The 288358-nt window shown below is 47.5% G+C and overlaps 1 protein-coding gene, 1 long non-coding RNA gene and 1 pseudogene across 2 annotated transcripts; 1 reads left to right on the top strand and 2 right to left on the bottom strand.

Moving 5' to 3' along the window:
- Nucleotides 1-19309: 19309 nt before the first annotated feature.
- LOC142559700 (uncharacterized) lies at nucleotides 19310-146715 on the bottom strand. The gene is made up of 3 exons (XR_012823208.1): nucleotides 146592-146715; nucleotides 69601-69691; nucleotides 19310-19389 (listed from the first exon to the last, which is right to left on the bottom strand). It is a non-coding gene; the product is annotated as an uncharacterized LOC142559700 (long non-coding RNA).
- Nucleotides 146716-227815: 81100 nt separating this feature from the next.
- Nucleotides 227816-230818, bottom strand: LOC142559418 (uncharacterized; annotated as a pseudogene).
- A 2311-nt stretch (nucleotides 230819-233129) lies between these two features.
- Nucleotides 233130-236007, top strand: LOC142559701 (uncharacterized). Its single transcript, XM_075671257.1, has 3 exons — nucleotides 233130-233434; nucleotides 234509-234646; nucleotides 235419-236007. Exons 2-3 carry the CDS (start codon nucleotides 234596-234598, stop codon nucleotides 235833-235835), a joined length of 468 nt encoding a protein of 155 aa, XP_075527372.1. The 5' UTR covers nucleotides 233130-233434; nucleotides 234509-234595; the 3' UTR covers nucleotides 235836-236007.
- Nucleotides 236008-288358: the final 52351 nt, after the last annotated feature.

Consider the following 288358-nt stretch of genomic DNA (forward strand, 5'->3'; position numbering starts at 1 on the left):
TGTAAGCGTGCGTGGCCATGATACGCACATGACAAACTGCCTTAAAATATTTTGACTTGAGATAAAGCTTCTTTAACAAACGATAGCACAGTTATCAGCACTCGAATATAACTATAACCGTAATAATAATTGTAAATGTTCATCTCATCTATGGGATTTAATGCGCACGCTGTTGCTTTGGCTCTGCGTGTAGTAATTAAGAGAGCCAGTTTAAGGGCGGAGAAGAAGGAAGGAAAGGAAAGCAAAATTGCAGCGCCATGGTTTTAAAGCGCACCCGTGGGAGAGAAACGGAAGGTGATGTAAGCGTGCGTGGCCATGATACGCACATGACAAACTGCCTTAAAATATTTAGACTTGAGAGAAAGCTTCGTTAACAAACGATAGCAAAGTTATCAGCACTCGAATATACCTATAACCGTAAAATTAATTGTAAATGTTCATCTCATCTATGGGATTTAATGCGCACAATGTTGCTTTGTCTCTGCGTGTAGTAATTAAGAGAGCCAGTTTAAGGGCGGAGAAGAAGGAAAGGAAAGCAAAATTGCAGCGCCGTATTTTTAAAGCGCACCTGTGGTAGAGAAACGGAAGGCGATCTAAGCGTTCGTGGCCATGATACGCACACGACAAACTGACCTAAAATATTTAGACTTGAGGGAAAGCTTCGTTAACAAACGATACCACATCAATCAGCACTCGAATATTATTATAACCCTAATAATAATATAAATATTCATCTCATCTATGGGATTTAATGCGCGTGATGTTGCTTTGGCTCTTCGTGTAGTAGTTAAGAGAGCCAGTTTAAGGGCGGAGAAGAAGGAAGGAAAGGAAAGCAAAATTGCTGCGCCGTGGTTTTAAAGCGCACCCATGGTAGAGAAACGGTAGGTGATATATGCGTCCGTGGCCATGATACGCACACGACAAACTGACCTAAAATATTTAGACTTGAGAGAAAGCTTCGTTAACAAACGATAGCACGGCAACCAGCACTCGAATATAATTATAACCCTAATAATAATTGTAAATATTCATCTCATCTATGGGATTTATTGCACGCGCTGTTGCTTTGGATCTGCGTGCAGTAGTTAAGAGAGCCAGTTTAAAGGCGGAGAAAAAGGAAGGAAAGGAAAGCAAAATTGCAGCGCCGTGGTTTTAAAGCGCACCCGTGGTAGAGAAACGGAAGGTGATATAACCGTCTGTGGCCATGATACGCACACGACAAACTGTCTTAAAATACTTAGACTTGAGGGAAAGCTTCGTTAACAAACGAAAGCACGGCAACCAGCACTCGAATATAATTATAACCCTAATAATAATTGTAAATATTCATCTCACCTATGGTATTTATTGCGCGTGCTGTTGCTTTGTCTCTAAGTGTAGTAGTTAAGAGAGCCACTTTAAGGGTGGAGAACAAGGAAGGACAGGAAAGCAAAATTGCAGCACCATTGTTTTAAAGCGCACCCGTGGTAGAGAAACGGAAGGCGATACAAGCGTGCGTGGCCATCATACGCAAACGACAAACTGACCTAAAATATTTAGTGTTGAGGGAAAGCTTCGTTAACAAACGATACCACATCAATCAGCACTCGAATATAATTATAACCCTAATAATAATTGTAAATATTCAACTCATCTATGGGATTTAATGCGCGCGCTGTTGCTTTGGCTCTTCATGTAGTGGTTAAGAGAGCCAGTTTAAGGGCGGAGAAGAAGGAAGGAAAGGAAAATAAAATTGCAGCGCCGTGGTTTTAAAGCGCACCCGTGGTAGAGAAACGGTAGGTGATATATGCGTCCGTGGCCATGATACGCACACGACAAACTGTCTTAAAATATTTAGATTTGAGGGAAAGCTTCGTTAACAAACGATACCACATCAATCAGCACTCGAATATTATTATAACCCTAATAATAATTGTAAATATTCATCTCATCTATGGGATTTAATGCGCGTGATGTTGCTTTGGCTCTTCGTGTAGTAGTTAAGAGAGCCAGTTTAAGGGCGGAGAAGAAGGAAGGAAAGGAAAGCAAAATTGCTGCGCCGTGGTTTTAAAGCGCACCCATGGTAGAGAAACGGTAGGTGATATATGCGTCCGTGGCCATGATACGCACACGACAAACTGACCTAAAATATTTAGACTTGAGAGAAAGCTTCGTTAACAAACGATAGCACGGCAACCAGCACTCGAATATAATTATAACCCTAATAATAATTGTAAATATTCATCTCATCTATGGGATTTATTGCACGCGCTGTTGCTTTGGATCTGCGTGTAGTAGTTAAGAGAGCCAGTTGAAGGGCGGAGAAGAAGGAAGGAAAGGAAAGAAAAATTGCAGCACCATGGTTTAAAAGCGCACCCGTGGTAGAGAAACGGAAGGCGATATAAGCGTGCGTGGCCATGATACGCACACGACAAACTGACCTAAAATATTTAGACTTGAGGGAAAGCTTCGTTAACAAACGATACCACATCAATCAGCACTCGAATATAATTATAACCCTAATAATAATTGTAAATATTCATCTCATCTATGGGATTTAATGCGCGTGCTGTTGCTTTGGCTCTTCGTGTAGTAGTTAAGATAGCCAGTTTAAGGGTGGAGAAGAAGGAAGGACAGGAAAGCAAAATTGCAGCGCCGTGGTTTTAAAGCGCACCCGTGGTAGAGAAACGGAAGGTGATATAAGCGTCCGTGGCCATGATACGCACACGACAAACTGTCTGAAAATATTTACACTTGAGGGAAAGCTTCGCTAACAAACGATAGCACAGCAACCAGCACTCGAATATAATTATAACCATAATAATAATTGTAAACATTCATCTCATCTATGGGATTTAATGCACACGCTGTTGCTTTGGCTCTGCGTGTAGCAGTTAAGAGAGCCAGTTTAAGGGCGGAGAAGAAGGAAGGAAAGGAAAGCAAAATTGCAGCGCCATGGTTTTAAAGCGCACCCGTGGTAGAGAAACGGAAGGTGATGTAAGCGTGCGTGGCCATGATACGCACATGACAAACTGCCTTAAAATATTTAGACTTGAGATAAAGCTTCGTTAACAAACGATAGCAAAGTTATCAGCACTCGAATATACCTATAACCGTAAAATTAATTGTAAATGTTCATCTCATCTATGGGATTTAATGCGCACAATGTTGTTTTGTCTCTGCGTGTAGTAATTAAGAGAGCCAGTTTAAGGGCGGAGAAGAAGGAAAGGAAAGCAAAATTGCAGCGCCGTATTTTTAAAGCGCACCTGTAGTAGAGAAACGGAAGGCGATCTAAGCGTTCGTGGCCATGATACACACACGACAAACTGACCTAAAATATTTAGTCTTGAGGGAAAGCTTCGTTAACAAACGATACCACATCAATCAGCACTCGAATATTAATATAACCCTAATAATAATTGTAAATATTCATCTCATCTATGGGATTTAATGCGCGTGATGTTGCTTTGGCTCTTCGTGTAGTAGTTAAGAGAGCCAGTTTAAGGGCGGAGAAGAAGGAAGGAAAGGAAAGCAAAATTGCTGCGCCGTGGTTTTAAAGCGCACCCATGGTAGAGAAACGGTAGGTGATATATGCGTCCGTGGCCATGATACGCACACGACAAAATGTCTTAAAATATTTAGATTTGAGGGAAAGCTTCTTTAATAAACAATAGCACAGCAACCAGCACTCGAATATAATTATAACCCTAATAATAATTGTAAATATTCATCTCATCAATGGGATTTAATGCGCGCGCTGTTGCATTGGCTCTGCGTGCAGTAGTTAAGAGAGCCAGTTTAAAGGCGGAGAAGAAGGAAGGAAAGGAAAGCAAAATTGCAGCGCCGTGGTTTTAAAGCGCACCCGTGGTAGAGAAACGGAAGGTGATATAACCGTCTGTGGCCATGATACGCACACGACAAACTGTCTTAAAATATTTAGACTTGATGGAAAGCTTCGTTAACAAACGAAAGCACGGCAACCAGCACTCGAATATAATTATAACCCTAATAATAATTGTAAATATTCATCTCACCTATGGTATTTATTGCGCGTGCTGTTGCTTTGTCTCTAAGTGTAGTAGTTAAGAGAGCCACTTTAAGGGTGGAGAACAAGGAAGGACAGGAAAGCAAAATTGCAGCGCCGTTGTTTTAAAGCGCACCCGTGGTAGAGAAACGGAAGGCGATACAAACGTGCGTGGCCATCATACGCAAACGACAAACTGACCTAAAATATTTAGAGTTGAGGGAAAGCTTCGTTAACAAACGATACCACATCAATCAGCACTCGAATATAATTATAACCCTAATAATAATTGTAAATATTCAACTCATCTATGGGATTTATGCGCGCGCTGTTGCTTTGGCTCTTCATGTAGTAGTTAAGAGAGCAAGTTTAAGGGCGGAGAAGAAGGAAGGAAAGGAAAATAAAATTGCAGCGCCGTGGTTTTAAAGCGCACCCGTGGTAGAGAAACGGTAGGTGATATATGCGTCCGTGGCCATGATACGCACACGACAAACTGTCTTAAAATATTTAGATTTGAGGGAAAGCTTCGTTAATAAACAATAGCACAGCAACCAGCACTCGAATATAATTATAACCCTTATAATAATTGTAAATATTCATCTCATCTATGGGATTTAATGCGCGCGCTGTTGCATTGGCTCTGCGTGCAGTAGTTAAGAGAGCCAGTTTAAAGGCGGAGAAGAAGGAAGGAATGGAAAGCAAAATTGCAGCGCCGTGGTTTTAAAGTGCACCCGTGGTAGAGAAACGGAAGGTGTTATAACCGTCTGTGGCCATGATACGCACACGACAAACTGTCTTAAAATATTTAGACTTGAGGGAAAGCTTCGTTAACAAACGAAAGCACGGCAACCAGCACTCGAATATAATTATAACCCTAATAATAATTGTAAATATTCATCTCACCTATGGTATTTATTGCGCGCGCTGTTGCTTTGTCTCTAAGTGTAGTAGTTAAGAGAGCCACTTTAAGGGTGGAGAACAAGGAAGAAAAGGAAAGCAAAATTGCAGCGCCGTATTTTTAAAGCGCACCCGTGGCAGAGAAACGGAAGGCGATCTAAGCGTTCGTGGCCATGATACACACACGACAAACTGACTTAAAATATTTAGACTTGAGGGAAAGCTTCGTTAACAAACGATAGCATGGCAACCAGCACTCGAATATAATTATAACCCTAATAATAATTGTAAATATTCATCTCATCTATGGGATTTATTGCACGCGCTGTTGCTTTGGCTCTTCATGTAGTAGTTAAGAGAGCCAGTTTAAGGGCGGAGAAGAAGGAAGGAAAGGAAAATAAAATTGCAGCGCCGTGGTTTTAAAGCGCACCCGTGGTAGAGAAACGGAAGGCGAGATAAGCGCGCGTGGCCATGATAGGCACACGACAAACTGCCTAAAAATATTTAGACTTGAGGGAAGGCTTCGTTAAGAAACGATAGCACAGCAATCAGCATTCGAATATAATTATAACCCTAAAAATATTTGTAAATATTCATCTCATCTATGGGATTTAATGCACGCGCTGTTGCTTTGGCTCTGCGTATAGTAGTTAAGAGAGCCAGTTTAAGGGCGGAGAAGAAGGAAGGAAAGGAAAGCAAAATTTCAGCGCCATGGTATTAAAGCGCACCCGTGGTAGAGAAACGGAAGGCGATGTAAGCGTTCGTGGCCATGATACGCACATGACTAACTGCCTTAAAATATTTAGACTTGAGAGAAAGCTTCGTTAACAAACGATAGCCCAGTTATCAGCACTCGTATATAACTATAACCGTAATAATAATTGTAAATGTTCATCTCATCTATGGGATTTAATGCGCACAATGTTGCTTTGTCTCTGCGTGTAGTAATTAAGAGAGCCAATTTAAGGGCGGAGAAGAAGAAAAGGAAAGCAAAATTGCAGCGCCGTATTTTTAAAGCGCACCCGTGGTAGAGAAACGGAAGGCGATCTAAGCGTTCGTGGCCATGATACGCACACGACAAACTGACTTAAAATATTTAGACTTGAGGGAAAGCTTCGTTAACAAACGATAGCACGGCAACCAGCACTCGAATATAATTATAACCCTAATAATAATTGTAAATATTCATCTCATCTATGGGATTTATTGCACGCGCTGTTGCTTTGGATCTGCGTGTAGTAGTTAAGAGAGCCAGTTGAAGGGCGGAGAAGAAGGAAGGAAAGGAAAGCAAAATTGCAGCACCATGGTTTAAAAGCGCACCCGTGGTAGAGAAACGGAAGGCGATATAAGCGTGCGTGGCCATGATACGCACACGACAAACTGACCTAAAATATTTAGACTTGAGGAAAAGCTTCGTTAAGAAACGATAGCACAGCAATCAGCACTCGAATATAATTATAACCCTAAAAATATTTGTAAATATTCATCTCATCTATGGGATTTAATGCACGCGCTGTTGCTTTGGCTCTGCGTATAGTAGTTAAGAGAGCCAGTTTAAGGGCGGAGAAGAAGGAAGGAAAGGAAAGCAAAATTTCAGCGCCATGGTATTAAAGCGCACCCGTGGTAGAGAAACGGAAGGCGATGTAAGCGTTCGTGGCCATGATACGCACATGACTAACTGCCTTAAAATATTTAGACTTGAGAGAAAGCTTCGTTAACAAACGATAGCCCAGTTATCAGCACTCGTATATAACTATAACCGTAATAATAATTGTAAATGTTCATCTCATCTATGGGATTTAATGCGCACAATGTTGCTTTGTCTCTGCGTGTAGTAATTAAGAGAGCCAATTTAAGGGCGGAGAAGAAGAAAAGGAAAGCAAAATTGCAGCGCCGTATTTTTAAAGCGCACCCGTGGTAGAGAAACGGAAGGCGATCTAAGCGTTCGTGGCCATGATACGCACACGACAAACTGACTTAAAATATTTAGACTTGAGGGAAAGCTTCGTTAACAAACGATAGCACGGCAACCAGCACTCGAATATAATTATAACCCTAATAATAATTGTAAATATTCATCTCATCTATGGGATTTATTGCACGCGCTGTTGCTTTGGATCTGCGTGTAGTAGTTAAGAGAGCCAGTTGAAGGGCGGAGAAGAAGGAAGGAAAGGAAAGCAAAATTGCAGCACCATGGTTTAAAAGCGCACCCGTGGTAGAGAAACGGAAGGCGATATAAGCGTGCGTGGCCATGATACGCACACGACAAACTGACCTAAAATATTTAGACTTGAGGGAAAGCTTCGTTAACAAACGATACCACATCAATCACCACTCGAATATAATTATAACCCTAATAATAATTGTAAATATTCATCTCATCTATGGGATTTAATGCGCGTGCTGTTGCTTTGGCTCTTCGTGTAGTAGTTAAGAGAGCCAGTTTAAGGGTGGAGAAGAAGGAAGGACAGGAAAGCAAAATTGCAGCGCCGTGGTTTTAAAGCGCACCCGTGGTAGGGAAACGGAAGGCGATATAAGAGTGCGTGGCCATGATACGCACACGACAAACTGTCTTAAAATATTTTGACTTGAGGGAAGGCTTCGTTAACAAACGATAGCACAGCAATCAGCACTCGAATATAACTTTCACCCGAATAATAATTGTAAATATTCATTTCATCTATGGGATTTAATGCGCGCGCTGTTGCATTGGCTCTGCGTGCAGTAGATAAGAGAGCCAGTTTAAGGGCGGAGAAGAAGGAAAGGAAAGCAAAATTGCAGCGCCGTGGTTTTAAAGCGCACCCGTGGTAGAGAAACGGAAGGTGATATAAGCGTCCGTGGCCATGATACGCACACGACAAACTGTCTGAAAATATTTACACTTGAGGGAAAGCTTCGCTAACAAACGATAGCACAGCAACCAGCACTCGAATATAATTATAACCATAATAATAATTGTAAACATTCATCTCATCTATGGGATTTAATGCACACGCTGTTGCTTTGGCTCTGCGTGTAGCAGTTAAGAGAGCCAGTTTAAGGGCGGAGAAGAAGGAAGGAAAGGAAAGCAAAATTGCAGCGCCATGGTTTTAAAGCGCACCCGTGGTAGAGAAACGGAAGGTGATGTAAGCGTGCGTGGCGATGATACGCACATGACAAACTGCCTTAAAATATTTAGACTTGAGATAAAGCTTCTTTAACAAACGATAGCACAGTTATCAGCACTCGAATATAACTATAACCGTAATAATAATTGTAAATGTTCATCTCATCTATGGGATTTAATGCGCACGCTGTTGCTTTGTCTCTGCGTGTAGTAATTAAGAGAGCCAGTTTAAGGGCGGAGAAGAAGGAAGGAAAGGAAAGCAAAATTGCAGCGCCATGGTTTTAAAGCGCACCCGTGGGAGAGAAACGGAAGGTGATGTAAGCGTGCGTGGCCATGATACGCACATGACAAACTGCCTTAAAATATTTAGACTTGAGAGAAAGCTTCGTTAACAAACGATAGCAAAGTTATCAGCACTCGAATATACCTATAACCGTAAAATTAATTGTAAATGTTCATCTCATCTATGGGATTTAATGCGCACAATGTTGTTTTGTCTCTGCGTGTAGTAATTAAGAGAGCCAGTTTAAGGGCGGAGAAGAAGGAAAGGAAAGCAAAATTGCAGCGCCGTATTTTTAAAGCGCACCTGTAATAGAGAAACGGAAGGCGATCTAAGCGTTCGTGGCCATGATACACACACGACAAACTGACCTAAAATATTTAGTCTTGAGGGAAAGCTTCGTTAACAAACGATACCACATCAATCAGCACTCGAATATTATTATAACCCTAATAATAATTGTAAATATTCATCTCATCTATGGGATTTAATGCGCGTGATGTTGCTTTGGCTCTTCGTGTAGTAGTTAAGAGAGCCAGTTTAAGGGCGGAGAAGAAGGAAGGAAAGGAAAGCAAAATTGCTGCGCCGTGGTTTTAAAGCGCACCCATGGTAGAGAAACGGTAGGTGATATATGCGTCCGTGGCCATGATACGCACACGACAAACTGTCTTAAAATATTTAGATTTGAGGGAAAGCTTCTTTAATAAACAATAGCACAGCAACCAGCGCTCGAATATAATTATAACCCTAATAATAATTGTAAATATTCATCTCATCAATGGGATTTAATGCGCGCGCTGTTGCATTGGCTCTGCGTGCAGTAGTTAAGAGAGCCAGTTTAAAGGCGGAGAAGAAGGAAGGAAAGGAAAGCAAAATTGCAGCGCCGTGGTTTTAAAGCGCACCCGTGGTAGAGAAACGGAAGGTGATATAACCGTCTGTGGCCATGATACGCACACGACAAACTGTCTTAAAATATTTAGACTTGATGGAAAGCTTCGTTAACAAACGAAAGCACGGCAACCAGCACTCGAATATAATTATAACCCTAATAATAATTGTAAATATTCATCTCACCTATGGTATTTATTGCGCGTGCTGTTGCTTTGTCTCTAAGTGTAGTAGTTAAGAGAGCCACTTTAAGGGTGGAGAACAAGGAAGGACAGGAAAGCAAAATTGCAGCGCCGTTGTTTTAAAGCGCACCCGTGGTAGAGAAACGGAAGGCGATACAAACGTGCGTGGCCATCATACGCAAACGACAAACTGACCTAAAATATTTAGAGTTGAGGGAAAGCTTCGTTAACAAACGATACCACATCAATCAGCACTCGAATATAATTATAACCCTAATAATAATTGTAAATATTCAACTCATCTATGGGATTTATGCGCGCGCTGTTGCTTTGGCTCTGCATGTAGTAGTTAAGAGAGCAAGTTTAAGGGCGGAGAAGAAGGAAGGAAAGGAAAATAAAATTGCAGCGCCGTGGTTTTAAAGCGCACCCGTGGTAGAGAAACGGTAGGTGATATATGCGTCCGTGGCCATGATACGCACACGACAAACTGTCTTAAAATATTTAGATTTGAGGGAAAGCTTCGTTAATAAACAATAGCACAGCAACCAGCACTCGAATATAATTATAACCCTTATAATAATTGTAAATATTCATCTCATCTATGGGATTTAATGCGCGCGCTGTTGCATTGGCTCTGCGTGCAGTAGTTAAGAGAGCCAGTTTAAAGGCGGAGAAGAAGGAAGGAAAGGAAAGCAAAATTGCAGCGCCGTGGTTTTAAAGTGCACCCGTGGTAGAGAAACGGAAGGTGTTATAACCGTCTGTGGCCATGATACGCACACGACAAACTGTCTTAAAATATTTAGACTTGAGGGAAAGCTTCGTTAACAAACGAAAGCACGGCAACCAGCACTCGAATATAATTATAACCCTAATAATAATTGTAAATATTCATCTCACCTATGGTATTTATTGCGCGCGCTGTTGCTTTGTCTCTAAGTGTAGTAGTTAAGAGAGCCACTTTAAGGGTGGAGAACAAGGAAGAAAAGGAAAGCAAAATTGCAGCGCCGTATTTTTAAAGCGCACCCGTGGCAGAGAAACGGAAGGCGATCTAAGCGTTCGTGGCCATGATACACACACGACAAACTGACTTAAAATATTTAGACTTGAGGGAAAGCTTCGTTAACAAACGATAGCATGGCAACCAGCACTCGAATATAATTATAACCCTAATAATAATTGTAAATATTCATCTCATCTATGGGATTTATTGCACGCGCTGTTGCTTTGGATCTGCGTGTAGTAGTTAAGAGAGCCAGTTGAAGGGCGGAGAAGAAGGAAGGAAAGGAAAGCAAAATTGCAGCACCATGGTTTAAAAGCGCACCCGTGGTAGAGAAACGGAAGGCGATATAAGCGTGCGTGGCCATGATACGCACACGACAAACTGACCTAAAATATTTAGACTTGAGGGAAAGCTTCGTTAACAAACGATACCACATCAATCACCACTCGAATATAATTATAACCCTAATAATAATTGTAAATATTCATCTCATCTATGGGATTTAATGCGCGTGCTGTTGCTTTGGCTCTTCGTGTAGTAGTTAAGAGAGCCAGTTTAAGGGTGGAGAAGAAGGAAGGACAGGAAAGCAAAATTGCAGCGCCGTGGTTTTAAAGCGCACCCGTGGTAGGGAAACGGAAGGCGATATAAGAGTGCGTGGCCATGATACGCACACGACAAACTGTCTTAAAATATTTTGACTTGAGGGAAAGCTTCGATAACAAACGATAGCACGGCAACCAGCACCCGAATATAATTATAACCCTAATAATAATTGTAAATATTCATCTGATCTATGGCATTTAATGCGCGCGCTGTTGCTTTGGCTCTTCGTGTAGTAATTAAGAGAGGCAGTTTAAGGGCGGAGAATAAGGAAGGAAAGAAATGTAAAATTGCCGCGCCGTGGTTTTAAGGCGCACCCGTGGTAGAGAAATGGAAGGCGATATAAGCGCGCCTGGCCATGATACGCACACGACAAACTGCCTTAAAATATTTAGACTTGAGGGAAGGCTTCGTTAACAAACGATAGCACAGCAATCAGCACTCGAATATAACTATACCCGAATAATAATTGTAAATATTCATTTCGTCTATGGGATTTAATGCGCGCGCTGTTGCATTGGCTCTGCGTGCAGTAGATAAGAGAGCCAGTTTAAGGGCGGAGAAGAAGGAAAGGAAAGCAAAATTGCAGCGCCGTGGTTTTAAAGCGCACCCGTGGTAGAGAAACGGAAGGTGATATAAGCGTCCGTGGCCATGATACGCACACGACAAACTGTCTGAAAATATTTACACTTGAGGGAAAGCTTCGTTAACAAACGATAGCACAGCAACCAGCACTCGAATATAATTATAACCATAATAATAATTGTAAATATTCATCTCATCTATGGGATTTAATGCACACGCTGTTGCTTTGGCTCTGCGTGTAGCAGTTAAGAGAGCCAGCTTAAGGGCGGAGAAGAAGGAAGGAAAGGAAAGCAAAATTGCAGCGCCATGGTTTTAAAGCGCACCCGTGGTAGAGAAACGGAAGGTGATGTAAGCGTGCGTGGCCATGATACGCACATGACAAACTGCCTTAAAATATTTAGACTTGAGATAAAGCTTCTTTAACAAACGATAGCACAGTTATCAGCACTCGAATATAACTATAAGCGTAATAATAATTGTAAATGTTCATCTCATCTATGGGATTTAATGCGCACGATGTTGCTTTGTCTCTGCGTGTAGTAATTAAGAGAGCCAGTTTAAGGGCGGAGAAGAAGGAAGGAAAGGAAAGCAAAATTGCAGCGCCATGGTTTTAAAGCGCACCCGTGGGAGAGAAACGGAAGGCGATGTAAGCGTGCGTGGCCATGATACGCACATGACAAACTGCCTTAAAATATTTAGACTTGAGAGAAAGCTTCGTTAACAAACGATAGCAAAGTTATCAGCACTCGAATATACCTATAACCGTAATAATAATTGTAAATGTTCATCTCATCTATGGGATTTAATGCGCACAATGTTGCTTTGTCTCTGCGTGTAGTAATTAAGAGAGCCAGTTTAAGGGCGGAGAAGAAGGCAAGGAAAGCAAAATTGCAGCGCCGTATTTTTAAAGCGCACCTGTGGTAGAGAAACGGAAGGCGATCTAAGCGTTCGTGGCCATGATACGCACACGACAAACTGCCTTAAAATATTTAGACTTGAGGGAAGGCTTCGTTAACAAACGATAGCACTGCAATCAGCACTCGAATATAACTATAACCCGAATAATAATTGTAAATATTCATTTCATCTATGGGATTTAATGCGCGCGCTGTTGCATTGGCTCTGCGTGCAGTAGTTAAGAGAGCCAGTTTAAGGGCGGAGAAGAAGGAAAGGAAAGCAAAATTGCAGCGCCGTGGTTTTAAAGCGCACCCGTGGTAGAGAAACGGAAGTTGATATAAGCGTCCGTGGCCATGATACGCACACGACAAACTGTCTGAAAATATTTAGACTTGAGGGAAAGCTTCGTTAACAAACGATAGCACAGCAACCAGCACTCGAATATAATTATAACCCTAATAATAATTGTAAATATTCATCTCATCTAGTGGATTTAATGCGCGTGCTGTTGCTTTGGCTCTGCGTGCAGTAGTTAAGAGAGCAAGTTTAAGGGCGGAGAAGAAGGAAGGAAAGGAAAGCAAAATTGCAGCGCCGTGGTTTTAAAGCGCACCCGTGGTGTAGAAACTGAAGGTGATATAAGCGTCTGTGGCCATGATACGCACACGACAAACTGTCTTAAAATATTTAGACTTGAGGGAAAGCTTCGTTAACAAACGATAGCACGGCAACCAGCACTCGAATATAATTATAACCATAATAATAATTGTAAATATTCATCTCATCTATGGGATTTAATGCACACGCTGTTGCTTTGGCTCTGCGTGTAGTAGTTAAGAGAGCCAGTTTAAGGGCGGAGAAGAAGGAAGGAAAGGAAAGCAAAATTGCAGCGCCATGGTTTTAAAGCGCACCCATGGTAGAGAAACGGAAGGTGATGTAAGCGTGCGTGGCCATGATACGCACATGACAAACTGCCTTAAATTATTTAGACTTGAGGGAAAGCTTCGTTAACAAACTATAACACGGTAATCAGCACTCGAATACGACGAGAGAAATTATTGAGAGGTGGAAAATTCCCTTGAAATAACTATGGTTTGCGAGACAAATGCTTGTAAGTATTGAACCTCTTAAAAGATGAGGGGGAATATGCGCTCACCGAGAGGGCATCGTCAGCACGAGACCACCACCAGGCACCTTATTGAGATGTGGACGGCTCTGTGGCCGGAACCAAGCTTCCCTTCTCCGCCGGTCAAGAGGGGAAAACGCGCTTTCTGATCGCTCAAGGTTGCGCGGACATAGTATAACTCTAGCGTCTAGGAAAAGCTTAAACAGGTGCGAGGGCGGCGCGCATAGCGTGGGAAGCTAGCCGCCAGATTAACTATCTCAAGGACTGCTGCTGACGAGGGCGAAATACCTTCGTGTAACTATAATAATCCTAATAGGACTATTTCCGAAAGAAAAAGAGGAAAAGGCCCATAGGGCTACACTACAAGAGCTATGACTGATAATTATATTTATATATATATAGATTCATCTCATCTATGGGATCGCATGCGCGCGCTGTTGCTTTGTCTCTGCGTGTAGTGGTTAAGAGAGCCAGTTTAAGGGCGGAGCAGAAGGAAGGAAAGGAAAGCGAAATTGCAGTGCCGTGGTTTTAAAGCGCACCCGTGGTAGAGAAACGGAAGGCGATGTAAGCGTGCATGGCCATGATACGCACACGACAAACTGCCTTAACATATTTAGACTTGAGGGAAAGCTTCATTAACAAACGATAGCACGGTAATTAGCCCTCGAATTTAATTATTACTCTAATAATAATTGGAAATTCATCTCATCTATGGGATCTATTGCGCGCGTTGTTGCTTTGTATCTGCGTGTAGTAGTTGAGACAGCCAGATTAAGGGCGGAGAAGAAGGAAGGAAAGAGAATCAAAATTGCAGCGCCGTGGTTTTAAAGCGCACCCGTGGTACAGAAACGGAAGGCAATATAAGCGCGCGTGGCCATGGTACGTACACGGCAAACTGCCTTAAAATATTTAGACTTGAGGGACAGCTTCGTTAACAAATCATAGCACAGCAATAAGCACTCGAATATAATGATAACCCTAATAAAAATTGTAAATATTCATCTCATCTATGGGATTCAATGCGCGCGCTGTTGCTTTGGCTCTGCGTGTAGTAGTTTAGAGAGCCAGTTTAAGGGCGGAAAAGAAGGAAGGAAAGGAAAGTCAGAGTCTTCTTGGGACATTGTGAAACCTTGCTAATAGCAGCATCGTGACACTTTCGAACACGCTCACAATTTTTTAGCGCTGTATTTGATCATCACGCATTTACCATCGCAAATAAACTTGGCGTATTGTTCCCTTATGTTCGCAAAATTTTACCTCAGATAGTTGTAATTATGTCAGTGCGGCCGTCTAAATTTGACACCGCTCCTTAAACAGACTAACAACGCTGTGGACCATTTGCATGTGTATCGTACTAGAAGATGCGGATTTGACCCACCCATTTGGAACATTGTCTACCGTTCTCGTAATTTCCCCCCATGTATAAGCAAGATGCCTTGTTTAGCTCAGCGTGGACGCCGGAGAAACAAAAACAAACTACGAATCTGGTATGATGCGCGAAAACACATAGAAAAACGGGAAGTTAGTAATTATCTTCAACACTTACATTGCAAAGAGGAAAGTGAAATTTTCGTAATGCATTGCATTTAAAATTATCTCTATTTTTACGTTATGCCAACCGCTTCTTGTGCTGTTGTTTTCGGAGTCTGAGAAACATTCAGATCAGCGGCAGTATGACACTCTGGAACGCTTCAATGAATAACTAGCTATGAACCACAATGAACCTACACCGCAAAGGCCGCAATGAACCTACACAGAATACACATATATCGCTCGTCACTCTCACTTCGTGCTTCGAATAAATATGAACACCGTGACCCGCATACGTTACCGAGGATGCCAGGGGAAAGCAACTAAATGCCATGTATAACGCATGAGAACTCGGCGAAAGCGACTAGCAGTAACTTTTTTGAGAGGACATAAGCAACCTACACAGTGCGAATTTTCGGTACACATCACCAAAAAGTGTCCCTCGTTTTTCAAAAAACGGAATATCTGCCGTTTCTTGTTCTTCTGCCGAGAAACAAGTAATAGTGTAGCTCTTGTGTAAAAAGAGCCTGAAAATAAAATCGCCAATGTCAAGAGTGACACACTGCGTTACAAAAAATTCAGATCAGTGTTGCATTGGTATTGAAATGGCTCTGCACGTTCGGTCAATGTCATTTTCGCTAGCATATCTACGATAAGCCGTGATTGCACGATGAAATTAGACAGTTATACCTTTAAGAGTTTGATCAGACTGCTGGTTGTGTTAATATACTGAGACTGCAACGCTACTATAGGCTATCTCTAGACAGAGATTAAATAGTTACACGATCTGATAAACAAACGATTGCATGCCGTAAGGCACGCCACTCGTTGGGTGCGGCTGATTGTAATACTTTCTCCGGACCCCTGCCTCACCCGCAGGCTAAATGTAGCAAGCTGGCTGTGTTTTCGAATACGGAAATAGCGGTCCCGAAAATTTGCGCATGATGCAAGGTGCGCAAGCTGACAGTTGCTAGGGGCGAGACGTTCATTTGAGGGATCGCCAGCCGTTTATGCGCAGGCGCGAGTAAGAGCGGGCGTGAGAGAGAAAATCTGGGGGCTTTTGCTCCTTGAATATATGACTCTGCCTTGGCACTACGGAGGTTTCTTCTGTGGATTCCTAGCGCATGTTGTAGGCGTTTGTCCCTAGGCGTGCCGACATTGCGTAGTGGCACAGTGTACTAGAATTGGCAGTGGAACGACCGCGCTCCTTGGGCGACTATCGCGGCGGCAAAAGTAGCGGCGGCGCTGTGATCGGCGACTACGGGGAGGCGCGCATCGAAGCCTACGCGGCATGTGGACTCTGAAGGGTACTTCCTCAACTTCTTTCATTCATTCGCACCCAGGACGCGCCCGTTAAGTGAAACGAATTTTTCTGGCGCTTGAAATTTACTCTTTCTCTATTTTGGCCAAAACCGCGATGCAAAGATGCTTGCTTGCACCGATTTCAAATGACGGTACACGCCGTGCGCAGTGTTTACTGGTATGAATAGATGAGCCGAAATAAATAAAAAAATACTGCAACAGATAATGATTATCTTCAAATTTTTAATGCACATTTCCGTGGTATAAGGTTGCGAAGAATTCACATACTATTCGAATGCACAACACAAATATACAAAATGTTCCAGGTCAGGACAATGCAGAAGCTAACATACACAAAAATACAGTGATACTAGAAATACATTAAAAGGTTTTCCATGGTATGACAAAATTGAGAACTTAATACAAAAATGCACAATAGAAATACACATGTTCAGCAATGCCAAGGTTAAATAAGTACAAATATATAAAAAGCGACACCTACTGAAAGATTTAAAGAAATTCACAATACAGATAAGCAACTGTGCTGTACAGACAATACAAAGGTTAATTTGTATTGCGCTTGGAGGTGTTGGCTTTGTTCAGCCCCTTTACAAAAAAGTGGAGCCTGGTTGTGACATAAAAGCTGACAACACGGGGTGTCAAGCATTCTGCATGCGCTTTGCAACCAATACTCAAGGGCCATGAATCATCTCCAGAGTATCCATTACACTCTCACTGTGGACCTTATTAGTAGAGAAACAACTAGTGAAAACATCCTCTAGGCGTTTAATAAATGTAAAGAGTTAAACTCAAGGTTACAACAAACCACCCTTATCTTTGAACTGCACAAAGGCAGAAGCAGCCAACAAGCGCCCTTGCTCAGTTGACAGCAAGAGGCGGGAAATGCAATCAGGACATTTGGTCGGTAGCACGCACTGTTTTGCCACATATCCTGAGATGTCGTGAATTCCATTCACGTTGCTTTACAATTTTCTCATTAACACTTTTAATATAATTGTAATATTTGAGAAGTTGCTTTTTTATTAAGACTCATTGTGTAATTAGGTGGAATGCAAAAAAGAATCTGAGTATCTCCAAGCGACGGCATACACGATTACTTTGGTTCTGTCCAGATACGTAGCATCTGAATCTTGGTGCGTGATAGTTGGGACACCCTGTATAACTCAGCTAGGTGAATTTGTTCACGAAGGGTTGAAATCTGGGCCAGTTGGTACATACTTGAACGAAAAAAAAACAGTAAAAAACACAAAGGGCAAGAGGAAAGGTTCACGAGGATCGGGGTAGTTGCACAGAATCGGTGTTTTATAGACTCTAGATAGGCTTTTGACGGTGTTCACCATGATCTCTTTCTCCACGAAGCACACTGCTTAATGCCAATTCCCAATAGTTGAGTGGGTCTTCGAATACGTGTACTTACACACTCAGTTCGTAGTGATGGTTGTAGCAGCATCCGGTGTTGTTAAAGTAACGACCGGCATCCCTCAGGGGACGGTATTGGGCCTATTACCCTTTTTTAATTGATACAGATGATTATATAATCATAGATGATGATTATTATTCACTGACGGCTGTGTGGTATACCGGGAAATAACCAGCGCCAGGGATTCTAGTGACTCCAGGATCATTTGCATAATATTGAGCTATGTCGTATAACATGCAATATGCAAGAAATGTGCAGAAAACCTTCACATGCAATTTACGAAAAAGAAAATTCGTTAGCAACAACCTATAACGTAAATCATTATCCCTGCTACAGTTTTATCGAATATAAGTATTTATTCGCCTACCGCACCTCATGTATGTGTTAGCAATCGACATGTTGATTTTGTTACAGCATAGGCGAGCAAAGTTCTAGGTTTTTTAAGGAAGGATACTAAACTACTAACTGAACATGCTCGCGATATGATGTATGCAAGCAAGGAAAGATCAATATTGTAACGGATGCACAGTTTAAGATATCTCAACAGGTACCGGTAAGATAATCTCGGAAAAGTGCAAAATCTTGACGCGCTGCGTTGTGATTAAATACGCCAGATTTCTTAACATAACTGCAATAAAGCAATCTTTAGAATGAGAGTCCCTGCAGAAAAGAAGGCAAAAGTTACGTCCATGGATTTTTAACCATGTTATTTCTCTTCACCTTTTGCTTTCCCTCCTAAATCTTATTTTCAAACTGGCACGAAGGAATACATGTGCATTCTGGAGCCACAGTATCAATCAGAAATTATAGGTGTGGCAATATAGGACAAACATTGTATTTGACGATGAACAAAATTATGTATTCCACAAAACAATTTATATGTAGAATTTCTTGCCGAAACGAATTGCTAGTGAACAAAATGAGTCATTTGTCGTGGCTCTTTCAGTGGCTGCTTGGGTTCTCTTGCTGTTTATACGAGTATCTCCGTCGCTGGCATATTATTCACATGATGTACACTGCCGCTTTCTTTTGCTGCTAATTTTGAAATTTCTGTGTAGCGATATTTCACGTTCTTTCTTGAATTCTTTTTTATTTTTTTGCATGTACAATGATCACTGTTTGACCTGTGCTTCTGCAATAGTGTTTTTATGCACCCTCCTTCACACACACACTGTGATACCGCAAGGCTATGAGGATAAAAGGGTGAATAAAATTTTATATAACATTTGCGAGCGTTTAAATTCGCAACGCTTCGCTGTAGTGAGCTTCCAATACCTTACGCGCATATGTGTTACTTCCTTTTTCTGTCATCGATGTTCTCGGAAACGGCGATCCCTGCTTGCACGTTCGCCTGTTCCCATTCCGGTGTGCCACTTGCGTGACGCAGCGAACGCACGGCTTGGAGTGCTGCTTGCCGCGGGTGCACGCGGAGTTGCACAGTATCACGGCTACTGAACGGCACCAAAACCACAATGCTCACCAACACGAGTGACGTCGCCGTTGCTGATGGTTCCATTTCCATGAACGCTGGAATGGCAATGCTCCTCCACGAGAACTACCGGTGCAAAGACGGGCGTGGGTTTGCAAGAGGCAAGAAAGAAAAACGCAATGGTTTAATAATGAAGCCGTCTGCTTTTGTAACCTACGCAGATAAAAGTAGTGCACCGGGACATTGTCTATTATGGCTGGCTTAAGGAATTAACAGACCTGTTTCCAAGCAGCATGACGATCCGCGATGGCCGAAATAGCGTTTCGGCTGACCACGTCTGTCTGCACAAGAGCGCTTCTTGTGTATCCAAATTGCTGCGATCGCAATTTCAGCATATTGCTAGAACGTTCACTGTTCCTTTACGTGAGCATGTGCTTATTTCATAAGAATGCCTCGTCCCCAGATCACAGCCGCAATAATTTTATTCCTTGGAAAGCGAACATTCTGCCACCTTGGCATCGCTTAAGAAACTGGCCTTGAGAGGAAAAATACTTCGATCGACGCCTAAATTGAGTACCATTCGCTCATGGTGGCGTCACCGATCTCTACCACGTGGTGCCCCCTTCAGCAAAAATCACATGCGACTTGCGCCGCGTGCGGAGAATGATTTCGGTTGGCTATATTTCCTCGTGCATTTCTATTCACCACCTGACCACGGTGACTGTGCGCCACAATCATTCAGGACGAGGTCCACGCCTGATCGTTCAAGTGCGTGGGCCAAATTAAATTTCCCTGCTTTGTTTTTCTAGTTTTTGTATTACACGGTGTCCTTACGTCCCGACACAGCTGCAGGTGCGGCGTAAATTGAAATACTGGCACTTTGCATAAAGGAATAAATAAATGTTCGGGACACCTGTGAACAGCCGCAGCGTGGAAAGTGCCCACGCAAGTTTACGCAACTAGGCCTGAGCCCAGGATTCGGTCGCCCACCAGGAAGGGTCTGGCCGTGACAAGTGGTGCCTAAGAGTAATCAGCTGCGCTCAGCTGAATAGCACATTCTTTCTTGGTTAGTAGAATATTGCGACAGTGTTCACACTTCGTTTTCAGAACCAACTTCTTAGTCACACAGCCACAATGGCAAAAAATGAGCGTTTCGTCACTTCTTTGAGACACGCGTTTGGCGTGATCCGCGCCGGACTGCATGGTTGCCTTATTCTATCGGCCTTTCGATGAAGCCACACTTTCTGGCTTTGTACCACATGCATCATCTTGAAATCATCATTGGCTCTGAATTGATGCAATGCCTAGCAATGCGGGGAGGCGCGTAAATACGGAGTGAGCGAATCGAGGAAGTAAAGAAACATCGGCAGTGGTGATGCAATATGGGGACGACATCACGCCGTATGATAGCTCAATATGAGAAGTTATAAAGGTTAGGAGATTGAAGGTGATCATGTAATGCGACATTAGAAAGATTACGCCGTATGAATTAAAAGGTGCAGAGTCTTTACGTATAATATGTCAATGAGAAGAGAGAAAGGAGCGAGTTCTGGAGGTGATATGACGCGGAGACATCCGGTCAACCTGCCAGAACCATTGAATCTTGCATCTGCGTCATCTGCATTTGTGTGGCTCCTCCTCCTTTTAGAAAATTTTCCCTTTTACAGAAACTTATTTTTTTCTAGATTGAAATGAATATATAACTATTACTGGCACAGCCGTTTATGCATTTATTACGTGAAGTTGGGATATTGGGATCGGATGTTGGTAGCTCCACCGCATGGTGTTCACTGCGCATGTTCCTCTGGTTTGATCGGTCTATAAATGAGTGACGCAATAAAATGATGTCAGTTGAGAGTAGCGCCTTGTCCTGTCGTCTTTCTTGTGTCTGTCGTTTTGCGCTAAACAAAGTATTCATGGGTTGTGAGAACAGCACCCGTTCAGCCAGTGTCGGTCGATAGCGCGCACGCTCTTAAACGAAGAAGGAAGAAGTTCGGACACGGCACATGACTTCGATGCTGCGTCCACTTCCTATTCGATAGGGTTCCGCCAACAGCAGACTCTCATGATTTCCGATGTGAACCTAGCACGTTTACGCTATCGCGTGCCACTTTTAAAGGGAACCTTAAATGTCTTCACTTGTGCTAGCTGTGATATACTCACCTACGTTAACATTCACGTCTACTCACGCTCACTGAGTGACCTTCGTACTCACGTCTACTAACACTTACGAGCACTTACTCACATTCAAGCAGCATTAACACTCATATCCAGACTCATCTCAACTCACAAGCACTCACTCACATTCACACTTGCCCGCACTCAATAACTCACGTTCACGCTCACCTCCACTCATCCACGTTCAAACTCACCTGCACTCACACTCACATTCACCTCTACTCACTCACAAACGCCACGTTCACACTCATTTTCACTCACACTCACAAGCACTCACTCACATTCACACCTGCACTCACTCACTCACGCTCACACTCACGTTCACACTCAGCTGGACTCGCCCTCACAGGCACTCACGTTCACACTCACCTCCACTCAGTCCCAAGCACTCACCACTTTCACTCACTTCCACTCCCACAAGCACTCACTCTCATTCACACTCACCTCCACTCACACTCCCCCACGTTCACACTAACCTGCACTCACACTCACACTCCCCTCTACTCACTCACAAACACCACGTTCACACTCATTTTCACTCACACTCACAAACACTCACTCACATTCACACCTGCACTCACTCACTCACAAACTCACACTCAAACTCTCGTTCACACTCAGCTGCACTCGCACTCACAGGCACTCACGTTCACACTCACGTCCACTCAGTCCCAAGCGCTCACCACTTTCATACTCACTTCCACTCCCACAAGCACTCACTCTCGTTCACACTCACCTCCACTCACACTCATTCATGTTCACACTCACCTGCACTCACACTCACACTCACCACTGCTCACTCACAAGCACCACGTTCACACTCATTTTCACTCACACTCACAAGCACTCACTCTCATTCACACCTGCACTCACTCACTCACGCTCACACTCACGTTCACACTCAGCTGCACTCGCACTCACAGGCACTCACGTTCATACTCACCTCCACTCAATCGCATTCACCACATTCACACACACCTCCACTCATACTCACAGGCACTCGCCCGCGCTCACACTCACCACTGCTCACAACTGGCACTATCTCGCACTCGCGCTCACGTGTTTTAAATGAGTGCGAGTGAGTGTGAGTGAGTGCGCCGACCTATGGCAGTGACTGACGAGGCCTCTGCGTCAACTAGTGCGCGAAATTCTCCACGAGGCTCGTGGCCGATCATCATCATCAGCCTGGTTGCGCCCACTGCAGGGCAAAGGCCTCTCCCATACTTCTCCAACTACCCCGGTCATGTACTAATTGCGGCCATGTTGTCCCTGCAAACTTCTTAATCTCATCCGCCCACCTAACTTTCTGCCGCCCCTTGCAACGCTTTCCTTCCCTTGGAATCCAGTCCGTAACCCTTAATGACCATCGGTTATCTTCCCTCCTCATTACATGTCCTGCCCATGCCCATTCCTTTTTCTTGATTTCAACTAGGATATCATTAACTCGTGTTTGTTCCCTCACCAAATCTGTCAAATCTTTTCTTATCCCTTAACGTTACACCTATCATTCTTCTTTCTATAGCTCGTTGCGTCGTCCTCAATTCAAGTAGAATCCTTTTTAGAATCCTCCAGGTTTCTGCCCCGTACGTGAGTACCGGTACGACACAGCTGTTATATACTTTTCTCTTGAGAGATAATGGCAACCTGCTGTTCATGATCTGAGAATACCTGCCAAACGCACCCAGCCCATTATTATTCTACTAATTATTTCAGTCTCATGATCTGGATCCGCAGTCACTACCTGTCCTAAGTAGATGTATTCCCTTGCCACTTCCAGTGCCTTGCTACCTATCCTAACCTGTTGTTCTCTTCAGAGACTGTTGAACATTACTTTAGTTTCCTGCAGATAAACTTTTAGACCCACCCTTCGGCTTTGCCTCTCCAGGTCAGTGAGCATGCATTGCAGTTGGTCCCCTGAGTTACTAAGCAAGGCAATATCATCAGCGAATCTAAGGTTACTAAGGTATTCTCCATTAACTCTTATCCCCAATTCTTCCCAATCCAGGTCTCTGAATACCTCCTGTAAACACGCTGTGAATAGGATTGGAGAGATCGTATCTCCCTGCCTGATGCCTTTCTTTAATGGGATTTTGTTGCTTTCTTTATGGAGGACTACGGCGGCTGTGGAGCCACTATATATATCTTTCAGTTTTTTTACATACGGCTCGTCTACACCCTGATTCCGCAATGCCTCCATGACTGCTGAGGTTTCGAATGAATCAAACGCTTTGTCGTAATCAATGAAAGCTATATATAAGGGTTGATTATATTCCGCACATTTCTCTGTCACCTGTTTATTAGTGTGAATATGGCCTGTTGTTGAGTAGCCTTTACGGAATCCCGCTTGGTCCTTTGCTTGACGGAAGTCTAAGGTGTTCCTGATTCTATTTGCGATTACCTTAGTAGATAGTTTGTAGGCAACGGACAGTAAGCTGATCGGTCTATAATTTTTCAAGTCCTTGGCGTCCCCTTTCTTATGGATAAGGATTATGTTAGCGTTTTTCGAAGTTTCCGGTATGCTCGAAGTCTTGAGGTATTGCGTATACAGGGTGGCCAGTTTTTCTAGAACAATCCGCCAAGCATTCTACAACAAATCTGCTGATACCTGATCCTCCCCAGCTGCCTTCCCCTTTTGCATAGCTCCCAAGGCTTTCTTTACTTCTTCTGGCGTTACTTGTGGGATTTCAAATTCCTCTTGACTATTCTCTATTCCATTATCGTCGTGGTTGCCGCTGGTACTGTATAAATCTATATAGAACTCCTCAGCCACTTGAACGATCTCATCCATATCAGTAATGATATTGCCGGCTTTGTCTCTTAACGCATGCATCCGATTCTTGCCTATTCCTAGTTTCTCTTTCAGTGCTTTTAGGCTTCCTCCGTTGCTGAGAGCATGTTCAATTCTATCCATATTATACTTCCTTATGTCCGCTGTCTTACGCTTGTTGATTAACTTGGAAAGTTCTGCCAGTTCTATTCTGGCTGTAGGGTTAGATGCTTTCATACATTGGCGTTTCTTGATCAGATCTTTCGTCTCCTGCGATAGCTTACTGGTATTCAGTTTAACGGAGTTGCCACCGACTTCTATTGCAGACTCCTTAAGGATGCCCATAATATTGTCGTACATTGGTTCAACACTAAGGTCCTCTTCCTGTGTTAAAGCCGAATACCTGTTCTGTAGCTTGATCCGGAATTCCTCTATTTTTCCTGATACCGCTAACTCATTGATCGGCTTCTTATGTACCAGTTTCTTCCGCTCCCTCCTCAAGTCTAGGCTAATTCGAGTTCTTACCATCCTATGGTCACTGCAGCGCACCTTGCCGAGCACGTCCACATCTTGTATGATGCCAGGGTTAGCGCAGAGTATAAAGTCTATTTCATTTCTAGTCTCGTCATTCTGGCTTCTCCACGTCCACTTTCGGCTATCCCTCTTGCGGAAGAAGGTATTCATTATCCGCATGTTATTCTGTTCTGCAAGGTTTACTAATAACTCTCCCCTGCTATTTCTAGTGCCTATGCGATCTCCCCCGCGGCCTTGTCTCCAGCCTGCTTCTTGCCTACCTGGGCATTGAAGTCGCCCATCAGTACAGTGTATGTTGTTTTGACTTACCCATCGCCGATTCCACGTCTTCATACAAAACTCTCGACTTCCTCGTCATCATGACTGGATGTGGGGGCGTACACCTGTACAACCTTCAATTTGTACCTTTTATTAAGGTTCACAACAAGACCTGCCACACTCTCGTTAATGCTATAGAATTCGTGTACGTTACCAGCTATATTCTTATTAATCAGGAATCCGACTCCTAGTTCTCGCCTTTCCGCTACGCCCCGGTAGCACAGGACATGCCCGCTTTTTAGCAATATATATGCTTCTTTTGTAATCGTAACTTCACTGAGCCCTATTATATCCCATTTACTGCGCTCTAATTCCTCCAATAGCACTGCTAGACTCGCCTCACTAGATAACGTTCTAGCGTTAAACGTTGGCAGGTTCAGATTCCAATGGCGGCCTGTCCGGATCCAGGGATTCTTAGCACTCTCTGCTGTGTTGCAGATCTGACAGCCGCAGTGGTCAGCTACTTCGCAGCTGCTGGGTAGTGAGGGCCGGGGTTTGATTGTAGTGTTCAAATGGGAGGTCGTGGCCAAGTACTGCACCAGAGTGGCCAATCCTGCTCTGGTGGGGAGTGCGTTACGGTTTTTTTGGTCACCTGGATCAGGCAATTTTATCAACATGCGGATTCAAAAAAAATCCGGTGGAAAATTGCGCGGCACAGGGATTCGAACCACGGTCCTCTTGCACGCGAAGTGGATTCTCTACCTCTACGCCACGCTGGAGCTCACCGCACGCCTTTTAAATGAGTGTGAGTGAATGCGCCGACCTATGGCAGTGACTGACGAGGCCTCTCTGCGTCAACTAGTGAGCGAAATTGTCCACGAGGCTCGTGGCCGATATCCTTATTCAAATACATGTGAAACGCAGAAATGCTTTTATTTCATGGAATTCATTCAAACCACTGAATCGCTTTGAATTACAATTGTTAAATTTGAGAGAGAAAGTTGAACTCCAATGGCCTTGGAAGCAAAAAAGAGACTCCTTTTTACAATTTTTGCCATACATAATATATTAGTAGATATTCATATATCATATATCAGTAGATATTAGTAAAATATAGAAAAGCAGAAAAATGTTTACAAATTTGTTACTGTGCACCAAAAACTGATGTCGCAGTTTTGTAAACTGCATCTGTTAATGCATATGAAGGGGACAAATTTGCATGATGAATATACAGCATACGTGGAACTGTTACAGCGTTTACGAGGCTTTTGTGCGACTCAAAAGTTAGTGTATTTTATTGAACTCTATAGCAAAAAGCTTGGCCCATTTAGATGTAGTGTTGCCTGGCATTTACCGAATTGTGATATTGTATTTTATTGCTGAGTTAGAGTTGTAAACATCATACGGAAGCATTCTTTAATTTTTGATATGTCAACAACCATAGTAAAAGAAATTGACGGCCCAAATAAAAAAAATTCACCGACGATTAGGATACTCTTTAATTGAAGATTTGAGCGCAGCTCTATACGTGTTTTCATTTAGTGACATATTGGCTGGAGCGGATAATCTGTCTCGCGCGGCACTTTGAAAACGGAGGAAAGTGTGGCGCGACTGCCTCCCTAATCGGGAGATCGCGGGAGGCAGCACGTGGGTTACGCGTGGGCGCAATTCACAATAGCCACCGCAGACAGACTTCCGCTCATGCGGTGCTTTGTCGGAATATATGGCACCAGTGGACGCGTTCGCCGCATGCCTTATGGCGGCGTCATCGGTCATCATAAGAGCAAGACGAGTAGGCTTTCGCCGTTCACCTCCTAAGAGAGATCTTAGGAGACTGTGTAATTTTGGACGTCCCAGTTAGCCAAACAAGTTCCCTGCGTGCAATTTATGCAGGCAATATTCCGCAAATCAAATTACTCGCAAATCTTGAAGTTTATCCTGTGTGTGCCGTTGCTGCTTCACAGCTGTCCAGTGCTCCTTGTCCATCCTCTGATCAGCGGTATCCTGCACGCTACCAAAATCCAGCCGGGTGACGAACCCCAGGCAATCGACCAACCTGTTTTGACCGATAGCGTATCGGTCACGTTGCTCGCCAATGTAAAAATCGTACTGTCTCCTCCCCTTGACGACCGCCATTCACCTGTTATTATCGCACCCACGAGAGTCAGCGCCGTTACCAGCTTCCATTTCAACCGCAAGATGCAAACGAAGAAACTGGTGCCGCTTGCAACAGTCCTCGGAAGAACTTGATGTTTCAGGTTTAATGGGCCAGGTATGGCCAAAGAGCGCCATGCTAGTGGTCATGAATATGTCGTGGTCTGATGGGCTCTGTGAATTTAATGTGACGTGGCTTTAAAGGGGACTAAAAGAGTTGGTGTAAATTACATAAAAATTACACGTAATAAAATAATGACAATGATTAATGGCATGGTACTATGACCACTAAAATGCAATAAAAAAGAATGATACATTACATAAAATATGCGAGATGTTAAAATTTTCTAAGAGCACTACTGCCTCGCCAGAGCCCTTGAAACACAAGGGCCGAGAGGCATGTGCTATACGAAATAGCTTTCACAGCGGCATCCTCTGGAGAGAGGAGACGCTATGAACGTATAGGGCTAAATACATGTAACACAACATCTTTCAGGAAGTCTAGGACTGCGTTAGTGTCAAAGAGCGGTTCTGGGCCGAGTAACATTACAAGATGAAGGGGAATGTGCTGCCGATATGCTAACGGAAAATGTTTCTTTCTGTCAGATTCGGCTTTCCGACATTCCGCGAGGACATGGAGGACGGTCAGCCTATCCCCACATCTCCCACAGGTTGGGGGCTCATTTCCAGTGAGTAAAAATTGTGGGCGCCAAATGTGTGTCCTATTCTTAGACGGCAGAATAGGACATCTGTTCGGCGTGATTTGGTTGCAGAAGGCCAGAACCCTAATTATGGCTTTATTACGTGCAGTTTATTATTTGTTTCCATGTCCCACGAGCGTTGCCAGTAGTTTCGCAGTTTTCTGCGTAAGAAGGGCCTCAGATCTGTGACAGGGACTGCTGCGGTAGGATTTACAGAATACGATGCAATTGATGTGGCCATCTGGTCCGCCAGAACATTGCCTTCGATGCCCCTATGACCCGGCACCCAGCATATGATGACATGCTGGTTGCATATATACGTTTTACATAGGACGGAATAGAGTTCATTGATTACTCGATTTTTGTGCTTCGAAAATGACATAAAGGCCTTCACAGCACTTAGGGAGTTCGTATATATAACTGATTTCTCGAGTTTTGATTTCTTTATATACTTTACAGCCGACAACAGTGCGTAAGCCTCAGCCTTAAAGATGCTTGTTTCCGGATGCAGTACATCGGATTCCCAGAAGGATGGGCCGACGGCTGCATAGGACACCCCCTCGCGTGACTTCGATGCGTCTGTGTAGAACTCCATGAAGGAGTACTTGTACTGGAGTTCCAGGAAATGCATTCGGATTTCCATATCTGGGGCTTCCTTTGTAACTTGTAGGAAAGATATATCACATTGAACCAGCTGCCACTCCCAAGGAGGTAGCAGCTTGGCTGGATGCATTAGGCGAAGCTCGAAGAGTGGGACATGCATTTCTTCACTAAGCTCTCTCACACGCTACGAGAAAGGTTGTCTTACGGAGGGACGATTCCGAAAGAGTGTAGAATATGTCATATCATTAAAGGGACACTAAAGGTTACTATTAAGTCAACGTAGACTGTTGAAATACCATCACAGAAACCTCGAAACGCTTGTTTCGTGCAAAGGAGAGACTTATTTTAAGAGAAAATGCGTTCTGAAGTGTCCGCGTACCTCTAGCGCAGTTCAAATCGCCCGCCCTCCGATCGAGGAGTACTGACATCATGGTCTCATAGTGACGTTGCGCCATCGGTGAGTAGAACGGCGTCCGCAGACGGCGCTACGGCTTTTCTGCGCAAAACGCGAACGCGCGGCCAGAAACAGAGCCAAGACAGAGCCGACAGCAGAGCGAAAGCGGGAGTATGGTGGCTAGCGGAAGGAGAAACGAATTACGTCCTATATTACGTCCCACGGCACACGGAGAGTGCGTTTTCGTTAAACTATAGGCTGCGGCGAGATCGCAGCGTGGTCGTTGTGGTCTATGAGAAGCGACGAGCCTTTTCGCACTCGCAACAGGGCATAAAAATGTGCGAATCGACGCAAAACTCGGCCTAGAAACGTGCTTCGCCACAGCCAAGGTTCAATACGACCCAAGCTGGCACGACCCAGATGTCGTTTCCCGCACCGCCACCAGGCGCCGCTACTATACCTCAAACTGCAGCGCAAGACGCCCATAAGCTGGTACTTCATTCTATGACGCTAACTTCGACGCTCGTCGCGATGGACCCTGACACCGACAGATTGGCCCGCGATGGTGGGCTCAACTTCAGCGATTTGAGCACCGACGAGCGCGACCTGCTGCTGAGGGCTCGCACTGCCGGCGTCGTTGCGTACTACGACGGCGGCCTCGACACCGGCTCTCCGGAGCCGGAAAGCAACGAGGGCTTCCCACGACATCACATGGACGTGGCATTCTCGCTGCTTGTTCCAAATGAAAGTTTCGCGAGCCAGCAGAACCCTCACAGCACCACGCGATAACGAAACTACTGAAACTCCAAAGCGTGCGCGGCGCAGAGTCGAGCGCGCAGAGTCGAGCGAAAACGAAACCTTTCGAACACCCATATTACTGAAGGGTAACGTCAAAATGTTATTTTTTCTTAGAATCGAATAGACGTAGACAAGTAGCATTTTTTTCCGTCTTACAATCGAATGAAATGATATTTTTAATACGAGTAGTTGAGTATTAGTAACACAAATTATGAGGAGTCCTTTCGTCATCGGGCTAGTACCGGAATGTCGCTGGGGGGGTCTCAAATCGTGTCATGCATTTACCTCAATTTCTCGGTTACTAAAGCTCTGTTCGCGATTATATTGACGCCTTAGACGTTCTAGAACATTGCTCTACCACTTTAACTTGAGTTTCTGGTAACCTTTAGTGTCCCTTTAACGGTATTAAAACACGGATGTTGAGGCTTAGAGTGCACTTTCAGAAAATATGTTTGGCTGATGTATGTTCTCTGCAGATGAAGTGACCACTCATTTGATTCTACGTATAAACTTTCAATGGGACTTGTTCTGAAAGCACCCGTGGCTAAGCGCATTCCTAGATGGTGGACCGGATCTAGCATCTTTAGCGCGCTCGGGGCGGCCGAATGATAGATCACGGCACCATAATCTAATCGTGACCGAATCAGGCTCTTATAGAGATTCATTAAGCACGTCCTGTCACTACCCCACGTAGTCTGCGATAGAAGTTTCATTAGGTTCATTGTTTTCAGACATTTTTCTTTAAGATGTTTAATTTGTGGGATGAAAGTGAGTCTATTCTCAAGTATAACACCTAGAAATTTGTGTTCTTTGTTTACGGGTATCTGTTGTCCACACAGTTCTAAGCAAGGATCCGGAACCAGGCCTCTCTTTCTTGTAAACAGGACACAAGAACTCTTGTGAGGATTGATTTTAAACCCATTTTTCTCTGCCCACTGTGACACCTTGTTAAAACCATGCTGTACCTGTCTCTCGCAGACCGTGAGGTTGCAGGATTTGAAACCTATTTGTATATTGTCTACGTGGACGGAATAGAAAATAGCTGGTGGTAGAGATGCACGAAGCGTGTTCATCTTTACGACAAAGAGCATGCAGCTGAGTACGCTACCCTGGGGTACCCCAGTTTCCTGTATAAATGTACGCGACAGTGCAGGACGTATTTTCAGTCGAAATGTATGGTTCTCTAGGTAGCTCTCCATAGTATTTAACATATTGCCGCGGATACCTAGCGCGGAAAGATCGCGCAGGATTCCGTATCGCCAGGTTGTGTCGTACGCTTTTTCCATATCCAGAAATACAGATAAGAAAGACTGCTTGTTCACGAAGGCATCGCGAATGTTCGCTTCAATGAGCACAATATGGTCGGTTGTAGATGGCCCTTCCCGAAAACCACATTGAAATGGGTGAAGCATATTACTGGACTCTAGGAGATGTACGAGACGGCGATTGGTCATTTTTTTCAAATACCTTACAAAGGCAGCTTGTCAGGGCTATCAGGCGGTAACTTGCCACTGAGGAAGGATCTTTGCCTTGTTTCAAGACCGGGATCACAATGGCTTCTTTCCATGCAGTCGGGAGGTATCCCGCAGCCAAAATGGTGTTGAAAATTGTGACTAGTGCAACTTGTGTCTCTTTATGTAAGTTTTTGATCATTTGATACATGATTCTGTCAGATCCCGGTGCTCTTGCGTGCGCTCAAGGCAGCTCTCAACTCGGCAATAATAAAAGGATAGTTGTATGGTTCATTCTGTTGTCATTTTCTTATGAGTGGCTTACATTCTTCTATTTGTTTATATTTCAGAAAGGATTGCAAGTAATCTTTGGCACTTGACACGCTCTCAAAGTGCGCCCCAAGTGAGTCCGCCTGATCTTGTAGGGTATCGCCTTGTGTGTTTACCAAAGGGAGTGAATATGCTTGTCGCCCTCTTATGCTATTGACCCTGTTCCAGGCTTTGGCCTCATCAGTAAACGAGTTGATACGCGATAGAAACTTCTGCCAAGTTTTTCGTCTGGCCTGTCGGCGGGCTCGCCTGCCTTGGGATTTTACTTTTTTAAAGTTGCTAAGATTCTCCGCAGTGGGTGAAGCGAGTAGCTACCCCCACGCCCTGTTCTGTTTTTTACGAGCGATCCTACAATCGTCGTTCCACCACGGGACACGCCGTTTGCAGGCCAAGCCTTTTACTTCTGATATGCATTTAGATGCGACATCAATTATAAAGGCTTTAAAGAACTGGACTGCAGCATCAGTTCCTAACGAAGACAGGTCAGCCCATGAGATACTAGTAAGAGATCGAACTTTCTCCCAGTCAGCTGTCTCAATCTTCCACCTAGGAGCGTGTGGTGGATATTCGCTTTCTTTAGGTGATCTTAGCAGTATAGAGAAGTGGTCGCTGCCGTAAGGGATGTCGGTAACTTCCTATTCAAGTTCAGGCAGTACAGACGGGGAGACTATGCTACGCACAATGGAAGAATAGGTTCTGTTTGCAAGAGAGTAATATGTGTGTTCCTTTTTATTCAGCAGACACGCACCAGAAGAAAAAAGGAACTGTTCGACAAGACGTCCTCGCGCATCTATACGAGGGTCACCCCACAGGTAGTTATTTCGTGATTCATCATTAGTACATTGTGCATCAGTACATCATTAGTGGATTGAAATCGCCAAGAACAACATAGGGTTCGGGCAATTCATCTATAAAGGACTGAAATTCATGTTTGCTTAGTTTATAATGTGGGGGTACATAAAGTGAGCAAATAATGATCAGTTTGTTTAGCAGAATAACTCGAACCACCACTGCCTCAAGGGCCGTTCGTAGCTGTAAACGTTGACAGGCTATGCCTTTTTTGAATTACAATTGCAACACCGCCCGATGATGCGAGAGCATCATCGCGATCTTTGCGAAACGTAACATACGTTCGGAGAAAGTTTGTGTGTTTGAATTTTAAGTGTGTTTCCTGTAAATACAGCACTTTTGGATTGTGTTTGTGGATAAGCTCTTGTACGTCATCAAGGTTCCTAAGAAGACCTCTGACGTTCCATTGAATAATTTGTGTATCCATATTGAATGTAAATAAGTGCTGTGTGTATGGAAACGGAGGTGATGCCTTAGCTTACAGAGCTCTTTCGAGGCCCTGTAACGGGGGTTCTGCCCTTTCTGGAGCGTTCGAGGGAGCGTCGCCGCTCCTTAAGCGTTTGGTGCGCCTTGACGACAGGTGTAGTGTCCATTGCCTCTTGTGAGGCGCCGGACACGTGCTCTTGCGAGCGAGAAGTTACAAGAGAGAGTCCCGCCTTGGAGGGCAAGACCCCTGCCCCCACCAGCCCGGAGGTCGATGGGGCTTCCTCAGGGATTTGGCTACGCCGGCTGTTGCCAGCGCTGAAAGGGGCCGGGGAGGTTGGGGCAGCCTTAGCTGCGCCCAACTTCGGGGTCGGTGGCCCCGTCTGCTGGGTTGACGGAGCAGCGCTAGCTGCAACCGCCGCGGGGGCAGATGGCGTAACTGCCGACTCACTGCCTGTGGGTCGGACAGCCGCCGGAGGCTGTTGTGACGCAGCCCCCTGACGCGCCACTTCGGCAAAGCTGGCCTTAGGAAGGTATGCAACCCGCCTGCGTGCCTCTTTGAATGATATGTTTTCTTTTACTTTAATAGTGACTATCTCTTTTTCTTTCTTCCAAGACGGGCACGACCGCGAGTATGCGGCATGCTCGCCATCACAGTTCACGCAGTGTGGAGTGTTCTCACAGGCTTCAGAGGTTTGTTCTTGAGCACTGCACTTTGCACAAGTTTGGCGGCCTCGGTAGCTCTGCGAGCTGTGACCGAAGCGCTGGCATTTGAAACATCGGAGTGGGTTTGGCACGTACGGCCTAACACGAAGCTTGATGTACCCGGCCTCGATTGATTCGGGCAAGATACTTGATCCAGAAGTAATTATTACGTGTTTCGTCTGAATCTCTTTACCATCCCGCCTCATCTTAATTCTTCTGACATTGATCACATTTTGTTCGCTGAAGCCCTCCAGGAGTTCCGCTTCAGTCAGCTCAAGCAAATCATCATCTGACACAACACCACGGGTGGTGTTCATTGTACGGTGCGGGGTTACTGTTATGGGGGTCTCCCCAAATGACACTAGTTGCGGTAGTTTCTCATATTGTTTTACATCGCGGAGCTCCAAGAGGACGTCGCCGCTTGCCGTCCTCGACACCTTGTAACCTTGACCAAAAAGAGCAGTCAGGCATTTTGAAACAAGGAATGGCGAAATGTTTCGGACTACTTTGTTTGGCTTTTCAGAATGAATAACGTGAAGGTGGGGAAAATTCTGGGTTTGGCGTCCAAAAAACTTGAAGACATCTTCGGTGCGCCCTCGTTTCTGAGAGTGATCAGCAAGGGAGGGGAAAGAAGTTTCCATGAAAAAATGTATATATTCGGCAACAGCGCCGACCGCCCACCACGGAGCCCAACGAGGGGACGCGGCAGAGCTTGCATACAAGTCTGCACGACGCCAGTCATACGCCGTCACTATAACCGAATATGGTATATCCAAGGTTGGATAGCCACACAGGGTTAACCCTTGCCGCCAGGAGAAAAGAAGTAAAAAGAAGAGAGAAGGAGACAGGAAAGGTCAAAAAGTCGATATAAAGACGAAGATTCGAGGAGGGAGAGACAGGAAAAGGCGACTGCCGATGTCCTCCAGGTGGGTCAGTCTGGAGGTCAGTCTGAAGCAGAGGCCAAAGGGGTGTGTTGCCTCCGCCGGGGGGCCTTAAAGGTTCAAACACCCAGCATCAGCTCAACCCCCAGGATCCCCCTATCCCCAGACACGGCTAAGCCGCGCACGGCTACACGCGGGAGGGTCCAACCCTCGTGGTGTCGCAACACACCAAACGCCTGCTGACGCAGACGCCCCTGCGGGGTCAGAAGAACTTCAGCTTGGCCTAGTTGGTGATTACTGCATATCATATTGTTACGGGTATGTCGGGAGTATAGTAGATTCTATTTACTATATATATATATATATATATATATATATATACATACAAAATGAGTCAGGTTAGATAAGATGGCTGACCACCAACAACACGCACCAGTCAGCGTACCGCGATCTTCTTCCTCTCGTCTGTCCTCCTTCCGTAACAGGACCCCCGGGTGGTGAAGCGCCGCCTGGGCGCATGGTAGGCGAAGAATTGCGAGCGAAGTATGGCTTCAGCCGCGAAACGTGGACGACGTCAACATGCGCCGGACTTGAGGACGCATCAAAGTGTAGCGGCGCAATCTCTTAATTTACGTCGTTAACTTGACGTAGGACTTGATAAGGCCCTGTGTAGCGACAGAGAAGCTTCCGGGAGGGGCGAGCCCGACGATATGGTGACCAAAGGAGCACCCAAGCACCTGGCGCGAACTTAACATTGCGATGACACCGGTCGTAGCGCTGTTTTTACATATGCTGCGAGGCTAATAAACGAGATCTAGCGACTTGACGGGCCATGTGAGCGCGATCGATGACTTCAAGAGTGTACTCAGTTGCGACATGTGGCACGAAGGGAGGACGGTGCCAAACGGTAAAGTGGGGTCGCAACCATACAAAAGATAAAAGGGTGAATATCCCACGGTGTCATGTCGGGACCAGTTATACGCGAATGTCGCGGTGATCGTTGGAGAAGCACATAGACAGCATCTCTGTGATTGTTCGGTTGAGACTTCCGTAAGACCGTTCGTTTGTGGTTGGTAGGCGCTGGACAGCTTGTGCTCAGTGGCACAAGAGCGGAGGAGGTCGTCGACAACTCGAGACAAGAACGAGCGGCCGCGGTCTGTAAGTAACTGTCTATCTGCACCGTGATGGAGAATGACATCGTGGAGAAGAAAATCGGCGACGTCTCTTGCGCAACTAGTCGAGAATGCCTTTGTTATCGTGTAGTGTGTCGCGTAATCAGTAGCGACGGCGATCCACTTATTCCCTGTAGTCGTCGTCGGAAAAGGGCCCAGCAGGTCAAGGCCTACGCGAAAGAATGGTTTAGAGGGAACTTCAATTGGATGGAGTCATCCGACAAGTGGCAGAGGAGGTTTCTTCCGGCGATGACAAAATTCGCAAGTGGCGACATAACTATGCACGGAGCGGTAGAAACCCGGCCAGAAGAACCGGCGCCGTACGCGGTCGTAAATAGGCAAAACGCCAACATATCCCGCCGTTGGCGCATCGTGAAGTTGTTCGAAAGCGACGGATCGCAGAAGACGAGGAAGGACAAGGAGCAACTCAGGGCCGTCAGAGTTGAGATTGCGGCTGTAGAGAATGCCGTGGTGCAGAACAAACATGCGGCACGTTGCGTCAGGGCTGCCAGATTGCACTCCGGCGATGATGGACTGTAAGGATTCGTCGCGCTGTTGTTCAGCGCGCATGTCGGACATGTAAGTAAAAGCCATCACGCAGGTCACCCGATCATGCACAGCAGGATAAGGGGATCCACGGGGTGATGAGAGAGGCAGTCAGCGTCCTTGTGCAGACGTCCAGAATTATAGTTGACAGCAAACGAAAATTCCTGGAGCCGCAAAGCCCAGCGAACAAACCGTCCTGTCGAGTCCCGGTGGGAACATAGCCAGCAGAGTGCGTGGTGGTCTGTAATGACCGAAAACGTGCGGCCGTACAAATATGGCCGGAACTTGGCGACAGCCCAAACGAAAGCCAAGCACTCCCGCTCGGTGACGGAGTAATTTCTCTGGGCAGGGGACAGCAGGTGGCTGGCGTAAGCTATCACGCACTCGGTACCATTCTGTTGTTGTGCGAGAACAGCGCCGATGCCATGGCCGCTTGCGTCAGTGTGGACTTCGGTCGGTGCAGATGTATGAAAGTGGGTAAGTACGGGAGGGGTGGTCAGAAATTCGATGAGAGCGGCGAACGCGTGAGCCTGTTCTGGGCCCCATGAGAATGGTGTATTCTTCTCTAGAATATCTGTCAAGGGCCGAGCAATATCGGCGAAGTTTTTGACGAAACGGCGAAACTAAGAACACAGGCCGACGAAGCAGCGCACGTCAGAAGCAGAACGTGGCACAAGGAAACTGCGTACGGCGCGAACTTTTTCCGGATCTGGTTGGACAATGGAAGCGTCAATGAGGTGTCCCAACACGGTAATCTGGTGGCACCCGAATTGACACTTAGTGGAGTTCAGTTGAAGGCCGGCTTTTCGGAAGACCGCAAGAATGGCAGCGAGTGGGATAAGGTGGCTGCCGAACGTAGGTGAAAAAATGTCGCCGTCAAGGTAACAGAGACACGTGATCCATTTGTAAATACTCGCAGAAGAGAGTCCATCCTACGTTCAAATGTCGCAGGAGCATTGCATAGGCCAAATGGCATGACTTTGAACTGATATAAGCCATCCGTTGTTAGGAAGGCCGTCTTCTCGCGATCCATTTTATCAACTGAAATCTTCAAATAGCCGGATCGAAGATCGATAGACGAGAAGTATTTAGTTCCGTGCAAGCAGTCCAAGGCGTCATCGATGCGTGGTAGTGGGTAGACGTCTTTTCGCGTGATCTTGTTTAAGTGGCGATAATCGACGCAAAAACGCCAGGTACCATCTTTCTTTTGGAAACGGACGACAAACGAAGCTTAAGGATTGACTGAGGGCTCGATGACCCCCTTTGCCCAGCATTTTCTCTACTTCCGATTGGATGGCAAGACGTTCAGCATGCGATACACGATAGAGACGCCAACGAATTGGATTCGTGTCTCCAGTGTTAGTACGATGCTGAACAACAGGAACAATGAACAATGCTAACACAATGCTGAAACAATAAACGGCAATCTTATGGGCATCATTAAGGAGTGTGCAATAGAACTCGGTGGTAACTCCGTTAGAAAGGATACCAGTAAGCTATCGCAGGAGACGAACGATCTGATCAAGAAACGCCAATGTATGAAAGCCTATAACCCTACAGCTAGAATAAGAACTGGCAGAACTTTCCAAGTTAATCAACAAGCGTAAGACAGCGGACATAAGGAAGTATAACATTGTCACGTGGTAGTGACGGTAAAGAAAGCAGCCAAACTGGGAAAGCCGAAACTAGTGTTTTATTGGGCGAACTAGTGCCCTCAAAAACAGGCTACACTCAAAGAACGGTGACAGCTGCGAACACAGTCGGTGATCTTCGAAAATCTGCACAGCGGGTCAAGCGCGTCAGCTTTTATAGTTCAGTCGTCGAGTGTTCCAGATTAACCACTGGGACCCGCGTGTCTTCCACAAAGTTCTACACTATTCGCGTCGCGCATACATGCAATCAGATTACACAAGTTGCGGTGAAAGACAGTGGACGAAACCATCGATAACATTCCAGAAACTTCTTTTACATGCAGGTGGATCCTGCGCTGTGCGATAACATTTGTTAGGCGGAGAAACGTGGTCGCCCGATAAAGATGAGTAGACGTGTCATTACCCCCCACTTAAAAAGCATCGACCCGATGCTGCAAACAAACGAAAGTAATAAGCAAAGCACTCGTAGCAAAGAAAACAACAAAAATAAGGAAGGTCGTCAGCGTCCGTAAAAGGGTTTAAGGCGCATCAGATCGTGCGCGGGGCCGCTGTGAATGCGAAATTCCGTCTGGCACGACCTCATAGTCCAGACCGCAAATACGTTGGATGACCTTGTAGGGTACGAAATAGCGTCGGAGAACTTTCTCATTGAGTCCTCGTCGGCGTATCGGGGTCCATACCCAAACACGGTCGCCGGGCTGGTACTCAACGAAGCGTCGTCGGAGGTTGTAGTGTCGGCTGTCGGTCCTCTGCTGGTTCTTGATCCGCAGGCGGGTGAGCTGGCGGGCTTCTTCGGCGCGCTGGAGATAGGTAGCGACGTCAAGGTTGTCCTCGTCAGTTACGAGTGGCAGCATGGCATCGAGCGTCGTCGTCGGGTTCCTGCCGTAGACCAGCTTAAATGGCGTGATCTGTGTTGTTTCTTGCACTGCCGTGTTGTAAGCAAATGTTACGTACGGCAGGACCACATCCCACGTCTTGTGCTCGACGTCGACGTACATTGCTAGCTTGTCGGCGAGGGTCTTGTTCAGGCGCTCCGTGAGACCATTCGTCTGCGGATGGTAGGCAGTTGCCCTCCTGTGACTTGTCTGGCTGTATTGCAGAATGGCTTGCGTGAGCTCTGCTGTAAAAACCGTTGCTCTGTCGGTGATGAGGACTTCTGGAGCACCATGTCACAGCAGGATGTTCTCGACGAAAAATTTCGCCACTTCGGCTGCGCTGCCTTTCGGTAGAGTTTTAGTTTCAGCGAAGCGGGTGAGATGGTCCGTCGCAACGGCGATCCACTTATTTCCGGAAGTTGATGTCGGAAACGGTCCCAACAAGTCCATCCCGATCTGCTGAAGAGGTCGGTAAGGAGGCTTGATCGGCTGTAGTAATCCCGCTGGCCTTGTCGGTGGTGTCTTGCGTAGCTGACAGTCTCGGCATCTCCTAACGTAACGGGCGACATCGACGGTTAGGTGCGGCCAGTAATACCTTTCTTGTATCCTCGATAGCGTCCGGGAGAAGCCGAGGTGTCCAGCGGTCGGATCGTCATGTAGGGCGTGACGTACTTCTGGACGCAGTGCCGACGGAACAACAAGAAGGTAGTTGGCGCGGACTGGTGAGAAGTTCTTCTTCACGAGTACTTTGTTTTGAGGCGTGAACGAAAACAATCCACGGTTAAATGCTCTAGGGACAAAGTCGGTGTGCCCTTCCAAATACTCGAGTAGGGCTTTAGCTCCGCGTCTCCTCGTTGTTGTTCGAAGTCTTCCGCGCTTATTATTCCAAGGAAGGCGTCGTCATCCTCGTCATCTTGCGGCGGTGGGTCAATCGGGGCGCGTGATAGGCAATCGGCATCTGAGTGTTTTGGTCCGGACTTGTATGTTACAGTGATGTCGTATTCTTGTAGTATGAGGTTCCCCCGCGCCAGTCGTCCTGAAGGGTCCTTTAATTTAGCTAGCCAACGCAACGCGTGATGGTCGCTAATCACTTTGAATGGCCTGCCATATAGGTAAGGGCGAAATTTCGCTGTAGCCCAAACGATGGCGAGGCATTCCTTTTCCGTTGTAGAATAATTGCCTTCTGCTTTTGACAACGACCGGCTAGCGTAAGATATCACGTGTTCATGTCCATCTTTTCTCTGGACTAGGACGGCACCGAGGCCTAGGCTACTGGCGTCAGTGTGGATTTCGGTATCGGCGTGCTCGTCGAAGTGCGCAAGTACGGGCGGTGACTGCATGCGTCGTTTGAGTTCATGAAATGCGTCGGCTTGCGGCGTTTCCCACTTGAACTCGACGTCACATTTAGTTAGCTGTGTCAGCGGCTCAGCGATGCGTGAAAAGTCCTTGGCAAACAGCCTGTAGTAGGCACACATGCCAAGAAATCTACGCACTGCCTTCTTGTCGATGGGCTGCGGGAACTTTGCGATGGCAGCTGTCTTCTGCGGGTCAGGGCGGACTCCAGACTTGCTGATGACGTGGCCTAGGAACGGAAGCTCATCTTAAGCGAAGCGGCACTTTTCTGGCTTCAGAGTGAGCCCTGATCACTTGATGTCTTCTAATACTGTCGCAAACCGCCTAAAGTGATCGTCGAAATTTCCGTTGAAGACAACGACGTCATCCAAATAAACAAGACACGTCTGCCACTTCATTGCTGCCAACGCCGTGTCCATGACGCGCTGGAACGTTGCAGGCGCCGAGCACAGTCCGAATGGCATGACCTTGAACTCGTAGAGGCCATCTGGCGCGATGAAGGCGGTCTTTTTGCGATCTCTCTTGTCGACTTCTATTTGCCAGTAGCCAGACTTGAGGTCCATCGACTAGAAGTATTTAGCGTTGCGGAGCCGATCCAATGCGTCGTCTACCCGTGGAAGGGGGTACAAGTCCTTCTTCGTGAGCTTGTTCAGTCGACGATAATCGACGCACAAGCGTAGGGTTCCGTCCTTTTTCTTTACCAGGACCACAGGAGATGCCCACGGGCTTTTCGACGGCTGGATGATGTCGTCGCGCAGCATTTCGTCGACTTGTTCTCTTATAGCTTCACGTTCTTGCGGCGAAACTCGGTAAGAGCTCTGGCGGAGTGGTCGAGCGCACTCCTCGGTGATTATGCGATGCTTGGTGACTGGTGTTTGTCGAATCCTCGATGACGTCGAAAAGCAGCCTTTGTATCGTCGGAGCAGACTTGTGAGCTGCTGTTGCTCAATCACGGGGAGACTTGGATTAATGTCGTAGTCTGGTTCGGGAACCGTGGTCGTCTGGGTAGATGCGGCGGAATCCGAGAGGACAAACGCATTACTGGTTTTTAGAATTTCCTCGATGTACGCGATCGTCGTGCCCTTGTTTATGTGCTTGAACGCCTGGCTGAAGTTTGTCAGCAACACTTCAGTTATCCCTCCATGCCGTCGAGCGATCCCTCTTGCGACGCAAATTTCACGATCTAGCAGTACACATTGGTCGCCTTCGATGACGCCTTCTACGTAAGCGGGTGTTTCGGTGCCGACCGAAATAACAATGCTGGAGCGAGGCGGGATGCTAACTTGATCTTCGAGCACACTCAAGGCGTGGTGATTACGAGGGCTCTACGGCGGTATCGATTTATCTTCCGACCGCGTTATTGGCTTCCACTTTTGGTCGATTGTTGCGCGGTGTTGGTTCAGGAAGTCCATACCGAGAATGACGTCTCGTGAACACTATTGGAGGATAACGAAGGTGGCATAGTAAGTCCGGTCATGAATTGGTATTCTTGCCGTGCAAATTCCAGTCGGCGTGATGAAGTGCCCTCCAGCGGTCCGAATTTGAGGGCCTTCCCATGCGGTCTTAACTGTCTTCAACTGGGCGGCGATGTGTCCACTCATTACGGAGTGATCAGCCCCTGTGTGCACTAAAGCGGTAAGTGCGTGGCCGTCGAGAAGCACGTCAAGGTCGGTGGTTCTTTGTCTGGCGTTACAGTTAGGTCTTGGCGTCGGATCACGGCTGCGTCGTGTTTAACTGAAGTTGGAACCTCGCGTCGTCAAGTCGTCTTTCGTCGGTGTAGTCTTGCCTTCCTGACTTCGTCGGGACGCCTGCGTGTCGTTATGTCGTCGAGATGGTCTCTTCGTCGTCTTCGTCGGCGGCGGAGGATCTTCGTCAGTTCGACGAATAGCAACCGCACCTCCATCAGTTGCTGCTTTTAGTTTACCGGATATGGGCTCGCAGAGCGGCCCCGTGCTGGGCCAGTGTATGGACGGCGCTGCGGCGACAGGTAGCAGCCTGGTGACGGCGAACGGGACGGTCGTCGAGGGCTCCACTGAGTAGCGGCGAGGTAGTCGGCGATGTCACGAAAGCGTTCACCTACCCGAGGGCGCGGTGCGTTGACGGCGAAGCCTCGCAATCCCAGGTGACGGTATGGGCATCGGCGGTACACATGGCCGGCTTCCCCGCAGTGGTAGCACAGCGGGCGGTGGTCAGGAGCGCGCGAAACGTCTGTCTTCCTCGCCTAGCTGCGCTGGGCGACGGGTGGGCGTGCTGGCGGTGGCGGCAGTGGTCGACGGAATTGCGGCGTTACAGGGCCCTTGCGTTGTCGTGGAGGGGGACCTTGACGGCGGCGTAGGTCACCGCTTCTGGCTGGGGCTGCGATGACTGTGGCTGTACCTCGGGAACTCCGAGCGATCGCTGGACTTCGTCTTTGACAACTACGGTGATTGAGGCCACTTGAGGTTGCGGTGAAGGGAAGATCTTCTGAAGGTCCTCTCGTACGACTGCCCGGATGGGCTCGCGCAGGTCGTCGGTGGCCATTGATTGAACTCCGGCGTAGCTTGTTGGCTTGGTGCGTCGGTTGAATTGCCGGTTCAGCAATTCCAGTGTCTTCTCGATGCTCGTCGCCTCACGAAGAAAGTCGTCGACGGCCTTGGGTGGGCTTCTTACCATTCCGGCGAAAAGTTCCTCCTTTACAACGCGCATCAGTAGGCGGGCTTTCTTCTCATCTGACATTTCCGGGTCGGTGTGGAGGAACAGACGGGTCATTTCCTCAGTGAAGATCCCGATCGTCTCATTCGGCAGCTGCGCTCTGGTCTCCAGTAGAGCTTGGGCTCGCTCTTTTCGAACGACGCTTGTAAATGTTTGCAGGAAGCCGCTTCGGAACAGGTCCCAGGTCGTTAAGGTAGCTTCTCGGTTCTCGAACCACGTCCTGGCAGCGTCTTCCAATGCGAAGAAGACATGTCGCAGTTTGTGGTCACTGTTCCAGCTGTTAAATGTAGCGACTCTCTCATACGCCTCAAGCCAGCGTTCCGGCTCCTCGAACGTTGAACCGCCGAACGTCGGAGGCTCCCTGGGCTGCTGCAGCACGATGGGGGACGCTGCGGCTGCCATTGGGGTGGACTTGGTGACAATCTTCCTGCCCGTCTCAGGCAAAAGTCCGTGCTCCGGGGGCAGTTTTTGCAGCCTGCGGCTACCGCGCTGGTTCTTGTTAACGTTCGTGATGTCTTCCGCGTTCGGGCTTGGGTCACAGCTTTGTGGGGGCGTTTGGTACATGAACGCAAAACACCTCCACCAGATGTCACGTGATAGTGACGGTAAAGAAAGCAGCCAAACTGGGAAAGACGAAACTAGCGTTTTATTGCACGAACTTGTGCCCTCAAAAACAGGCTACACAGTCGGTGATCGTCGAAAATCTGCTCAGCGGGTCAAGTGCGTCTGTTTCTATAGTTGAGTCGTCGAATGCTCCAGATTAACCACTAGGACCCGCGTGTCTTCCACAAAGTTCTACACTATTCGCGTCGCGCATAGATGCAATCAGATTACACAAGTTGCGGCGAAAGACAGTGGACCGAACCATCGATAACATTCCAGAAACTTGTTTTGCATGCAGGCGCATCCTGCGCTATGCGATAACATTTGTTAGGCGGAGAAAGGTGGTCGCCCGATAAAGATAAGTAGACGTGTCATTACCCCCCACTTAAAAAGCATCGACCCGATGCTGCAAACAAACGAAAGTAATAAACAAAGCACTCGTAGCAAAGAAAACAACAAAAATAAGGAAGTTCGTCAGCGTCCGTAGAAGGGTTTAAGGCGCATCCTGCGCCTGCGCTGTGCGATAACATTTGTTAGGCGGCGAAACGTGGTCGCCCGATAAAGATAAGTGCATGGGTCAATATGGATTGAACTGAACATGCTTTCAGGAGAGGAGGAAGCCTAAAAGGCGTGAAGAAGAAACTAGGAATTGGCAAGAATCAGATGTGTGCGTTAAGAGAAAAAGCCTGCAATATCATTACTAATATGGATGAGACAGTTCAAGTGGCTGATGAGTTCTGTAGTGATTTACACAGTACCAGTGGCACCCACGAAGATAATGGAAGAGAGATAATGATTCGGTGGCAGCGGCGGAACGCGCTGGACGCAACGGTCTTACCTTGCTCCTCTATTTTCTCAGACCGGAATCGACCAATTCACTGCAGACCAGAGCCTTTGAAACGCGCGCCACCGGTTATCTGTGAACGAGTGTGCTGCCACAACGGGGAAAAGCCGCGGCATATCGTTCGGCGTGGGTGTGTCCTTACATTCGGTGGCAGCGGTGGAACGCGCTGGACGCAACGGTCTTACCTTGCTCCTCCATTTTCGCAGGTTGGTAACTGTCTATTTGCCGTTTTTTTCCGCGTTCTGCCGCTGCCACCAACGGGTACAACATTGTGCTACAGTTGAACAGTGTGTTTGTCGCGAAGTGTCCTTTTATTGGCGATGTATCGCTGTTATTATTGCCGCAACGTACTGCACGATATTGACTCTGTTCTGATTTGCGGTGAATGCGAGTTTTCTTTTCATTGCAGTGAATGCTCAGAAGTAAGCGAAAAGACGCTGAAGGGTAAACGGGAGCAGTACAGGAAGAGTTCGAAATATGAGGCGTGGAGGGCTGGCAGAGGTAAAAGTGGCACCAGCACGCCGGCGCCAAGGACAGTCTTGGAGATTCTTACAAAACCTGCAGAAATGGACTGTAAGCTCAGTTCACTCCTCGTGGTTATACTAAGAGAACGCCAGCAACTTGACAGTAGAAAAAATCAAGAGGCAGACATAGACAAAGAGACAGGAAAGTGGCTGGACTGACAGCTGAACTTCATTCATGAAAACAATGTCCCACAAATCCGTACTGAACATGCGCAGGCACAACAAAACAAAAACATGGTCAACACCTTATCTATACACGTCAACGCTTATCAAGAAATAAAAGCTCTTTCTTGGTTAGGAACCCAGATGGCGCGCTTACACATTTCTCAGGGCCAAGTTTATAGATGCGATAGGCTTCAATCAGCTTTCTTTCCTGCTGAGTCTTAGCCTTCGCCAAGATTGAAACGTCACTGAACACAGACTGAATGCCCAAATCAGAAAGGTCACCAAGCAAGCCCTCGGCATTCCAACCAGCACCAGCAACGAGAAGCTGGGCCACCTGGGCATGCACAACACCCTGGAAGAAATTGCCGAAGCCCAGCAGCGCGCCCAGCTTGCTAGGCTTTCGACGACGCCTCCGGGGCGCACGATCCTAGAGAAGCTAGGCTTTGCACAAGGAAACATAGAAAAAGACTTTGCGGACCTCCCACGGGACATCCGTGCCAAGATCATGGTCCGCCCTATACCCAGAAACGTACACCCCGAAAACAACAGGGGCAGACGACAAGCGAGAGGACAATTCCTTCTTAACCAAGCCTTGGCGAACCGTGAACGCTCAGCTTTTGTGGACGCGGTGGCATACACGGGAAACAAAGCTTTCGCAGTGGCGGTTGTGGACGGTCGTGGATCCACAAGATATGCAGCCACGATAATTGCAAGGAAGCCTGAACAGGCCGAACAGGTTGCGATCGCTGTTGCGCTCACCGACGACAATCTTTCCCATATCTACAGCGACTCCATAGCCGCTATCAGAGCTTTCCAAAAGGGCACGGTCTGCGCACAGGCTCTCAGAATTGTTTCAAAGAAAGAGATTAAGAACCACTTCATATACTGGTTCCCGGCACACTTAGGACCAAAGATCGGCGACGTCCCCAACCTTAACGAGGCGGCACACGAGGCTGCGCGCGCGCTTACAGACCGCGCGGCTTCACCCAACCACTCGGAGAATAAGGACGCGCCCACTACATACAATGAAATCACTAAACACTACTATCTACAACGCAGACAGTATAGCACGCCCCACCGCACGCTCACTCGAGCTCAAGGGGTTACACTCAGAATGCTACAAACAGACACATACCCCACTCAAAACAGATTACACCATTACATGCCTGAGCTCTACGACAAGTCTCATTGCACCAATTGCAACACATCCCTTAACGTATATCATTTACTCTGGCCGTGCTCGCAAGCTCACGTAAACTACGAACAGGACAAGCGCAAGTTTGAAGAAGCAATCCGAAGCGAAGCACTCGCTCCCCAAACCTGGGCCGTCCAGCAGGTCCACGACGCAGCCAGGAAACTCAACCTCCCGGTTCCGTCGTAGGAGACGCCCACTCCATGAGAGCCCAAAGCTCTCGTGGCCTGCAGGACCTGAATAAAGTTGATTTCCTTCCTTCCTACATCCGCACTCCTTACAATGCAGCGGAAGATTACCTCCTCTGCCTGTGGATATTAGATTTGCATGCTCACGCATGCGATCATTCATACAGCGACCGGTTTGTCCTATGTAATCTCTACCACATTTCAAATGAATACTGTACACTACACATGTGTCGCACGTGCGGTGCTTCAGGACATGCTTGGTATTGCTCGTACTCTTTCGGGAACTGTGCTTAGAGACCCTCATGCAAAGTTTTGCAAGTTTACACGGCGGAGAACAAACCAAACTGACGTCGTTTTTGCCGCAACCTTTTTCAATCTATGCTCGCAAAACTTTGCATGAGGGTCTCGCAGCACAGTTCGTGAAAGAGTACGTGCAATATCAAGCATGTCGTGAAGCACCGCACGTGCGACACATGTGCAGTGCACAGTATTCCTTTGAAATGTGGTAGAGATTACATAGGACAAACCCGTCGCTGTGTGAATGATTGCATGCGTGAGCATGCAAATCTAATACCCAAAGGCACAGGATGTAATCTTCCGCTGCATTGCAAGGACTGCGGATGTAACCCTATCTTCAGTGACGTTTCAATCTTGGCGAAGGCTAAGACTCAGCAGGAAAGAGAGCCGATTGAAGTCTATCGCATCTATAAACTTGGCCCTGAGATGTGTGTAAGCGCGCCATCTGTGTTCCTAACCAAGAAAGAGTTTTTATTTCTTGATAAGCGTACACGGTGCATAGATAAGGTGTTGACCGTGTTTTTGTTTTGTTGTGCCTGCGCATGTTCAGTACGGACTTGGGGGACGTCGTTTTCATGAATGAAGTTCAGTTGTTAGTCCAGCCACCTTCCTATCTCTTCGTCTATGTCTGCCTCTTGATTTTTTCTACTGTCAAGTTTGCTGGCCTTCTCTTAGTATAACCACGTACCTACTAGCCCAACAAGCCACTCTCATCACTCCTTGTGATTCCCAACAACATGACAGAAATCGAGAAGCTGATGCAAATGCTATCTGATCAATTTGACAAAATTGAAAATCATCAAGGTATCCAAGAGAAGGAAATCAAGGAAGTGAAACGTAAGGCAGAAAAGATTGAGCGCAGTGGCACTTCAGAACAACTCTGTCGACTTGAGTCTGATCTTGAAGCACTTGAGTGGCGCAGTAGAAAACTAAACATTGAAATACATAGGATTGCGGAAACCGAGGGGGAGAATCTACTTGAAAAGGTTAATAACCTAGGTGCACAGCTGGAAATGCAACCCATCGCAGCCCAATATATAGTCGCTGTTCACAGATTGCCGGCTAACAGGGAAAGTGCGCGGGATCATCTTGCGCTTCGTGCTCCAGGAGGCTAGAGACACTTGGATTGCTAAGCGAAAGGGTTTGAAAGAACAAAGAAACAAGAAACAAAGAAATAATTAATGAAAACCAAACCTCACGAACCAGAAAGCTTCTTGCTGTCACTAAAGAATGGGCGAAGAATGCAGACTATAAGTTTGTCATGCAAATGACAAGGTACTGATGCGCAGATCGAGTGGTGAACAAGCGACGGTAGTGAAAGACGTGAATGAACTCCGGGCCATCAGCACCTGAGTCTTCGTTTCTTGTGTTCATGATCTCATTACGATGGAGCAGTTCGGTCTTATCGATAAAGAAAAATGGTTTTCTTCTTCGCTGCAGTTGCAGTTAAAGGCGTGAGCTGTTTACATATGAATGTACAATCTGCTTGTAACAAACTTGGTGAACTAGAAACCTTTTTCAATGACATAATTGAACTCTGGGATGTCATTATGTTATGTGAAACCTGGTACTCAAATGATGTTAATATTCTTCGACTACCGCAAAAGAAAGCAATTTTCTTGAACAGAACAGCTCAACGTGGCGGTGGTGTCTCTCTGCTGGTGAAAAATTCCATACCCTGTGACATGTTCGAAGGCTTTACAATAATAACGCGTAACGTCGAGTCACTGTGCATTCAGGCTGATGGTGTTATATTTGCTGCGCGCTATCGTCCACAAGATGGTATTGTGCAGGAATTCCTCACTTTTGTAGATCATCTGTTGGCGTGTGCATGCGAAAACAGGCAAAACGTTATCCTTGATGGCGATTAGAACATTGACACGAGTGCATGTAGTGCTAGACAGCATGACATATTAAATATAATCTTGTCGAACGGTTGCATTTATGTTATAGAATCGAGTACTAGAATCACAATGTCATCTGAGACTACGTTAGATCTATTTAATACAAATTGTGAGCCGTCATACGTAAAAAAGCGCTGTTTTAAGCTGCCCAATTGGTGATCATAATCCAATGTGCATTTTTATCGAGCGCCAATGAAAAAAAGTTAACAGAAATATGACTAGGTTATGTCAGAACATCAATGAGCGTACAATGGCGCCGTTTCAAACAGAATTACAACGAGTAAATTGGGAGGACGTACTTGAGGAAAATAATGCGGAAAGAGCCTACAATATCTTTATTGAAAAATTCTTAGTTGTGTATAAGAAACACTTCACCATCAAACAAGATAAACTTAAGTCGTGCCGAAAACCATGGATAGCAAGAGATCTATTAAAGAAAATAAAAAAAAACGCGAAAAGGTGTACGCCAGGTTCATCAAAACTCGTGAAATTGCTGATCTTAAAGAATTTAATGTTTACAGGAACAGTCTAAACAAGGAAATATGGAAACCAGAAATAACTATTATCTACAGTCTTTTTTATTGTGTGATGGAAACTAAGAAAAACTGTGGAGGAACATTGATAATATAATGGAACGGACACAACGCACAGAACCTATTGAAAAAAATTAGCCTAGAAGGTCGTTTACCGTCCGAAACAGACATGGTGAATGCGTTTAACGAATACTTCCTAAACAGAGAAACACAAGCGCATACGCGATCCAAAACCACTCTCTCCATACCTGGAAACTTAAACACAATATTTTTCCATCCAACTAATGTTGACGAGGTCTGCTTTGTATTTATGGCAATGAAAAACTGTAAAAGTTGTGATTCAGACGACCTGCAGATAAAACGAATAAAATATGTCATACGCAATATAGCCCCCTTTGTAGTCTATATATATATCTCTATTGCTGAAGGCATCTTTCGATCAAAAATAAAGGTTGCTAAAGTCATTCCAATACATAAGAAGGCAGACAGGCTCAATATTCAAAGTTATCGCCCCATATCAATTTTGCCGCACTTTCCTAAACGACTTGAAAAATAATATTGATTCAGTTAACATGCTTCTGTGAAAAATATCGCGTTATCACGTTCAAAAAAAAGCTAATCAACATAATTAGCACTACTAGACCGGTAAGACCATATATATACTGCAAAATTTTGAAAGAAAACAACTGACAATAGGTATAGTTATAGACTTTACTCAGGTCTTCAATCATATTAACCATAACTTATTAACAAAGCTTGAGACGTATGGTATCAAGGGCCTCCCACTGCAGTTAATTAAGTCATACTTATGAAAAAGACGGAAATATGTGCACTTAAATAACTTTAAATAGTTTTCTCTAGAAATAAAAACAGGAGTCCCCCAAGGAAGTATTCTTCGACCGCTGCTTTTTTTCTTATATATAATCGATGTTGTTCTGATATATCACAAGGCAAACTTTATCATATATGCAGACGATACTGGTGTGTTTATTTCTTCGCCATGTCATATTAGCTTAATAAAACAGCGCAAACGAGTTGCTCCAGAACATATCCACATGGTCTACACGAAATTATCTAAAATTAAATTCAAATAAGACAAAGAGCCGTAATTTTTTTATGAGAAAGGCACGAAGATTCCACAAAGCCACTTTAGAGATGAACAAAGGGAGCATAGAAATAGTGAATAAAATTAAAGTATTAGGTACATACTTCTCTAGTACGCTACACTGAGATCGACATGTAGACTCTGTAGAACAAAAGCTTAGCCGGATGACAGGAATGCTAAACAAGAACAGATATCGTCTACCATCATCCGTAAGAGTTTACCGCTCACTATTTGCATCACACATGAATTATACACACCTTGTGTGGGGCACAACAACTGAAACTGACCTCAGGAAAATACACTTACCACAGAAAAAGATCGTACGTATCATTGCAAACGTGCCATATCACAGTCACGTGAGCACCTCTTTAAACAATACAACATACCCCCAAACTACTCTCTATACAACCGCTCTCTCCTTCGTATATGGCACTCAAACTCAAACTCAAACTCTGAAAACAGCGTATTTATTGAAATTGCTTGTCTGCAAAAAAATACAGCTGCCTATATTACCCGTCATGGAGAACACTGGTCTACACCCTCTTCCAGAACCAAATATAGTTGCAAATGACGAAAAATAAATTACCAAGACTGCTTAATTCATTACATGACACTGACATTGACATCATTAACATAACAAGGTCAGAGCTGTCGTCACTTATCAGAACCTTCTCCTGAATAATGAATCAAGCGTAATTTCTTTTTTACCTGTATTATCATGTGCGTCTTGTTACATGTTTGTAATGACATAATTATTGCTCGTCCCTTTCTTTCTCCTAATCATTCCAATATTAATCGAGCACCATATCTTCTCACGTTTAATTATGCATCGTCAAGTGTAAGCAATTTTCACTTTTATTTACGTATTGCCAAGTATATGTAATTGTCTGTAATGTATGTAATGTATAAAATTATCCAATTTATTTGTTCCCCTATAGAAAGTTCTCTTGAATTAATTAATGATTGTGCTTAATATTTATATATAATGTTTTTTTATGTACGGTTGTTTGCGCGACTCACTGCCACAATGTAACACGGGGGCTAAGGGCACCTCAAGCTGCCTCACTGCACCTTTTATCTTAGCCCCCGCCATTGTGTTTTAGCAATGGAAAAAAAAGAAAAAAAGAATAGTCTAGAGGAATTTGAAATCCCACAAGTAACGCCGGAAGAATTAAAGAAAGCCTTGGGAGCTATGCAAAGAGGGAAGGCAGCTGGAGAGGGTCAGGTAATAGCAGACTTGTTGAAGGATGGTGGGCAGATTGTTATAGAAAAACTGGCCACCCTCTATACGCAATGCCTCAGGACCTCGAGCGTACCGGAATATTGGAAGAACGCAAACCAAATCCTAATCCATAAGAAAGGGGACGCCAAAGAGTTAAAAAATTATAGACCAATCAGCTTACTGTCCGTTGACTACAAAGTATTTACTAAGGTAATAGCAAATGGAATCAGCAACACCTTAGACTTCTGTCATCGAAAGGACCGGGCAGGATTCCGTAAAGGCTAATCAACAATAGACCATATTCACACTATCAATCAGGTGATAGAGAAATGTGCGGAATATAACCAACCCTTATATATAGCTTTCGTGGATTACTAGAAAGCGTTTCATTCAGCCGAACCCTCAGCAGTCATGCAAGCATTACGGAATCAGGGTGTAGACGAGCCGTATGTAAATATACTGAAAGATATCTATAGCGGCTCCACAGCCACCGTAGTCCTCCATAAAGAAAGCAACAAAATCCCATTAAAGAAAGGCGTCAAGCAGGGAGATACGATCGCTCCAATGCTATTCACAGCGTGTTTACAGGAGGTATTCAGAGACCTGGATTGGGAAGAATTAGGGATAAGAGTTAATGGAGTATACCTTAGTAACTTGAGATTCGCTGATGATATTGCCTTGCTTACTAACTCATTGGACCAACTGCAATGCATGCTCACTGACCTGGAGAGGCAAAGCCGAAGGGTGGGTCTAAAATTTATCTGCAGAAAACTACAGTAATGTTTAACAGTCTCGGAAGAGAACAGCAGTTTACGATAGGTAGCGAGGCACTGGAAGTGGTAAGGGAATACATCTACTTAGGACAGGTATGACTGCGGATGCGGATCATGAGACTGAAATAATCAGAAGAATAAGAATGGGCTGGGGTACGTTTGGCAGGCATTCTCAGATCATGAACAGCAGGTTGCCATCCCCCAAGAGAATAGGTTACAACACCTGTGTCTTACCTGTACTCACGCACGGGGCAGAAATGTGGAGGCTTACAAAAAGGGTTCTACTTAAATTGAGGACGAGCAACGAGCTATGGACAGAAGAATGATGGGTGTAACGTTAAGTGATGAGAAAAAAGCAGTTTTGGTGAGGGAACAAACGCGAGTTAATGACATTATAGTTGAAATCAAGAAAAAGAAATGGGGGGGCATGGGCAGGACATGTAATGAGGAGGGAAGATAATCGATGGTCATTAAGGGTTACGGACTGGATTCCGAAGTAAGGGAAGCGTAGCAGGGAGCGGCTGAAAGTTAGGTGGGCCGATGAGATTAAGAAGTTTGCAGAGACGACGTGGCCACAATTAGTACTCAATTAGTACATGGCCGGAGTAGTTGGAGAAGTATGGGAGAGGCCTTTGCCCTGAAGTGGGTGTAACAGGCTGATGATGATGATCGTGATGATGATTATGATGATGATGATGATGATGATGATGAACAACAACAGGTGTGTGGTGTTTGGCTCAGACCAGACGCATGGCTCTGGACCACGCAAGCGCAGTATGTACATTTTTTTTATTCATCACAGTAAAGTCACTTATATAGCAAAACGTACTGAATGACGATGACGATATGTACACTGAAAGAAACTAAACTGAAACAATAAAGAAGGATACAACATAGCCTCGCGCTTGACAATACAGCATAGTAATTTTGTAACAACTAAGATAACTCGAACTAAACACTTACTGTTCAGGCAAAGAAAACCCAAATCTTTCGACAGGTCGGCATATCCTAGTGCTGCAATGCAAAGGTTGCTCCACCGAATCCTCTAAAGGCGCGACCAATTCTTCATTAACTTGAGCCCTTATTTCCGGCGATCGCAAAATTTCACGCTGTTCAGCGTCTGCGCGGCTTCTAGCCCCAGCGGTACCCGAGTAGTCATGACGAGGCCATTCCCATGCCCATTGTTCTGTTGTCAGATTGGTTGCACGGAACCCGAACTAGTTTAGACGCATTCCAGCAACGACCGTCGCTCATCAAAGAGCTACTTTTGTCTTTTCTGCCGACAATCTTGAAAGGTACCATGTAGTTTACCGACGCTTTCCCACCGCCTGCTGGCTTGCTGTTACATATTTACGACACACGTGGCGTGTCTTACTGTATACGACAGCACGCCGTTCGAAGGTTGAAACATGAATCTTTATTGCTTCCGTCTCGGAGCGTATATGTACGAAACAGGGAGGGGGAAAGGGAGAACGAGGGAAGGATATCAAACGATAAACGCACGTGCCGTCAGCGCTTGCAAGGCAGTCTGATTGCGGCTGACGTCACTTTACAACATCTCTTCTCCCTTAATACTGAAGTTGCTGTACTGGTTTTCTTTGACGTGTAGAGCGCCGCAAGGCTTGGGGTGATCTGACGGGTTCAGCGTTGCTCCCTGCGAGTCCCGGCTGAAGTTCATGCTCAGGTTCTGTTATGCCCCCTTGTTCTGCTGGCGTTCTCGGCGACAGTGGGTAGTCGCGAGGAGTACCTGTTCTTGATTCTTGTTTTGCCGCTTCTTGGTATTTACCAAGCGGTGGCGTCGCATCTTCCCGGTTCCACACCTGGTCAACATGTCGTCTTACTGATCCGGCTGGGGTTCGAATGCTCACCATCCGAGAGCCTGTTGTAGACTCTACAATTTCTGGAATCCATTTCTCACCCGCTCCGAAGTTGTGGGCGACACGTTAGCTTCAGGCAGTGGCAGTGGCCACTCGTCTGCTTCGTTGGATGGCCCTGCGTGTACAGGAGGGAAACATGTATCTAAACGGGATCGAATTTTGTATCCGAAGAGCAGCTCTGACGGTGATTTTCCAGAGCGGTTAGGCGTCCTTCTGTAATTGAAGAGCAGCCTGTTTATATTATCTTCCAACCGCCTCTCACCAATCTTTTTGAGGCCCTCCTTAATTGTCCTGACAGCCCTTTCTGCTATAGTCCGTTCGATTGAGGGTGATATACATTTTTCAACAGTAGCGGGCCAGCTTTTTGGCGTTGCTGTAGCTGGCATGGGCAGGTTTTGAACACAACTCTGACATGACGCTGTCACTACCTCAATTTCGCGATCTAACCCTGGCTACCAGAATGACGATCTAGCAACCGCCTTCATAGCGGACGATCCTTGGTGCGTCTCATGGAAAAGGTATAATATGCGACGTCGCGCCTCCATCGGAACGACTACTCGCCGGCCCCAGTATAACAACCCGTGGGGAAAGGAAAGCTCCAATTTCTTGTCAAAAAATGGAGAAGAAGAGCACGGAGCAGACACGTCTCTTACATCGGCTCCGTCTTTTTCGAGGTACGACAATTTCAAGCACATCATCAGATTCGTGAAGTTGCCCAGACTCGACTGATACGAAGTTTCGAGGTGGGAACCAATTTTTGACAATATTCTTGGACTTTCCCTGATCATCCCACTACGTGCGGAGATAACCCTAGCGAGGAGCAGGGCCCATTAGGCCTTGCCGGCCTACGTGTCAGGGGGACATGGCACATCCCGTATGGAAGAGGAAGAGGACAACAACGAGGAAGATTTCGGTTGGCAAGTGGCTACCGGACGACGATCCCGTGCTGGAAAGAAGAGCAGCAACGCGGCGAACGCGACGCCAAGTACCTCGCAAGCGTCCGGCGGAGACGCCGCTACCGGCGGCAGCAAGGGACCCGCCACCAACACCGGCTCTATCAAGTATCGTATAGTCAAGGCCTCAAGGATGCCCCTACTGCCCGAGGAGCATCGGAAAATTATAATCAGGCCACGAGGAGGACTAAATTTGAGCAAAGTAAGTACCACCGCTATTGGAACTGCAGTGATCGAGGCTTCAGGCCTAACTGCAGAGCAAGCAAGTGAAGACATGGTGTGCCCCAACTTCACACAAAATATCGTGGTGGTGAGCACGCCTGAACCAGACCATGCGGCAGGGTACGTGAGAATCAAGTCCTTCAAAATCGTGGAAACGGAGTACGAGGTCAATGCGTACGAGACGGCCCCGCACGCCACGTGCAAAGGGGTGATTAGCAAATCGACATCAGGGACTCCCAGTCTACTATCACACGAAATATCGTGCATGAGCGCAACCCGCTCGCTTTGGCCGCCAAGCGCATCAAGACGTCGGGCTCAGTCATCGTCCTCTTCGATGGACCGAGAGTGCAAAACTTTGTGCGCTACGGGCCAACCTTGTTGAGACGTTATCTCTACAGGAAACAATTTGATGTGTGCTTTACTTGTGGTAGGGTAGGACACCGCTCGGACGTGTGCCCTACGCCGGACTCAGTTCAGTGTAGAGGGTGTGGAGCCCCCAACCCACGAGCGGACCACGTTTGCACGCCCAAGTGCAAGTTCTGTGGAGGAGACCCTCCCACCGGAGACAAGGCGTGCAAGCAGAGATTTCAAACACCCTATGTGGCACGAGCTCGCCGAAGGGAACGCGCCCGGTCACGATCGGCCACGAGGGAGAGAAGCCGCTCCAAGTCGGGAGGAGCGCAGGTGCAAAGGGAACGCGCCCGGTCGCGATCGACCGCGAGGGAGAGAAGCCGCTCCAAGTCGGGAGGAGCGCAGGCGCGCTTAGAAGATGGAACACCTGGTGCCAAGCCGACAGTTGGGACCGCCTGGGCGGATAAAGTCAAAGGTACGGTAAGAATCGTCGGTGGCGCCACTACGCCGGCGGTGACTGAAAGCAATGATGCCAGAATAGAACAGTTGATTAGGGAGGTAAACTCTTTTCGTAAAGCTAATGAAGATCTGACCAAACAGGTAGCAGAACTGAAAAAGAAGGCACAGCCGAGCCCTGCCAGCGTAGCAGTAGCCAGACCAGTAGGTCAAAGCAACGAACCAAGCGAGGGAGATAACTCCCCCGCCCAAAAAAAAAAAGAGCAGTAAGCCCCGAAACTGACTCGGTTTTCTCAGTCCTCAGCGAGCTGAAAGAGGTAATCAAAGAAATTAGAGAGACGACGGAAAGGACTAACTTTAAAGTGGATAAACTATGGAAACGGAGGTTCACGGCCGAACAGCGATTCAAGAAACTCGAAACGAAATGCGACGATGACGAATTCTTGCCGTCAGAATCAGAAAGCGTAAAATCGCTCTCCGGAACGTCAGGGGGCGCTCGAAAGAGATCGATCGCGGGTAACAGCAAAATTAACCTATTCAATAATCATTGATAGCGCCCACAGTTTTTGTGTGTGGCAGTGGAATTGTCGCGGATTCCACCACAAAAAGGCATCGCTGCGCCAATTAATTAGATCGATGGGGGTCAAATCAAATGTAATTATGCTGCAGGAAACTTTAGCGGACGAAGTAAAGCTAACCGGGTACAAATCGGTATGCAGAGAAAAAGATTCCGGGAGGGGATTGGCCACCCTCGTTGACAAAAAGCTACCCTTTATCGAACACGATATCCATCTCGGATTGAGTAAAATCGAGTATATCCTTGTAGAAGTCGTACTCAAAAGGCACAAGGGCAGGGCGCAGAGTATCTTCTGCCTAAACATTTATAGCAGTCCCACCTACAAGAAACAAAGCTTTAGGGCACTTTTCAACAAGGCACTCGCAGTTGCAAAGAGCTCCCAGCTCATCATCGGAGGGGACTTTAATGCCCCCTACCAAGCGTGGGGATACGCTTGGAATACAAAGAAAGGTGAGGGGTTATGGAACCTTGCCACGGACCTGGGACTGTGCCTGATCACCGATCCGGCTTTCCCCACCCGCTGTGGCATGTCCACGTGCAGGGACTCTATGCCCGACCTGACTTTTGTCAACAACTCGAAACAAGCTAGTTGGGAAAACTCGGGGACTGATCTAGGCAGCGACCACTATATCATACACATAGGTATAGGTATGCCGAAACAAGAGACTAGAACCTTTCGGTGCACGGCCTGGGAGCTTTTTAGGAAAGTTAGAGCGAAGAGACTAGAATCGGAACCGATAGAAGCGGGCAGACAGTCCTTCCAGACCTGGATCAACCAGCTCGAAGAGGACCTCAGGGAGGCCACTAAAGAAATTAAGACCGAAGAAAACATAGAGAGCATAGACAGCAGGCCCGTGCATCTGATCGAGGCCAAACAATCCATCCTGCAAAGATGGAAAACGCAAAGACTGAACCGAAAGCTCAGGAAAAAGATAGCGTTGCTAAACAGACAGATCGGGGAGCATTCGAGAACACTCGTGAAACAGCAGTGGGACGAAGTTTGCCACTTGGCTGACGGCAGAATTAAACATGGAGGCAGTTGGAACATCCTTAAACATCTATTGAACAAGAGCGACACTAAGTCAAACAACAGAACGGCAATTGCAAAACTGGTACATCAAGTCAGCCAGTACACGACTCAGGAGGTAGTCATGAGACAGCTCGCGGACAAATATCTCCCGCTCAAACAACCGGGCGATAGCGACGAACGCGTGGAGTACATGGGAGGACCGTGCAAGGAAATGGACCGCGATTTCACCGAGGGTGAGGTACGGGCCACCCTCCATGGTCTCTCTAGTACATACGTCGAGCGTCGAACGTGAAGCTCATGAACCTAGGCGTGCACAATACGATAGAAGAGATGGCGGAAGCGCAACAGATGGCGCAGCAGGAAAGACTGACGAAAACGCGAGCGGGCAGGCTTATACTCAAAGTGATAGGGACAGACCAAAATAGATCGATGAACCCGAAGGAATCCGAGGTAGAATTGAGCGCGAACCTTAGAGACGCGATCAAAACCACCCCCTCCCGAGAAATATGCACCCGGAACACAATGTTAGCAAGAGAAAAGCGAGAGCGAAAGCTTTGTTGACAGAAATTGAACGGCTAGGACAACAGGCGGCCCTTGTAGACGCTGCCTGGGTCAAAGGCAAAGAGGCCTACACCGCCGTGGTGGTCGACAGCCGGGGCGAGGTACGGGACGCCGTCACCATCTTCACTAAGGATTCCACGGTGGCGGAGCAAGCCGCGATTGCTCTAGCCATTAGAAACCGTAAATGGTCTTTCATCTATAGGAATTCCAAAGCAGCAATAAAGAGCTTTGACAAAGGCTTTGTAGCTGGGACTGCAGGTAAAATTATCGACAAGGTCGAAACTATCAAAACTGAAATCCGATGGTTTCCTGCACTTATGGGACAAGTGGACGAGGCTCGGCCCAACCTCAACGAGGCGACGAACGAACTGGCACGAGGACTTGCTTGCCGTGCCGGTCAGAACCGAACCGACGCCCACTACCATTCCGGGGAGCGTAAAGATCACTTACTAACTTACAACGACATCACTAAATATTACTACTTGAAGCGTAGCCGATTCCCTCTGCCACACGTAAAATTGAACAGGGCTCAGGCAGTCACGCTACGTTTATTGCAAACCGGGACGTACCCCACTCCGTATTTCATAAATAAAATTCACCCCGAAAGAGAAATTAGGAAAGAATGTAACGCGAGCGATGGCATCATTGACATCAGACACATGCTGGCCGGCTGTCCCGCGACTCTCGCCGACCCCGAAGAAAGATGGCTTTACTGACACAAGTTGATAACAAGCTCTTCATATAAAGATCAGCTTCGGGCTGTCCAGAGGGTCCACGATGACGCCGTAAGGCTCGGCCTGGCGGTGCCGACGTGGACGCGGCCCGCCTCGGTCTGAAAAGACCGGGCTTGAGGACACTAATAAAGTTTTGTGAATGAATGAATGAGTGTCAAAAAAAGGTGCGACACTCGTGTTCAAGCCTTTTGCTAAGGGCGGCCAACCGTTCTTAGTGAATCGCACAACTTGACTGAGAGCAGGGTCACCAGCAGTCTTACAGCCTTAGCTCCTCAATTGACACAGTTCCCTCATCGAACACAGCCAAGGACAGCAGATAGTCTGGTGGGTCCGCTTCTGATGGCTTCGGCTCAGACGTCCGTTGTGGCAGTCTACTAAGGGTGTCAGCGTTGAGCAGTTGTTTACCAGGAGAGTATTGAAGCTGATAGCGGAATCCGCCAAAGTACAGCTCCCAGCGCTGTATTCTGGCGGCTGCCAATGCTGGGGTTGGTCGATCCGCCTTCAGCAGGCCCACGAGCGGCTGGTGGTGGGTGACCAATACGAATTCTCGGCCTAAGAGATAATCACAGAATTTGGACACTCCAAACAGAAGAGCAAGGGCTTCCCTCTCAAGCTGGGAATAATTTTTCTCAGCCCTTGTTAGCGTTCTAGAACGGAACCCGACACGTTTGTTTATCTTTCCGAATGTATAGAAAAGCACGGCACCTATTTTGTCCTGTGAAGCGTCACACTCTAGCCTGAGGGGTCTCTCGGGATCATAGTGAACCAGCACAGCCGCTTCCCGAAGGCTTTTTTTTGCTTCACGAAAAGCTGCTTCTTGCGCATGTCCCCAGAACCAACGTGTGCTGTTCTCTAATAACTTGTACAGCGGTGCAAGTACGGAAGACATGTTGGGCACGAACTTCGAATGAACTGTAATCATGCCCAGAAACGACCTCAACTGCTGAACAGTTTCTGGGTTGGAGGCCCGCGTGATTGCTTCAACATGCTTCTCTATTGGATGCAGACTTTCACGATCAATTTTATGACCCAGATACGTCACTGCCTCTTGCCGAAAGCTGCATTTCTCAAATATGAGCTTCACTCCATGTTCACGAAAAGGCTGCAGTACTTGTAACCTGTCGGTGCTACCAAGTTTTTCTGATACCAAAACGTCGTCAAGGTAAGCCTGAACACCCGTCAGGCCCTGCAGAACTGTTTCTATTTTCCGCTGGAAGATGGCAGGCGCGGAAGCTATGCCGAACGGCAGTCGGTTGTAGCAAAACAACCCACGGTGTGTATTGATTACGCACATCTTCCTTGAGTCCTCATCGAGGGGAACATGGTTACACGTGTCTCTTAAATCCAGCGTGCTGAAGCAGTCCCCACTGTTCAGGCATGCGAAAATGTCATCAATAGCTGGCAACGAGTACTGCTCCTGTTCACAGACGGTATTCAAGGTCACCTTAAAATCAACGCAGATTCTAACCGCGCCGTTCTTCTTCATTACGGTCACAATGGGAGTAGTCCCCTCGGCGTGCGTTACAGGTGACAGTACTCCAAGCGTTACGAGCCTATCAATCTCTTTCGAAACTTTGTCGCGTAAAGCAAATGGAAGGAAACGGGCCTTACAAAATTTCGACATGCGCCTTCCTTGAGCTTCAGATGGACAGGGTGTCCGTCAATTAGACCCAGTTCGGGGCTGAAGACGTCTTTGAACTCAGGACAGGACGGCATGAATAGCGGGGGTACGGCTGCTTCCTGGACCAGAGCTTTGTTGCACTGATATGTTCAACACCGAGGATCCTGCGCCATTGAACTTGGAAATCAACTCTCGTCCGCAGAGGCTCGGAGCTGAACAGTTCCGGACCATCAAGGAACTCTTGACCTCCTTGTCGTTGTAGGACACTCACATACTCAGTTTCCCTAATACTGGAAGTTCTCCAAGATAACAGGACAGTTTAATAAATGCGGTTTCTAATTGCGGCCAATGTTCACGGTTTTTCTCAAAAATCCCTTTGGACAAAACACAGACGGGTGAGCCGGTGTCCACAATCACAGATACGTCAATGCCACACCATGTGAAAGTACGAAGAATAGATGGTGGTAGCCTCCCATTGGAGGGTACGGTTAGTGTCCAAATGTGCGCATCGTCTCCATTTTCCTCAGTGACATCCGCTGTTACTGCAAACGCTTCTCCTTGCTTGCATTGTAAACGAGCTTTTGGGCGTCCTTTCCGCACGTCGCTTTGGCACATCTTCGCCAGATTGCCGTATACACCACAGCGGTAACACCTCGCATTCGCCAAGCCGCAGGCATTTCTGTTGTGTTTCTGACTTCCGCAACGCCCACATACTGACACCAGTTCATCAGCTTGTCGTGCATTGACTTTGAGCACGGGTTCAATGTCAGATGACATCTTCTTTGCATATTTTTCCGCTGCTTCTGCTGATATGGCAATTGTTTCAGCCTCTCTCAACGTCAAATATGTCTTCGCTAATAGCTGCTTCTGAACAGCGCTTGACCTCACTCCACAGACGATCCTGTCGCGAAGCATCCGGTCTAGCATGCCACCGAAATTACAGCCATCCGCAATCCGGCGAACTTCAACGATGAACTGTTGAATGGGCTCACCTTCCAACTGGCAGCGATTGAAGAACCGATAGCTCTCCGTTATTTCATGACGCTTGGGGTCGAAGTAGTCATCCAAAACTTTGACTGCTTCCTCGTACGTAAGCGAGTTTCGCTTCCTCGGTGCAACCTGTCGTGAGAGCACTTGCACGGTGCGCGTACTCAATGCTGCTACCAGCAGCGCCCTCTTCTTTCCCGAGTCGCTGACGCCAGTTGCCTCAAAATCAGCTTCTGCCTTCGTGATGTAGGCCTTCCAGTTGTCGGACTGGTCATCGCATTCCGGTGATAAGCCATGGTCGATATTTCCGCGGCCACTATTTCCTGCTTAACTGCCTGGATTAATCCATTGTTCACCTCGACGGTTCTGTCTGGCCTCGTCGCCACTGTTACATAGTTACGACACACGTGGCGTGTCTTACTGTATATGACAGCACGCCGTTCGAAGGTTGAAAGATGAATCTTTATTGCCTCCGTCTCGTAGCGTATATATACGAAACAGGGAGGGGGAAAGGCGAAAGGTAGAATAAGGAAAGGATATCAAACGATAAACGCACGTGCCGTCAGCGCTTGCAAGGCAGTCTGATTGCGGCTGACGTCACTTAACAACACTTGCGTACACGAACGAAGTCCCGCACACAAAAGGCTGCTCTTTCCCCACCTCGCTTCCTGTCCGTATATTGTTTGCATACGTCTGCTTCGCCTTAACCCTAGCAGGAACATTTTTATTAGAACTGGCATGGACACCCTCTCTTGTCGGCAAACCACGGTATTGAGTCTTGTCCTTGGCTGGCGCCCGTGAAGCAACTTGGCTAGTGACACACCTGTTGTTGCATGCGGTGACGACCTATATATGCCGAGATAGTCAACCACAGCAGCCTGGAGGGGCCGTTGTTCCAATCGGGCAACCTGCATGAAATCTTTCAGCACGCGATTAAAGCGTTCAATCGCGCCGTTTCCTTGTTGATAGTACAGAGAAGAACAACAATGCGCAATACCCCTCTCTCTCAAGAATGTTTCAAACATTTGCGACTTAAACTGAGGCCCACTATTTGTGACAATTTCTTCCGGATAGCCTTCTCAGCTGAACACAGTCTGCAAAAAATCGACCCCACTCTGGCGTCGCTGTAGACGAAAAAGCAACCTCAGGCCACTTGGAATGATAATCGATCAGCTATATCATGTACCTAGAGCTTGAAGAGACCCAGTCAATCGGTCCCACTATATCCATTGCTAACTTCTGCCATGGTAGCGCTGTAAACGTCACCGGCTGCAGCGGTGCAAACGATGGTTTAGCGGACTTGTCCGCGGCCTGGCAGATATGACAAAAATGGATTGCTTCTTCTACCTGTTTATTCAAACGCGGCCACAAGTAAAGATCACGTAATCTCTGCTTCGTCCTAACAATTCCTGGGTGACCTTCGCGCGCAAAACCAACAAGGAGCGAGTTTAATTCACTCGGAACAACTACCTGCTTGCCGCGCATCAAAAGGCCATCAACGAAAGAAAGCTCTTCCCGCAGGTTACAGTACGGCATTATTTCTGCTCACAAAGCTTTCCTAGGCGCCGAACCATGCACCACGTGTAAAACAACCTGTTTCAATGGGCTGTCTGCAGCAGCGGCCAGCTGCAGCCGTTCCTTTGTTAGGCGCTCTGATACAACGGATACACTTTCTTCCTGCATCGTCTGTTGCGAATCACAGTCAAGAGGTGGGCGTAAAAGAGCATCCGCCACGACATTTTGCGATCCCTTTTGGTACTCTATGTCGAAGTTATAATACAAAAGTCGAGCTGACCATCTGGATATACGCAAAGGGCGGCGTCCTGTACCGGCAGCTGAAAGTAACGTCACCAGTGCCTGATGGTCCATGCGGAACAAAAATTTTCCTATCCCACAAGTAGACGTGCCAGCGCTCGCACGCGAAGAGACAAGCAAGGTCCTCACGTTCCCCAGCGGAGTACTTCCGCTCAGCAGGAGTCAGGGCACGCAATGCGAAGGCCACCGTGCATACACTGTCACCATCGCGTTGCTGAAGAACGGCTCCTAGTCCCTTATCAGAAGCATCTGTCGTATCAATTACATCAAGGCTGGGTTAAGCATTTGTATGGCTGCGCTTGATGACACAGCTGTCTTAACAAGCTGGAAGCTACGCTCAGCCTCTTGATCCCACGTGAACTGTTGCCAAGACCGCAGGGGCCTTCTAAGCGGCTCTACGAGATCAGTAAATCGCGGCACAAACCGAGCATAGTTACCAGCGAGACCTAAAAATGTCGATGCTACGTCGATGCATGCATGTCGATGATGGGGCGCAGCACATAGTCACCGCCAGGAATCTGTGGCTGGGTGGTCGGGCGGTGCTCGGAGCATCGGCGAGTTGAGGTCGTTCCAACTGAAGAACGCCCGTCGCGTAGTCGATGAGAGCAGAATGAATACATAAAAAGTCCAATCGAATAATAATAATAATAATAATAATAATAATAATAATAATAATAATAATAATAATAATAATAATAATCATCATCATCAGCCTAGTTACGCCCACTGCAGGGCAAAGGCCTCTCCCATACTTCTCCAACTACCCCGGTCATGTACTAATTGTCGCCATGTTGTCCCTGCAAACGTCTTAAAGTCATCCGCCCACCTAACTTTCTGCCACCCCTGCTACGTTTCCCTTCCCTTGGAATCCAGTCGGTAACCCTTAATGACAATCGGTTATCTTCCCTCCTCATTACATGTTCGGCCCATGCCCATTTCTTTTTCTTGATTTCAACTAAGATGTCATTTACCCGCGTTTGTTCCCTCGCCCAATCTGCTCTTTTCTTATCCCTTAACGTTACACCCATCATTCTTCTTTCCATAGCTCGTTGCGTCGTCCTTAATTTCAGCAGAACCCTTTTCGTAAGCCTCCAGGTTTGTGCCCCGTATGTGAGCACTGGTAACACACAGCTGTTATACACTTTCCTTTTGAGGGATAGCGGCAACCTACTGTTCATGATTTGAGAATGCCTGCCAAACGCACCCCAACCCATTCTTATTCTTCTGGTTATTTCAGTCTCATGATCCGGATCCGTGATCACTACCTGCCCCAAGTAGATGTATTCCCTAACCACTTCCAGTGCCTCGCTACCTATTGTAAATTGCTGTTCTCTTCCGAGACTGTTAAACATTACTTTAGTTTTCTGCAGATTAATTCTTATAATCACTCTTCTGGTTTGGCCCTCCAGGTCAGTGAGCATGCATTGCAATTGGTCCCTTGAGTTACTAAGCAAGGCAATATCATTAGCGAATCGCAAGTTGCTAAGGTATTCTCCATCAACCTTTATCCCTAATTCTTCCCACTCCAGGTCTCTGAATACCTCCTGTAAACATGCTGTGAATAGCATTGGAGAGATCGTATCTCCCTGTCTGACGCCTTTCTTTATTATGATTTTGTTGCTTTCTTTGTAGAGGACTACGGTGGCTGTGGAGCCGCTATAGTTATCTTCCAGTATTTTTACATATGGCTCATCTACACCCTGATTCCGTAATGCCTCCATGACTGCTGAGGTTTCGACTAAATCAAACGCTTTCTCGTAATCAATGAAAGCTATATATAAGGGTTGGTTATATTCTGCACATTTCTCTATCACTTGATTGATAGTGGGAATATGGTCTATTGTTAAGTAGCCTTTACGGAATCCTGCCGGGTCCTTTGGTTGACAGAAGTCTAAGGTGTTCCTGATTCTATTTGCGATTACCTTAGTAAATACTTTGTAGGCAACGGAGAGTAAGCTGATCGGTCTATAATTGTTCAAGTCTTCGGCGTCCCCTTTCTTATGGATTAGGATTATCTTAGCGTTCTTCCAAGATTCCAGTACGTTCGAGGTCGTGAGGCATTGGGTATATAGGGCGGCCAATCTTTCTAGGACAGTGTTCCCGCCATACTTCAAGAAATCTGCTGTTACCTGATCCTCCCCAGCTGTCTTCCCCCTTTGCATAGCTCCTAAGGCTTTCTTTACTTCTTCTGGCGTTACCTGTGGGATTTCGAATTCCTCTAGGCTATTCTCTCTTCCACTATCGTCGTGGGTGCCACTGGTACTGTATAAATCTCTATAGAACTCCTCAGCCACTTGAACTATCTCATCCATATTAGTAACGATATTGCAGGCTTTGTATCTTAACGCACACATCTGATTCTTGCCTATTCCTAGTTTCTTCTTCACTGTTTTTAGGCTTCCTCCGTTCCTGAGAGCCTGTTCAATTCTATCCATATGATAGTTCCTTATGTCCGCTGTCTTACGCTTGTTGATTAACTTAGAAAGTTCTGCCCGTTCCATTCTAGCTGTAGGGTTAGATGCTTTCATACATTGGCGTGTCTTGATCAGATCTTTCGTCTCCTGCGATAGCTTACTGGTTTCCTGTCTAACGGCGTTACCACCGACTTCTATTGCGCACTCCTTAATGATGCCCATAAGATTGTCGTTCATTGCTTCAACACTAAGGTCCTCTGCCTGAGTTAATGCCGAATAGCTGTTCTGTAGCTTGATCCGGAATTATTCTAGTTTCCCTCTTACCGCTAACTCATTGATTGGCTTTCTTTTTGTGTACCAGTTTCTTCCGTTCCCTCCTCAAGTCAAGGCTAATTCGAGTTCTTACCATCCTATGGTCACTGCAGCGTACCTTGCCGAGCACGTCTACATCTTGTATGATGCCAGGGTTCGCGCAGAGTATGAAGTCGATTTCATTTCTAGTCTCACCATTCCGGCTCCTCCACGTCCACCTTCGGCTAACCCGCTTGCGGAAAAACGAATTCATTATCCGCATATTATTCTGTTCTGCAAACTCTACTAGTAACTCTGCTCTGCTATTCCTAGAGCCTATGCCATATTCCCCCACTGACTTGTCTCCAGCCTGTTTCTTGCCTACCCTGGCATTGAAGTCGTCCATTAGTATAGTGAATTTTTATTTCACTCTACCCATCGCCGATTCCACGTCTTCATAAAAGATTTCGACTTCGTGGTCATCATGACTGCATGTAGGGGCATAGACTTGTACTACCTTCAATTTGTACCTCTTATTAAGTTTCACAACAAGACCTGCCACCCTCTCGTTAATGCTATAGAATTCCTGTATGTTACCAGCTATTTCCTTATTAATCAGAAATCCGACTCCTAGTTCTCGTCTCTCCGCTAAGCCCCGGTAGCACAGTACGTACCGCTTTTTAGAACTGTATATGCTTCTTTTGTCCTCCTAACCTCACTGAGCCCTATTATATCCCTTTTACTACCCCATAATTCCTCCAATAACACTGCTAGACTTGCCTGACTAGATAACGTTCTAACGTTAAACGTTGCCAGGTTCAGATTCCAGTGGCGGCCTGTCCGCCATTTGAATCTAATAATAATATTAATAATATAATAGTACCTTTATTCATAAAAACAACTGGTACAAAGTGTGAAGGCATTAAAAAAAAGTTACTATAAAAGCAACTTCAGAATCATCATCATCAGTCTTAAAACAAGAAAGGGGCTGACAGATGGAAAAGCGCACTGTGGTATAAGTTTGAAAACAGGGATAAGGTGCCTCAGAAAGCTGGCCAACGTTTCGATAGGAGGACCTATCTTCGTCAAAGGCGGCCTCGTCATCCTCGGCTTGTTAGATTCAAAGGGTTAGTGCAGTGACGTCACGTGCGGGTGTTGTCGCTGGCGGCTGCTTTTAAAGAGAAACACTTCAGAGCAAACGAGCTCTGTCGTTCGACGTCTGTGAGCTTTGTTCCCAAGACGGAGTGACAAGAACGGGAGAGTAGGAGCGTGGGGAGAAAAGAAAAGAAATAAAGGCACGGAACAAAAAAAAAAGGGGGGGGGAGCCAGGGCGACTCCAAGACAGAAAGAAAGGGGGAGCCAAAAAGAACAAGAAAGAGAAAAACAAAATTTTAAGGAAGACCGGAGCCTGGGAGCGTGTTGGGGATGCGAGAGGTTAGGAAGCATTCAGCGGTATCGCTGGCGGCATGCTCCCGTGGCACCAGAAGAGCCGGCCAGGCGGTCAGTGTGCGAGTAACACAAAAGAAAAAAATAAATAAAAAAACATGAGTTGAAAGGGTGACTTGAGGGTGACTTGAGGGTGAATTGAAAGGGTGACTTGAGGGTGACTTGAGAATTTTGAAATAGGATGGCGACGAGGAGTCTGCGGTGCAATCGATGGGGTGACTGAAAGGCAGCGGCATGGTCTTTCAAGGGGTATTGCACCTGTCGCTCAACGTAGGTACCGTTACGTCGGCATCCAGAAATGGCGGTACTCTGGGTTGAGGCGCCGAAAAAGACATATTGACTTCGGAATGTGTTCGTGAGGGGGTTTCGAAAAATATATAATGAAAAAAGAAGGGAAAAGAGAAGGAGGGGGGGACCGAAACCGGGATAACAAACAGGAGGGTGACGTGCACATAAGCGGGCGGGGGCAAGTGTACATGGGGGAAGGGGTTCACACAGTTGATATAGGGGTAAAAACCTGAAAGAGTATATTAAATTGAGAAGTAGGCAGGAAAAAATTTTTTTCGGAATAGAAGAGTAGGTGAGCTTAAGAATTAAGGTTAGCTGGTTGCATAATGTGTTTTGTGTCTTGGTTGATGATATGAGAATTTCAGATTTAGGTTACCACTTTTAAAGATTCTAAGTTGTCGCATGCCAAATTAATTCCCGTTGGGTGTAGGCAATTAAACTTGTGTATGAGGTGCGATTCCGTATACTTCATTTCGCGAGGGGAACGGAAATTTGTTTGTAGTATATAGAGCCTTGCTTTGTGAAATATATGACAATGTTGATTAATGCGGCTGGCTACTGCTTTGGGTAAATTGTGTTTTGTGTCCGCGCGGTGACCGTTGAGTCTTGTATGAATTTGTTGTCCAGTCTCACCTATGTATTGTTTGCTACAAGCGGCGCATTCTAGACAGTAGACTATGTTGCTTGATGTGCAGGTGAAAGCCGAAGTTACCTTGTGTGCGTAATTCGACGCCGTACTTTTTACTATAGTAGTAGATTGAATATGTTTGCATGTAGAGCACCTGGGGCGGCCACAGGGATTGGTTCCTAACTTCCTCTTTGTCTTTAGTTTGGCGTGCGCAAGAACATCTTTCAAATTAGTGTTGCGTCTGCAGGCTACTCTGGGAGGGTCGACAAAAATCTTATTAAGTTTCTGGTTGCTTGTGAGAATTAGGTAGTATTTGCTGAGGATGTTATTCACGTTTGGGAGTGCGTTTGAGAATTTAGTAGTAAGAAGAGGCGTTGTTGTTCTTCTGATCCTCTGGCGGGGCTTCAGAACCTCGGCTCGATCAAGTTTGGTTGCAGCGGTGTAGGCTGCTTGAAGGTCACTGTTTGGGTGGTTCCTGTTTGATAGGGTTTCTTTAAGGTGATCTAGTCTATCTATGTAGTCTTGGTTTTCAACGCAAATGCGACGTAGTCGTGTGGCTTGGCCTTTAAAGATGCTTTGTTTGCAATGTCTGGGATGGTGGCTGGTATATTCTAGGTACTATTGTTTGTCGAAAGGTTTCCTATACAGCGTTGTCTTTAGCTCCCCATTGTCAATGTGTATTGTTGTGTCCAGAAAGTTTATGCGCTCAGTTGAGGATTCTGACGAGATCGCTCTGCTGGACTCACCTGTCCCATTGACGTGCATGTGTCTCGGCTGAAGCCTTAGTTTGCCGCGTGCTAACTACCCTTATAGCTAGCGACGAGGCGGCGCCTTTGCAGGCGAGGTTTATCTTACGGCGCAACCAAGAGTGGCGCCATTCGGAAGGAGGCGACTGGACGTGTAGAGGTGGAATCGGTCTTGACAGCCATCTTGTTTAGGTATCGTTGCATCTCTTGTAATTATTGTAAATACATCTTTATATGTGACTCCGACATTGTAGGAATAGTAAAGGCCAGTGACAGACAAGAAAAAGACAAGCGATAAAAAAAAAGTCATGTATTATTCTGGAAGCTACTGACTTCGCCAACATAGAAGCCTGGCTTGCGCACGCACCAACAGCGTAGGTAATATTATAGGCCTCAATAACTGATCTAGTGAGCGCATGCTCATTCTAGACCAACTCCAGGCTTCCTAGCAGCTTGGGATAGCAATGACCCATGCTGCAATAGTTGTCGAGATGGGCAAAATAATTATTTTACTACATACGTGTGCCCAGCCACTCGTCTGCAGTAAAAGATATAGCTTTAAGTCACGTGTTTTATAGGAGTGTTTTAACCTGCGCAGTTTATTTGCAATCAGCTCTTCTAAAATTTGCATTACGAGGAACTTTTTTTCACGTTACCACATTAGCGCATGCTCACCTGTGACATGGGGCTGGACCATGGTTCGCCTCCTTACAGGAAAGCAACGCGATGTACTGATAGCACGAGGCCTGATAGCTGAGCACAGCCTCTGCAAAGACATAACAGGACATGGCAGCATCGTCAGCACAGCGCGCTGTCGTGTCTGTTTGATTTCTCCTCACTTTGTTGCTAATGATCTCTGTCGCTTTAAGGTGTTTCCATAATGTCCTAGACGCACGTTTTCAGTAATGTGATTTTCCTTTCGTGCCAGTTTATCGTGAGAACTGTGACAATATGTCTAGATTTTTTCTGATTTTTTAGGAAGCACCTATGTGGAGTTTACCTTCTGACCACTTGTGTTTGGTTCACAACTCCGAATAACTAACAGATTTTTTTATGTGAAACGTCTTCAAAATCGGTCAGAGGGAGCCCCACGCTTAAACTGCATGTACTAGAAACACGTTATAGCATTGTCGCTCATGTCTGCGCTGAGAGCCAAGGTGCCCAACCGGAACCAGCTTGCTCTGTCATTTACAGCATACAGTGCAAGCATGCACATCGCCCGTAAGAACTAAGTTACAGTACGCATATACCACCTCGGACCCACACTATGAATGCTTCATAATGAATTTGATCCTGTTCATAATAATGTAGCAAGATTCATCCACTTTTCATGTTCGTATAAGTGTAGTACATCAGTAATAGAACGGTTTGACTTCCCACCTCTTTCCCATCACTGCCGCATTACTAGTCTCGCACTGTTCTACAGCTTCTACTATTCATCAATTCATGGGGTGCTTTACAGATCAGCCCCATGACGCTTAACTGATCTAAGTGCTCATTCTTTCAGCGACGCATTCTCTGCGTAATTTTTTTACAGAGCATTGTTGTGATCGGCCTTTCACCCCACGACACCCCTCGGTCACGGCTCGCACGATTATGGGGAACAGGCGGACAGCCTCGTCAAAATGGTTCTCGACACAGGTGAATTATGAACAGTGCGGGAATACCTTGCTTAGGAGAGGTTTGAGCGATTAGCAATGGTACGGCTGTCACCTGTCATCGGCACAAACTGGCGCGCCCAAGCCGGAGACGCGCTCAGTGCGATGATCCGGCCATCACCTGTCAGAGAACGATCGTAGTCAGCGAAAAGGGGCAACCTACCTCCGGATTGGTGGGACCTGATACCAATGGTCTCCTGACACCGGTTTGATGGGGCCTGATGTCATCGGCCTTCTGACACTGGATTGGGGGAAGTGACTAAACAATGATCACGCAAGGCATAAAGAAGCTACGGACGGCGGCAGTGAGCGCTGCCTACCACTTCATCATCAACTTTTCTGTATTACTTTGCATTTTCTTGTACATATGTAAATATAAACGTGTTTGTCCAACGTCCTGCATATTGGACCCAGCCTCACGTTCACTTACCCCTCCCCGAGAAAAGAGGATCCCATGTCTTCGAACCCTGAGTCGCAACATTGGATGGCAGCGGTGGGATAGCCTGCACAACGCTTCAACTTCGGCATGGTGAGTGCACGAGCTTTTCTCCTTGAGAGTTGCCAGGCGTAACGTGGTTCTTCCTGGCAGCAAGCGCGTTAGAAGCCTTGTTGAAAGGTACCTTGCTTTAACACTTATTTCCATGAGAAACTTGTCGGCAAAAGAGAGGTAGCCATGGATGCTATAAGGTAACATAATGCCGAAATAAAATGAATGAATGAATGGAGGAAGTTGTGCAGAACGGACCTAAACGCGATATGGGGGAATTCGGGACTGACGTGGGAAAAAGCTAAAGGAGGCGGGAGTCACCGAGGCGATAGAGGCAAGCGGCAGAGATGAAGAGGAGATCGTGGAGGCTGTGGAGGATATTCAGGACCAGAGAAAGCGAGAGCAGGATGAACGCGAGTACCAGAGAAAGCGATAGCAGGGATAACGCGAAAGGGATGAGCGAAAGCGGCAGCACAGAATACGAATGGAGGAAATGTACAGGGAAATCCAGTATCTCCGGGCGCTGCAGGCATGGTCTAGGCTGCCCTTATTCGAGGACGGCGAAAACATAGAAAGCTTTCTTGAATTTTTCGAGAATGTTTGCAGGTGCAGCTGGACAGGTGCACTTGAGGTGCAGCTGGACAGGGGCCATTGGGCTGTAGGGTCCTTTAGGGTGCTTCCCTGTAATGTGTCCTGTTGCTTGGCTCGCCTTTCCGACAAGAACTTCCGGAATTACGATAAAGCCAAGAGTGCGTTATTCGGGCATTTTGGTATTACTGCTGAGCGCGTGAGGGAAAGCTCGAATGACGGGTGCCAAATTTCTCCTTTCGAAGAGACTGAGGTTGCACCAGTATAGGATGAGCACGAAAAGTGTAAGGTGACGAAGTCTTCAGAGAGAGAGAGAGCGCGCATCGAGAGCGAGGCCGTTGCCGGTCTACAGAGAGGAGCCATTCCGGAGGGCGTCCCTTGCGAGGCCGAGGCTTCTTCCAGTAGCCACGAGAACGTTAAGGAGTCGCTGGAGACCTTCCTCGTATCCGAGCACTTGGGTGACTTTCCGGAATCGTCTAGGATAGGCCGAGATACGGTAGCGGCCGAGCCAAGAGAAGACCCGACGCAGAACGGAGAGGAAATCGCTCAGGGCTCCAGCACCGGTGACGGCGCAGTCGAGTCGTACACTGAAACTGAGCTAGCGGCCATCCCGGAGAGCCCTCCTTGCAGGGACGAGGCTTGTTCCAGCAAATCTATGAGGGTCAGTGTAGGGCTGGATACCTTCCTCGTGCCTCAGCATTTGAGTGACTCTCTGGCAGTACCGAAGATAGAGAGCGAAGAGACAGTGGCGATTCAGAAAGGCGTTCCTTGCGGGGATGAGGCTTGTTTCAGTAGCCCTAACAGTGTAAAGGAGGCGCTGAAAACCTTCCTCGTACCACCGCACTTGGGCGACGTTCCGGAATCGTCAAATGGAGTGAATGCCATTGTGGTCAGGCAGGGCAGGAACCCGACGCTCGAGCGTTCTAGTGACAAATTCCGTGACCACATGGCTGCGAAAAATTGGTTTAGGTGGCGGAGGATCAAAACAGCTAAGTGTTCGGCGCAGAGAGAGCTCGCGAAATTCCCCACATCGCAGCGCCTTAGACAGAGGAATAGGCTATCGCGCAGAACCAAAATGGGTTCATTGCGGCGATTAAGGAAACGGAGGCGTTCAGGCAACGGAGGCGTCGCGAAAGGCTAATTACGACGGGAGTCTCTGCGATTAAGGGATTGGCTGACAAGTTCAACTGGGCTGAGACATGCTCGTCGTAACCTGGTTGGTTGAGCGGTCACTGAGGAGGAATGCGCCGCGAGAGAGAGGACGAAGGGAAAATGGGTATTCTTCCCACGTTTACGGCCTTTAAATTTTATTTCAATCGGGTCGAGTCAGAAATCACGCTAACCAAACCCGACCGAACAGCGTTTACATGAGCTCGCTTCTGACAAGTTTAGATAACGACGGCACGCAGTGTCCAGCAGAGACATCGACGCAATTGAACAGGGCTTCCGGTTCCCGCGGTCGTCTGCAACAGTTTTATTTAACGGGTCTACTTCCTACGATGAGGTAGCACCTCACAGTGCTTGTCTTTGCCTTGTCCTGATATTATTCCCGCTGTCCCGACGGCGAAGGATTCGCGACGTCGGAGTGGTCCAGCGTAAGCCTCTGCGCTGGCAGCCCCGACGCGTGCGCTTTTACATAAACGCTGCAAACGGGTCGGGCTGACTGGGCCCGATACGGCGCTTGTTCAGCCCGACCGGCTAGCGTTTACATGAACTCGGGAGGCACATTCCAGCCCGACAAACTGATTCGACCCGCTTCCGTCGGTTTCATGTAAACGCCCTGACAGTATTTATAAGTATTGACAAACAAGAAATACAGGAGAGGTCTCATGGTGACCGACTGTATTGGGACCTCCTGTCAAACTAACGCTAAATAAAGAAAAATAGAGGTTATTGACATTGGAATATTGGTTCACTAGTGATACAAAAATAGAACAAAGACAGACGAGAAGTTGAGAATGATTAATTATAAAGATAAAAACGCATAGTACCTAAGAAAATGGAACACAACTATGCGAGCACCCACATATGTAAATCAAGCATGAACTACATGCACTTAGCGTGAGCAAAACAAGCAGACATATTCAGCTAAAGGACAGTTAAGATGTTAAAGAACACTATGAGCAATATACTTGAAAAATAAGGCAGTGTGCTAACAGTGACAAATGACTCAAGAGCATTAGCATAGACAGTAAGGAAACAAAGGTGCACTGCAATTAGAAGAAATTAAGAAGATAATTCTTAATATTTGTGCTGTCTGGTTCTTAACTAATGACAAGGTGTTCCAAAATAAAATGCTAGAAAAATGAAAGGCTACCTAACTATAATTAGTGCGCACTTTCGGCAAGGCAAGGTTTTCGCTAGACGCAAATCTCGTATTGCTAGCGTTCAGTGAAGATTTATTCATTTCTGCATTTATTTATCGATATATGCTTAATGATGGTTTTGAAACTCCTAAACTGCGAACCGATAGCTTCACAGGTTTAAAACAAGATGCCTAAGTTATAGTTAACTGTCGGTGTACATTTTAAAAGTTTTGTGTAATTTTCTTGCAGTAGCATTGTAAGAGTAGTAACTGAATTATTAGTAGCCTGATGGGTTGATTCTTGCAGCGAGTTGATATGGACATTGTGTGTGTTTCCCCAGAGTGCGGCGCCACAGTTGATATGTCAATGATAAAAAGAGCAAAAACAGTGTGTGAGAGCTGACATGGTAATGTGATCTGATGAGGAATCACCATGTCGGGATCCATTTCCTTTCTTACGCATACAATATTTTGATGGAACCTAAGGTCGCTGTCTAATTCGCCTCCTAGTTAGTTTACATGTTCAGTGTCGGTAATTATATGGATACTAATTACGACAGGAGGCACACTATTTATGACACGATGGCCAATGCTTGGAGCAATGAATTTTGTTGCTAAAGATATTATGTGCAGTTAAATTCTAGTGCACCATTCTTGCGCGTTTGCAAGTTCAGAGTTTAGGGACTAGTGTAAAATTTCAATTGGCAGAATTAAGTATCTTAGAGTCCTCGGCACAAGACATATATCAGTAATGTACACAGTTACGCACATCATGTATATTGACACGTGTGCTTCTTTATCTTTACTGAGTGACCACATTTCATCGTCTAAAGCGCAGGACGTGCCTGCCGGTATCGGAAGTTTCTCGAATGTTGTCGATGGTTCTATCCGCAGTGTGTTGTCACTGAACCATGATGTGAAGTCTGACTGCTTGTATGCGCGACGCGAATTGTGTAGAACTTTCTCGAAGACACGCGGGCACCAAAGGTTATTCCGGAATCTTCGATAGCTCATGTATAAAAGCCAACGCGCTTGCCCCGCAGATCAGATTTCGACGATGGCCGACTGTGTTCGCCGCTATGCGGCGAGTATAACTTGCTTTTGTGGGAACATGTTCGCCCGCTGAAAAGTTAATTTCGTCATCCACAGTTTTTGCTGCTGAGTTCTTTACCGTCCCTACGACGTGACAATATCAATTAAAAGGAGAAGATGACGAAGAATAGGTCCTTGAGGTACACCTAAAATAGTTTTCATGTCCAAGACAGCACCGGAAAGACTGAATTCGCTTATGTAAGTAACTTTTGAAAAGCAGCAAAGGAGGGCCACAAATTCTGAACAGATGAAGCCTTTTAAAAAGCATGAAATGGTCATTCATGATTGTATTGCGCCTAGTGTCACACTCACGGAACTAGTGGATGAACATAAGGAATAAGACGTGGATGTACGTGGACGTATTGCGCCACGAACGTCCATGTTTTGTTCCTTATGTTCGTCCATTATTTGCCATCAGTGTAACATTAAGCGCGATACAATCATGAACGTCCTCCAACTAGCCCGGTTCATTGCTATATGAAACGGTAAATTGTGCCGAGTGCTTTAGTGGAATCGAGAAATACAGATTCCGCTAACATAATCTTATAAATAAGTTCCCTTAGAATATCAGTAACGAGACTATGGCTAAATCAGTTAAATATCTCTGCCTGAATCGTAATGAAAAAAAGAAAGAACAATTAATTTTGATAGGCATATTATTAAATATATATCTGCACATTTTCCCATTACATTACTGAAGAACAGGAAACTGCAAATTAGATGACGGTAAGTAATGAATGGTCAGCGTTTTTAAAAATGCAAGTAATCTTTTCTCGTTTTAGCTTATTTCAGGAAAGTACCTCATTTGAATATTTTCTTCATTATAAAAGGAAGAACATCTGGCATCAGATGGGCGATAATGTCTTATATGGCGAGGCTGTACGCCATCCAGCCCCGCCTTGGTTTTCAAACCCCGAATAACAAAAATATCTGTTACTGTTGGGAACACACACACACACAAAAAAAATCAGCGATGCGAAGAATAGAAGCTTTGAAGTCACATTAGTGTTGCAGACTGATTAAAAAGCAGTCGCGACAACAGCAGACATTCCTTTCAGATTACTTTAAAGCTTATCGTCATGCCTGATGGGAGATATGAGACTAGCTTTAACTTTCCTCTTAAAAGGTCAGTCACAACTTTCTATTCTTAAGGGCCCCTCATCAGATCTATCCATTTCGAACTGACAAGTGCAGTGCATACAATGTGCGCTAACGATCGCGCCTGCTAATTACTGTTACACCGCTGCGTGCTGCCAAAAGCGCGGAAATTTTAAACCAAACGCGCATGCGCCTTTCTCCTTGCGGGCGTCGCGCTTCCAGCCGGAGAGCCGACATCAATCACACAAGTGCGCCTACGTAGTTCGCAGTTCTGTGACGTCACTCACAGGGCCACGCGACTGAGAATTATTCTACGCAACAGCAGTTATTTGCTTGATCTGTTGCTTCAATAGAAGCAATTAGAAATAACCAAACCTAAAACCTAATGTATACGTGTTTTGTTTTAATTTGTACCGTAGCAAGATAGATGTACTTCCGTTTCGTCTGCTTGTTCCCCCGTCGCGCAGTCGCACGTGCAGAGAACGAGATAATGTCATTTCTTACATTGTTCCAGCGCGCGATGATGCTCTGTGATCCGCTTAAGTGTGCCGCAGTGTTCGTTTAGCACTGACTTGTACCACTAATCACGTGTTCGCGTGCAATAAGCGCAAGATCGCGCGCTGCGCGAAACGAGACAAATGCAACAGCTCGTGCGCGAGACGGTCACCGGATGTGCGCCGCGCAGCAAAAACGCGAGAAAAAAAAAAGAAGGCGGGGTGCATGACGTATGCGTCACGCGATCGTACAGCTCCAGGGTGGGAGAACGCAGGGAAAGTTGTATTTCGCTTGCGGAGGCTATATGGGGAAAGTGGAGAGAGAGATTGTTTATGTTGGGTGGTGACGCTCGCCTCCTGAAATCATGGGTTTGCGGCGCTTTAATTATTTCTATTTCGGCTAATAATAAACCATTCTGAAAATTTTCTTGTGCCAGAAAGCTCCCTAGAGGCCACGTAACAACATCCAGCGTATAACCAAAATTTGCTATGCGGCCTCGCTAGGGGCTCTTCAAAAAGGCAGTAAAGGCAAATATTCAATCGGTGTGGTCTCTTTACATACCATTCTAGAAACTTCGCAACGTATGTTTTGTGCCCAGAAAAGATTTGGTTTTCGAGAAAATTGCATCTGAAGGGTCCGAAACTGGGACGACAATGGTGGTGTCGGCACTGACGAAGGCAAGTCCCTCTTCGCAATGGCGGTCGTATGTACGAAAGGAAAGACCGTGACTGCGGGCTCTGTAAGGACCAGATCGTCGCATTGGCTGTAATCAACGGTCGGCAACAATACAGAACACTAATCAGCGACTCCAAGAGCACTATTAGGAATTTCGCGAACGGATGGGTCTCCACCGAGGCGGCCAAAATTCTGAACCGCAGAGCAGAAGACACTACGAACGGCAAAATTACACCTAAATACCTCAAATGGATCCCGGCACATATGGGAGAAGTAACCACGAATGCGCCTTCTAACCTCAACGAGAAGGCCCACCGAGCCGCGGGAAAACTAACCCACCACGGCACGGACAGTGACGGCCCCAAACCTCGCAACCACGGGGGAAGGACTGCGGCGGAGGCGCTGGAGAAGACGGAGGAGGCGACGACGACAAAGAAGCGATAAAAGACGACAGGGACAGACTGGTCACGTACCACGACATACTAACACACTACACGAAACAAAGAGAAGCATACCCACAACCCCACAAAGAACTCAACAGGTCTCAAAAAACAGATTGGTGGAGGATGCAAACCAGAACGTTCCGAAACCCAGTACACTTAAACCACGGTGACAGACATAACTTAGGTGTGCGAACGCCGCCGCCAGCCCTCTGAATATACTATTGTGCTTCCTTCTCGCTCGACAGATGACGCTTCCTACTTGTGCCCGTACGTAGAACCCCAACGCCGTACGGTGCATCAAACACGACATCGAACGCTGGGGCCACAGTCGGGAAGTGCTGATCCTAGGCGATTTTAATGGCCACATTCAGGAGGTCGATGGTTACTCCGACCACAATGGGTGGTTCATGCTCGAGCTGGCCCAGGAGTTTTCCCTTCAAATTGCAAACCTTCGGGCTGACTGCGAGGGCATGTTTGCATGGTGTGCGCGGGGCCAGAGCTCGTGCATCGATTATGCCCTTGTGTCGCTGGACCTCGGCAAAACCCTCCAGCATGTCGACATGGATGAGGAAGGCCGGTACAGCTTGGGGAGCGACCACAACCGCCTCAGGCTGCGGTTTAAGGCATCCCCTTGGCACCGACAGTCGAAGAAGCGCGAACCCGCAGTGCGGTTTCTCCCCTAAGCAGCATATGAAGATGTGGCCAACGAATTTGAACTAAGTCCCAGCCGCCAAGAAGCGAACACCTACGAGCAGTACATTGACCAGCTCCGCCGGATCATGCGGAAACACAAGAAGATTGTCAACGCGCATTAAGGGGTTAGAAGAAAGAGCTGGTGGGACGGGGAGATCCAGGCATCACTGAAGGCTCGCCGAGCTGCCAACCTGAACCATCGCCACGCGGTTAAGAGTCCTCACAGCGAAGAAACTTCATAATCTGCGCTAACCCTGACATCATACAAGATGCGGACGTGCTCAGCAAGCTGCGCTGCAGGGACCATAGGATGGTAAGAACTCGAATTAGCCTGGACCTGAGGAGGGAACGGAAGAAAATGGTACATAAGAACCCGATCAATATGTTAGCGGTAAGAGGGGAAATAGAGGAATTCCAGATCAAGCTACAGAACAGGTATTTGGCTTTAACTCAGGAAGAGGACCTTAGTGTTGAAGCAATGAACGACAATATTATGGGCATCATTAAGGACTATCCAATGGAAGTCGGTGGTAACTCCGTTAGGCAGGATACCAGTAAGCTATCGCATAAGACGAAAGATCCGATCAAGAAACGCCAATGTATGAAAGCCTCTAACCCTACAGCTACACTATAACTGGCAGAACGTTCGAAGTTAATCAACAAGCGTAAGACAGCCGACATAAGGAAGTATAATAGGGATAGAGTTGAACATGCTCTCAGTAACGGAGAAAGCCTAAAAGCAGTGAAGAAGAAACTAGGAGTTGGCAAGAATCAGATGTATGCGTTAAAAGAAAAAGCCGGCAATATCATTGCTAATATGGATGAGATAGTTCAAGTGGCTGAAGAGTTCTATAGAGAAATATACAGTACCAGTGGCACCCACGACGATAATGGAAGAGAAAATAGTCTAGAGAAATACGAGATCCCACAGGTAACGCCGGAAGAAGTAAAGAATGCCTAAGGAGATATGCAAAGGGGGAACGCAGCTGGGGAGGATCAGGTAAAAGCAGATTTGTTGAAAGATGGTGGGCAGAGCGTTCTAGAGAAACTGGCCACCCTTTATACGCAATGCCTCATGACCCCGGGCATACCGGAATCTTGGAAGAACGCTAACATAATCCTAATCCATAAGAAAGGGGACGCCAAAGACTTGAAAAATTATAGACCGATCAGCTTACTATCAGTTCCCTACAAACTATTTACTAAGGTAATCGCAAATAGAATCAGGGACACCTTAGACTTCTTTCAAGCAAAGGACCAGGCAGGATTCCGTAAAGGCTACTCAACAATAGACCATATTCACACTATCAATCAGGTGATAGAGAAATGTGCGGAATATAATCAAGACTTATATATAACTTTCATTGATTACGAGAAAGCGTTTGTGTCTGTCCAAACCTCAGCAGTCATGTAGGCATTACGGTATCAGGGTGTAGCCGAGCCGTATGTAAAAATACTGAAAGATATCTATAGCGGCTCCACAGCCACTGTAGTCCTCCATAAAGAAAGCAACAAAATCCCAATAAAGAAAGGCGTAAGGCAGGGAGATACGATCTCTGTAATGCTATTCACAGCGTGTTTACAGGAGGTATTAAGAGGCCTGGATTAGAAAGAATTAGGGATAAGAGTTAATGGAGAATACCTTAGTAACTTGTGATTCGCTGATGATATTGCCTTGCTTAGTAACTCAGGGGACCAACTGCAATGTATGCTCACTGACCTGGATAGGCAAAGCAGAAGAGTGGGTCTCATAATTAATCTGCAGAAAACTAAAATAATGTGTAACAGACTCGGAAGAGAAGAGCAATTTACAATAGGTAGCGAGGCACTGGAAGTGGTAAGGGAATACATCTACTTAGGGCAGGTAGACGGCGGATGCGGATCATGAGACGGAAGTAATCAGAAGAATAAGAATGGGCTAGGGTGCGTTTGGCAGTCATTCTCAGATCATGAACTGCAGGTTGCCATTATCCCTCAAGAGAAAAGTGTGTAATAGCTGTGTCTTGCCAGTACTAACCTACGGAGCAGAAACCTGCAGGCTTACGAAATGGTTCATCTCAAATTGAGGACGACGCAATGAGCTATGGAAAGAAGAATGATGGGTGTAACGCTAAGGGATAAGAAAAGAGCAGATTAGGTGAGGGAACAAACGCGAGTTAATGCCATCTTAGGTGAAATCAAGAAAAAGAAATGGGCATGGGCAGGACATGTAACGAGGAGGGAAGATAACCGATGGCCATTAAGGGTTACGGACTGGACTCCAAGGGAAGGGAAGCGTAGCAGGGGGCAGCAGGAAGTTAGGGTGCGTATGAGATTAAGATGTTTGCAGGGACGACATGGCCACAATTAGTACATGACCGGGGTTGTTGGAGAAGTATGGGAGAGGCCTTTGCCTTGTAGTGGGCGTAACCAGGCTCATGATGATGATGATGACAGCGAGGATATCCAGGCGACATCGCAGTAATATCTGCACCGAAAACGGGAGATGCACGCTATCACGCAGCGGAAGATAGCAGAGGCCAACCACAAGACCCTCCAGGCAATCAAATCTGCAGGCACATGAGCAGCAGTCAAATTCTGGACGTATGTGTCCCGCCTTGATGGCAAAGCTGCACAGTCTAACGTTCGCACAGAGTCAACGGGGGCCAAATAGAACTCCACCGAGCCTTAACTGACCATACGCCATCTTGGCGAGTACCGACCATCAGACGTGGACAGTGTATCGGAGTGCCGTGGATAGGGCAATCACGAGAATAGGTGCGCGCACGGCTCGAGGCTTTGGCGGTATCCCGGCGGGGCTTGTGAAATGTCTCGGTACTGAATCACGGTCACAGCTGGCTGATTTCTTCAGCAAAATTCTCGACGGTGGACCAGTACCTGTAGACTGGCTACGCGGCAAGGTGATCCTGCTCCCTAAAAGGTTGCCTACTCCGGCTTTCTACGTGAATACCGGCCACTTACAATCCTTAGCGTAGTGCATCGTGTGTTCGCCCAAGTGATAAAGGCTTGGATGACTGCGTGGGCCGAAGAGGGCGGGAACCTCACTGAATTGCACAGTGGTTTTCGGCGCGACCAACGGCTCGAGGACAATTTCTTTGTCCTGAGCCAATGTATAGAGGTTGCACGGAAGGAGGAACGTGGCCTGATTAGCTGCTTTCTTGATGTGACGAAGGCCTACGTCATTGCTTTGGCATCTTGAGGCGATGGGGGTGATGACAACATGGACTGGCCTTTGATATCAGACACCTCAATGCAGACAGCACGATTGTAGCTACCCTGAACGGTGCCTACTCGAGCGAGGTAGTGGTGGGCAAGGGTTTAAAACAGGGTTGCCCACTGTCGCCTTTACTCTATATGCTGTATACAGCATGTGTAGAGCGCACGCTATTGGCCTCCAGGGTAGGCTTCATGGTGGAGAGAACAAGTGATGGGATCAGGGAGCAGCAAGCGTTTCCGGGGCTGGTATTTGCAGATGACATAGTGCTGCTGGCGGGGAGCAGTGGCTATCTCATCATCATCATCAGCCTGGTTACCCCCACTGCAGGGCAAAGGCCTCTCCCATACTTCTCCAACTACCCCGGTCATGTACTAATTGTGGCCATGTTGTCCCTGCAAACTTAATCTCATCCGCCCACCTAACTTTCTGCCGCCCTCTACTACGCTTCCCTTCCCTTGGAATTCATTTCGTAACTCTTAATGAGCGTCGGTTATCTTCCCTCCTCTTTAAGTGTCCTGCCCATGCCCCCCCCCCTTTCTTTTTCTTGATTTCAACTAAGATATCAATAACTCGCGTTTGTTGCCTCACCCAATCTGCCCTTTTCTTATCCCTTAACGTTACACCCATCGTTCTTCTTTCCATAGCTCGTTGCGTCGTCCTCAATTTAAGTAGAACCCTTTTCGTAAGCCTCCAGGTTTCGGCTCCGTACGTGAGTACAGGTAAGACACAGCTGTTATAAACTTTTCTCTTGAGGGACAATGGCAATCTGCTGTTCATGATCTGAGAATGTCTGCCAAACGCACCCCAGCCAATTCTTATTCTTCTGATTATTTCAGTCTCATGATCCTCATCCGCAGTCACTACCTGTCCTAAGTACACTTATTCCCTTACCACTTCCAGTGCCTCACTACCTATCGTAAACTGCTGTTCTCTTCCGAGACTGTTAAACATTACTTTAGTTTTCTGCAGATTAATTTTTAGACCCACCCTTCAGCTTTGCCTCTCCAAGTCAGTGAGCTGCCTCGAAACGACCTCAAGCTAATCATCCGCCCCCGAGAGGGACTCAACCTTGCCACCTGGACCACGCCACAGGTTGCTGAAGGCATCAAGCTGGCATGTCAGCACCCAACTACTGAGAACGTACGGACCCTTACTGTAAGAATTGACCCAGTACAAAACATCGGTATTGCTAGCACACCAAACGAAGAGCTAGCTATGAGCATCCGTCACATCACTACAATTCACCTGGGCGGTCGAGAATTTGCAGTCACGGCATACGTGGCGGCACCCGACAGCTGCGTCAAAGGTGTCATTCACGGCATTCCCGCAGGAACTCCCACAGAAGTCCTCCTAAACGAGCTCTATGCACCTGACCGAGAAATCTTACATGCCCGTATGCTCGGACAAACCGCTGCGGGAGTGATCACATTCACTGGCAAGGCTGTACCCTTCTACGTGCGATACTACAGCGGTAAAGTACGATGCAAACCATACCAACCAACCACGCATTTCTGCCGCATCTGCCACCAAGTCGGCCACCGGTCCGATGTATGCCCAACTCCAGAAGCAAACGTATGCCCCCAGTGTGGTACACGGAACCCCACTCAGGACCACCCCTGTCACTCCCGGTGCGCCTTATGCCAGGGGCCTCATCCTACGGCTTCCAAGGAGTGCCCTGATTGACTGAAGAAGGCATCCTGAGCATCCCAAAGGACCAGCCGCCGGGACTACTCACGGTCGAAGACTCGGTCACGTACAGACCAGCAACGGAAGCGTTCCCGCTCCAGGTCTCGCTCCTGCTCGCGGAACCCACAAGGAGCGACCCGGAACCTCAGCGGACCTGCTGTACCGGGATCACAAGCGGTGAGCTGGTCAGCACGGCTTTTCTCCTCTCACACTGTCCGCCAAGACAACACCCTCTCATCACGACTACACACAGCACCCACCCCACATAATTCTTCACCCGTACACAATACTGATGTTCCACTGCAAATTCTAGCTGAACTAAAGGCCATCAGAGACGAACACAAACGCCTTCATGAAGAAAACAACAAACTTCGCACGCAGATTTCCGAACTATACGTGACTCGTACTGCCACTCAGCATTCCACACCAATAACCGCACCCTCAATGCCATCATCTTCGGAGCATTCTGAACCCATGATTCTCGCGGAATCAGCAGAACCGACAGAAATCGCACAAGTCGAGGAGAAAGTTGATGTACTGCAACGGCAGCTTCTTGCAATGCAAGAAAGCATCCAGCAACTGGCAAGTGTTATTGAAGAAACACGGCTCGCAAAAGATCAGCGACGCAAGAAAGTCAGAACACTAGTACAACAGGAAGTAGAGCAGGGACACCCTGCCAATCCACCCGTCAGCCAGGACGAATAGCAAAACACACCACAAGAACGAAAACCCACTCATAATCTGGCAATGGAATTGCCGCAGCTACAAGCGCAAGCAAGGATCACTGACACAGTACATAGGTAACTCCAAAACGACACCAAGTGTAATCGCACTAGAGGAAACAGGCACACACCCAACTCAAACTTGCTACAACACACATACCACCACGCCTGAAAGCCGCGTGGTCACACTTACAGCTAAAACGCTCACAACCACACAACACACCATAGACGGCAGTGACGTCAATCATAACCTAATTGAGATCCTGCCGCTCCAACGAGGCCGAAAGAGCCCTTTCATACTGAATATATACAGCCCACCCAGGCAGAAGCAGGCCAAGTTCGACTACTTGATCACTAAAGCGATTGGCATAGCCAAAAATAATAGTCTGCTGATTTTAGGCGACTTCAACGCTGCTCACCAGGCATGGGGCTACTCGACAGCCACATCAAAAGGCACTGCCCTCCAGTGCACGATACAGCAGCACCGTCTCATCATCCTCACAGACCCCGCATACCCCACACGTCTAGGAAACAGCGTCTCCCGAGATACATGCCCTGACCTCACCCTCGCTAAAGGGATACAGCAAGCAGCCTGGCACAACACGGAGGAAACCCTGGGCAGTGACCACTGCATACTTGCCACCACATTGAACGTTACGCATGCACGCCACCCGATAAAAAAGACAACACTCACAGATTGGACAGCTTTTCGCAAAGAGCAAGCGGACGACTCCTCAACGGGTATTACGGATCTCGAGCAGTGGGTACGAGAGCTCCATTAAGACGTTCAAAACAGATCACACATTCAAAACAGATCACACTCACCACAGACATACCGGCCGTAGACCCGCACCTTCCTCACCTCTGGGAAGCACGTCGAGGCCTTGTTAGGAGATGGACGCGCCAAAAACATAATCGTAAATTGAAACTACGTATAGAGAAACTCACGGCAACCGCGGAATTTTATGCTGGGGAGCTCACCCGTCACAACTGACGACAACTATGCAACAAGTTGCAGGGTAATCTTAGCACGGCCAAAACATGGTCGCTCCTAAGTCATCTTCTTGACCCCACACAAAGCAAGGCAATTAGCCAGCAAACAATCCAGCGTATCTTCCACAACCATCCGGGTTCTGATGACGAAATCCTGGAGGAGTTGCGGGCGCGGTACATAGGCGATTTCGAACCTGCACAAGGACAACCTCCAACATACAGCGGCAGCGACAATTACGACCTCGACAAGCCGATCACTATCACTGAGGTGCAACAAGCACTCCATGCACTCACACGAAACACCACCCCAGGCAAGGACAAAATAAATAACAAGCTCCTGCGCAATCTGGATGATGGCACCATTCAATCTCTTACTGACCTCTTTAATCATCACTGGGAAGCGGGTACACTACCAGCTGATTGGAAGCACGCGGGCATCATACTCATTCCGAAGCCAGGCAAACTCTCCAGTTTAGAAAATATGAGACCAATCTCACTGACTTCACGCCTAGGCAAGCTTCTGGAACATGTCATTCTGAACCGGCTTCAACCTTACCTAGAATCCAGCGACCTCTTTACTGAAACAATGTTCGGATTCCGGCCCCACCTTTCTACCCACGACATCCTTCTTCAGCTGAAGGAACAAGTCCTTGAACACATCTCACCGCACAACACCCGAGCGATTTTAGCACTCGATCTCAAAGGAGCTTTCGACAATGTGGCTCACCATACCATCCTTACAAACCTAAGTCTCACGAACTGTGGTCGTAATACTTACAAGTATATACGCGCCTTTCTAAGCAACCGCACGGCCACAATAGGCATTGGCTCACTCAGAACGCCGACGTTACCTACCCGCAACACAGGAACACCACAAGGTGCTGTTCTATCACCCACTCTTTTCAATATTGCTATGATGAAATTACCTGACAAACTCAACGCAATACCAGGAATCAGGCATGCAATATACGCCGATGACATCACTATTTGGACCACCGTTGGTTCCGAAGGAGAGAAACAAGACGCCCTTCAACAAGCGACCGACGTCGTCCAGCAATATGCACGAACAAGTGGTCTCCGGTGCTCCCCCGAGAAGTCAGAACTATTAGTCGTTCGACAGAAATCCCGAAGAAAACTTAATGAACTACTAAAAATCGCACTCACCCTCGACCACAAAGAAATACCCACAGTAAACCGCGTCCGCATTCTCGGACTCCACATACAACAGGACGGCGGAGGCGCATACATCATCCAACGTCTCAAGCAGACCACCTTCCAGATCATGCGAATGGTCAGTCGTATCACCACCAAACAGTACGGACTGAAAGAAGACGACATAATACAGCTCGTCCAGGCCCTGATAATCAGCCGCATTGCCTACGCTGCCCCGTACTTGCCCCTCACTCGCAAGGAAATAGATCAATTAGACATACTTCTTCGGAAAGCCTACAAGAAAGCGCTCGGCCTACCCCCGGGAACAGCGACACTCAAGCTTGAAGCCCTAGGAGTCCATAATACTATAAGAGAAATTATAGACGCCCACCTCTCAAGCCAACGAGAACGACTAGCCCTCACACCAACAGGAAGAACAGTCCTAGCTCGCCTAGGCTACCCCACACACTGCAAAGGCCACGAACAAGCAATCCATCTGGCCCCCAACTTCCGGGAGCAGATCAAGGTAGCCCCTATCCCCAGAAGCATGCACCCGGAACATCATGCCGATCGTCGCCAAGCTCGCGCAAAAACTCTACAGACAAAATATGGCAGTCTACCCACCACACTATACACAGATGCCGCGCAGTACCCCCAAAAAGCAGCCATGACGGCCAGCGTTGTCGACTATAACCTACAAGAGGGGGTCTCGATGACGGTCCGCACTGCCAGCGCCCTCGTAGCGGAGGAGACAGCCATCGTCTTGGCCATCACTTCTAGTCTGACCAAGGAGTACATCACAATTATTACCGACTCCCAGGCAGCTTGCCGTAGCTACGCGAGAGGTCGAATATCTTCAATCGCCCACCGATTTCCTCAAACAAGCCTCCGAATTCCCGGACGTTGAAATAGTGTGGACTCCAGGACACGAGTCCCTCCGTGGAAATCAGCGTGCGCACGCTGTAGCCTGAGCTCATGCCTCCCGGGCGCCACAAGAGAGGGATACGGACGCATCCATGGAGCCCGTACCTTTACAATACAACGCCATACTGCAACACCCCAGATTGAACAGGCGACAATACCCACCTCCACGCAAGACCCTCCCACGTGAAGACGCCGTAACATGGAGACAACTACAAACCAATACATACCCACATTTAAGCAGACTACACGCAATCCACCCTACACTATATTCATACAAATGTCCCCTTTGTAATGATTACGCCTCCCTATATCACACCACATGGGCGTGCCCCAACGTGAAGGCGGCCCCGCAAATACCCAACCCCACACCCGAGCAGTGGGAGGCCGTGCTGACTAGTTCAGACCCTCGTAACCAGCAGCAACTGGTGCGGCGGGCCCGAGAGAAAGCAAGAGCCGCAGGAGCCCTGGACTAAGGGCGCCTCCCGCACAAGCAGAAAGACACCTGCTTGTCCTTTCTTTTTTTTTAAATAAATGTTTCTCCTCCTCCTCCTCCTCCTGTTGTGGCGATCTGCAGACCCTCATCACCAGCTGTGCCGAAGCCTTAGCGCCACTGGGACTGCAGTTTAACACAAAAAAATCGGCAGTGATTGCCTTCTCTGGCCCTGAGGCACCCGGATCGCTGACACTGCCATGCGGAGGACTACTACCCCAGGCAACTGAGTACCGATACCTCGGTGCGAGCTTAAGCACGCAACAAAATTATACGGCACACCATGAAAAGCGTCTGAGAAGAACATCCCAGCGAGTCAGCCAAATACTCCGCAGGAAGTGCTTGTGGGGATTCAATCGCTTCATCATCGTGCGAGAGCTGTGGAAAACCGTACACGTGCCTGAACTGACGTTTGCCAATGCAGTCGTATGCCCCACAGCGCACACCCGAGAATGGCTGGAACGCAGCCAGCGCGCTGTAGGGAGACTGGCTACGGGCTATCACGGCAACGTGGCAAATGAGGAAAGCCAGAGTGACCTCGGTTGTTCCTGGTTGGAAGCGTGCGAGGCACGCAGTAAGCTGACGTACGAGGGCAAGTTGCGCCTGATACAGCAAATCACTGGGCACGGCGTATGTTTGATTATACACACCGCAATGGCATCTGCCCGAGGGGGACGAAAAGGCTGCAGCAGCTGTCTAAGAAATACGGCTGCTTCTCGAGCCCTGTACAGGAGGAGACCGAATGAAAGTGGGCCAAAGCATTCGAGACCCTGGTGCCACAGACGGAGGTGGACACTTGCCAGTGAGAAATGGAGGGTAAGTCCACACTGAAACTCTATAGGGGCTACAAACAAGAGATCCGTGTGGAACCCCTCTACGACAACAGTGCAGCCAGCAGCCTCCTCTTCGAGGCACGAGCCGGCGCTCTCAGAACTCTAGTTTACCGCCGGCGCCTTGACGACGAAGTGGGAAGCGCTATGTGCAGAGTGTGTGATGCGGACGAAGAGACAATTGAACATTTAGTTCTGCACTGCTCGAGCCAGCACAGAACCAGCGCCTATATATGGCACCGCACAATCGCGAACGCTTGGCTTCTCCCCCAGCGTTCCATCTAGCGGCGGGGACCAAGTGGCCACAACTACCACAACCAAGAGTCGACTCAATGAGTGGTGGACCATAGTGCGCGCACATTAACGGCCAAACATTGATATTGATTGACATTGATAGTGTGTGTGAATGCATGTGTGACTGTGCTTATGTGTGCGTGTACCTGATTGTTACCGACCAAGGCCAGGGCGTCGCTACTCTTTCATGGTGATGCCCACCCGTTACAAATGGCGAGGCCACTAAATTCAATCTAATCCGTAGCGGCGCCATTCAGGGCTTTAGCAGGGGTAGCACACTCTCAAGTTCAACAAATGGCCCCAGAAGGCGAAAAAATTGACCACGCGGCGCTGTCAATAAAATCAGCATAGTATAATCCCTTCGGGATGCTTACGTTAGTTCCAATATTTCCCAATAGAGGCGCCGTAATAAGTGCAATTTTATTTTATAAACTTTCTCTTAGAATTACCGAAGCATTTCCATTGCATAAAAAAGGGCAAAATTATCATTGGTAATTAGATATTGCACTATTTATTAGTAAGTTTGTTGTTTCTTAGTCACTATAAACGCAAATAGCATTCGGCATCATCGATCTTTCACGTGACCTCTGGCATGGATTTAAAATTTTTACTGGTATTTTCGAGTGCACGGCGGCACGGATTCATTCGTTCGTACACTTAGACTGGTTGCTTCTTTGCTGCTAGAACAAGTTCATTGCGCTTCAATGCCTCGCGTTATTTAACTTGCGGTGAATTGACGTCTTTGCTAGCGGACATGTAAGCCCGAAAGCTAGGTTTCGGCAGTGAGCCATTCGGAACACGGCTGCATCGAAACCGGAGCTGAATTCTGCTGCGGCTGACAACGGCAATAACAGTGAGTCGTTTAACACCGCTGCTTGAATCGTTATATAATATTCGTCTCATCAACTTACAAGCGGTGACACGTTAACTAACTAGATCGTGCATTTCATATGGGCAGTCAGGATCCTCCGTTGCTGTTTCCTAAACAAACCTTTGCCTACGAGGCTTTCGTTATACACACACAATCAGGAAAGAAAGAGAGCGATATTAGAACGCGCGCCGCATTTTTCATCTCATTGTAGCCGTGGCCATAGGTGACTGAGTAGCCTTATCAATATACATATAAAACTGTTTTTCGTTCCGCCGGCAACTTTTTTTGTCCACAAAACCGAATAATCCTTTGGTAAAAGGAAGTGAAAGTAGAGAATTTAATGTAATAATCAGTTGGCAAGCATGATAATTCACCCATATTTCGTACTTGTTGGTTCCAAATGTTCTTGCTGTTCGGTTTGGTTTACCGCAGGGGATTTATTTTTGCAGTAGTGAAGTGGTGCATCACGTACGTGCAGAAAAATAATGGATCAGTTCCAATAGCTTCATGACTTTCATGCATTTGTTTGTGGAACCAGCAGTGTGATTTCTTTAGTATATAACTGAGCGCACAAATGTTCTCGTTTGTGAGCTGAAGTTGCAACTTCTGCAACTTCAGCTGTTGACATGCATTGTAGTTAGGCTGACATCAATTTTATGGACAATAGTAATATTTATTTAACATGCTGCTTAAGCACCTTAGAAGAGACAGTGTACATTTGCATGTGTGCTGTAGTCGCAAACAATTACAATATATATGTCACACCTTATTGCATTTCATATTGCAAAATTATGCTTTTTCAATTTCTGATGCAGTAATAATTTCTGTTCCAGACATGCAGTAATGAGGACGGCACCCGCATAAAGCAACACACTTCACGCACTAAACATAAGCTGCTGCTTGCTACAACAAGGCCATTTTGTGGACTTTGGCTGCTACTACAAGGTAAACAAGACCTGGTTCAGAAATAAATAATGCTTGACATATGCTGTATTGGCTTGCTAGTCTTGAGATACATGTCATTTTTTTGCGGCAGATATGAATGTTTTTTTCAAATTTAATATTGAGTATAATTGGTGCGAACATAAAAGAAAACACTGCATGAGTTTGTCTAATATGTGCTGTATCTCGTGTGTCACTGTTCTGCTCCCCCCCCCCCCAGAGTCTATGCCAAGCCCATCTTGGTCATCACAGGAGCTCCCATCTACACTAACAGGGATGGGCTGGAGCTGAATTTGCAAGGCTTTTACACAATGAACAAAGAAGCGCAAACAGAAGAATTGGGATTTCAAGTCTGCAGCGGACTGTGTCAAGACTGAAAAGAGCTTCAGCCACCCTTCCACCAGCATAGATATTTGGCCGAGTCATCCAGATAACTAAAAAAGACGTTCTAGAAATTCTTCGTGTTCAAGACGCACCTGCAACTTCTGACCAAGCACCGACGACGCTGGTCAAAAGAGTTCCGTCAATTTGCCCTTAATCAGCTTCCTGGCCATATCAATTCCATTTGTGCAAAGTGCAATTTTTTTCTATAAATGCAAGACTTTTCCTTGCCCATTCTCGTTACAGATCATTCATCCCCATCCAAACATAAAGGTCAACCGATTCTTCTCTGATACTTAATACCAGTCACTGTCTGGTAGCGTACCATATCTGTAGCAGTATCTTCTGGTGTATGTTGTCATGCACAATTCCTCTCCTGAAATAGCTGATGCAGCATCAGCATGTCTTGCATTAACCTACACACCGTGTGCTATGCACCATTTTACTTTTCTTGATGTTTTTAGCCTTCAATGCTTGCAGAGCAGTGTGGCTTCTCTCTTGAATGCAAGATTTCTGTTTTTCCATATTCCTAGTCTCGTTGATGATTTCTCTTCTTCCTCGATAGCCTGGATCTTTCCACATGCTACACTGAAGTCATTGATTGCAGAATCTGGTTTTGCTGTCCCACTTGGTTGCAGTTGCCGTGTTACGTTTCTCGGATCTGGGGGCCTGGTCAGTTGCGTTGGTAAGCAGTCTCTCGAGGTAAGCATCTGCTCCTGCAGTCCGCACAGCAACATAGACTCTCAGTATACACGCACAGTAACTGGTGCTCTCCGTTCGTTCTTTCCTGCTGCAGCCATGGGAAAATTGTGCTTGTGGCCTACTTCGGCCATGATTTCCTCACAACGGAGACCAGCATAAGTGCTTACATGGTTCGAAGTATACGAAGTTCATAGCCACATTGTTGAAAAGGCCCGCAAAAGTGGCGGTCGAAGGTGATGCCAGCGGAACCGATTTGCCCGTATTGAGACAGAGAGGAGCACCAAGTGCGAGCCACAGGTTAGTGGCCCCCGAAAGAAAAGAAACGTGCAGGTTGGAAAGGAGTTAACGCTAAAATACCGGGTGTCTATGTCACTGTGTTGGTTGCGGCAGCAGATGCTTGCATCACCTGAGTGCTTCGCAATGCAAGTAGCTCATCTTCAATGGCAACTGTCGGTTCAAACAGGTGCGATGCTCTGTCCAATCTGTTTGTACTGCTGGTTGTCGCTCGTTATCAGACCACCACGTGCGACGAAGGCAAGCGTTATGCCTGTAGCTAGGCGGCTGAATGTACCGTAAGAGACCAGCGTGCGTGAATGCGCACTGTTGCCATATGGTTCGTAGCCAATGTATAACGTAGTGTCTGAACGCTATCCAGTGATTGATTGTGTTTAATTTCGCTGTTATCTCACTTGGTTATGGTCGCCGTGTTATGCTTCTGGAATGTGGCGGCCTGGTCAGTTGCACTGGGAAGCAGTACCTCGAAGTAAGCATTCCCTCCTGCAGCCTGCACCAGCGACATAAATTCCCAATTTTCATGCACCGTGATTTGTGCTCCCCGTTTGCCCTTTCCTGCTGCAGCTATGGGCAAATTGTGCCTCTGGCCTTTCTCGGCCGCGATTAGGCATGAAAGGAGACCAGCATACGTGCTTACATAGTCCGATGCGCATGAAGTTGATAGCGACATGGTTGGAAAGGCCCGCAAAAGTAGCTGATGAAGGCAATGCCTACGAAAGCGACTTGTTCATATGGAGACAAAGTGGGCCACCAAGTGTGAGCCACACTTTAGCGGCCCCCGAAAGAAAAGAAACGTGGAGGTTGGAAAGGAGTTAACGCTAAAACGCGGGGTAGTCCATGTCGCTGTGTTGGCTGCGGCAGCAGATGCCTGCGTCACCCGATTGCTTCGCAATGGAAGTTGCTCATCTTTAACGGCGACTGCCGCTGCGAACTGGTGGGACACTCTGCCCAACCTGCTTGCGCCGCTGGTTGTCCCTCGTTACCAAACCGACATGTGCGACGACGACGCTGAACCATGTACGAGCTCGCGTCAATGACTCCAGCGTATCTCGACATGCAAATTTTAATTCTGCTATTGCACGAGAATGTACACTGCGTGTCTTCTGCCAATAAAGTCGCACGTTCTGTTCACTCACGTGTGGCTTGTTTGTATGGGCGTCAGTAGAGGCTTTTTGATCTCCTGGTAATTAGAACGCACCAGCTACGCGGCAGCCAAGGCATTGAGGCATGCCGCATAGCCGGCAGGGAAAGCACGGCATGTACCAGCGTACGCGACCAGCAAAAAGCGGCCATATTAGATTTTGCTCTAAAAAAAAGTGCACTTCAGCTTCCGGATTGAGCAGCGTCATCTGGCGTCCACCTAAGTTCCATGCGCTGCCGCTGCTTATTTTCAAACGACTGCGGAAGGTACAGTTTTCCTTCTCTAAAGTTGGTTCTTTATTCTATGGCTTTAGCACAGCGTCTCCGTATGCAGCTCCAGGAAAACTTGCGGTCATCAGCTGATTTTTTCGGCATTTGTTATACTGTGAATCATCGCTATCTCTGAAAAAGTTGTCCGCTGATCAGGCCGAGCGTAAAGCCCCTTTATCGACGATCGCGCAAGACGACAGATAACGCTACGGAGAAGCTTTGGTGGAGCGGGAACCAAGAAGGCCAATATTACATAGTTTGCAACTTGTCTCGGTTATAACATGAACCGAGTTTATTTCTCAGTCAAGAATGAGATGAAGGGCGCAGCAGGTTACCAGTCGCGTTTGAGAGTCCAGCGGCTACGGCCAACCGATGGGGAAATGAATGTCTGTGTGTGAAAGCGGCTGAACGCATGCCTTAGTTCGGTTACGCGAGATCTGCATGCGATTTCTGTGAGGATGGTAGTGGGTGTTTTCCGCAGTCCAGAAAAATTTATAACGCAGGTAGAACTTTATATGTTTATATGTTTATATGTTTCATACATAAAGCAAAAAGTATTCACTGCAAGACTGGATTACGCACGGAACACCGAAATACCACTGTTGTGCATACAATCAAAACAACAAACAGTACACCCAGCTCGGCTCTTTGTGGTCATACAGGTTTGGACAGGTTACGCAAGTCCTGGCCTTTTTCAACGTGCTTACGTTTCACCTGATGGCAGTACTGACGCATACGAAGGCTTATATAATAATGGAGTAGCTTGGCGAGCATTTCCTCCCTGTCGATAGTACAAGGGAAAGTGAAAGTGAACTTCTCTAGCACAGCATCAATTCTTTTATCGGAGGCATCTCTCCGATTTGCGTATTTAGAGAAATGTTCTTCAGCTTCCATAAAAAGCTGATAATAGGTGCATGCTTGGGTGCGTGAGTCTGCCCCTTGTTTTGCAATTAAGGAGCTCAGCTTCGGGCACCTTCATGACCCTCCAGTGCTTTCTTGCACGTAGTGCAGGAGGTCTGATTGAAAATTTTCCTGGATACAAACCCTGTAACATAATAAATTATACATTCAACAACACTTGCATCGTTATTATCATACTGAAACCCTTAATCGCACTCCCAGCTCCCTTCATCGATTAGGCCGTCAAGCCGCTATTTCAGCTGGTCCAGCTTGTTCAGTTCCTTCGATGCTGAGCTGTTATATGCGTTCTTCAAGTCAGCCAAAGTCATAACGCCGTATTGTTCTTTCTCGGAAGCTGAACAGTTACCAAACTGTGGTGGCTTCAGGAGGGAGTAAAGCGACAGCTTGCGGTACAGTTGCAAGAGCGTTGGGAAAGTTGGATGTTCGTTTTAGCCACCCGCTTGTAGAATAACACCAAAAAAGCATTCCAATGGGTCCTGATTCATTTTTCCGGTCAGGACATACTTGAAATCGCACTTTGTTAACAGGTAGATTGACAGCTCACGAGCAGATTTTAGCGTCACCCTTAATCCTGCCGCACTTGACCTGCTTAGGAAGAGATTTTGAGGAATTTCTCCTTGTGCAGCTTCTTACTCCCATTCGTCAAGCCAATCAGAGGCACTCTCAAGAACTTTAAGATCATTGCAGTCTATGGACAAGAACGGCGCCGAGAGCGGCGCTGCTGCGCCGGCGTTGAGAGCGCCGCATGCGAAGCAAAATTCTAATAGCGGGTGTTACCCCTCTCCCATCTCTCGTTCGCACCGCCTTGATTGCCTCCTGCACTGCGCGTGTTTGGGTACGTTTCGTGCCGCGCGCGGTGTGTGCCTACGTGTGTGCGCGTGGACATTTCATTTGAAGGGCGATTTACAGTCTGTTTCACATTTAGGGAAACTCGGAGCGCATTGCATCGCGATGCGGCGAGCGCTTGAGTCAGGCGGCGGCAGCAGCTCGCGCAGCTGCTCGAGGGGCGGGATCTTGAACGGCGTCGTCTGCTACGGCGGCGCGCGCTGGCCGCATTGTCGGGAAGCGTTCTACTGTCAGTTGCAGGGCGCCGATATCATGGTTACTGCGTGAAATGAGCCGGTATTCTTTACTAAGCGTTGTGCGACGCCCACTGATACGCCTCGAAGGTAAGTTCATCGCTGAAAGGTGCAGGGCAGTCATAGACGCTGTACTGATTCCATACATTCTTGACGGCCCGTTTCTGGAAGGCGACTGTATATTCTAACGCGATAGGTCGCCGATCCACACTGCTCCTGTTGTGCAAGAACTGCCGGAAGAGCGCGCAGTCACTCTCTTGGAGTGGCCGCCTCAATCCCCGCGCGCCAACATCATTTAAAATGTCTGGGGCTCGTTGAAAGTATCACTGGCGCAACAACCCCTCTATCAGTCGCCCCCGAGGATAGGCTTCGATCTACCATTGTCAGCGACTGAGACGTGTTGCGAATGAAGACATCCCTGATCAAGTCATTCTACACTTCACTGCCTTCCAGGATGAGCGCTGTCATCGCTGCCGCTGGGGACATGACGAGATACTAACTGAAGTTCCAAGCATGACGTGTCCGATTCACCGCCGGCGGGCAGGGTCTGCCTGGTGTAGTGAATGATTGTCGAGAAAAATCACTTCCGGCTCATTGTCTTAACCTAAAACATTTCTTTAATCGTATCCGTTTGTTTCATCGTGTTCGACCCCCATAGTTGGCATTGTTGAGTGCTTTGTTTTGCTTTCGAGTCAAGCAAAGACTGAGCACGTTCCGCGCACATCTTGGTGCGTCTTGTCACTGCTTATTACGGTAGCACACACAGTGAAGAAATATACGTGCACGCGCTCAGTACCCCGGCCTTTCGAAAGAACAAACGAAGCATGCTGTCAAAAGAAGTTTGTGGAACTCCATTATCACCAATGCCTTCATTGCCTCGGAGTTTGGCTTCGCACAACATTTAGTAAAGAATATAAGCTCCGCTCCCGCAGTACCGATGAAATCGGTGCACTGCCCCTGACAGTAGCACGCTTCCCGACAATGTGGCCAGCGCGCGCCGCCCTAGCAGACGACGCAGATCACGACACCGCCCCTCGAGCGTCTGCGCCTGCTCGAGCTGCTGCCACCGCACGACTCCATTGCTTGCCGCATCGCGATGCAATACGTTCCGAGTTTTCCCCTAAGTGTGAAACAGACTGTACACGCTTCTATTTGCCTTTAAGAAGATCGATACGATTGACGTATATTTTTATGGCTGCAAAAGGGCAGCGTCTGTTTAACCGTGTAAGTGACGCTGAGCAGGTAATTGTAAACGACATCGTATGTGCCGCTGCAAAAATCGTCAGCACATACGATGCGGCACATACGAGCTAAAGTCATTTTTGCAGTGTCTCACAATGTTTGCTACAAATCCGTGTTGTCTCTGATGGCGACAACGGACTTCCATAGACACTGTGCGGAAATAAAAAGATATATCGCTGCATAGCACAAGTACGACATGCGCACACAACTTTAACTAGTACGTCCCCTACAATATGGAATAGAGGCAGCAATGTAGACAGCTTGGCCATTTTTTAACAGTGCCCAAGAGACGGAAGTTGAAAGTATTAGTAATCATTCCTGCTTCAGCAATGCCGTCGCGACCAAGACGCGGGCGTGTATCGTCCAGTAAGTCGATCGAGCGATGCAGTGGTGAAGCGGGAATGAACTCCGGTCATGTTCAATGCATCGTGCATGTATTTAATTTCTCGGCACGCGTGAACTTCGGCCACTGCTAGCGCATACAACAGAAGTGGTTTCCATTTTTTGGCAGCGCACACACAAACGAAACACGAGAAAGAAGACAAGACAAGCGCTCGTCGAACAACTCAAAGTTTTTATATGAATAAAAGAATTATGTACCGAGTAATTTTTAAATTCATGTGGGTTACATATAAAAACCGTCATACACTCAGGAGTGATTAATGAACGCGCTCGCTTCGTTTGCCAGTTGTTTACTTCACTCGGCGCACCGCAGTAATCCATGTCTGTCGTCTGCTTTTTTCGTACCATTTTCTTGTGAATCGGCAGAATTTCACTGGTGGCACCAACCCTTTCGTGTTTACATTGCTGTCGTGACAGTAAACAACGCAATAATAATTTCCGGTCATCCGAAGAGGCGCCGTCGCAAACAAGAGACGTTTCGCGCGCAGCGCGAACTGAACGCGGGCACGACCGCTAAGGGAAGCGGCGGCGGAAACCTACACCCGTTGGAGATGAAATCGTTCCGCCAGGGGAGAAACGAGCGCTGGCGTCTAGGATGAAACTTGGCGTGCGGTCGTCCATAGTCAGGCCTTCTTCTGGAAAGCGCCGGTTCCGGGCATCAAATAAGTTGTTCATAAAGATTATGAACTCAACGGTCGGCTCGGACATAAACAGCTGCAGTGCTCCTCTGCGTGCGTAACAGAAATTTCCTTTTGCTACTGAATTGCTGAAAATATGGGTTGCCAATTTCACTCTCATTGTAAGCCCGTCAGAAGGATGAACATGGTTGTAAGTACATTTTGGGCATACTCTCAGCTCAGTTGCGTTCTTGGTGTCTGATACAAACAGGGCGTCGTAGCAAGACCATTTAATGAACTTTCCGCCTTTCTTCAACCCTTTTTTTTGTCATAGAGACGATTGCGTATGCACTTGAAGAGATGAGGTGCAGCTGCGAAGACATGCACCTTTCGCGATGAATCCAGTGGATGCTCAAAGGAATTTAGAACATGCCCCAGAGCACTGCTCATTCCAAGCTGTCTCCACATTGCTCTATTAGTAGAGGCGCCATCACAAACAACTCCATCAACAAAAAGGCCCGCTTCCTCTAAGCGTGCAATTTCATTGAAGCAGTAGCTGTGCTAGGAGCACAGCTACTAGCTCGTAGCACAGCACAGCTCGTAGGTCCCTTGGAGGCAAACACAGCCACTGGCTGCAAGTATTTTTTCCCAAACGGTGCGAAGGCGAAAACAAGCCCGTGATCAGCCGGCGCATTGCTTTGGCTGTTCTTCTCACCAAATACAACAAGCCCGGCCTATGCCATTGTTCGTCAGTTCACCGTGATCTCCTTTCTAACTTGAATCTCGTCAAGAATGAGGATCCCTCGTGGTTGAAATGCTGGTTTCGGGGCAACTTTCAGTTTAAGGGCCTTAAAAAACCCGTCGTCAAAAGCACACTTCAGCCCGACTAAGCTGATGTACATCCTGATAGTGGAAATGAACGGCAGAGGTAATATGGCAATGCTGCGCAGGAAAGAGTATGCCGCAGGGCTTCGGATGTTTAACAAAAGGCACAGCAGCAACCAGTCGTCAATGTATCTTCTGTTCTGCTTCGTCGTGCATTCAGCTGCAGCAATGCACTCCTTTACAAGAAGCAACTGCGCTGCAGGTAAATCAACACTTTCTAGCTTCTCTGGGAGCCCTTCCTCTTTCACTTTGGCGAATTCTTGCTGATATTTTTTAAGCTGATTCATAAGCAATTTGTTTCGCGCTAAAAATCGTGCTCGAGACTGCAGTGCAGTGGCTTTTTCATGGCGCAATGTGTTGATTCTTTCAAGTTGGGCAGACGGTACACCTTTCCTCAAAGCAGAAAGCCTGATCCATTGAAGCGGTACCTTCTGCTTTGCCCTTGCCATTTGGTGATCTGCATGCAATTGCAATGTTTTGTGGAGGCCACTGCCTGGCCGACATATGCCACCTGCAGGCGATAATAACGAGTACTTGTTTTGTCTCCCCTTTTGTCTCTACCAGACGGAAAGCTTTTTAAACTTCCTCCGCGGCAGCAAACGTTCACATTGTCAAAAGCTTTTACCATGCGTTCAAGTTCAGATGTTGTTGAGACCGGCGGGCTTATTCATATTGCTGTGCGGTCGACTGGCCTGTCGAAAATGTAGGCTTGGATCGCCATGTCTGAGCTTACGTGCAAAGATTTCCTATAAAATATACAGCAGCTTCCGTCACTGTACACTATGTGAGCATCAATGACCAGAATGTCTTTGATCCCCTCTTCGTTGATCCGATGTACTGCCCACGATACCTTGGTAAGCACATGTTTGCTGTGAAGTCGAACAAGCCCTCGAATGAAGAGTGGTTTAGAGCTTCAGTGCAATCGCTGTTTTCCTCTTCATGGCTTGTGGCTGCGGTCTTCGACACTTCCGCACCATGTGATGAGCCCTCAGACATGCTGGTGTAATTCGGAAGACGCATAGAAGTTGCCGCAGGTTTCTCTATCCGCGTCACTTTTTTTCGGGGACTCTTGATCTTCTTGGTAAGGTAACGTGGTGCTCCTTCGAAAATTGAAGGCACAGCGTCCTTTGTTAGGCCGGATCTTCTATTCTCTGACATCATAACGTGACCGTCTATTTCGGAGGACCACGTTTTTAGAATAAAATGAGGAGCAAAATGTTTCTCACACACACGGCCCGTCCGCTGCAGCACGCGATCTTTGCGCGGGATTGCTCTTCTCCATGCCTCCAACCTGGCGTCTTCATTCGGTGGCTTGAAAAGTGATAGCTTTACCGCACAAGACTTGTAGCCTGTCTTACAAAACAGCACGAAGCTCTTCCCCATGTCACCAGTGCATCAGTGCATCAGCAATAAACACGATCCATACAAAAGCAATATACGGACGGGAAAAAGGCGCGTAACAGCCGCTACGCGGGCAATATGATGCATGCGCGTGCGCATGGAAGCTCCCTAGCGATGTATGGATTGATGGATGGATGTTATAGCGTCCCCTTTGGAACGGGGCGGTGGGATGCGCCATCAAGCTCTTGCTATTATACTGCCTAATGTCCTACCTAGGTTAAACAATAAAAATAAATAAAAAAAACAGGAAAAAATACATTGCGATCACAAAGTGCGCATGCGGCTAGTTTCCAAGAAACTCAATTTTTTGTTTCCCAGTGGAAACAAACTGGAAGAACATGCTTGCATAAGCAAGCTGTCAGTCTGTCTATCTGATTAAGAATAGTGTTTCTTGAAAGGTGCTGGCATGCACGATTGACGATTGTAGTGATTCTTTCCTGCACTTTAATGTTTCTGTATTTTCTTTCTGTAGCATCTTTTTTTTATGTTTGGTTGCGTCAAGCGCCAATTTTATCTAGCCTTTAAAGCTGCCTTTTCTGGTAAACTTTATAAATCACCCCATTGTTACAATGATCCTTAGTTGGCTTTTAGCCCTCACCGCCTCTAGTGTCCTCCTGTTGACACTGCCTTCATGCCGCATAGATTTAGATGCGAAATCGGGGCCTTGGTGGGAGTATCGTTCGTCTCCTGTGCAGCCTCATGAATTCATGAACTATGGTACAACAGAAATACAATAGACAAGAACGAAGTGAACGCACAGAGTTCTTCGTGCAAACAAAGAATCGCCCCCTAATTATAGCCCCATCACTATAACAAGTGTGCCATGCAAAATCATGGATCATGTAATCTTTTCTTGCGCAATGGACTTTCTTGACTCTATTAATTTCTTTCATCCTTCTCAACACGGCTTCCGTAAGAACATATCTTGCGAAACCCAATTAGCTATTTTTGTCCATGACCTGCACATGGTCCTTGATACTAACCTTCAAACTGACTCAATCTTCCTAGATTTCGCGAACGCCTTCGACAAGGTTCCTCACAAGCGCTTGCTACTAAAACTTTTTTGGTTAAACTTGCATCATAACGTACTGCAGTGGATAAAAGAATTTCTGGCAAACCATACCTAATTTGTTCACGTTAATAATCAAACCTCTAGGTCTCTTGCAGTAACATCAGGCGTCCCGCAAGGGTCACTCCTTGGTACCCTTCTATTTTTAATGTATATATTAACGACCTACCAACACAGGTCTCCTGTAACGTTCGTATCTTTGCCGATGACTGTGTTATCTATCGCGCAATCAGTAACCCCTCTGATCAACTAACTCTCCAAAGAGATTTAACTTGCATCCAGGACTGGTGTAACCAATGGCTTATGGAACTAAACCCCGATAAATGCAAACTCATGTCATTTCATCGAAAACGTAATCCTCTCCTGTTCCCTTATACAATCTCGCACGTCACGATAGCATTAACAGAGTCTTACAAATACCTAGGCGTAACGTTGTCTAACGATCTAACCTGGAACGCGCATGTCACTAGAGTGATACCATCTGCTAACAGAAGCCTTGGTTTTCTAAAACGTCATCTACGTCTGGCGCCACCGAACCTAAAATTGCTTGCATACAAGTCACTCATACGCTCTAAGCTGGAATATGCATCCGCCATCTGGAGCCCTAACCAAAGATATCTAACAAACTGTCTAGAATCAGTACAGAATCGTGCCACAAGATTCATCCATTCATGCTATTCATATAATGTCAGTATATCATCGTTAAAAGCAGAATCCGGCTTAACGACCCTGGCTTGTCGGCATCGTATCGCCACTATGTACTTATTGCATAGGTTTTTTTACAGCTCACTTCATCATCCACCCTACATCAGTCCTCCTGCACGCATTTCACTCCGCATTGGTCATTCCTTTCAAGTCGCCCGTCCACGTGCGCACACTACCACTTTTGCCACATCATTCTTCTCACGTTCAGCCTCGTACTGGAACGGCCTTCCACACGACATGGCCGCAATCACCTGTCCATCCACGTTTTTGAACTGTATAATTAACATATTTACCAGCGAGCAAACTTGTACCTAAACATCTTTCTATTGTGTATATAATTTATTTTATTGGCTACTCACCCCTTATGTAATACCCCCCATCCTGGGGGCCTTTAAGGTAACAAAGTGAAGTGAAGAAGTTAAGTCCATCGTCTATCTGTTGTGCTTGAGCTAATAATGAATACACACCAACTGGCATCGCATCACATGGCTTTACCATCTCGTGAACTTCATTTAGGTGGCCCACATCCAGGAGATCATCCAGCTTACTCTGCATGTCGACCAAATTTTTGCAGTGGCGTGGGTCAAGAAGGCTACTCAGGACTCCATGTGACGTGTTGATGCTGGTAGGTGACAGGGCCAAGCTATAGAAACTCGGGCAGTTAACAGAAATCAAGAACTGCGTTGGGGTGGGGTGGTCATTGCAAGCTGACATTTGCCTTAATATACCAAATAGGTTTTCAAGGGCGTCCTGTCACAAACGTGAGGTCGTCAAATAATTGAAGCCTAATGCCTCTGTGACGTAAGTCAACAGGGAGAGTATGCTGGAGAGGATTACGCAGAGGCCTTCAGCTGTTCCTTGGCTCAGGAAACCGCCCAGCTTGCCAATTGATTGGTCCCAAACATCAAGAAAAACCAATAAGTTTTTGATGTTTTTGGCTTGTTCACTGCCTCGTCTAAAACCCTCCCGCCTGTACCTAGACGTCAGCGCATCAATTAGGTCCCTCATCATAGATACAAACAATGAGGTTGCCGTTGTACTGCCAGGACCATAGCGGGTCTCCACGTCATTCTTGTATATATAAAGGCCCCTCAATACCTCGTCGCTGAAGAACCTAAACGCCAGGTTCACTCGAATCTTTTCAAATCCATTTGGCTGGCAAACAGCCATGGTTACATGTGGCATTGCTCTCAGCCGTACTGCATTCACAGTGTCAAACTTCCAAGGTTCCTTTACGAACTCGTTGCCAACTCTTCCATTAGGTGTCAAGAGGCCTTTCGATGCTATGGAATTACGCACACATTTGACAAGATGAGGGGAGTTCGAAATGAAATGTAGGTATCTCCTTGTATCCACTAGGTGCTGGACTTTAGGCAGCGCATTTTTTATATTTCCGCTACTGCCAAAAATTTTACACATGCTTCTATTCCAAGAAGTGCCATCGCATGTGACGGAATCAACAAAGAGTCCAGATTTCTCAAAGCAGATCACAGTATCGACAATTATTCTGGACAGTAGATCCGCTTTCACATTACCTCGTGAGCCGAAAACCCCGAGAAGTTGTTGCCATTTGCCGGTGAATGGCTGAAACAAAATCACCAGCCCATGTTCACAATGGACCCCTGCTTGTTCTCCAGAGGTGTAGCTGCCGAGGTCAACGAATCCATCGATCAGTCCATTTCTGTTGACCCTCAAGTTTTCTGAGAACTCTTTCTTGTCAATAAGGCTGCTCTGTGTCGAACGTCAGTGGCCTTCGCCTTCTCGGCTACTGCGGCGACCACCTTTTCATTTATTCCAAACCCACTTTTGTACTTGCGGACGTAAGACTGCAGGCATGAAGCGCTCGGAACAACCATTACTTTGTGCTTTCGAATGTGATCATAAAGTCGTGGGCTCTTCATATGCACAACAATGCATTCCAAGATCCACTCTTGCTCAAAATTCAAACCATTTGTGCCTTTCCTCGTTGAAGCTTCGAAGCATGTTCTAACCTGCACTTGTTGCTTTCTTGACAGGCTTGCCAACTTTAATTCAAAATGAGCAGTAGACGTAGCTTCATTGTTCCGTTTCATTTTTTTGACCGTGTCACTCAGCTTGCCAATGCTCCGCCTCTGTCGACGAAGTTGTTTATTTTTTCTTACTAGCTTGCGTGACAAGTTAGCCTGTCTTCCTTGTGTGCGTTTGTAGGAGGCTTGATTCAGCAGCAACTTCAGAAGGTACTTGCATTGCAAGCACCTCGTCTTGTTTTGGGATATGACGCAACATCTGATGCTTTAACACTTCCCTCCATAAACTTAGTGTTTTGTTTTTGTATTATAAATTCTGAGAATTTCTAACCCTTCACAAGGACTCATTGCATCTATCTGAAACTGCAACTCCTTCACAGCAATAACATTGCTAACACTGACGCTTTTCACCAATGATCCCTGCACATACGCAGTGCCGTGGAAATCTACATCAGCACTAGAGCACAGAAGTAACTTCTGAAACACAATGTTTCGCCGTTCGACGCACACACATAAAATGCCACAACTTTCGGAGCGCTTGCAATTATGTGCCTTGCCCAGAATTTATTCGGGAGGCTTACTTCTAAAACACTGTCCAAGCCTGCGCTGCTGCTGTCACAATGCGAAGTTGATGGGACGTCGCTAACTACGCTGTCATCGCGCTCATCTAAATGATCGTCCTTCTTTCACTTGTGCGGCACACATCAAGTTGAAGTAGCTGTCTGTCTTCGATGGCAGCTTCTTGGAAAGGTACGCAGGGACGTTGGGGAACAAAGTTGGAACCGCATCGAGTGTTAGAGAAGAGCAATCACGGGGAATTTCCACTGTTTCACCGTTGATTACATGTGTGTAGCTGGGAAATATAAACCTCTCGTCGAAGTGAACTTCACAGACAACGCAGTTCTTGTCCAGTGGCTTGTCAGCTCGCGAAATGGAAGGTTCCAAAGCCTGGCGGCATTCATCATCCACGGGGACGGCGAAGAGAGAGGCCTTTTTTCCTTTTTTTTTTCTGGCTGAGACGTATCCAGTGGTACATCCAGGAGCCAAACAATGTCTCTGTTGTTTTGCCACCACGTAGAGTCAGCACAAGAAAACTACAAATTCGCAGGTGAGCCGTCAGGATCCGTCATGCACAAGAAAACAAAAGCGGGGCAGACAAAACTTCACGGCGCGCGCGCCGGAGAGATTGCTCAAACACAACCTCGCGCTAGACATCTTGATGGATGGATGGATGGATGGATGGATGGATGGATGTTATGAGCGTCCCCTTTGGAATGGGGCGGTGCGTTGCGCCACCAAGCTCTTGCTATTATACTGTCTAATGTCCTCCCTAAGTTAAACAATAAAAATTAAAAAAAAGAAACACTATAAACTCCCACACCCAAATTTTCTGATCCCCTATTGCTAACTGTGATTTTGCACGTCTCCGTTTTTTGTCGTTTCCCTACTTTTCGTCCACCAATCCTCAATCGCCTCTTACTAATGCCTGTTGCGGACATGTTTACTTTTCCACTGCTCCCGCTGAACCCAACGGCTTCAAGGAGGCCACTGGTGCCTAAATCGCCCCCTGGGTAGACGTCTTCACATTCCAATAAAACATGCTCCATAGTTTCCCTAGCTTTACCGCAGCAAGCACATGCTTCTTGTACCTTATTATATCTCGCTTTATAGGTGCGTGCTGTAAGGCATCCCGATCTCGCTTCGAAAAGTAATGAGCTTCCCTTTGAGTTGGCATAAATTGTTTCTTTCTTGATTTCGTTTTTTCCTTTCCATTGCCGCCACCCATGAGACTATTTCAGCCTCTGTGACTTTACGCTTGACCGTCTTTGTGGCTGTGTTGCCCAGCCTACAAGCCATATACTTGCTGGTAAGCTTCCTAGTTCTTTTCCTCCATTGTGAATCAATGTTTTCCTGTACAGATACCTGAACACTCTCCCAGCCCATTTACTTTCTTCCATATTCCTCAGGCGTTCTTCATAATCAATTTTACTGCGAGCTTCCCTCATTTGAACACTAGTGCGGCCCATATCACCCTGCACAGCTTCATTTGCAGTCTTCCCGTGAGCGGCCAATGCGACGCGACCCACTGACCTTTGGTTCCCATTGAGTCCTGATTGTACCCCTGATTTAAAGCAAACAACCGCATTTCCAAAAGTAAGTCCTGGAACCACTACACCTTTCCACATACCTCGGAGGACTTCGTATCAATTGTATCCCCATAGCGCTCTGTGCTTCCATTATGGCTGCATTTCGCGTCCCCTTCACTGTTATTGTTTTTTCCTGTGTTTCCATATATCTATTGCCCTCGTTTATCCATATACCAAGGTGTTTATATTCTGTTACCCGAGGTATTTCCTGGCCCTGTATCTCCACTGTCTGTTCACTGTTTTCATTGAATACCATAACACCTCATTTTCTAAAGCTACATTTAAAACCTAAATTGCTGCCTTCCTGTCCACAGATATTAGCCAGACGTTGCAAATCACTTTGTTTGTCAGCTAGCAACACAATATCATCCGCATAAAATACACCAGGAAGCTGCTCCTCAACTACTCTATCCGCCTGTTTGTATGAGAGATTAAACCCGATATTACTTCCTTCTAGCGCCCTCTCCATCTTCCCCATGTACACCATAAACAGCAGTGGGGTTAAAAGGGCACCCCTGTCTCAGTCCCTTGTTGACATGAATTTTCTCCTTGCTTCTCATCCCTTCCCATTCAACGCAAACGGTATTTTCTAGGTAAATCTCTCTCAAAAGCTGTAGGCAATCGTCACCTAAGCCTTCCCCTTTCAGAATATCCCACAAAATGTTGTGGTCTACGTTGTCATAGGCTACTGTAATGTCTAAAAAGGCCACATATAACTGTCCGCTTTCTACTTTTGATATTTCAATGCACTGAGTCAGAATAAATAAGTTATCGTCTAAACGCCTACCTATTCTGAAGCCATTCTGAAGTTCTCCCAAAATGCCATTATTCTCTGCCCATGTTTGAAGCTTTAATTTGGTTGCCTGCATTGCTAGCCTGTATATTAACGATGTTATGGTCAACGATCTATACGAGTGAATTCTACCTTTCTCCCCCTTGCCTTTATAAATTAAATTCATTCTACTTTTTCGTGAACTGTTTGGTATTCGTCTATCTTTTAAAGCTTGTTCCACTGCTTTCACCAGAGCTTCCTTACTTTTTGGTCCTAGTTCATTAATCAGCCTAACGGGAACCTCATCTAGCCCTGTGGCTGTGCGCTTGGGAATTTTCTCTTCCGCTTTCTTCCAGTTGAAATTCGCCAGCACGAGCTCCTTTTGCACTTGGGTCTCTTTCACGCACTTTCTTTCTTCAAATACTACCTCCTCATTACTTTGGAAAGATTCGGCTGTTATTTTTCGGATGTAATTTATTGCCGCTTCTTCTTCCAGTCTGTTTGCATCTTCGTCGAGGATATGTTGCATTATTGTTGACTTCCTGCTTAATAATTTTATGTGGTTCCAAAATATTCTAGGTGGGGCCTTCTTTTTCTCACGTATTTCTGACAACCAACGTTCACTTTCACCTTTTAATTTTGCTTGCACCAGTATTTGAACCATAGACTCTTTCTTCCAGTATATTTCCCAATTACTGGTTACTTCATCCTGCGGCAACTGCGCCTTTTTTGCCTGCCTGTGCTCTCGAGATGCTGTCTGTCGTTCTGCGATCACTTCTCGTATCTCCCTGTTCCGCCAGCTTTTCGGTTTCTTTGTTCCTTTCCAACGAACATATTGTTTCTCTTTCCGTATTTCTGTCGTTATTACACTGAGAAGCTCACCATATTCCCACTCTTTACTAGGTCATTTGCGAATTTCTTCCTCGACTCTAGTGACTATATTTGCTACTTGTTCAGCCTTCAGATTTGGACTGGCCATTTTGCACTCCTTGCTCTCTTTCTCAGCTACATATCCCATTCTTAAAATGATGCGTTTATGGTCACTCCCTGTGCTGCTGCACCCTTCATCAATGACCATTTCTCTCAACTTATCGTGAATTTCTTCTGTCATCAGACAGTCATCAATGGTCGATTGCCGGTTTCCCACTTCCCACGTGATCTGCCCTTCACACTTAAGTCCTGTATTAACGATAACAAGGTTATGTTGCTCACAAACGTCTAGCATAGACTTCCCCTTGTTGTCGGTATAGCCATCTAAATCCTTTCTGTAGGCATTCGTGTCACCAAATAGGACAATTTCAGCACCATTCCCGAAACCCATAATATCAGCGCTTATGCATTCCACTAACTCTTTATTCTTCTCTGTCCAATCATTTCCGGTCCACAAATACGTAACGCCCAGCCAAGTTTTTTTCCCACTCATTGTACCTAATAACCAAAGATGCTGTTGACATATTGAATTCACTCTTTTTGATTTGGCTCCCTGATGGATGAGCATTCCGACTCCCGCTCCCTTTCTTTCCGACTTAGTTCTGTTGAACCCTTCCCAAACATAATTCTCACTAACTGGCGGCTCTTCTGAGTCTCCAAGGTGCGTTTCTGCAACCGCATGCACCCCTATTTGTTCTCTATTTAACTGCTCCTCAATCTCTGCCCACTTTTCCTTTCTTCTGCCGCCCTGCATGTTTATGTATTCTATTGCATGGCGAGCTCTCTTTCTTGCTTTCCTCCTATTCTTGCTATCGACGGCGATGCTTTTCTGAGGTTCCCCAGGGGACCTTCTTCATTACTGTCTACTCTGGTCTCCTGAGAGCCCGCGGGCCCCCTAAAAAAGCAACAGCACGACCACCAGTTCGCCAGCTCACTTCTTGTGCCAGCCTGTAACTGAAGTTGATCCCATCTCGTTTAAAACCACCACACATTCGTGCTTCCGTGTTTACTTCGACCACCTTGAAGCCTTTCTCTCGGTTCATTTTCCATATTGCCTCATTTGCAGCCATTACGGCTCTTTGTACGTGACTGTCACATACAGGCACCTCCGGCACCGTGCACACCACGACTTGCACCTGAGGGGATAGCTCGCGCAAGTCGTCCACCCCCTTCACCAAGCGTTGGGCTAGTGTTGTCCCTTTCCTGTTCAGGACGTCATTTAACCCACCTGCTACTTTGACAAGGTTGCGCACGTGGCCATTTTCCGCGAGCTTTTCTTTTGCTCGCTCCATGACAGAACCCAGTGTCCGCCGTGGACATGTCCCTACCACCACTCTTTTATCGCCTTTCACTCTGTCCACAATTGCTTTTGGGCAACTAGTCATGTTTGAGCCGCCGGCGATAATCACCCTTTCACTCTCTCCTACCTCTCCCTGCTCCCCTTTGTCCTTTTGCGCGAGATTCAAACTCGACATGGGCATTGTCCCCTGGGCTCCTGCTGTTTCTGCGCGGCGGCCTCGAGGTAGCTGCCGCTCTTTCCAGCTAACCCTTCATCACGCTGCCCGAATTCTACGTACCCTGGTGACACTCCCTCGCCTGTCGTGTCGGAGGTCTGCGTTCCGTTGTCACGCGCATTCTCGTTCAGAATGGCGGCCCTGTTCAGCTTTTCCTCGGCTGCTTCAAGTCTCTTTTCAACTACCTTCCGTGCATCACGCTCCCTCTCCAGCTCATTCTTGAGCTCTTGCACCTGTTTGACAAGCTGTTCCTGGAAAGCCTCCATTTTCTGAAGTCTAGTATCGACATCACATTGTGTGCCGGTTGGCTCGATGGCCTCTGCATCCTCATGCGTATCCTCATCTGCCTTGATGGACCCCCCGCGCACTGCCTGCTTTACCGGCTTTCTCGCCATATATTGCTGGGCTTTTTGCGAATACTATAACACTATAATAATGCTACTACTTATGCAAATACTACAGTACTATACCCCTATATCAATGCAGAGCACGTGCCTTTTAGCAAGAACGGATACGCACAGGATCCAAAGCCTCAAAATGTCGCAAAGCAACCCTCAGCACTGTTTAAAAAGCAATTAATGCAGCCGAGACCAAAGGTATGACACGCTCTCGTACGCGCTCAACAACGCGGCCACGCTCTCACTTTCCTACCAAAAAGACGCACAGTAAAACCACCTAATAGCTATTTTTCTTGCCGCCTCCAAGCTACCATTTAAAGACTAAAAACACTCAGGGTCCCAACCGGCTGCACGTGTTGAAGCACGTGGCGCGAAAGGACGCTCTAACAATCCTGCAAAACCCAGTGTGCACGAAACGCACCCGCGCACCCGAAATACGAGAGACAAAAAAAGAAAGAAAAACCACTCAATTACTATTTAAAGGCAAAAAAAACCCAGCAAATCAAAAACAGAAGCAAGCTCAAAGCATCCACAAAAACTTATGATTTCGTCGCCGCCACGGAGCCCCGAATAGCACGTCCATTCGACACAATATCCAAACCAAGCTCGGAGACGACGAGTGTGCCAGCTGTCGTTGTCATGAAAAAATGCTGCAGCGCCATACGCGCGCAGCCCAGCCTATACTGACACCTCCCCCTCTAGCCACCATACTGTTGGCTTCACCCAAAACGATCACGTTCTCGTGACGCCCAAGGCAAAAAGGACGTTCTACGTCCGCCGCCAAGATCTGTGAGTCGTGGCGCTGGCTAACACTCCCAGGGTTCTACTAGGGCACACAAATACCCAAGAAAGTGGATGGGGAAATAGAGCTGCGGTAGCTCGATTGGTAGAGCACCGCACGCGAAATGCGAAGGTTGGGGGTTCGGTTCCTACCTGCGGCAAGTTGTTTTTTCATCCACTTTAATTTCCATTAATTTATCGTTTCTTTATTTTTCATTTATTAAGCACAAGTAATTTCCCCTATGTTGTCCTCGGCGTCAGGGTTTGTTGGCTTCTTATGATATGACTAATAAAATCAGGGCCCCTCGGTTAACCCCCTTTCTTCTCGTTTATATGTAGATGCCAGGTAATACGTAGGTTAGATAACCGGTGGACCATTAGGGTTACAGAATGGGTTTCATGAGGGGAGTAATGCAGTCGAGGAAGGCAAAAGGCTAGGTGGGGTGATGAAATTGAGAAATTCGAAGGCGCAAGTTGGAATCGGTTGGTGCACCACAAAGGTAATTGGAGATTGGAGGGAGAGGCGTTCGTCCTGCAGTGGACTTAAAATAGTTGATGATATACGTATATATATATTCACATTCATTACACATTCACATTCATTCCTATATTGTAATTCATTACACAGCTTTATCAGGAACTCGCCTCAATAATTCTGGCGCTACCTAAGCGTGAAACGCTCTAACGCGCCCTCCATGAATTATCAGGAAAGTAAGAAAAAAGCTAACGCGTTTGACAAGTACTGTCAATCCATTTTCACCATCGATAATGGTTCCCTGAACCACTTCGTCCCAAGCCACTGCCAAAAAAACGTTTTGGCCACCCCAAAAATATCACAAGCTGGCATATTCTCTCTCGTGTTGAATTTAGATGAAAAGAAAAGCAACGGTCCAAATCAAATTCCAAACAGTTTCTTCAAAAGGTACGCAGAACCAGTAAGCAAGTTTCTTCATTTATTTTTCTTAAAGTCACTCCTTGAGAGACGCCTTCCTGCCGAGTGGAAGGTTGCAAAAATAATTCCAATACCAAAATCCGGTTACACATCTTGCCTGTCTAACCACTGGCCAATTTCTTTAACATGCAGGGGCTGCAAAATACTAGAGCACATAATCTTGAAACACTTAACAGAATTCACGGAATCAGACAATTTAATCCATTAAAACCAGCACGGTTTTAATGGATTTAACCAACACGAAACGGTTTATCAACAGTCACCCAACTCGTTGAAACCCTTCACGACTTAACTAAAAAAATAATGTACAACATGTAGACATGTAGACATAATCTTTATGGATTTCTCTAAAGTGTTTGATCGTGTTTCCCATGTTAAATTGCTTCACAAACTTAACCGCCTACTTGGTAACGACCCTCTTGTTGGTTGAATCAATGACTTTCTGTCAAACCGCTCCCAATACGTAGAATACAATGATCACCTTTCTGATGCTGTCCCTATTTTGTCCGGCGTTCCCCTGGGCTCAATCCTGGCCCCACTTCTGATCTTACTATACATAGATGATATAACAAGCCATGTCGACGTCAGCATTCGCCTCTTTGCAGACGACTGCATTCTTTAGCATGCTATGCGTAACCACGAAGATCAAGCAAAACTGAACGATTCCCTAAATAAGGTAGTGCAGGGGTGTGCAGACTGGCCAATGGTGATAAATTCTCACAAAACTGTCTGCATGTCGGTCACAAACAAAAAATCAAGTCTGCAGTTCCCGTATGGTTTCAACGGCACTATTCTACAAAGCGTCACCCAGTATAAATACTTAGGCGTGATCATCTCATCCGACCTCAGCCGGAATGCGCACATACAGTATGTAGCTATAGAAGTATTGAAGAAACTGTTCTACCTCAAACGCACCTTATCGCATTCCATCAGCCAGACAGAGCTGCTTGCTTAGGTAAGCCTTATCAGACCGGCACTCGAATAGGCCAACATAGTATGGTTTCCACATTCCAAAAACCACATTTATACGCTGGAACGCATACAAAGAAAAGCTGCTCGATTTATCTATAATCGTTTTAAACGCACAGGTTCACCAACCGAACTTCTTTCTCGCGCAGGCCTCGCTACCTTCGAAATTCGAGCTAAGGTTCAACGATTGAAGTTCCTATACTTGGTATTACACAGTGCGCTGAAGTTGGATTCCGCCGCCTTACTAAAGTACAAACACACTAGACCGGCTCGGCATAAACACGCTTTCACGCTAGAGGAATTTCTTTGTAACAACAATACTTTTTTCTTTTCATTCTTTCCGCGAGCTGTGCGAGAGTGGAACTGCTTAAACCCTGCTATTACTGCACAGCCCACATTAGAAACATTTACAAATCATATAGAAGAAGCAATCGCAATAACAACTGAGTGTATTAGTTATGTTTATTTTTATTTTTTTGCAACAGCAATTGTGTGAAGAACAGTGTGTTACTCAATAAATGTAAGTGGCTATGTTTTTCTATGCAAACTCCTTGTTTTTTTAGTGTTTGCTCATATGGTACACTTTTTTGATGACCATATGCCCACTCCTGCAATAATCCCTATCTGGATTGCAAGTACTGTGAAATATATATATATATATATATATATATATATATATATATATATATATATATATATATATATATATATATATATAACTTTCTGCTGCCCCCTGCTACGCTTCCCTTCCCTTGGAATCCAGTCCGTAACCCTTAATGACCATCGGTTATCTTCCCTCCTCATTACATGTCCTGCCCATGCCCCCCCCCCCATTTCCTTTTCTTGACATCAACTAAGCTGTCATTACCTCGCGTTTCTTCCCTCACCCAATCTGCTCTTTTCTTATCCCTTAACGTTACACCCATCATTCTTCTTTCCTTAGCTCGTTGCAGCGTCCTCAATTTAAGTAGAACCCTTTTCGTAATCCTCCAGGTTTCTGCCCCGTAGGTGAGTACTGGTAAGACACAGCTATTATACACTTTTCTCTTGAGGCATAATGGCAACCTGCTGTTCCTCATCTCAGAATGCCTCCCAAAGGCACCCCAGCCCATTCTTATTCTCCTGATTATTGCAGTCTCGTGATCCGGATCCGCGGTCACTACCTGCCCTTAGTGACCGCGGAGGACCTTAGTGTTGAAGCAATGAACGACATTCTTGTGGGCATCATTAAGGAGTGTGCAATAGAAGTCGGTTGTAACTCCATTAGACAAGATACCAGTAAGCTATCGCAGGAGACAAAAGATCTGATCAAGAAACGCCAATGTATGACAGCCTCTAACCCTACTGCTAGAACAGAACTGGCAGAACTTTCGAATTTAATCAACAAGCGTAAGACAGTCGACGTAAGGAAGTATATTATGGATAGAATTGAACATGCTTTCAGGAACGGAGGAAGCCTAAAAGCAGTGAAGAAGAAATTAGGAATTGGCAAGAATCAGATGTATGCGTTAAGAGACAAAGCCGGCAATACCATTACTAATATGGATGAGATAGTTCAAGTGGCTAAGGAGTTCTATAGAGATCTGTACAGTACCAGTGGCACCTACGACGATAATGGAAGAGAAAATAGTCTAGAGGAATTAAAGAAAGCCTTGGGAGATATAGATAAAGTCTAGAGAAGTAAAGAAAGCCTTGGGAGATATGCAAAGGGGGAAGGCAGCTGGGAGGATCAGGTAACAGCAGATTTGTTGAAGGATGGTGGGCAGAGCGTTCTAGAGAAACTGGCCACCCTGTATACGCAATGCCTCGTGACCTCGAGCGCACCGTAATCTTGGAAGAACGCAAACATAATCCTAATCCATAAGAAAGGGGACGCCAAAGACTTGAAAAATTATAGACCGATCAGTTTACTGTCCGTTGCCTACAAAGTATTTACCAAGGTAATTGCAAATAGAATCAGGAACACCTTAGACTTCCGTCAACTAAAGGACCAGGCAGGATTCCGTAAAGGCTACTCAAGAATAGAACATATTCACAATATCGATCAGGTAATAGAAAAATGTGCGGAATACAACCAACCTTTATATATAGCTTTCATTGATTACGAGAAAGCGTTTGATTCAGTACTTCAGCAGTCATGGAGGCATTACGGAATCAGGGTGTAGACGAGCCGTATGTAGAAATACTGAAAGATATCTACAGCGGCTCGACAGCCACCGTACTCCTCCATAAAGAAAGCAACAAAAGCCCAATAAAGAAAGGTGTAAGGCAGGGAGATATGATCTCTCCAATGCTCTTCACAGCGCGTTCACAGGAGGTATTCAGAGACCTGGATTGGGAAGAATTGGGGATAAGAGTTAATGGAGAGTACCTTAGTAAGTTGCGATTCGCTGACGATATGGCCTTGCTTAGTAACTCAGGGGACCAATCGCAATGCATGCTCACTTACCTGGAGAGACAAACCAGAAGAGTGATTATAAGAATTAATCTGCAGAAAACTAAAGTAATGTTTAACAGTCTCGGAAGAGAACAGCAATTTACAATAGGTAGCGGGGCACTGGAAGTTGTAAGGGAATACATCTACTTAGGACAGGTAGTGACTGCGGTTTCGGATCATCAGAAGAATAAGAATGGGCTGGGGTGCGTTTGGCAGGCATTCTCAGATCATGAACAGTAGGTTGCCATTATCCCCCAAGAGAAAAGTTTATAACAGCTGTGTCTTACCAGTGCTCACGTACGGGGCAGAAACCTGGAGGCTTACGAAAAGGGTTCTACTTAAATTGAGGACGACGCAACGAGCTATGGAAAGATGAATGATAGGTGTAACGTTAAGGGATAAGAAAAGAGCAGATTGGGTGAGGGAACAAACGCGAGTTAATGACATCTTAGTTGAAATCAAGAAAAAGAAATGGGGGGGGGGGGCATGGGCAGGACATGTAATGAGGAGGGAAGATAACCGATGGTCATTAAGAGTTACGGAATGGATCCCAAGGGAAGGGAAGCGTAGCACAGGGCGGCAGAAAGTTAGGTGGGCGGATGAGACTAAAAAGTTTGCAGGGACAACATGGCCACAATTAGTACATGACCGGGGTAGTTGGAGAAGTATTATGCCTTGCAGTGGGCATAACCAGGCTGATGACGATGATGAATATTTTTTTGACCAGGGTCCCAGACAGATGACGCGTACTCTATCTTCGGTCGAATTTACTTATTACACAGTCCCACATGCGCTCAGTGAGCATTACAGTGGGGGGGGGGGGGAATAATACATATGTTAAACAGTTGTAATTAAGGTTACATAACAAAAAACACGGTGACGAATAATGCACTGCAGGCAGCATAACTATCTCAAAACAAAAAAGGGAAAAAGAAGAAAAGGACTATATGTACATATATACACATACATGGGCATACATGAACGCATGAATCCCGGCCACGGCGGCCGCATTTCGATGGGGGCGAAATGCGAAAACACCCGTGTACTTAGATTTAGGTGCACGTTAAAGAACCCCAGGTGGTCAAAATTTCCAGAGCCCCTCACTATGGCGTGCCTCATAATCAGAAAGTGGTTTTGGCGCGTAAAACCCCATAATCAATCAATCAATGAACGCATGAACACATATACACTCATAAATACATATAGGCAAGCAAACGCGAAAAATAAAATAAAAAAGAAACATCGAAACGCGCGAACTGTTCACATGTCAAGCAGTTAATTGAAAAAGGCTGAATTTGATATTTTAGAAACGTGTCCTCAGGCACAGCACTCCATTCATTGATGGTTTTGGGGAAAAAGAATACTTTAACAAGTTCGTTCTTGACTTCATTGGCCTTACTTTTAATGTGTGTTCACGGCGATGGGATATGTAATGTGTCTTGAGCATGTATTTCGATTTATTGATGCCAGTATTGTTGTAAAAGATCTTATGAAAAAATTTGAGACGCAAGCAGCGCCGGCTTTCGGCTAACGTCGTAAGCGCTAGGCGTATTTTCATTTCTGTGACGCTACTAGATCTGCGATAGCTCCCAGCGATAAAACGTGCCGCTCGGTTTTGTACGCTCTCTAAGATGTATTTAAGGTTGTCCTGATAAGGGTCCCATATCGTACCCGCGCATTCAAGAACAGGCCTTACGTATGTCGTGCATAATAAGTTTTTGGTTGTCAGAGGACAGGGATGAACATTTCGAGTCTGGAATATTAGTGTGTTATTCCCTTTTGCGACCATCTCTGCAATGTGATCCTGCCAAATAAGATCGCTTGAAAAGTGAACGCCGATATACTTGGCCCCTGTTACGCTCGAAATGGTCGAAATATTTAGCCAGTAAGAATGGGAAACGTCAGTTTTTTCCCTAGAAAAGCACACGTAGTTGCATTTTAATTCATTTAGTGTCATGCACCAAGTGGCGCACCATTTCGAAATATTATTAAGGTCCTCTTGAAGGATTTCGCTGTCACTTGGATTGCTTATCGAGTGGTAAACAACGCAGTCATCTGCGTACAATCATAGGTTCGACTGGATGTTCTTAGCTAAATCGTTAACAAAAATAAGAAATAATAACGGGCCCAGAACAGACCCCTGCGGTACTCCGGACGTGACTGGAACAGCTGATGAGCAACATCCATTTACCACTGTTATCTGTCTGCGATTTACGAAGTAGTGAATTAACGAGTTCATTAGGTCAGCGGGAATTTTTAAATGCTGAAGCTTGTGTATTATACAATCATGTCGTACCCGATCGAATGCTTTTTGAAATCTAAAAACAAACACTCAACGCTAGTACCTTAATTTAATGCAGTTGTTATGTCAAAAGAAAATTCCGTTAACTGTGTGTCACAAGAAAATCCGGCGCGAAAGTCATGTTGTTCTGTGTAAAAAAAAGTTTTGCGAATTCAAGTGCCTTATTAGGTTGCTGTATACGATGTGTTCCATAATTTTCGAAGCGCCGCATAGGAGAGAAATTTGGCGATATTGTTCTAAATTATTTTTGGTCTTTTCTTATGGACAGGCACCACATGAGCAAACATCCATTCGGCCGGCATGATTCCTTCAGATAATGACGTCATATACATTGTATGAAGAAGATTGCTAAGAAAATTAGCACATTTTTTCAGCTCGCGATTGGGTATGCCGTCAGGACCTGTCGCTTTGTTTGTGTCTAGGCTGATGAGGATTTGAAAAATACCATGAATTGATAAAGTGATATCGGGCATTTCCTGAAGTACTGAGGCGCAAGACGGTAAAGGGATATGGTTCATCGCTGAATTAGCGGAAAAGGCGGGCCTGAAATAATCGTTGAAAGCAGTGGCTTTCAATTCATTTGTTTCGTGCCATCGTCAGGCGTGATACATTGTATACCAATTTTCTCTTTCCTGTTTTTCTTGGCAAGCTTCCATGTAATTTTGTCATTGTTTGAAATCTATGCGTCTAAAGTATTGAAGAAATGACGCTTCGCTTCACTAATTATCGATTTACAAATTTGCTGGACGGAAAATAATTTTTCAGAAGTAACTGGCATTTTGCTTTTTCTGAGGTTCTGAAAAAGACGGTGTGTTCTTCGAAGGAGTTGACGGATTTCGGGGTGATCTATTGTTTATCTTTCCGACGTTTGGCAGTTAGAAATTTTGATGGTATGTGCTCCGAAATCAGTGCAACTATTTTATCTTTCACTACGCTCCAAGCAATGTTAACATCTTTTTCTGAGCAAACCTGCGAAAAAGCTGAAAGAAAATCAGTTAATTCACTGTTCATTGCATGGTAGTTTCCTGATCGTAAAAGTATATAAGTTTTGGAGTAAGCCGAGCTATATTTTGGTGTGGATAAGAAACGCTGGTTAAAACGACAGCGTGGTCGCTGATACCGGGAACACACATAGATGGAGACACAAGATCAGCTTCATTTGTGAAGAGGAGATCGAGAGTGTTGGGTGACAGAGCAGTAACTCTGGTTGGGGACTCGACGCACTGACTCAGGTTGAAGCTACTTGTGAGGTCCAACAATGCAGAATGCAACGATGAGTTTGATAAATTGGTCGGCAGACCGCCGCCCCAGAACACGTCTGGTAGGTTGAAATTCCCCCCCTCCCCCCCAGTAGAACGTCACAAGAAACTGACGCCAGTGCTTCAGACAGGCTAGATATAGCTATACTGTCATTTCCTGGCGGACAATAGGACGAAGCTATTGTAATTGTCCTACCAGTTTGTGAAGCAACTTTACACAGAACAAGCTCACAGTCTATGTTGCAAAGATCGATCGGCCAGCTTTGCAAGTTATCTGAAACAAGTATCAATACACCCCCTCCGTGTCTGTTCCTGTCCGAGCGATAAACTACGTAGCCTATTGGGAACACTTCAGCATTTAAAACTGTCATCCAGCCAAGATTCAGCGCCAATGATAATGTCCGGACAATGCAGTGAAATTACGAGCACGAAATCATCAACTCTATTTTTTTATGCTGCGACAGTTAATAATTATAAGCTACAAACTTTGTTTGTCATGCGCAGAGCGAGCAACTTCGTGGGTTTGCTAAGCATTGCACTGTACTACCTCTTTTGCCTAGTTATCAAAGATGTAGGTTAGGATGAATGTAAGAATGAAATTAGATGCCTTCTTTCTAAACGAACCTGCGCGGAGTAGTCCTCACTCACAGCGTAGGTTGTTTCTTTAAGCCTCCGACCTTGAAGCAAGACCTTCTGTTTAGTTTTGTAGGACGAAAAAGCAACTAAAGTTGGTCGTGGCTTTTGCGCCCTGTATCGCCTTATCCTGTGAGCGCGTTCAATGCCATTGTGACTGATGCTCACACCAAGCAGATCCTTACGCAAACAGATAACATATTTTTCTGCCTCATCCCAGGTTTCCCTTTCAGTATCCGTAATGCCATAGAAAACAAGGTTGCATCGCCTAGACCGGTTTTCTAAGTCATCGTTTTTTTCAGACACAGTTTGAACTGGTTTTGTTAGAGATTCTACAGTCGACTGAAGGTTCGTGACAGCTGTCTGTGTGCCTTTGAAGGACTCAATCTTTTCTTCTACTTTGGATCGCTTTGTTGCCAAACAATCTAGTTTCTCCGTGAATTCGCATTGATTTGATTGGATAATTGACACCTTCTTCAATAGTTCTTGCTGGTTTTCTTGAATTACAGGAATGAAATCAACAGCTTTCATGAGCTTTGCAACCTGAGCCTCTGTCAGAGGTCCAGAATTCAGCTCAACGTCTCCGGACAAAAGTACAGTCAGATGCACTACGAAGCTCGTAATGCAAAACCACGTGAAAGGCACACTTCCAATAAAGCGAACAGCAAGGAACAAGGGCCATGGTGCCGACAGAAAACGGCGCTTCTTAGGTTTAGGAGAGAAAGAGAGAGAAAAAACTTTCATTTTTACGCCAGGAGTAGCATAATATTGTCAACAAATGAAGATGCACCAGGCGTCAGCGAGACAGACAGTTGTACAAGATGGCGTACACAAAACTCAAGCTGGCGTCCGCAGCCTCTACTACTTCTTCTTCAGCGCCCACCTCTTGCCGAGCGCGCGTTCCAGTCACTTCTTTCTTAGCGCTGGCGCGTGACACCTAGCGGCATTATTGCCCCGCCAAAAGAAAAGTATCGACCCCGATGCTTACTAAAAGAAAGTGGAAGTGTGCAAGTCTTATGACATCGGGTTGGCGCCGCCCTAACGCGCGAAATACGGTTTCAGGCGAATAACATGCACTATCTCCGAGTGGTGCTGTCAACGCCGAGGCGACGCGGCACCGTCGGGAATGACCTCATAGTTCACTTCACTAACGCGGCGTATCACTTTGTAGGGTCCAAAGTATCTACTAAGCAGCTTCTCAGATAAGCCCTGGCGTTGGATTGGAGTCCACACCCAGACTTGCTCACCTGGCTGGTACTCAACTTGCCGATGTCAAAGGTTGTAGCGTCGTGTGTCTGTACTCTGCTGCTTCGTGATGTGTATGCGTGGGAGTTGACGAGCTTCCTCTGCGTGTTGAGTAAGTTGCTCGGCGTCGGAAGTAAGTGATGCGTCGGCGTCGTGCGGGAGCATTGCGTCTAGCGTGATCTGGACCTCGCGCCCGTAGAAAAGACGGAACGGTGTGAATTGTGTTGTTTCCTGAATGGAGGTGGTGTACGCAAATGTAACGTACGGCAGGACTTGATCCCGTGTTTTATGCTGCACGTCTACATACATAGACAGCATGTCAGAAATGGTTTTATTTCGCCGTTGCGTCAGTCCGTTGGTCTGCGGATGATAGGCAGTGGCCATGCGAAGCTGCAGCCCCCCCCCCCACCTCAACTCGAATATCTCCTCTATCAGTTGGGCTGTAAACGCAGTTCCTCTGTCGGTGATGACGTATGATGGGGCACCACGTCTCACGACTATCTGATCGATAAAGAGCTGGGCAACTTCGTAGGCCGTGGCACGTCGTACAGCTTTCGTCTCGGCGTAGCGCATTAGACAGTCTGTGGCGACTATATTCCACTTGTTTACGCGGGCTGACAAGGAAAAGGGTCCCAGAAGATCCATGCCGATTTGATCAAACGGCGCGCTAGGTGGTGCGCTGGGTTGGAGTAACCCCTCGGGTTTCAAAGACGGCGATTTGCTGCGTTGGCACGCACGGCAGCTTTGCACATAACGCTTCACCGTGGTAGAAAGTCTGAGCCAATAGTACGTCTGGCCTACCCTTGCAAGAGTACGTGAAAATCCCAAGTGTCCAGACGTGGGTTCATCATGGCAGGCTGGGAGAATGTCATCACGGGGGGTGGCAGGTATAACCAATAGGTACTCTTTGTCGCTGGCACTTGAGTTTTTCTTGTAGAGGACACGCTTTCGGAGGCAGAAGGTCGATAGATTGCGAGAAATGTGTCGTGGGATTGCAACATTCTTGCCTGCTAGGTGATCGATGAGAGGGCATATTTCGGCGTCCTCACGCTGCCATGTGATCAGGTCAGATGCGGCGACGGCCCCAAGGAATGCGCCGTCTTCGTCCATGTCCTCATCACAGGTTTTGACGGGAGCGCGCGACAACGTGTCCGCATCTTCGTGTTTGCGGCCCGATTTGTAGACGATGGTAACATCGAACTCCTGCAGACGAAGACTCCATCGAGCAAGTCGCCCGGACGAGTCTCGTAAGTTGGCTAACCAACACAAGGAATGGTGGTCTGTCACCACCTTGAAAGGGTGACTATAGAGATAAGGCCGAAATTTCCCATGATGGCCCACACAACCACTAGACACTCTTTCTCGGAAGTGGAGTAGTTGATTTCGGCGCGTGAAAGGGTGCGACTGGCGTAAGCGATCACTCGCTTGACGCCTTCCTAGTGTTGAACGAGTACAGCGCCAAGACCGATGTTGCTTGCGTTGGTATGTACCTCGGTGTCAGCGTCCTCGTCAAAGTGAACGAGGACGGGTGATTCCTGCAGGCTCTGCCGTAACTCGGTGAAAGCTGCGTTCTGCTCATCCGTACAAACGAAGGGTGTATCTTCTCGCGTGAGGCGTATGAGTGGTTCGGCGATCCGGGAGAAGTTAGCGATGATAGTACGCACACAGACCGAGAAAGCGGCGTACTGCTTTCTTGTCACGAAGAGTCGGAAAAGTAGCAACAGCTGATGTGTTGTCTGGGTCACGCTGGACGCCGTCGGTGTTCACGACATGTCCGAGAAACTTTAACTCTTCGTAACCGAAGTGACACTTTTCTGGCTCTAGTGTGAGATTAGCGGAGCGGAGCGCCTCAAGTACCGCCTCTAAACGCTTCAGATGTTCTTCGAAGGTTGCCGCAAACACGACGACGTCATCTAAGTATACTAAACAACTGTGCCACTTCAGACACGCCAGAACAGTGTCCATCATTCTCTGGAATGTGGCCGGTGCAGAACACAGGCCGTAAGGAAGTACTTTAAATTCAGACAGTCAATCCGGGGTAACAAAGGCAGTTTTTGCGCGATCTCATTTGTCAACTTCGATTTGCCAATGTCCAGTCTTCAAATCTATGGATGAAAAATACTTGATTCGCCGTTCGCCGCAGTCAATCTAACGAATTATCGATCCGCGGAAGCGGATAAACGTCTTTTTTTGTGACGTTATTCAACTTTCTGTAGTCAACGCAGAACCGAAGCGTTCCGTCTTTCTTTTTAACAAGGACCACCGGCGACGACTAAGGGCTTTGGGATGGTTATATGACGTCATCGTCAAGCATTTCTTTCACTTGTGCACTAATCACGTTGCGCTCTTTCGCCGATACGCGATAAGGCAGTTGTCGTATGGGACGAGAATCGTCATACGTGATTATTCGGTGTCTCGTGATGGGCGTCTGGCGTACCTTAGAAGAAGATGCGAAGCACTCCTTGAACCGATGTAGGAACTCGCGCAGCGCTTCTTGGTTTTCCTCCGAAAGGTCTGAATTGATGTCGATATTGCTGAGTGTCTGAGCTGGGTTGTCCTTTGTCATAGACGCAAAGCATTCAGCAACGTCTGCTATGGGCTCAGCAAAAGCGATAGTAGTACGACGAAACAGGTGCCGATGTTCCGGGCTGATGTTCGTCACGAGGAGCGCGGAATGTCCACCTCGAAGCATAATGAGACTGCGTGCTGAACATGCACCATAAGTCAGCATAAGGGATGCATTGCCCTCTGCAACAGCTTCGCCGTCGCGCAGATCGTCACATACGACTGCTGCCAGGACACTTGCGCGTGGTGGTAAAGTTATACTGTCGGCGTAAACCCGAAGCGCGTTACGTCGGCAGTTGTCGCGGATGTTCGCTGCTCTCTCTGTCGAAAAAGTCATTGTGCGCTCCCGGAGTATATAATGGCACCATACTCTCGCAGAAAGTCGACGCCCAAGAAGAGGTCCCGAGAAGAATCGTGGAGTATAAGGCAGCTGGCTGGAAACGTAAACCCACGAATTTGTACTCTTAACGTGCACATGCCCAACGGCGCGTGGTACAGCGGTGGCGTAGAGGTAGAACACCCGCCTCGCGTGCAAGAGATCCGTGGTTCGAATCCCGGTGCCAGCAATTTTCCACCGGATGTAAAAAAAAGATCCGCGTGTTGATAAAACTGCATAAACAGGCCTGGAGTGTGGCCTGATCCCGGTGACCAGAACCGGTAATGCACTCCCTCACCAGAGCAGGATTGGCCACCCTGGTGCAGTACTCGGCCACAACCTCCTATAAGAACACAACAATAAAACACCGGCCCTCAGTCCCTAGCAGCTGCGAAGCAACTAACCACGGCGGCGGTCACACCTGCGACGCAGCAGAGGGTGCTAAGAATCCCTGGCTCCGGACAGGCCGCCATTGCAATATGAACCTGGCAATGTTTAACGCTAGAACGTTATCTAGTGAGGCGAGTCTAGCAGTGCTACTGGAGGAATTAGAGGGCAGTAAATGGGATATAATAGGGCTCAGTGAAGTTAGGAGGCCAAAAGAAGCATTTACAGTGCTAAAAAGAGGGCACGCCCTGTACTCCGGGGGCTTAGCTGAGAGACGAGAACTAGGAGTCGGATTCCTGATTAATAAGAATATAGCTGGTAACGTACACGAATTCTATAGCATTAACGAGAGGGTGGCAGGTCTTGTGAACCTTAATAAGAGGTACAAATTGAAAGTTGTACAGGTGTACGCCCCCACATCCAGTCATGATGACGAAGAAGTCGAAACCTTCTATGAAGACGTGGAATCGGCGATGGGTAGAGTGAAAACAAAATACACTATACTAATAGGCGACTTTAATGCCAAGGCAGGAAGAAGCAGGCTGGAGACAAGGCAGTGGGGGAATATGGCATAGGCACTAGGAATAGCACGGGACAGTTATTAGTAGAGCTTGCGGAACAGAATAATATGCGGATAATGAATACGTTTTTCCGCAAGCGGGATAGCCGAAAGTGGACATGGAGGAGCCCGAACAGCGAGACTAGAAATGAAATAGACCTCATACTCTGCGCTAACCCTGGCATCATACAAGATGGGGACGTGCTCGTCAAGGTGCGCTGCAGTGACCACAGGATGGTAAAACTCGAATTAGCCTAGACCTGAGGAGGGAAAGGAAAAAACTGGTACATAAGAGGCCGATATCTATAGCGGCTCCACAGCCACCGTACTCCTCCATAAAGAAAGCAACAAAATCCCAATAAAGAAAGGTGTAAGGCAGGGAGATACGATCTCTCCAATGCTATTCACAGCGTGTTTACAGGAGGTATTCAGAGACCTGGAGTGGGAAGAATTGGGGATAAAAGTTAATGGAGAATACCTTAGTAACTTGCGATTCGCTGATGATATTGCCTTGCTTAGTAACTCAGGGGACCAATTGCAATGCATGCTCACTGACCTGGAGAGGCAAAGCAGAAGAGTGGGTATAAAATTAATCTGCAGAACATTAAAGTAATGTTTAACACTCTCGGAAGAGAACAGCAATTTACAATAGGTAGGGAGGCACTAGAGGTAGTAAGGGAATACATCTACTTAGGGCAGGTAGTGACGGCGGATCCGGATCAAGAGACGGAAATAATCAGAAGAATAAGAATGGGCTGGGGTGCGTTTCGCAGGCATTCTCAGATCATGAACAGCAGGTTGCCATTATCTCTCAAGATAAAAGTGCATAATAGCTGTGTCTTACCAGTACTCACCTACGGGGACGACGCAACGAGGACGACGCAATGAGCTATGGAAAGAAGAATGATAGGTGTAACGTTAAGGGATAAGAAAAGAGCAGATTGGGTGAGGGAGCAAACGCGAGTTAATGGCATCTTAGTTGAAATCAAGAAAAAGAAATGGGGGGCATGGGCAGGACATGCAATGAGGAGGGAAGATAACCGATGGTCATTAAGGGTTACGGACTGGATTCCAAGGGAAGGGATGCGTAGCAGGGGGCGGCAGGAAGGTAGGTGGGCGGATGAGATTAAGAAGTTTGCAGGGACGACGTGGCCACAATTAGTACATGACCGGGGTTGTTGGAGAAGTATGGGAGAGGCCTTTGCCCTGCAGTGGGCGTAACCGGGCTGATGATGATGATGATGAACCCCAACAGTGTTACGATATGCCCGCCATTAGTAGAAACTTGCGTTCCAGACCAAGGCGTGATAACTTTGCTTAGTTCCGTCGCTAGTTTTCCGCACAAGATTCAGTAGTCGTCACCTGTGCCCAATAACACACTAACGTGGCGGCCATGAAGCACAGCAGGTATGTCTGGCGAGAGTCTGTCGCTGAGTTCGGCTGCTGTCGTCGTTGAATTGTTCTGAATAGACACGCTCGCGTCGATAGGAGGTCTTCGGAAGGGCGATTATCAGCGGCCTCGCCCCCAAAGGTCGCTGTTCTTAGTTTTCGCGGCGAGGGCTTGGCGATCGTACCTGCGCTGCCATTGGAGGGCTTCTAGGAGCTGGGGTAGTCCGCCTGGGGGACGGCGAGCGCAACTGACGTCGCGGGAACAGTGGCATGCCCTGCTGGTTCAGGTACTTTTCAATCGCCTTAGGCCTTTCGCCATATCTGGGCCTTGGTGAATCTGCGGCAAAACATTGCAGTCCGAGGCGGTGGTATGGGCAGTCGCGGTTTACGTGACCGGCTTCTCCACAGTGATAACACCGAGGCCTTCTGTCCGCGGTACGCCAAACGTCAAATTTCCTTTCGAACGGGCGCCGATCCTCCATACGTTGGATCGGTTGCACTGATGGGAGTGGCGGGACGTATTACGCGGCGGGGATGAAATGGGTCGGAGCGCGGACAGGGACCCGCCCCAATACTTCCGCATACGACGGCCGCTGGACCTGTGTTGTCACAAGCGGCGCATTGCGGCTTGAAACGGGACCTTGGATCGCTTGCTGCACTTCACTTCTCACGAGGGCAGAAATGGAACCCATCGTGGGCTGAGGTGGGCAGCTCAGCCGTTGAAGCTCATCACGCACCACCGAGCGGATAACGTCTCTGAGAACGTCCAGGTTCCCAAAGGCAACCGCGTCCGTCAGTGAAGCAGCATTCGCGCGCCTGTCATACGTAGCGGAGCGCTGGTTCGAAGGTGAAGTAGCGTTCATTAGCCTTTCATAGAAAGCTAAGCGCTGGTGCAGCATCTTTCCATCGTGGTGGCTTCGGTTAAGAATTCAGCCACGGTCTTCGGCGGGCTTCGAACCAGGCCAGGAAATAGCTCTTCTTTAACTCGCCGCATTAGATGGCGCAGCTTCTTTTCCTCTGACATGGTAGGGTCAACCCGACGGAAGAGGCGCATCATATCCTCTACGTACGACGTGACGCTTTCATTCGGCCGATGAATGCGGGATTGGAGCGCCCGTTCGGCTCGTTCGCGGCGATCAGCATTGGTGTATGTTTCCAGCAAGGAACGGCGGGACTCGAACCACGATTTGAGGGGCCCTTCTCGGTTCTCGTACCAAGTGCGAGCACCGTCCTCCAAGCTGAAGTAGACATTTCTCAACTTCTCCACGTCACTCCATTGGTTTACCTCGGCAACGCGCTCAAACTGGGCTAGCCAGTGTTCTACATCCTCGAATATATCCCCGTGGAAGACTTTCGGCACGCGGAGATTCTGCAGCAGGTACTGAGTTGCCGTTGTGGCCGTACCTTGCATAATGGTCGATAGAGACGTCGATGTTCCTTCCATACTGGTCCGTGGGGGTGTCGATGTTGTTGCGGAGCGATGATCAAGCTCCGGAGGCGATCCTCGGATTCTCCTGCTGGCCCGGTGAACACGGGTGTCCACTAGTATAGGGCTGGTACTCTTGCTACCTGGAAGGGTTTGTGGCATCGGATGAATCGTACCCAGCACCTCCACCAGTTTTGTCACAAAAAGACAAATGAAGATGCACCAGGCGTCGGCGAGACAGACAGTGGTACAAGATGGCGTACACAAAACTCAAGCCGTCGTCCGCAGCCTCTACTACTTCTTCTTCAGCGCCCACCTCTTGTCGAGCGCGCGTTCCAGTCACTTCTTTATTAGCGCTGGCGCATGACACCTAGCGGCATTATGCAACACCAACTTTCAGAAAGCGCATGGTAGTGCTCTCGTCGACACCGGTACCCGTTGTGATGGCGTGAGGCTGCCACTTTAGTACTTGATGGTCTGTTGGCGACGCCCACTGTCCACTGACGTTTTCTGTAACGGTCGACATGGTCGAAAGATCCAGCGATGTTCCCGCCATTTCCACCGGGAATCGGTAGGCGTGACCAGGTGGCAGTGATATAGCGCCGACATAAGTACCCCAGCTGCCGGCACGTGCAGAAAGACGGCACGTAAGCGCATGGTAGTGCTCTCGTTGACACCGGGCCCCGTTGTGATGGCGTGAGGCTGCCGCTTTAGTACTTGATGGTCTGTTGGCGACGCCCACTGTCCGCTGACGTTTTCTGTGACGGTTGACATGGTCGAAAGATCCAGCGATGTTCCCGCCATTTCCACCGGGAATCGGTAGGCGTGAGCAGGTGGCAGTGATAGCGCCGACATCTGTACCCCAGCTGCCGGCACGTGCAGAAAGACGGCACGTAAGCGCATGGTAGTGCTCTCGTTGACACCGGGCCCCGTTGTGATGGCGTGAGGCTGCCACTTTAGTACTTGATGGTCTGTTGGCGACGCCCACTGTCCACTGACGTTTTCTGTAACGGTCGACATGGTCGAAAGATCCAGCGATGTTCCCGCCATTTCCACCGGGAATCGGTAGGCGTGACCAGGTGGCAGTGATATAGCGCCGACATAAGTACCCCAGCTGCCGCGATCTGTAGAAACACCGCACGTAAGCGCATGGTACTGCTCTCGTCGACACCGGGGCCGGTGTCGACGAATTAGTGTTTGTAGAGCAGTAACTTCAAATTAAAAAATTCCTGCGAATCTAGCCGAGAGCTCTGTTTGCATTCTTCGTGATGTGTTCAATGTGCGCATGCCACAAAAAATTACTGTTTAGCCGGATTCCAGGAAATTTATAGGAAGTCTCGTGCACAAGGTTGGTTTCATTGATAATACAGCTGAAAGGAAATGGTGAGTTTGAGCGACGCGAGACAGACATAATCTTGTATTTATTCGTGTTTAAGAACATTAGCCATTGTGAACACCACCTTGAAATGTTATCTAGATCTGACTGAAGCATAAGGTTAGCATGCTTAGTTACTTCACGGTATAGAACGCAATCGTCGGCAAAAAGTTTAATAGAACTATTAATTACGGCAGGTAAGTCGTTTATATAAATTAGGGATAGTAACGGTCCCAAGGCGCCGTGTGAGGATACACTTCACGGCGCAGTGTGAGGATGCAGAATCGTTAGCTGTTACAAACTGGATACGGCTGTATAGAAAACATTCTATAGGTCTCAGTATATTAGGGTCGATATTAGTCGATATCATGCTTAAGTAGCAGTAAGTGGTGAGACACCTTGTGAAACACTTCCGCAATATCTAGAAAGCTAGTCATTGAGTTGGCCTTTGTCTAAAGAGGAAGAAATGTTGTGTATAAACGATATTAGTTGTGTTTCCCAGGAGTAGTTATTCCGAAACCCATGGTGAATTGAAGTGAAGAAAGAGTTGGATTCGAGAAATGAGCTATGATTGAAAAATATGACGTGTTCAGGGATTTTGCAAAGTACGCTGGTAAGTGAAATGGTCTGTAATTGAGAGTAGAATGCGGATTACCTGATTTCAGCAGAAGCACCACTTTACCCGCCTTCCAGTCTGCGGGCAAACTTGAGCACTCAATAGATTGGGCGAAAAGGTACATAAAAATATAGAGGAGTAGACAGCAGTATTTGTCAAGAATTTCGAATTTCGTCGGCCCCACAGGAAGACTCCCCCTCCCCCCCTATAGTTTTAAATCTTGAATTAAGTTCAAAATCTCCGCAAAATCGGCAACAAGCGGATTCGTGGGAAGGAAATCTTCTTTGCGCATCTGTGGCACTGTATCAGCACAGCAAACAGAAGGTGATTTTGCGAAAGTGTCCTTTAGGACATTGCAACATTCTACATTGCTCATGCTGTTACCATCCGTATCTGTAAGAGGTATGTTATTTTTCCTTTTATTTGAACAGTGCTCCAAAATTTTGATGGATTTGTAGAAAGAAGTAAGGGTAGAGTGAGGGTATTAAAAAAACGTCCTTCGCTTCTTTTAACACGGCACGATAAGCATGCAGCGTATTAGAATAATCATTTCAACCAGTGGATGTTCGACTGAGTTTTTCAAGACGGAAAAGGCGTTGTTTTTTTGTTTGACAGTGTTTTTAATGTAGTGGAAAACCAAGGAGAGCATTTCTTTCCGGAAAGTCTGCGCAGTGTGGCACATATTTCGCGACAAGTGACGTGGCTTGGTTTTTAAAAAAGTTCCAATTTTCTTCCACAGTGCGGCTGAAATATTCTGGTGTACAGTCGCCAATGAATACCGCAAACTCACCATTAATTACAGTGTAATCACCACTCGCATAATTTGTGACAAATTTTGCATTGTTCATCTCACATCTAACGGGGCCTGGTACAACATAACGTAAAGAACAGCGATCGCTTAGTCCGGGCAAATGAGTTCAAGAATTTATTAAGTTTGGTTCAGTGACAAGGATCGAGTCTAGAGTATTAGATGAAGTAGTGCCAGCTATAGTAGGCCTAGAAACAAGTTGCGTAAGATTAAAATTGAGGCACAAGTTAAGGAAAGGTTTACTTTCGGCGGACGTATCGACAAGGGCGATAGCGAAGGTAACGAAGGGCGATAGCGAAGTCCACTTTATTTTAGGGAAATTAAGATCGCCTAAAAGGAATAACGGTGAGTGTGGAAATTCTGAGATGAGAAAATTCAGAGTGTCATGCAGTTCATCGCAAAAAAGTGGATGGTGCACTTGGAGACCGATAACACGCACAAAGCAGTGTGTTTTGATGGTTTGTAACAATACTAACACAAGCTAATTCCAAAGACGACGCAAGTGAAATCCTATGAGACACTGTACTGTCGGTGATGGCAATCAAAACACCACCACCTGATTTTAGGTCGCGGTCATGACGGCGAGCAACGTAATTCTTGTCACAGTGGAACAGGTCTTCACTAAGAATTTTATCGGTCAACCAAGTCTCCGTCAACACAACCACGTCAGCGGCACACGAATAAAAAATAGATGCTAGAGCTTGACGTTTATTAACTGCACTTCGCGCATTCGACAATAAAAAAGAAAAATCGGGACAAGGTTGGCTGCGTTGCCGGTGCATAATTTCTGTTAAGAAAAAGACGCGTGAGAATGGTGGTTTGTAGCAGCGGACGATAATTCAGCAGTGCAGCGAAGATTGCCCAATTGCAGTTCACAGACACTGTCGCTATCAGGGGAGTAAATATAACATTTTTGTTGATATACAGCTTGTTGTATTTCACAGCAAAAAATTGGCCTTTTTCGTTGCCAAATTCGTACAGTTTAGTTCTGAAAGCTCTCGTTGCCTTACAAAAATCTTCACTTACGGAAACACCAGTTGTCTTTAACTTATTTTTAGAAGAAATAATTGTTTCCCTTCGCTTAGACGATAAAAATCTGACAATAACGGGCCTGGACTTGCTAGGGACCAATCTATATTCCATATCTATATATAAGAGGCATAGAACTATTTATCAATCGCATATGGCAAAGCGTAGGGGCCTGAAAAATTTTTCGATTCGCATTTATTTCTTGCAACTATATGAAATATCAAGATCAGACAGGGACAAAAGGTAATGAGTTTCTCTAGAGGTCCCGCATTCCTTCCAGTAGCAGAAGTACAGCGTACATAAAAAGCGCACATTTGCTACAAATATATTATATTTGTAGTATATTAAATATATTGTATAGTAAGCAAATAACGGTAGTTGTTAAGCCCACAGCATAAATGTGTCGCTAGTTTATGTGATAGTTAGGGGTGTGCGAATATTTGAACTATTGCTATTCGATTCTATTCGCACCGAACTTTTACTGTTCGAAGTATTCCAAGTTCTGCAAGATAGATAGAATAAACTTTATTTTCCAAAGGATAAGGTGATCTACCCACCCCCCGACACGCAGGTCAGGGGGCGAGTGCCGCCGCCTCAGATGCAGGCTGGGAGGTCTTGGGTCCCAGCAGCCTCTTCAGCCAGTTGGACGAGCCGGAGCTGGAGCTCAGAGTCCGAGCTGCGCAGCAGGGTCTCCCAGGTGTCTCTACTACCTATTTTGTGCGTCCCCCGGGAGAGTACGGACGTTCTCATATTATGTGGTCGAGGGTGCGTCTCGCCCCACAAAGATTACACCTATCGCTCCTGGCCTCGGGGAACATGTGGTTCGCCATAACCGCGTGCCGAAACGTATAAGTTTGTAGTCGTCTCCACGCGACTACTTGTCTATTGTTTAATTTCGGGTCTCGCGGGAATACCAATCTACGAGGCAATCTATAATGCTGCGTGATCTCCCAATATTTTAGCATGCGCTCTCCGCTCCATCGGTCATCGAGGGGCTCCATCGCGGTTCGGTGGTAGAGATCTCGAGCCAGCTCGTGGGCCGCCTCGTTGCCGGGGCCGGCTTCGTGCGCCGTAGTCCAAATTATTTGAATTTTTCTATTTAACTTTCTCTGGCCTAGGATTCTGGTCGCTAAGGGCGAGATCCTTCCCTTGCTAAAATTTTGTATGGCAGTTTTGCTGTCACTGATCACAAATTTCGCGTCCGTTCCAGCGCAAGCTAATGCGATCGCAATTTCCGCGGCAACTTCGATGCTGCGCCCGCGCAGAGTGACAGCGGTCACGGGAATAGCCCGGTCGATGACGGCCGTTGCCACCGTAAAATTGCCGCTACCTCCCGCCGCGTCTACATAGGCCACCTCATGTTCCGAAATTTTACTGAATCTAATTTTTAATGCTTCGGCTTGTTTATGCCTCCTGTCTTTGCTATGTTCCGGGTGCATGTTTCTTGGCAGGGGGTGGGGGGGATAATCAGATTTTTTCTCCCTTCCTTATCTACTTCCACCTTTTATGTGGGGCTTCTGTCCGGATTTATTCGAACTTTGGTCAATATGGCTCTTCCTGTCCTCGTGGTGCTAAGTCTCTCAATTTGAGAGGTTCGCACCGCTTCTGCCAGTACTGTCCATGTGTTGTGCACTCCTAGAGCCATCAGTCTCTCTGTGGATGTGCACATGGGCAGTCCCAGCGGTCCTTTAACGCATTTTCGCATTAGAGAATCAATCTTTTCTCTTTCCACCACTTTCAAGTCGAGATATGGCGTTGCGTAGCTCACCCAGTTGAATATGTGCGCCTGCATTAGTTTAATCAAATTTTTCTCATTTAACCCTCGGCCTTTGCTGGTCACTCGCCTAATTAGGCTCAGGGTCTGTATTGCGTGATTCTGCAGCCTCTTGACGGTCTCGCCATTGAGGCCGTGTGACTGGAGAATCACGCCCAAGATTCTAATTCGCTCGACTATTGGTACCTCCTTACCCACCACATTAATTTTGGTCTGCGACGGTGCCTTGCACCTTAAGTGCTTCGGATTGTATATAAACAATTCTGATTTCTGCGGCGAGCATGCTAGGCCTGTTTCGGCCGTATAATTGACTATGATGTCGGTGGCGGCCTGGAGCAGGCTTTCGACGGCTCAATCCTGGAAAATACCTATAGTCAACCACCTATTTTCCGGACGGCTCATTGTTCGGACGTGCCGGGGAATTCGGATGCCTTCGCGGCACCACCCGGTACCACATAGAGCCAATGTATAAGAACGTCTGAAATTTCGGATGCAAAGAACCTTCGCCGTCCGTTTTCCCAGGCTTTCTCTCATCCCCCCCGGTCCGAAACAGCATTAATCGAAGCCACCACCGCCACCATTTTATTACCTCGATGCATCTAACCGGCGCTCTCGCGTGCAGATCAGCCGCAGCCTCCACTGCGGCCACGCTAGGCCTAGCTTCATTGACGTTCGCTATTAGGCTTCTTGCCGTTCAGTGCCGTGCTTCTCACTGAAAGGATTCGCCGCTGTCCGCAATGGCACCGACTCCGCTTATGTTATAAATTATGGGGTTTTACGTGCCAAAACCACTTTCTGATTATGAGGCCCGCCGTAGTGCAGGACTCCGGAAATTTCGACCACCTGGGTTCTTTAACGTGCACCCAATCTAAGTACATGGGTGTTTTCGCATTTCGCCCCCATTCGCTTATGTTATCCTCGCTTCGAAGCTCGGAAAGCACGGCTCGTCGCATAACCGCGGTTCCCGAAGGTCATTTTCGCCTCAGTACAAAACTTTTAAACGGAGAAGCATACGCAAAGTACTGCGGTGAAGCGTATTGTGAGTGGGAAGGGGCAATTGTCATGGGGCACGGTGTGTATTCCTTAATTATACACGCGTACAGCCGCCGCCTGCTATTGCAGTACCAGCACCGATACGCCCATTAAGTGTACTGACAGGCCGTCAGCACTATTTCGGACGTGCCTGTGGTGACCTGTGTCCTTGGCGGCTGTAAATGTCATGCATTCAATTTTTTCGAATGTTCTCGCGGTCACTAGGAAGACCGAAAAATCGGACGTTGACTGTAGAGCGGGCTCATTCGCTAAAAATCAAATAGCAGCATTTTTAAATGACACTCGCAAACCCAATTCTCCTTGTGGAATAATTCTGACACCTTTCTAAACCAGCGACAGCATTCACAGCCACAAGCAGAATGCACCAACATATTTACTGTCTTGATCGGTGGTCACCGTGACGATAGGTACGCACACATGCGTATCACTTCTGTTATTAAATGTGACCGTCACGTAAGACAATTAATGGCCCAATGATTGGCTCTTTAAGCAATGGCTCATAAACCCGTAAGCCCGACCGTTTCATTACGACGACAGAAGTCGTCGCTGGGAAATTCTACGCTGGGATAAAGGGCAGCAACGGGGCCAGCTGGCGAAGGAGACGACGACGATGAACGCGTGAGCAGTGCCACGAGCGCGATCGCGCTGTTGTGCCATGGGGCGCCAACGAAGGACACGACGACGCTGGAGCCATTGGTGGTATGGTATGGTATGGTATGATGAACTTTATTTAATGTCCTGAAGATCAACCCTTAGGTTGACGCAGGCGCCTCCTACGTCGGGACAGTAAGGTTTAACCTTACCGCCGTATCGTGGGCCTTCTGGACGGCCTGTACTTGATCGAAAAGAACTCCACTGTGTAGGACTCGCCGCCACAAGTCTCTTTCTTTGTCACAGTCTGTGAAAGTCAGAGGACACTGCCAAAGCATGTGATTCAGAGTAATGATGTCATTACACTTCTCGCAATTGATTGGCACTTCTCTTTCAGGATATAGCTTATTAATAAAGTTTGGACTTGGATAAGTTCTTGTCTGCAACAATCTCAGAGTCACCGCTTGAGCTCTGTTGAGCTTAGCGTGTGGCACTGGGAATTCCCTTCTGTTCATGTAGTAATGCCTCTTGATTTCATTATATGTAAGTAATTGGTCCCTGTTCTCCTCCTGTATATTATTAAGGTCCTGGTCGAGTAGTGCACGGATAGTAAGTCCTCGTGCAGCTGCGTTAGCCATCTCATTTAAATTCTTCCGAGATGGATCGACAGACCCCATGTGCGCAGGAAACCAGCGGATTTCGATCCCTTGGCTGTCCAACTCACCGATCAGCTGGGCTGCCCTTTTGGTTACAAAGCCATTGGTAAAGTGTCTGATAGCCATCTTAGAGTCACTATAAATCTTCGTCCACTTATTATTCCTTAAAGCCAATGCTATCGCTACTTGTTCCGCGACTGTCGCGTCTTTAGTCATGATTGTAATAGCATCTCGAGTGAGACCATCTGCGTCTACTACTACTGCCGTAAAGGCTTTCTTTCCTCTGACCCATGCAGCATGTACAAAAGCCGCATGCTCTCTGTCGTGTTCTATCTCTTGCGGGAGAGCTTTGGGCCCTTGCCTTTCGTCATTCCCGGTTGTGCACCGGGTGCATATTTCTGGGGAAAGGAGTCGTCTTGATTATCTCTCTTATGCTATCTTTTAGTTCTACTGTGCCTTCACCTGAAATTTTGGATTCGGTTGGGCACCACCCTACCTCTTCTAGTATTGCTCTACCTGGACTTGTTCCAGAGAGCCTCTCTCTGTGGGCAATTTGCTGAGCTTCATTTATCTCGGCTATGGTGTTGTGGAGCCCCAGTTTCATTAATTTATTATCCGGCGTGTTAATCGGTAACCCCACTATTGTTTTGACTAGCCTTTTAATTTATCTGTTCAACATGTTTAGCTCTTTCTGTGTCCAACTGAGCATCCCAGCTATATAGGAGAAGTGACACAAGGCGAAAGCGTGGAACAGTCTCACGGCGCTCTCCTCTCCCAGCCCTCTGTGTCTGTTAGTGATTCTCCTTAGCAGCCTTATTACCTCCACAGCCTTGCTTGTGATGTGTCGTATTGTTCTTCCGTTTGCCCCGTTTGCCTCCAGGAATAACCGTAAGACTCTAATGGATTCTACTTGCTTAATATATTCGCCTGCCTTCGTGGTTAGTACTAACCTGGCTTCTTCTCGGGAACATATTATCCCCTCGGTTTTTTACCCCTTCTTCTGTTCTTGAGTACAAGGAGTTCAGACTTATTAGCAGAGCGTTTGAGTCCCATGTCTTCTAAAATAGACTCTACCTCATAAATGCTCTGCTGAAGTCTGCTTTCCGCATGCCCCATACTTCCTTCAGCGGTCCATATAGTGACATCGTCTGCATAAATGGTAAAGTGAATGCCCTCTATCCCTTTTAGTCCCTTTGCCACTTTTGACATGGCCAGGTTGAAAAGCATCGGTGACAAGACCGACCCTTGTGGCGTCCCTCTGTCACCGAGATCCATCTTCTTTGATTTAATATCCCCGAATCTAAGGTGAGCTGAACGATTGCCAAGAAAGGTTTTGACCACTTCATAGAGTTTTCTCCCCAATCCCAGTTCGGAAATCACTTCAAGTATTGCTCTATGCTTAATTCTGTCAAAAGCTTTTTCGACATCCAACCCGAAGAGAGCTCGAGTGTTTTTTGGTTTAGCTAATACCAGTTGATGCTTGATTAACGACATGGCATCTTGTGTGGACAAGCCTGATCTGAAACCAATCAGATTGTACGGTAGGATGTCATTGTCCTCCACATATTTCGTTAACCTGTTCAATATGACATGCTCCATTGTCTTCGCTAGACATGATGTTAACGAAATTAGCCTCAGATTATCCAAATTGAGTTGCTTGCCCGGCTTTGGTATTAAGATAGTACTGGCCGTCCTCCATTCTTCTGGATATACCCCATCTTTCCATAGTTCATTAATGTGTGCGGTCAGATATTTTATTGATTCGTCGTCCAAATTCTTAAGCAATCTGCTAGAGATGCCATCCGGGCCAGCTGCTGACTAACTATTCAGATCATACAGTGCTGTGCATACCTCACTTTCGGTGAATTCCTGATCCATATATTTGCATTCTACCCCTAAGTAATCGGGATAACTCACATCTTGATTCTCTTTCCTGAGGGGCAAGTATTTAGTAGCCAATCTCTCCATTATGCTCTCTGCGCTTGCAGTCTAACTTTCCTAGTGTACAAGTTTCGCCACTGCCATGCGCCTGTTCGATTTCGTGTCTTTTTCGTTGAGCAGATGCCTGAGCAGACTCCAATTGCCTCCACGTTCTATCCTTCAGTCTACACATTTACACACCTCATCCCATTTTTGATAAAAGTTTTTTGCACAACGAAGCCAGCTGTGGAAGACCAGCGCGCGAGCAGTGGCACGAGCACGTTCGCGCGGTTGCGCCGAGGGTCTCCGGCAAAGAAGACGACGAAGCTCGAGCCATTGCTGATGATGATTATTTCTGCTCGCAGATGCCACGAGACCCCGGATCTGAGCCATATACAGCCTCGCTTACCGGCTCACACTGCGTCAAGTGCTACGTCACAGATGCACAGAGACACATAGCTCGGACGCGAGCGGCGATATGCGTTTGCTTTTGTTTTAATTATGGGGTTTAACGTGCCAAAACCACTTTCTGATTATGAGGCACGCCGTAGTGGAGGACTCTGGAAATTTCGGCCACCTGGGGTTCTTTAACGTGCACCTAAATCTAAGTACACGGGTGTTTTCGCATTTCGCCCCCATCGAAATGCGGCCGCCGTGGCCGGGATACGATCCCGCGACCTCGTGCTCAGCAGCCCAACACCATAGCCACTGAGCAACCACGGCGGGTATTTGCTTTTGTTGTTGGATCTTTCACTCTCACTTTTTAGGAGAGTTTTCTTGCGCGCACGCCATCAAATGCCAGATCCTAGCCACAGACAACTTCGCTGTAAAATGTGAAGTGAAGCATTAGGCGATGCATTGATACGAACAATAAAAAAGACGCCTTACCTCGCAAACAACACCTCTTTGTTGGAACAAAGTTATTTTGGTCAATGTTGTGCAGCCGCTGCTTCTTGAGCAAGCCGTTACGCTTTCCTTGTGGGATCATAAAAAGTGCATAACAATTTTCAGGCTTCTTGCTGAAGTTGTATGCGCTACCGCACGGCATAGCGCAATCACAACACCGCAGGAAACGCGGCGTGCCATGGTGCAACGTTCACTGTACCGAGCCAACTGAGCTTAAGAGAAAAATCGCGTCAATGAAAAAGAAAAAACACAAGCAAAAGGAAGGATCTGCGCGTTTCCAAGAGCGATGGCAAGGAGACCAGTCGGTTGCAGAAAAGCGGGCGCCAACTGGTTCCCGCGGAGGGGATGCGTAAGGGGCGGAGGAACGAGGCGGAGGCGATGAGGTCGCGCGTCGGTGGCAGAGTTTAAAGACTGGCGGTACTTTCAAATTACGAACCGATTTTAGCCTGGCGTATTCATCTGTACCGCAAGTTGGGGAAGTTTTTTGGGATCCAGCCACTTGAAAACTTGCCGGCTCTCCCGTAATCGAGAGTACAGATGGAAGCACAAAATGGCAACCGGCAAAGCAGATTGGTAGGACGTGATACTAGCCACAATTTTAAAATGGGTGTAGTGCATGTTCGCAATGGCACAGCCCACCACGCCACACCACAGCGCGCCATACTTGTCCATGTACATGCTGCCCAGCTGGAAGAAAACCGGCTGAAGGCCGCACGACAAGCAGTGAAAGACGCCAGTTAGACAGGGCGCACTGACGATCTAGAAGAAGATTGAATTGAATTCCGGAATTTTACGTGCCCAAACTACGATTTTATTATAAGGCATGTCGTAGTGGGGGACTCTGGATTAATTTTGACCGCCAGGGGATCTTTCACACGCCCTCAATACAAGTGCGTTTTTGCGTTTCGCCTCCATCAAAATGCTGCCGCCGCGGCCGGGATTTGATCCCGTGACCTGGTGCTTAGCAGCGTAAGACCACTAAGCCACCGCGGCGGGGAGAAGCGCCTGAAGGGGGTGCAACGCAGCATGGCGCCATCTCGCGAGGCGACGCAGAACCCGCACCGCGGAAATCGCGGACCGCTGGCCTTCAGCCTCAGCGCCAAAAGATGACAATGAAATGTATGGTGCCCGGTCTTTGCCTTTGAACGCCACTATTGGATATCACCCCCCCCCCCCCAAATGAAACTTCACCTCACTAGAAGTAACAGCCTGAGTGATACTGAACAAATATTAGGAAGATCTCGGAAGTAACATTGTAACTTGTTTGAGCGGTAACTTGCGTATGTAATGCGGTCCTGTACAGAGGGTTGGCGGCCAGAGACGGCACCTTTTTAAAGTTGTGAGTGTTTGCCTGGCTGATCTCGTTTTGTTCTCGGAACTTGCCCGGACGTTCTCATTTACGGGCGCGGATAACGTCCCTGGCTTTTGGCTCAAATTAACTTGAAGGTAGCCGACAACGGGAGCTAAAATCATTTCATGCTTAAAACTTAGCTGCAACAAATTACCTAAAACAAGGTCGCCTGTTCCTGTGTTCTCATGCGCGTGCCCTACCCGTTGTGGTAGCTTAGTGGCCGCGGCGTTGCGATGTGGCGAAAGGAAAAGAAAAAGCACTCGGGCGTAGACATACGTACCCGTTACAGATTATCAGGTAATCAAATTTAATCCAGGGTTATACACTGCAGTGCGCCTTGTAATGAGATCGTGGCTAGTTAAACCCCAGAATTTGAATGTTTAACTTAACGCTTGACTCTGTTTTAAGTGGCACCAGCATCAGGGCCCATGCCACAGCCGTTTATATGAATATGTAAGTCTTGGTCCTCCTTTTTGTTTTAACGTCGCAAAATAATCATGCAGAAAGGTCGTGAACGATATCGTGTCATCTCTAGTAAGGGCGGATCATCAAACAAAGCAGGTATAGGTTGATCGTTCGCAAATCGAATGCCACCGTATTGTAAAATAAGTGCTCCCACTGCATAGGCTCGTTGCCACTAGTTTATGTGCCAGCACTGGATATGTTTTTTACGCTGTCGAATTATTTCTACGAAATTGTGTGTATACTCAATTTACGTCGGTAACGTGACGTAGGATTTCATAAGGCCCTGTGTAGCGAGAGAGAAGCTTCTTGGAGAGGCCAACCCGACGACATGGTGACCAAAGGAGCACCCAAGCACTTGGCGCGAACTTAACATCGCGATGGTACCGGTCATAACGCTGCTTTTGTATATGCTGCGAGGCTAATAAACGAGATTGGGCGAATTGACGTGCCATGTGAGCGCGATCGATGACTTCACGAGTGTACTCAGTTGCAACATCTGACACAGAAAGGAGGATGGTGTCAAACGGCAAAGTGGGGTCGCGACCATACAAAAGATAAAAGGGTGAATATCCGGTGTCATGTCCGGACGAGTTGTGCGCGAACGTGACGTAGGCCAGCGTGGCGTCTCAGTCACGGTGATCATTGGAGGCGTACATCAACAGCATCTCTGTGATTTTTCGGTTGCAATCTTGCATAAGACCATTCGTTAGAGGGTGGTAGACGGTGGACAACTTGTGCTTAGTTGCACAAGAGCGGAGGACGTCGTCGACAACTCGAGGTAAGAATGAGCGGTCGCGGTCTGTAAGTTACTGTCGAGGCGCACCATGGTGGATAATAACGTCATGAGGAGAAAATCAGCGACGTCGGCTGCGCAACTAGTAGGCAACGCCTTTGTTATCGCGTAGCGTGTCGCGTAATCAGTAACGACGGCGATCCACTTATTCCCTCTAGTCGTCGTCCGAAAAGGGCCAAGCGGGTCAAGGCCTCGAATGAACGGTTCAGAGGGAACTTCAATTGGATGGAGTCATCCGACAGGTGGCAGGGGAGGTTTCTTCCGGCGCTGATACAATTAGCAAGTTGCGACATAGCGACACAGGCAGCGGTAGAGACCCGGCCAGAAGAACCGGCGTCTTACGCGGTCGTATGTACGCAAAACTCCAAGGTTTCCCGCCGTCGGTGCATCCTGAAGTTGTTCGAGAGCGATGGATCGCAGACGACAAAGAAGGACAAGGATCAACTCAGGGCCGTCACGGGTCATATTGCGGTGGTAGAGGATGCCGTCGTGCAGCACGAACATGCGACACGTGCCGTCAGTGCTGCCAGATTGCATTCCGGCGATTATGGACTTCAAGGATTTGTCGCGTTGTTCAGCGCGCATATCGGTCATGTCAGTAAAAGCCATCACGCAAGTCATCGGATCATGCGCAGCAGGATCAGGGGGATCCACGCGGTAACGAGAGAGGCAGTCAGCGTCCTTGTGGAGGCTTCCAGTCTTGTCACATCATCATCAGCTGAAGCCTGGTTACGCCCACTGCAGGGCAAAGGCCTCTCCCATACTTCTCCAACTACCCCGGGTATGTACTCATTGTGGCCAAGTCGTCCCTGCAAACTTAATCTCATCCGCCCACCTAACTTTCTGCCGCCACCTGCAACGATTTTCTTCCTTTGGAATCTAGTTCATAACCCTTAATGACCATCGATTATCTTCCCTCCTCATTACATGTCCGGCCCATACCCCCCCCCCCATTTCTTTTTCTTGATTTCAACTAAGATGTCATTAACTCGCGTTTGTTCCCTCACCCAATCTGCTCTTTTCTTATCCCTCGATGTTACACCCATCATTCTTTCTATTGCTCGTTGCGTCGTCCTGAATTGAAGTAGAACCCTTTTCGTAAGCCTCCAGGTTTCTGCTCCGTATGTGACTACTGCTAAGACACAGATTTTAAACAGAAAGCATATTTAGCGCCAGCAAACAAGGACTGAAGGGAGAAGACACCACAATGCGCTAACTTCAACAACTTCATTTTCAGGAAATACACCTATATAACCCATGCACAGTGGCGCCACCTTATCCAAATCTTACTCATCCAAAAAAGCCGTCTCTTTATCTAACAAGTCGACTGAAGGGGCACTAACACATGTGTCACTATTCCGCCAGATAGCCTGAGCCTCAATAATCAGCACGCCCAAACCAACACGCCCAACAAATGGCAATGCTTTTAAACACTTTTCTCTTGAGGGATACTGGCAACCTTCTGTTCATGATCTGAGAATACCTGCCAAACGCACCCCAGCTCATTCTTATTCTTCTGATTATTTCAGTCTCATGATCCGGATCCGCGGTCACTACTTGGCCTAAGTAGATGTATTCCTTTACCACTTCCAATGCCTCGCTACCTATCGTAAACTGCTGTTTTCTGCCGATACTGCTAAACATTACTTTAGTTTTCTGCAGATTAATTTTTTAGACCCACCCTTCGATTTTGCCTCTCCAGGTCAGTGAGCATGGATTGAAATTGGTCCCCTGAGTTACTACGCAAGGAAATATCATCAGCGAATCGCAAGTTACTAAGGTATTCTCCATTAACTCTTATCGCTAATTCTTCCCAATCCAGGGGTCTGAATACCTCGTGTAAACACGCTGTGAATGGCATTGGAGAGATCGTTTCTCCCTGCCTGACGCCTTTCATTATTGGGATTTTGTTGATTTCTTTATGGAGGACTACGGTGGCTGTGGAGCCGCTATAGATATCTTTCAGTATTTTTACATACGGCTCGTCTACACCCTGATTCCGTAATGCTTTCATGACTGCTGAGGTTTCGACTGAATCAAACGCTTTCTCGTAATCAATGAAAGCTATAAGGGTTGGTTATATTCCGCACATTTCTCTATCACCTGATTGATAGTGTGAATATGATCTATTGTTGAGTAGCTCTTACGGAATCCTGCCTTATCCTTTGGTTGACAGAAGTCTAAGGTGTTCCTGATTCTATTTGCGATTACCTTAGTAAATATTTTGTAGGTAACGGACAGTAAGTTGATTGGTTTATAATTTTTTAAGTCATTGGCGTCCCCTTTTTTATGGTTTAGGAATATGTTAGCGTTTTCCAAGATTCCGGTATGGTCGAAGTCATGAGGCATTGCGTATACAGGGTAGCCAGTTTCTTTAGAACAATCTGCCCACAATCCTTCAGCAAATCTGCGGTTACCTGATCCTCCCCAGCTGCCTTCCCCTTTGCATAGCTCGCAAGGCATCCTTTCTTCTTCCGGCGTTACTTGTGGGATTTCAAATTCCTCTAGACTATTCTCTCTTCCATTATCGTCGTGAGTGCTAGTGGTACTGTATAAATCTCTATAGAACTCCTTAGCCACTTGAGCTATCTCATCCATATTAATAATGATATTGCCGGCTTTGTCCCTTAACTCATACATCTGATTCTTGCCTATTCCTACTTTCTTCTTCACTGCTTTTAGGTTTACCCCGTTCTTGAGAGCATGTTCAATTCTATCCATAATATATTTCTTTATGTCAGCTGTCCAGTATTGTCAACGACAATAAATGAAAATTCCTGGAGCCGCAAAGCCCAGCGACCAAGCCGTCCTGTCGGGTCCCGGAGGGAATTCAGACAGCCAGCAGAGTGCGTGTTGGTCTGTAATGACTGAAAACGTGCGGCCGTACAAATATGGCCGGAACTTGGCGATAGCCCAAACTAAAGCCAAGCACTCCCGCTCGGTGATCAAGTAATTTCTCTCGGCAGATGACAATAGGCGGCTGGCCTACGCTATCACGCATTCGGTACCATTCTGTTTTTGGAGGAGAACTGCGCCGATGCCATGGCCGCTAGCGTCAGCGTAGTCTTCGGTCGGTCCTTTATCTTAAAGACCAAGATTTTACTCAGTATGTTGCTGGGGGGTATCAGGAAAAAGAGAAGAGGCTGACTAGTTTGTTACTAGAAGCACCTTCCTTCGTGCAAAAAAAGGAGAACAAACAGATTTGCGAAAGTATGCAAGCCTCCAAATATAAGAGAGAGAGAGAGAGAGAGAGAGAGAGAGAGAGATCTGGCTTATTTTTACCTTCGGAGGACTGATAAAAATTGCTAAATTTATGTCTCGGCGCATAAAAGTACATTTAGCTGTCATAATATCAGGCACTTTCTCTAAAGTTATTTACTTTTTTATGTTTTGCGAAAAACCGTCGGTAGAAGAAAGTGCATGGTTTGGTTACTCCGGTATCCCTAAACCATATGCTGTGAACAATAAATATGTGCAACTGACTCATTCAGTCACATAAAAACATTGCTAACAAAGTAGCTCGTAGCAACAAACACTTTGTTACATAAGCATCACGCAATTGTATGTGTTTTTTACAGCGAAAGCTGTATGTGACTAACGTTCCGTAGTTTTTTCGGCGTCTGGCAACAGAAAAAAAGACATAGTGCTGGCCGATATTTGGTGATCGTGCAGAAACGGTCCAAGCTCAATGGCTGATATCCCTGGGAGCAATGGAAGGCACTGCTGTTCAGCTCGGCCCTCGACGACCAGCTCAAGCTAATCCAGAGAGCTGAGAAGTTGGCTAGAGCCAGCGGAGCCCTGGAATAAGGGCCCCGAGAATTAGCGATTATTCTGATTATTCATTTAATACAGTTTATGTATCCTATCCTATGTGGGCTCGGGAACCTGTAACGCGCCCTTGAACTTAAAAATTCTCGGTGCTAACCACGCAAACGCACTGGTGCCACTGCTCGGGCGTTCGTCGTCGTCGTCTTCTTCCACAGCTGGCTCCGATGTGCAAAGCAACTTTCGTCATCAGCAATGGCGCGAGCGTCGTCGTCTTCCACAGCTGGCTCGGTTGCCGCTCATCATTCCAGTGAAGGAGTGAGTGAGTGAATAAACGTTTATTGGGTCTAGCAAAACGCGATAAAACGCGCACTCGGCTTCTCCCACAATGGGACTGACAGATCTAGGCTGCCGCGCCGATCGCGGGCGCGCTGGACGGCCAGGATTTGGTCCTCAAGACGGGACTTCGCAGAAGCGCGTCCTACTCATCCTCGGTGAACTTCGGGCCAAGCGACCCGCGCTCCCAGAGCATATGAGGCAAAGTAGGAATCTCACTACAGGCCACGCAAGAACAATTCGGATAATCTCGGGATATATGCTGTTAAGGGACGCCGGATTTGGGTAGGAGTTCGTTTGCAAGAGTCTGAGCGTGACCGCCTACGGCCTGCGCTCATCATTCCAGCTTCAATGCTCTTTTCACGTCGTAATTCGGAGGCCGAGTCCACGGAAGTATTAGCCATCGATTAAGAGGGTATGAGCCATTCAACAGCTCAGTTATCGATGGGGCGGCCCAGAGCTGTTTGCCTTGGTCGTAGCTCTTCGCGGCTGCCTCGCGCCGCGGTGAAACAGCTCTGGGCCATCCAGCAGGTCCTCGGGGCGCTCGAAAGGTAAGGACCCCACGAGCCGGCAACGGCGGGCGGAGACCCGCGCTGAGTAACGGCGACTTCGTAGGTAACGTAGGCCCTCGTCGGGGCGCGGGAGCGCCGAAGTGTAGGCACATATAAAGTTGGCTTCTATCCAATCCAATATCGATGGGGCGGACACGTACAGTTAGTACACCCGAAGAACAACATGCGTACAAGGAGCGCGGGAGGGAACAGCAAAGAGAATGCAAACGGTGCGGGCGCGAAACGCCCACCGACGAAGAACGTTCCCACGATGCTGAAACGAAAACGACAATCGCGAGCCTGGGCACCTCTGAACGAGCAACGGCTCCAGCCTCGCAACACAATCCGACGGCAGAAGTACCGGATGAAGCGAGTGAACGACTTCAAAGGCGCGGTTGCCAAGTTCCTATGACACTTTCTGGATAAACAATTCGGACTTAGTTGCAGAGTGTGCGACCGTCTGTGGTTCTAGAACGACCCGACGGGGATCGGAAACGTACGAGACGCGACGAATCGGGAGCGTGCACTACAGGTACTGTACCGTACGTTCCCAGAAGTTCCCGGCGACGTGGCCGACTTCAAGCTAACGACAGTCAAAGCTCTCAAACGAAAAGCAAAGTGCTTTCGCTCTCATTGCATCGTTACAGATTGTAATGGTTGTCATTTTTTATAATAATATCACCGGAACCAACATTTTGGCCAGGCACTTGTATTATGCATGCCAGCAGCTGCTTTCTGCTCCCCCACCTTCAATGGGGAAAGTTGACAATAAGGTGGTGCGTAGAGTAAGGCGAGGGAAGTGTAAATGTTCAAAAAAGAGGACAGAAAGAAAACAAAGAGGCGTAGGTGTCTTGTGATAGAGAGAGAACATGCAGCGCTACTAGTGCTATTTTGTCTGAGTGCTATTTCGTCTGTTCGTCGAAGAAGTAGGGATGACAAACCTGGAAGAGAATTTACATCTGTATGCAGGTGATCTCTGTGTTGGGCCTACTTTAACGAGAAAATGGGAACGAAGAAGATATATAATTTGGATATTGAAAAAAAAGAGCAATAGAAAGAGAAAGATCTAGTTAAAGAAGCTCAGTTGTATCCAGATGTTTTCAGTAAAGAAAGAAAGCATGAAATAAATGTCAAGCATATGAGTGCACATTTTGTCGAAACCAGAGGAAGTTAAAATAAAGATGCGGAAACATTCGTGTCCTTAGATTTAGGTGCACGTTAAAAAACCCCAGGTGGTCCAAATTTCTGGAGTGCCCCACTACGGCGAGCCTCACAATCAAATCGTGGCTTTGGCACGTAATACGCCATAATTTGGGTGTATAAGAAAGCCTTTCATGTGCCTTTCTTGTTTCCCGGTTGGCTGCAGTTAGTAGTCAGCCTCAGGAAGCATACCATTGCTACAATACGCTTTAGTGGGATATATCCCAGTATAATGAAAATACAATAAAAATTCACCTACATACAATGACTATTCAATAACGACTGAATAGAAACACAACGCAGAAGTACTCCAAAAGATTTCGAATGGATTCACAGACCTTTCCATGTCAAAGAAATATACAATGAAACAGCAATGAAAATTGCACAATATGTTTGCTGGTGGTGGCACGCAATATGAATGGAAAATCGATAAAATTCCGACATTTTTTCCTCATATATATATATATATATATATATATATATATATATATATACGCCTTCACGGCAGTACATTTCTTGGCTCTCAGTGCGCGCTTCAATCCCGTGACACAATTCCTTTAATTCCTTTAACTCACTTAGAAGCGGTACGCGTTATGGCATTCGCAATGCACAGCGGCAAGACAAACGTCTGTTAACCATGCAGCACAAGTGGAACAAGTTCATGTTACCTTTCGGCCTCACCAGGGCCTCTAGCAAGGCAGCTGCTTTCAAGTGGTCGAAGACGGCAATCAAGAGCTGCTGCTCAAAATCCGGACGATATTTGCCGCGGAAGAGAACACTGCGGATTGCAGAGTGAACTGGTCATACGCCGCTTATAACAAACACGCAAAATGTGCCGAAATAGAATCTCCGCTAGCGACTGGAAGCGTCCTTGAAAGCGGAGGCAAAAGAATAAACTAAGAAGCCCACTGCTCTATCGGCTATTTATTTTTTTCGTCACGCATGCGTTTCTGCATAAGGGAACATGCACGACAGGGCAACGACGCACCACTCCCTGTTCCGGCAAGTGTACGGCATTCGGTGAGTACAAAGAAAAACTGCGCAAAAAAGAACAAGACAGAGAAAGAACCACACCACACAGGCTCTTGTTCTTTTTTGCGCAGTTTTTCTTTGTTCTCATAATGTCATACCAACTAGCCCCTCACCGTATGCTTCTAGACTCGGTCAGCGGCTGACTTCACATTTACCCTTGCGTTCAATAAAGATAGGTCGGGGATTTCAGTCACGCTCAAGCGAACGCTGCTGGGGCGCGCTGCAAAACTTGGGTCCCATTGTGGTTGCGATACGGTCGCCGGGCAGTAAGAGCAGATTACCTTCAGAGAAAGCTTCTGTCATGTTTAACATTAATCATCACATCTAAACATCAGCTCTAGGGTCTGAATCCGAGCTAGTTGGCAAGGCAACATCTTTGAAGTGAGTGCTGCCACTCGCTGGTCCCCCATTTACGCTGTTGCCTTTGAAGATGAAGTTCGGCCAGCTTTCTTTGGTATACTATAGAAATTTGGGCTTGTTCGCACATGAACATATTCGTGCATGAATGGAAGATGCTAACTTCCAAGGAAGTGTTATTTCCAAAGCATCAGTGCGAAATGACATGAGCGACAATGGTTATTTTCTAAGAAGAGCAAGTTCTTAAACGAAGAGATAAAAAGAGACGATGTTAATACACTCGAGACTAGGCTGGAAATAGCTTCGGCTTCGATAGGCTCTCTGGTTAGCTTGTCATGCATTTTCCTGATAACAACATGGGTGTTAAGCAATAGCTCACAATTGCAGCAGTTGTCATCAATGGCGAGCCATCCATGGGGTACATTTTTTTACGTTGTAGGAATGCTTCCTTAGCCGAACTTTAAGGCTCGTTTGCCCAAGTGTACTGCTGTTGTGATCGGGGGTCCGATGATGCGGGAAGTTCTGGCATCATGCGTCTGGGCCCTATACTCAGGATGTTTTAGAACACACGTTTGTGTTTACATTTTCTACAAGGGCATATCAGGAATGATGCTGAGTAAGAAGTCCACATCAAGTTCAAGCTGCCGATATTTTCACAAAGCGTCTGTCTGGCGTTTTATCCCTCATGTCACAGCGGCCCCATCACCTTCCCCCATCCGGTGTCAGGAGATGGGTGATTCATCCGAGGAGAACTTGGCGCAAAACACACGCATGGCACAGCGCACGAACGTGGAGAGGGTCACATATCACGGACACTAAATCCCCATCCTAGGAGCTATGACTTCAAGCAAGGCATCACGAGGTCGTTCGATGGAATGTCACTTCGCGAATAGCCGATATTCTTTTGGCGGCATCAAACTGGTTGCCATGAATCAACGCGCTTGGAGCTGGCTCTGACGAGGGCGTCGGCTCGTTCACCATGCTCGTAGTTCTCGCGTTCTCCATGAGCGACTAGTTCCGCGAAGTCAGCGCACAATCACAACAGCCCGTCTACCAGCAGGAAGAGGGCTCGCAAATAGGCAGCTCATCGGTGCCCCTTTAAGAGGCTGTAGAGCACATGAGAGAGAGAGAGAGGGAAAACGATGCATTATTCCAGCACTAGAACTCAAGATCGAATTGGATTGGATATTCTTCTGCGATGGCGCCTACTCAGTGCGGGAGATTGGCCGAGATTTAGATGCTATTAGGAGATGTTGGTATCACAAAAACTGATAAAAGCGCCATATGGAAAAGGATAACGATAATGCTTCAGGAAGTTAACAAGAATGTCTTGAAACAGCTATGAATTCCTCCACGGCTGAGCAGACATCCCTGCGGTACTTGCCAAGAGAGGAGGCTCCTAGACAAATAATATTTAATATGGAGAAATTTAAACCAAGTCGCGTGAACGCGGGTTCTAAAATCATCATCATCATAAGCAGCAGCCTGTTTTATGTCCACTGCAGGATGAAGGCCTCTCCCGGCGATCTCCTATTACCCCTGTCCTGCGCCAACCGATTCCAACTACCGGCCGCGAATTTCCTAATGTCATCGCTCCACTTAGTGTTCTGCCGTCCTCGACTGCGTTTCCCTTCTCTTGGTACCCATTCTGCAACCCTAATGGTTCAACGGTTATCTAACCAGCGCATTACATGACCTGCCCAGCTTCATTTTTTTCTCTTGATGCCAATTAGGATTCCGTCTATACCCGTTTGCTCTCTGATCCAAACCGCTCTGTTTCTGTCTCTTAACGTTATGCCTAGCAATCTTCGTTCCACCACGCTTTGCGCTATCCTTAACTTGTTCTCAAGCTTCTTTGTCAGTCTCCAAGTCTCTGCCACATAAGTCATCACTGGTAAAATGCATTGATTGTACGTACACCTTCCTTTTCGATGATAATGGTAAGCTTCCAGTCAGGAGCTTTTTGTTTTTCCTGAAGCATTTTTCCTTTTAAAGCGGAAAAACGGCGGCAGAATAAAAAAAGTTATCGATGGTCTCATCTACTGCTCACAATGGCACAGAGGGGAGGGTGCCAGACCAGCACTATGACGATGAAAGTTCAATAATGGTGTGTGACAGCGTAACCCGGTATATCTGGTTTTCTGGTGTGAAAGGAATGTTCGTGCCAAAGGAATAGGAGGTGTGGACATTCTGAAAAATTTGCTATCGATTGATTTAAAAAGTCTAGAGCTATTGCATATATCTTGAATCAGTAGCAGTTACGTAAGCTGATGCCGGAAGTAATGATAGTACAGGGCCATTGAGGGCCGCTCTCGCGAGACTGTCAGCCATCTCGTTCATGTATAATCTCCTATGACCACGCAACCAAGGTAATCTAATGCAATTTATGTGGTCAGGCACTAGGAAAAGAAGTGTACGTAAAAGGCTTGCACCACTATTTGTTGTGAGCGGTGTACATAATGATAAAGAATCGGTTATTGTGACTACAGTTGATATTGATGAATTTAGCTTACCTTAGGCTAACACTACAGCTACAAATTTAGCCACAAATGCGGATGAGTCCGGAATCCTAATTGAATGAATGAATGTTTGATGTTTATTGGCACAAGGGCCAGGTATCGTCAAAGGGAGCCATGCTAATGTTAATGAGTTCGTAGTGGACAGATGAGTTCTCTGAAGTTAATGCGGCGTGGCTGTAAAGGGGCCTAAAATATTTGGTGTATATTAGATAAAATCTACGCGTAATAAAATTATGGCAATGACTAATGACGTGTACTACGTACACTAAAATGCACTGAGAAAGAAGGATGCAATGTAGCCTAGTGCTCTAGGCTTGAAACACAATGGCCCAGAAGCATGTGCTATACGAAACAACTATCACAGCGGCATCCTCTGGAAAGAGGAGGCGCTACAAATGTATGGGGCTAATAACATGGAACACAACATCTAGGAAACCTAGTACTGCGTTAGTGCGAAAGAGCGGTTCTGGGCCGAGTAACATTACAGGGTGAAGGGGGATGTGCTGCCGGTATGCTAGGGAAAAATGTTTCTCTCAGATTCGGCTTCTCGACACTCCGGGAGGACGTGGAGGACGGTCAGCCTTTCCCCGCATGTACCACAGGTTGGAAGCTCATTTCCAGTGAGTAAAAAGTTATGGGTGCCAAATGTGCGTCTTATTCTGAGATGATAGAATAGGACACAGTTGGGCGTAATTTTGTTACAGAAGGCCGGAAACCTAATTGCTGCTTTATTACGTGCAGCTTATTATTTGTTTCCACTTCCCACAAGTGCCAGTAGTTTCGGAGTTTCCTTCATAAGAGGGGCTTCAGATCTGTGACAGGGACTGCAGCGGTAGGATTAACAGCATGCGATGCAATTGATGTGGCCCCCTGGTCTTCCAGAACGTTACCCTCGATGCCCCTATGGCCAGGCACCCAGCATATAATCACATGCTGGTTAGATACATACGTTCTACACAGGAAGGAACAGAGTTCATTATTACTCGATTTTTGTGCTTACAGAATAACATCAAGGCCTTCACGACACTTGGGGAGTCCGTATATATAACTGATTTTTGAAGTTTTTATTTCCTTATATGCTTCACAGCCGACAGTGATGCGTAGGCCTCAGCAGTAATGTTACTTGCTTTCTGATGTAGTACATCGGATTCCGAGAAGGATGTACCAACGGCTGCATAAGACACCCAGTACTACTAACAGTTGCAGCAGGGACGCGCGTACCGCAGTGCTTCCCCCGTTTCCGAGCGCGGCCTTACACTACTACCGACACGACAATGGCGCTCTCCGTCGCCTCGTCGTCTCTCATTGCCACCGCCGCCGCTGGGAAACCAGCTGGTGCGACCGACGCTGGTGAGGCCGCAATATATTCATCTTCATCAAGACCCCCTTGGGCAATATTGTTTAAAAACAAAGTGTGTGTTTCAGTTGACAACGCGAGTGCTATTGCTTTAGTTGATACCGGGGCTGCAGTTTCTGTTATGAGCAGCTCCTTCAAAAATTGTCTTGGACAAAAAGTTATGTTCTCTTGGGATCGGAACGCCACCTTTCGCGGAGTTGGCGGGGAAACGTTACGCCCACTTGAGGTCTGTTCTCTTTCAGTTGGCATAGGGGACCAAACATGTTGAAGTGAGTTTACTGTGCTTGCACATACAACACTTAACATTATTGTAGGAATTGATTTCTTGCGTAAGTGGGGGTAACTTTGGATTGTGGCGCTGGCACAATTTTTCTTCGCCGCGACGCGCGAACTTCAATGGCAGATAACACTAGTGATGCCGCGGACGTTCTCTCTGTGTCGCAAGAAATGTGTTTGCCCCCTCAGACTACAATGTTGGTACCTGTTAACACTTCTCTCCGTCATACGAGTTCTTGTTGTGGTTCAGCCGAGCGGAATTATAACAACGCGCTCAAGAAAAATATGATAGTCCCTCGCTCCCTCGTTGTCTCCACTGATGGCTGTACTCGTTGTGGACAGTGAACGTTTCAACCCAATCCACAACATTGCCGTTAGGACTTAAACTCGCAAGTTTAGACGAACAAACCCTTGTCAGCGTCGGAATGGTCGAGATGTCAACTGCCAAAAAAAAAACCAACCTCGATTGAAGCCATCATAATTCTGCTGACTTTAAGCGCATGATTAACAAGTCGCTGCCTTCTAGTGAGGAGTGCCTGCCTCAAGCAGTGCTCACTCACTACGCCACAGTGTTGCATTTTGCTCAAGACCAACGAGCATCCCATACACCACCGGCGTCTCGTATGCAACACCGCATCCATACAGGGCAAGCGACGCCAATTCATCAGAAGCCTTACGCGTTTCATCTACAGAGAGAAAAGTCATTGACGAGAAGGTCGAAGAAATGTTACTAATAGGAGTGATCCAGGAATCATGTAGCCCCTGGGTTGCTCCTGTGGTGCTAGTCAAGCAGAAAGACAACTAATTGAGATTCTGTGTGGACTATCGCCACCTTGAAACCGTCACAAAGAAAGACCTGTACCCCTTACCACGAATAGACTCCATTCCACGTCGTATTTCTCTTCTGTTGATTTACGGTCAGGATATTGGCCAATTCCCATGCACCCTGCAGATAGGGAGAAGGCAGCCTTCATGACAGCTGACGGTCTATTTATGTTCAACGTTATGCCCTTGGGCTTATGCAATGCTCCAGCGACATTCAAGCGATTTATGGATACTGTGCTCCGCGAACTCAAATGGGAAATTTGCATGTGCTATTTAGACGACGTCATTATCTACGGCCGGACATTTGACGAGCGCAATCAGCGCCTGTCGGTCGTTCTCCAGCAAGCTGGTCTTATTTTAGACTCGAAGAAGTGTCATTTCGGTGACCGTCAAGCTCTCGTTCTAGGCTTTCTGGTCGACAAAGGGCATACGACCAGACCTTGAAACGATAGCAGCGGTTGGCGACTTCCAACAGCCACACACGGTGAAAGATATACGAAGCTTTTTGGGCCGTTGCTCATACTTCCGGCGCTTTATCAAGAATTTCGCACAACTTGGCTCTCCGCTCACGTCTCTCCTTCACAAAGACACCCCATACTTGTGAGCTGCAGGCTGCGAATCGGCGTTTCAGCAGCTGAAATATTTGTTGACTTCTGGGCCGGTTCTGCGGCATTTTGATCCGGAAGCGTCAACTGAGCCGCATACTGACGCTGTGCTTGTTCAGATCTGTGGTGGCCGTCAGCATGTCATTGCCAATGCTAGTTGGACACTTACAAAAGCGCAGAGAAACTACACCGTTACTTAACTCGTGTGTCTAGCAGTCGTCTTCGCCATTCAGAAGTACCGTCCTTACCTACACCACCGCACATTCACGATAGTGAGTGACCGTGGTTCACTCTGTTGGTTCTTTGGGCTGCGTGTTATCGCTAATGGCTAGGGGTGGCATTCACGAAATCTTACTCATTTCGCATTGGAATGGCCGACAACGCTCTCTGCAATGCTTGTCTTTGCGAGGAACGCTAGGACACATTCTGTGCGACTGTCCTGAATATATTGTCCAGAGACAGTCCCTGGCATCCGTTCTAGCGCGCCTTGACAACAGACCATTGTCAGTTGAAACGATTTTCACATATCGCCGACAGAACACATCGCGGCTGAAGGCGACGAGGGGACTACTTCGGTTTTTGAAAGAGACGGACTTGGACAAGCGGCTGTGACAGTGATGTCACGTACCACGCAAGAGTGACGGTCTGTAACTGACGATGCGTGTGCTGTGCTATGTGCTCTCTCTCTCTCCTTCCCATCTTCTATACCACCCATCCCGCTCCCATGTGTAGGGTAGCCAACCGGTAGAGCTAAACTGGTTAGCCTCCCTGCCTTTCCTGCTCAACTTTTTTCTTCCTTCCTTCCTTGGGCTGCGTGACCCGTCGGACCGGTTGGCCCGCTGGGCTTTGCGCCTTCAAGGGTACAGCGTTTCCGTCAACTACAAGAGCGGACGGTGTCAAATGGATACTATACCGTCTCCCTTCGCCGCACACTAACACTGTCGATGATGACTTCAATGACTACCTAATGTCCACCTCTTCCGACTTACCTCACCTGAGTACCTTCGAGAGCGAGCAACGTTGCGACTCTGCATTGAAATCCCTACGGGCAGCTAGTGCAGCCAGCATGAACAACACCGTTTACGTTTCGTAATGGTTTGCTATGCAAAAAAATTACTCAGATGATGTCCCTCCATTGCTTCTAGTTGATCCCGAAAACCTGCGTCCTGCTGTCCTTCGTTCCATGCATGAAGATATCACGTCCGGGCACCTTGGCTTCGCACGCACGCTGCTTCGAATTCGCCAGAGATTTTTCTGGTCCAAGCTCTGGAAAACAACGAAGCAGTATGTCGCCAGCTGTACTGTTTGCCAGCGCCACAAGCAAACGGCGACTGCTCCAGCAGGCTATTTGCAACCAGTTAGGCCACCGACATTGCCCTTTCAAAAAGTCGGCATCGACTTGCTCGGCCCACTCCCAAAGACGTCAGCTGGCTACCGCTGGATTATAGTATGCGTAGATTACCTTACTCACTACAGGGAAACGGCGGCACTTCCATCTGCCACTGCAGCAGATGTCTCTTTATTTCTGTTGCACCAAGTCACACTCCGTCACGGCAATCCACGGGTTGCCATCAGTGAACATGGACGGCAATTCACCGCCGACGTTGTTGATGAACTTTTACGGATTTGTGGTTCAGCATATCGTCATTCCGCTCCTTAACACCCGCAAACCAATGGCGTCCAGTAGTGGACGAATCGAACCCTTACCAATATGTTAACAATATATGTAGTTGCTGACAAAAATTGGGACGCCGTCTCACGTTTTGTAATGTATGCGTACAACAGTGCCAAGCACGAAGTTACTTGATATGCGTCGTTCGTTTTGCTGCACGAGCGCGTTCTCCAGAGCTTTCTGGACACTATTCTACCTTTATTGTGTCAAGAAGATACTTCAATCGCCCAAACTCTGTGTCGACTGGCGCATGTTAGGATGTGGTCCTCGCAAGGCAACAACAAGATTCGCTACGATGCTCGGCATATCCCCGTCAGCTTTAGTTCGAGTGAATATATGTTTGGTTGTGGACACGTGCTCGCAAAAACGGATTGTAGCGCAACTTTCTCGCCAGTTACAGAGGACCATTCGTTATACTCACTGGCTTGGGTGATGTGAACTATGTCGTCCTCAAAGTGACGGCAAGTAATCGGCGTTCACGTGCGACGCAAGTTGTCCACGTGGATAAACTCAAGCAGTACCATCACAGGTCCCTTTAACTCGCTCAGTGAGCTTCGCCTGGCCCGGGGGAAAATGTCGGAGCACTGCACTGCTGGGGCAGAGAAAAAAGAAGTAGAGTGCGCGCACGTGATCTCGGGGTACTCTGCGCCGGCTGGGGCTTGCCTTTGGCTTCCTCCTGGACCTCTTTTCACCCTGTAAATGAACATCTTTCGTCACAATATCATGCCGTGTTCATGTAGCCGTCGTTCGGGTGCTGTGTCATGCGCAGCCCGGTGAAGCGAATCCAGCGTCGGTCCAAGCTTGTGACGCATTGCCGCCTGCCAAGTAGCGGGCTTCACAAAATGTAGGGGCATCGATGGTGAAAGCATAGAGAAAGGAATTCAACAAGAGGGGACACTCGGCGAAAACTGGCAAAAGGAAACACGTCACCCCTAGTGTTAAGAGGAAGCTTTAGCTCGAGTGCTCCTATCTAAATACATGTAAAAGGAGAATTCGTTTTTCTCGGCAACCACTGCACCAAACTTGACGAGGTTTGTTGCATTTAAAAGACAAACTTAAAATCTAGTGACTGTTGGTTTCGAATTTTTGAGTTAGGTCGTCAATCTTTTATTAAATATTTGCGAAAATCAAAAATTTTCAAAAAACGACACTATCAAGTTTACAACTCTGTAACTCAACCACTAAAGACTATAATACTATTTTGTGAATTGCATCTAAAAGTGCATCCATAGCGAACAAAATTGATAGGTTACACATGAATATAAAAAAATTTAAACATAGGGAAATACAACTTTTGTAAAACCGTTGTAACCAACGTAACAAATTCATGTAAGATGTAAAATGACATGTTGAATTTGTCCGCTTTGAATGATCTAATGGATGCCGTTTACAGAACCGCGATATCGGTTCTTGATGCAGAGCTATGAATTTATAAACTTCGTGCTTGTATTTTTTTCAAACGGTCAAATATTTGAAAATCGTTTTAAAAAAATTCAAACCCTAAATCGAAATTCCGCTTCCAACAGTCACTAGAATTTATCTTTCTATTTCAAATGTGACAAATTTCATCAAAATCGGTCCAGGGGTTATCTCATAAAAGCGTTTTTGCGTTTTACATGTATTTGAATAGGCCACGTCGGAGTTGGGTCCGAGCTAAAGCTCGGGCCCAACTCGTCGTTAGCTGACGCGAGCATCGGAAAAAACGAATGTGAGATGAACTTAAGGTCGTTTTATTTTTTCTATTCTTTCCTGGTAAAACTAAAAAGGTTTGCGTATAAATGGACTTATACTTCGCGACCTATTTTTCTCGCGTTACCTAGCAACAAGTTAGCGGCACGCCAAACCAGAACCACGACACAAGGTGGTTCTAGCCAGACGCGCGATGTGATGCGTCATGCGCCAGACGTGCCACTGAAGCGAGCGGGGCGGGCTGCGCATCTCAAGTTCGCCTGTTCGGCGACCCGTCTCTTTTGGATGTAGCCCGTACGTCGGGTTCCTGGTGTTTTCTTGCGTCCCTTCTGCATTTCGACATGGCACCACTGCACTATTGGACTACGGCAAGTGAGAAATTTTGTTTGACAGTCTGCGACACATTTCAAGCAAATTTAGGCTTATTATAGGGTACCTAATGGCGAGTAGTGCCGCAGTTAGCGAAATACAGCTTGATGCTTAATGTTAAGCTTAAAAACAGCTTAAAAACTTAATGTCTCGTACTGGGAAATTTTTGCGACGCTTTCTGAGCTCCAACATTATCGTAACTCATTTCGGTAGTCACTGGGCATGCTTGCCGTAACCGGCTATGTGACGCAGTTAGCGAAATGCCGCTCGACCGTGGTGACGGTTTCGCGTGTACTGAATATTACTGGGACAAGTTCGTGGCGCTTTCCCTGACCCACATTATTGTATTTTGCTACTTATTGGGAAACTTCTGAGGTACGCGCGCCACGCCCGGCGTTGCGCCGCAGTTAGCGAAAAGCAGCTCGGCTATGTGCCGCAGTTTCTCGTGTGTTGAATCTTACGGGGACAACTTCGTGATGCATTCTCTGACAACCAAAATAATTGTAGTTAATTTCGTAAATTTTTGTGCTACTTTTCAGCCATACTCGCCGCGCTTGTGGTTGTGAAGCAGTTAGCAAAAAAGCAAGCCGGCTGTTGTGACAGTTGGGCGTGTACTGAATTTAAATGGAAGAAGTTCGTCAAAATTTTTATGACCCTGCAACAGCATATACCTTCTTTCGGTGCTCACGCTTGCCGAAAACTTAACGAGCGATTGCCAAGAGTGATAACACGGGAGTGTGGGATAACACGGAAGGACGCATAAAGGAACACGCCGAGGAGCTAAAAAACGAAGAACTTGAAAATTGTGTCTTCTGAGCGACAGCAAACAGGACTTGCACCCGCGAATTTGTCTTTAGTTCGACTAGAAGGCATTGTGCGAGCGTGTAACAGGGTCTGGCTGAGAGCCTGTGTTGTGGCCACCTCTGTGCACTTGGCGGATCATCGCGTCGACTGAGGCCAAGTCATTTTAGGAACACGCAGTCACCCGTGTATTTGTGATCTTAAAGTGCAGGAAGTAATGCACGGTAAGGGACGGATGCTTGATAAGCAGATGTTTTCTTCATATTTTATGACATTGTTTCGGAGGAGGCTATTTGCTACGAAATATATGTAAAAGTGAATTTTGTAGCGTGAGCTACACTGATCGAGGTTCAGCAGTTACGCGTGGCACCTGGAGAGCCGTGCTGCGCATGCACGAGAAGCAGTGACGTCACGTGGCTCACAGCTGGCGCACCGGAGCCGCCGCCGCCGCGCGCGCCTCGCCGGTCTGCGGATTCCAGATGAGTGACGTCACAGCCGCGGCGGATGCACTGGCGCCGGCGCGCACCTAGAGAAAGAGAGAGAGAAACAACTTTATTTGCCACTGTAGGGTAGGAAGTTAGGTCAGGTAGGCCTAGTGTGGCTCCCAGGTGAGGGCGACGTCTTGGGCCCACGAGATGAGTGCGAGTTGCGTTTTCTTGTCTGCTCTTGTCAGCAGCTGGTTCCTACCCTCCTCGGAGGGAGCTGGCAGCAATGATTTTGGGGGAGGGCTACCCTCGCATCCCCAGAGAATTTGTGCCCGAGTGACGAACGCTCCATGGTCGCACTTAGTACAGACGGGGCCGTAATCCCCTCCAAGGATTAAATAAAGCCTAGAATGACTGAGAATTGAATCGGTCTGCAGTCTGCGAAGCATGGTGGCTTGCGCTCGTTCGAGGTCGGGGTGGGAAGGCGGGTACAGGCGTCTCGTCTCCTTGTAGAAGTTGGTAATGTCAGCATAGGATTTGGGGGCCTCTGCGAGCGCATCTGGGTTCGAGGGGCCGGCTTCCCGGTTAGTTAGGCCTCGGGATAAACGGTCGACCCCTTCGTTCTCATAGTTCCCAGCGTGAGCAGGTACTAACAATGAGCTTACAGTTCTGTCGAGAGCGCAACCGCGGAGGATGTGTGCGGCCGCGCGACAGAGTGAGTTTTTTTATAAATTTTGGATGGCTTGTTTAGAGTCACTGAGAACCGTACTTGTGCGGTGATCCGCGATGGCTAGCGCGATAGCGACCTCTTCGGCAGCGGTGACGGAGTGTGTGCGCACTGTAGCGGCACTAATGAGAGTGGTGGTTGGCGTCGCTACGCAGGCTACGCATGTGTTGGAGTCGCATTTCGCCGCGTCCACGTACATGGCATGTTCGTCGGCGCAGTAGGTGACGTCTAAGGCTTGTGCTTTCAGTTGGCGGCGCCTATCGAGCGGCCGGGTAGCATATTCTTGGCCATGGGTTTGATGACCAGCCGACTGAAGACTCCAGTCGGGAGGGGAGCAGTGGGGTGGATGTCACCTGTAGGGCTGATGCTAAGACGATTAAGTATGTAACGACCGTGTTCGGTGCGAGAAAGATGGTGTATCTGTGCAGTATTGTTGGCCTCTATCAGCTCTGCGAGGGTGTTGTATACTCCAAGCTGGAGGAGACGCTGTGTGCTGGCGAACTGGGGCAGTCCCATTGGCACCTTGTACGCCGAGCGGATGATGCTATTTACCGCCTCTTCGTCTTTGCAGCGGAGGTGGTAATAAGGGTATGTGTACACAATGCTACTAATGAGGTAGGCTTGTGTGAGGCGGCAGAGGTCGGTCTCCCGCATTCCCCTGCGGTGAGTGGCAATGCGGCGGATTAGGCCATTGATTTGGTGGGCTGTGGTTCGGAGGCGTTGGATGGCTACCGAGTTCTGCGTGTTGTTCTGCACCAGCATGTCTAACACGCGGATGGTCTGTACGGGGGCTATGGGGTGGGTGGCAATGTGGAGCATGATTGGCTCTTGAGGGTCGGGGACGGCTCAGCGAACACGCCTGTCTCGTATAACTAAGAGTTTAGACTTGGTGGGCGAACAAACGAGACCGTTTGCCTGCACGTAAGTGTGCACGGTGTCGATTGCCTGTTGAAGTGAATCTTGTATCTCCCCGTCCGAGCCGGAGTTTGTCCATAGGGTAATATCGTCGGCGTATATCGAGTGCTTAATGTGGAGTCTGGTGTCGAGAAGTGTGGGAAGGCCTCGCATAGTAATGTTGAATAGGAACCGGGACAAAACAGCCCCCTGTGGTGTTCCGTGGGTGGCCATGGTGACTTTGTCACTGCTGAGGTCTCCAATGTGGAGTTCAGCAGTGCGGTTGTGAAGAAAGTTGGCAATATAGTTGTAGGTGCGAGTGCCTGCATTCATCTGCGAGAGGTTGGTCAGTACAGAAGCGTGCGACACGTTGTCGAACGCTTTACTGACGTTGAGGCCGAGAATGGTGCGTGTCACCCGGATGATACCCGGGTCGAGTATGTCGTGTTGTATCTGCCACAGGATGTCTTGGGTAGAGAGTCCAGCCCGGAACCCAAACATGAGGGGGGGGAGGAGATCCTCCTTGTCTGCGTGAGTGTGGAGTCTGTTCAGAACTACGCGCTCCACAACGTTCCCCAGGCAAGACGTGAGCGAGATGGGCCGGAGGTTGCCCAGATCGAGCCGTTTGCCTGGTTTGGGTATGAAGATTATCTTGGCATGCTTCCAGGAGCCTGGAAGGCAACCTTCATGCCAGTGGTGGTTGAAAAGGTCCGCAAGTGCTGCGACCGACTGGTCGTCGAGGTTTCGGAGCATTTTGTTGGATATATGGTCATCGCCGGTGGCGGCGGTAGTCTTGATGCGGTTGCGAGCAGCGCGGACTTCAGACGCCATGATGTCTCTGTCCATGTCTGGGTTCTGGGAGCCTTTGTAATTAAGGGGGTCGGAATGTCGGTGGAGGTGTTTATGTATTTGTCTTTCAAGGTAGCAAGGAGTTCCTGGTTCGTGCCTGGAAACACGTGTATGATGCGGTTGAGATGCTTGTGCGATGCAGACTTGGTGTGGGTCGGATCAAGCAAGTGATTGAGCAGAAACCATGTGTTCTTGCATCCCAACTGCCCGTCGAGTCGGTCGCAAGTCTGATGCCGTTGTTCCTGACTAAGTTTGGTGGAGTAGGCTTCGATCTCTCGTTCGAGGCGAGCGAGGCGAAGCTTGAGAGGGCGGTTGTGTTTGCGTCGGAGCCAGTGAGCGTGGAGGCTGCGCTGGGCCTCCCATATATGCATGAGTTTACTATTTGGGGTGGGGCCACCCTCCTCCTGCGTGACTGTGGAGATGGCGTTGGCTGCGTCGCGGCGCACAGTATCTGTCATGTGTCGAGGTCGTCTATGGGGCTTTGCGGACGCTGAGCTCGTACGAACCGGCCGGAAAGCGTCCCAGTTTGTGTGTTTGAATGCGCGGCGGGGGCCTTGCTGTGTGTGGCTGTGAAGGTAGTGCTGAGAACATAGTGATCGCTATATATGTTCATACTGAGATTTTCCCAGCGCGCATCTGGGATGTTGCGGGCGAAAGTGAGGTCGGGGAGGCTGTCTTTCGTGATGCTGTTACCGAAACGGGTGGGCCGTTCGGGGTCGAGGAGGAGCGTCAGAGCCAGTGTCTGGGCAGTGTCCCAAACCTTGGCTCCTTTACGACCGCAGGATTCGCTGGGGTAGCCCCACTCGGCGTGTGGTGCGTTAAAGTCACCCACTATAAGTAGCATCTCGTTCCGCGCGGTCGCACACGCCTTGCGGAGGAGAGTGGCTACATTAGTGCTCTTGTCACTTGGGGGCTGTGGTCGTTTAGGATGTTGAGTGGGGATTTGATTTGGCTGTTTGAAAGGGCCTGCACGAAAGTGTGTGGGACTTCGGAGTAGTCATGATCGAGTTGATTGGCGGTGAGGTTGCGGTGTACAAGGATGGCGGTGCTCGGGCGGAGATCCGGCGCCACCGATTGGTTGTAAGCGGTATAGCTCGCGAGTTTGGTGCCAGTGTATGTTTCCTGGAGCGCTATAATGTGGGGTTTAAATGGCTGGGCCTGTAGGGTATACTCCAAGGCTCTCCGCTTTGCTTTGAAGCACCTGCAGTTCCACTGCCATACTGTGATGTGAATACTGTGAATACTGTGAAGCCATCGCGTTTCCTGTAGGGTTCAGGACGCTGCGGAATCGCTACGTCGGTTTTGATAATATCGCCAGCAGACGCGCGCGCGGCTGCACTTTCGATAGAAGGAGGTGCACTAGACGACTGAGTTGGCTTTGGTGTAGGGAGGGCGTCAGTTTACGCCGGGCCCGTGAGGTGATCAAGGCGTGGGGTTAGGGTGTGAATATTGGCTGCCATTTTGGTGAAGCCTTCAATGAGCTGGTCGATAGTGAAGGTCAGCCGTTTCAGGACGTCCTCTATTTTAGATAAGCGGGCGTCAAAGCTTTCGAATTTTGCATCAAAGTCAGAGGTACAGGAGGGGGGAGGTGCCTTGCGCTTATTGCACTTCGGCTAGTCGGTTTCCATGTAGGGGTCATTGGTTAGGTCGGAGGTGGGAGCGCGAGCCACCGGCTGCGGCCGCGGTTGTGGGTGCGCCTTTGCAGACTCATGGCTATGAATTTTAGCATTTACCTGTGCTAACTGTAGCTGTAGTTGTTTAACCATGTCTGCCAGTTCCCTTACCTGGGGTTCGGGCAGTTGGCTTGTGGCTGGTGGAGGGGACTTCCACGCGACCAGTTTGGTGGACTTGGTATCCAGCCCGCCCTGGGAGGTTGCCCGGGAGTCCCGAGAGTGCGATGGGGAGCGGCTAGGGCTGTTGTGACTGGAGCTGCTGCTTCACAGTGGTGGGAAAGCGTCATCTCCTGGAGGTCGTTGTTGGCGGCCATGGCTCCGAGAGCGAGACTGATGGCTACGTGGCAAGGTGCCGGGGTCAGTTTCAGTGTCCGTGGAGGATTTGGAAGATTTAGGTTGGTTGGTAGGCACAAAACGGTATTTACAGCTTCTACTGCCAGTGGGATGTGCGCCTTTGCATACGATGCACGTGGCTTGACACGTTGGTGGTTGGCCGACTGGTTGAGGTTCGTGGGCGACACCGCAGTGGCGGAAAGTGGATTGGCGCGGTTGTAGGCACACATCTGTTCTGTGTCCTAGCTTTCGACACTTAAAACAAGCCTCCGGGCGCCCCTTGTAAGGGAATACCTCGAAAGTGAAGCCCAAATACCGCATGTATCAGGGCAGCTTGGTGTTGGCGAACGTGACGACAAAGTGTCGTGTCTGGCCCATACGCCGCGCAGCAACGATAGGGATGTCGGGATTGCGAGCCCGAAGCTCGGCGAAGATTTCGGCGTCGCTTTCATAGCTGTAAGCCCGGTACAGAATCCCCCGCACGGAGTTGTCTGGGGCTGGGGCGTAGGCGGCGACCGGCACTTCTATGTTGTCGATGGTAATGGCACGGACCTTGGCGTAAGACACTGCACGAGCACTGGCAGGCGTGCTCACTGTCACTGTGTTGTTAGTAGGGTGGATTCTAACCTGGTCGGCAAGAACTGCCAGGTGTTGGTCGACGTTGGCGGCTGCGTAAATGGCAACAGCCAATCGGGCGGGGCCGAAGGTGTGGAGGTTTATCGTGCCCTGCGGGCGAAGGACTATCTTGAGGTCGTCCGAGGGCAGGCGGGTAAGCGGGCGCTTCCTGGTCGGCGGTGGAGGGTGGCCGCGTTGCCGCGCATTCGGGGCAGACAGCGTCGTGGCCGGCGTCTGGGCTCCAGCAGGTTGTTGTTGAGCGGAGATGGGCCGTCGGATAACCCCTCGGCGGTGATATCGGATCCTTCTACGGTGTAAGGCATCTTCTTCTCGGCGTTCGGCGCGGCAGGTTGCGGCGTCACCACCGCAGCTGCGCGCGAACGCGTCGAGGCCATGGCAGCTCTTAGGCTTAGCTGCCGCAGCAGGTTTGGCGAAAAGAAAAAGGTCGGAAAAACATGAAAACTTGCTTGCCTTGGTATGGAAAGCGCAACACCGGGTCCGAAGCGGTGGTAGCAAGTCCACGGCAAGAAAAGTGAAAGTAAGTGGCTGGTAAAAAGAGAAATTGCCCGAAAATCACGGAGCGCATATGAAATGCGTCAGTTCACTCCGAGCGCTGCAGCGCCCCCCGCGTGTACCCAACTGTGCGCCTCCTTTACGCAGTAGCCATGTCTGACGCTGCGCCGGAGCCGCTTGATAGCACCTCTCATTTTGTGCGCATGCGCAGAGGTATCAGGGGGGTATACATATAGTGGGGCGTTTGCCAGTGTGATGTAGCCACGGAGAAGGAGAGCGAAATTGCTGCTCAGCGGCGCACAAGAGCGGAGAAGCTTAACTCATCGGATCCCGAAGTAGTTACCTGGCAATTAGCGGTTGAGCATAAGAACGAACAGAAGAAGGCTAAAGGTGCTGCGGAGACACCCGAGCAAAGGGAGGAACGTCTAGCAAAGCGGCGTCGCCAGGAGGCTGCGCGACGTGCCTCAGCTCACGCTACGTATATCTTGACATAGCCAAGCTAAGCCACTGCAAATCTTTTCTGTAATGCTGCCCATTCACCACTGACGCACGTTTCAGCTCTACACGCAATATTCCTATTGTGTTTATATAGCAAAATGATACATGCTTATAATTTACTTTTCTAAGCTGATGGCACCCGGTTGAGCTTCGTTTGGCAACGACTGCTGCTTACCTTGTGCCACAACTTTGGTTGTATGCACAAGAAGCCCGGAACGAGCATATATATAGAGCAAAATAAACACTTCATTGTTTCGGCAGACGTCTTGAGTTTATGAAATTGCAAGTGGCAAAGATTCAGTGGAAGGCTGTAAGCATCTTTCGCAATAATTTTTACCAAATAAAACGATTCCGCACGATCGCGCCGCGTGGTTTAGCAGTAGAAGCGAAAAAGAAAAATACCGCACCGATCAGCGAAACCGGCGTGGCGAGTACCAGCTGGCGTTCAAAACGCGCACGCCGAAAACCGAAACCAGAAGGTGTTAACCCCATCCGCTTGGTGCGCTACAGTGAATTCGGCCGCTGGACTCTATGGGAGTGTCCGATCTTGTTGAATCATCATCATCAGCCTGGTTACGCCCACTGCAGGGCAAAGGCCTCTCCCATACTTCTCCAACAACCCCGGTCATGTACTAATTGTGGCCATGCCGTCCCTGCAAACTTCTTAATCTCATCCGCCCACCTGACTTTCTGCCGCCCCCTGCTACGCTTCCCTTCCCTTGGGATCCAGTCCGTAACCCTTAATGACCATCGGTTACCTTCCCTCCTCATTACATGTCCTGTCCATGCCCATTTCTTTTTCTTGATTTCAAATAGGATGTCATTAACTCGCGTTTGTTCCCTCACCCAATCTGCTATTTTCTTATCCCTTAACGTTACACCTATCATTCTTCTTTCCATAGCTCGTTGTGTCGTCCTCAATTTGAGTAGAACCCTTTTCGTAAGCCTCCAGGTTTCTGCCCCGTAGGTGAGTACTGGTAAGACACAGCTATTATATACTTTTCTCTTGAGGGATAACGGCAACCTGCTGTTCATGATTTGGGAATGCCTGCCAAACGCACTCCAGCCCATTCTTATTCTTCTGATTATTTCCGTCTCATGATCCGGATCCGCCGTCACTACCTGCCCTAAGTAGATGTATTCCCTTACGACTTCCAGTGCCTCGCTGCCTATTGTAAATTGCTGTTCTCTCCCGAGAATGTTAAGCATTACTTTAGTTTTCTGCATATTAATTTTTAGACCCACTCTTCTGCTTTGCCTCTCCAGGTCAGTGAGCATGCATTGCAATTGGTCCCCTGAGTTACTAAGCAAGGCAATATCATCAGCGAATCGCAAGTTACTAAGGTATCCTCCATTAACTTTTATCCCCAATTCTTCCCAATCCAGGTCTCGGAATACCTCCTGTCAACATGCTGTGAATAGCATTGGAGAGATCGTATCTCCCTGTCTGACGCCTTTCTTTATTGGGATTTTGTTGCTTTCTTTGTGAAGGACTATGGTGGCTGTGGAGCCGCTATAGATATCTTCCAGTATTTTTATATATGGCTCATCTACACCCTGATTCCGTAATGCCTCCATGACTGCTGAGGTTTCGACTGAATCAAACGCTTTCTCTTAATCAATGAAAGCTATATACAACGGTTGCTTATATTCTGCACATTTCTCTATCACTTGATTGATAGTGTGAATATGGTCTGTTGTTGAGTAGCCTTTACGGAATCCTGCCTGGTCCTTTGGTTGACAGAAGTCGAAGGTGTTCCTGATTCTATTTGCAATTACCTTAGTAAATACCTTGTAGGCAACGGACAGTAAGCTGATCGGTCTATAATTTTTCAAGTCTTTGGCGTCCCCTTTCTTATGGATTAGGATTATGTTAGCGTTCTTCCAAGATTCCGGTACGCTCGAGGTCATGAGGCATTGCGTATACAGGGTGGCCAGTTTCTCTAGAACAATCTGTCCACCATCCTTCAACAAATCTGCTGTTACCTGATCCTCCCCAGCTGCCTTCCCCCTTTGCATATCTCCTAAGGCTTTCTTTACTTCTTCCGGCGTTACCTTCGGGATTTCGAATTCCTCTAGACTATTTTCTCTTCCATTATCGTCGTGGGGGCCACTGGTACTGTATAAATCTCTATAGAACTCCTCAGCCACTTGAACTATCTCATCCATATTAGTAATGATATTGCCGGCTTTGTCTCTTAACGCATACATCTGATTCTTGCCAATTCCTAGTTTTCTCTATTGTGCAGGTGCGAATCATGGTCGAAGAAGGAGCATTGTTCAGGAAGCAGGTGTTGGTGGTACTTGCGGCTATCTGCAAAAAGAAGCACACGTGCTTGCAAAAACCGCTTGCTATTCCGCTGCCCGACCCACTGTAGAGGATTGGCCGGAGCAACGGTTTTACATCCTGTCGTGTCCATGTAGATGTCGTTCGGGTGCTGTGCCATGCGCAGTCCAGTGAAGCGAATCCAGGGTTGGTCGAAGTTTGTGACGCACTGCCGCCTGCCGAGTAACGGGCTCTACAGAAGGTAGCCCAGTCGGCGGTGCAGTTGTGAATCACAGTAGAAGAAGGAGCGTTGTCCTGATAGCAGGTGTCAGTGATACTTGCGGCTATCTGAAAATAGGAGACGTGCTTTGAAAAACCGCTGGCCATGCCGCCTCCAGAACCAGATACTTTCTTTCATTCCTCACCATATTTTATGTTCCTTGTGCAAATGGCTTTGTTTTAGGTTAGCGCCAAGTTCCTTGTGCTGCATAAAATTTTCTCTGAATGTGTTATTTCATTGTTTCACGCAGTATATGCTGGTATGTGTGCTATTTTGCAAGCATTTTCCTTGCGTGAACTAACCAAGTAACGTTGATTTTTCGTAACAGCGATTTTAATGCTATTGGTATCTTCAACGTTTAGGATGTGTCGTTATAGTGCTGTTACGGTTTTCTTTTTCATCCCTGTTTTCCTCTTGTGTTCTTTTTATTGCAGCATGGATTATCTGTTTAAATGCTGGTACTGTTACTATCACACATTTATTGTAGCACCACTATGTAACGGTCGTATGGGTCCTTACAGTAGATAAGAAAAGTTATATCCATAGTCATGCAATATAAATACATCGGCGTATATAAAGAAAGGAATAACTTACTCAAGCACGCACCTAGGTAATTTGAACATAAATGGGATGCGTAACACTGAAATAATGACAGGGAGAAGTTGGGGCCAGAGTATGTATGTGGTGGTGTGTGCAATATGGAAAGCAGTCATAGTGCCAGTGATAAGTTTCGCAAATGCCGTTCTGTGGCATTTGCAGCCATATCCGTATCCCATCTGCGTCATTTTTCTTCATTCACTTTCAATTCCATTTAGTTATCATTTCAATAATCCAATTAGGAATTACAATTTCCCTCTGCTGCCCTTTGTGTCATAGTTTGTAGCCTTGTTAGGTAGGATGAAATTTATATGTAAAAAGTACTGATAAGGGCGAAATCGAAGTGAACAAAAAGATAACTTTGCCGACAGTGGGAACCGAACCTACAACCTCAGCGTTTCGTGTGCGTTGCACTAACAATTGTGCTACGGAGACAGCTATGAATAAGTCCACTAACTTGGTTATTGATGTTTACTAGGTCTAGCCCTAGGAGTGTCAGCCAGCCCCTCTCAGCCGTGAAGGGCGGGTGTGGAACACCCCTTTTCCCTGATACCGTGTAAACTTGGGGAGACCTCAAGGTCTATCGGGTGACACTGCAAGGGATTTTCACTTGAAAAGAGTTCTGTGGATGACACGAGGTACGAGGTACGCGCCGTCAAATTTGCGGTAAAAATTCACTACAGTTACATTTACTTTTTAAAAGTTGGTTCATGCACTGAAGCACAAAAATTTGAGGAACGCCAGTGCATTTCTCTGCAAAGTACGGGAATTAATATATGGAATTAATATATGTCATCGTGAGAATTCCTTCGTTGCGGATCCGCCTCGCGAACTTCCCGGGTAAAGTTTGTCAATTGCAATATGGCCCATAAGGGTAAAAACTTACGTATTAAATTATCGTTAATTAGTCGATTACGCATTTCAATTTTTTGTGCAAGTAATGCCCGCCTCTTCGTAGGCCATCTTCTGAAACTATCTGAAAGAGGCAATCTAGAACAAAAAATTGAAAGTGTTCGATGAAGCACCAGGTACATAGGAATACATGGCAGGCCTTTAGGAAAACATTGCAAAAGGGGAGAATACGGCTTCATCAACGCGATGTAAGGGAAGACGACACTGTTCGATCTGAATACTTTGTTTAGCGCAAAACAACAGACACAAGAAAGACGACAGGACAAGGCACTTTCTTGTGTCTGTTGTTTTGTGCTAAACAAAGTATTCATGGATTCGCACCAGCTAGCACGCGAACGCATTGTGCTGAACTGTTCGATCTGTTGCCACCTCAGCTGTGTAATTTTTGCATAGGTTTTGCTATTCATTAAGTAAGTCACTTATATCCTTGGAAGACGGCAGCATCTCTAAGGCGGTACTGTCCTATGGGAAGGGTACGGCTGCTCCGGCGCCATGCGAAGGAAGCCCGCGTGGCGGAGGCGGCCATGGCCTCGCAAGGCGTGGAGCTGCCAGACATCAGGGACGATCAGCAGTACAGTGCGTCATCATCGCTCAGTGGGGTAGACTCAACTATCGTCGACCCTGACGAAGAAGTGGCTGATATGGCGGAAGTGGACAGCGACGGCTTCAAGGTGGTGAGTCGTCAGAAGCAAAGAACGATCGGAACAGAAGTGGTTCCTGTGGGGAAGGAGGAAAGGCTAGCACTATCTTCTGAAACTCATGCGGGATCACGGCTCAGCGCCAGCAGGGCGGGGAAGATGGGATTACAAGAGAGAGATGGTAGGGGGGACAAAGGTAGAGGGTCGTCCTAGCAGCATCAGAGCAGCCCGGCCGGGAGGGCCCAGTGGGTTCAACCGGAGGAGTAGGCTGGAGGTAGACCGTATAGGAGGTGGCCCAGCAGAAGAAAAATAGTGACGGATCAGGAAGCCCGAGGTGGTGGGATGGCCGTTAGGCTATCCGTCTTTGTAGAAATTTCCGATACTCTCGCCGAGAGTCCCGACGAGTCGAGGTACTCGACGACACCTAGGAAGGCTGGTAGCTGATTACGACAGGGGAACAGGATATTTTCCTGTCGTGAACATGGGAGCCCCAGGCGGCGGAACTCCTGCAGAAGTCGGCCGCGTGCTGCAGGTAAGCAGGGCAGGCCAGCAGGAGGTGCTCCGGAGTCTCTGGTTCACTGCAGGAGGCACAGGCTGGCGAGGTGGCTTTCCCAAGAGGGTGCCAACTCAGTCGGAGCCAACTCAAGCAGCCAACTCACAGTCGCAGCAGCACCGAGGCATCCCTTCGTGGGAGGCCGTGCTGTGGAAGAGGCCGTGGAGGCCGGCCCAGGGATACCCATTTGTCCGGGTGGCAGGCGATGATGTGCCGGCGCAGCCTGTGTCTCGAGAAGTCTGCGGCTGTTACAGCAGGGCTGAGGGGAACGCCTGAGTGGTGGACACTTTGCAAGAGTGTCCACCTCTTCATTGCCCGGCATCCCAACGTGTGCCGGTAGCCAATGCAGGGTAGTGAGCAATCAGCGTCCTGAAGGGTCGTCAGTCTTCAAGAGAGCAGCGTAACCCCAAGGCTAGCCCTGTCAGGGTTCTGCAGGCAGAGCAGCGCGGCCTTGGAGTCACAGAATATGGCTGTTGGGGTCGCTGGTAGCTCCTCCGCCAGTAGATCCACAGCAAGGTGGAGTCCTGCTAGCTCTGCTGCAGTAGAGCTTGCATGTCCTGGGAGACGGCGCAGCTTGCTCTTTCCTAGATCCGGTGCAACGCAGGCTGCTGTGGATGAGCGCGTCTCTGGTATCACGGATCCATCGACGAAGATGTGGAGGTGGTCCCCAAGTCTCCCTTGAAGGAGAGAGGCTGCCGTCTGCTGTAGGGCGCATGTTGGCGAACGGTTCATCGGGACACCTGGCAGCTCTCTCGAGATAGGGATTGGTGGTCGATGTGGTGGAGAAGTATAGGAGAGGCCTTTGCCCTGCAGTGGGCGTAACCAGGCTGATGATGATGATGATGATGTGGTGGGAGAGGCTGTGCAGCGTCTGCAGGCGTGTCCCCTATGACTTCCTTACAGAGGCCCCACAGCCATCCCATATGTGATTCTGGCCGGGAGTGTAGGCGGGTCTGGAGTGCTTGACCACCTGCGGCATGGTGTAGGCGATCAATGTGTCGTAGCCCCTGTTGCAGGAAGAGTAATTACAGGGGCCAGCACCTGCCTCAGCCAAAATGGCGGCCACTTGTGAGGTTTGGGGAACGCCAAGACATAGCCGTATTTCTGACCGGTGCTGCAGCTTCAGTTTCCGCAGGCCGGGTGGGGGCAGCGCCACAAGAGGAGGGCATAAAGCAGCCGTGAAGTGGCTGCAGCTTCAAAGAGCTGCCGGGCCCACCTGGTGGTACAGCCCTGTCCACGAGCAAGGAACTGTGAGATCGCCTCTCAGACTTAAAGCGTCTGGGCGCACAGGGCCTTGGTAGCCGACAGCCAGGTCAGCCGATGGTCAATGCGCAGCCCCAGGTAGGTGACTGCCTTGCTCCACGGGATCTGGACGCCCTCCAAGCGCAGCCGGGCAGCTGAGCAGTGGGCTGCTGCTCTGCAATGCAGCAGCAAGACCTCGGTCTTCCTGGCCGAGGTGGTAAGGCCGATGCTGTGCAAGTAGGCAGCCGCAGTGCCCAGGGCTCACTGTAGGGCCGCACGTGTCTTGCGGATGGGTTGCGGTGGTCCCCGCATCCATAGGACGATGTCGTCTGCGTAGATTGAGGACAGTATGGGGAAGTGAGGGTCAATCGGCAGGGCAGCAGGCAACCGTGCCATGGCCAGGTTGAAAAGGAAGGGGCTCACCACTGACCCCTGTGGCACGCCTGCAGCGACTGGACGGGGTGTGCTCTTCGATCAACTCACACACACCCTGAAGGTGCGATTGTGCTGGAACGACGAGAGGATCTCCCGCAGGTTGCCACAGATGTCGAGGAGGTCCAGGCGTGAGCGACTGCGTGGGGGAGGCTGTAGAAGGCACCCTGTACGTCGAGCAGTAAGAGCATCACGAGGTCCCCGCCGGCTTTGGCGTCCTCCAGGGTGGACACCATGTCAGCGATGGAGTCCGCAGTGCACCGCCGACGCCGGAAGCCCGTATGTTGGTCTGTCAGGAAGCCCCGAGCATGGGCCACCCAGTCCAGTCGTGCCAAGGCCATAGCCTCCATCACTTTGCAGGCAGCCGAAGTGAGGGAGACCGGTCGATAGGATGACAGTCCCCTAGACGGTTTTCTGACCTCGAGGATGAGTGCCACAATGGCTATGTGCCATGTCTCTGGTACCTTCCCTGACTGCCAGATCTTATTGAAGCACTCGAGCAGGCGCTGTTGCTCACTGGCGGCCAGGTTGCGGAGCATCTGTGGCGTTACACCGTCTGCTCCTGCTGCGATGCGGCGTTTCCCTCGCCTCAGAGCAGCCTGGAGCTCGTGCAGGGCAAGTGGCTCTTGGCAGAGGGCGGTTACCTGACTGGACGTCCAAGAAGGGTGGAGTTTGTGTAGACAGGTGGGCAGCTGGGCAGGGGTGTGTCCGACCGGCAGAATGGCTGCACTCTGTGGCACAGGAGGGGCGAACCGGTCCGCCAGAAGTTCCGCGAGGGCCTCTTCGCTGATTCCTAGCGAGATGACCACAGCGAGGACGGATTTTCCGATCGTCCTTTTGCCAGTGAGTGACTTGAGTAGTCACCAGGCTAGGGAGCCCCTTGTACGTTCCTTGATGCTGGAGCACAGGCTCACCCAGCTCCGGTTCCTCCTGCGCCGCGCCTCTCTTCTACAGCAGGCGTCCACTCGTCCGTATTCAGTCCAGTGCTCTGCCTTCCCTGTCCAAACTGCTCTGTGCTCCGTGCGGCTCCTGGAGGCACGGAGATTGAGTAGGAGGAGTTCCGGGGCAGGGGTGTCCGGTGGGGCAGAGCACTGAACGGTAGCCGCCTGGGCGCACTCCGCGATGGCATCTAAAAAGTCACAGCGATCGGCCGCCTCACTACAGTGCTTCCTAAACAGAGACCAGTCTATGACGTGGAAAGTTCTGGTCTTTGGCTTCCTTCCGTGTACAGAGGTGATCACAATGGGGAAGTGGTCCGAACCCCAAGTGTCAGGAGTTGTGCCCCAGGAGTAGGAGCACTGTTCTGTGGTGAGAGAGAGATCGATGGCTGAGTTCACCTCTCGGCGGATATAGATGGACCCTCCGCTGTTCAGGATCACCAGTCCGGCTCTGCTGATGGCGTCGTGGAGGCTTGATTTGAGGTGTTGATTTGAGAGAGCGGAACGCTATCTGGCTCTTCGAAGCCATTAAAATACTGCTGGGATCTGCTCCGATTCGCAGTCGCTTCACAACGCAAGGTGCTGTTCATCCTGAGATCGCAACGGAAGAGCAAGTTGACATTCTTCTCCGGTGCCCTCAGATTGGTGACATAAATGTTAAAGCCCGGTTGCCCCACTCCTACATGACTAACACATCTATTATTAGGCGAGTACTAGTGTGGTATTCGGAAAGCGACCTTCTTGACTACTTCAAACCACAAGGTGTTCTGCACTTGAGACGTCTGTTGCGCCGGGTGGAGACTCAAGAAAAAGAATGGGCAGCGAAACCTACTAACTCTGTCGTGCTAACGTTCGCTACCAACACCGAGCGCCCCGATAAAATTGACCTTGGTTTACCAAGCATGCAGTCAAAGAATTCATTGAAATTACTCCCCGATGCTTTATGTGCCAATGCTTTGGACATGCAGCCAAAGTTTGAATCAAAGATCAACGTTGCAAACAATGTGGTGGCGCCCACGATTACAAAGCCTGCAAGGCAGATTTTGCTTGCGCTAATTGTGGGGGTGACCACTTAGCGAGTTTCAGTGGCTGCCCCTTCCGTTTAAGCGCCTTGCACCGTCGAATGTCCTTCATTAGCGGTCCCACACCGCAACCTACTGCGAAGCCGATACCTGGAAGTGACGAGTTCCCTGCGTTAGACTCGGAAGTTCGTGGCGTGGTAACAAACAACGTAAGTGAGCGACCCGACCCTAGCAAAACGGCAAAGTCTTCTGTGGGTGAGTCGGTTGTTCGATCTGCTTCAGCAAGAAGTGTCCAAGTTTCTCAACGACCAAATCACAGCAAGACTCGACGCCATTGAGGACATTGTCTTGTCTGAAAACAGATGAAGAAACCAGCTGCAGTGGCCAAGAGTGGGTCCCAGTCCGCATCTTTTGTTGAAGTTGTGAGACAGTGCTTACAGCAAAATAAGGAGCTCAAAAGTCGGGATTTGTCCGAGCTTCTGCGAGTTTTGTTTGAAGTCCTGCGTTCATATGTTCAAGCGATGTAGAGTGGCAACCTGAAGAGCTTTCTACAGCTCGTTCTTTCCTTTGAGTCCATGATTACCGCCTCTGCAGCGAACTTTACCTTATAATATGGCTAGTTTCGTTCAACCTCGTGCAACTAAAAATCACCAAAAGGTGCCGTTTATAATGCAATGTAAGTGCGCTGGGATTATAAGTCGATTAGCAGAACTGAAATTATTTTGCTAAGAAACTTGTGTTCAAGTATTGGCCCTTTCGGAGGCTGGCCTACCAAGCGGGAGATCTTTGACTGGATATGTCGCCCACAAGAATTGCAGCATAAAGACATTTCCCACAGGAAGTGCCGCCCTTTACATACGAAGAGAGATCCCTCATGTGGCTTTGAACGTCACCGATCCTTCCACCGATAGTATTGAGGTAGAGGCTGTTAGGATACAGCTCGGATTCCGAATTCTTTCTGTTACATCCATATACGTCCCTCCGCGGAAGAAGGTAGCAATTGATTAATTTCTCCAGCAGCATTGTGACCGTTGCCCAGCACCCCGAATTGTCTGCGGTGACTTCAACGCCCATCACTCCATCTGGGGTGACAGGAACAGAGATTCCTGCGGACGCAAACTTGTAGAAGTTATAGACAGTTTGGAGCTGTGCGTGGCCAATGACGGAAGTCCCGCTTTCTTCCGGCCTCCAGCCTCAGCCACATCTGTAGACCTAACCTTGCATTCACCTGATGTCCGTGTGAAGTGGTCAACTGCACCTGATCGCATGGGAAGTGATCACTATCCAATTTTAGTGTTTACTGCTGACTTCCATATGCGTGGCTTTAAAATTAGCCCTGTTGGTAATTGGTAATTGGGACAAATATAGCGAAGAACTTGCATGTGTTTCTGGTGATGTGATAGACAAAATGATTTCTGACAAGATGGCTGCTACCACGGCGGTCAAGTTGCCTAATCATTTTCCGACTCCGGACTTAAAACTCAGGAACCTTTGCGCAGCGCGCAGAAGGGTGGAGCGACAACTGATGCAGAAGAAGCACGACAGATCCCTGAAGACGACCTCCAATAGGCTTAACTCTGCCATTCGACGCTATACGAACAAGCTCTGTAAGTCTCAGTGGGCGTCCCTCTGCGCTAGCTTGACTGTTTTCTCACCGATGACGAGAACTTGGCGAGTCATTGGCAGTCTTGCTGGTGATTCTCGTCCTAGTAAGCCTTTCGAAGCGCTTGCACTGCACAAGAAGAAACCTCTCGCGTGCTTGGCAGAGGAATTTGCAGGTGCATTTGTACGTGCAAGTTCAGAAATTCATCCCTGCGCTTTGCATGCAACATCTACGTCTGGTACGGACACCCCGTTCCCACTTCGAGAGCTACAGACAGCATTCAGCAGCCAGCGGCTTCGATGTGCACCAGGTCCTGACGGCATTACCAACTAGATGATGCAGAACCTACCTCTGGAACACCGGAAGATGCTACTAAGCTATCTCAATCGAGTGTGGGAGACTCGCCATGTTCCTCCTTCATGGAAGGTGGCTTGTGTTGTCCCAGTGCTGAAGCCCGGCAAAGAAATGACAGACTTGGTCTCGTATCGTAATGTATCACTGACGTTGTCTATGGCTAAGCTCATGGAGAAGCTGGCAAGTAAGCGTTTATATTGGTAGATCGAAGATAGAAGGGCTCCGCCAACGTGCATGACAGGATTTCACACAGGTTTAAGCGCGCAAGATAGCGTCTTGGACTTGATAAACCACATTGAACATCGTAGAGCTTTCGGACTTTCAACACTAGCTATTTTCCTAGACGTATCAAAGGCTTACGATAGCGTCCTTTAGAGCTCAATACTAAATAGTGTCACGATCCGCCCAGGTTCGTGAACAAGTGAGGGCTCGAGGCACCCTCCGTTAGACAGACGTTATGCAACGTGGTGGTGATGAACGATGACTGACCGCGAGCAGCTTTGCTCACCGGTGTTTATTGGCGTGGTGACCAATGTTGATATTGCCTTGCTTAGTAACTCCGGGGACCAACTGCAATGCATGCTCACCGACGTGGAGAGGCAAAGCCGAAGGGTGGGTCTAAAAATTAATCTGCAGAAAACTAAAGTAATGTTTAACAGTCTCGGAAGAGAACAGCAGTTTACGATAGTCAGTGAGCCACTGGAACTGGTAAGGGAATACGTCTACTTATGACAGGTAGTGACTGCGGATCCGGATCATGAGACTGAAATAATCAGAAGAATAAGAATGGGCTGGGGTGCGTTTGGCAGGAATTCTCAGATCATGAACAACAGGTTGCCAATATTCCTCAAGAGAAAAGTTTGTAACCAGCTGTGTCTTACCAGTACCCACGTACGGGGCAGAAACCTGGAGGCTTACGAAAAGGGTTCTACTTAAATTGAAGACAGCGCAACGATCTTTGGAAATAAGAATGATAGGTGTAACGTTAAGGGATAAGAAAAGAGCAGATTGGGTGAGGGAACAAACGCGAGTTAATGATATCTTAGTTGAAATCAAAAAAAGAAGAAATGGGAGGCATGGGCAGGACACGTAATGAAGAGGCAAGATAACCGATGACCATTAAGAGTTACGGAATGGATTCCAAGGGAATGGAAGCGTAGCAGAGGGCGGCAGAAAGTTAGGTGGGTGGATGAGATTAAGAAGTTTGCAGGGACAACATGGCCGCAATTAGTACATGACCGGGGTAGTTGGAGAAGTATGGGAGAGGCCTTTGCTCTGCAGTGGGCGTAACCAGGCTGATGATGATGATGATGACCAATGTTGCCTAACTGAGCCTGGCGGGCCACCGAGCCTGGCGGGCCAACGATGATTATGTCCGAGGGGGCGTCACATGCTTGTTACATCCCATTACCCCCAGTTTGCCGACAACAAACGTCCAAGTTCAAAGTGCGAGGCTCTGCCTCCACCCTAGCCGAGTCGACGGTGCCTGCTGCCCAGGCGAGTAACTGTCCGGTGGCCTCCGCCGTCGAGTACTCCGCTTGGGCGCCGGTGTTGATGGGCCGGGTGTGGCAACGCCAGGTGCTGCCTGAGACAGCCTCGCTCCATCCGGGGGTCCGCAGTGGTCGGTCTTTTGAGTGGTGCCGGGCTCGACACCGATCGAACGGGCGCCACGCCACTGGCAATGCTCGTTGCCTCCGAGGTGGGCGGTGCTCCGCTGGAAGCGACTGGTGCTGCCGCTACTCCTCCTGCGGGCTGGAACTCGGAAGTGACAGTCGAGGGTGATGGCCAGTCCCGAGGCCAGGCGTAACATGGTCGGTGTGTCTGTGCCACGTGGCCCAGTCTGGCATGCGGGCGAGCAGCGATGAGGCACTGGAAGGAGACACCACCTGTCCAGTGGACTATAGTGGGCCAGGACGAAAGTTCCTGGCGAAAATGGAGCTCCCGACTGCGGCAAAGACCCGGAGGGCACCCTTGGTCAGCAGGCAGCTTCTGCTTCAGCTGCTTCAGGAGCACTGTGAATCGGAGGTTCGGATGCAAGACGTGCAAGGGTGTCTTGACTATCCGACCCAGCAGGAGCTCACAGGGGGCACGGCCAGTGACATCGTGGGGCGTGGTCCGGTACTGAAACAGTATCCGGGCAATCCCCAGTCTGGCTCTTCTTAAGCTTGTCCTTGATGGTTTGCACCAGCCGCTCAGCTGCACCGTTTGAAGCATGGTGGTACTGCGGAACCGTCATTCGGCGGAATTCGTTCTTCGTAAGCCAGGCCAGCTACTCTGTGCTGGCGAAAGCAGGACCATTGTCCGACACGACGACGTCCGGCACCCCCTGAGCGGCGAAGACCTGTCTTAGCGCTGCAATGGTCATACCTGCTGATGGAGTGATGACAGAACATCCACCCGCTTTGAAAAGACGTCCACTACCACCAGGAAGTAATGGCCCTTGAAGGCACCCCAAAATGCACATGTATGCGGAACCAGGGTCTCTGTGGGAATGACTAGGAATGATTTGCACATGACGTGGGGCCCGCTGACTCTCCTGGCAGATTTGGCAGCTCTGCACCATGTGAGCGATGTCCTGGTCCAGGCCAGGCCACCAAACACGGGACCAGGCCATCATCTTGGTCTTTTCCACGCCAGGATGACCGGCGTGGAGCAACTGCTGGACCCTGGACCGGAGACTTTGTGGGATCACCACCTTGGAACCTCACAGTAGACAGGCCTGCTGCAAGCTTAGCTCTGTGGCCTTGTGGCTATAGACCTGCTGAACCAATTCCTCCTCACGGGACACCGCCTTGACCACCTGAGACAGGACTGGGTCCCGGCTGGTCGCTTGCGATACCGCAGATATGGAGAGCACATCCGGGTACGCGTGCTCCAGCATGAACACTTCAGCAGGTTCTGGAACAGCATCAGGCACCTCTGGCAGGGGCAGGCCGCTCAGGGTATCAGCAGGTCCCAGGCCCTTTCCCGGATTGTAAACTAGCTGGTAACTGTAAGCTGCCAGCCTCAAGGTCCAGCGTACCTCTCGAGGTGATGCCTGCACAGGAACTGCCTTGCCAGACCCCAGCAGCCCCAAAAGCGGCTTGTGGTCCGTGACTGCCTCGAACTTCCGGCCCCAAAGATACTGGTGGAAGCGTTCGATACCGAACAAGAGGGCAGAACCTTCCTTGTCCAGCTGGTTGTAACGTTGCTCTGCAGCATGAAGCCCACGAGAAGGAAACGACACAGGGCATTCCTGGCCATCCTTGTCCCGGTGCGCCAGGACAGCTCCCACGCCGTGCGGTGACGCATCTACGGTCAGGATGACAGGCTTAGCAGGATCGAAATGTACCAGCACTGGAGCCTTGGTGATTAGCTCCTTGCGGCGTTGGAAGGCCCGGTGCTGCTCCTTCTTCCAGACCCATTGCTGAACATCTCGAAGCAGAAGATGGAGCGGCTGTAGATGCTCCGACAGGTTCGGCAGAAAACTCCTGTAGAAATTGATGAGGCGATGGAAGCTCTGAAGCTCCTTATTGTTCTGGGGCTTAGGCGCCTTGAGCACAGCATCAGCTTTGCGGGCAGCCGGGGCTAGGCCAGCCTAGGAAATGACATGTCCCAAGTACTCAACACTGGGGGCCAGGAAAATGCACTTTTCCAGCTTGAGCTTAAGGCCGGCGTCCTGCAGCCGTGCCAGGACGTTTTGCAGGTTTTGCAGATAGTCCCTGTCGTCACTGGCAGTAACTAGGATGTCATCGAATACACCGCCACGTGCCTCAAGCTCCTGAAGAGGTTGTTCATCTCCCTCTGAAATATGGCTGGGGATGAGGCTACGCCAAACGGTAAGCGCGTGTACTGGAAGAGCCCCAAAGTTGTCGATATTGTGACACACTTCCGGGAGGCATCCTGGAGCACTAGCTGCTGGCAAGCATCACTGAGGTCGAGCTTGGTGAGATTCTGTCCACCGGACAACGCTGACCAGAGATCTTCAATCCGGGGCAACGGGTACTTTTCGACGATAGCGACGGGGTTGATGGTAACCTTGAAATCCCTGCAGATCCTGACACTGCCGTCTCGCTTGAGGACTAGTACGATGGGAGCGGTCCATTCAGACGTCATGACGGGCACCAGGATGCCCTCTCGCTGTAACCGTTACAGCTCCTGGGTGACCCCGTCCTTCAGGGCGAATGGCAGTGGGCGAGGCTTGAAAAAACGTGAGCGGGCTCTCTCAGGTACATAGATGCCAGCCGTCGTGCTGGTGAATGTGCCCACCCCTGGGTTGAACAGGGACTTGAACTCGGTCAGGAGGCTGGGAACGTCTTTCACCACATGCAGGCTGCCTTCCTTGTGCTCTGGGAGACTAAAGCCCAGTGCATGAATCCAGTTTCGGCCCAGCAGCGTCGGCGACGACCCCTTGGTTATGTAAAGGGGAATGGTTGCATCCCTGTCGCCAAAGCGAACGCTCACCTGTGCCTAACCTGGACCTGGGAGAGCTGGTGTAGCTGCGCAGCATCACGCCCGAAGCCTCGACGGACAAGCCTGGGAAGGTGCGCTTGAACCGTTTCACGGCCAAGACCGACACGCTGGCCCCTATGTCCAGCTCCATGGAAATTGGCCGCCCGCAGATTTCGACGGTCAGCATGTACAGAGGCACAGACGACGGTACACAGCATGTGTGCCAAATGTCGAAAATCGGTGGGTCCTCGGCCATGACGTGGAGCCTGGCCGCGGAAGAACTTGAGCCTACTGCCGCACGCCCCCACCGCGTACCCTTGCGACGGCTACCCTAGCCGCGGGCTTGTGCGGTACCTGGGCTTGAACCAGACTGCTGCTGCTGTTTGCTGTTCATCCTCCCCCTTCGGCATACACATGCCAGGTGCCCAGTTTTCCCGCACGTGAAACATTTTGAGCTTGAACTGGCCAGGAAAATGTCCCGTTGTTTGGCCTCGGGTGTGTCGTCTGCCCGGAAGAACACATGGACCATGGACTTGTTCCTCGTAAATTGGTCAGGTGGACTCATTTACCTCGAACGGCTCGAGCCTTCCGTACAGCGGCATGGCGGCAGCACCGGGGGCCGGTGTTTCTCCGCTCACGGCGGCGAGGGACAATCCGTGGTTACTCGTCGCCAATGTCACTAACCGCCCGGATTCGTGAACAAGTGAGGGCTCCAGGCACCCTCCATTAGGCACACGTTACGCAACGTGGTGGTGATGAACGATGACTGACCGCGAGGAGCTGTACACACCGGTGTTTATTGGTGCGGTGACCAATGTTGCCTAACTGGGCCTGGCAGGTCACCGAGCCTGGCGGGACAACGAAGATTATGCCCGAGGGGGCGTCACATGCTTGTTACAAATAGTTTACAAATAGTTGTCGTCTACACCCTGATTTCCTAATGCCTCGATGGCTGCTGAGGTTTGGATTGAACCAAACGCTTTCTCGTAATCAATGTGTGATGCATAATTGGGGACAAAGCCATTGGTTTCGAAAACACACACAAACTTTTAATGAAACTAGAAAGAGGTTTAAAATAAATAGAAGGAAATAGAAAGCCTAAAATAAACACTCAAACAAACATCACGGCAGTAAGAAGCACACTTGGGGCTAGTATGACGTTAACTAGTGCGCATGTCCGGGCTTGCCACGACGGCAGGGACGCATAACAGTCTCGACGCGGAGACGCGGTGACAAGCTGATGAAAGGAGTTGCGCCTGTCACACCAAAGGTCAGGGTATAGGATGGTTGACCGGGCGAGCGGAGCGCGCCAGCTCTGGCTTGGAGATGTAAGGCAGGCGGCTTGGCGGCACGAGCAGACGGCGGTGGCGTTCTGGCGGGGCAGCTGGGCGTAGAGCTCGGGCCCGTAGCCTGACTGCTCTCGTCCTGCCCACGGGCACAGAAGCTCGAATTAAGGCCTCGTCCTGTCGTTTCCTGTTTAGCGCTCGTCCTGTCACTTCCTCCGTCTGTGTCCCTGTTATTCGCTCTAGCCGTTTGATTAATGATGTCACACGAACTAGCCCAGCTTTCTGCCTTGATTTCTTTTCTTGCGCCGCGCGGTCACGTGCCGGACGCTCTTCAGCATCGTCGTTTTCCTACAGAACGGAATTCGCCTCGGCTCGCGCACTCCTTGTCGTCTGCTTCTGTGCGTCCAGACCACCGCACCATGTCGCGCACCACACACATCACATAATGAAAGCTATATATAAGGGTTGGTTATATTACGCACATTTCTCAATCACCTCACTCTAGTGTCGTTAACGCTGCTACCGTTCGGACTGATAGGCCAGAGGTCGCGGAGCAAGCGGCTATTGCGCTCGCCCTGGCTGACAGGCGCAGGCCTTTTTTATATAGCGATTCAAAGTCGGCCGTTAGGGCCTGTGAGAAGGGCTCGGTGGCTAAAGTTGCGTTTAAAATTATGCAGACATGTGAGATCCCTCAACACTACTTATGTTGGTTCTCTGCTCACCTTGCGATGATTGAGGGAGCCCCTCCGAATCTCAATGAGTCCGCTCATGAGGCAGCACGAGATCTTACCCTCCGCTTTGCCCCGCCCCACGGCGTGGCGGTACTCCCCGAGAACAGAGACTCCCCTTCCACATAAAAATGAAATCACGACGTATTACTTTCTTAATCGCAGGGTTTATGGTTTGCCGCATCCTAAACTAAACAGGGCTCAGGCACTTCCATTACGCTTACTACAGACTGGTACTTATCCTTGCCCACGAAGACTGAACATGTTTTATCCGGAGACGTATACAGAGCCTTATTGCCAAGATTGTGGTGTTTTAGCCACGCTCGAGCACATGCTCTGGTATTGCGAAAGAATTGAAGACTCGGCGATCAGGAATGCGTCCAGGGTGGGAGGCTGCACTTCGCAGCTCGGACATGGATGAACAATTCTGGGCTGTCCAGCAGGCTCACGACGTGGCCGTGAGGCTTGGCCTTCCGTTACCAACGTGGGAGCGGCCCGCTTAGTGGTTAATTATCACTACTTCCAGGACCAAATAAAGTTTTCATTCCATCCATCCATCATTGATGTGTGAATATGGTCTCTTGTTGACCAGCCTTTACAAAATCCTGCTTGGTCCTTTGGTTGACAGCAGTCTGAGGTGCTCCTGATTCTATTTGCGATTAGCTTGGCAAATGCTTCGTAGGCAATGGACACTAAGCTGATCGGTCTATAATTTTTTGTCTTTGGCGACCCCTTTCTTATGGATTATGATTATGTTAGCGTTCCTCCAAGATTCCGGTACGCTCGAGCTCATGAGGCATTGCGTATATAGGGTGGCCAGTTTTTCTAGAACATTCTAGCCACCATCCTTCAACAAATTTGCTGTTACTTGATCCTCCCCAGATGCCTTCCCCCTTTGCATATCTCCCAAGGCTTTCTTGTTCCGGCGTTACATGTAGGATGTCAAATTCCTCTATACTATTCTCTCTTCCATTATCGTTGTGGGTGCCACTGGTAGTGTACAAATCTCTATAGCACTCCTCAGCCGCTTGAACTATCTCATCCGTATTAGCAATGGTATTGCTGGCTTTGTCTCTTAACGGATACATCTGATTCTTGCCTATTCCTAGTTTCTTCATCACTTGTTTTAGTCTTCCTCCATTCCTGAAAGCATGCTCAATTCTATCCATATTATACTTCCTTATGTCCGCTGTCTTACGCTTGTTGATTAACTTGGAAAGTTCTGCCAGTTCTATTCGAGCTGTAGGGTTAGAGGCTTTCATACATACGGCATGAATAGAGTAAGATTACGGGGCTTGAATGACGACAACGGAAGGACCACAACAGAATCTCGACCAGGAGCACATACATAGCGCCCCAAGCAGGTAGACAACCGTGCAAGTGGCCGTTGCACTCGCTATGGAAGACGGTCGGAGAGAAAGACTGCCGTCAGGGTGTTCCAGAAGGGCCGGGTAGCCCGGCAGGTAATTCAAATTCTGAAAGGTGCCAAACACGGCGACACCTCCATACACTCAATCCTTTGGTTCCCTGCCCACGTCGAGGCGATTGAGGGGTTCCTCTGAACCTCAACGAGCCTGCCCACAAGGCTGCGCGTGGCTTTACGGAAAGCGCTGCCCTCGGATCTGGGGACTCTGGCATCATATTCTCTGCGAGTGCGGGTCGCTGGGCCCGAAGTTCACCAAGGAAGAGTGGGACGCGCTCCTGCGAAGTCCCGTTTTTGAGGATCAAATTCTGGCCGTCTAGCGCGCCCGCGATCAGGCCGGCAGGCTAGACCTGTAAGTCCCGTCGTGGGATTAGCCGAGTGCGCGTTTTATCGCGTTTTGCTAGACCCAATAAAGGTTTATTAACTCACTCACTCAATCTCTCTCTCTCACTCACTCACTCACTTATTTACCTGAGTTGATGTGAGTAGATAGATAGATAGATAGATAGATAGATAGATAGATAGATAGATAGATAGATAGATAGATAGATAGATAGATAGACAGACAGACAGACAGACAGACAGACAGACAGACAGACAGACAGACAGACAGACAGACAGACAGACAGACAGACAGACAGACAGACAGACAGACAGACAGACAGACAGAAGACAGACAGACAGACAGACAGAATGAATGAATATATGACGTTTAATGGCGCTAGGGCTAGGTGTGGCAAAAGAGCGCCATGCTAGTGTTAATGAGTTCGCAGTGGACTGATGTTTTCTGTGAACTTAATGTGACGTGGCTGTAAAAAGCCTAAAAGAGTTTATATATATTCCATAAAATATACGTGTAGTAAAATTATGGGAATGATTATTGACGTGTACTATGAAGATTAGAATGCATAAAGAAAGAATGATGCAATATATAAAGTCTGTGAGGTGCTGTAATTGTCTCGAGCACTACTTCCTCACCAGAGCCCTTGAAAGCCAAGGGCTTAGAGGCATGTGCTTTACAAAGAAAACTATCGCAGCAACATCCTCTGGAAGGAGGATGCGCTACGAAATTAATGGACTTGTGACATGGAGCACTACATTAAAAAGCGGTTCGTCACCAAGGAACATAGCCGGATGCAGGGGAATACAATGGCTATATGCAAAAGTAAAATGTTTTCTCCTGTCTCTTTCGGCTCCCGGCACCCCAGGAAGACATGGAGGACGGTCAACCGGTCGCCACATCTACCACAGGTTGGAGGCTCGTTACCGGTTAAGGGAAAGTTGTGAGTGCCAAATGTGTGTCCTATTCTCAGTCTAGTGAATAGGACATCGGTTCTTCGTATTTTCGTAGTTGGGTGCCAGGAACCTAACTTCGGCTTAATTAGGTGAAGCTTATTACTTGTTTCTGCGTCGCAGAAGCGTTGCCAGTGGCTTCGGAGTTTGTTTCTTAGGAAAGGCTTCATGGTCTGTGGCAGGGAGAGCAGCAGAACGAATGCCTTGCGATGCTATTGATTTGGCGATCTCGTCGGCAAGCACATTTCCTTCGATTCCTCTATGGCCAGGAACCCAGCATACTACTACATGCCTATGTGATAGGTACATGTTACATAAGAGAGAGTAGAGTTCATTGAAGACAGGATTCGTAAGCTTTTGAAAAGAAATGAGTGCTTTTACAAGACTTAACGAGTCTGTGAATATGATGGCTTTGTAGAGTCTAAGTTTCTTTATATGTTTTACTGCACACAGTACTGCGTAGACCTCTGCAGTGAAGATACTTGTTATAGGGTTCAACACGTCAGATTCAGTAAAAGAGGGACCAACAGCCGCGAATGATACGCCAGCATGTGATTTTGATGCGTCTGTGTAAAACACGGAGCAGGAGTACTTCAATTGAAGCTCACGGAAATGCATGGCAATTTCAAGCTCAGGAGCGTGATTTGTGACCTTTACAAAGGATACGTCACATTCTATCACCTGCCACTGCCAGGGCGGTAATAGCTTAACTGCAGGCATTAGGCGATGTTCGATAAATGGGACGTCGATTTCTTCGCCAAGTTCTCTTGCATGCAGTGAGAAAGGTAATCTCATAGAGGGTCTATTACAAAAAAGTGTTTGACACGTCAAGTCGTTAACGGTTGTGAAACACGGATGTTCCTCATTAGAGCGCACTTTCAGAAAATAGTTAAAGCTGATGTATGTTCTCCGAAAATGGAGTGACCACTCATCGGACTCGACATACAGCCTTTCAACAGGGCTTGTTCTAAATGCGCCAGTGGCCAAGCGGATTCCCAGATGGTGAACGGGGTCTAACATCTTTAGCGCGCTCGGGGCGGCAGAGTGATATACTATGACACCATAGTCTATTCGTGATCGAACTAGGCTCCTGTAAAGATTCAACAGGCACTTCCTGTCGCTACCCCATGTTGTGTGGGATAGGATTTTAAGTAGGTTCATTGTTTTTAGACATTTTGTTTTTAGGCATTTTATGTGTGAAATGAATGTAAGTTTAGAGTCAAGTATAACACCTAGAAATTTGTATTCTTTGTTAAACGGAATTGTTGTCCGCCCAGTTCTAGAAAAGGGTCTGGGACCAGGCCTCTCTTTCTTGTGAAGAGAACACAGGAACTTTTGTGGGGGTTAATTTTAAATCCATTTTTGACTGCCCACATGGACACCTTGTTTAGGGCCTGCTGTACCTGTCTCTCGCAGACTGTGAGGTTGCAGGATTTGAAACCTATTTGTATATCGTCTACGTAGACGGAATAAAAAATAGCTGGTGGTAATGAAGCCCGAAGCGTGTTCATCTTTACTACAAAGAGCGTTCAGCTGAGAAATCCACCCTGGGGTACCCCAGTTTCCTGTATGAATGTACGCGACATTGCAGGACCTATTTTCACCCGAAATGTACGGTTCTCTAGGTAGCTCTCTGTAATAGTTAACTTATTGCCGCGGATGCCCAGAGCCGAAAGGTCGCCCAGGAGACCGTACCGCCAGGTTGTGTCGTACGCTTTTTCCATATCCAGAAACACAGAAAGAAAAGATTGTTTGTGCACGAAGGCATCGCGAATGCTCGCTTCGATGCGCACGAGATGGTCAGTTGTAGATCGCCCTTCCCGAAAACCCCATTGAAATGGGTCAAGCATTTTACTGGACTCTAGGAGATGTATGAGACGGCGATTGATCATTTTTTCAAAAAGCTTACAGAGGCAGCTTGTAAGCGCTATGGGGTGGTAGCTAGTGAGCAGTGAAGTGTCTTTACCATGCTTCAAAATAGGGATCACAATAGCCTCCTTCCACTTTGATGGGAGATAACCAGCAGCCCAGATAGTATTGAGAAGTATAAGTACCGTGATTTGTGTGTCGGAGTATAAGTGCTTAAGCATATCATACATGATTCTATCGGGGTCCGGTGCAGAGCTCCGACATACTGACAAGGAAGCTTTAAGTTCCGCAATCGTAAAAGGACTATTATAAGCATCGTTTGGGATGGATTTCCGATTCAGTGGCTTAAGTTCTTAACTTAAGTTCTATTATTTATTAACTATAGGCGATACTAAGATTGATTCACTAGGCATGAAGAATAACTTTGTGTAATGAGATGGTCACAGCGATCATTCATGCACGGCGTCAATGGTATAAATGAAAGTGTCAATAAATGAGAGTTTTAATCAGTCAACATTGCTAATTGACATCACAGAGCCCTTAACGATCACTAGCGATAAGCTCTGTTCGGTGTTCTTGTACTTTTATGCAGCATAGCACAATGCATGTCAAATGAAAACTCTTTTGAACAACTATCCAATTATGATCATTTACTATGAGTAAGCATTTGTTCCGCTACCATTTGTACCTGATAGTGATAGTCATCGTTCCAATTACCTATCATTTGACATGCATGACGCTATGCTACATAAAAGTACAAGAACACAGAACAGAGCTTATCGCTAGTGATCAAAATGGCTCTTTGATGTCAATGAGCAATGTTGAGTGATTAAAACTATCATTTATTGACACTTTCATTTATGCACTCTAAGAACAGTTTACACCCGTTGGCGTGCCCCTTCTGCCACACAACGATAATCGTCATCTGCCTTGATGCGTTTCCTTTCTTTAACGCTGCGAGCCCGGAACTTTCCAGTAACGAACGGCACGCGCGTTATCAGAAGGGGCACTCAAAAGGGTGTAAACTGTTCCATGCTGGTAACGCGCGTGCCGTACCATTGTGTGCCAATTGTACCATTGACGCCATGCATGAATGATCGCTGTGACCATCACATTACACAAAGTTATTCTTCATCACTAGTGAATCAATCTTAGCATGTCCTATAGTCAATAATAATAGTTATTGAATCGCCGTCTGAATGACATTTCACTTTATATCTATGGCGCTATTCTGCAAGAAAATTGGAGAACATCGCAGTGAGCGTATCACTAGTGATCACTAAAAACTCGGCGGTATCAGCTAACAGTGGTAGCACAAAAGTGCTCATCTTGCTACAGCTTGATTCATACTACTGACGGCACTCACGAATGAAAGCTGCCTCAGCGATAGTAAAACGGGTGAACATTTACCAGTGACTTAAGCATACGAGTTTATAGTAGGCAAAGTGAGGCATTCGTTTCGTCGGATTTCATTCGATATATATGAAGTTAGTTGTACAAAACACCGTGATCCCTGAACTTCGCATTATATTTCATTGTGCTCACTAGTGACTCGACCATATCAGTTATCTGTCCTATACAAATGAATGTTATTCATGAGTGTTCTAGTGGTATCGATGACAAGGTGTTCCATTAGAGGCTGCGGATATCGCAGTGGAATCGTGAATCGTATTCGCTAGCGACAAAAGCCTCCCGGCGAGGGCCTAGTGATTATCATCGAATCACTCCTTATTGTTTCGTTTGATAGCCATGAAGTAATCGCATGTGTATCATTAATTCAACGTACTCATACTGACGTTTCCTCTCAATCTATTTCGAGAATTCTCATCTGTTGTGTCGCTCTCTTAACGAAGTATAAGATAAAAATTTCCGAAAGTTGTCGTTAGTCACGTGGCAGGATAGCTACTGGTCTCTGACATCGCTCTTTCATTTTCAAGGTATTAACTTATAATATGTTCGCAAATTTTCAGAAGTCTCGAAATTCAAAGAGCATGTGTTGGTGGGCTAGTTAGTTAAGCATGATTACAAAGACGGCGCCGAATAAAACAACACACGAAGAAGGGGAACACGAGACAGCACGTAGACAGCACGTGCTGTCTCGTGTTCCCCTTCTTCGTATGTTGTTTTATTCGGCGCCGTCTTTGTAATCATTGAAATTCAAAGATACTTGAATTCCGTTATGCGTGGAATGAATTCACTGGCGTTTGAATTATTTCGGACGGCGTTTGGATTAAATTGAGTTGTCCTTGGATTAAATTAAGTGGCGCTCGGACTAAAATCATTGGCACTTGGATTAAATTGACTGGCGCTTGGACTAAGTTGAGCGGCAAAACCTGCAGTTCGTGACGCATTTATGAGCTCCAAAATTATTGTAATTAATTTCGTAACTTTTTGGGATACATTTGAGGCACACTCGTGGCGCCTGGGGTTGTGAAGCAGTTAGCAAAGAAAGCAACGCGGCCGTGGTGACAGTTTGGCCTGTACTGAATCTTAGTGAGACAAGTTTGTGACGCTTTCTGTGACCCCGCAACATATACCTTCTTTCGCTACTCACGGTTGTCGAAGAAACAACGAGCGATTACCAAGAGTGATAACACTGGAGTGTGTGGCTTGCGCCGGAAGAACGCGCAAAAGATAACGCCGAGGAGCTCAAAAAGCAAGAACTCGAAGAAAATTCTGTCTTCTGGACGACTGAAAACAGGCTTTGCACTCACGCATTTCTCTTGAGTGCCAGTAGAAGGCATTCTCCGAGCCTCTGGCACGGTCTGGCTGAGAGCCTGTGCTGTGGCCACCTCTGTGCATGTAGCGTACTATCGCGTCGTCTGAGGTCAAGTTGTTTTGGAAACGCGCGGTCGCCCGTGCATTTGTGCTCTTAAAGTGCAGGATCTAATTAATGCCCGGGAATGGGAGAATTCTTGGAAATCAGATGTTTTCTTCATAATTTATAATTCGGCTTGGAATGGGAGGAGTCCGGTATTTTCGACGTCATCTATGTAAAAGCGCATTGCTTTTGTTTGTAATATCGCCTATTCAACACTTTCACACGTTTCCCCTCTACACGCAGTGTTCCTATATGACTAAATACCAAAATTACACATGCTTGTATTTTAATTTCTTCAGCTCATGCCGTCCGGTGGAGCTTGGTACGGGAACTGCTGCTGCTTATCTTGTGCCACAACGTTGGATGAAAGCCCGGAAGGAGCATATGTAGAGCTAAATAAACATTTCCTCAATTACATTGAGTTTAGCGTCTACTTTATGAAACTGCACGTGGCGCAGATTCAATGAAGGTTTGTAAAGATCGTTCGCAATCATTTTAATTAAATAATCGATTCCACATCAAGATCCCGCCCAAACGAGCAGTAGAAGCAAAAAAAAGAGAGAGCGCCGGGTAGCACAACCGGCGTAGCGCGTACCAGTTAGCGTTCAAAACGCACGCGCCCAACACCGGAAAGAGCTAATCACATGTGCGTGGTGCGCTACAGTCGACTCAGCCGCTGGGCTCTGTGGCAGTGTCCGCTCTTGTTGAAATGTCTTTCTCTGCGGGGTGCGTGGGTTCACGAAAGGCATCCAACTTGTTGGCAGACAACCTTGCAGAAGTTTGCTCGTGGCGATGTGGGAGAACGTTTGACCGTATTACCACTGTAATGTCAAAATTATGCGTAGCGATAAAGCAATCTCTCTCTCTCTCTCTCTCTCTCTCTCTCTCTCTCTCTCTCTCTCTCTCTCTCTATATATATATATATATATATATATATATATATATATATATATATATATATATATATATATATATATATAGTACTAACCTTATAAAGTCTCTTCACCGATTTAGTTTGTTAACTACCTTTTCACTAAGTAATATGTTTTAGCTATGTATTCAGTAACAGAAAAAAAAAGGTGGCGCGCGTGCCGTGTTAATGAACATGAAAGAGTGGTGCTTTGTGAACTAGTTCGATGTTGTGTTGAATTTATCTTGACACCGAAATAACAGATATGTGGTGTTATAAAAGACGCCCGCATGTGGTACTTAGTTTAAAATCTAGAACGAAAGAATTCTAAATTACGTTGAAATATGCCTTGACAATTTTCGAGGGCATGATATTACTGCACATGGGGACAGATTAAAAAAATTGTTAGTCACTGCCTCAACAATTTTGTTCCGAGCAAAGCCAAACGAACATCTAATAGATATCAAGAGAAATATTACACCTTAAATGAAGAGTTAAACGCTTAAGACGGCGACGTTCTTCCAAGAAATCCAGAATAACTTAAATGAAAAATTGGGCACGCTAAGCGTTGGTACTTCCCGCGTAGAAGGCCACATTTTATTTGCTCCGCACCGCAAAAATTCTGGCCCTTTCTAAGAAAAGTAGAGAAAGCAGTTAGGCATATTGTACACGAGGGGAATATCGTCAACGAAAAGCACAATACTAAGCAATATTTTAATCAAAACTTCCCCAGTGATTTTCTAACCCTGATACTACTACACTACATAATCGTAGGCCATGCAATGCACCTGGTATTCTATCACTGTCAGGTGTTTCCACGCTACTCAACCCTAAACTAAATCCTGTCCAGGTCCAGATGATAAACCTAACGTTCTTTCTTTTTCTAGAGGAGGTATGCAAAACCATTAGCACTTTTGTAGTTGTTAAACTTCAAGTACCCTTGTCTTCAGCTACTCTGCCTAGAGATTGGCTCTTGGCACGTATTGTACCTGTACTGAAAAAAGGCGGCGCCACACTAGCAGCAACTTATTGCCCTGTAACGCTAACTTCATCATGTTATAAACTATATGAAAATATTATAACTGACAGTTAAGGGAGTCCAGTTACAACTATTTATTGTGGGCTAACTTGTGCCCTGGGGCTAAATAAAAAGCACTGCCTCGTTCTAAACAGGGGATCAGGAATGCCTTATTCTTCTCTCTAGAGCCTCGCTTCCCCTCGTCTTCTTCTTGTAGGCGCCGACAACGACCACCTGCGATGCGAGTGCGTGCAGCGAAAACACGTGCCATTATTTCGTCGTCTTTTCCTCCAATACGCCATTTTCCCCTTGAGGGGGCGCAAGAACCTCCACGCGCTGTTTAAATATGTTTCTGCCGTGTATCAATATCATAGCTAATTAAATTATTAAGTTTATAGGTGGTAAAAGTATACTTTCTTCTTGCCAACATGGTTTTCTCAAGGGTTTTTCTACTGTAACGCAACAATACGATGAGCAAAACGAGAACAAGAGCGGCAGCCAACGTTTCGACATGTAGACTTGTCTTTTTCAAGGTGGCATATGCTCTCCAAGGCACAGTATATATAGGTAGGGCTCTTCGAAAGGTGCGAACGGGTTGACGTGTCACCAGCTGATAGCCGGCGGGTGACACGGCTGTGCCTGAGTCGGCCATGTTATTTTTTTTCTTTTGTGGAAAGGGCCTGGAAGACGGGGTTGGGGGTTCAATCAGTTTTAATGGAGGTCAGTGAACTCTCTCTGAAAGAGAGAATAAAAGAAGTGGCAGAAAATGGTGCTCGTGGAAAAATACTAAAAAGGAATAAATACATATAGAGAAAGAGAGGAGAGAAAGGAAAAAAAAACACTAAGCAAGCAAATGAAAAAAAAAATGGTAGGCGACCCTAATCTTTGACTTCAGTGTCTGGGTGGCACTCGTACGCCGGCTTTAGTGTTCTTTAGGTTAACTTTATGAGAAAGCAACGCCCGAACCGAACTCGGAGGCGACTGTTTTCCATAAATTAGCCGGTTAATATCAAGCCACCTTCTTGTCTATGACGTCATTAGTGGCGTCATTGGAAAGTCCAGGAATTTCGCTAAAGTCGGGCTCACGTGGCGGGTTTCTAAAGTCCACGATTCTGTGCTTTTGTCTGCGATAATCAGCGATTTCTAATTCTAATTATTCTAGACACTTCAGCAAGTCAACTTGTAACTAAACTTGTGCTTTGATGCCATATCTATAACGAAACCCATGCATTTCGGTCTGAATATTTTTTCTGGTATTTCTGGTTTATTTTGAACTTCGTGCTTGATCGTTTCAGTGATTTCTAATTTTAATTATTCCGGACACTTCAGTAACTCGTAACTTATGCTCTGATATCATACTACAACGAAGCCCATGAATTTGGTAGTGTACAATTTTTTTTCTAATTCTTCAGGTTTATTTTGAATTTCGTTCCCGGTCATCCCCTCATTTCTAATTAATTCTAATTATTCCGGACACTTCAGCAACTCAAAGTGTAAGTAAACTTACGCTCTGATATTTTTGGGGGCGAGCTCCACCACTGGAAAAGCTGGCGCCACCATCGGCGTGAAGTGCCATGAGGGATCACGTGGACACAGCGGCCGTGTTGGCTGCTTTTGAAGCGCCGAAGCGAGCTGAAAACGAAAATTTAAAGTCCCTCCTGCGCCGCGGTTCTGATTAAGTGTTGAGGCTTTACCACCTTGGGTGTCTGCTTGACTACATTTGAAAGTACTATAATATGTATTGGCTGCCTTTGGAGGCGTGCAGCATGGTAGGCTACTACTTGGTGCCGCAGTGCCGGACGTGCGCAACGGAGCCCAGTGTCAGCCTTATTCACACGTAGCCGCAGGGCAAGGAGCTGCGTGAAGCCTGGCTGGTGAAACTTAGAACCGGCAGACAGCCATCGGCTGCAACTCGGGTAGCAGCAAGCACAGTCGCGAGGAATATTGTGCTACAGCGCCGGGACTGCGCGAAGTTTGGTGAGTAGCAGAAAACGCGCACTGAGGCGCTCGCCCGCGCCCGCTGCCCGGTTAGTGTCATGACGCTTTATTAGGTCTATAAACCTGTTGATACTAGATTCTGGCAAATTCACTAGAATGGGAAGGGAGCGGTAAGAAGTGCATTAAGAAAATGCATGGCATATCGTCATGTTTGTGTTAAGAAATAATGCACTGGATTACGAAAAAGAAGTGCATGGAAATCGCACGCTTAGAAGACCCATAAACACACACTGCGACGCAGCTTGAGAAATAATATTGAAATGTCCAAGAATTTAGAAGACAAGAAAAGATTGAATCGTCACTACGGCACATCACATTCGTCGTAGGCGTCGAAGTCTTTACAACAAAATTATTTTTGAACAGTTCTGATAGCGTCCACGCAATAATGGTTGCTGGTGTGCTGTCAAACGCTCATATGCTGCGGCCTGAAGCTCACGGCATGGTGCGGAAACTCGCTCACAGCGAAAGGAAAACATTGTGCGCGGACATACATGCAGACGCGCAGTCGGTCGCTGCGAACCCGCGCGATCGCTGCATTGAGGTTTCATTCTGTTATGCTCCATTTGGCTATACAGACAGCCCACTATAAGAACATATTTCACATAGTTTACTCTCAGCGTGTGTCTACCTTTCACGCAAGAAGCCGGTTCGGGAGACTCCCCCGCGGCGACCGCGCGCAGTGGCGTTCACTGTACGTATTCGGTAAAGAGATAGCGTCTGTAAACGATTCTGTGCTTTCAGTTTGCCCAAGACTACTATATTTACAGTCAAAAACTTCCCTCGTTTTGAGAGTACCTACATAAATGACCAGGAGGGCTGCCGCGTGTTTTTATTGAGCGCCGTAATCGAAACCTATGAGGCGCACACCGCGTGATCCCTCTAAGTACGCAAGGGAGGCGCCTCCGAAAGATGGCGACTCCGTAACTCCTCGCCGCCAATACACCTATAATGAAATCCATGAATTGTGTGCAGTACTGTCCTTTTTTCTTATTTTGAATTTTCTCCCCGGTAGTCTCAGGAAGTGAACCAAAAGTGTTGTGCAAGAAACAAAAGTGTCACGTGATGCTCTTGCCCCTATTAACTAAGTGCTATTGCCTATAGTTTGAATTTAACATGGCAAATAGATTCTAAAGCTCCATTTGAAACATTTATGCCCATTGGTTGCAATGTCTTGACCTTCTGGAGGAAGCATGATTCTCTGTGTAGATGTTTGGGCTTGTTGGTGTAACGCTTTGCGGTTTATCCTGTAGCGCAAAGAAGTACAAGGACGTATAACAGAAAATGGACACACACATAGGCGCTAATTCCTAATAACAATTTATTTCCGAGACGGACGCCACTTTTATGCCCTTACTTCTTTCTCTCGGTTTTTTTTAAAATAAGCACGTGTCTACTGACAAGGTAACAGAGCAAATGCTAGCACAACTCATTTGCAGCCTAGACAAAAAGTATGATGTTTAACGCATGCGCAGGAATTCCAACTCCTTCTTTGATAGTGACATGGATGATTGGCTTACACTAACATTGCCAAACTCTTCCATGCGAGCATTTTCAATGATGAGACGAGTTATTTCGCATTTGCTTCTCCCGATAATGACTGTATCTACAAATCGTGGATCGCATCCGCACTTACGACAATGTTTGCGAGGAAGCCATCCGGCGAAGGCTTGTTAACTTTATTGAAGCACTTCCTAAGCCAATCATTAATGCATCTGCCGGTTTGTCCGATATAACTCTTTCCACAGGGCAATGGAATTCGATAAATAACACAGGTCCTTCAATTAACGGACTCTTTTCTGTGCCGCTTTTTGCACGCGTCCGTTGTTTTACTATACAGTCTTGTTTTGGCACACAAGCTGATAAGCTTGGTTGGAGCAGTGAATACTACGTCAACTTTTCCACGTAGTCCTATCTTTTTCAGGTTATGCGATAAGCGGCGGATTTCAGGAATTACGGAGAATTCTTTCTTTTTAACAGATTCTGCGCTGGCTGACGTTGCATCGCACGCGCGTAAACATATTGTTACGCGAAGGACGAGTCAGTAAGACTACAGGTTAGATTTGCAACAGCGGTTGCAGCGCTGACGACTAACATTCACAGCGCGAGTCCAGTTCGTTCTTCCTCCTCTTTTCTGGAGTAATGGCACCCACGCGCCTCGTTCAAACACTCGAATATCACACGCGCGGAGCATAATTCCCCGGCGGCAGAGTGAGTGAGGGTCAACTTTATTATTAGAAGGGGTAAGGGATAAGGGAGGCTCAGCTACGTAGGCTTCCAGGTTGTGCTTCACGATGGAGTCTTCAGCTCGTGCCAGGACCCGCGTTTGGATGTCTAGGTCGGTGCTGGAGAGAAGGGCCTCCCATTGTTCGTCGGTGGGCGGTGGCGAGACGAGGCCGGCGGGTGGGGGGTCTTCCGGGCAGCCCCAGAGGATGTGGTTTAAGGAGGCAACGTCGCCGCACAGGCAGCAGCGTGGATCAATGACACCAGGGTGGATGTGCGAGTACACTAGGCGGCACGGAAAGGTGCGAGTCTGGAGGCGACGCCAGGCGATCTCGGACAACTTGGGAAGACTGCCATGTGGGGGTTGGTAGGCGTACTGTTCGAGGCGATAGTGCTGGGTAATGTCGTGGTAGGTGACCAGGGGCTCCGGCACCGGGGCGTCCGACGCGGAGGGGCCCACGGCTCGGTCGACGAATCCTCGAGCGTGTTGGTGAGCCGACTAGTTGCCGGGGTGCCCCGAGTGGGCGGGGACCCAGACCAGTTCAATGTGACACGGTTCGTCCTCCAGTAGGAGTGGGCGATGGAGCCGTAAGGTGGTGGGCGAGACGAGACCTCGGGCGAAATTGGAGATGGCGTGCTTGGAGTCGGAGAGTATGACGCTGGCGTCGGTCGAGGTGGCGGCTAAAGCGATGGCCGCCTCCTCAGCTTCGACGACGTAGGGCGTTCGAACGGTGCCGGCCGTGATTGTCGGCCCCGAGGGTGCCGAGGGTGCCGAGGAGGGCGACACGGAGACGACTGCAAAGGCGTCTCCGGGCGAGGCGTACCGGGCCGCATCCACGTAGGCGATGGCCGGGTGGTCGGCGTACTTGGCGTGAAGTATGGCCGCACGGGCTTTGCGACGGGTGTCGTGGTGTCCCGCGAGCATATTCTTGGGTAGCGGCTTGATGGAAAAGGCTGCCCGAAGAGCATGCGGTAGTGAGACCAGGTCTGGTGGGTGAGAAGAGGTGTCATGGCCAATGGAATAGACGATGTAGCGACCGGTCGGCGAACGATGAAGGCGTTGCACCTGAGCGGTGCGGTGAGCTTCGATCAGTTCGTCGAGCGTGTTGTGGACTCCCAGGCGGAGGAGACGCGCCGTGGACGCGTTGGGGGGAAGGCAGAGAGCAGTCTTGTATGCACGGCAGATGAGGACGTCGACCTTGTCGCGTTCCGATTTGAGAAGACGAGTATAAGGAAGGCCGTACGTGAGACGGGAAACGACAAAAGCGTCGAATAGGCGGAGGAGATCGTATTCGCGCATGCCCATGCGCCACGCTCGGACACGAGCGAGCATGCGCGCGGTTTGCTGAACCGAAAACGAGAGCTGGTCGATGGTGTGAGCATTATGGCGGTTTGACTGTACTATCAGCCCGAGCACCCGGAGATGCGAGACGACGGGTACGGGAGTGTAATTGGCGTGAGTCGTGATGGTGGGGGGAGGCGTCTTCTGACGACGCCGGTCGGGGGGCCGCATGAGCAGGAGGGCCGATTTGGCCGCCGAGCAAGCGAGACCGGCCGCGTGCACGTGACTTGTGACGACGTCAGTTGCGCGTTGCAACGTCTGCTCAATGTGCCCGTCGGAGCCAGACGTGACCCAAAGAGTTATGTCGTCCGCGTACAGGGTGTATTTGAGATCGGGGATACGGTCGAGCTTGTTGGGAAGTGATCGAAGGGCGAGATTGAAAAGGAAAGACGACAAGACGGCGCCCTGAGGGGTGCCACTAGATTCAAGCGCATACGTGGGAGACGAGAGATCTCCCACCATGATTTCTGCCGTGCGGGCCGTGAGGAAGGAGCGAATGTAGTGGTAGGTGCGAGAGCCGGGGTTGATGGTGGCGAGTTCGGTAAGAATAGCCAAATGGGAGACGTTGTCGAACGCCTTGTGAAGGTCGAGGCTAAGGAGAGCCTTAGTGTCCGAGAAGGTGGGCGGGACGAGAAGGTCGTGGTGGAGTTGCAAGAGGACGTCTTGTGTGGAGAGGTGGGGGCGGAAACCAATCATGGTGTGGGGAAGGAGGTGGTGAGCGTCTGTGTACGTTTCCAAGCGAGCCAGGACGACGTGCTCCATGAGCTTGCCGACGCACGAAGGGAGTGAGATGGGCCGGAGGTTCTCGATTGTGAGTTTCTCGCCCGGCTTCGGGATGAAAGCCACGCGAGCGTGTTTCCACGACTGTGGGAGGTTGCCGGAGCGCCAGCACTCATTCAGAAACGAAGTGAGGGCAACGACCGAAGGGGCATTAAGATTTCGGAGAAGTTTGTTGGGAATGCGATCTGGACCGGGGGCGGAGGGGGTGCGGAGCTTGTGTAGCGCCGCGTAGACTTCAGCTTCCGTGATATCGGCAGCTAGTTCGGGGTTGGGGGCCTCGGAGTAGGACGCGAGAGGGGGAGAAGAGGTGCCAGGGGGTGGCAGCTGGAGGTATTTGGCGGCCATGTCTGCTATCAGCGACGGTGTGTCGCCGGGGTAGGCCCGGGCAACGCGTTGTAATTGTTGCCGAGCGGCTGGCTTGGCGGAAGCAGGGTCGAAGAGGTGGCGGAGGAGATGCCAGGATTGCTTGCAGCTCAACTGACCAGAGATCCCTGAGCAAAGCTGCCCCCACTGTTGGCGGGCGAGCACAGTTGTGTGATGCTCGATCTCGCGATCGAGGTGAGCGATGCGGTGGCGCAGGCGACGGTTGTGGCGTTGCCACAACCACGAGCCTCACCAACGGTTGGTGAGGCTCGTGCGAGCGGCTAACAAGTGGGCGAGGCGGGAGTCAATTGCCGGATGATCCTCCGCGGTGGGGATCGAGGCAGTGACCCCGTCGAGCTCCGCCAGTAGTTCGTCGGTCCACATCGAAAGGTCCTCGATGTTGCGGGCGGCAGAGTGCAGCCGGCGGGCTCGGAACGCATCCCAATACGTATAGCGGGTCGTGTGTGGGCGCGGCTTGCACGGGGACGTACAGGCATGGATGGCGAGGACGTAGTGGTCGCTGCCCAGGGACTGATGTGTATTGGACCAGCGCGCGTCGTGCACGTAACGGCAAAGGCTGTGGTCCGGAGTGGTGTCGCGGCACACGCTGTTGCCGATGCGCGTGGGTTGCCTGGGGTCGGTGAGCAGGGAGAGGTGGAGGTTGTGTGCGAGCTGCCACAGCCTCGTGCCGGGGCCATCGGCCTTGGAGTGACCCCAGTCCGGATGCCTCGCGTTGAAGTCACCAAGAACGAGGAGGGGGGATTTGGCTGCTCTCGCTGCAGCGGCACGGAGCAGAGCAACGAGCGACAAGTCTTTGGTGACGCGTGGGGTGCGTAAACATTAAGAATAAGAAGAGAGGGGTCTTCACGTCGCTGAGGTAGGACCTCGATAAAGACACGGTGGACCGTAGGGAAGGGCAGATCGGCTCGATTGACCGTGAGCGTCCACCGAGTGAGGATGGCCGTGACGGGATGGGGCAGAGGGTCATGAGCTACTTGGTCGTGGGCGACGTAAGAGAGGGAAATGGTGGCGTGAGTCTCCTGTAGTACGATGACGTCAGGAGAGACGGAGGGGTCCAGTTGTTGAAGGTGTAGAAGGAGGTGGTTACGCTTGGGGCGAAAACCACGGCAGTTGCACTGCCAAGCGGTGACGACCGAGCGGTCAGCCATGATTAGTAGCGGAAGAAAAAGGTATTGCCTCGGCTGGTGCTTGCAAGGGTCGGGCGGCAGAGGATGAGGTGGTGCGGACGTGGAGGGGTGGCTTGGCTCGGATGGTTGCAAGCATGGAAGCTTGAACGCTATCGACCGTCTCTTGGAGAGATTGGAAGGACGTGGCGGGGGGATAAGCAGTGAGGTCCGTGCGCATGGCACTGAGGGCTTCTTGTTGTGCCGTGAGAAGCTGGTATATCGAGTTGAAACGACTCTCCAGCCGTTTTTCGAGGTCCACCAGGGTCGTCTTGATGGCTGCCTGGACATCTTCGGGAAAGTGGAGAGATGCAAGGGGGGTGTTGGGTCTGCGGCGTTTGCTTGTGCCTCCTTCGGAAGTCTGAACATCCATGTCAGAGGAGGAGGCGATTTAGGAGGGCAGACATGATGGGAGCGTGATGGCTGCCTCGAGCTTCTCCTCAAGGGCTCGCAGTTGGGCTTGGAAGGATTCAATTTGGGTCTTCTGTGCCGCAAGTTGAGCGGTTTGTGCAGTGAGCTGCTGTCGTAGGGAGGCGTTTTCCTGTTGCAGTGCGACGACCTGCGGAGAGGAGGACGCCGAGAGAGCGCCGGGGGGGGGGGGGGTGTGCGCGGGACTACGTCGACTGGGTGGGCTTAGAGGCTGGTTTCGGCGCCGCTGGGGCGAGGGGCGGGAAGTCAGTGGTCGACTTGGAGGGTGGAGGCGGCGGAGGACCGCGTGCCGCTTGCTTCGGGGGCTGAGGGCGCTGCACCTAGCGGTGCTTACAGTTGGAGCTATGCGTGGAGTGATTCCCGTTGCAAACGATGCAGCGGGGGGTGCAAGTCGGGGGCGAGCCCTTGAGCGGTGGGGGGTGAGTGTCGCCGCAATGACGGCACCTGTCCTGCTGTGGCTTGGGGCACACGTCGGTCCGGTGGCCAGTCGAGCGGCAGTTGAAACAGGCCTCCACCTTGTTGTGGAAAGGGAGGAGGCGAAGGTGGACTACATGGTAGAAGATCCACCGGGGTAGTTTGGGGTCCGTGAGGGTGACCAAGATCTGGGGAGTCTTGCCCATACGGCGGGCACCCACAATAGAAAGTGCAGGATTGCTTGCCTGCAGATCGTCAAGGATGGCTTCATCCGTGAAGTCGTCGAAGGCGTGGTAGAGTACGCCCCGTAGGGTGTCGTACGGCGGTGGGGCGTAGAGGTGCATGGTGAAAGTGGTGTCGGACACCGTGAGGGAGGTGATGTGGAGGTAGGCTTGAGCGCGAGCCGATTCCGCGACGCTGAGCGTAAAGGTGTTGTTGACTGGGTGGATCCGCACCGTGTCGTGAGATGCGGGCGGGAAGTCTTGCAGGCTCGCTGGTTGCAGCAAAGCGGTGTATAAATGCCAAGGCTGGAGTTTGGTGAGGTCGACGGGGGTTTTGGGGCGGCCGACGACGTGAATCGTGTCCGCCGGGAGGCGAGGGAGTGGAGCGTGACGGCGGCGCTGAGGAGGCGAAGCACTTGCCTGCTTCGATCGCGGCGATTTAGCTGCGTCGGCGGCGGCGAGGCGCAACGCTGCGCGGCGTTGCTCTTGGGCGCGGAGGCCTGGCGTCTGCCAGGAAGCATCCGAAAGTTCTTCGGGGGTCACCTCTTGTCCTTGGACAGCGATCTCCATGGCGGTGGGCAGCCGGGAGAAGGGCGACGAGGCGGCGGCGGGCGGCCGGGCGGTCGCCCCTTCGTCTGCGCGCTCGCGTGCGGGCGGCCGCACTCGAGCTAAGCCAGATAGGCCTAGGTCGGCGCTCGGCGTGGTCAAGGGCTTCCCAAAACTCTCCTGGGCCACCCCGGGCGAGTATTAGTATAAGATTGGTATCGAAATGGTCCTGACGACTTGCTTCACCCACTCGTGAAGAAACTGTCCGGATAGGGATAAAAGAACCGGCACGAGGGCCGAAAATTGGCGGATCCGACGTGAGGTGCGACTGCTCTCGACGCCGGCGCCAGCGTCTCTCCCCGGTGGCAGAAGCGACGTCCCGGAGCGTCTAAATGTCCTCACAGGGAGGGTTATACTGCTTAAGTCGTGTAACGTGCACGATATAACTGGACTGGGAAGTAGATGGGGCGTGAGGCGATCTCGTAGGTGACGGGAGTCAAGGCACGAATCACTCGGTATGGGCATGCGTAACGAGACAGCACTTTTTCGGACAGGCCTGCCTGACGTGACGGAGACCACAGAAGCACCAAAGAACCAGGCGGGAACTGCACGTCTCGGTGTCGCCGGTCGTACAAACGCCTTTGACTCTCTTGAGATTTCAGAAGGGGGTCACTGGCAATTTCCCTTGCATGGGCACCGCGGGCGATGACTTGGGCTCGGTAGCTGTGTGAAAGCACAGTCTACTAATCCCTTCATCTTTACCATGCAGACACTCACCGTCGTCGCCAGCACGCTCCTGGTGGCTCTCCTGCCTGCCTACGCCGTACCTGCACCGAATCTCGCCCCCAACTACATCGAAGGTGGCCGTCACAACTGGCGCCATCCACTGACCACTCCGCACGTAACTGTCCCGCCACCAGATGTTGCAATCTTCGATCCAGCCTGGCCAATCGCAACGAAACAAACCTCAACCTCAGCCGCTATAAGAGAGTGCCACCCATCTGCGCCGCTCTGTGGGCTCGGTAGCTGTGTGAAAGCACAGTCTACTAATCCATTCATCTTTACCATGCAGACACTCACCGTCGTCGCCAGCACGCTCCTGGTGGCTCTCCTGCCTGCCTACGCCGTACCTGCACCGAATCTCGCCCCCAAATACTTCGAAGATGGCCGTCACAACTGGCGCCATCCACTGACCACTCCGCACGTAACCGTCCCGCCACCAGATGTCGCAATCTTCGATCCAGCCTGGCCAATCGCAACGAAACAAACCTCAACCTCAGCCGCTATAAGAGAGTGCCACCCATCTGCGCCGCTCTGTGGGCTCGGTAGCTGTGTGAAAGCACAGACTACTAATCCATTCATCTTTACCATGCAGGTTGGTAACTCGCAGGTTCTGTTTTGTAAAAAATCAAGCAATTACTTCTTAGTACAGCTGCCAAGCCCGCAGTGCTGTGTTGTTATTATTGTCGAATGTTCGCAAGTGATCCGTTCTTTAATACTTTTGGCAGGGGATATTGAAACTAACCCGGGACCCACGCTAGATTCTGTGCTCGCTGAACTAAGAATTGTGTCCGCAGGCCAAACCAAACTAATCTCTGAACTTCAGACTGTTAAAGATCACCTGCTATCTACGGACGTAACATTGACTGACATATGCAAGCGTTTGACTGATCTTGAAGCCCATTACAGTCGGCTCTCAAGCATGCGCACTGAATTAGATGACCTCAAAACTTTAAGCGCTAAAATAACACGCCAGTATCATGACCTTGAATCCCGTATAGACGACAGCGAAAACCACTCGCGCCGAAACAATCTTATATTTTATGGCATTCATGATCCCAATCCTAAAGAATCCTTCGCTGATTCTGAAGCAATAGTCATTCGTCACATCAGTGACAACCTTCAACTAACCACCGATCCTTCACATATAGAACGCGCACACCGCCTTGGACGCCATTCACCTGATCGTGTCCGGCCTTTGATCGTAAAATTTAACTCATTTAAAGTCAAACAGTCAATTTTATCGCAAGGAAAGAAATTCAAAGACACAAATTTCAGCGTTGGTGAAGATTTCTCACCCTCAGTCCGGCATGCCCGAAAGTATCTTGTAACCTTCGCCAAAACAAAATCTACAGCATTTAAGTTGAGCTTCATAACATTGTTCATCGGTTCAAAACGTTACGTATTTGATGAATCCTCCCAGACAGTAAAGGAACTAACGTAGCAATCACCACGATGTCAATTGTCCTCAAGCACACCCCAATCAGCACCGCAAACTACCCTAAATCTTTCCGCAATTTTTACGAATATTCGCAGCTTTATTTCAAAACGTGAACTCGTCTCTAATCTTGTTTCATCCTCCAGCAGCAACTTACTCGTATTAACAGAAACATGGCTTAATAGTGATGTCACTGATCACGAGATCCTGGCTGACTTGCCGAATTTTCAAGTATTCCGGAAGGACCGCGATGGCAGAAAGGGAGGAGGAGTGCTCATAGCGGTTAGCCAGGAACTACCATCCACATTGATTAATCTTTCATCTGATCTCGAGACACTATGGATAAAATGTCAAGCTACACCCCAATCCGTTTTACTGGGCGTGTGCTACAGACCCCCGCAAAGAAACCCTGAATTCCCTGGCAAACTTAATTCCGTACTAAGTGAACTTTCAACCAAGCACCCTAATACACATATAATCTTGTTGGGTGACTTTAACTTTCCAAACATTGATTGGCCTAACCTAACTGTTGACGGAGGATGCCACAGCGAGGCAATCGAGTTTATAAATGTTTGCCTTAATTTTAACCTTACTCAAATCATATCCAAACCAACCCGTGTAACCCAACATTGTGAAAGCATTTTAGACTTAATACTAACCAGTATCCCTGAAACCATAAAATCTATCTCATACTTGCCAGAAATAAGTGACCATAAAGTAGTTCAAGCCGACTTTATAATTACTCCACAAAAACGACAAACCACCAAAAAGACCATACGACTCTACGACAAGGGAAATTACACCGCTATAAATAACGAACTAAATCATTTTCTTCCAATATTGCAAGAAAATTTTCATTGTCGCTCAGTGCATGAAAACTGGACGCTATTTAAGGATAAAATAGATATATTAGTCGACAAATTCATCCCTAAATTTAGTTTCCGTGCCTGCTCTCAAAAGCCATTGTTTACTAAAACACTTAAAAGACTAGAAAACAAAGAAACGCCTCTTCCGCTCCGCCAAGCTGCGGGATAATGAAAACGCCTGGCTCAAATATTATACAGCTGAAAAAACATATCTAACGGCAATTCGCAACGCTAAGCATTCTTTTTTTCACGCTGACTTGCCGAAAATGCTGACTACCAACCCAAGAAAATTCTGGCAGATTATAAACCCAAACCACGCATCTACTGTCGCTCTCACGAAAGAATCAGGTGAAGTGGCTACTGACTTTGAATGTGCTAATATGTTTAACGCCGCGTTTTCATCCGTATTTAGTAAAGAAACCGACATGCCACCCCCTGTACACTCCAATGTCTTCGGAACTGTTATGCCGCCAATTTTCTTTGTCGCATCTGGAATTTCCGCCATAATCGACAAACTTAAACTATCCTCATCAGCCGGGATTGATAAAATTAACTCAAAATTTCTAAGGAACACTCAAAACATTTGTGCATCATTTTTGTGTTTACTGTACTCACAGTCACTTTCTACGGGCCAGCTTCCTGCTGATTGGAAATACGGAAAGGTCATTCCAGTCTTCAAGTCAGGTATCAGAGAATCACCGCTAAACTACCGACCCATTTCTTTAACCAGTATCCCGTGCAAAATCATGGAGTATGTAATTTACACACATATCATGGACTTTCTCGATTCCACTAATTTCTTCAATCCTGCGCAGCATGGATTTCGCAGGGTTTTTCGTGCGAAACACAACTGGCCATGTTTGCGCACGACTTACATGCAAAATTAGACTGCAATTTTCAGACTGACGCCATTTTTCTGGACTTCGCGAAAGCGTTCGACAAAGTACCCCATAAACGCCTTCTACTCAAACTTTCACTGTTGAATCTTCACCCCGACATCATAAATTGGATCCTTGAATATTTAAATAACCGCTCTCAGGCTGTTTTTGTGAACAATGCTACCTCTGCTTCCCTTCCAGTAACATCAGGCGTTCCGCAAGGGTCCGTCCTTGGCCCGCTTTTATTCCTTATATACATTAACGACCTACCAACTCATGTATCTTGTAATATCCGAATGTTTGCCGATGACTGTGTTATTTATCGCACTGTTGCCAACGCCTCTGATCAATTAACCCTTCAAAGTGATCTTAACCATGTAAAGCAATGGTGCGATGATTGGCTCATGGAACTTAACCCTCACAAATGCAAAGCCTTATCTTTCAACCGCCGCCGCTTTCCACTTGTTTTTTCTTATGCGATTAGCAGCGTTCCTGTCGAAGCAGTTCAATCGTTTAAGTATCTGGGAGTCACTTTCTGCCATGACCTTTCTTAGGCTTTGCACGTCACTAACGTCATATCATCTGCAAATAAAACACTTGGATTTTTGCGACGTCATCTACATAACGCACCTAAGAACGTAAAATTGCTCGCTTATAAAACTCTCGTGCGAACAAAATTGGAATATGCTTCACCAATTTGGAACCCGCGACAAGCTTATATTGAAGACGCCCTTGAGTCACTTCAAAACCGTGCCACTAGATTCATTCATCGTTCGTATTCTTATGATGTGAGTGTGTCATCACTAAAATTAGAATCTAATTTACCCCTTCTCTCATGTCGCCGCCGTATCGCCAGTCTTTGTTTATTCTATAAACTCTTTCACAGCTCGATGGGCATCCCGCCATACATCGTTCCACCAACACGCATATCTAACCGCACTGGTCATCCTCTTCAAGTCGCGCGCCCACGTGCACGCACCGTTACTTTTTCTACGTCATTTTTTCCTCGCACAGCTGCTGACTGGAATGGCCTTCCGGGTGACACCGCTGCCATCCCTTGTCCATCCACCTTCATGGAAAGCGTCACCAATCACCTTTCACCATAGATTAACACATGGTTTCTCCTTATTTCTGTGTAACCCACCCCTTATGTAATACCCCGTTACGGGGTCTTTAAGGAATAAAAATGAAATGAAATGAAATGAAATATTCACTGTTCGGTGTCACGTGAACCAATAGGGTTGTGTCAAGGGGCCGTGCTGGTTCTCGGCCGAATAGGAGGAAAAATGGGGAATAACCGGCTGTGTCATGGCGCGAGGGATTATAAGCAAATGTGACAAACGGGAAAGCGATGTCCCAGTCAGTGTGATCTGAAGAGACATATTTCGCGAGCATGTCTGTGGGAGTGCGATTGAGACGCTCCATGAGGCCATTTGTTTGTTGATGGTATGACGTGGAAAACCTGTGCCTCGTGCCGCAGGACAGCATGATGTCCGCGATAACTTTTGATAGGAATATCCGGCCACGGTATGTGAGAAGTTGTCACGGAGTCCATGGACACGTTGAGTTGCTGAAGTGTCCGGAATACTTAGAAATAGTCAGAAATCATGGGGACGACCGGGGGCGAAATTCAAGATAAGCCTGAAGAAGTAGAAAAAGAATAGTACAGTGCAAAATTCATGGGCTTCAGATATCAGAGCATAAGTTTCGGGTTACTGAATTGTCTGGAAAAATTAGAATTAGAAATCACTGAAATGACCGCGCACTAAGATAATATAAACAAGAAATACCAGAAACAAATATTCTGAACGAAATTCATGGGTTTCGTTACAGATATGACATAAAATCATAAGTTTAGTTACAAGTTGAGTTGCTAAAGTGTCTGGAATAATTAGAATTAGAAATCACTGATTATCGCAGACAAAAGCACAGAATCGTGGACTTTAGAGACCCGCCACGTGAGCCCGACTTTATCGAAATTCCTGGACGCTCTAATGACGTCACTAATGACGTTACAGACAAGAAGGTGGCTTGATATTGAACCGGGTAATTTTTGGAAAACAGTTGCCTCCGAGTTCGGTTCGGGCGTTGCGTTCTCATGAAGTTAGCCTAAAGAACACCAAAGCCGACGTACGAGTGCCACCCAGACACTTAAGTCAAATAGTAGGGTCGCCTACCATTTTTTTCACTTGCTTGCTTAGTGCTTTTTCCCTTTCTCTCCTCTCTTTCTCTTTTCTTTATGCATTTATTCCTTTTTAGTATTTTTCCACGAGCACCATTTTCTGCCGCTTCCTTTATTCTCTCCTTCAGAGAGAGTTCACTGACCTCCATCGGAACTGATTGAACCCCCCACCCCGTCGTCCAGGCCCTTTCCACACACAAAAAAAAACATGACCGACTCATGCACAGCCACGTCACCCGCTGGCTATACGCTGGTGACACATCAACCCCTTCTCCCCTTTCGAAGAGGGAGAAGGAGTTGATCCGATGACCTATATATACTGTGCCTTGGAAAGCATATGCCGCCTTGAAGAAGACAAGTCTACTTGTCGAAATGTCGGCTGCCGCTTTTACCTTGTTCTCGTTTTGCTCATCGTGTTGTTGTGTTACAGTAGAAAAACCCTTGAGAAAACCATCTTGGCAAGAAGAAAGTATGTTTTTCACACCTATAAGCTTATTAATTTAATCAGTTATGATATTTTCAAGTAGTTTGTAACATGATGAAGTTAGCGTTATAGGACGATAAGTTGTTGCTATTGTGGCGTCGCCTTTTTTCAGTAAAGGTACAATACGTGCCAAGAGCCAATCTCTAGGCTCTAGGCGCGGAGCTCCATCGGCGACATCTGTGGCGCAGCTTGTAAGAAGCGCTCGGGTGATGGCTTAGCGCGTGGCGTAATCCTTGGCCACATCGATCCACCTGTTCCCAGGGGTAGAAAGAGGAAAAGGGCCAAGTAAGTCCAAACCAACCCGAAAGAATGGTTTCGCGGGAATGTCGAGTGGTTGAAGGTATACCCAGAAGGGAGCGTCGACGTTGTCTTGCGTCGCTGGCATTTCTCACCCACCGCTACGTATCTTCGAACGGAGCGAGCAAGCCCTGGCGAAAAGAAGCGTCGGTGGATCCGGTCGTCGGTACCTGACACACCCAGGTCACCGGCAGTGGGGAGGTCGTGAAGTTCATGGAGAAGAGCCGAGCGAAGTTGATTAGGAATCACAAGGAGTAATGCAGGGCCGTCGGGGTGAACGTTGTGGCGATAGAGTATGCCATCTTGAAGTTTGAATAAGCGAAGGGAACTGTCGGCAACTGACGATTCCAGGCGGTCAATGATGATACGCAAGGACGGGTCATGGCGCTGCTCGTCGGCGACATGGAGCAGTGGAAAAATAGAGAGAACAAGGCTTTGGTATCAGACGTAGAGGTCGTGTCTTCGACTGGGTAGCGAGAGAGGCAATCTGAGTCCTGGTGTTGGCTTCCCGACTTCTAAGTCACTGTGTAGGGATATTCTTGTAGTCGGAGGGCCCAACGACCGATCCGGCGAGTGGGATCTTTGAGCGACGAAATCCAACAGAGCGGATGGTGTTCTGTGAATGCTGAGAAGAGCTGGCCATGCAAATATGGGCGGAACTTTGACACAGCCCAGACGAGAGCAAGACATTCGCGCTCGGTAATCGAATAGTTGCGCTCTGCAGTTGTCAGAAGCCAGCTAGCATAGGCTATAACGCGGTCGCGTCCATGTTGGCGTTGCGACAAGACGGCACCGATCGCGTAACCACTGGCATCGGTTCGGACCTCTGTAGGTGCGGACGGGTCAAAGTGGGCCAAGACCGATGGAAGCGTGAGAATCGTGATAAGGCGTAAAAATGCTGCAGCCTGAGGGGAACCCCACGTAAAAGGCACGTCTTCAGAAATTCAGTGAGTGGTCGAGCGATTGCTGCGAAATCTCACGAACCGTCGGAAATAAGAACAGAACCCCACAAAACTCCGGACGGCTTTGACAGACTGAGGTACAGGAAAAGCCGTTACTGCTCGAAACTTCTCCGGGTCGGGTTGTACTCAGGAAGCATCGACGAACTGGTCTAGCAGTGTAATCTGTCGGTGCTCCAAGTGGCACTTCGATGAGTTTAATTGAAGCCCAGCCTTGCGGAAGACGTCATGAATAGCTGCGACGCACTCGAGGTGCGTCTCAAATGTAGGAGAAAATTCAAGGACGTCATGGACGTAACGAAGACAAGTTGACCATTTGAAATCTTGAAGCAGAGAGCCCATCATCCGTTCGAACGTGGCCAGGGCATTGCATAAACCGAACGGCATAACCTTGAATTGGCAGAGGCCACCTGGAGTGACGAAAGCGGTCTTTTCTTTTCTTTCTCATCAACGGAAATCTGCCAGGAACCAGATCGAAGGTCGATGCACGAAAGTATTTGGCACCGCGAAGATAATTAAAAGCGTCGTCGATTCATGGTAAAGGGCAAACGTTCTTTTTAGTGATTCGGTTTAGGTGGCGGTAATCAACGCAGAAACGTGCCGTGCCATCTTTCTTTTTGACGAGCACGACCGGCGACGCCCAAGGACTAGACGAGGGCTAAACAATGCCTCTGGCGAGCATATTGTTTACTTCCTGCTGAATAACTTGCCGCTCTGCCGTGGACACGCGATACGGTCAGCTATGAATGGGAACAGCATCACCAGTGTCGATCTGATGCTTAACAAGGGACGTCTGAATAAGTTGCCGATTGGCAGTGTCAAATATGTCGCGGTAGGAAAGCAAAAGGTGACATAGGGCGGCTGTTCGGTCGGGTGCGAGGTCCGGAATGACCATCGGATGTAATGGTCCGTCGAGGTTCAAGGCATCCTGCGGGTAATCAGGAGGATCTGGAGACGCGTCGGCTGTAAAAGCAGTGACGTGGTCGTCTGTCATTGACCAGGGCGTGGCCCCCGCTATGCCTTCAGGTAACACTTGCTTCGTAAAGCAAAATTGACAACAGGGAGACATATCCGATTAGCGGCAAGAGTTACGATGGAGTGTTGCACGGAGATGTCGCGCGCCAGGAGGCATCATGAATAGGTTCGACGACATAACATAGTCGCCATCAGGCACGGTTACCGTTGAGGCCAATTCAACGAAGGTAAGGGCTTTTGGAGGTAAGCGAACAAACGCTGTAGTGCAGAGGGTGTTAGGTTATTCGGGCCGAACATCTGAAAGAGGAAGCGCGAGGCACAGCGTACTGGTGGAACAGTCGAAGAGGGCAGAATGCGTGGTCAGAAAGTCGAGCCCGAAGATTAGGTCATGAGGGCAATTGCTTAGCACGGTGAACAGGACTGGAACTTGGCGGCCAGCAATTCCTATGCGAGCAGTGCACATACCCCTGACGGCAACAGTGGCGCCATTGGCGACCCGTATGGCTAGAGTGATGGCAGGCGTAAGAACTTTTTTGAGGAGAGCGCACATGTTAGCGCTGATTATGGAAACTTATGTTCCAGTATTAATGTCGTCAACGGAACACCATCTACGTCTACTTCAATTAGGTTCGTGTGGTTGAGGAGCGTCAGCGGAAGATTCGCACTGGACTAACGTGATGCAGGACTACCTCCAAGAGCTGCATCACCTAGTTTTCCGTCCGTCTGTTCGGCGAAAAAAAGCGGCGATGTTGGGGTGGCGGCGAGCGACGGCGCTGAGGCGACGGTGATTGCACGGAGGAGCGGCTGTCAGGGGCATCGGAAGGAGGGTACGGATGGCGAGGTGAACAACGGCGAGCGTCGGCGGCTGCTCGTGAAGCCTCTGTTTGAAGATGTCCCAGCTGGAGAGCTCGACCTCGTGGGGGTGAAACCAGACACGCGGTGTCCAGTCCAGATAAAAGATCACATTGGCAAGCATGATGGTAGGGTTCTAGTAGTGGCTTTGGCTAACACGCTCATACATGCTGAGCCAGTCGTCAACGTCAACGCCATTTTGGGCGGAGAATGTCCCAGAATCACGGAGACTAGGAACCGTAACGTACGTTGTGGATGGCGCCACAGGTGTAGGTGGCGCCGGGATGGGTCAATCGGAAGCCATTGCTGAGAAGACGACGGCGAGGCCGCTTCGGAGCTCCGTGGCGAGGGCGGGGAACGTTCCACCTCGACCACATTGTTACGCGAAGGACGAGTCAGTAAGACGAGCAACTATTTACAGGTTATATCTACAAAAGTGATTGCAGAGCTGACCAGTTAGATTCACAGTGCGAGCCCAGTTCGTTCTTCCTCCTCTTTTCTGGAGTGATGGCGCCCACGCGCCTCGTTCAACCAAACAAATACCACACGCATGTAGCAATATGTTCCGATTCGTGTTGATTTTAACAGCGACAAGCCGACAGGTTGGGCGGCTTCCTAGCATAGCACTAGGATGCATAAATAAAGGGACTATAGAGATGGGCGAATTGAATTTTTTAAATATGAATTGAATACGAATAGTAAATATCGAATTTAGAACGAAATATCGAATCAAATGCTCTATGGTCAAGGCAAACGCATATATTTACCGCATTACTATTTAATCCGATATATTTAGGTACCGTGATTCTACTGGCTAGTGCAAGGAGACGGCTAATTTTCGGAGACAAAGATGATAGTTTTAAACGCAAGATCATTAAATGTCATTTAAAGTATGCACAAAGAGCCGATCAACATCTTTAGTGCATCGGTGCAAACAGGGTTTAAAAGAATAAATGACTGTTGTTTGACTAGTTTTCCGGAAATGCTAAATAAATTGTGGCCACAAAAAATGGATAAATTAAAAGGAACGTTCTTGAGCGACTTGTGTATAGCAAACGCATGTGACTAAAGCCTGCTTGAAGGAACCAATATCTAGTTGTGTAGAAGATAAAAATGCTGCATGACTAGTCTGCAAAAAGCACTAAATGGCAGACTGCAAGCAAAAAACCCAAGTCACCATGCCACCTTCCAGCGTGAAACAGAACAGAAGGCTTGCATTACCTTGCAAGTTATTACATGGTAACCAAATGCAAGCATTACTAAGCTTCCATGAGGTTCCTGCATTGCTGAGACAACTTTTTGCCCTTATTTCCCTTGTGATAATATGCTCCACGTAGTATAGCGAACGGAGAACGGTAACTAGTCGTTGTTGCAAATATTTGAAACTATTGACTGGTTTCTTTTTCCGATACGAATACTTACTGTGTGTTATTGGAATCGTATTTAAGGTTTTGATTATTCGGCCAATCCTAAAAGAGACTAAATGAATAATCTGCTATTCTTTCCCTAAACGATCTCTCAATCCTTCAGAACTTCTACGAAGACCCAGACGGCCGCAGCTTGTAAGTACTTGTGCTCCGGTACTCACGAGGTAAGTTGAATGCAGGATTTTGATGCTGGAGTATTGCATTTTCCTTTCTAAGCGGTGAAGGGTTGAGGAAAATTTTGCTATTGGCGGCAGTAGAAATACACCTTAAACAACCATTCTTTAAGATCTGCAGGCATTGGAAGTCTTGCAGCATATTTTTGCTGGTATATAAGTGCTCAATAGGCATGTTTGCTCAGTCTCGACTACGATGTTCTCAGTGTTATTCATGTAGACTATGGGTGTTATGTATATTTCTTCGAAATTCTTGTGGTCGTATAGAATATGAATCTGAGTTCTCAAATTTGTCAAAATAAGTTCTTGCGGAACTGCTATACGTATCAGTAGACCGATGAACGGGGCTAGTTAATGCACATAGAATTCAATGCTTTATCTTTCTGTGAAAATATAGAAAGAGCAGTTACAAAAAGCTAGTCTTTCCCGCTAAAACTAAAAAGCTTTGCGTATAAATGAACTTACGCTTTCCGACTTATTGTTCTTGCGTTGCCTAGCAACAAGCTAACGGCATGCCTGGCGTGACAGAGCGACAAATGCTTGCGTCATGCGCCAGACAGGCGACCGAATCCAGCGACGCCGGTGGCGCATCTGAAGTTCCCCTGTTCGGCGACCCGTCTCTTTTGGATATAGCGCCTTTGTGGGGCTCCCGGCGTATTGTTGCATTCCTTCTGCACTTTCAAACGGCACCATTGGAATACGGCAAGGTGAGAAATTTTGTTCAACAGTATGCGACGCATTTTAAACAATTTTGGCCATTACGGCACGGAACCGAGGCTTGCGACGCAGTTAGCGAAAAACAGCTCGGCCGTCCTGGCGTAGTTAAGTTCAGTTTATGGCTCGTACTTGGAGATGTTTGCGACGCCTTTTATGAGCCCCAACATTATTATAAGTTATTTCGGTAGTTTTTGGGCGCGCTCGCCGCACACGACTTTGTGACGCAGTTAGCGAAGAGCACCTCGGCCTTGTGACGAAGTTTCAAGTGTACTGAATCTTACCGGGAAAAGTTTTAACGCTTTCTCTGACCCACAACATTATTGTAACTAATTTCGTTACTTTTTAGGGTACGTTTCAAGCACAGTGGCCGCGCCCGGCGTTTTGACGCCGTTAGCCAAGAGCAGCTCACCCTAAAAATGATCGTAATTGACTCCGTTAATTTTGGGGGATACTATTGAGGAACGCTAGCCACTCCTGGGGTTGCGATGCAGTAAGAAAGCGAGGCGGCCGTGGTGACAGTTAGTTTGACGTGTAGTGAATGTTAATGAGAGAACAGAACTGCTTATTGGCCTAGTTGGTGCTTGCTAAAAGACATGTGTTTTTGCCGCAATTGAACACTCACAAAAGGAAGACACATAAAGACAACACGGGCGGCACTTGGAACACAAGTAATCTACAATGAGAAAGCCGCAGAAGCTGTAAACAAAAACTTTGTGCAGATTAGGAAATCTGAATCAAACGTAAAGAGCAAAGTTGTCAGCCTATGTAAGGCGTTCAACCTTGTGGGGATTTGGGGAATTCGACGCGCCATTGCGCGGGCACATTTCACCCATGTTCTGCAATCCTTAAGCCATGCCTTCCTCGCTCCGAACCAGTTGTCAGCGGTGGCGCTTCACTCGCACTGGTTCGCGGTGAGGGCTGAGCTGGATGGATGGATGGATGGATGGAAGGTAGGAGCGTCCCCTTTGAAACGGGGTGATGGCAGTTGCCACCATGCTCAGATTTTTATCGTTTTCTATGTTGTGTGTTATTGAATTTCTCGATTTTCTTTAAACACGTCTTCCTACTCTTTTAACCTTATGTCACCTCTGTGCTTTTGAGCCACCAATCCTCCAATCGCCTTTTGCTAATTTCCACAGCATATTTATTTAGATGACTATTATTATCTCTGAACCCTAGGGCCTCAGGACGGGTGAATGTGGCCGCATCGACATCGGGCTTGATACCATCATATTTTAGTATGAGGTATTCCATTGTTTCTACATATTTACCACACACAGTACACGTGTCTTCTTCATTAAATTTCTTTTTATAGCTCCGCGTTCTAAGACATCCTGATCTAGCTTCAAAGAGTAGGGCACTGCCTCTTGAGTTATCATCAAACGCTTCCTTCCCGATCTGCTGTTTCCAGTATCGATATAGTTCCACACTATGCTTCTTTTCCATTGAATTTATCCAATTTTTACCTTCCGCGTTTTTAACCTGTCGTTTAATGCTCTGTCCTTCTTCGTCCTCGTGTCTGGCATACTTACTGGTGAGCTTCCTTGTTCTTTTCCGCCAATGTGAGTCAACGCTCTTTCTGTATAGCTATTTAAATACCTTAGCTGCCCACCTGCTATCATCCAATTTCCTCAGACGTTCTTCGTATAGGATTTTACTCTGAGCTTCCCGTGCTTCGAACGATGCCAGACCATATCCCCCTGTACTGCTTCGTTTATGGTTTTCCCGTGGGCACCTAGTGCTAACCTTCCCACAGCTCTCTGATTTACTCTCTGATTGAGCTAGTGACGTCGCGAAGCGGCCCCTGGTGGCTTCATGACATGACGGTACCGGCTCTCTTGCTCCTAGGGACGGCGCCGGGTACGTCCATGCTTCCTCTCGTCCGCCGACACCTTTGTGACTAGGACTGAGCTCACGCACCGTGCCTTTGCCCGTGCGGGGAGCGCGTACCTCGTGTTGTTCCTATCCCGACGCTAAGCCGAAGAACGGGTGCCTAGTGCTCGCGCGAGGTCGTACCACGCCGAGCCGCACTCATCGGAGGTCCAAGCCGAAGGAGACTGCCGGAGCTCTCGCGAGTTGGCCCATCGGTTATCGCGAGAGCAAGTAGCATAGCCGCCGGGACTTTTCCTAGCAGCACATCCCAGCTTGAGCCTGTGCTCTCGCAGCGACGTGCTACAGGCGCCCCTAACTGTATTTTTCGCCCTTGGTGCGGGACCCCTTTGGTTCCCCGCCGTTCCGGGACCAGGCGTTCGTGCAGTGTCGGGTGCCGTAGGAGACAATAAACGGTTTCCGTCAACTGAGGGCAATACTGTGTTCTTGCGTACATCGCTCGGTAGCCCCTTGTGGCCTAAGTTCGCGCGCAGCGGCGCTAGAGGCTGACGGCTGACGCGGCCCTGTGGCTCGCTAAGCTCGAACCCGCGGTGGTCGGTACTCCTGTGAGACCCGAAGAACCCACACTGGCGCCCAACGCGGATTCAAAGGCTCATTAAGCCTTGGTCTGTGCTTAGCGGAGTTAGAACGCCTTTGCATATTATACTCGCCGCGTTATGTCTGCTAGGCCTAGTGACCTTTGTCATTTGTTAGGTGACTTTGCCGCTTGTTACCGCGAGCAGACGCCACGTTGCTCGATACGTAGCCGTAGCCAGTGCTCCCCTTGAGCAGCGCACTTATGCACCCTCACCTATCGCAGCCCCCTGTGGTGACGACAACACGAGGCGCTACGTACCAGCTCCCATTGGAGCAGTGGCGTTTGGGAACGGGGCCAGAGCCCTCCCGGAACAGTGCACACAGACACATTCGTCTGCCACGGCTCCCTTCGGAATGCAAGGCAGTGCGATGTCGCAGCGCTCTCGATCGTAAACCCTGTGGAGTTTACGGAGCGCAGCACGGAAACGGGGCCTTAGCCCTCTCCGAAGTTTGCCCGCTGGCTGCTACTCAAATGAGCAGCCAGAACCAGTGGCCTGCCACGGCCCCCTGTGGGGATTACAATGCTGCAGCCACGAATTTCGCTCACCCGTCTCCCCTTGGAAATGCAGTCGGTTTTGCCCAGTGGCGCAACCGTCGAGCGCGCACCTGTTTTGTCGACGCTGGCTGCAACCGGCCTAAGCAACTGACGTATAGCTGCCTCAAGTAGCGGCTGTGAACGACAGCAGGCGCACCCCGCCAGGAGCCTGTTTTGCCCTGGGGTTGGCGGCGCCGCGGCCGGTATCCCTATGGAAACCACGCCGCTAATCGAGCTGGACGACTGTTCACCCTTGTTCGACCCCGCCGCTAACGCGCCAACGGTTCCCTTTGGAGTAGACGCACAGACGCTGTTGCAAAACGCCGCTGAAATGATTCAGTCACTCTCGGGGGAAGTTAAGGCGCTTTCGGCTGTCCCGAAATGCGCGCACCCCGCTGTACGCTTGGCAGTCCCGACTTACAGCGGATACGGTGACCTGCTCAGTGCCAGGGATTATTGTGACTTCCTGGTACGCTACCAGATAGCAAATCGTTTGTAGGATCAGGAGGTGCTAGAACGCGTCGTTCCCGTAGCACTTACTGACACGGCGGCTAGGTGGTACCGGCTTTCCGGATACCGTGCAACAACCCTCGAGGAGTTCCGCGTGGCATTCCTGCGCGAATTCCTACGCGCTGGCTATCACAGTAGGATGCGGCGAGAGCTTGAGCTACGTACGCAAGCTCCTGACGAGTCGCTTCAGGAGTACGAACGCGCGATGCAAGACCTTTTCTTAGTCGCCGAGCCCCAAGCTTCGAACGAGGAGCGCGTCGAGCGGGTGATAAGGCAGGCACATCCGACCTTTTCGGCGTACCTGCGCGGCGGCCGCTTCCGAGATTTAGAAGAATTGGCCGCCGAGGCAAAGCGCGTTCAAGGCGACATTAGAGAGTTTTAGAATAGGGGCCCCAAACGTTTTGGGGCCCCAAAGAAATAGCGTCGAAGCCACTGCGCATGCGCAAGACGCGAACTCCGTTTGGGTTGTGCGTTGGGAACGCTATTTCACCGATTTAGCGAGAGCCCAAATAGCGGCCCCAAAAGCTTTGCGTCGGCAAACATGGCGGCACCCATCAAAGCGACGGCTCTAACCTAGCACAAAACTGGGTTTGATTCGCGGTAACGCGTGAAGTTCGCAAGCTAGGAGAAGTGAGTGCGGTTATCGCTTTCTCTCAACTAGCGTGTGTTATGAAGATTGACTCATTAGACGCCGCTGATTTTGAATTTGATTGTGGATTTTATGGCTCGTAGGCCTAACACGGCTAAGCTTGGCTGGTGAAGGCTAGTAAAGTTGGTTTGCTCAAAACTAAGTGCAACTAATTGTTTGCTGCTTACAGAGAATAACCTCTAAGTTGTACTTAAACGCGAATACACGCAAGTAAAAATTAATATTCCTATCATAAAATGGTATGTTTTATTTAATTATTTCTAATAGTTTTTCTTTGACGTCGTAGTGGCGCTGTCAGCGCAAGACGCTATCCGCAAACGTCAAACCCTATTCTAAAACTCTTCACTCCTACGTGCCCCAACGCTAACACCCGCAAAGCTCGTTGGGGCCCCAAACTATTGGGGCCCCTATTCTAAAACTCCCTATTCTCGCCGCGCGAGCCTATCGCCCACCGCCGCCCGCCAGCGAGGCCCTTGAGCCACGCTGCGCGTGGGGAGGGCCTGTGCCCCTCCCCCAACGGCAACAACCCGGCCAAGCTGCCTTTGCGGCTACAAGCGGGTGTGCTTGGGAGCTGAGCGTGCGCTTTCTAGATCCCTACTCGTACGGGAGGCGGGCAGCCTGTGCTGCGCCACTGCCCGAAATGCATGCGCAGGGACGCACTTTGACCCAACGCATCGCAGAGGCGGACGCTCGTTACAACAGGCCCTTTGGTCAAGCAGCGAGTCGACCCCGGCAGGGAGCTGAGGCCGCTCCGCCTCGGGAGAGGTACCGCGGCCAACAACGCGGGCACATAGGAAGGGACTGCACCACACCCAGGCCCCCTGCGAGGTCGGGAAACGGGAGCGCGGGTCGCTCGTGAAGGCACGAGTGACCGAAACCTTGCTTGTCCCATCGGCGTACCGAGCAGGTTGTGTTGCTGGTGCGCACGCGCCCTTTACTCCGGTGACTATTGTCGGCCGCGAATTTTCTGCGCTGCTGGACGCAAGCGCTTCGTTGTTCGGCGAACAGGTGTTATCCCACTTGCAAAAGCACTCAGTGCGCTTGCGGGATTGCCGAACGACATTCAATCTTGCGAAAGGCGGGGCCCATTCGGCGAGCGCCGCAAGGCTGACGGTCAGGTGGGGAGAGCGAATAAAACGCACGCGTTTCGTTCATCTCTCCGGGCTCAGTGTTCCTGTGATTCTCGGAAGGGACTTTCTCCTTAAAACAGGAATCGCTGTGGACATTGCGAATAGCAGCTATCGCGACGGACCGTTCACTTTGCTAAAGCCGTTCATCAGCCCGCCGGCGTCCGATCTTACCTGTGCAGATGGGGCGTCGGAAACGTGCCGCGCGCCGAGTTCGGGGGCAAGCCCTCGAGCTGTGCGCTCGCCTGCTAAGACCCCCCTTTGGGAACAAGAGGCCCGGCACGAACCGCGTCGCGCGCAGAATTCGGGGGCAGGCCGAAGGGGCACCACATCCTCTGGCCGCCTGTGCGGTTCATTTGGATGATACACAGGAGCCTCGCTTGTCGGCACTGTTATGCCAGCACGAAGAGCTCTTCACTGATGAACCTGGCTGTACCGATTTGGCGAGCGACGCGATCGAAACTGGAGACGCGCTTCCTTTGAAGTGTAACCCCCGGCCCATCAGCCTGGCCAAGAGGCAGGTGATCGATGGCTTGCTGGACGAGATGCTATCGGCCGACATTATCCGCCGCTCGTACAGCGCCTGGGTGTCTCCAATTGTGTTGGTGCCTAAGAAAGATGGCAGTCATCGCCTGTGCGTAGACTACCGCCGTCTCAACCGAGTGACTCGTAAGGATGCCTATCCGCTCCCCACGATTAACTCCATCGTAGGAACCCTGGGCAGTGCGAGGTACTCTAATACGCTGGATTCCTCCAAAGGTTACCTACATGTCCAGATTGGTCAGCGTGACCGGTGCAAGACCGCGTTCACGTCCCACAGAGGGTTATTTGAGTTTACTCGTATGCCCTTTGGTCTATGCAACGGTCCTGTGACCTTTCAAAACTCATGGACCGCGTCCTCGGGGAAGCAAAGTGGTCATACTGCATGCGATATCTCGACGACATCGTGATTTATTCACGAACCTTTGAAGAGCACTTGGCCCATGTTGCCGATGTGCTCGAGAGGGTGAGGGCTGCCGGGATGACTTTAAATCCTGCGAAAGCCCAACTAGCGCAAACCCGAGTTCAGTTACTGGGGTTTACGCTGGGCGGAGGCTTCATTGAGCCGGACCGGGAAAAACTTCGGGCAATCCTCGATTTCCCCGCGCCCAAGGACGTACGCGGCCTTCCCCGCTTTTTGGGAATGGCTAACTTTTACTGGTTATTCATTCTGTCATGTGCCCGAGTGTAAGCACCCTTGAGCAAGCTCTTGGGTAAGTTGGCCGCGTGGCAGTGGGGACCCGAGCAGCAGCAGGCCTTTTGCCAACTGTCTAGCGCCATTGCGAAGACAGCGCAGCTCAGACTCCCCGACCTGACCAGACCGTTCGTTGTCCAGACCGAGGCGAGCGACCTGGGTTTAGGAGCAGTCCTCCTACAGGAATACGATGGCGTGTTGCAGCCGCTGGGCCTTTGCCAGCCGCTCCTTGATTCCGGCAGAGAGGAACTATTCCGTGACCGAAAAGGAGTGCCTCGCTATCGTGATTGCACTACGTAAATTCGATGTCTACCTTGACGGGACGAAATTCGTAGTGCAGACGGATCACAGTGCGCTCAGTTGGCAGATGCGGCTCCGTGAGCCTGCGGGCCGGCTGGCGCGCTGGGCTCTCCTGATACAGCATTATGACTTTTCAGTGCAGTATAGAAAGGGGAGCACCAACGTGGTAGCTGACGCGCTATCTCGTGCCCCATTGTCCACCAAGAGCATTCCTCCTGGTGTTACAGCCACGGCCGGTGCCTTTGCGCCAGCAAGTGCGCGGGCGAAACGAGCACAAAGAGAGGCGAGTCCGCAAGCGGGCAAACCACTCATTCCGCTCTCCAGGCAAGCAGCGCGCCGCAAAACGAGCGAGCGGGGGAGCTTCTCGAAAGCGAACCCACGACGCCGTTGGCTGCAGTTCTGAGTGGGGGCGAGACCGGACTCCCCTTTGGGAGAACTGGAATCGCATTCAGCAGGCAAGAGTTACTGAAGGCCCAGCAAATTGATCCGTTTTGTTGCGGAGTGAGCGACGGTCTCAGGGAGACGGAGCGCCGAGACGCTGCTGGTAGTGCGGCGGGCGCAGGGGGGCCGGAACCAGCGTGTGTCGCTGGGTCCCCCGCGGATTCATTTTTGCTGGATCACGATGGGCTGCTGCTGAAATACATAGCTACCGATGACGAGGCTGTGGACCCGTTTAAGGTGGTTATCCCCAAGAGTCTGAGAAGCACACTGTTGCGATCATCTCATGACGAACCCTTGGCGGGTCATTTGAGTGGCTCCAAAGTTTTTGCGAAACTAAGCCAAACTGTGACCTGGCCTGGCATAAAGCATGACATTTTTCGCTATTGCCGTTCCTGCCATGTCTGTCAAACGGTGAAATCAAGGGTTGGCAAGCCGCCCGGGTTGATGAAACCAATTGACAGTGAGCGTCCGTGGCAAGTGGCCACCTGCGATTTTATGGGGCCTTTCCCCAGGAGTAAGCAGGGGTTCACACACCTGATGGTAGTCGTCGATCATTTTTCGAAGTGGTGGTTTTGCGCTTCGAAAAGTGATCGCTCGAGCGGTGCTGGAGAGGCTAGAGGAAGTTTTTTGTCGGTTCGGCTTTCCGAAAAGACTAATTACGGACGACGCGTCCTATTTCACCGCTCGGGTGTTTGGTGCTACGTGCCGTTCCCTGGGAATTATTCACTGCACCACGTCGCCCTACCATCCCCAGTCCAATTTGACGGAGAGGGTCAATAGAACCGTCAAACCAATGTTGACAGCCTTTGCCGTGAGTCAAAAGGATTGGGCAGACCACTTGAGTGAGCTCGCGTTCACAATCCGAACCGCCGAGAATCGCTCGACTGGTTTCTCTCCCGCTTTCCTCAGTTTTGGAAGGGAGCTGGCAAATCCGGTGACCAGAGTCATTCAATGTCAGCTCGGGGAGGAGGAGGCGCCGGCAGACTGTTCTGCGTACGCTTCAGCACTTCGGGACAGGCTTTGTCGGGCTCTCTGTAGAGCAAGGCAGAGTTTGACTTCGGCTAGGGCCCAGCAGAAGGCTCAGTAAGACCGGAAGCATCGCCATCTTTCATTTAAGGTAGGTGATTTAGTCCTGAAGCGCAACCACGCTCTTAGCGACGAGAGCAAGGGGTTCTCAGCCTCGCTCGCTCCTAAGTGGCTTGGTCCGTACCGAGTAGAGAAAGTTTGGCCTCCGCTCGCGTACTTGCTGAAGGATTCCCCTTCGGGAAAACTCAGCCGTACCCATATCGCCGACCTGAAAGCCTTTGCATCGCGGGTCGACGAGCTCGCGCCGGTACCCAGTGGCACCACGCGCAAGTAACAGGGCACACCTGGGGCGAAGGACCGCATTCGGACCACGCACCGGTACAACCTGAGGAAACGGTCACCTATGTGATATTGCGCCTCACGGCGGACTCTTTCCGCCACCGAAGGCCCTCAGTTATGTTGTTTAGCCTCAGTGGGCTAGCTTCTTTGCGGCCAGTGCACGAAAAGAAGCTGGCCCCCGCCCAGCTTTCTGCTACTGTTGTTAGCAGCGCGTAGTAGCAGTGTGCATTTTTTTATTTGTATTTTTGGGTACGCATGCTGAGTGTAATTATTGTTGTAATGTTTAAGTGTACAGCTGTATAGTTCTTCTTTTTCGTTACTTGTACATAGATTTGGAACATTCTTGTTTTCTCATGTGTGTGTGTTTTTTTTTTCTTCTCGTTTTCGTTTTTTTTTCCTTGCTCATTTGCCAAGAAGGGGGGTCGGTAATTGGCGTGTCGTGCAGCGCGGGGGTGGTGACAGTGGTCCCTTCGACTGGTTGGTGCGGGGGAGAGGGAAGCTTCGCGCCTGGATCGGCGCGGCGCGTTGTGGACGACGGGCGGCATGGCGGACGGTGAGGAGGGATGCGTGGTTCCACGAGGAGAGTGCGTGCGCGTGCGTGTGTGTGTGTGCGTGCGGGGGGGCTGTTGCTCGTTGAAGGAAGCTGAAGGAGCCGCGGACACCGATGATGGACGGGACCACCACCACCACGAAAGCGGAACTCACCGGGCTCGCCGGCAACTTCGACGGAACAACGGTGAGCCCGTTCCTGTGTTGCGTGGCCTGCGATCAAGCCTACGCTCTCAACTCCCGCGGCTTCGGCCACCGCCCTAGCCACATAACTATAGGCACCCTGCAATGGTCAGGCGGCGCAGCGATCGGCTCAGCCATCAGCCCCACCGTGTCAGTTCTGCAAAACACTGAGGCGGCCGCTTCTGCGACGGCATGCTTTTGCGGCACTCGCTTGAATCATGTCGGTCGTGCTGCATTATGGATTTAAGGCAATTGAAAACCTCGAGGCTCATTTCCGACCATCGACGCTTGAAAAAGGACGCCAGCTTTACGACAACAATCATGTGTATCGTGTCAGAGAGGCGAACGGCACGGACATCTCGGCGAAGTGCTTGTCACAACAAAACAAGCAGGCTTACGACGTCGAACTCCAAGTAAGTTGACAAATAATTATTTTATTGCACTTGAGTGTGCACGTACGGCTGTAGAGCTTCTTCAACTGTCATTTGTAGCTTAATTACTTCGAACGTGCCTTGCATCTCTCACTTCTAGAAGTTTTGGCGAGTTGTGAACGATAAGCAAGAACAAAAGGGAAGGCTTGTGTCCCCGTCCGTATCTCTGTCTTTTCTGTTCTCGTTTATCGTGCGCTACGTATCAGAAGTGTACTTGCACGTCGCTTCCGTGCCGGTAAACGACAGGCACTGCTCACGCTTTCGTTCTCGTCGACAGTTCGCTCGCGATGTACTACGTATGCGTGTGCCACCGCGCGTCATGCCTAACGCTCACCTCTTTTTTTTCGTTCGCCGCCTTCGTTTACAGCTGTCGATCGCGCCTCGAACTATACTGAAGGGGACGTTTACGTGCCGTTACGGCGCCCTCGGTGACTGTAAACACTGCGCAGCGGTGGTATTTTACATCAACCTGCACGAGGACGTGTCGTGTACGAGCGGTCCGCAGTCATGGGGGAAACCATCGACGAAGCCCGACCATGACGACAAAGTGCCACTGAGGCAGGATGCTCTTGCTTTCTGTTCTATGTGTTTTCGCTATATTATTTAGCCTTTTTATCCTAGCTTGTGTTATGTACGTGCTCCGAATTTTTTCTGTGCCGTCTACACGTGAATAGAAACAGCCGAGTTTTTCGCTAAAGCATTATAGCAATACAAATTTACGACAAATAACTCTTAATTACTCATGCAGTGTTCATTACTATATACACGCCCATAATGGCGATTTATTATTTCACGAAGTGCAACTAGAGCATGCCTTTAGAATTTTCTTGCTTGAACCAAACGTGGGTCACTCGTTAGGGAAAGTGTATCCTTTTTACTGTGCAACCTGACATAACCAAGTAAGCAGTGTTTTTCTTCCCGCTTCTTCGCTCGAAATCTACTCCTGTACGAAGTCAAATCCGTCTTTCTGTGTATTATTTTAATGCCCTATCCTCTTTCATGTCATCCTTTTTGCAGATAACTACAGTCCCTTTGTGGGAAACAAGCAGCCTGCAGAGCTGCCGCCTACCTACGTCACCCAACATTTCGGGGGCACCGAATCCCCTTTTACAACTGCACCTAAGGAGATGGAGAAAAGTGAGGCGGAGATTAGGCGTGGCGAAATTCTTCATCGAATTTTCGAAAAAGATCGAAGAGCATTGCTGCATCAAAAGCTTAACATACTGCTTAAGTCGCCACACAGACCACTTCACATGCTGGACGTGTTAGGTGACTTCCCAAAAGTAACCATAGCCCCAAGAAACCATCTGCAAGGGCTGACACCAGAGGAGAGGGCTTTTTACAACGATTTCGTTGTATGCGAGTCGGTTACTGAGCTATGCGTGCTGAGTGCTGGGCAGTCAACTTGTCCGAAGTAACAATGGTTCAGAAAGCATTGTATAGGTATATGTCTGACATGTTCGTTTCCTTGTGTTTATGTTGTATATATATACGTCTATGCAGGTGGCACAAGGAACGCAAAGTGCGCATCAGCAGCACAGCAGCTCATACAATTTTGCGTACCCGCAGAGGCCCTAAACAGATTGTTCACAGCCTTTTCAAGTCCATTTTTTTTCGTCCGAGGCTACAACATATGGTACGTTAAGATTGTTGGATCTAATTAAGCAATATAAATTACATGTGTGTGTTTCATATTAAGAATACGTATGGAGCCAGTGGCCAGGAAGGACTTTGAGCAGCAGCGTGGTGTTACGGTGACAGAGGTGAGCACATCACGTGCGTTATCTGGAGAGCTAAGTACAGCCTATTTTCTGATAACAAATAAAAAACATAAAAGTTGGAATCATTTTCAACTATGCAATGTTTAATGTTACAGTACATGTCGTCTCATATCGTGCTGCATATTGTCGCAGGCAGCCTATAGGTGAACTGACAACATATCAAAGCACATTGTACTCTTTTATGCTGATGTGCACAGCATGACAGTGGACCTGAAAGGCACGAGGGAGGCAAGTGCTTGCCTTTGTTGTGCCCTTCTGTCCATTGTTGCGCTGTGCACCTCGTCATGGATTACCAACTATCCCAGTCAGATTACCAACTATCCCAGACTGTGCTTCTTTTATACATCTTTGTCAAATTGTACTAATGTTGAAAAACATGTTTTATTAACCCTTTATTTTGTCACCATAAGCATCCTGTGTACATATTTTTCTTCGTCTCGTCCCTTGTGTTCTCTGCGCTGTTTTATTACGGATATGAACCAAGTAGCCTAAATATACATCTTGACTGTTAGGAAGCTCGAGGAAATGTTGACAATATTGAAATAAGTAATGGGGAAAGAAATAATCTGTGCAACAATTTTTATCTGCGTAACACAAATGAGCTAAAAATGACATTTCAGGTGGGCCTATTGCTTCACCCGTAACAGCCATGGCTTTGTGGAAGCCCTGATGGAATTTTTTCTCTCTGCGGCGAGACATGCTTGCTGGAGATAAAGTGCCCATACAAATGCATTGACAGAGGGATTTTTGATGATTCAGGGCACAACATCCTTGACTATGTGCGTCATGTTGATGGAAACCCCATACTAAGAAAATCGCATAGATACTATACACAGGTCCAGATTTCGATGTACCTGTTTAATGCAAAGCAGTGGTTTTTTTTTTTGTATATTCAAAGAAGCAGAGCCCATGGTTGTCTGTAGGGATAATGCCTTCCTTCAAGAGGCTATTCCAACTCTTGAACAATTTTATTTTCAGTGGAGTTTGTGTGAACTTGTAAGGCAACAAAGTTAGTAGAATGAATGATGCCTCGCTCTAGAGTGGTACTTCCATTTATTGAATAGGGTTTTTCAACGCATGGTATACAAGTAGAATACATTTCATTTCATTTAAAAGACATCAGACTTGCTTTTATTGATTTCATTAAGGTAGAATATTTCGGGGTAGGGAGCTTGGGCAAGGATCAAACGCTGGAAGAGACAGTATAGTATAAAGACTAGTGCAAGTAACTGTTGCATCCTGGCGGCTAAACCATGCTGTATTTGGGTGAACGTGAGACTGTTCAATATTTCAGGCGTCGGAACATGCGTCGCATTATATTTGGTTCAAGAAATGAATATAACAAATTTCTTTTTTTTAATTTTCCCTGGCCCTTCAAACTACAGTAAGCTAAATTACTAGGCACCCCCGCAATCACTAATGTGTATGAAGCCATGTTTGATTGTGCCACAGGCCTTTCTGCAGTGCTGCCTGTTCAATAACATTTATGGAATGGAGGACGAAGTAGCTCTTGCCGACATAACTAAGACGTCAACAGTGATGCGTAAATTTTGGCTGCGCTCATCCTCTCACTCTATTTTGCCATGACAGTTCATAGTAACAATGAGTAATGCCCCCAGCGGACACCCTATTTTGTACGTCGTGTCCTGTTTTTCTCGCTGTCATCACTTGCTATTATATGTGCAATTTTTTCTTTTTTCCAAGAGACAGAAAGTCCTCCCTCATGTTATTTACTTGTAAATATAGTACACCGTATGGCATAAGCGTTTTGGTACTATCAGTGGATCAGACACATGACTTTGTGCTTAGCAGCAACACGCCATAACCACTGTGTTACTGCAATTTGTGGGCAACTTAAGGACATACTCCAGCAAAACCCCACGGGTAGAGAGATATATATCTGAATTTTCTGTATGCATCTTCTCACGCATGGTAAATTGGTGTATTTATTCTTTAGGCAACCAACCAGACTAGTCATATTGCGCAAAAAGTGATTTTTGTTTACATGCTTCTGCCTGTCCTCATATTCATTTCGTAGCAAAGCATTATCTCTATTTCATGTAAGCCTCCTGTGATACAAGTCACCAGGGTCAGGGATGCGTGGTGCTGCAGTTTTTTTTTTCTTCCGTGGTATTAGTGTTACCGGAGTGAGTGCTCATCTGAACCTTCTATATGCATCTTGTCACGCATGGTAAATTGGTGTATTTATTCTTTAGGCAATCAACCAGACTAATCTTTTATTTTGCAAACAATGCTGTTTTGTGAAGCGTAATTATGCATACTGTGATGCCTTAGCTTTTGCGTCTCACTTCTTTCCTAGTCAAGCTTTGTTAGTTATGCAAGCTTTAAGTGCTCATGCACGTCTAATAAGCATTAAAAATTTTTAAAGGAAGTTTGTGCATTGAATTTTCTGATCTGAGGCAACACCTTTTCCTTTTACATGGTCAAAGAAAACTGCACCCACATACTCATGCTTGTCAAATGAAGTGGGAACTGATTGTAAATACTGATTGTAAAATGTCCGCATGTGTCAGTGTTTATTGGCAGATTAAAAGTGAGTACATCTTTCTGGTGTCTTAAATCTGCAAACACCGGTGACAGGATTCAAGCAAGACAGGTGCTCTTTGTCCGACTAGAGCAGTTGCTCAACAAATGTATCAGCCAATGGAATTCGTTTTCACTGTCTAAATGTACGCACCTTGAAACATGCTACAGAGAAAATCCGTGAATAATGTAACATAAACTTTAATTTGACATGCGAACAGGAAAAAAAACGGATCATAACGCCTGTTACGTGTAATTGTAAAGTGCAATGTGTGAGCATACTTTAGCCAGTTTCTAAGCACAGAGGAGTGCCAAGTGTACGTCTTGGAGCAAATGAAGCTTATTAAAAAAGTGGGTGAACCTGAAAACAACGAGGCACTGCGATTCTGCAATTGTTTTCAATTGAATTTATTATGATAGTGCATATATAATTTCTCATTGCACCAATATAGTGCCCAAATTCAGGTCAAAATAAATATATTAAACACATGATGAAATATACATAGAATGTAAACAAACAGAGCTAACTAAATTAAAGAGGAATAACTATAACATCAAGAATTGAGAACTAGTGGACACAACAAATTCTGTTGTCAAACAAAAGCGATGACAAACAAATTGTTTCCTTACTGCAGACTGCACATATGATAAACACAAATGTGTTCGGCGCAAACCTAGAAGCAATAACAGTATCGGAATAAGTTCACATATTGTACAGTGCATCCCAGCATATATTTTGCTGTACAAGTGGAACAAATAAAAGAAACATAATATCCTACGACGGTCACGTCAAGGCGCCGCTTATATACTAAACATATTAAACCTTGTGGAGTAACAACACACAACAGGATTACTTCCACAGATGTTGCAGCATTCATTTCAATATTAACTGTGTCGAGTAGACAAGATTTTCGCCAAGGGGAGCAGTGAAACGTTGCCCTAACCTATGTATTAGTGCCCCGTCAGTGCACCAGATGGATAAGGAATTTACATTTCTCACCCTTGGCTGAAGTTTCTAGGCCTCCTCCACTGTCCCCCTCTCCCCGAAGGTTCTTTGGAATGATTTCTGTCGGCCCACTTGCACGTGGCCTTGTTGCTATCTATCACCTACACTTGCTGTCATTATTTATGTAGTGATGGATGCCCCATTGCTAGGCAATTTTTATATGTAAAAGAAATTGTAAACCTTTTTTCACGATTCTCGATGGCAGTGCATACGCAATAACGTTCCTGGTGGTTTGTCTCTGAAAATATACTTAGTTGCAAGCGAGTGTCTTTCCTGTCCACGTCTCCTTCTTCCGCAACGCTTCTGCACTCCGCTTTGCAAAAATCATGTCACACCAACGAACCCAACAGCTTACTATTATGAAACAAATATATAAGCCATTTCTAATGCAACACACATACAAGGCTCTTTTTCTCCATTTGTACTTGAAAATACCTGCATTTCGTCGGAGCATGCACAGACGCAGCAACAGTCTGCTGCTAGGCATGAAGGTGTGGCTGCCATTTACTAATTTTTGATTTGTGAACCTTCCTCCACCTTGTGGATATTGACAAAAATGATCTGTTAAATGAGGCAGTTGCTACGCTAGATGACCTGATTCTCAGTGATTTATACTGAACTTAATTATTGGAGGCTGAAGGTTCACCAGCACAAAGCACACGTGAAACACGTCTGTCATATGAGTGCTATCATTTCAATTGGCACCCTGTTGTTTAAGATGTTATGCACTTTAATTCTCTGGATCATCCTCTCCACATGAACTCGCACTTGCGCAATATTATGTGTGTCCCTAACTTCTTGAGCACGGAACTGAGGGCGTTGTAAAAATGGGGGCATGACAAGTACAGCATTTCTCTACGTATCCCAGGAAATCCTTTGTCTGCAAGTATTTTATCACCAGACTCGATGACATCAAGGAAACCAGAATCGACAGTAATGTGTGTGTCGGACACCCTTCCCCCATACACATCTGAGTAGAAACATATCATCCCGCCAGGTGTAACCCCAGCAAGAAATTTCAAAGTATACCCGCCTTTGTACTGCGAGTACAGAGTCCTCTGCTGCTGTACAGTAGGTGGCTGCTCAGTGCGGATTTCTGTGCAGTCAATTATCATTATGCAGTCTGGATAATGTGCCCTAAAACAGTCTGGCATGGTAGCCTGAATAACTCTGAGTGGAGGACGAAAAATCCATTGCTTTGTAGCAAATGCCAAAATTTTGAGGACACTTTTGAAATGCCGTGAGACTGATGTTTCACTAATGCTGAACAAGGTAGCCAGGGATGAATAGCTGATGCCAAGTTTCAATTTCATCAGGAACAGCAGCAGTCGGTCTTCTTTACATACGTCATATCTGCGCTCAGTCGAGACCGGAAACACACTCAAGAGCACGGCGAACACCACCTGACTTACATTACATAAGTCCTCAAGAGCACTTGTACTCCTTGAAACACTTTCGTGGCTAGCAAAATAGCTTGTCCGATGGTCTGGACCACTGTGCTTGCTGGCAACGTTCGGAATGTGTTGCACTTCACAGTCGCATGTCTCGAGGTGGTTTATCTGCGTTGACAGGTTGTTGCCCTCAGTGCAGCAAATAAACACTGAAAAGCTTGTAGTCGTGCTGCTCGGCTCCGATGTTTGAGTTTCCTAAGAGAAATTTCATGTTATATTAGGGAAGTGCTGCTCTCACAATTCTAACACTTCATAGCAATTAAAAAGTATAGACTTTGACATGTTCTCAAAAGGTTTGTTATGTGTCAAATCTTGTAAGGATAACTAGGGTACAAAATTGTCAGTGCAACAGCTGATCTACCATTTCTATATCGCTGCATTCTATTCATAAAGCCATGGCTTTCATGTGCAGCAGACGCATTTTATTGACATGACTGCAATTTGTTTTCAGCTTCTACAAAGACTGCCAATTGCTTCTGTTTACACAAAAACACAACCCAGAAGACTAGGTACTTAAGAAGATACTCTCATTCTTTTGAAATGTGCTTCCCAATTACAGTAGTGAGCAAGGTACTAAAATCACTATCGGTACAATCGACTCCATGAAAGAAATAGAACCTTAAAACAAGGACTCTGAAAGAATTATGCCAATCCAAATGCAAATGCTGGAGTATTAATGAAGCAAAACTTTAATGGAGTGGTTAGTAAATGCTGTAACACTAATGACATTGCCTGCCAATTGTGTTTACTTTCATCCATATGCAACGTGTAATCTCAGGCAACAGTTATTTTTATGTGCCACAAACGCAACAATTTGTATATCTCTTATGTCATGTTGGTATTTAATTGAATGCATTTAAGGCTTTTATATTCCTTGTGTAACAGTGAAACATACTCATTCTGGAAAATTAGCCAATAATTCGCACATACTGAATGGCTAAATCATAAAAAATAAAGTACCTGAAGGAAGCTATTAAATACTATGCGCTTTTTCATTAAAGAATTGGTGTCCTTTAGATATACCTACAGGCTTACATTACGGGCTAATGTCTTATGTATGAAATAATGTTTTATTACACTGAACAGTCATCCACTTCCTCGCACACCTTGTTGGTTAACATACAGTATATATAATCCTGTAAGCTGGTACTACCATTCAGAGCACATATAAGCTTCTCATATGCATCCACGAATATGTCAGGTAAGAAACCATAGACTCATGCCAAACTGCAGGAAGAGGTAAAGAAAGGTTTAGTTCAAAATTTTCTGCTGATGAAATGTAGTGGGGTGTTTCTGCTAGTGCACAGTTTCTTATAAAGCTCACCACTGATCTGGCTGCTACGTGGACCTCAGCGGCAGCACACAACAGGTTCAGGCCATCCCATGCTGTTGCATCTATAGAATCGCCAATCACCTCGGCTGGTACAGAGATGGCACTGCTGCTGGCGTCTTCAGCATCAAATTCTGCTACTTCTGCCGCACAAGGCGCTGCAGTAGCCGAAGCCGCAGATCTGTGCATCCATCTGCAAACGCACGGAAAGCTCAAGTGTGACAAGCTCTCTGTGTAATTCCGCCAGTAATCATGTCTGCTATAGAGTGCGATACCACACCACAGGCCATACTTTATTTATGACGAAGGCACGCAAGATGCAATATCGAAAGAAAGGCTTATGTGTTGACGGTTGTCAAAGGGAAATGAAGTGTATTTGATATCTCTAGCAAAAGTGATATCATAACAACAAATAAGGATGAGTCAATAACAGCAATTCAACAAGATTTAAAAATTTATAAGCCTCAGCATCGCAAGTAATATATAGCTGAAGTTGCGGCTACAAGAGAATCCCCGCCCCCCTTCTGTTGTGGCTGCTTTTTGTCCCATGCAGCCCAGTACCCAAATTCGTTGCATGAATATATTTTGCATTACTGCAAATATAAACCTTGAGATGAAAGTCATTGTTGTATTGACTGGTCACTCTTCCTCATGCTAATTCTGTAGCTTTTTTCTTTTTTTTTCATTATGTATCAACTAGCCCAACACCAATCCCTCCTGAAGCGACAAAAGTAAGCGCGTGTACAAGGGGCCGTCCGATATGTATCATATATAATTATTTACCGCGGCACGAGTAAAGCAGGCACCTGCTGAACCTGGACATCTGTGCAGCAGGAGCCGTGGACCGCTTCTTGTAGACGGGTGGGAATATTGTTGGCAGGTAACCCGGATAATTCTCGATGTTGCTTTTTTCTTCGTTGACGAAGTTCCTCGAACAAATTCTTGTATTGTTATTCGGGCTCCAATGTGAGAGGTCATCACCGCTGAAACATGACAGAGAGCAATCAGCTGACACTAAGTAACGCGAAGACTGAACAAATGTGTGCTAGCGTGCGCGAGAGAAATGCTAATTTGCGAAAACTCGACGAGCGGTGCAGTGCACTTCAGCCTTGGTTCTGTTCTACGCGCGAGAAAACATCGGCATGATTGAGTCCGGTTCCAGCACTCGCGTCTTGATCCCGGCGCAGACACGAGCTGCACGTCGGCTTATGAATGCACAACAAAAGCACACTGCGTACAAAGTTTCCGTACAGAGCGCTTACGAAGCTAGATTTGACACGTAACAACCACTGCACGTTTGTTTTGGAGCGAGACGAGCTAAACGACTATTTAACCAATTTACAACAGCAGGAATCAGTTGACGCGCCTTTATGCAGTCGTCACTTTACTTGGCCGTTTACGCCTTCGTTCGTTTAACGGAAATTCGCAAGAGCGACACTTACTTGACGCGCCGAACCGCGACGATCCACTTCAGCCGCCGGCTTGCTTCCCACGGTCTTGAAGGGAAGCGGTAAAATTTGATGCCGTCATCCCCTTCGCAGTTGTGGCAATCCTTAACGCAGCAGTATCTGCGCTTGTTCTTCTTCTTCACACCTCTCACGGAGGAGCTGCCGAAAGGCAGCGGTAAATCCATTGCAAAATTAGAAAACGAGGCTGTCACGCGTGCTTGAGCGCAGTACGAACAAAGGTGCCGCGGCGGCGAAGGCCTACCCACGGGTGCTCACCGCCGCTGCTAGGTGGCCCGACGTGTACAGCCAAACTGCATTGCAGGGTGCCTATAGGCGCAGCGTTCTCTTCGCACCTCCGGATATTGTCCCGCGCTAGCAGCAGACTCTCTTGTTAAGATTTCTTCCCCCCTTCGCGGCGTCATTTTCTTGTATTTTAGAGTGTATTATCTTTTATTTATTATTTTTTCATTATCATTGTATGGTGTGTTTTTTTGTACGCATAGTGCTTGCTGGCTAGTGCATGAGAGTCTCAGTTGTCTTTGGTGCATTAGCCCCTAGCAGCTTCTTCGCCAGACTGGTAGGTGGGCAATTAAGGAGAGGAGGATGTGGCGATTTGGGGAATTCGACGCGCCATTGCGCTGGCGCATTTCACCCATGTTCTGCAATCCTTAAGCCATGGAAGAAGGAAACTGAGCAGAGGCCCTACCCCCTCTGTGCGCTAGGAGAAAAGTGTGGAGGAAGTGACGTAGTACGTTCTCCTCTTTCTTGCTGATTTTTTTATTTCTTTGTCGTAGCGACTACGCCTTTCGGGCCACAATGGCGGCTTTTTTTTTTTTTTGTTCTGTGCGCTCACACGTGTTGCTCCGTAGGTTTCGTACCGTGGCAAAGGCGCCGTGCGGGCAGGTTTGCGTTGGTCTTCGTGTTTTGTTGCGCTGCGTTATCTGGACCGTGCTCTCCCGGATGTTGCTGCGGCCAGGTGGGACAGGAGGAACTAAAATTCGTGAAATGAACGCGCACGCAACGCTGTACGCAATGTACCACGCCACGGCAATGGCTACGGACGAAGGAATATCCGCGGGAAATTTTGCCCTTTTTACGGAATCATGCTAAGGTGCTAACGATTGCTTAGTATTGCTGCGGAGCGCGCGGGTCCGAGCAGCACGGTTGAGCGCAGCGCGGTGTGGTTTCGCGAGAAATGTAAACAAGAGAGGAGAGCTGGCCCGATAGGCGGAGCAACGCCATGAGCAACGCCAACTTCCGGCTTCACTGCAGCTTCACAAAGAGTGACGTCAGGGCCTCTCCTTATACCCCTGTCACACGGGAAGATTTAATGTCATTCGAATCAAATGGCATTCGCATGTAATCCCAATAATCGGGATTTACACGGGAAAATGTAATGTCATTCGAATGGAATGACACTTCCCACCGAATGAGTTAGGAGAACTCATTCGCATTCGATTTCGAACCGAATGTATACTCTCTACCCCAGATCGACAACAGCGACATGTAATGCGAAAAAGTAATGCGTGCATCAGCAAAGCCAGAAGATATTTATTCAGACTTATAAAAACGAATAATTATTTTTACCGCGATGATATTTTCACCACTGGCTCTGCTCTTGGCATCAGGAGCACGGGGATGAGGAGTCTGTCGAGACGGTCGGCCATATTGTATGTTTGTTCAGCAACGGCAGCAGTGGTATGGTGGCTAGCTGTGGTTTTGTGTACTCTCGTGGTGGTGGTGGTTCGTCGGTGTTTGGCGTGCGGTGCCATGGCTACAGCTGCAGCGGACCCGAAAGAAAAAGCGCACTGGACACCCGAGGAGACATTCGCCCTTATCAAAATATGAGAAGACCATTTCCATGACTTAAGAAGGGCGAAGCGCAACGCAAAAGTGTACCAGTTGATTGCTGAAAAGCTGCTCGATGCTGGCATCAGCAAGACTTTGAAAGAGACGAAGACAAAGATCGGAAATCTAGCAAACAAGTACAGGTGAGTGTATTTTGGCAGGAACTCATTTAAGCAGGACTGCGCGCGCCAGGAAGTCGGGGCTCTATCGCATGCGCGTGTCGTTGTTTTGTAAGCGCCGCTGTGGGCAACTCGAAGCTGTTGCTCCACTGAGACCAACGTTTGAAACGAATTATAGCTTCTCGTGCATTGTTTGCTGGTTAAAGCGACTGAAGAGAAAACTACGACCCATGCATCGGCGCAGGCGGATTAGGTTACGCTATATAAACTTTACTCTTTCCTTACCACGGCACTAGGCAACAGTCACAGGCGATTAACGTTATTGAGCGCCTACATAAAAAAAAAAGAAACGCTGCGCTTCTGGACTCGTAGCGCCATCTCGGTGATTGTGTACAAAGTAGTTTCCTTTTCTGCACGGTTCACATTTTAACCGCGCGGCGCGGATTTTTAAAGGACGCGCGATGGCAAAGGTCGAGGTGCACTTGATCGGCATGACGGCGTCGACATCCGGACCCACGCGCGCTCGAAAGAAAGCAGTTTCGCATGATCCCGACGATCGTAGAAGCGATCTTTTTTTACTTTTCGAGCAGTGATGACTCGGACATCGATGTCGCGTCTTCGGAGTTCGGCAGATAAGCCGGGAACATCATCTGTTACCCGCCGCCAAGTTTCGCTTTCGCCTCTCGTTTTGTTTATTGATATCTACAGCCGGTTCAATTGCCCTTTCGGTGTCCAAAGTTATTTTTTGTTTTTGTTTACGGTGTGTCCACTTCACTTGGACAAGACGTGCTACCACCAGGTTTCGACCCCTGAGAGATCCGAAGCGGCTGGCGAGAGCTCTCGTCTTTTTTAGCCTGTCCTGTAGGGCGGAAGTCGTTCATGCCATATGTATAAACACCAACAAATATGCGCGGACGTTTAGCCTTGAAAAACCGCCGTAGAGAATTTTTTCCCTGAATATATAAGTCAATCATTCGTAAAGATTGGCATGAATTTAATTAATTGTTTCAGTTTTGAAATTCTTGTTACGTATTTTGTAACAGCTGTTTATTTTCCGAAACATGCCTCATATTTCCTTTCATTCCTTTATTGTTGCAGAGACATCAACAAAAAAAGGGCACTGGGCAAGGCCGTATCACTTCGCCCTATTACTGGGACATCCACAAATTCCTCAGTGCCCTACCAATGAATGACCAGCGGGAAATGGTGGAAAGCCAGTGCAACACTGTGGAGGAGGTAAGATGTGCACATCTTGGGTGCATGTTGCCGCCGATATTTGGTGCTTCTGAACTGCCTGACGAAGTTCGCTGGTCACTGACCATGGTCAAAAAGAAGTAACGTCTCGGCAGCGCTATGGCTCCCTTGTCCACAAATCTGCCTGTTATGTAGATATATGTGTTAATCGTGGCAATTTACCATGTGTGGTGCTGCAAGGTTTGCTTACGATGCTTGGAAAGCGATAGTCCGAATTCATGGAATAAGTGGTACCGAATATTGTCACTGACAAACGTACCACTTAGCAAGGTTGAGCCTTTACTCAGACAGGCCTTGTATAATATCAGCGCACAGCAGAGAGAAAGACTACGTGAGGCCATGAGCCAAGTCATACAGCTCGGCCACATGGTGGCTTTGGCAGAATTATGTCGCATGCACCACCGCACACGTAAGACAAACGCTGGAGCGCGTGGCTTCCATCAACATATTGCCACTAGGTCTGAGATCATATTGGGGTGGCAGCAAGGCACCCGCTTTCGCCAGCCTTCGCAAGTGCACCGTACAGCGTGGCCTTGGACCCAGCAGTCGGCACTCAGCGGCTCTAATGTCAGTGCAAGCCACGTGCTCGAGCATGTGTGTCAAGTGTGCGGGTGGCTGTGCATGCAATAGCCATTTCTTAGTGTGTTGTATTTTGACTTTGTGATAACCTGTGCATTCAGATCGAGTTTGTTTGCGCTGAGAGTACTTCAAAATGGTTTTGGCATTATTAATTGCTCGTCACTTCCCATTTCAGATCATCCACCAAATGGAGAATGACCACAGAAGCCGAGACGACGGGGACGCACCCGCCAACATGAATGAGGATATGGCATATCCTACACAGGATGACGCATCTGAAACATCATCAGAAACTTCGTGTCGTGCGCTTTCATCTCCTGTCGAAGTAGCTGGACCTTCACAAACTGGGACTCCCCAGCAAAATGCTTGTCGCCAGAGTTTACTGGGGCCTCGCGAAAGGAGAATGAGGCAGCCATCAAATGCAAATCTGCTTGCGCAGCTCATTGAGGAGCAACGGCAGCTGCGTCTATGTCTAGAAAAAGGCATGGAGAAAGAAGAAAAGTTCAGAGAGAAGCAGATTCAGCTGCAGGAAGAAAGTGCGCAGCGTGACAATTTATTTTTGTCGTGTTTGCGGTATTTGGGCAAAAAGTAAATGTTCAATGCCTGCATGTCTGTCAAGGAGCATGATTGTTTTCATATTCACACGCTCTTCGAAGTACACACACACACACACACACTGCTTCTCTGCTGTGGTGCAATGCTGCTGGTCATGTGGCCTGTTGAGCACGTCTCCAGAAGTATTGCGCAAGAGCAGCTCGAACACTGTGTCCTGTTCCACTTGACTGAGTGGTGGAGCGCGATGGCTGTGGAAACAGTTCATCAAATGCAGGCACATCTTGTTCCCACTGAGGATCCACAGGGTCTCTGAATGTCTCACAGATATTGTCAAGAACACATGAGGCCCTAATGGCTTGTTTAGCATTGGGCAACTTGCATTCTAGCCTCTTCATGACAAAACGAAAACGAGCTTTCAGGCGTCCAAATGCGTTTTCAACTATGCGTCTCGTTTTGGAAAAGTTATAATTGTAAGCAGCTTCGGGGGTGCCAGGTGATGCACTTGGGAAGGGCTTAAGCAGTGTTGCAGTCAGTGGAAATGCCTGGTCACACAGAATGAGCGGTGTTATAGCAGCACCTTCGATCATAATCGCAGGCGAATCAAGGTGTCCGCTTTCAATAAGTGTGTGCAGCTTCGATCGCCCGTACACGTTGGCATCATGACATCGGCCTGGAGCTCCAACATTGATATACCGGAACCGGTACTGGTGATCAACCAGGGCGAGCAGTATTACACTGTACCTGTATAAAAGAAACAAGCGCCAAATGTTGTCTTGCTCATGCATAACAGTGGGCAGTACTCTTTGCAGTATTTTAACCTGTCATAAACAGCCATGTTGAGAAAAGCACTTCTCAAACAACTGTACGAGTTGCGCAACAGGCGCAGGCCACAGCATGACAGCTCCGGCATGCATGCTTGCCGATAATTTTTTTTGTTGCCACAAAGGAAAACTTCATGCGCGCAGGAATTTTCTAGCTATGGCTCTTGCACGACAATTCATGATACCTTCACACTGTTTGTACAGTAAAGGCATTTTAGGCAAAATTAGCACATGCATGCAACACTTTTTAGCAAATGGCTGGAAGTTGTTTATAAGGAAAGCGTTCATTCAGCAAAACATCACGACTAGTTTGGCCTATGTATACATTTTTATGTATAGACAACGCACACACAGTTGACAGTAGCAGTTATGAAATTCTAGTGCGGGAAATTCCAGAAATGCACCATTCTGAACACACTGCAGCTAGAGAAAGGAAAATAAAGGCAACCTGAACTTTGGCGATTGTTATTTGCAGAAACTTATGTATTTAATAGCTACTACTGCTAAAGCTTAATCAGTAACGATCGAAAACAGTCGTTTATATTTCACAATATATCACGCAATGAAAAGTGAATTAATTTTTTAACTTCGCGCCAGCGTAGAGGTCTCGAAGGTACCTACCAGCCTTTGTAGTTATGGTAATCGATTGCGTTGTCCTTCGGCGGGGATATAGGAAAGTGACAACCATCGAGAGCGCCGATTGCCTGCGGGAAGCCAGTGAAGAAAAAGAACTCCCTCACGTGTTTTTCCAGTTCGTGGCGCCGGACCATTCGAAGCCACTCTGCTTCAAGTTGTTCGGTGACAACCTTACCAAACTCCCGAAATACGACGTTCACCGTTGACCGGCCGATGCCGAACAGATGGGCGATCGTTCGGTCTTCAGCGCTTGAGCACAGCCGATACATCCCGACGGCCACTCTTTTTTCCACAGACAACGGCTTTCTCATGTTGGTCGTTTGGCGCTCCAAGGCGATCCTGCACGACTCCACAAGGCACCGGAATGTCGTCTGCGACACACGGAAAGCTTGCCTGAAGTGATTCTCCCCGAGATGTGGAAGCGTCTCTTCGAACCAACGTTCGTTTCGTTCAAATGCCCACCGCTCACGGTGAACTGTGGCGTCGGTAGCCATCATAGCAGCAATAGCGAATGAATTAGCTACTAATCTCAGTTTCAGGCTTGCGTTGATCTTCGATTGCGCTTCTTTTGCCAGTTCCAGTGCCCTCTCCTTGTTTCTTCGTTGTGCTCGGTAACAAATGTAAGAGGTAACTAGGGCGTTCACTTTTTCAATATCAACTGCGCTAGCTGCGCTTCCTCCACAGAGCGCCATATCGGCCATATTGCTTGTTTACACTTACCGGATTTGGGCTTGGCTTTAGTTGGGGCTTGGCTTGTGAAAATCGAAGTGCTTTTAGTTGTGAATAATTGGCGTCAAAATGTTTTCCTCCGTTTTAAAAATACTCGCAAAGGTTCTTAAACGCGTTTAATAGGCACAAAATTTCTTTGCATTTCTCAAATTTTGTTCCAGATCGTCATTGCTATCACTTGCGAATGCCATTATATTTTACTGTGTAGCACCGCAAGACACCGAATGGCATTCGATGCATCGAATGCCAGTCGATTCGAATGACATAAAATCTTCCCGTGTGACAGGGGTATTAGTTTCCTTCCTCCGTGCCTTAAGCCATGCCGTCCTCGCTCCGAACCAGTTGTCAGCGGTGGCGCTTCACTCGCGCTGGTTCGCGGTGAGGGCGGAGCTCGTGACGTCACGAGGCGGCCCATGGTGGCTACTGCCCTGACGGTACCGGCTCTCTTGCTACTAGGGACGGCGCCCGGTACGTACGTGCTTCCTCTCGTCCGCCGACACCTTTGTGACTAGGACTGAGCTCACGCACGGTGCCTTTGACCGTGCGGGGAGCGCGTACCTCGTGTTGTTCCTATCCCGACGCTAAGCTGAAGAACGGGTGCCTAGTGCTTGCGCGAGGTCGTACCACGCCGAGCAGCACTCATCGGAGGCCCAAGCCGAAGGAGTTTGCCCGAGCTCTCGCGAGTTGGCCCATCGGTTATCGCGAGAACGAGTAGCATAGCCGCCGGGACTTTTCCTAGCGGCGTGTCCAGCTTGAGCCTGTGCTCTCGCAGCGGCGTGCTACAGGCGCCCCTAACTGTATTTTTCGCCCTTGGTGCGAGACCCCTTTGGTTCCCCGCCGTCCCGGGACCGGGCGTTCGTGCAGTGTCGGCTGCCTTTGGAGAAAATAAACGGTTTCCGTCAACTTAGGGCCGTACTGTGTTCTTGCGTGCGTCGCTCGGTAGCCCCTTGCGGCCTGAGCTCGCGCGCCGCGGCGCTAGAGGCTGACGTGGCCTTGTGGCTCACTAAGCTTGAACCCGGGGGGGTCGGTACTCCTGTGAGACCCTAAGACCCCATAACCTGGACAAGTTGGCCAAAGATATTAACAATCTGAGAGCTACAGCGCTAAACATATTTTTCACTGCAAAGATGCAAAAGCCCAATGTGCCGTTTAGGAGCATCGTGAGCGAACGTGGCGCGTGGCCGTTACTTAGTAGGCACATTCTAAAAGCGCTAAGAACTGTTAAAGTAAATGATCCTTTCTCGACAGGCAATTCACAAGACATAGTGCAGTTTCTACGAAACAAGCAATCCATAGGTAATGTGTTTTCTGTGGAAGTTGAGGATCTGTTTTATTCGATTCCACATGATGCACTTTTTGTTGCGGTAAGGATGTGCATAGAAGAAAGCGGCATCACAGCTTTTCAAAATGCAGCTGGTGTCACTCTTGAGGACTTTTAACATTATTGAAAGTTTATCTTGACAGTTCCTTTATTTACTTTGACAAGCAGCTTTTCTTGCAAAAACGCGGCATTTGCATTGGTTCGTGTATTGTGCCGCTGCTGTGCAACATATTCTTATCCAGTGTTGAGCGCCTGCTCGAAGACGCTTTTAAACGGGACAGTACTTTGAACATTTTAAAGGTTTTTATATACATGGGCGACTTTTTAATCCTTCTTAGCAGACAAGTCTCATTGAAGCGCTGCAATGATATTTTAAACATATTCAGGGACAATGGTAAAGGGCTTTCGTTTATGCATGAAGTGCCACAGCGTAACACCCTGCAATATTTAGATTTAAGAGTAACTTTTCATGTTAGACAGGCTTGTTGGAAATATTTCCCACGTGCCAAGAAAGGGTTGCTGCCGTATGATTCATGCCATTCTAAAATTGTCAAGCGTGGAATTGCTATGCTCTGCCCGGAGTCTGCCCTCGAAAAATCGTGTACACACACGATGCAGGCCACGCTCAATAATAACATTAAGCGGCTGAAAGAAGCACGGTTCCCTGACTCGTTGGTGACCTCAGTCACCGAAAGCCTTTTACGGAAGGTTGAAGGTACCAGCGCCACAAGAGAGGGAGATAGAGCCAGAACCGTAAGACCTGCAGTTATTCCTTATGTTCATAAGGTTTCCCATAACCTCAAGAAGGTGGCAGGCCGGTATGGTGTACCCATTGCCTTTTCTGCCCCCGTCAAACTGGGTCGACTCTGTTCGAAAACCACACGCAAGGAGACCAGTTTGCAAGGGTGTGGCAAGAAGCATAGCACGTCCTACGGGAGATGCGCTACAGGCGTTGTGTATGAAATTCCCCTTGAGTGCGGCAAGGTTTATAAAGGACAGGCTGGACGCTGCATAAATTAACGAGCCAGGGAACACAAACTAAATCTAATGAAAGATGGTGTGGCATATTTGCCTGCGCACTGCAAGGCCTTCATGTGCAAACCACGGTTTTCTGAGATTAGAATTCTTGGCAGAAGTAGATTTCAAACAGCGCGTGAGCTGATGGAAGCCTACTATATAAAAAAAGAAAGGCACAAATTGCATTAGTGATACATCTATCGTGTTCTATAAATTGGAAACTAGATTGTTGGACCGCTGGGCTACGTAGATCTGTGAACAGCCAGCGCATGCGCGTACATGTATATATATATATATATATATATATATATATATATATATATATTCTTGGGTCACAGCCTAAAATAAATCAGTTGCAAGTGCCGCCCATGTCGTCTTTGTGTGTCTTCCTTTTGTGAGTGCTCAATTGAGCAACAAACATGTCTGTTAATGAGAGAAATTTGTTATGGTTTCTATGGCCGTAACATATACCTTCTATCGGTACTCACGCTTGTCGAAGACGCGACTAGCGATTGCCAAGACTGATAACGCTGCAGTGTGTTGCTTGCACCGGCAGGACGCGCGAAAGATAACGCCGAAGAGCTCAAAAACCAAGAACTCGAAAATTCTATATTCTGAACGACTGAAAACAGGCTTTGCACCTACGCATTGTTCTTGAGTGGGAGTAGAAGGCATTCGGCGAGCCTCTAGCATAGTCTGGCTGAGAGCCTGTGTTGTGGCCACCTCTGTGCATGTTGCGTACTATTGCGCCGTCTGAGGTCAACTTATTTTGGAAACGCGCAGTCGCCCGTGCATTTGTGCTCTTAGAGTGCAGGAACTAATTCATGCCCGGGAATGAGGTAATTCTTGGAAATCAGATGTATTCTTCATAATTTATTGTACGGCTTGGAATGAGTCGGGTATTTTCGACGTCATGTATGTAAAAGCGAATTGCTTTTATGTGTAACGTCTCACATTCACCATTTTCGCACGTTTCCCTTCTACACGCAGTATTCCTATAAGGTATGACATATGCTTGTAATTTACCTTTTTTTCAGGTGATGCCGCCCAGTGGATCTTCGTACGGGAACCGCTGCTGCTTGCCCGGTGCGACAACTTTGGATAAACGCAGAGAAACCTCGGAACGAGCATTCATATAGAGCGAAATAAACATTTCCTCATTTACAATGCGTTTTTCGTCTACTTTATAAAATTGCACGTGGCACATATTCGATGGAGGCTTGTAAAGATCGTTCGCAATCATTTTAATTAAATAAACGGTTCCGCACAAAGGCTGCACAAGATTGAGCAGCAGAAGCAAAAAGAAAAAAGGCGCCGAGTAGATCAGCCAGCGTAGCGCGTGCCAGCTGGGCTTCAAAACGCCCGCGCCCAACACCGAAACCGAATGGTGTTAATCCCATCCGCTTGGTGCGCTACAGTCAATTCAGCCGCTGGGCTGTATAGTAGTGTGCGCTCTTGTTGAATGTATGTCTACGCACTGCAAGTTATTCATTGTATAAGGCTCTACATCTAACGTTTTCACCGAATATTTGCAACCTTTGCATTGCCTTCAACTTTTCAGCCCCTGAGGCGGGACAATATTGACACGTGTACTTATCTTTATCGGGCAACCACGTTTCGCCACCTAACAAATGTAATCGCACAGCGTGGGACGCGCCTGCATGTATCCGAAGTTTCTGGAAAGTTATCGATGCTTCTATCCGCTGTCTGATGTCGCCGAACCTTATGTTGTCTGATTTCATCACCTGACGCGAATGGTGTAGAACTTTGTGGAAGGCACGTGGGTCCGAACGATTAGTCTGGAACATTCGACGACTGCTGTATAAAAGCGGACGCGCTTGACCCGCTCAGATTTTCGACGATCGGCGACCGTGTTCGCCGCTATCGTTGTGTTATAAGTGTAGCCTGTTTTTGTGGGCACAGCTTCGCCCAATAAAAGTTAGTTTTGTCTTTCACAGTATTACCACTGTGTTCTTCAACGTCACCACCACGTGACATCTGGTGGAGGTGCTGGGTAATTGAGGTTGCTCCTCCGGAACTCCAAGCGACCGCTGAACGTCATCTTTGACGATGTCAGCGATCGAGGCCACTTGAGGCTGCGACGACGGGAAGATCTTCTGAAGCTCCTCTCGTACGACTGCCCTGATAGCCTCGCGCAGGTCGTCGGAGGCCAGTGATTGAACTCCGGCATAGTTTGTAGAGTTAGTGCGGCGGTCGAATTGCCGGTTTCGCATCTCGAGTGTCTTCTCGATGCTAGTGGCCTCGCGAAGAAACTCGTCGACGGTCTTCGGTGGGTTTCGTGCCATACCGGCGAAAAGTTCATCCTTTACACCACGCATTAGTAACCGGACTTTCTTTTCCTCGGACATTTCCGGGTCGGCGTGGCGGAATAGGCGGCTCATTTCTTCTGTAAAAATCGCGGCGGTCTCGTTAGACATCTGCACTCGGGTTTCTAGTAGTGCTTGGGCTCGTTCTCGGCGTACGACGCTTGTGAATGTCTGCAGGAAGACGCTTCGGGCTTGGATCGCGGCTTTGCGGGGGCGTTTGGTACATGAACGCACAAGCACCTCCACCAGTAGCCTAGGCCTCGGTGCCGTTCTAGTCCAGAGGAAAAACGGAGTCGAACAGGTGATAGCTTATGCTAGCCGGTCGCTGTCAAAAGCGGAAGGCAACTATTCTACGACCGAAAAGGAATGCCTCGCCATCGTTTGGGCTACAGCTAAATTTCGCCCTTATCTATATGGCAGGCCATTCAAAGTCGTATTCGCTAGCCAACACGCGTTGTGTTGGCTAGAGAATATAAAGGATCCTTGAGGACGACTGGCGCGGTGGAGCCTCAGACTACAAGAATACGACATCACTGTAACCTACAAGTGAGGACGAAAACACTCCGATGCCAATTGCCTATCACGCGCCCCCATTGACCCGCCGCCGCAAGATGACGAGAATGACGACGCATTCCTTGGAATGATAAGCGCGGAAGACTTCGCTGAACAGCAACGGGCAGACTCGGAGCTAAAAGGCCTCGTCAAATATTTGGGAGGGCCCACCGCCGTTGTCCCCAGGGCATTTAAGCGCGGATTATCTTCCTTCACGCTTGAAAACAATCTACTCGTGAAGAAGAACTCACCAGTCCGCGCCAACTACTTTCTTGTTGTTCCGTCGGCGCTGCGTCCAGAAGTACTGCGCGCCCTACATGATGATCCGACCGCTGGACACCTCGGATTTTTACGGACACTATCGAGGATACAAGAAAAGTATTATTGGCCGCGACTGACCGCCGACGTCGTCCGTTATGTCACAACATGCGGAGACTGTCAGCGGCGCAAGATACCGACGATAAGGCCAGTCGGACTACTACAGCCAATCGAGCCTCCTTGCCGCCCATTCCAGCAGATCGGGATGGACTTGCTGGGACCCTTTCCGACGTCAACAACCGGAAATAAGTGGATCGTCGTAGCGACGGACTACCTCACCCGCTTCGCTGAAACTAAAGCACTGTCGAAAGGTAACGCAGCCGAAGTGGCGAAATTTTTCGTCGAGAACATCCTGCTGCGACATGGAGCTCCAGAAGTCCACATCACCGACAGAGGAACGGCTTTTACAGCAGAGCTCATGCAAGCCATTCTGCAATAGAGCCAGACAAGTCACAGGAGGACAACTGCCTACCATCCGCAGACGAATGGTCTTACGGAGCGCCTGAATAAAACCCTCGCCGACATGCTAGCAATGTACGTCGACATCGAATACAAGACCTGGGATGCGGTCCTGCCGTACGTAACATTCGCTTACAACACGGCGGTGCAAGAAACAACACAGATCACGCCATTCAAGCTAGTGTACGGCAGGAACCCGACAACGACGCTCGACGCCATGCTGCCGCACGTCTGTGACGAGGAGAATCTTGACGTCGCTACCTATCTCTCCAGCGCGCAGAAGAAGCCCGACAGCTCGCCCGCCTGCGGATCAAGAACCAGCAGAGGACCGACAGCCGACGACGCTTCGTCGAGTACCAGCCCGGCGACCGTGTTTGGGTATGGACCCCTATACGCCGACGTGGACTGAGCGAGAAGCTTTTGCGTCGCTATTTCGGACCATACAAGATCATCCGACGTATTGGCGCGCTGGACTATGTGGTCGTGCCAGACTGCATTTCGCTTTCACAGCAGCACCGCTCACGACCTGAAATAGTCCACGTTGTTGACTCAAGTGGTACTACCAGCGTTAATGAACTTTGGGATTTCGCGTAACTGACCCTTGGACTTTGTTTATTTTCATTGTTTTGTTACTTATGTTTATTAAGTGTACTTTCGTGTTTCAATCTCTTATATTTGTAGCATCGGGACGATGCTCTTTAAGAGGGGTGTATTGACACGTGTACTTATCTTTATCGGGCAACCACGTTTCGCCACCTAACAAATGTAATCGCACAGCGTGGGACGCGCATGCATGTATCCGAAGTTTCTGGAAAGTTATCGATGCTTCTATCCGCTGTCTGTTGTCGCCGAACCTTATGTTATCTGATTTCATCACCTGGCGCGAATGGTGTAGAACTTTGTGGAAGGCATGCGGGTCCGAACGATTAGTCTGGAACATACGACGACTGCTGTATAAAAGCGGACGCGCTTGACGCGCTGATCAGATTTTCGACGATCGCCGAGCGTGTTCACCGCTATCGTTGTGTTATAAGTGTAGCCTGTTTTTGTGGGCACAGCTTCGCCCAATAAAAGTTAGTTTTGTCTTTCACAGTATTACCACTGTGTTCTTCAACGTCACCACCCCGTGACAATATTTTCAGCCCGGTTAGTGAAGGTGGGCTGGGTTTAGTACATCTTTCATCATCCTCATCAACATCATCCTGGTTACGCCCATTGCAGGGCAAAGGCCTCTCCCATACTTCTCCAACTACCGCGGTCATGTACTAATTGTGGCCATGTTGTCCCTGCAAACTTCTTAATCTCATCCGCCCACCTAACTTTCTGCCGCCCCGTGCTACCCTTCCCTTCCCTTGGAATCCAGTCTGTAACCCTTAATGACCATCAGTTGTCTTCCCTCCTCATTACATGTCCTGCCCATGCCCATTTCTTTTTCTTGATTTCAAATAAGATGAAAAAGCCACCAGGGGGCCGAGTGGAACGGACGCGCTTCGCATGGGCTGCTGCTTTTATTGCGAGTTATTGCGGTTAACCTTAACCAAACTTCACGATTTTGTGTCATAGAACTCAACAAGGAAATCGGTATCGAAAGTCGCCAGAATTACCGCGGTGAGTGGATTTGTTTACCTTGACACACCGAGCAACGAGCACTTCGACATATTCGAACACCGTTCTGGGAACGCCGCACGCGCCTCAGGAGCGGGCCTGCGTGGGCTCGCGAGCACTGAGAATGGCAGGGGAAACGAGCGGCAGTGCTCACGAAATGGAAATAGATAACAATAGCCAAGACTCCACAGCGGTCCAGAGCAACATGGAATTCGATGAGAACAGCGGGAAGACGCTGAGTCAAGCTGGCCCATGGTTCCAAGCCATCAAGGCAAGAAAAAACAAGAAGGCGCCGAACAAGGACCGCATACAAGAGGGAGGAAAGCAAGGAAACCCCCAGAACCAGCAAGGAGGACTGAACGCGAGGAGCAACCCGAGAGTGGAAGCAAGCATGCAAGCCAACAGCAACCACCAACGGCAGCAAGATCAGGGAAGCCGAACCAACGGCAAGCCACCGCCGCGACGCGTAACGCCGCCGCTGCCAGAGAATGATTACAAGGTGGTGTACCGACCAAGAAACGGCATGAAGCTGTCCAGCTGGCCGGACGAGAAGATCACCGAAGGACTTGCAAGGGCAAACGGTTCCCCTTTCAAATAATTTTGCGCGAACGTAACCATCCAAACGCAGTGGAAACAGAACCTGATAATTGCCAGCAGCGCAGACGAGGACTACGCACTGAAGCTCGGTTCCATCAACGGCACCGAACTTGGGGCGGCCACATACGAGATGACGCCGTACATCAAACCACTCCCAGGGACAGTACGTGGAGTCGTGCACGATGTCACTGCGTGTACGACGGAGAAAAGACTTGCTGAACTACTGGCAGCGAACAACTGTGGCAGCCTGCATGCGAGGATGCTTGGCAAATCCACCTCCGCGGTTATTACCTTGGAAGGTCCGCACATCCCTTTCTATGTGAAGGTGGCCGGCCCGTACACACGTTGCCGCCCATACCGCAGATCGATACAGTATTGCAAGGCCTGCGGAGAAATCGGCCACCGACACAATATATGCCCAAACCCAGACAAACATATCTGCAACCGGTGCGGGGTGCAGAACCCACAAACAGACCATGCTTGCCAGTTGGAGTGCAAACTATGCGGACTACCTCACGAGACGGCAAGCAAGGAGTGCGAGAAAAGGCTCAAGCCGAGACCCCCAACCCTGCACATGAGGGAGAGAAGTAAATCAAGAGGCCGACAACCATCTATAACAAGGGAGACAAGTTCAAGCTCCTAGGAATATGGAACAAGTAAGCCACAACAAGAAGAGCAGAAGATCAGCTGGGCGGAAGTGATAGCCAGTTCCAAGTCGACAACCGACCCATTTCCCTCACTGCCGACACAAGAGCCAAATTCGACATACGAGGAAACCATCTCCTCCCTCAGAAGGCAAAGCCCCGACCTGATGAAGCGGTATGAAGTGCTCATGAAGCGTCTAGAAGAGCAAGAAGGACGTCAGGAGGAACGGGACAGAAGAGCTCAGGCCAGGGAACAAGCCCTGGAGAGGAAGCTCCAACATCTCATTTACCAATTGCAAAAACAGCAGAAACCGACCACAATACCAAGGCCGCCGAGGGAACATACTCCCCGGATAGAAGACCTAGAATCGGGAATAGAGTACAAGATGAACCAGGCCCAAACCGAAGACAAGGCCGAACCGAGAAATGAGTTCCGAGCCGAAATGGCTCAGGCCGTCGACACGATAAGCAAATCTGTGGCAGCCACCGTCAAAGCAGCCGTACAAACGCTCCGCCAGGAGATCACCCAGATGGGCAGCGAGCTCAGCCAACGCATCTCCATCCTAGAAGAGGACAAAGGCTGGCAAGGCAAAAAGCAGGCAAGGAAAAAGCCAAAATACCCCATCAGAGAAGCCCAGATGAACGAGACTCTGGGAAGGCAAGATGGCGAATAAGATAGCAAAGAAGAAAGAAGCAACCGAAACCCTCGAAATTTGGCAGTAGAATTGCAGAGGAATAAATCGGAAACGGCAAAATTTACTTCACCTATGCACCCTACACCAACCTGACGTCATCGCGTTACAGGAAACATAAACAAATAATGTTACAATGCGCGGCTACAAAACGCACATTGCCCAAGGAGGGACCGGGACCGCCGTGCTCATCAAGAAGCATTACACGACGCAGCAGCACCAAATCAACCACAAAATCGAACACACTCTGATTGAGCTGGTTCCTCCCAAGAAAACCCTGCAGAGCGTCTACATCCTGAATGTATACAGTCCTCCGCGCGACACACCAACGGACTTGGACAAGTTCCTGAGAGAAGTGAAGAAAGTCACCAACGGTCAAAAACTTCTCGTGGTGGGTGACTTTAACGCCCCACACGTGGCTTCGGGCTAGCGATCAACCAACAAGAAGGGTATGGACGTGCACAACGCGGCACAATACCACCAGCTGACGTTGTGGACCGATCCTCTAATACCAACTAGAATCGGCAACAGTGTCTCCAGAGACACCAGCCCAGACCTGACCTTCTCCATTGGCTTATGGCAAGTCGAGTGGTCGAGACTTAATGAGACTCTGGGCAGCGACCATCATATCATCCAGACCGAAATCATGCACCAAAAAACCCCCGTGAGATTAGGTCAGGCCAAAATTACGGACTGGCCTGCTTTCCGGAAAGATGAACACCCCAGAAGCCTAGCGGACATCGAGGAGTGGACCAAGAACGTGATGGACTTGGTTACCAAGTACAGAAAGACCATCAAACTCACTGCGGGCAATTCCGAAGTTGACCCACACCTACTTCACCTCTGGGAGGCTAGGTCTTTTGAAGAGATGGAAGAAGCAGAAGAGAAACCGCAAACTCAAGATCCGTATTGCCGCAGTCTCGCGGCAGGCGGAGGAATATGCTGAAAAACTCGGACGTCAGAACTGGAATCAAGTGTGCGACCAGTTGCAGGGAAATCTCAGCAACCGAAAGACCTGGGCCATTCTAAAGATCCTTCTTGCGAAGACGGCATCAAAAGCTGTCACGGGGCAACGCATACAAAGACTTATGCACAACTTCCAGGGAACCGAAGAAGTGCTCGAAGCCATCACCGGGAAATACATCGGACACGAGCAACAACGGAAGACGCAGCCAGTCATTTACCCGGAGTAGGAGGTTGGTTGGTTAGTTGGGGTTTAATGGCACAAAGGCAACTAAGGCCATGCTGCGCCAGTCACAAGACAAAAGGAAACGCAAGGTTAAAGCAGGCAAACCTGCATTGCATTATAGTTCGTGTAAATAACCAGTTGTCTCTAAGAAGTAGAATAGGTTAGTAAATGGCACTAGTGGGTCATCTGCCAGTAATAGGGCAGGGTTAGAGGCATATTTAAATTATATAGGTTGTGTAAAAGCTTCCGTCGCTGTGTTTAAAACTGTGGACATGTTAGAAGGATATGTATAACTGTAAGAGGTTGATTGCATTTCTCGCAAGTCGGCGGGTATTCTTTACGGAGAAGAAAATTGTGTGTTAAAAGTGTGTGTCCGATCCGAAGTCGACACAGGATAACCTCATAGAACCGTTGCTGGTGAGTGCATGACTTCCACTCACCAATTACGGGTTTAGTAAGATGTAGCTTGTTGCTAAAGCAATGGTCCCATTTCTGTTGCCATTTGGACGTCAAGGCCTTCCTAATAGCCCTGATACTATCCCGATATGGAAGCGCCGTGTTTGTTATGTATTTGTGCACTGCCATTGATGCACACCTATCCGCTGCTTCATTTCCTGGTATATCGACATGGCTTGGTACCCAGCAAAACCTAATTGACCGGCCGTATTTTTTTAATGCTACCACGTTTAAAATGTCCCCTATCAGGGGTTCACATTTGGATTTCGCTTGTATAACCTTCAGTGTGCTTAATGAATCAGTGTACATTACTGTGTTTTCGTGTTTGTCAGCGATGCTCTCTTTAACTACAGTCCATATTGCGTATACTTCGGCTGTGTAGACAGAGGCATGTTGTGGTAATGGAATACTTGTCTCCCAATTCTCCGTTACGGCCCCCACACCCACGTGATCTTTTGTTTTCGAGCCATCAGTGTAATATTGCATGTTATTTTGATATTTGTCCTGAAGTGCACGGAATTCTCATATAATGTGTTCGTGTGGGATGCCTCTTTTCTTTAGGTGTGTTAACGTCCAATCACATAAGTGTGTGAAATCGTACCACGGGGCCAACCGTTGTGGTTTCTTGGCTACCTGGAGGACTTCGTGGGGGATGTCATAGTCCCGACAGTATTGCTCATACCGCAGGACAAGTGGCCTAATCGTGTTCGGTTTATTTGTGTAGTGTAAGCGTGAGTTGCATTGTGTGAGGATGTTGTAACATATGTGTTGTGGTGAAGACTGAATTCTGAGTACGTATGAAAAAGTCAGGAATGCTCTGCGCTGCTGTAAGGAGGGTTCATTGCACTCGACGTATAAACTTGAAATAGGTGAAGTTTGCTAGGCACCACTTGCCAGTCGCAGTCCAAGGTTATGTACCGGATCAAGTCGTTGAATGTAGGACTGTCTGGCTGAGCCGTAAACCACAGAGCCGTAGTCTAAAAGGCTACGCGCAAGAGACCGGTAAACACGTAAAAGGCACGTTCGGTCGGAACCGCAGTGCTTATGAGGCAGAATTTTAAGAATATTTAGAGCTTTATTTGCTTGAATCTTCAGTGCTTTTATGTGAGTTAGGAAGTTAAGTTTGATGTCAAAGGTTACTCCTAAAAACTGATGGTTTTGTTTCACCGGCAGTGTGGTGTCGTTCAATTTTAGGACTGGATCACTGCGTAGCCCTCGTTTCTGAGAGAACAAAACAGTAACTATTTTCTGTGTGGAGAAACGAAAACCATTTTTGTTAGCCCATTGTGTGAGTTTATTTATTGTCATTAGAAGCTGCCTCTCACAGGTTAGCAAATTTGAGGTACGGCAAGCCACTTGGAGATCGTGTACGTATAAAGAGTGCATAAGAGACGACGGTATGATCTTATCAACTGTGTTCATTTTTACTATAAAGAGTGTTGTGCTGAGAACACAGCCTTGTGGAACACCATTTTCCTGTGTAAATGTATGAGAAAGTACTGAGCCCAGACGTACCTGAAATGTTCTATTAGACATAAAATCAGCTAGGCAGTTCAGCATTCTACCCCGGATGCCGAGGTCAGCCAGGTCTCTTAAAATTCCATATCTCCATGTGGCATCAGGCTTTTTCTAAATCAAAGAAAACTGCAAGACAGTGTTGTTTGTGTAAAAATGCATATCGAATTTCATGTTCTAGACGGACAAGATGGTCAGTCGTTGAACAACCCTTTTTATATCGACACTGATGGGGGTCAATAAGGTTTCTTGATTCTACAATAAATGAAAGTCTTATGTTGATGATGCTTTCGTATGATTTTGCCAAAACGCTTGTGAGGGCAATAGGTCTGTAGCTGCTTGCGGATGTGGGGGATTTATCGGCTTTTAGAAATGGAACTACTATTGCCTTTTTCCACTCTTCCGGCATTATGCCAGATTCCCAGATTAAGTTAAAAAATTTAAGGAGAGCGTTTACAGATGCTTGAGATAGGTGAGCCAGCATGGCGTAGTGAATACGGTCGTGACCTGGCGCTGTGTTTTTCCCTGTAGAAAGAACTCTGTTTATTTCTTGTTGTGTGAGGGGGGAATTGTACGATTCATTTGATGCGCCAGTAGTGGGCAGCTTCTGTTTTTCAGCAGACTGCTTGTATTGTAAAAATTCCTTTGTATAATTCCCTGAACTGGATACATCGCGGAAGTGTTCTCCAAGTATATCTGCCTGTCCTTGTATTTTTGTTTGTGTGCCTGGATTTGTAAGTAACGGTATTGTGTAAGATGAGTACTGTCCTCTAAATTTACTCACCTGGTCCCACATTCGTTTCGATGTTACCGTACTATTAATTGAAGCGATGTATTTTTGCCATGATGATTTTTCAGCATTTCTTAGAACTAATCGTGCTTTGGCTTTGGCTCGTTTGAAGTTTAACAGGTTGCTATAGGTGGGGTACCTCCGTAGGATTCCCCAGACCTTATTTTGTTTTTTTTAGCGTCGCTACACTCCTTCGTCCACCAGGGGTTTAGCTTTTTGTGTACTATACCCGATGACAGGGGTATGGCCTTTTCTGCCGCACAGATTATAACCTCAGTGATTTTTTCATTAAGCTCATCAATGCTTAGCTCAGGTGAAAAGACATCTTCCAGTATCGCGTTCTCCATAAAGACCGGCCAGTCCGCGAGCTGTATTTTCCATCGGCGTGGTCTAGTTATTATGGTTAGTGGTGATGTTAGGCGTTTGATCAGTGCGGGTAAGTGGTCGCTGCCATATGACGTGTCGAGAACTTCCCATTTAAAATCAGTAAAAAGAGAGGGCGACCAAAAAGCTAAATCTAAACAACTAAATGTGCGGGAAGTCGGTGAGAAGTAAGTTGGCGCACCTGAGTTTAAAGACAGATATTATTTGACAGAATAAAATCTTCAACGAGTTGTCCTCTTTGGTCAGTCTTGACACTGCCCCAAAGAGTACAATGAGCATTAAAATCTCCTACCAGGCCGAATGGCTCCGGCAACTGATCTGTTAGTTTTTCTAAGTTTTTAATAGTAAAATGTGTGCGGGGTGGAATATACAGTGAGCAAATGGTGATGGTTTTGTACGATAGAATGGTGACAGCTAGGGCTTCTAAAGATGTATTTAATTGGACATTTCGGGTGGGAGTGCCGCCCTGTACGACTATAGCCACTCCTCCCGACAAACGGCTGGAACATTCGCGGTCCCTTCGGACAACGGTGAAGCCTCTAAGGAATTGACTGTGTTTAGGGCCTAAGTTTGTTTCTTGTAGGCAAAATGCGATTGGCGAAAAGTTATTTGTTATGTCTTTAATGTCACCTAAATTGCGAATCAGTCCTCTACAATTCCAATGCACGATAAAAGCCATAGTGGCAGAATTGAGAATGGTAATTTATATATATGTACTAAGTAACTGTAGGTGACGTTTGTTAGTGGGAGTGTACTATTGGAAGAACGGTAACTGTTCAGGTTACCGGTCCCGTTGTTCGCGTAGTTATTGTGAGCTTGTCTTTCTTAGTGCGCTCCAGGGAGCGCTGATGTTTTGGCGTCGATGACGCCGGAGTTTTGGTGTCGACACCCATAACCTTCCCCGAGGCGCTGGATGATCGAGAACCAGGCGCTGAGACGCGCGTCTAAGGCCTGGGAGTTCGATTTAGCCTGGGGCCCTGGGGAACCGGGGTCTGCAGGCCCGTCTGTGATGATGATGATGGAGCAGCACTGGCTGCTTCCACCAAGGGGACGGACGGAGTTACTACTGGGCCACTGACTGCGGTCCCTGTAGACTCCTGAGACAACTGTGGTGCTGTCCCCTGCCGCACCACACTGGCGTAGGTTGTCTGAGGTAAGTGTGCTAGTTTCTTTCTAGCTTCATAAAAGGAAGTCTTCTCTTTCACTGTAAGTGCAATTGTCTCTTTCTCTTTCTTCCAGCAGGGGCAAGATCGTGAATATGCTGGATGATCGCCTTTGCAGTTTGTACAGTGTTGAGCAGCATTATAGTTTTCCGCCTGATGGTCATTGGCACTACACTTTGCACATGTCGATTTACCTCTGCATGATTGCGATGCATGTCCGAATCTCTGGCACTTGAAACACCGCCTCGGGTTTGGGAGATACGGTCTTACGTTGATCTTAAGATAGCCTGCATCAAGTGTAGTAGGTACAATACTGGTACCAAAGGTAAGTACAACATGTTTGGTTGGGATTTGTTCGTCATTTCTTCGGAGGGTTATTCTTTGAACTTTGATTACATTTTGTTCTTGAAAACCTTCCAGGAGTTCTTCATCGCTTAGGTTTAAGAAATATTCTTCTGATATTACACCCCTGCTTGTGTTGAGAGAACGGTGTGCTGAGACTGTGACTTCGGTGTTACCGACACTGGTGAGATCAGCGAGCTTTGCGACTTGGTCTTTGGTTTTGAGTTCAAGGAGGAGGTCCCCACTTGACATCTTTGAAGCTTTGTATTGCTTTCCGATTTTCTCTACTAGACATTTTGCTATTAGGAACGGCGATAGCTTTCTCATTGGCAGAGATCCTTCACTGTGTATCACATGGTAGCGTGGGAACGTTTCTGCGTTGGTTTTCAAAGTGAAACCTAAAATTGCTTCGGTGCGCCCTCTTTTGTTAGGACGATCTGCAAGGAGGGGGAATGCATTTGCCATGTATTCTGAGAATATTCAGCGGCGATGGTAGCCACCCACCACCGAGCCCAACAAGAGGACGCTACGAGGTTAGGAACATAGCTGTATACGTCAGCTATACAACGCCGCTATAACCTAATATATGTACCCAAGTTTGGGTAGATACACACGGTTAACCCTTGCTGCCTGGAAAATGAGAAGTAAACTGAAGTGAATAGAAGGCCGGAAAGATTCAAAGTGAGAGAGAAAGACGAAGAGTGGAGAGGGGGACAGGAAAAGGCAACTACCAATTTCACCCGGGTGGGTCAGTCCGGGGGTGCCGTCTACATGAAGCCGAGGCCAAAGAGGTGTGTTGCCGCCGCCGGGGGGCCGTATAGGTCCAAACACCCGGCATTGGCTCAACCCCCAGGATCCCCTTTTCCCCGGACATGGCTAAGCCGCGCACGGCTACGCGCGGGAGGGTCCAACCCTCGTGTGCTCGGGCACGTGGTGTCGCAACACACCAAACGCCTGCTGACGCAGACGCCCCTGCGGGGGGAGCACGAGGGGGAACCCTCGTACTCCGGATTTAGATGAACCTTTCACCAAGTCGGAGATCGTGGCAGCGTTAAGAAATCTCACAAGAAACACGATGCCCGGCAGGGATAAAATTAACAAGACCCTCCGTAACCTGGACGACGGGGCGACGGAGAGTTTACTCTCCGTCGCCCCGTTGTATATCAAAGTATGTCGTCGTATATCAAAGTATATCAATGAAAGTTGGGAGACCGGCAGTATACCGACTTCCTGGAAGCACGAGGACGTAATGATTATCCCGAAACCCGGCAAGCCCATCAACCTGCCGAACTTGCGTCCGATCTCTCTCACGTCATGCGCGGGAAAACTCTTCGAGCACATGGTCCACAATCGTCTCTCGCCCTACCTGGAAGAAGGTGGGCACCTGCCGAACACTATGTTCGGTTTCCGGCCTAACCTCTCCACCCAGGACATTTTACTTCAGCTTAAAAAAGAAGTCGTCGACGGCCTTGACACATGCCACAATAGTGCCATCCTGGCATTCGACGTGAAGGGAGCCTTCGACAACGTCTCACAAGAAGCAGTGATAAACTGCCTACAACATACCAGGTGCGGACGGCGGACATACAACTACGTCCGGGACTTCCTGACGGGTACAACGGCGACCATAGGTCTGGGGGCCCTCACGATCGAGAAGTTCCAAATACCGCAGAAAGGAACCCCCAGGGGTCAGTGATCTCCTCGTTGCTGTTCAATATAGCGATGAGGGGATTGCGAAACCTCTTGGAGAGCATCAGGGGTATCCGTCACGCAATGTATGCAGACGACCTGACGATGTGGATGCGCACGGGATTGGTGGGCGAACAACAAGACGCCCTGCAGGAAGCCATCGATAGGACCGAGCATTATCTACACCGCTGTGGTCTTTCAAGCGCGCCGGAAAAGTCGGAGCTCCTGATCCTCAAAAAGAGGACATGAGGGCGGCCTCCGCAGGAGACATCTGACCCAACGTTGACACTACATGGAGTCAACATACCCAAGGTGGGTCACACTCTGTATTCTGGGCCTCACATTCCAGAAGGACGGTCCCGGTCTCGCCGCCATTAAAAAACTGCAAGCAACAGTTACCCAAGTCTCACACTTGGTGCGAAGAGTGACAAACAAAAAGCACGGCCTGAAAGAGCAGGACACAATCAGATTAATACAAGCCCTGATAATCAGCAGAATCACTTACGGCACCCCGTACCTGGGTCTCAAGAACCGCGAGAGAGACAAATTGAACACCGTAATACGAAAGACCTACAAGCTGGCACTGGGGCTTCCACAAACGACGTCGACGGAGAAGCTACTCAGCCTGGGCATCCACAATACAAGGGAGGAACTAGTAGAGGCTCACAAAACGAGCCAGATAGAGCGACTCAAGCTCACTCGCACGGGTAGGGACACGCTAATAAGACTGGGCTACCCAGTCGCATATGAGTCCACAAACCAGCGGGTTCCTTTACCACTGAGGGAGAAGATCATGGTGGGCCAGCATCCTGAGAAACATGCACCCTGAATACCACAGAGCAAGGAGGCGAGCGAGAGTGAAAGCTCTACGTAAAGCCTACGAAGGACCAAAACAAGGAGAAACCCGATACACCGACGCGGCAAAGTACAATAATAGAGCGGCCCGCGCTATCAGCGCGATCAACGGCCAAGAACAAGAGGTAGCAGCGGCCTCGGTAAGCACTCCAGACATCGACTGTGCGGAGGAAACAGCGATAGCCCTGGCGGCCACTACGGGCCAGCGAGAGGAAGATCAAATCACAATCATCACCGACTCACAAATAGCATGCAGAAATTACCAAAAGGGCCACATTTCCAAACAAGCCCTAAGCATCCTCGAAAAACGAGACAATTTTCCAGAACTGTACATTGTCTGGGTCTCGGGACACGAGTCCCTGGCGGGTAATGTAGCGGCTACTGCCGCTGCCCGAGATCACATTCTCCGGGCTATCCCACCGGGTTCACGAGCATCGGTAGACCAACAAGATAGCGTCCCGAAAAGATACGCCGATATCCTGAGCCACTACACACTGGGTAGGAGGATCTATCCACCCCCGCATCCCAAGCTGAAAAGAGAAGAGGCGGTGATCTTCCGAAAACTACAGAGCGACGCATTCCCGAACGGCACCCTGCTACACGCCATATATCCTACGAGCTATAATCACAAATGCCCCTACTGCTCTACGCCCAATACCCTTTACCACATGGTATGGGAATGTCAACAAAACCCATCGACACCGCCCATCACCGGACCAACCGTCGAGCAGTGGGAGGCCCAGCTGACAAGCTCGAGCCCTGAAGACCAGCATCGCCTGGTGAACAGGGCCAAGCTATCGGCTCAGGCCCACGGCATCCTGGACTAGGGACGCCGCCCACCTCGGACGATTTTACCGTCGGCTCATTTCTACTAATAAAGTTTATTCCTCCTCCTCAACTAAGATGTCATTAACTCGCGTTTGTTCCCTCACCCAATCTGCTATTTCCTTATCCCTTAACGTTGCATCTATCATTCTTTTTTCCATAGCTCGTTGCGTCGTCCTTAATTTAACTAGAACCCTTTTCGTAAGCGCCCAGGTTTCTGCCCCGTACGTGAGTACGGGTAAGACAAAGCTCTTATACACTTTTCTCTTGAGGGATAATGGCAACCAACTATTCATGATTTGAGAATGCCTGCGAAACGCACCCCAGCCTATTCTTAATCTAATTCTTTCAGTCTCATGATCCGGATCCGCGGTCACTACCTGCCAGTGACTTCTAGTGCCTCCCTACCTACCGTAAACTGCTGTTCTCTTCCGAGACTGTTAAACATTACTTTAGTTTTCTGCAGATTAATTTTTCAGCCCTCCCTTCTGCTTTGCCTCTCCAGGCCAGTGAGCATACATTGCAGTTGGTCCCCTGAGTTACTAAACAAGGCAATATCATGAGCGACTTGCAAGTTACAAAGGTATTATCCATTAACTGTTATCTCTAAATCCTCCCAATAGAGGTCTCTGAATACCTGGTGTAAACACGCTGTGAATAGCATTGAAGAGATCGTATCTCCCTGCCTCACGCCTTATTTTATTAGGATTTTGTTGTTTTCTTTATGGAGGACTACGGCGGCTGTGGAGCCGCTATGGATATATTTCAGTATTTTTACATATGGCTCGTCTACACCCTGATTCCGTAATGCATTCATGAGTGCTGAAGTTTCGACTGAATCAAACGCTTTCTCGTAATCAATGAAAGCTATATATAAGGCTTAGCTATACTCCGCACATTTCTCTGTCACCTGATTGATAGTGAGAATATGGTCTATTGTTCAGTAGTCATTACGGAATCCTGCCTGGTACTTTGGTTGATAGAAGTATAAGGTGTTCCTGATTCTATTTGCGATTACCTTAGTAAATACTTTGTAGGCAGCGCACAGTAAGCTGATCGGTCTATTTATTTATTTGTATATACTGCGACCTTTAAGAGGATCTTAGCAGGGTGGGAACATACAAGTACATTCACACAAACATACAGTTCAAGCAATCATGCCGACGCTCGAATTCAACATGGCACAAGGAGAAAATGCATGAAGGAGCAAATAAACTATGTGCAGTTAAGTCATGAATGCAGGTGCACCTGAAAACTGGATAAAGAATTTTGTGTAACGAGTTGATCAGGAAGTTTAGTCCAATCAACTATTGTTCTTGTAAAATAGGAGTACTTGAAGCAGGGAATCATGGTCACTGACCAAGTCTGATGCAAAATCTGGCGTGTCGGAAGCGCGTACGGGTTGCTTGTTCACTGAGTTAGACAGGAAATCCTCGTCACTTATATAGCCAGCACGTGACGTAACGAACGTGCGTAAATGGCAGGCATAGTCCCTGGTGTCCAGTTAATCGTAGCTGGCGTCGATTGAATGATTAGAGATTCTAGTAGCCGTCGGGATGACATGTTCTTTTCTTTGGCAACAACAGTGGCATTGTCCCAGTCAGTCTTGTGATTATGTTCCTGCGCATGCAGGAACATAATGGAAGCCTTGGAAGGGATAGTGCTGGCCACATTCAACCCGGCACCTAAAGCCTTTTATCGCTAAGTGGATGACTGCTTCTGTATTTTGAAGAAGCAAGACATCCAACGCTTCCTGAACGCCCAAAATGCGCACATACAATTCACTGTGGAACACGAGAGGGACAACTCGTTGCCTTTCTTGGATGTACAGGATCGTCGGGATGGATGCGCTCTCGCCTTCTCGGTATATAGGAAGCCTACACACACAGGTCGTTACCTCAAGTTTAATTCTTGTCATCCTGTCGGCCATAAGACGTCCGTAGTGTCGTCCCTGACAACACGCGCCGTACGCGTCTGCTCAGGCGACGATGCACTGAAAAAAGAATTTCGGACGATACACCGTGAACTCACCCGCAACGTCCACCCTAGTCGTTTCATATGCAGGACCGAGAAGCGGATATTAGAGCCAAGCTACGAGAATAACACGACAATCTGTGCACGTGAAGCCATCCCTCACGTCCAAGGAATCAGCGAGAAACTGTCGCGCGTATTTTCAAAATATGACTTGCGCATTGCCCACATCTCGACCAGCAAGCTCCGGAACCAGCTAATGAATGTGAAAGACAGGTTACCTGTTGAATCATTCCCAGGAGTTCTATATAGGATACCATGCGTTGATTGCCACAAAGTATATATTGGGGAAACAGGCAAGTTCTCCAGACGCCTCAAGGAACATAAACGTGACGTAAGAAATAATAGTCACACGATGAACGCCATTGCCGAGCGTGCGCAGGAACATAATCACAAGATTGACTGGGACAATGCCACTGTTGTTGCCAAAGAAAAGAACATGTCCTCCCGACGGCTGCTAGAATCTCTACTCATTCAATCGACGCCAGCTACGATGAACCAGACACCAGGGACTATGCCTGCCATTTACGCATGATCGTTAAGTCACGTGCTGGCTATATAAGTAACGACGATTTCATGTTCAATTCAGTGAACAAGGAACCGGTAGGCGGTTCCGAAACGTCAAAATATTCATCAGACTTGGTCAGTAACCGTGATTTCCTTCATTTCCATGCCTGACCAGACGAACTTCCGTCGAAGCCTTGATTATATTTGAAGCAGTTGTGCGGTGTTAACAGAGTTACTGCTAATGAGTGTTTATGAGAGTAGCATAACCAGTTAAAGGTGTTAAGATGTGCGAGGTATCAATGTGGTAGTGGCCATTCATTAGCTGAAAAAATAATTTTAATCGGGAAACACCATATTGTTCTGTAATCGAAGAGAAGCCACTACGTTTAAGGAGATCTGTTATAGAGGTTCGACCGTAAGGATTGTAAGTAAATCGGACAGCTTTCTTTTGAATTCTTTCTAATTTTTCAAAATTTATTTTTGTGTAGGGGTCCCAAATGATTATTGCATATTCTAAAGTAGGACGAACTATTGTATTATATGCCAGGAGGCGGACAGCTGGTGTAGAGACTTTTAGCGACCGTCTGAGGGTGAACAATTTGCGAAGACAACTAGCTTTTAGAGTGTCAGTATGTTTTGACCAGGAAAGATTGTGGGATATGTGTATACCGAGATATATAGCGAGATACTTCAGAGACATAAGTGTTCTGGGCAAAATAGTGGAAGAGAAGGGGCTTTTTCCTTAGTGTTATTCTTATAAAGACAGTTTTTTCATAGTTAATAGCCATTTGCCATTGATGGCACCATGCAACTATTTTGCCAAAGGCACTATTTAGCCTGATTTTTGATCTTGGGACGAGTCAGTTTTGTCATATAGTATACAATCATCCGCGTAAAGTTTAATTTTTACAGATAGATTATTGCCAATGCCATTTATTTAAAGCAAGAAGAAGAGAGGACCCAGCACGGATCCCTGCGGAACGCCAGAGGCAACAGGTAATGTGTTGGAGGAAGTCTGATTTATTCTAACGAATTAGAAACGATTGGTTAGGTACGCCTGTATCCATTTTATTAGCTGATCGTTTCTAAGTATAAAACTTAATTTGTGAAGTAATTTGCTGCGGGCTACTTTGGCGAATACTTTACTGAAATCCATGAATATAGTGTCGGTTTCTTTTCTGTTATTTATTGTGTTGGGAAAATCGTGAATTACTTCTACTAACTGAGTGGTTGTGGAAAAGCCCTGCCAAAATCCACGTTGAGCGTTTATCAATACGCAATGCTCGTCAAGGAAACCGATTATATGCTTACAGATTATGTGTTCAAAAATTTTGCATGTTGTCAAAGTCATAGAAATCGGTCGATAGTTTTTTATGCAATTCTTGTTTCCCGATTTGTGTAAGGGTTTGATTATTATTGTTTTCCAGTCATCCGGAAGCATGCCATCCTGAAACGATTCACTCAACAAAATTTCTAAGTATTTCGCACACCACTCGGCATAACGTTTTAAGAAAGCATTTGGTATGCTATCTGGACCGGGGGATTTTTTTTTCATCAATTTTTAAAAGTAAGTGACGTATACCATTCTCAGAAATAACAATATCGGGAATGGAATGCAAATCCATGTAAAAAGAAGGCAGACAACCCTCATCCGTTGTGAATACACTACTGAAAAGATTGTTAAAAGCAGAACATCCAACCTGCTCATAGTGTACACTCTTACCGTCTATTATAAACATATCGGACAGGGAACAAGAATGACTCATCGTCCTCCAGAATCTTCCTGGAGACGTTTTCATGAAACTAGGAAGCCGTATATTAAAGTAATCCTGCTTGTCATTTATGATCATTTGTTTTAACTTATTTGATGTTTCCTCAATTTGATGTTTCCTCCTTTCGGAATTGGAACTATTTTTTCATTTCTGCTGAATTTTTAAGCCGTATAAGCCTGCGTTGCTGGAGCAGCGTCTCTTGGGAAACCCAGGGATTCTGACGCTTAGCCTTGCTCGCAATTTTTTGAATAAGCTGTTGCATACATTTGAATATAATGTCTTGAAATAAGAGCCACAGCTCATTCATGCTAGCTGTGTTATCTTTAAAGTCATCCAGATGAAATGCTAGTGTATCTGCACGAGAAAAATTCGGGTAATACCGAATCTTGTCATTTTTACTGCGAGGAGCACGTTACAACGGCGATATCACTGCTTGATGATCTGAAATGCCGCCTGTGACCATACATGAGACATCACGTTGTATATTTCCACTTACAAAAAATAGATCGAGAACTGCATTTGAATCTTTGTGGGTTCTAGTGAAATCCTTAACTAGCTGTAATGAGTCAAAATTAAAAGGAATATCAATCATTTCACTATCAATATTTGTGGTGGAGCGGGACATGAATGTGCTCCAGTCGACATTTGGCAAGTTAAAATCGCCGGTTAAGATCAGTTTATCTGCTTGTTTTATATGGGTGTACATTTATTCTTTTAAGCATTCCAAGTTTGCAACAGGCGAGGTAGGGGGCCTGTATACGGCACCAAGAATGTATTCGACGTTGTTAATAAAAAACTTGCAGAAAACGCTTTCTACTCCCGAGGTGTGCGGCTTTCTTAAAATTTGAAGGGAATGTTTAAAAAGAATAGCTACGCCCCCTCCCCTTCTATCGCGTTCTTTTTCGAATTATTCTGTAGTTTTATTCTATATTGTGAAGTCTTTGGCGTCCCCTTTCTTATGGATTAAGATTATGTTGGCGTTCTTCCAAGATTCTGGTACGCTCGAGGTCATGAGGCATTGCGCATACAGGCTGGCCAGTTTTTCTAGAACAATCTGCCCACCATCCTTCAACAAATCTGCTGTTACCTGACCCTCCCCAGCTGCCTTCCCCCTTTGCATAGCTCCCAAGTCTTTCTTTACTTCTTCCGGAGTTACTTGTGGGATGTCAAATTCCGATAGACCATTCTCTCTTCCATTATCGTCGTGTGTGCCACTGGTACTGTATAAATCTCTATAGCCATGCCATGCTCAACATGGCTTCCGTTCCGGATTCTCGGCGGTAACACAACATTTAGAATTCTCCCATGATATTGCATCCACACTTAACCTTAGAGGACAGCTTGATGCCATTTTTATTGATTACAGTAAAGCTTTTGACACAGTGTGATAAAAAGCTTCTCATTAAACTCAAGGTAATAATTCATGATTATAAACGACTAGGTTCGATACAGGACTACCTGAGTACAAGAATCCAGTATGTTGCATTTAACCATGTTCACTGATCTCGTGTCAATGTTACATCCGGTGTACCACAGGGGTCTGTCTTTGGTCCTTTGCTGTTTGTTGTCTACGTAAATGATGTCGTCGAAGTAAGTGCGGGCACTTCTATCAAAATAAGACTATATGCTGATGACTGCGTCCTTTATTCTACTATAAGTAGTAATCATGATTAGTGGGACCTGAATGAAGTCTTCGCCCGTTTTTGCGAATGGAGCAGAACATGGCAAATGTCACTTAATTTTAAGAAAACCGTATCAATGATTTTTCGAATAAAAAAATAACCATTACAATTTACATACTTGAATGAAGCGCACAAGCTTGCAAGCGCCACGCTTTAAAATACCTTGGCGTTGCTTTCTCCCCTGATCTGAAATGGCATGCTCACATTAACTGTATAACCAAGAAGGCGTTGAGAAAATTTGGTTTTCTTAAAAGAAACTTACGAGATGCAACTAAAGAATGTAAATTAACGCCATACAGATCACTAATAAGGCCTCTACTTGAATACGCGTCGGTAGTTTGGTCGCCACATCATTCCAAATACATGGACATGCTTGAATCTATTCAGAAAAAAGGCCATAAGGTTTATATTTAATTGTTATGGCCGCCATTTCTCACCGACATCACATGCTAGTAAGTTGCTGCTCAAGCCTCTCGCCCATGTGGTTCTACTACATAAAATTTCTCATCGGAAAACTTGTCAATGCACCTATTGTTTTCACTAACCTTTCTTCTCGGCCCACCAGAAGAAGTCATAGTGTTAACATTGTTCCTTTGAATGCAACGATTGATTGTTTTAGGTTTTCCTTTTTTCCGCGCACCATTGCGATTTGGAACGGCCTTGAGGGGTCCTTGCGCGAGTTATCAAGTGATGTATTTGCCAACCTATTACCTAATTATTTCATTAATCAACTAGCTCTTCATGATATTGTTTTTCTTTTATTTGTTTTCTTTTTGCCACTCAAATGTATTCTTCAATTGATTGACTTATGTAGGAACTCACTCCTGCAATATCTTGCTATGCAAGATGGCAGTATATGTGAATAAATAAATAAATAAATAGATAAATAAATAAATATAATTAATAAATAATAAATAAATAAATAACTCCTCAGCCACTTGAACTATCTCATCCATATTAGTAATGATATTATCGGTTTTGTCTTTTAACGCATACACCTGACTCTTGCATATTACTAGTTTCTTCTTCACTGCTTTTAGGCTTCCTCCGTTCCTGAGAGCATGTTCAATTCTATCCATATTATACTTGCTTATGTCAGGTGTCTTACGCTTGTTGATTAACTTGGAATGTTCTGCCAGTTATATTCTAGCTGTAGGGTTAGAGGCTTTTATATATTGGCATTTCTTAATCAGATCTTTCGTCTCCTGCGATAGCTTACTGGTATCCTGTCTAACAAAGTTACCATCGACTTCTATTGCACACTCCTTAATGGTGTCCATATAGTTGTCGTTCATTGCTTCAACACTAAAGTCCTCTTCCTGAGTTCAAGCCGAATACCTGTTCTGTACCTTGATTCGGAATTCCTCTATTTTCCCTCTTACTGATAACTCTCATTGTTTTTTTATGTACCAGTTTATTCCGTTCCCTCCTCAAGTCTAGGCTGATTCTAGCTCTTACCATCCTATGGTCACAACAGCGCACATTTCCGAGCACGTCCACATCTTGTATCTTCAATTGCCTGATTGCGTGACTTCAATTTACCTGCAATTCACTGGGACACATTCGCAACAGAGTCACGGCAATAGGCACGCTGTGATTTTCCCCTTGATATTGCATTCATCCTTGAACTTTCACAAATTGTTCGTCAAAGTACGCGAAAGTCAGGGGAAAGTCCGTCTATCCTGGATCTGGTATACCTTGACGGGCGCTTTGACCAGGTTGAAGTATCGGTTGAGGAGGGTATCTCAGACCATGAAGTTGTCTTCGTTCAGATAGCACATAACGAAACAATGTGAAAACGTAAGGAGGCGGTTACATATGTTCCCAATTTTTTCGAAGCTGATGACACAAGTATCATTGACTACTTGTCATTTGCACTGGACAATTTCGGTTCTCAAAGTGATATCGATACCATGTGGGAATTGTTCAAGCACATTATTTCTTGTTGTCTTAGCAAATTCGTGCCGGTTTGTAAAAGAAAAATTTAACGGAACCCTTGGATCAACAGGGAAATCATCCAACCAAAACGTAGAATTTGTCACCATAGACAGAGAGTAACAAAAGACCCCGCAAAAATAACTGAGTCGTCTGCACAACTGCATTCAATGAGTACTGACGCCAAAAGTAGAAATTACAAAGAAACATTGACAGGTTTCGTGAGGTCGTCTCCCGATAAATTTTGACGTCACATGTCGAAAAAAGGACAACAAGTCACATAGCATTGTAGTTGATAACACTCTAGTTATTGATCCTGCTGTGATTGCTTCTTCTTACAGCGAGTTTTTTCAGTCGGTGTTTTCTGTTCCGTCACAATCCAGTACTGAATCCACACTCTCTCCATCGCTTCGCTTGGAAGAGATGCCAGACGTTGAGATCTCATATGAGGGAATTGTAGTTCTAGTAAATATTGACGTCAAAAATCTGTAGGCTGCGCTGACATACCAAACGCATTTCTGCGCAGGTAGGCGGAATGGGTGGCGCATTACTGAAAAATCATGTTTGACGCGTCACTTGTGGAAGTCCGGGTCCCTGATGACTTGCTTACGGCAAAGGTCAAAACTGTGCACAAGTCTGGAGATAGATAATTGAATATTATCGTCCAATATCGCTGACCTGTGTTTGCTGCAAGCTCCTAGGACATGTTGTAGCCAAGTCAGTTTAGACGCGCATCCAAAATCTGAACTCATTCTTTCCCAACCAAGACGGATTCCGACAGCGCCTTTCCACAACAACACAGCTTCTTGGAACAATCCATGACTTTGCTAGCACATTGAAGAATAAGGAACAGATAGATGCCATCTGTCTTGATTTGTCGAATGCCTTTGACAGAGTGCTACATGCAGAATTGATTGTGAAACTGGCTGATATGGTAATAAACACGAAAATAGTAAAATGGATAACCGCGTACCTCCGGGACAGAACTCAATACGTAGAAGTGGAACACCTTAAATCAAAGCCGTTGAACGTGACGTCTGGTGTCCGACAGGGGTCTTTGTTAGGTCCTGTATTATTTTTAGTATATATTAATGACATTTCCTCTGCAATTGACGAAAGTATCATGGTGCGACTTTTCGCCGATAATTGCTGAATATACGAAAAAATCACAAGCACGGAAGATCAACAATTACTCAGTGACGCTCTTAGGGCTATAGAAAAATGGTGTGACAAATGGAAAATGAAAATAATTAAATGAGTGTAAAACTGTTGTGTTGCGCATAACGAATAAAATAAATCATAGTTTCGATTTTAATTACACCGTGAATTCTTCGGTGCTTTTCACGGTTGACGTGCTGAAATACTTAGGCACACATATATCCGTGAATTTAAGCTGGTCGAGCCATGTTATAAAAATAAGCGATACTGCGGAAAACAAGCTTTGGTTCTTGCGACGGAAACTGCATAGCCTCACAGTCAGTAAAACTAACAGCTGATTTAAGGTACGTTCGACCCACGCTAGAATATGCCAGCATAATCTGGGACCCTTATCAGTCAGGGTTAATTGAGAGACTGGAAAGAATTCAACGTCGAGCAGCAAAGGTTATTCTATCACGTTACTCTCGCACAGATTCTGTCTCCGAAATGATCGGTTTGTTGATCTTGCCTACGCTCGCTGAACGCAGGGGAATAGCTAGGTTAATGATATTTTTTCTTATCACTAAAAACACATTCAACATTAATAGTGAACAGTATTTCATAGCATCACGAGGTAGAACGCTACGGAAAAGCAAATATAATACTTTTCAAATACCTCAGATGCACATTAACACTTACGCATTTTCCTTCTTCCCGAGAACCATTAAATAATGGAATGAATTACCGGCGTTAACGCGTGATAGTATCATCATCATCATCATCAGCCTGGTTACGCCCACTGCAGGGCAAAGGCCTCTCCCATACTTCTCCAACAACCCCGGTCATGTACTAATTGTGGCCATGTCGTCCCTGCAAACTCCTTAATCTCATCCGCCCACCTAAATTTCTGCCGCCCTCTGCTACGCTTCCCTTCCCGTGGAATCCAGTCCGTAAACCTTAATGACCATCGGTTATCTTCCCTCCTCATTACATGTCCTGCCCATGCCCCCCCCCCTTTCTTTTTTTTTTCATTTCAACTAAGATGCCATTAACTCGCGTTTTTTCCCTCACCTAATCTGCTCTTTTTTTTTCCCTTAACGTTACACCTATCATTTTTCTTTCCATAGCTCGTTGCGTCATCCTCAATTTAAGTAGAACCCTTTTCATAAGCCTCCAGGTTTCTGCCCCATATGTTAGTACTGGTAAGACACAGCTATTATAGACTTTCCTCTTAAGGGATAATGGCAACCTGCTGTTCATGATCTGAGAATGCCTGCCAAACGCACACGAGCCCAATCTTATTCTTCTGATTATTTCCGTCTCATGATCCGGATCCGCCGTCACTACCTGCCCTAAGTAGATGTATTCCCTTACCACTTCCAGTGCCTCGCTACCTATTCTAAATTGCTGTTCTCTTCCAAGACTGTTAAACATTACTTTAGTTTTCTGCAGTATAATTTTTAGACCCACTCTTCTGCTTTCTCTCCAGGTCAGTGAGCATGCATTGCAATTGGTCGCCTGTGTTACTAAGCAAGGCAATATCATCAGCGAATCGCAGGTTACTAAGGTATTCTCCATTAACTTTTATCCCCAATTCTTCCCAATCCAGGTCTTTGAATACATCCTGTAAACACGATGTGAATAGCATTGGAGAGATCGTATCTCCCTGCCTGACGCGTTTCTTTATTGGGATTTTGTTGCCTTCCTTATGGAGGACTACGGTGGCTGTGGAGCCGCTATAGATATTTTTCAGTATTTTTACATACGGCTCGTCTACACCCTGGCTCCGTAATGCGTCCATGACGGCTGAGGTTTCGACAGAATCAAACGCTTTCTCGTAATCAATGAAAGCTATATATAAGGGTTGGTTATATTGCGCACATTTCTCTATCACCTGATTGATAGTGTGAATATGGTCTATTGTTGAGTAGCCTTTACGGAATCCTGCCTGGTCCTTTGCTTGACAGAAGTCTAAGGTGTTCCTGATTCTATTTGCGATTACCTTAGTAAATAGTTTGTAGGCAACTGACAGTAAGCTGATCGGTCTATAATTTTTGAAGTCTTTGGCGTCCCCTTTCTTATGGATTAGGATTATGTTAGCGTTCTTCCAAGATTCCGGTACGCTCGAGGTCATGAGGCATTGCGTATACAGGGTGGCCAGTTTCTCTAGAACAATCTGTCCACCATCCTTCAACAAATCTGCTGGTACCTGATCCTCCCCAGCTGCCTTCCCCCTTTGCATATCTCCCAAGGCTTTCTTTACTTCTTGCGACGTTACCTGTGGGATTTTGAATTCCTCTAGACTATTTTCTATTCCATTATCGTCGTGGGTGCCACTGGTACTGTATCAATCTCTATAGAACTCCTCAGCCACTTGAACTATCTCATCCATATTAGTGCTAGTATCATATTAGTGCTAGTATATTAGTGATAGTATCAGTGCAGAAGAATTTGAGAAAAACTTAAAGCTGCACTGAAAGATGCACGCACGTATACGCGCTCGCCGCTTCTTTTTTTTGTGTGTGTGTATGAGCTCGTTTGTTAACACTGCATTTATAGCCGTATTGTTGATCGGAGTATGTGCAGAATATTTCGTTTATATATCTTTTTTCGTTCACTTATGTTCGCGTATTCATGTACTGCGTTATTCATGTACAGTAAGAATTGCCGAAATACTGCTATTGACTTGTTTTTTTATTCATGTATTGTACTAATTGCCGAAATACTGCGATTGACTTGTTTTTTCTTGTGTGTGTGGTATATTATTGAAATATTCATGTATTGTACTAATTGTTGAAGTATTGCTTTTGACCCACCCTGTAACGGCCGACAGGCCAACACTATGAGTACATAAAAAAAAATCTGACTGAAATTCTAAAAAGGCACTTATATATGAACCTTACCCACTTCTATGCACCTTCTCCACCTTATTAATATTAGTTTTAGTGTAAGGGTCCCAGATAATAGAAGCATAATCAAGAGTAGGAAGACCAATCGATTTGTAGGCAGGAAGACGAATTGAGGAAGTAGGAAGTTCCAGAGCACGTCTGAGAAAGAACAGCTTGAAGTTTGCAGTTGCAGTTACGCAGTCAATGTGTTTAGCCAGCTCAAGTTACTGGTAATCCAGAGTCCGAGGTATTTATAAGCATTCACTTCAGATAGATGGGTACCATTAACACTGTATACAAATTTCAAAGGATTTCGTTTATGTGTGATTGTCATGGAAACGTTTTTTTGATAGTTAACTGACATTTGCCAAGATGCACAACAAGCAGCAATATCGTGAAGAGCCCTGTTTAAAATACGTTGATCGGTTCTGCTATCAACCTCAGAATAAATCACACAATCGTCAGCATAAAGTTTTATTTTAACAGGAATACTAGAGACAATATCAATAATAATTATCAGGAAAAGGAGAGGACCAAGCACCGACCCATGGGGAAAAGCAGAATCTACAGTTAAAGTGTCAGAACAGTGTTCGTTGAAGATTACCTACTGTTTCCTATTGTTAAGATACTGTGACATCCATTTGACCAGCTTTACTTACGTTTTGAAGTATTGTGTCCAATTTGTGAATTAGCTTTTTATGTGAAACCTCATCGAAGGCTTTCGAAAAATTCATGAAAATCACGTCTGTCTTTTTGCCTTTATTTATCGAATAGGCAAATTCCTGTACCGTTTCAAGAAGTTGAGCGCATGCTGAAAAACTTCTTTAAAGCCATGTTGGCAGGTTATGAAAAAATTCATTTTTTCGAGAAAGTCAGATATGTGGGTACAGATTATATGTTCTAAGAGTTTGAAAGATGTAGAAGTTAACAATACAAGACGGCAATTATGAATAGAATCTTTTTCCCCATTTTTATGAAGTAGTTTCTCCATTGCTGTTCCCCAGTCGTTTGGAATTCGTTCCTCGCTCAGTGACATTGTGACTAAAAGGTACAAGTACTTAGCAACCCATTCTGCACAGCGCTTCAAATTAATGTTAGGAATGTCACCTGGCCCGCATGGCTTCTTCGCATACAGTTTCAAAAGCATGCTCAATATACATCGTTCATTAATAATGACATCGAAAATTGGAGGTAAAGATGCACTGAGGCCTGCAAGATAGCCGTTGTCCTGAGTGAACACCGATTTAAAGTGTTCATTGAAAGCATTTGAGATTTGTTCTTCGTCATCAATCTGGGTACCATGTACTCGAAAAAGTCACAGCTGCTCATAGACAGAGAAATTAACCCCCAAGACTTCTCGGGTGACGTTGAATTAAATTCCGCCTTTAACTGCTCGCCATTGCACCAACCGTACTGTCTCCTCCCCTCTGCGACCGCCATTATCGCCCCGAACCGAGCGAGCGCTATTACCAGCCTTCATTCGCACCACTACAGCCAAACAATGACGCTCGGGCACCTTGGAACAGCGCCTCATCGTCGTTCCGACGTCACCTGCTCGTCGGCCTTCGTCGCTATCGCTGCAGGCTCGTCGCCCGCGGTCCCAGATGCAGCCCCAACTCCCATCTCCGGAGAACAAAGCGATGCAGCTCCCAGAGGTAGCGCCGCATTAACGACTCGACCGCAGAACCCTCTGAACCTTATGGACGTTTTAATCGATAGCGTCAGTGTCGCATGACTCGTTCACACTGGCGCGCACGTATCCGTGTTGAGTGGCCAATCGCGCCGACGCCTGGACAAAGTTCTCGCACCCAGTGCTTCTCGCACCCTCCGTATCGCCGACGGAGGAACTCTTACCATGCTTGGTATGTGCACCGCTCACACTGGCATCGCGGGGCACCTAACGACTGTTTTGTTTGCCGTTTTGGAACAGTGCCCTTACGGCGTTATACTCGGCTTAGACTTTTTATCGTCCCACTCAGCCCTCTTTGATTGCGCATCTAGTGTCGTTCAGTTTGAATTGCCCCACGGCTGCTATTATCCGCCAGTCACACAACCACGGTTATGCTCTTCCAAACATATCTGTCTGTCGCTTCAGGGCCACTACGTACCTCACTCTACTGTCGTTTCCATCTGTTCCTGACGGCGTCTACGTACTACGTCCCATCGCTGACATACTGCTTCAAAGAAATTTGGCCCTTGCTCATACCCTGCTCACTGCTACTAGCAATCATACTTCGCTCGTTCTCCTTAATTTTAACTGCTCGACTCAAATTCTTCCCACACGCATGTCTTTGGGCTACATCTTGCCGGTGAACGATTTCGAGATATCGGCTCTTGACGCCGAAATTCCGTCGCCCTTCACAGGGACCTCCAATTCACCGACTTAAAGAACTTAGCATGTTGTGGCACCTGACCTTATTACGGCACAAGCTGCTGGCCTCCACCACCTCTTGCAACCTTACCGCTACATTTTTTACCTTGATGGCCGCCCTTTAACTTAGACATCGGTGGTCACCCATGGTGTTTACACCGGATACGCCAATTTGCCGGCTCCCGGCTCGCTGATTCTGAGGCCGCGCAGAAGATCCGGTACGACAGCCGACATTGGAACGACCGATTTAATCCTGGCTCCGTTGTCATCCTATGTACATCATGTCTCAATTGAAGTCATAACGCTGGATTGACAGGGACATGAAAGACGACAGGACGTGCGCTAACTATCACCTGAATTTTATTTCAGAAAAGCATGATATTATAACCGGCTCACACGAGTGAAAATCATCGCGCGCGCAACCCAGCACTTTCCAGATAGGCGATTTCTTTTCTGCTCAGAGAGATCGACGGGGCGCTGACGGAACTTGCACGTTCTTTTTCAATCAAACTTGCTTCTACAATCTCCTTTGTATCTTTATGTGCATTTCTAAACACAACTATAAAATCATAAAACAGTAGTTTACAGCCGCAATTATCGCAATGCCCGGAGACAGGCCCATCTCGATAACAATTCAATTTTTGTTTGTGTTCTCTTAGCCTGTCATTGAGGCACTAACACAAGAGAACACAAACAAAAATTGAATCGTTATCGACATGGTTATGTCTGCGTGCATTGTGTTGATTGCGGCTGTAAACCACTGTTTAATGATTGTGTAGTTGTGTTTGGAAATGGAGGTAAGGATAAAAAGGAGGTTGTAGAAGCAAGCTTGATTGAAAAAAAAGGTGCAAGCTGCGTCAGCGCCCCGTCGATCTCTCTGAGCAGAAAGGAAACGGCCTACCTGGAAAATGCTGGGTTGCGCATGCGATGATTTTCACTCGCGTGAGCCAGTATAAATACCATGCTTTTCTGAAATAAAATTCAGTTGATAGTCAGCGCACGTCCTCTCTTCTTTCATCTGCCTGTCAATCTAGGGCTATGAATTCAACTGATGCAACGAACCAACTAGCGCAAAAATCTGCCCTCCTGTACACCATGTCGCCGCGTCGGTTTCTCTGAAAAGCTGCTGCCACGCTACACAGGGCCCTACACGATACTGCGTCAGCCAGGCGATGTGAACTAAGAGATCGCTCCGCTGGACTCGCGTGTCCCCACGAACGTCGTGCATGTGTCCCGGCTGAAGCCTTACTTTGCCGCTCATTCACCTGCCTTATAGTTAGCGCCGTGGCGGCACCTTTAAAGGCGGGGGTTATGTTACGGCGCAACCAAGAGTGGCGCCAGTCAGAAGAAGACGATTTGACGTGTAGAGGTGGGATCGGTCTCGACAGCCATCTTTCTCTCTTGTCTCTCTTGACAGCCATCACTGTCTCTCTTGTAAATATTGTAAATACATCTTTACATGTGACTTCTGCAAAGCAACAATATCTAGGAACCTCATGGATCCGTTCACAGGTATTATACAGGCTAGTTCAAGTGAGCAAAGCCGTCGCGTACAATAATAAAAACCCTGGCATATTCACTCTGTAAATAGTCAAATGTGCAGTCAAGAAAAACTTGAAAATCGTCGACGTATTTAAAAATTTTATAAACAGTTGTGCTTTGAATGCCGTCGAACAAGCCTCTATCCAAATCTGTCAAGGAAGGTTGGTAAGAACAACTACACTCTAAAAACTAGGAAGGGTATCGCAGGAGTGAAGCGGCTGGTTCACTCTTCAAAGCGTCGTTTTACTCTCACAAAATGTCGAGGAGAGTGAACTGCATTGTTCACTCTGTCACCAAGGAGAGAGTGAAATGTGCTTTTCACTCTCCCCTTCAGAGAGAGAGTAGAATGCCCGTTCTACTCTTGCAGCAATAGAAAACAAAACGTAGCGTAATCTTCTGCTTCAACTGTAGGTGGCTGGCCCCGAACATGGCAATGTATCATTCATGCACGCTGAGCAAAGAACACATCGTTTTGCTTCTAAGAGAACAGGCCGCCGCAGTTCAAAGGACCGCGTAGCGAGCGCTCTACTTTTTCACTCGAGTTGCTCCACCGCGCGCGCGCGCGCTCAAGATCGCGGAACAACACAGCACCGGAGAAAGGTGATCCGTCCAGCAAGCAGCAACAAAGGCCAGCCAAGGGAGATCGTGTGTCGGCCATCTCGCGTCGCCACGAAAACACGACAGTCGTTCGTCATGCCTTGGATATAACAACAAATCCTGCACGATAAGTGAATTCTAACTTAGGTGCACATTCTCCGTATATGTCATGCTATCGCCAGGAAGTCGTTGCTGCACTTAGCCGACGCGATCGACAAAGGACTAGGCATACGCGCTGTCTCTCGATGTCAATCGAAAAAGCCAGTCGTCGCGATAACTGCATGTGATTTTATCACTTTCCCGTTGTCCGTAAGAGCTTCAAAAATAGAAAACGCTGCCAGAACTATGGTATGTTCAATAAGACGCCAGGCGAGAGGACGCTTAAAATTGTTCGTTCACCAGCCCGTGATTCCGAGCCTATGCGGAGCGTGATTAGCGTGCGTTTTGTGTGTTTGAATTTATTCACTTTGGCAGTCTACTGTGTACTGTACTGCACTTATCATAAGGGAAATGCTGTTGAACTAAGGAATCACATAACAGAAGGCGTCATTTTGCTGGCAGCATGCTTTTTTTATAAATAAACCGCGCGCTTGACGGTGCCTCGCGCAGGGGGAATCTGCGACCACTGAAGTTACGTGCAGCGCCAGTGCTAGTTAGAAACTTTGCCGCAGGCATTCAGCTGCATGCTGCAAGGGGTCAGTTGGGCGCGTTATCTTGAACTTACTGAAAACGCATGAGGAATCCATGTTTTATGCTGAAAAATGTATAAACCCCATATAAGCGATCTTGTGCGCGGCAGCTACAAGCGACACGATGGAGATGGCTGTCGCGTTCGCTCGTCGCCTACAAGTCGTACTCCGTGCGAGCGACGATCTTGAGCGACGCCTCCCCGGTGTTGCCGGCATGAGGGCTGTAATCACGCGTGACGCGTGCTTTACTTTGATGTATTTTACTATAAAAAGCAGCATAAGATATTTCCGGAGGTCTTGCAGTAGGTTGTTATCCTTGCACGTATAAAAATTGAATCATTTGCTCGTTCCGCGCGACAATCGGTAGTATTTGAGCGATGTACATCCAGTTCCGGCTTCGCGCTATTGGCTAGTCGCTCATAGCACTTCCGGGCGACGAGCGACGATTTGTAGATTTCCAGAACCGAGCCATCTGTTCAAGCGACGGCCCGTTTTGTCGCTCAAAGCAGTCGCTCGTCGCCGTCGCACACCAAATTGCTCTCACAGTGTTTATCCCTAAGACTGAAGTGTTTTTGCTCATGTATTGAAATGGTGTGATTATAGGTCTGGTTTTGTCTCCTGTTGCGGTTTTCGTGCACGGTGCCCAACAAAGGATGGATGCTTATGTCTACTAACTCGGTGAATTGTCGAGCAGCTAGTTATGCATCTGCATCGAATATAACGGCTGCGGTGTGGAATTACAGTTGCAGGGGTGCTTTGCATACGCTTATTGTTTTGGACATGCCTGTGCATTTGCTAATATGAGTTGGCGTGTCAGTTATGTCATATGAACAGCTAAATCAGCCTTCCTCTGGGGGTTACAAGCGTAATGTGTGCATTTTGCTATTGCATGGCAGATCAAAATGTGTTTATCGCTTGAATATATTTAGTAGCGAAATAAAATATCAAAATAAAATGTTGCTTTAATTCCGTGTTACCAGTCTGTCGTACACAGAACAATACGTTGGTGTAATAAACTAATAACTGCGGTTTAACTGCAACTTTTACATGCCTTCAAGAATCTAAAATGCTAGATTTCAAACTGCAGCAGCAGTCGGGTCTGTCAAAAATGATCTCCATTGCGCACCTCATGCATGAAAATAAGTTCATGCCTTTTAGTAAGCTTAGATGCAGGCCGCAGTGAACTTTCTTGTTAGTATTGAAATGTGGTTAAGCTTGCCATAACAAGCCTTGTCGCCCTTTTTTACAGGCACATCCATATATCCATTGAACTGAAGGACAATATTTTCATCCCTACTGAGCATCATGTTTGCAGCTATAATCCTCAAATTATGGCTTCAGCAGTGGCACAACCAGGGATGGTGCGGGGGGCACACTGGGCACGTGCTTAGGATGTGTCACAAGTGGTGTTTGCGATACACCAGACTCATGACAGACCTATGACGTCTGAAAATGACCAATATTCTATTCATTAGCAGGAGTACTCTAACATTCGTGACAAACAAGGATGAACTGTTGGTTATTTGTTTTTTTGCTTAAATCTAAAAATTGAAGTTAGTTTAGCAGTTGACTGTTGCATTCATTTGGATGTTTTTCATGCATTTCACTAAGAAGACTAAGAGCTAAGACTTTCTTTTATTGCCATGGCCTTGACTGTCTTGATGTTGTTTTGCACCATGCCCTTGTGTTGACTTTTGCATACGATATTTTTCAGACACCCGCTTTGTATAACGCAAGAAGGCAGCTGCAAAGACTCTAGGATGTGAAAGAGCCAGTGCAGCGCGACTTCACGTAGTGCAGAGGAGCCAATGCGAAAAAATCACAATACATTGGCATGCAATTTGGACAAGAAAACTAGTATGAGGGTATATTGGGTGTACCATTTGACCAAATGTCAACAAAATCAAGATACAGTATGTTACACCAAGATGAAAATTCTCACGTGCTCCAGGCAGTCATCTTAACATGGTATATTTATGTAATGTCTCTGGAAAGTCAAATCAAGTATGCTCTCTGGAGACAAACACATAGCAGCAAGTGTCAATGAAAAGTTAGAAATGTGTTTTAAAAATGCTGATTAGTTCTGAGAAGTGACTGCTTTTTGTCTTGCCTCTCAACAGATATATCCATGTGATAAAAAATAGTGGCACAATGAAATTGCATATTTGCTTAATGACATGATACATACTTGCAATGAGCACGGTGCCTGTGTTTACTATAAAAAGCAACAGCCCATGCTTGCTTAGGTTAGGCGCACTACAACATGCAGGCATGGGTGATTGGCGCTTTTTTTTTCTGTGTCATGAGGTTTATTGACGTGCGTATAGGTGCAGTGGCACGCAGTATGGCTAGTACGAAAAAGGGGGGGGGGGCAGATATATGTAGCTCACTGTACACGACACAGGGCAAAGGAAATTCGTGTTCAGCAACTATCCCCTTGAGTCACGGCGTACACATATGTGTACCCGATTTTGCGGATTTTTTTCCTCTCTTGGAGTTCAAATTTCCCGCGCGAAAGACGTTTGTGTAGGTTTGTATGGGCACTGGGCAAGACTACTAGCGCCATCTGTCGTTGCAATCGAGAAATGAAGTCGTAAACAGCCACTTCCAAGATGGACGCCGCCGCATTCTACGGGAACGCTGGTAAGTGATTTACCAAACCAAAGGTTTCTGGATTTATATTGCTATTGGGAGGCAACTGCGCGGTTTTTTATGCTCGTAAAGACACAAGGAACACGTGGAAACCGTGAAATCTATTAGAGCTGCATTACCGCACTAGAAAATCCAGCTCAAACTTCAGCGTACACAATTGTGTACGGCGTGCCGCTATCGGCACAAACCGAAAGATGGCGTATCTTGTACTTCAGGTTTTTACTGATAGAACGTTTGGTGTTTCCGCATTTCAGACTTGAGAAATCATGGAAGACAACGAAGAAGACTCGATGATGACTCGGCAGAAAGACTGCTGTCCAGAATTGGCGATGGGAACACGTCGGATATTGGACTTCCTGACGACGAGGAAGAAGAAGGGCATCCCAATCAATCTGTGAGTGGCGGAATGACCGCGATTGTGATTCTGTCGTGTTTCCCTGGGCAATTATAAAATAAATTTTGTTTAGCAGGCGGCCGTCACAGACAATGAAGCTGGTCCTTCCGGAGCAGCTGAGTGTCTTGATCCTCTGCTAGACCATGATGAGCAACAAAAAGACGCCGGCCGACAAAAGAGAAAAGCTGTTTGGACCAGTGCGGAATTTGAGCCGCCCGACACCACATTTCATTCTGCAGGCCGTGATGTCAGTGTTGTGATTGAACCGTGTGAGTACTTCTTCAGGTACTTTACAGAAGAACTGTTTGAAGAGATTGCACGTTGCACGAACATCTACGCGCTTCAGACTTCAGGAGCCATCCTTGGAACAACACCAGAAGAAATAAAAACGTTCTTTGGAATGTTATTGATAATGGCAACACTGAAATTCCCACGCATCAGGATGTACTGGAGTCCTGCAACGCAAATTCCAAGTGTGTCGGGAGCAATGAGCGTGAACAGATTTTTCAGGCTCCGTTCTGCACTACATGTCACTGAGCCAGACCCAGATCACACTGGAACTGACAAGTTTTGGAAAGTGCGACCGCTCCTTGATGCTGTCAGGAAGAGATGCCTTGAACTGCCTCCTACTGAAAAAAACAGCATCGATGAGCAAATGATCCCCTTTACAGGGAGAGTCGTTGCGAAGCAATTTGTCCGTAACAAACCCAACCCCGAAGGTGTGAAAGTGTTTGTTCGTTGTAGCTCCAGTGGTGTCGCGCATGACTTCGAGTTTTACCAGGGAAAAGGTACCGGCACCTCAGTGGAGCACAAGCACCTAGGGCTTGGTGGCTCCATTGTGATGAGGTTGACTCAGCACCTCCCAAAACTGCGTAACTTCAAATGTTATTTTGATAACTATTTCACTTCGATAACACTGCTTCAAGAACTGAAGGAAATAGGTATTTGGGCTATTGGCACCATCCGTAGCAATAGGCTGCAAGGATGTCCACTGAAGTCGGAGAAGGCCCTTAAAAAAGAGGGACGCGGCAGTATGGATGCCAGTGTCACCAAAAGTGGTGACGTCACAATTGTGAGGTGGCAGGACAATGGCATTGTGAATGTTGCGTCGACATTCGTGGGTGTTGGGGAGCCTACAAATGTTAAACATTGGAGTGAGGCATCAAAGAAGCATGTCGACATACCGTGCCCTGAAATCATCAGCCAGTACAATGAATCGATGGGCGGAGTTGACAAGATGGATTTTTTGCTGTCGTTGTACCCACTAAAACAAAGAACAAGGAAGTGGCCAGTACGCGTCATCTCTCATTTCACGTCATTCTCATTAGTGAATGGATGGCAAGAGTACCTGGCTGACGCAAATGACAACTGCTTCCAACGCAGGAAAATTCTGGACTTGTTGGCATTTCAGAATGATGTGGGCTTGGCATTGATAATGTGCAACAAGAATGGTGCCAGGAAACGCGGTCGCCCAAGCAACGATGCGAAGGAGCCCCCAAGGAAGGTGCACAATGCTGAGCCGCGGCCCGTAAATGCCGTCCGGTATGACGGAATGAACCACTGGCCAGCACACACAGGCAATAGCTTTGCTCAGCGTTGCAAGCTAGAAGGCTGCAATTCAAGGACGCGAGTGCGATGCCGCAAATGCAACGTGTTCCTTTGTCTTTCAGCGACAAATGACTGCTTTTACGCATTCCATAACAAATGAGCTTTCAGTTTCCTTTTTTGAATGACATTTCTATGCGAAATAAACAAATGCTTTGCCTCAGACTCGAAATTCAACTTTGTCTCATTTGTACTGGCTGAGTCACAATGTACACATAAGTGTACGCGTGCTAAAATTCAGTAAGGAGGAAAAAAATTTTTTTTCTTTGCTTTATTTTCATTCTGGGAACATCCTCTTGTCGAAAAAGCATGTGGAATAATTTTCCCGCACTTTGCTTTAATTCGTGACTGAAGGGGCTATGTTAAATGCCATGTACGTAACTTTTACAACGCGACTCATTCGAAGCGCGCACAGGTGCATATTGAAGAAAAGTTTTCCAGGGTACATAATTTAGTGCGTAATTTACACTAATTTTGCTCTAACCACAAGACATAATAATTTGAATATACTGCACGGAAAAACCTAGAGCGAATTAAATTGTGTGTGAGCTTCGTGTGTATACGTATAGTCTTTTCTATGGATTAGGTTTTTCGCGTAATGCATTACCAGTTGACAGCCTATATTATCATGTGTACTCTGTTTACATTACACTTGTTTATTAGTTTACTCATTTGTTTTCCAACTTATGAAATGCCGGTGTATATATATTTTCAACATTTGACATAACCCTGTATGTTTTGTAGGGACAACCCAGGGCGTGCATTTCTCACCAGTCAACTGCCAGAAGTGACTCAAACACAGGCCACCAGTAAGTGGACATCAGTTGCAATTTCACATTATGCAGTTGGCTGCTGCCTTGTACTGAGGCTTTTTTTTAATGAGATGGTGGTGTCCTTCTAATGTACATTTTGACCACAAAGGTGCGATATATATAGGTGCGATATATGCCTCACAGAGGCATATATGGTTGCTATTCTCTGCGAGGGATGTGTTCTCGTGTTCGTGAAGCATTTGTGTTTGGCAGTATTGTCGCCCAATGAGTCAGATATAGATATCACTGTAACTCGCCACTGCCGGCAAGTAGTTGCGAGAAACACAATATATTATGACGCTGTAAAGTTATTTCATTAATTCGAAGGAAAGTGTTGCAGCAGGAAAAAAGGTTGCTATTCCAGGTAAACATGTCTTTTTCTCACAAGTTATTTAACCAAACTGTGGATGCGTGAAATTCGTGACTTATGAATAGATTTTAATTCATCCTTTAGTAATGCTTCTAAAAGAGACTAGAGATAGCATGTGACTACCTCTCCAATCAGCAGATCATACACTTACAGTCATAAGTGGTAGTTCCATGCAGTCTCGCACTCTATATAACCTGTCCTTTCAGCAGCATTGGAACTGGTGGCTGCGTTTTCAGAAGGAGGAGTGCACTTGGCATTGTATATGTATGTGTGAATTCGGTTTTCTTTGTATGTGTCGGCTCACTGACACAAACAGTGCAAAGATCAGTTGTACCATGAGGCTGACGATGCCTTCTGCTGCTAGAAATGCGGCACTTCATATTTTATATTACTGCATGACATTTAAATCAAAGCTAGCACATAAAATTATAAAGAAAACTAACCACTGTTATAGCTGTTTTCCTCCAAGAAAGCTTGTTCTTTATGGGCTGTGTTAATCTGAGCTCTCCGCCTATGTTTCAGTAGCATTATCCCTTAGTCAGTGAGAGACTGGGGGAAATTAATCGTGTTAGTGTTTAAATGGTGTCCTAATTATGTGTATTTGTTGCAACAAAGTTGTCTAGATTACTTTATTGTGTAGTGTAAAGCTTATGAAACCATCAGCAACTACTGAGTTGCTAACATGCATATGCATTTGTCACTATACAGGTGGCACTCAACTGTACCACTGCAGTGCTGCGGAAATTGCCAGCACCAGCGGCTTTACAACAGCTGTTTCACAGCATGTCGGTATGTGCTAATTTATAGTTATGTTCGGATGGGCTAGTATTATGGACCACTGCTACTCTGTATTGTGACAGATCCATATGATAAGTGATGTAATGGGCACAGCGAAAACCTATGAATGTTTTACTATGGTACATAAAAAGGCTCTCTTTTTCGTCACTGGAGCAGGGGAGAAGAGCATGCAGGCACTCCTGAATGTACATATATTTGAAAACATGAGAGAGACATATACACATACAATTAAACTAAAGGCAGGGACATTCCATTTTTCATATTGAATTGACTTGTACAGCGCAAAAATAGAACACAGACCACAGAGAAGCCCGCATGTTAACAGGTTTGATACACACAATAATTCAACAGATTTGATACTTCCGGTGTGCTATTTTATAGAAGGGGGAAGGGATAGAGGAGAAAACCAGAAAAAAGAGTGGAGTGGAAAAGAAAGGAATCGTGCCAAAAAGCATGAGAAACATCGTGCAGCCAGGATCGCCAGCAGGACATCTAAAAAGCGCTCTGATAAGATTACATACAGGGCAACCTTACGTATTGTTTGTTTTAATCAACTCGGATCACATGCAGCCATTACTGCAATCAAGTTGTTTCCTTATGTCATATGAGGGAATGATGTGGGCCCAAAAAACTGTTTAGAGCTGAAGGATTATGTTCCATGCTAGCCTCATTACCTGCTTTTTATCATATTGTTATCAGCTGCTTATGTTAGGGATAAAAAGTAAGAGTATGAGCTTTTTCCTGATTCGGCATTCCACACAACATGTCTTTGTGACCATATGTACATGCAGAGTATCCATAGATGAAAAATATTCAGTACAGTAGAATCTCATTACAAGATACACTTGGTTGTAAGAGACATCTGAAAATGGTTTGGTTGGTTTTCCGATGTTTGCCACGTTAACAACACTGTACACAAGAGGCACCTTTGTTACTAACGACTTTTTAAGTATTCACTACTTCGAAAGGACCCAACCCAGACAAATTCACTTCATGCACCTTATGTGCTCCGAAGGGCGTAAAGATCACGCAATCCTCACACAAGTCAATTGCGCATGTCTCTTTAAGCATGAACTAGAAAAGGAGGGCAACGAGGACAGTGCAGGGCAGAAAGTGTCTGCAGTTGAAGCTGACGAGTGTCTAAAAGCACCTCAAAGGTCCTGCGAGCAACAAGGCTTGCACAGCGAAGTGTTTAACTTGCAGAAGTTAGGAAGGAAGCTAACACAATCTACAGTCACTAAAAAGCTGTCAATGTCTTCTTTAAAAGGCCCCTAAATCACCGAGGTTGAAATTTAGTTGCGGTGTTGCAGTTGCACATGTTAAGGCAACGAACACGTAGCCACGAGAATTTTTCGAAACGGTGCAGTAATAGTGGAGCTAGGTGTGTTTGATTATCGAAAGGTAGTCCCCGCTCATTTTACTCTTTCATCTGGTACACGCCATCTGGACAGTATTGTCTTTTCCTTGCCTAGTACACCTCCAAATGTTATGGGACAGGCCATCACCAGCGAGCTCTGTTGCCGCCACGCAGGCCCGTCGTCCTGCGAGGGGTGGCGCTAATGACCTCGCCAATACAATGGAACTGTATGGTGACTCTAGTTGAAGAGCCTCATAGGGAGACCCTTCTGTTGGCGTTTCTGTTCTTTGCCCCCATTGGCTGCCCACAATGGCATCGCGAGCAACGCGACGAGGAAGAAGGAGTGTGTATTTGCTTGCAGGCCTTGCCGGCAGTCGTACACTTTCGTTCCACCAATCGACAGTACCGGAAACTGGTGACATCATCAGAGACAGCCTGGTGATGTCAGGACAAACTGGGGGGTACAGGATAGGTCCAGAGAGGCGCACGGGGTCGTTTTCTTCATATTGTGGTGCTCCCACAGTGCTAGGCACTGTGGCGTTTGGCATCGTCAGTTGTGACGGCATTCTGATTTTGATGCGCGTGTTTACTTGAAATGTTCAAAAAATGTCGAGAAGTGGTTTAGGGGCCCTTTAAGCGTCCCTGAGCAATTATTCCTTCAGATATATCTAAACATACTTTAGTGATGATGCATAATAAAGTGATCTAGTCTGGCTCCTCAGTGTTTTAAAATTTTTGGTTTCGAGAGACATGTTTCCCGTGCCTTTTGAGTATCTCTTCTAATGAGGCTTAACTGTAATGTACACAAACAATTGTGTAACTCCTCCTGCAAGTATTATTCATTAAGCCTGGTCACTGATGTGCAAAGCTTGTGGTTAAGTTTTGATGTCCGTACTTTTTAGAGCTATGTTTTTTTTAATTCAGGCTGTTCTTATTGGTTCTTCGATACAGGAGACAATGCCTACGAAATTATTGGCCCTGATGACGAGAGCCCTCAAGGGGCAAACAACATCTCTGTTGCAGAAGTGAGCCCGATACCACCTGAAGTTGCCATGACAGGTGACACGGCAGAGACGGCCATGTCTACTGCAGGTCAACAGTGTACGAGGCAAACAGCAGTGTGTCAGCATCAGCAGCAGTGTCAGAAGGAACCGCACCAGACCTGGTAGAGCAACATGTGTGCTATCACTGTGACTTTTTTTGTAGTGCATACAAATCATTTGCTCAACATACGAAAGCTTTTCACCACGACTGTGAGCCAGTGTTCTTGTGCAGCAAGTGCAAGACTAAGGTGTGATAACACAGTACAAGCATCACTTTAAGATATGCAAACATATTACAGTTGTTGCCTCCCCAGCCAGCCCACATAGCGACAACAATGTGGAACACATGGTGGGACACACCTCTTCCCCATTAGAAGATAGTAGAGACTGTCAGTGTTGTTGCTAGATTAACTGATCTTTGTAGGCAACTAAAAGGACAACACAGGTGTCATAAGACTGTTGTTGATGTTGTTGTTGAAGAGGTAAAAAAGAAGTTTGATGCAGCGGAAGTGCCAACTGATATTGAGCAAATCAAAAACAACCACCTGAGAAAGCAACACTATCGAAATTTGGGTAACTATGTGCCGCCAACTCTGGTAAGAATGGCATAGAACAGAAGTGTGATGAAAATCACAGAGACACTGCTGTTCCATCGCTGGTCACAATGAGCAGTGACTTGTAGGGCTCGAGAGTCAACTGAAACGAACATTATGGCATAGTGTCATGCTCCCATGTCACCACTTTCCATGTTATTTTGCATGATACAGCTCAACCTCCAGAAACGAGACTGCAACTTGTCTGTAAAAAGCATTCACAAAAAAATTAGTCATAACACTATTAACACAGCAGTATCTTCCTTTTTGTGGGTTCGAGGTTCCTGGGTGTCCATTAATGCAAAAATTGCGGAAAAAGAGAGCATGTGTCGTACTTACACCTTTTTAACAAGTACGAGGGGGACCGAACTTTTCTAGTCATGCATCTCCATCATACTATCAAGTTTTTAAATGCCTTTTATAATTATTATTACCAGTTATATCTGAGTGAATTGTATGCACTTAGCAGGTGTAAAATCAGGTCAGTTGGATCAGATGCCTTATCTGCAAGAGAGCCCTATATTCAAGAAATTTGAAATAAAATAGGTTCGTTAGAGACACAGTCTTTCAGCACTTTATTGCGTGTGGTTTAAGCATTGCTCAATACTTTTGTGGATGGCAGTTTCAACTGGCACAGCACTGCGCTTTGTCACGGTCACGTGTCTTCAAAGTGGTGTTTACCATTAGTGTTGATCTGTTTGTGTATTCATAGAGCAAGTTTATAATTTATTTTTTTCCGCATTCTTGTGCTTGCACTAAGCTTGTATAAGGCAGTTACAAAATGTGCGTCACTATAACGAACTGTTCTGTTGAGCTTGCACTTGCAAATAATAGTGTTCAGATGGCTGCACTTCTATGTAGGTGCACCGATAGCTTTGTGTATGTTCTCATGTTTGTATAAAGCTTATATAAGCTAGTTACAACATGTATGTCACTAAGCATTGTGATATTCTTCAAAGAACTGCTTGGTTGGTTTTACACTTGGGAATTAGTATTGAGGCGGTGGTATTTCCATGTAGGCCCACTGCTAGCTTTCTGTGTGCTCACGTGTTTGTATTAAGCTTTTACAAGGGAGTTGCAGCATGTACGTCACTAAGCGCTGTGATATATTTAAAGAACTGCTTTGTTGGTTTTACACCTGTGAGTAATAGTACTCGGGTGGCACTAGTCATGTGTAGGTACACAGGGACCATTTGTATACATTATGCTCATGTAAAGCAGTTACAAAGTGTATGTCACTAATTGCTGTGATGGTTTTACACATGTGAATAATAGTTGTCAGGACACAGTACTTGCGATGTATAGTTGAATTTATACAGTGCCAAGACATGGGCTGTATACGTACCAAAAGAAATGTATGTCATTATATTGTTGTGATTATTACTGTTTGGATTTTATTAAACTCTAATAAAATTGTTTCTTGTATCTATTGAGGTATGGCAATTTGTCATGCAACCAAACTGAGGACCTGAACTTGTGCCTACAAATAAACAGCTAATTTAAGTGTATACTGTTCATATTCTGCGAAACCAGTTTAACAAATTTTGTACTACAATACTGGAAAAATGACAGAGCTGACAGGGATGTACAGAAAGAGTTCTGCACTAGCTGAAGGACTGCCCCACACTGGAGTTGGTAATGTTGCGCTTATTGGAGTAGAACAGGAAGTGCACTTCTACTAAAAATGTGAGTCACTGCAGAAACATAAGGCGGACGAGCAGATGTGGCACATTTTTTCAGGGCCCTCCATGCCTACTACTGCATTTCTAGTCTTCCTGTGCTCTTCGTATGAGTCCCTGTTCAGCCAAGGTTTTTACTCCATGACAGTTGTTCTACTGGGTTCGTAGCAATACTGAAGAAAAAAATCAATGGTTTTCAAGAACTTTCGAGGCCCCGACACAGTAGCTTCAAGGACCTCGTGCGATTTTTTTAGTAGTTTGGATAGGCAATAACTTGTTCAACAACATCGTTAACTTTAATGCAAACAAAAAGAAAACAAAACAAATTGCATTTCACTGATTTCAAAGATTTCAAAGACTGCTAATTTGCCTTTCGCTGCCCATCACTAAACGCACACAAGGAAGCATTTCAAGAAAGCGCTCAAAGTTTTTCTGCAATAGCACAATTAACTACTTGGACCTGCAACATTTGCAGTTTTTGAATACTCTTTGGTTTGACAGTGTATGTGATGTCATCTGTTGCCTCAGCTTTTTACCATCAAATAAGCAATAGTCATTTCTAATTTATTTTTATTGTGTCTGTAGCATTCGATTTACTCACCACGGCTTTTCTTTGAATGCGTCTACTGTTGAGCTTCCGGCTTCTGCTCCTCCAAGTACATTTGTCGCCGGTTCCATGTGCCTAAAACTGGTATCTGCAGCTCCTTTGTAATTTCAACTTTAAGGATGTCGCTTTCCTTCTATTACCTAGACAGACAATTCTCTGTGACATGCGAAGAGTGTCACAGAAGGAAAAAAAACGCTTGGCGATGTCTGCTAAGTCTAGCCAAGTGTACAAATTTCAGGACTTTCCAGTACTTCTAAAAATTCCAGGGTTTTCAATGCCTTGAAAATGGCATTTTAGAAATAAAGGGTTTTCAAGGATCGCTACAAACCCTGGATTCTAGCACCTAAATAATTTTACAAGCTTATTTTGGCATGGAGTTCGGAAATTCATGCTTTTTAGCTAACGCTGCACTATCTCTGTACATTGAAGCCACGAGAGCGCAACCATTTTGGAGTAAAGAAAAATACTGAAAGCTTTAAATACCACTCTTTTTCTATGGAGCTTCGTTTTGCCTAGTTAAGTTTACGAATGCGCCTGGTTTTGGTGGGTGTTTCTTCGACAGTTTCTGTGAGAAGTAGATGACTAACCCCCGTATTCAGAAATTTATCTTAATACAAAGCTCATGCTTGACTTTATATAAACGACGCCTGGTGCGAACGTCCCCCAGACGCTCACTGCCTTTCTTTTGGTGCGTTCACGACTTGCGTCATTTAGATCAAGTCAAGCATGGGCTTCAAGTTATGATGCATTTCTGAATATGGGGGTAAGCGTGCGCAATTCCGGGCAACGCATTGTGCCATTGACACTGAGAGGAAACGGGGAAAACAGAGTTAACCCCCTATGCTCCTAAACTTTCGCGTACCTGTGGTGTGCGTGTATCGTGCAAGAAGAAACAGCGCAAATTCTAGGATGCAAAAAAGCATCAACCACACCAGCGCTTCGTGGTGTGGTCCATGTTTTTGCATCGTCCTTGTGTTGCGCTGTTTCTTCTAAGATGCTCCACCAACTAGCCGGCAAGTCCATCCTGTGCATATATAATGAACACACCTATGAGTGTAGATGGTCTTCGAAGCTTTTAGAACGAGCACTGCCACAGGATACGAGCAGTGCACGCGTAACAAGTGGACACATTAGTCATTTAAACATGCGTGCCAATGCATGTGACGCGGCTATCGGCATAAGCAGTCTCCAAATGCTGGAATGCATGCTCTTCAAAACGCTAACGATCCGCTGCTAATGCAGGACAATAGCTCACAGCGGACTGAAGCAAACTCTAAACTAATGCACTTGAAAAGAACGCCTACACGGCAGCGTGAGGAACGTCGAAATGCCTGGTACTGGCGTCGCAGTTGACCACATACGAATGGAACTGGCGGAAAAAATAAACAGAAATGCTCACCAGTATACGCGCGAATTAAATTCACATACGTGGATGGTTGGCATGATACTTTGTATCCGCGTATTTTCGGAGAAGATATATTGCATGGACTGGAAAAGCACTCGATCGTGAGCTGAATGGCACATTTGTTATTTTCCTGGGGTGACGACAAGCCGTGAATAGTTCTCACGTTGTTGTCTACGTTGTATTCCTTCGTTAGTCGCAGCAAGAAATGGAAATGATGCAAACGCAAACGTATTCCAGTACACAACAGCACAGCACACTGCAGAGAAACTCCACCCACCGCAGCCGATTCCTCAAATACACTTGTTATATATATAACCTCTAAAAGAACACCACTGGCCGTGGTAGCTCTGTGGTGTAATGATTAGGATGTGTGCTTTTAATTGTATAGATGCGAGTGTACGCGGGTTCGAATCCACGTGATGTATAGAGCAATGTGGCTCTTCATAAGTACGTGATTCCCTTGACTATTGTGTTCTAATTAGATTATGTGACGCCTGATTGTGAAATTTGCGAAAATAATTGCGGATTAAATGTTAATTAGCTTTTTTTCTCCGCAGTGGCGTTCGGGACGCATACGCATCGGTCGATTCCGAGCAGTCATGGCTCATGGTAGACAGCAAATAGCCAGGAAAAATGACTTTAAAATCCTGCATAACTTTGCTCACGCCTATTCTGAAGGCCGCTTGGAATTGGGCCACTGACTCTGAGGAGCCGCCTAGGGAACGGTGTATCAGCGGCCTTAATTTGATCTGATTTCCTACCTGCATGCGTGGCCAGGACTTCGCTAAGAGGGTATTCGGAAGAGTACTAGCACTCTGTTTGGGGGAGTAGAAGTACTCGGTCTGGTGGAGTGCCATTACCCCTGCGGTGAGAGTATTAGCACTCTGCGGAAGAGTACTAGCAATCCCTTGTGGCGGAGTAACAAAACTCTGTCAACAGGAGCTGACCTACTCTGTCTCAAAGAGGGTCGATGTACTCTCGAAAAGACAGTGAAATATGGGACAAGCCGCTACTCCCTCAAAGAGAGTGCCCGGAACTCTCTTTGTTTTTAGAGTGTACTAGGCATGACCCTACGCATACTCCTTCCATACGTCACGAACTGTTATCTTTCTGAATAAAAGTATAGTTCGAGTAAAACGAGAAGTTCTAAAAAGAAACTTCAGCAGTA

This window comes from Dermacentor variabilis, chromosome 10 (assembly GCF_050947875.1).
Source record: "Dermacentor variabilis isolate Ectoservices chromosome 10, ASM5094787v1, whole genome shotgun sequence".
NCBI classification, from domain to species: domain Eukaryota; kingdom Metazoa; phylum Arthropoda; class Arachnida; order Ixodida; family Ixodidae; genus Dermacentor; species Dermacentor variabilis.

What these genes read in the sequence shown, in the direction of transcription:
- LOC142559701 (XM_075671257.1), top strand. Translation starts at nt 234,596, where the DNA reads ATGAATGACCAGCGGGAAATGGTGGAAAGCCAGTGCAACACTGTGGAG. An exon ending in AGTGCAACACTGTGGAGGAG is followed by an intron (nt 234,647 to 235,418) that starts GTAAGATGTGCA and finishes TTCCCATTTCAG; the next exon opens with ATCATCCACCAAATGGAGAA.